The sequence below is a fragment of the Bos mutus genome, chromosome 15 (assembly GCF_027580195.1).
Source record: "Bos mutus isolate GX-2022 chromosome 15, NWIPB_WYAK_1.1, whole genome shotgun sequence".
In the NCBI taxonomy this organism is placed as follows: Eukaryota; Metazoa; Chordata; class Mammalia; order Artiodactyla; family Bovidae; genus Bos; species Bos mutus.
Window position 1 is genome coordinate 45,574,325 of NC_091631.1, and position 288,358 is coordinate 45,862,682.

General features: G+C 47.6%; 2 protein-coding genes and 1 long non-coding RNA gene across 16 annotated transcripts; 2 read left to right on the forward strand and 1 right to left on the reverse strand.

Annotated features, from left to right (window-relative positions):
* Window positions 1–554: 554 nt before the first annotated feature.
* On the forward strand, window positions 555–27,775 carry SCN3B (sodium voltage-gated channel beta subunit 3). 7 transcript variants are annotated; one of them, XM_014478549.2, is made up of 7 exons: window positions 1,184–1,573; window positions 1,882–2,060; window positions 10,508–10,671; window positions 13,817–14,042; window positions 20,178–20,316; window positions 23,429–23,508; window positions 23,868–27,775. In XM_014478549.2, exons 2-6 carry the CDS (start codon window positions 2,006–2,008, stop codon window positions 23,490–23,492), a joined length of 648 nt encoding a protein of 215 aa, XP_014334035.1. In that variant the 5' UTR covers window positions 1,184–1,573; window positions 1,882–2,005; the 3' UTR covers window positions 23,493–23,508; window positions 23,868–27,775. The 7 variants fall into 7 exon arrangements, with proteins under 7 accessions (XP_070240150.1, XP_070240151.1, XP_014334035.1 ...); XM_070384051.1 differs by having other exon boundaries at window positions 24,037–27,775; XM_070384049.1 differs by lacking the exon at window positions 1,184–1,573 and adding an exon at window positions 555–690 and having other exon boundaries at window positions 23,429–27,775.
* A 1,036-nt stretch (window positions 27,776–28,811) lies between these two features.
* On the reverse strand, window positions 28,812–217,119 carry GRAMD1B (GRAM domain containing 1B). Of its 7 annotated transcripts, none has more exons than XM_070384053.1 (20): window positions 216,282–217,119; window positions 168,576–168,662; window positions 77,655–77,865; window positions 70,917–70,937; window positions 61,301–61,385; window positions 60,655–60,758; window positions 59,471–59,566; window positions 57,851–57,931; window positions 54,320–54,435; window positions 52,393–52,549; window positions 50,957–51,146; window positions 48,574–48,717; window positions 47,447–47,565; window positions 47,060–47,202; window positions 44,877–44,980; window positions 43,855–44,058; window positions 42,562–42,652; window positions 38,436–38,543; window positions 37,829–37,946; window positions 28,812–33,957 (listed from the first exon to the last, which is right to left on the reverse strand). In XM_070384053.1, exons 1-20 carry the CDS (start codon window positions 216,653–216,655, stop codon window positions 33,868–33,870), a joined length of 2,643 nt encoding a protein of 880 aa, XP_070240154.1. In that variant the 5' UTR covers window positions 216,656–217,119; the 3' UTR covers window positions 28,812–33,867. The 7 variants fall into 7 exon arrangements, with proteins under 7 accessions (XP_070240154.1, XP_070240153.1, XP_070240155.1 ...); XM_070384052.1 differs by having other exon boundaries at window positions 168,576–168,665; window positions 216,282–217,118; XM_070384054.1 differs by lacking the exon at window positions 216,282–217,119 and adding an exon at window positions 197,266–197,621 and having other exon boundaries at window positions 168,576–168,665.
* Window positions 66,934–83,471, forward strand: LOC138991011 (uncharacterized). Of its 2 annotated transcripts, XR_011467051.1 has the most exons (5): window positions 66,934–67,158; window positions 75,327–75,481; window positions 76,139–76,319; window positions 77,600–77,797; window positions 79,569–83,471. It is a non-coding gene; the product is annotated as an uncharacterized lncRNA (long non-coding RNA). The 2 variants fall into 2 exon arrangements; XR_011467052.1 differs by lacking the exon at window positions 79,569–83,471 and having other exon boundaries at window positions 77,508–77,645.
* Window positions 217,120–288,358: the final 71,239 nt, after the last annotated feature.

Below are 288,358 nucleotides of genomic sequence, written 5' to 3' on the forward strand. Positions count from 1 at the left end.
GAAGAACTTTCTTAAACATTCAAAGGAACCAACTTGCGAAGTAGTAAGCTTTGGCCACTGACAAAGGCCAAATTTGTTCATCAGAAATGTCCCTGAGGCATACAAGAATTAGAAAGGAAGTTGAATTAAGTCGACTTTAACTTCTCATCCAAGTCTAACACACTGATTCAGGGCAGATCTTCAAAGCAACATAGAGTTTATGGCCCGGTGGCTCCCTGCCCAGGAAGAAGGACACTGTTGCTCTGTGATATGTTCGGAGGGAGAATTTCCTGCATGTGGTTCACTTACAGTCAGCTGTTACCCTGCCATTCTGTTTTGGAATATCAATGTCAAGCTTCCCCTTTTGGAAAGGGAGCAGTAGGGAATGAGAAGGGGGGGTGGGGGTGGGGTGGACGGTTCTTGGATTAACCTTTCACTCGGTTCCAAGCATTCCTAATCTATTATGTCAATTGAGTTTATAACTAAATTTGAAGGTTCAGGTTTCCCTTCCAGAGATGGGGCGGGGCATTGAAACAGCTGCTAGGACTAGGGTAAGGCTAATAGTTGGAAGACGCCAAACCCCAATCTATCTGCTTTTAAACTGGGGAGGGGGGAGTGATTAGAGCGAGAGGGAGTTGCCCCACCCCCAACAGCACTGTTGAACCGACATCTGGATCACCTCACTGGGTGAGGAGGCGAACATGGGAACAGGTGCGCCTCACTCTTACCCCATTTCTAAGCAGCGATTATTTTGCTGGGTTAAGTGTGTCCGGAACCAACTGATCAAGGCTAGACAAAGAACACACCGGGAGAGAAGGAGGGGATGGGGTCGCGAGAGAGCAGCCAAGGGCCATGTACATTTCAGATGACGTCACTGATCATTGCCTGCGAGAGATTTGGCCCTCCTCTTCCCGGAGCTAGAGGCTAGCACGTCTGTGCAGGAAGCCGGAGTGGGGTTGCCTGGCGGGTGTGAATGGGTGGGAGGAGGCGTGCCCCTGCTGGGGAGACATGTGGAGATGCGAAAGGGAAACCTGGAGACAGCCGGCGAGCAGAGAAATCGCGGGGGCTGAGGTGTTTGCGCAGCTCCGAGCTCCGCCCCCGCGCTCGGCAGCCGTGATCTGCCCTGGGAGGGGCACGCCTGTTTGGGGGTGGGGAGTGTTGCACGAGGGGGTGGGTCCGTGGTGGCAGTGAGGGTGGAGAGCCGCCTGCGCATGTCAAGGCTGACTGAGCACACACGGTCTAGGGGGCCTTGGAGAAGGGCAGCTGGTCACCTGCCACCCAGGGTCGGGGCCCTTGCACGATCTTGTGGGCGAGCTCCCGGGAAGGGGTCCATCCCCCTTCCCTGCCGCCCCACCTCTGAGATCGCCGGCCAAACAGAAGGTTTCACCTTCTTCCTGGCCGCTCCGGATCTCCCCGGGGAGCCTCGGCGGGTGTGGACGGTACCGAGGTGGAACGAATTTTGTAGCTCAGACGGCAGCTCCGTGTTGGTTTCGGGTATATGGGCACGCCCAGTTGGAGAAGCCGCCAGGGCGGATGAAGCCGGCGCTCCCGGGTCTGGGTGGATCCTGGTTGGAGCGTATCTGTTCGTAAGGAGGTGAGAGGTGGATTAACATGGACCCCTTCGACAGCCCAGCCGCCTAGAGCCTGCCGGCTGCTCGGTTCCGAGCCAAGCTTTCCGCGACGCGCAAACAGGAGACTGGAAGTTCCGGGGTGGGCGGGGAAGGCACTGTCCGTGGTGCTGATCCGGATCCCAGCAACGGGCTCTGGGGAGAGCGCCCCGAGCTGCCGATCCGCTCTTTTGAACTGGGGCGGCCCGCTAGGGTGGCTTGGAGCTGAAACCCTCGCTTGGCTCCAAAACCCCGAAGAGCCTCCCCAGTCACCGGCGCTTGGCCTTTATTTCAGTCAGAAAGTCGCCTCCTTGGACCAGTTCGTCCCAGAGGGTTTCCTCGAAAGTCTCTGAAAGGGAGCGGTTGTTGACCCAGGGAATCTCTGTTTAGCCCCGAAAGCCACCCGCTGAAAAAAAAAGATGCCTGCCTTCAACAGATTGTTTCCTCTGGCTTCCCTTCTGCTCATCTTGTGGGGTAAGTACCAGCACCCTGCCATGCGAGATACAGATAACAGTAATAATGTTAACAATAATAACACACTGATATCGTTGGTGACAACAAGGAGCCCTGGTTGGCTTCCCTCTGTACATGTCTGCCAGACATGGGATCCAGAAGGATTCCATGAGAGCTAGGATTTTGAGATTGTCAAAAGGCCTCCCTATTCCTCTGATGCTTTATTCCCGAACCTCCCTTGGTGGTTTTCCCACCCTTCCTCCCGTTTCCTGCTAATTACAAAGTATTTTTTTCCCCTTTCCTGTTGCTGAAAGAGAATGCTGTCACGTTCATTATTAAAAAAAAAAAAAAAAATATATATATATATTGGTTGCAGTTGCATTTCATTTCTCAATGAGTTCTTCAAATTAATTTTTATACATTAAAAATCTGGATGTGTGCATTTTGGGAGTGAAAATACTTTAGTTGTTGATCCTACTGTTTAATTTTAATAAAATTGGCTTCAGCCATTTGCAGTAATATATTAGATGAATAGGCACCTGGGAATTGCATCTTTTTTCTTTTTCATGAACATGGGGAACTAAGGTGCTTTGGTGTTTGGGGAGCTGGATTTTTTTGCCTTCAAAGATAAATAGGTTCTTGTTTATCTATTGTGAAGCAGTGAGGTGACCTTCTCTCTCCAAATAAGGGATTCCTATACTTGGAACAGTGGTCTTAGAGATGGGCTTGAAGTGGGATGCCTGCTGTGTATGGCAGAAGTTAATGAATCTACATGATAATGTCTGGATGTTCGGCTGAGAGAATGCTTAACTGTATTGATGTATATCCCTCAGCGTCTGAATGTGTGTGCTAGTTTGTGTTGGAGCATGTTAGCATGAGCATCTGAATGGATTGATGAGGATGTAGTAGTGTGTGTATGTGTGTGCCTGTAGTTGTGTGTAGTTGTGTAGTTATGGGCATTCAGTCTTGGTCAAATATACGTGCTCTCCAGTTGATATCCTTGCCATCATCTTAGCTACCTTCCTCCATGCTAAAAATCAATAGCCAGGATAATTAGATGTGAGCATGCCCACCTACCTTACTGAAACTAGGTATGTGGGATCATGCTCTATGATTGGCATGGAACTCATTCTGCTAGTGCAGTGGCAGATATGCTGATGGGAATTGCCTCTTTACCTTATTATCTCTTTATAAAGCCTCCAGGACTAACTCTGGCTGCCAGTGTTATCTGGATTTTGCATGTGACCAGAAGCAGAGCCAAGCTTCCTGTTGAACAAAATGCTTGATGAGACAGGCTGTGAAGGACAAAGAGGGAGAGTAAGGCCAGTCCCAAGGGCAGACTCACCGCCATCCATTCCCAGTAGAGTAGACCAGATCTGAACATGAAGCAGACATAATAGGTTGCCAATGATCTCACCTGTCTTGAAGACTAAAGGCTGAGATTTCCTCAGGGGAGGTGAAGACTAGGGACATGAGGCTTAGGAGAGGTTCTTCGGGCTGCGTAAGAAAGAACATGAGTAAAGCAATGACAGGTGAAGTTGTAGAGGAACTTGGGTGATATTCTACAAAGCCTTTCTTCCCAAACCCTAATTTAAGTTTTTAATGTCTGGATTCTAGTGGAGGGGAGAGTATGCTATAGTCTAGGACATTTTGACTAGGACTTACAAAGCCTGGATCAGAGTCTTAGCTCTGCCACTAGCTTTTCATGTCATAACTTGAGAATATTTGGTTCCTCATATATGTGTATTTGGAAATATGTAAGTCTGGAAGTTGGGGCAGATATCTAACATCCTTTTAGCTGCACAGTTGAATGGTAGGGAAATAACTTACAGAATATTGCTAAAATGCCAAAGTGCCCATCTTCCTCTCCACCCCTCAATCCCCCTGCCCCCCCAAAAAAAAAATCTGTGGAAGAAGTATATGTGTTACACCTATCCTTGTCCATCCTCAGCTTCTGAACATGGTTCACCAAGTTAAGAAGCTACATAAGGCCATTCTCACACCAGTCAGAATGGCCATCAAAAAATAATCTACAAACAACAAATGCTGGAGAGAATATGGAGAAAAGAGAACCCTCTTGCACTGTTGGTGGGAATGTAGATTGTTACAGCCACTATGGAGAACAGTATGTGTGTGTGTTAGTCACTCAGTTGTATCTGACTCTTTGCAACCCCATGGACTGTAGCCCGCCAGGCTCCTCTGTCCATGGGATTTTCCAGGCAAGAATACTGGAGTGGGTTGCCATTTCCTTCTCCAAGAACAGTATGGAGATTCCTTAAAAAACTAGGAATAAAACTACCATATGATCCAACAATCCCTCTAATGGGCATATACCCTGGGAAAACTGTACTTGAAAAAGAAGGATGTACCCCAGTGCTCATAGCAGTGCTGTTTCCAATAGCTAGGACATGGAAGCAACCTAAATGTACATCGACAGATGAATGGGTAAAGGATATATGGTACATATATACAGTGGAATATTACTCAGCCATAAAAAGAACACATTTGAGTCAGTTCCAGTGAAGTGGATGAACCTTGAATCTTGAACAGAGTGAAATAAGTCAGAAAGAGAAAAACAAATATCGTATATTAATGCATATATATGGAATCTAGAAAAAATGGCATTGATGAACCTATTTTCAGGGAAGGAATGGAGACTCAGATATAGAGAAAGGACTTGTGGACACAGTAGGGGAAGGAGAGGGTGAGACTAATGCAGAAAGTAGCATCAACCTATATACATTGCCATGTGTAAAATAGATAGCTGGTGAGAAGTTACTATGTAGCACAGGGAACCTAGTCTGGCAGTCTGTGATGACCTGGAAGGATGGGATGGGGGAAGGGAGTGAGGCTAGGGAGGGAGGGCATGTATGTATAATCATGGCTGATTTGCATTGTTGTACGGCAGGAACCAAAACAACACTGTAAAGCAATTTCCCCCCAATTAAAAATAAATTTAAAAAAATAAATTAATTTTAAAAAGGCACACACACCTAAAAAGAGAAAGAGATAGTTCAGGAAACTTTGCCATTAAGTGTTAGAGAGAAGGCCTCACTTCACAAATGCGATCTCATTGTATTTGCATGTAATTCCAGTATTGGAAAACACTTAGCTTAGATGCATTCACCCTTCCCAAACTGATTGGTCACATGATGCAAATGTGAATGGAATTTTTCCATTCTTTTATTTTCTGCATGAATTCGGCAAAATTCCACATTTCCTTCATTAAAGTAAATAGTAGTAATAATAATAAATCCACACTTGCCTAGTGCTTCACAGTTTACAAAGCAGTTTTCAAATGAAGATTTGGTCCCCATAGCAATCCAGTGGTGTTAGTCAGGGAAAGTAGTGTCGTTTCCAGTTTAGAGATAAGAAAATAAGTGCAGGGAAGGAGAAAGGACTTGTAGAGAACTCTTATCTCGTGAGTTTGGTCTTCTAGTGCTTGTTGTAGCTCTTATGGTCACACCTGCTGCTCTCTGTACAGGATTGCAAGGTGGGCATCTGTCCTTTCATTTCTCTTTGGAGCCACCCTTCCACTCCTCTCCCAAGCCTAGGGCCTTACTCATCACCTCCTAGTATCTTCTCAGCTCTTCCTCTCCAGGTCTACTCTCCCAGATGTCTGTTGTGCTGGGGAATGTTTTCCTCTTTCCCCCCAGCAACCCATTTTGCATCCCATTCTCTCAAGGCTTTGCTAAGTGACTGGCTAGATCTGATAGACCAAGTCATTTCAGGGTGTTAATATCTACAAATAATGTCATTTATTACCTCTTTCTGGAAAGTTTTACTTTCTAATCAAAGCCTTTATTTTCTTAATACAAAGGAAAGCAGTGTAGAGCAAAGTCAAGAGGGGCAATATAACCAGATAACCAAAGAAGAGAAAGATTAGAGGAGTTGGTTACATATACATTACTATCCACTGCTTAATATAGATAGATTAATGCTATTCCTTAGTTAAATATAATCATAACCAATCTATTCTTCCTTCTCATGTTTCCACATTATTACTATGGAAACAGAAGAGGAGACCAAAGGTCAAATGATTTGGCCAAGATTATTCCAGGAGTTTCTTATTTATAGTCAGCAGGGTGGGTTGAATGTCTACCATACATACAGTCTTTTCTAGAATCTAGAGGATTTCATGAAAAGAGAGGAAGTAGTATACTGGAGACTCACAGGATGGAAAAATAGACTTTACCTCTGGATGGAAGGAGTTGTTGTTCAGTCAGTAAGTTGTGTCCAACTCTAACCACATAAACTGCAGCACGCCAGACTTCCTTGTCCTTCACTATCTCCCAGAATGTGCATTGAGTCGATAATGCCATCCAACCATCTCATCCTCTGTCACCCTCTTCCCCTCTTGCCCTCAATCTTTCCCAGCATCAGGGTCTTTTCCAAGAAGCAAGTCATATTGCAAAGGGAAAGCGAATAAGGATGAGTGGATTTTGTGGCCATTTTTCAATGTCTTATCTGGGACCTCATGAATTTAATTGACCTCATGAGCAGGGTTCTTTCTTAGGACTTCAGACTGGACTTTGGCAAAGAGAAGGTGGTCAGTGGGGCTTACTCTCTGATGATTGCATTACTCAGGGGCATCTCATAACAAAGAGAGGCTTCTATACCCTGCTGACCATCCTGACTACATATATTCTGCTTTCCCCCCTTTTACTCTAAATGAACCAACTGTGTTTATAGTTAAGGCCAACTCATCCTCATGTTCACTGGAGTACATCACCTCACACCTATTCAAGGATGTTAGTCCAGCACACGACATTTGCAAGCCCAGCAGCTCTATTGCTATCTTCATCCAAGCAGAATCACTGAACCATCTCTCAGTCTGATCCATGTACCAGCCTTTTAAGTGTTCTGTTTGCGTCCACCCTGTGCTTCCTCACCTCTTCAGTTTATTCTCAACAGAGCAGTCAGATCATGTCGTGCCGTTCTTCCACTCAGAACCCTGCAGTGCTCCCGTGTCATTCAAAGCAGAAGCCAAAGTCCTAGTCATGGTCTACAAGGGCAGCCATGATCCGGTCCTGGTTTATTTCTTCTACCTTGTCTCCTTCTATTCTCACTTTGTTCCCTGTACTTTATTATTATTTTTAAAAATATCTTGGGACTTCCCTGGTGGTATGGTGGATAGGAATCCACCTGCCCCCATTGCGGGTAACACAAGTTCGATCCCTGGTCTGGGAGGATCCCACGTGCCTCAGAGCAACTAGGCCCATGGACCACAACTACTGAGCCCAGCCTGTGCTTCACAAGAAGAGAAACCACCGCAATGAGAAGCCCAAACACCACAACGAAGAGTAGACCCTGCTCACCACAGCTAGGGAAAGACCACACGCAGCAACGAAGACCCAGCACAACCCCCAAAAAATCTTATTTATTTTTGGCTGTATCCAGTCTTAGTTGCAGCACAAACCTGAGGCATGTGGGATGTTAGTTGTTGGACCAGGGATTGAACCTGTATTCCTGGCACTGGAAAGCAGATTCTTAATCACTAGCCCCCAGGGAAGTTCCTGTTCCCTGTGGTTTATTGTGCTCTTTGCTTCTGCCAGCACACTCCCATCCTAGGACTCTCGAGTTGCTTTCTCCTCCGTACGCTTTCACATAGATAATTCATATAGCTTGTTCCCTCCTTTCTTTCATTTGGTGCCTGCTCCGTGTCATCTTCTCAGTGAGGCTGTCTCTAATGATCCTTTGTACAGAACATGTTTGTAGAAATCATCCCATAGAGTTTTCATGACAAATTTATTCGATATTATTTCCAGAATTTTGTTGATGAATAAACTGAGTCTCATAGAGATTAAACCGTCTATCAAACTGGGATTTCCATAGCAGTCTAGTGGTCAGGACTTGGTGCTTTCACTGTGGTCCATCTCTGGTTGGGGAACTAAGATCCCACAAGCCATTCGGTGCAGCCAAAAAAGCAAAAACAGTCCACCAAACCCAAGCCTTCAGTTGCCCAGTGCCATCTTCCTCCTGCCTGTATAAGTGTAACTGTACATTACTTGGAACATTTTCCTATTTTGCTCTGAAGTCATCTTCATTGAACTAATTCATCTTTACCACATCTCATTAAATATACATGTGCCTCAAGACTCCCTGCTACATGGGGTTTTCAATGCATAGTCTCTACACCTCTATCCACTCACAAACTTTTGCATAGACCATGCTTTCTTAAAAAAAAGAAAAACAGAAGAAAACAGGCCTATCCTCAAGACTTCAAATGTATCACATTCTGAAAATGTTTCTGATCAGTTCTCTCTGGATAAGGACCCTCCCCCCGTTAAAGTGATGAGCCATATGCAGAAATGTGTGAAATGAATTTGAAATGAGATGAATTTAAGCAAATTCCAGGAGATAGTGAAGGACAGGGGAGCCTGGAGTGCTGCAGTCCATGGGGTTGCAGTCAGACACGACTGAGCAACTGAGCAACAACAAATGTGCAAAAGCAGGGGAGCCTCTTGCAGGCTGCCCACTAGAGCAGTCCCAGCTTGCTCAGAGTTTTAAAACCAAACCAATGAAATTTATTTTATCTCAATATGCTAAACTGTATCATAGTGCCTCTAGTTTTTAAACACTATGTCTAAAAATTTAATTTGTTCCCTTCTAAGTCCAATATTTCATTTTTCACTCTTAATTAGTTGGTCAATCTCATTTTAAGCTCTGAATACAGCTTTCCTCTACTTTTAGGAAGAACTAAGACAGACTGAAGGAAAGACTGGCCACTCACAGTGGACCAAGTTTTTAAATGACAGTGTGTATTGTTTCATTTTTAGGGGCTCTGTTTTTATCATGAATGAGAAGGTGGCCTCAGGAGGGGTTAGAAGTCCTAATATAAGAATCCCAGATGCTCCTCTCACTTTTGAACCTTCTGTGTAAGAAGGTTCTTACGAAAAAATTTTTTGCATTTGTTAACAGCTTCAGCACCAAAAAAAAAAAAATGTTTTTAATTGAGCAAGCCTTACTTTCATGTAGCTTTTGGAGCTGGTCAGAATCTATTTTCTCTTCCACAGAAATCTATTTTCTCTTCCTTCAAATATTTGAAGACAGATGTGTCAATGTCCAAGCTAAGCAGCCCCGGCCACCCTGCTTTGTTCTTACCAGACTTTGCTCCAGACCCTCTCCATCTTGCCTTCCCCTACAAACTTCCTTTTGTACATTGTGACACCGGAACTGATCCTCATAGTCCAGATTTGTTCTGAGCAGCACAGAGGAACTGTTCCTTCTCTGTTCTACAGCTACATCTGTTAACACAGCCCACATTTGCACTTGCTTTGTTGGCAGCCACATCCCACTTTTGATTCATTCTGAATTTTCAGTCTGATGTACTTACCCTCTTTAATGAGCCACAAGTCTCTAGGGGGCAGGAACTATAAGTCCAGACCTCCGAGTGGCATGCAAGGTGCCCTCCGATCTGACACCCCTCCCAATGTTTTTCATTTCTGCCACTCTGCATTTATTCTTCTACTTTGTTTTGTATGTTTTTTGATATAGAAATAACTTACATTTTAAAATTCTCTCCCTTTAAGAAATTTGAACATGTTTCTTACTACTCTCCTCTAATTTTATGCATGTCTTTTTTCATGTAATTCTTTTCTATATTTTTGTGTGTGGTGTGAGATTTTGTTGTTGTTTGCTTTTTTATTGGAGTGTAATTGCTTTACAATGTCGTGTTAGTTTCCCCCTCCCGATTCTTAACTGTGTCTCTCCTCTTCTGCATGAAGCATCGCCCCAGTCCCACGGTCAGCTCACGTTGTCCTCCTTGCTGCTCTGCCCTCCACTATGCCTCAGAATTACCTACATCTCCCATAAAACACAGATATGCTTACATCTCTCCACGGCTTTGAAACATATGCCCCCCTCCTTGTGCAGTACATATAGAGGTCCCCACAACATGGGTCCGATCTCCCTTTCTGGCCTCAAGTCTCACCATCCTTGTCTTCCTCTCTCCCAGCTCAGCCAGGAATAACTGCCCCTCCTCTGGGAACAGAGCACATTACTAGTATGTCAGTCACCGCAGTCTGGTTTCATGACACTTAGGAGTGTGCGTTCCCTGCTAGACTATAAACGCCTTTGGGGCGTGGTGAGTGTTTTGTGCAACTTTGAATCTCAGCATCAGGCCTGTCACAGGGTAGATTTCAGTGGATGCTGGTTCAGTGAAGGGGTGCATGCAGTCAATGGGTGGATGCAGAGGTACCCTGTTTGCACCTAGATGCTGAGTCTTTGAGGGCAGGGTCAGATATGTGCTGCTCGCAGCTCACTGTTTCCCGTGAGCCTCTCGGTCAACGCCAGCTCATCCCTGCCGGTCGGGAGAGTGGGTACTTGGGGAGATACTTACACGGGCATGCTATTTTCCTGTGTGTCTCATGGTTCTTCCTTCTCTGTCTCTCCTCCCTCCCTTCTTGCTCTCCCTTCCCTCTGCCCAACACCTCCTGGCCCCTCCCTGTCTCCTGGCCTCTCTCTAGTCGGCGTCTGCTTCCCCGTGTGTGTGGAAGTGCCCTCGGAGACCGAGGCGGTTCAGGGCAACCCCATGAAGCTGCGCTGCATCTCCTGCATGAAGAGGGAGGAGGTGGAGGCCACCACGGTGGTGGAATGGTTCTACAGGCCCGAGGGCGGTAAAGATTTCCTTGTATGTCTGACTGCTGACTCTGGTCTTTGCTGGCCTCTGCCATTTTGCACCTGGCTCCCGACAGTCTGGGGGAATGACGATCTGACAAACACTGGCTCCTTCTCTCCAAAGAGAGACAGCTCCTCTGCAGATAACTGACAGCTTCAGTGTAGCCCAGCCTCTGCGAAAGGGAGGGCGCCCGGCCAGCTCCGAGCACTCCTGGTTATAAACAGAATAAGGGGGGGAAGACATAAATAGTATTTAGAGCCCACTGTGCGTCAGTCACCCCACTAGGCAGGTGTTTTCATTTAATCTCTGGACCATCCTACTGGATGGATTAAATTAGTAGAAAAACTGAAGGACTTCCCTGGTGGTCTAGTGGTTAAGAATCCACCTGCCAATCCCTGGTCTGGGAAAACCCCACATGCTGCGGGGCAACTCAGCCCGTGTACCACATCTACTGAAGCCCCCGAGCCCTAGAGCCTGTGCTCTAGAACAAGAGAAGCCACTGCAGTGAGAAGCCTGCCCTCCTCACAGAAGAGAAGCCCCCACATGACGGAACTAGAGAAAGCCCCTGTGCAGCAACGAAGACCCAGCACAGCCAAAAACAATACATTTATTTTAAAAATTAAAATAACGCTGTTATTAAATGGAATGACATGGGTTTAACCCATTTAAGTCTCACCGTCTCTTCATCTCACCCCTGAAGTAAGAATGTCGGGGTGACCAAAGCTGATGGTCAACTAGTACATGTACCTCAGTGGGTAAAGTGTTTGAGCCATCCTGTAGTCGTTACTTGTGCTAAACCTCCCTAGTGGCTTCACCACCATCCTTCCCACGAGGAATCTCTGACCTCCTTGTGGTCTGGGAACTGAGGGATCAGCCATGACCAATGTTAGTCTGATTGGTTGGTGCCAGTGCCAAAATGGCGGTTATATAATCTGAGTACCAACTTGGGGATGACAGTTATTCACACTTTCATTCTCTCTGGGGCCAGGCTGCATGGGATTGGTTCTTGACTCCACAGCTTATTAACTTGTGTCCTTGGACAAATTGCTTAACCTCTCTGTACCTCACTTTCCTCATCTCTAAAATGGGGATATAAACTATAGCTACTTCATAGACTTGTTACCAGGACTCTTGAGCTATAATTTTTATTTATTTCATTTTTGGCTGTATCATGTGGCATGTGGGATCTTAATTCCCTGAAAGTGAAAGTTGCTCTATTGTGTCCAACTCTGTAACCCCATGGACTATACGTCCATTGAATTCTCCAGGCTAGATTACTAGAGTGCGTAGCTTTTCCCTTCTGCAGGGGATCTTCCCAACCCAGGGATTGAGCCCAGGTCTCCTGCATTGCAGGCGGATTCTTTATCAGCTGAGCCACAAGGGAAGCCCCTTAATTCCCTGACCAGAGGTCAAAATCATGCCCAGTGCAGTGAAAGCGCTGAGTCTTAACTACTGAACCACCAAGGAAGTCCCATGAGCTATAATTTTTAACATGTTTAAAATAGTTCTGATATAGGAAACACTATATAAGTGTTTGATTAAGAACACACACAAGCACACACACACATGTGCGTGCTCAGTCCAACTCTTTGGGATCCTATGTACTGTAGCCCGACAGGCTCCCCCATCCATGGGATTCTCCAGGCAAGAATCCTGGAGTGGGTTGTCATTTCCGCCTCCAGGGATCTTTCCAATCCAGGGATTGAACCCACGTCTCATGTGTCTCCTGCATTGGCTGGTGGATTCTTACTGCTGAGCCACCCAGAAAGCCCAATACACATGCACACATATACCCAAAAGGGGCAACTAATCGAAGTTTAGTTAGTAAAGAGAGCTTAGATATGAAACAGGTTGTCTGAGAGCAGATACAAAGCCCTTTTTACTGTACTGCCTCATCTTCCTGGAGGCAAGTTTTTTCTCCACAAAGACCTAATGGAGACAACATTAGGATGAAATTGAATTTTGCTTGCTTTTGTCTCTAGCTCTCCTAAAGCTGGGCTCATTTCTAATTCTAGGCTGGACATGTCATTCTGAAGTGGCTTTGCTCCAATCAGGTGCCAGGCCTGGGACAGTAGCCTTCCCAGTCCCCAGCTCAGGGCTGACCTTGACCAAGGCTAGTGTCCAGGACCTAGTGTTGCAGGAGCCTGGACATCTTAATGAGGTGGAGAGGTCCCCATGAAGCCTCAGGCCTGGTTATATGCCAGCCACCTGCTCTGCTTCCAGGCCTGCCCAAAGTAAAAAGATGGCTCAGATGGAGGAAAAGAAGCTTTAACAGTTGTGCTGGAAATACAGAGTAATGGTAATAGAAATTTTTGCGAAGATGCAAACATTCCATATTCATGCTGTCCAACTCAGTAGCCACCAGGTACAGGTGTCACTGAACATTTGACACGGGGCTGGTGCAACTGAAAAAACAGAATTTTACATTTTATTTAATTCCTAGTAATTTGAATTTTAATGTAAGTAGCCACGTGTGGCCAATAGAGATTAGATGAACTGCACAGCTGTAGAGGGGAAAAAAATAGGTATGTCAGAAGGTGAAAGTGTCAGAGAAAAGAAACATAGAGATCAGCTCTAACTCCACCCAGAGTGGAAGAGCTGATGCACGCACATCACTGGCATCTCTCTGCTCATCTGGGCCACTCGAGCAGCCTGGGTCCCCTTCTTGTGGCCTGGCCACGACTGCCCATGTCCCCTCAGTGGTGATCAACTCTAAGAGTCACATTTGGAGGCCGGAGCTCTCAGATCCTTCATGACAAATGAAGCTGCCTCTCTGCCTCCATCTCTCGCTGGCGGCCCCCACGGCACAGCTTTCTCTCTTGTTCTTTTTTTCTGTATCCTTCCAGTCCTTCCTTTCTCTCAGCCTCCGGTATGTGACACTCATCTTCCTCTGTTCTCTTTCTTTCCACCCCCTTTTCCTGCCTACCCCATCCTTCCACGTCCACGTGCCCTGACCCCCCTGTGCCTTTGCCCACCCTGCCTTGGCTCTCTTCCTTGCCCCGCTCTGAGCCTCCACCCCACTCCCACATTTTGGGAGCTGCTGGTAACATCACCCCCTCCCCCCTGTCCATGCACCATCTAGTCCTCTTCTCTGCCCTGTCCTCACCCCTCCCCTGTCTTCTCTCATGGCCCTCCCCCACTGTTTCTCCACGTACAGATCTACGAGTATCGGAACGGCCACCAGGAGGTGGAGAGCCCCTTCCAGGGGCGCCTGCAGTGGAACGGGAGCAAAGACTTGCAGGACGTGTCCATCACTGTGCTCAACGTCACCCTGAACGACTCCGGCCTCTACACCTGCAACGTCTCCCGGGAGTTTGAGTTCGAAGCACATCGCCCCTTCGTGAAGACCACCCGGCTGATCCCCCTCCGTGTTACCGAGGAGGGTAAGGCTGGGGCCCAGGCTCTCTCAGGGGAGGAAAGACAGTGGGTCTCCACACAAATGAGCCCCTTGAAGAATGCAAACTCCCATGTATTTGGAGTGGTGAGATCTAAAATTGCCACCGCTGGCTTGTCTTCCTGGAGTGGCCAGCTTCCGGCAAGCTGCCTGAGAGCTTGCCTCTCTCTGTGCCTTTCCTCAAAGCAGAAAGGCTTGGGATGATAACGCAGGAATCTTTACCTGGTCCGTGGCCTTGCACCTTCAGAGAAAAAGGACAGCCTTTGCGAAGCCTGAAACTGCCAAGTCAGCTCCGTCTTCTCTGGCCTGTGTTGAATCTCTGATTCCATGGGCTCAGAGAAATCTCCTGCGGTTCCCTAGAGGTCATCTACCTTCCTGTCTGTGATCCATACGGACCTCTAAACCGGTGGTGCTCAAACTTCAGCCAGCCTCAGATTTCCCTGCAAGACTTCTTAAACCCAACCTTTCTGATTCCATACACAGAGCCTGAGAATTTATGTGACTAATAAATTGTCAGGAGATACTGATGCTGCCGGGGACCACGCTTTGAGAACCAGTGCTCCAGACCAAAGTCTGACAGTCTTTGTCATCTGTCTCCCTCCACAGTAATCATATGAGCAGCCCCTCCTCCGTGCATGGCGTCTCTCCTTACATAACTTCATGCTCAGCTGGGAGAAGGGGAAAGATGTTTAGCTCTCTAGTCTTTACATTTTTTCAGATTTCCCCCAGGTGGTTTCTTGTTAGGCTTGGAAGTCCTTTCATCATTCGAACTCAAATGTTTGTTGCGATTAAGTCCAGAATCGTGAAGGTGAACTTAGAACTGTTTTTGTTCTGCTTTTAATAGACTCGTGTTTGGGGCACCATGGCTCCTCACCCCTTGCAAATTTTCCTTCAGGTGTCAGAAAAGTGGTATATGCATTTCCCTCTCTGTTTTCTCACCCAGGCAAAATGATGATGCCATTGTACCTAGCTCTTCCTAGACCGTCCATTTCCAGCACGTTCTCAGCACTTTGGCTGCCCCAAGATGCAGGACGGTGAACACAGACAAAAGCTGTGAGGCAGGAGAGGTGGGAGAGGTCACATTAAAGCCAGGCTCTTCCTATAAAAGGATGCCAGGAATCCTGACTTCCAGGCCACAAACGTATCATGTTATGGTGATAAAGTTCATGACGCAAGAGAGTGAACAGCAAGAGAGAGCCATGTCATGATTTAGTCATGATTTAGACTAGACTAAAACGGAAGGTAGGTCAATCCTGATGGTGCACAGGGATGCTCAGGGCACTTGGCTCAGACTTGGTGAACCACTTGCCCTCTGCAAGCCCATCTCTTCTGTGTGCATGGAAGGGCTTGGGCTGAGACCTCCCTAAGGGATCCTCTTCTGTTTACACACTTGTGCTCCCTGGGGGAAGGGAGCCTGGCGCCCTCTGCTGTTCACCATCGGGACTGTCGGCTGGTGACTGCCAGACGCTCGGAGGCTGCCTCTGTCTCTACCTCGTGCTCTCAAAGGTTTTGCCTCCAGAGTGGTGCAGCCAGTGGAAAGTGTGGCGAAGTGGAGCCTGTCTGCCTGCCAGGCACCAGAGCCATCTTTGAGTAGGAACAGAGGGAGAGTAAATTTGTTTTCAGAGCCACCGAGCCCCTCAGGCTCTCTTAGGGCTGGAAGGAAGCTTGGCTCTCTTTCAATCTAGGGGTTCTAACCAAAGAACAAGCATTGAAATCCCCCAGGGGGCTTTCCTTCGGTGTGAGTGGCTCTGCACCATTCCTGCAGTGTGAGTTCAGCTGGTCGGGGTGCCGTCTGGTGAATGTGAGTTGGAATGACTCCCCTGGTGATTGGAGGGTGCAGCTCTGGTCCCCCATCCTGTGGCTGGGGGAGAGAGCTCTGAAGAGGAGGGCTTGCCCGCACATGAAGCACCTTAGCGCCAGAAGCAGGACTGTAGTCCAGGTCTTTGCCTCTATTTGCTCTATTTCCACTACGTATTTTCCCCACAGCACCATCCCACTCTCTGCCCCTTTGCTTTCTTCCCCAACCCCTGCAACCCCTTGGCAGCCCCCTCCAGCCCACCCCCAGATATTCACTGCTCTCATGCTGCCCCCCTCCACCATGACACATCCCCATGTCTGCTCCACCCCCGTGGTCCCAGACCCTCTCCCTTCTCTCTGCTCAAGCTGGACCAGCTCTAAGACAGAAATTTTTTTCTTCCCCTAAAGGCTAATGAAGGTACTAAGGACAGCTTCCTACAGTACAACTGCTGGCTACTGCATTCAAAAAAATTATTTTTTTTTACACAGACTCAGAGGCCGCACAAAATGTGGGACCTTAGTTTCCTGACCTGGATCCAAACCTGTGTCCTTTGCCTTAGAAGGCAGATTCTTCACCACTGGACCACCAGGGAAGGCCCTGATTTCTGCACTTAAACAGAGATAGGGGACTTCCCTGGTGGTCCTGTCGTGAAGAATCTGCTTGCTAATGCAGGGGACACAGGTTCCACCCTTGGACTGGGAAGATGTCATATGCCGAGGAGCAACTAAGCCTGTGCACCAACAATTACCGAGCCCACGCTCTAGAACCCTTGAGCTGCAACTACTGAGGCCGAGTGCTTCAACTCTTGAAGCCTGTGCACCCTAGAGCCCATGCTATGCAAGAGAAACCATCACAACAAGAAGCCTGTGCAATGCAACCGAAGAGTAGCCCTCAGTTCAGTTCAGTTCAGTCGCTCAGTCATGTCTGACTCTTTGAGACCCCATGGACTGCAGCACACCAGGCTTCCCTGTCCATCACCAACTCCCAGAGCTTAGTCATACTCATGTCCATCGAGTCAGTGATGCCATCCAACCATCTCATCCTCTGTTGTCCCCTTCTCCTCCCGCCTTCAATCTTTCCCAGCATCAGGGTCTTTTCTAATGAGTCAGTTCTTCGCATCAGGTGGCCAGAGTGTTGGAGTTTCAGCTTCAGCATCAGTCCTTCCAATGAATATTCAGGACTGATTTTCTTTAGGACTGACTGGTTTGATCTTCTTGCACTCCAAGGGACTCTCAAGAGTCTTCTCCAATACCACAGTTCAAAAGCATCAATTCTTCAGCGCTCAGCTTTCTTTATAGTCCAATTCTCACATCCATACATGACCACTGGAAAAACCATAGCTTTGACTAGACAGACCTTTGTTGGCAAAGTAATGTCTCTGGTTTTTAATATGCTGTCTAGGTTGGTCATAACTTTTCTTCCAAGGAGCAAGCATCTTTTAATTTCATGGCTGCAGTCACCATCTGTAGTGATTTTGGGGACCCCCAAAACAAAGTCTCTCACTGCTTCCATTGTTTCCCCATCTATTTGCCATGAAGCGATGGGACCAGATGCCATGATCTTAGTTTTCTGAATGTTGAGTTTTAAGCCAACTTTTTCACTCTCCTCTTTCACTTTCATCAAGAGTAGCCCTCGCTTGCCACAACTAGAGAAAGCCCATTTGCATCAAGGAAGACCCAGCACAGCCAAGAAAGAGAGAGAGAGAGAGAGAGAGATGGTGTGCTTTAAGTTGAGCACATTGCAAATCAGGCTGTAGCCAGCCCGTGAGAGGACATTTAATGTGTATGGCATTCTCCTGTGCCTCCAGCTCCAGTTAGAAAATCTGGGTGCTCCTGTAACACTTGGACTCCTTCTCTGAGCTGAAGGTCATGGCTGTGGCTATGCTGTGCTTTTAATGAGCTAAGCCTTGGGGATGACTTGGGTCCTATGAATAACCAAGGACTGTGAATCTAATTTGCTGCCAAAAGGTAGCAAAGGGAAATCTGAGTGCAGCCTTCCTTCCCACTAGGAAGGAATACATATCAGGACATTTGGCATGTATCATATTTTATTTATTTTTTAATTAAAACAATTTTTTGGCTGTGGCTCACGATTGTGGGATCTTAGTTCCCTGATCAGGGATTGAATGCCAGGCTATGGCATTGAAAAGGCTGAACCCTAACCATTGGACCACCAGGGAATCCCCAATCATGTTTTAATTGTCATTTTTTGGGTTAGGAAACATGGAAGATCAATATTTATTTATATTCTTTCATTCAACAGATACTTATTGAATAATTCAAGTATTCCAGGATTAGACAACAGGATGATCATTCAGAAATAAATATATTCTTAAAAAGCACCCAGTCAGTACAGAAGAGTGATAAAGACATCACAAAACAACTTGGGAAGTGTTATAATGGATGGAAAAGTGCCTGGAGAAGGACATGAGTGATAATTCTGCATGAGAAGTTGAGGAAGGCTTACAGAGGTGGGGGCTTCTGTGGAGCGTAGAGGAATCTGTGGGAGATTGAAAAACAGGAGACAATGTTGGCACAGAGGTAGCAGTGGGGTGTGAGATACAATCTAGGAAGAGGAAGAAGAAATGTTCACAGATTCCAGAAGACCACAGTGTGTATGAGTAGAGAGGTTTTTCTGGCCAAGAGAATGGAAGTGAGGCAAGGAAGGCTTCACAGTGAGTGGCCTTGAGAGCCTGTTGAGCATTAATCGAGTCAGATCTCTGTCCTGAGGGAGATGTAGAACACTGAAGACTTCTCAGCAGGGATACAGCAGAATCAGATCCGTGTTCTGAGGACTTCTGTGGTGGTCCAGTGGCTAAGACTCCATACTTCCAATGCAGGGGGTCCAGGGTCTGATCCCTAGTCAGGGAACAAGATCCCACATGCTGTAATGAAGACTGAAGAGCTCACGTGTTGCAACTAAGACCCATCTGCTGCTGCTGCTCCTGCTAAGTTGCTTCAGTCGTGTCCAACTCTGTGCGACCCTAGAGACGGCAGCCCGCCAGGCTCCCCCGTCCCTGGGATTCCCCAGGCAAGAACACTGGAGTGGGTTGCCATTTCCTTCTCCAATGCATGAAAGTGAAAAGTGAAAGTGAAGTCGCTCAGTCGTGTTCAACTCCTAGCGACCCCATGGACTGCAGCCCACCAGGCTCCTCCGTCCATGGGATTTTCCAGGCGAGAGTACTGGAGTGGGGTGCCATTGCCTTCTCCGAGCACAGCCATGTAAATAAATAAACATTTAAAAAAAACTGTGTTCCAGAAGTAGAACTCTGGGGACAGCCTGGTTAATACACAGAATTCTCAAATCCTCATTTCTGTTTGGGTTTGGGATGACCTGAAAGGAAGCTGAGCTGGGGCCGTCCTTGTTTCTAATCCAAACTTGCAGAGAGCATGCCCAGGAGACTGGGTGGGTTGATGGCACTGGCCTTGTCCCTGTTTTCTGATACCCTGTGTCTCAGGACATGATGCTCTCCCACCCCAAGTTCAGAGGACAGAGTCTGTAGACCTAGGACATGTGCCTCACACCTGTGCAGACTTTTACATGTTATTTTTTTAAATTTTATTTATTTCCTTATTTTTGGCTGTGCTGGGTCTTTGTTGCTGTGGGCTTTTCTCTAGTCATGGTGAGCGGCGGCTGCTCTCTAGTTGCAGCGCACAGGCTTCTCTTTGCAGTGGCTTTTCTTGTTGTGGAGCACGGGCTTAGGTACGCGGGCTTCAGTAGCTGTGGCACATGGGCTCAGTAGTTGCAGCTCCCGGGCTCTAGAGCACAGGCTCAATACTTCTGCAACAGGGGTTTAGTTGCTCCGAGGCATGTGGGATCTTCCTGGACCGGGGATCGAACCCATGTCTCCTGCATTGGCAGGTGTATTCTTTATCACTGAGCCACTAGGGAAACCCTTACATCTTACAGATATTCTTAAATACATTAGATGATGTATGGTGTGAATTCTTATCCTTACTTTACAAATTGAGAAGCTGAGTCTTAAATCAAGGAAATGACTATTCACACAGCAAGAAGTAGGAAAATGGGGACTCAGCTGTGCGGTGTATCTCACCCAGCTCCAGGATTCCTTCCACCGCTCTACGACTTCTTCCCCAAGCCACCCTTCTCCCCCATGTCTCCCTCCAGAGCATCTGAAGAAAGTTAGTGAGAAAGCTGACAGACACAAGAGCTGGAGGATATTAAAGCTCTTTGATAACTTCTCAAGTTCCTTTAGACCATTGCTTATTTAAGACACCTAAAAATAGGCCTCATACATCTCAAAGCTCAGTGACGGCTCTGGGTTTGTTGGACTGCGCATTCTGAGTCTCATTCTCCCCCTTGCAGCTGGAGAGGACTTCACCTCTGTGGTCTCAGAAATCATGATGTACATCCTCCTGGTCTTCCTCACTCTGTGGCTGCTCATTGAGATGATATATTGCTACAGGAAGGTCTCGAAGGCTGAAGAGGCAGCCCAAGAAAATGCGTAAGTCCAAAGATGCCAAAATAGGGATAGCCTGCACCTTCAGAGCGCTTGCTCTCATGGGTAAGGTGGTGAGCGATTTACACAGTCCTCCACTTTCCCTCACAACAACCTTTAAGGTAGGCAGCAGGCATATACCCATTTTACAGATGTGAAAGTTGAGCCCGAGACCCTTTGCCCCAGACCATTATAAGAAGCAAAGCAAAGTTTGACTTCATGCCTTTCATTCTTAGCCATCAGGTAAGGCCATCAGTTGGCACCACAACCCCATAAAACTGCATTTTATGACCATTTTCTAGATGCTGAAGCAGCTCACAGAGCCTAAGTGGTTTGCTGAGGCTGCACCTCAGCATGAGGTAGAGAGGAGAGGCTGGAATTTGAACTGAAGCGTGTCTAATGTCCATGCTCTTCCCATCACATTCAGCTGTTTGCTGTAAACCACAGAGCTCATCAGGCTACCTGGGCCCTACCCTTTATTAGCTAAGGAGCTCCAAACATGTTCTTCCCTCTGGAGCTTGGCAGTGACTGAATATCCAGAGAAGGGCTCTACTGCTTCAGTGTTCAGAGGGTGCCCTGGCCATTTTCACCAAGGCTCCAGTATATGGAACAAATGATGGGATCTGAGGGGCCACGTTGGCCTGTTATTTGGAGAGAGGAAAGACAGAAAATAACCCTCACAGATGTACATAGCTGAGGTGATAATCAAAATCTAGGCTACTGTCACCTGGAAATGCTTGATAAGATAAAGTACCATTTTTCATGATATCTGTCATCTCGGGAAAGTAAAAAATTACAATTGACCAAGATATAAAGATGGAAAGAAATGATATGCTGGGGAGGCTGTCAGTCCTGGTGACCTAGGCGATCAGATTTTAGTGCTAGAGCATAGTAAGTGGCCACACCTGGACAGGAAGCCCCACACTTGGACAGGAAGTGGCCACCCTTGGACAGGAGGTGCCCACAGTTGGGCTGGCATAAGAAACAGAGTTGGAACTGAGGTCACCAGAAGAGCTAGGATCCTCAGAGGGTTACAACTCGTGCAAAGTATTGATCACAAAATAATCAGTGCACCAGCCCAGCAAAAGCCAAGGAAACATATCTACTTGGCCTGCCTCCAAGTACAATCATAAAAGATTCTTGAGAATTGATAACCATGAACCTGCTCTCACAGTGTTTGGGATTTAAATTTATACTGCCCGCATGATCCAGGAGCCTGTAAGCTGAGAAAGTCAATAAAAAAAATTAGTCCCCAGACAGTGATAACTGTGTAAAAACAAATGAAAAACTATCCTGAAGGGACCCACTTTCCGTTGAGGCTTAATAGTGCTCTTCCGATAAAGCACTGCTGAATCTGATTCTACAATCTGATCCAAAACTATAAGACACAGCAGGAAATAATTCAGCACGAGCAAGAGAAATAACAAATGGCAGGATTAAATCCCAGGAACTTCAGACACAAGAAGGGTCTGGTAAAATACAGAACATAAGTTTGTTTGAAAGAATGAAAACAATAAGAGGAGGAACCGAAGCGTAAGATTAGAATCAGTTGCTAAGAGAAAGGAACAAGCAGTTCTCTCCCAGATTAATCTGCAAGTGCAGTAAAATTCCAGTCACAGTACCCATGGGATTGTTCAAGGACCTCGATAAGCTGATCTTAAAAGTCATACAGAGGCCCAAAGGCTAAAACTAGCTTTAAGCCAGAGGATGGCCAGCAGTAAATATTTTAGGCTTCGCAGGCTACAGAGGGGCTCTTCACCTACTGCTTTCATTTGTTTGTGTGCAACCCTTTAAACAGGTAACAACCATTATTAGCTCACGGGCTATAGTCTGCCTATTTCAAAGAGAAAGTTTTGGGGAAGGATAGGACTCTTCCTATCAGATACAAAGGTTACTTATAGAGCTGGACTGACATAGACATACAACAGGGGCAAACAGAAAAGGCAGAGAGCCCCCAAAAGGTTAATGCCTATTTAATAATAATAAAACCCCACTGGAACTTCCTTGGTAGTCCAGTGGCTAAGACTCCAGGCTCCCAACGCAGGGGGCCTGGGTTCTATCCTTAGTCAGGGGACTAGATCCTACATGCCACAAATAAGACCTGGTGCAGCCAAATACATAAATAAATAAACAAATAAAATAAGTATTTTTTAAAAAAAACTGAAGGAAGAATGAACTGTCCAGTAAATGGTATAAGGACAATTCTTTATCCACATAGAAAATAAAACAGACTAAACGAAAATAAGTTGTGAGAGGATTTAAGACAAGATAAAATGTAAAACTATAAAATTCTATTAGGGAATGCAAGTGCATGCATGCTATGTTGCTTCAGTCATGTCTGGCTCTTTGCGACCCCACGGACGATAGCCTGCCAGGCTCCTCTGTCTGGGATTTTCCAGGCAAGTGCAGTGGGTTGCCAAGCCCTCCTCCAGTGGTCTTCCCCACCCAAGGATCAAGCTTACATCTCTTATGCCTTCTGCATTGGCAGGTGGGTTCTTTACCACTAGTGCCACCTGGGAAGCCCATGGGGATATAAGAAAATATCTTTATTACCTTAGAAGACAGAATTTCGTAAAATACAAAACACAAATCAGAGAGGGGAAAAAATGATAACTTTTATTACACTATAAGTAAAGACAGTCAACAGACTGGGAGAAGATATTTTTAGGACATGAAACCATCAAGAAAAAAGATAAATATCTCAGAAGAAAACCTGGGAAAGCAAATGAACAGTCATATCACAGAAGTACACACCCACATTGCTTATATGCTTATGAAAAAGATGCTCAATATCACCAATAGTAAGCAAAATGAAAACATTTTGTTTCCCATCCATCAGTTTGGCTGGTTTAATTGAACAGTATTAAGTCTTGGGAACAATGTGGATAAATGAGAAGACTCGTGCATTGCTTATGGAAGGAAAAAAACCAAAACTCTTGATTCTAGTCTGCTGAAAGGGCCATTCTTCTTTTCTCTTGGGTAACACGGCCAGAAGGAGATGCAGAGACCTCCTGTTCAAGAGGCATCCTTGTTCCTAGGCCCTCGCTCCTTCCCTTTTCCTGTTTCCTCTTCTGAATACAAAATGCACTGATTTTCTTCCCTGTCTCTCCTCCAACAGGTCTGACTACCTGGCCATCCCATCGGAGAACAAAGAGAACTCTGCAGTCCCAGTGGAGGAATAGAAGGGGTCAACTTGAGGTGATGTACAGGGAAAGGAGGGGCAGGTAGATAAGGAGGCAGGTGTACAGGTGGCCCTGTTATGCACAAACCAAGGTGACTTGAGATTTGGTCCCTTAGATTTCTACTCTACATAGAGTCCCCATCCTTAGGGTCCATCTTAAAGTTGATGCCCAAGTCATAAAGCTCTGTGCAAGATTCAAGTCCTTCAAAAGGTGAATTGCTTTGGCCTGAGTGTTGGGGGCAACTTGAATTCCTTACACACAGTGACAGAAAGTAATCCCCCTTCTCCCTCCTATGTAAGGGTCGTGGATTAGGTCAGTCTTTGGCTGGGATAGACTGGGCTGGCAATCCTCAGTGAGCTGTTTTACCACTGGTAGGTGGCCGGAACACCGAAGGGCTGGCTGTCCCAGGTCCAGTGATATCAACTGCATCAGGAGGGTGCCCTAGGGACCACATCACTTCCCTTCGTGCGTCCATCCTTTCAGTTCATTCTTCATACATCCACTCACCTCTGAACTTTCACCTCTGCCTTGCTAACTCCACCAGACCTCTACACACCTCAAGACTTTGCCAGAACTGAGGAGCCAACATTTCTACATGACTCAATCTCAGCCTGCCCTCACTTTCAAGCAAGTGGCTCTCATGCCAACTGGACCCCTCCTCTGTGCTCCATTCAACTTAGAACATGTGCTGGAGGTGGACACGTGCATCGGCTCCCTCTGGCTAGAGCCGGCTTACTCTCCCATTGCTGCGAGTGGATGTCTTCTTGGAAGGAAGCGGGAGTGATGGATTTGGGTTAAAGCAAGAGTGTCATGAAGTGAGATTTCTTGAAGGAGGCTTGGGAAGTCATACAATGTGTTCATGACCCTCCTGGGGGATAACATGTGTGTATCTTCCTAGGTGAGCACACCAACTGAGACGGCTGGGTGGTAGTGGGCACTGGGAGTGAAATCTCAATGTTCTTCTCAAAATTTCTGTGGATCAGTATTATCACGCATTTTATAGGAGGCACCCGAGACTCAACTCTAGGAGACCTTAAATGATAAACTGAAGCAGATATAAGCCCAAGGCACTGCCCACTTTACGCTTCCCAAGATGGGATAATTTTATGAAAAGACTTCAAAGTTGAATTTGGCCATGGCCTTGTCTCTTTCATAAGCACAGAAATGGGTGGATTACCTGGCTGAGGTGAAGTCTGATTCAGGTAACTAGAAACTGGCCAGAAAGGCAGTGGACTTGAAGAATTCCTTTAGTGAAAAGATTTGTGAATCTGAGACGTCTTCCAGAAGGACGGTGGATCTGGGAATGGCACAGAACTAAGAAATGTGTTTTTAGTCTGAGACGGATGATGGCAAATGAGTGAGGTGATAGGACTGGGGCTAACCTGGGAATTCATAATGTCCAGGGTGGTTTTTTTTTTCCTAGGTGTTAGGAGAGCAGATGAACACTGCAGAAATCTTAAGTCGATATCTCATATTTCACTTTGAATGACTGGTTACGTGTGATGTCCTTCGGCACTCTGTGATGGGAGGGGGAAAGATGCTTTATGGGGGGATGAGAAGATGAAATGACTGGGATCTGATGAACAAGATATCCCCCAGATCAGAGGGAACTTCTGGGGGGAAGATCCTGCTCCCTTGGCCTTGGGTCTCACCTGAGAAACTCAGCTCATCTCTGCCATCCCAGGGAAGAGTACCTGAAATAAGTCCTTGTTCACATATTTGAGTGTTGGATTTTATTGAAGAAAACACGTTCCATAAATTCAAGGCCCTTCTCATTGGTAATTTCCCACACGATCCCTCTGAAATAGGAGACAGAATATAGATTTTCCTTACTTTATAGTGAGGAAAACAGGCCTGGATTATTGTGAGGTTTTCCTAGTCATGTGGCTCGTGCATAGAAGCTCCTTTTGACCATGCATCTAACCTGTGATCTAGAGTGCACGTTTGCCTTTTTTCCTTTTCAAAAGCCCAACTCAGGTATTCCCTGAGTGAATTTTAATGAAGTTGAATGGTACCTCTTTTTTTCTTATTTATCCTCATAAGTAATCTCCTAATTTCTCAACTCTTCTCATCTTTAATACTTTATTAGGTTATATGACTTACCAAGCATTTTAATTTCAGTTATCTTATTTCTCCTCCATAACTAGCTCTGTGAGGTGGGTACTGCAAGTACATTAACAAATGAAGGAATGGGCTGCCTGAGGCTGACAAGCTTTACCAAATCATAAGTTCATACAGGTGGTAATGAACTAGAACCTGGAGAATGAATGAACCTGGAGAACTAGAATCCAGGTCTTCTGAGCTCCCTGCCCAACCCTCTTTCCACGGAAACCACAGCTGCATCCTTTCATCTCTTTACTTCCACCTAATCTTTGCCTCTCCTGCATGTCCTGAGATATTAAACATCTCTCATCCCTAGTCCCACTCAAGCGCTCCTCTACCACTTGGCTTCTTGAGCCATGCTAGAAACGTGTTTTCACAGGCTATCTCATTTTGCTTTTTCCCTTTTCGTTGGTTTGTACCTCATTATTTCCTCTGAGTTGCAATTAAACTCCTTCCTGGGAGACTTGACCATGACTATATATCCACAAGATACTGTGATCACCAGCCTACTTCAAATCCTCACCCACTTCCTGTTTCACCACATATCCCTACAAAGGACTCAGATAAATGTGCACTGCTCTGGAAGTTTTACCTGGCATGCTGTTCTTATTAAAGGGCTTAGAAATGTTCTCAAGGGCTATCATCACTCTAGGAACCCCATCTGTTGTATTGGTGCTGGATATTTCCCATGACTGATCCTTAATACAGTTCACTCATGGCCAGTTAGGCTTGATCTGGTTTTCCCTTTCCTTAACAGCCAGTGAACTTCACTGCTCAACTCGGTTGGCCCTGTAAGCACCTTGCCCTACTGACTTATACCAACAGCTCAGCCTTGCCTCACAGCCCCAGCTCCTGCGTGGAAACAACCTTGAAGGTCTGTTCCCATATCAGCCTTTATTTTCAGTCCACTTAAAAGCATTATCCTTCAGTGTCACCGCCCCTCCAAACACGCACACACCCAGACTTCTGATTCTCTGAGTTTCTGGTTTCTCCTTAGAGGCCAAACTAGGAATGTTAGTCAGAATTTTTCAAAGCAGGAATAGGCTGGAAATATATTATCAAGTTAAGAATGGTTAACAGAAGAGATAGCTCCTTTTCTTCCCCCCAAACTACTACATCAAAAAGAAAAACACACCCATCTCAGAATGTGACAAAAATCAGAGAGGAAAGACCATAGAACTATATCTTGGCAGGAAGAAGCAAGGAGCTAGATAACGTTTCAGAATATATCTTGGTTCCCCTTCCCTTGGGGACCTTGGGCTTCCCTGGTAGCTCAGATGGTGAAGAATATGCCTACAATGCAGGAGACCACGGTTCAATCCCTGGGTTGGGAAGATACCCTGGAGAGCAGAATGAGAACCCACTTCAGTATTCTTGCCTAGGGAATTCCTTTGACAGACCACGGGGTCGCAGAGTCAGACATGACTGAACGACTAACACACCCCTTCCCAAGTGGAAATGGAAAAATAAAAAAGCACCGTCTTCGCCCCTCCTTTTGTAAATGAAAAACCCCTAACCCTGCGAATCCTCCTAGTTACTGCAAATGTATCCAGATAGTATAGTACCTGGGGCATCATTATGCCCATGATCCATTCATTCTGCATTTCAGCACCCACTCTGCGTCGAGTACCAAGAAAGCCCCTGAGTGTGCCCTGTGCTCTTAGGTTTTTTTTTTTTAAATCATCACTCAGGCCTTTCCTAATCTCTAAAACTCCACCGTGGTAGATGATTCATGTCTAGCTACCCCTCCCTTTCCTTGAGTCTGTGGTAGGACCCAGTAGATGAGCACTTGAAGCAAGTCTGAATTGTAGATCAGATTTAACCCCTATCACAGCCCAGCTAAGCCTCAAAGCTGGTACTATTCTTTTCTTCTCCGCGTGGCAAGAGATGCGGCTGACGGGCAGTGTGTGTGACAGGGAGGGAGGAGCTGAAGGATGAGTGCATGTAGGTTTGTGAAGCAGCGTCAAACACCATCAGCAAACTCGTGCAGCCGTGGACCTGACGAAACTTGTTACCACGTTATCAGCTTTGCGTGGCTTTTTTTGATTTTCCACAGCCCATCTTTCCCCGAACTCTAGAAATGTTCTTCCTGACCACTCAAGATTTCAACAACCTAATGCCTGTTGGTGGTGTTTTTCAGTAAACTCCTTGTTCCTGTCAATAAAGTGTCTCTAAACATGGCTTGCTTCGGTTTTGCTTCACTGTGTCTGCTACACACATTCCGGCTTCTACTTGCTCTCCCAGCCTGCATCAATTCTTGAACTCAAAATCACTGGATACAAGCCCAGAGAATGCAAACTACATTTAATAGTCTAGAATTAAACACATCATCTCCCCATCTCCCTTCCTTCCTTACCTACCCAAATACACAGGAATCCGAGTCTCTGTGTTCTCACCTGAATGACATCACACAAGTCTCCTGCCAGGTGGTGGAGGGGTTCCCAGAAAGGAAGACCTAGTAAAGGAGGGCCCCCCCCTTACCAGGTCATCTAACATAAATAAAGTAAAGCTGTCCGCCAATGTCCATCTTCCTAGAAGGGCCAAGGCCCCCAAAGGGAGAAGTTACACAAGAAACTGTCATTGGTATTCACAGTCTATCATATGCTTCTGTAATAACAACAGTACTGATTAATAATGAAATCAATATAAAATTATCTTAGTATAGTACTAGCCACTATACTAAGAAACACACATACATATACACCATGTATTTTATATTATCTAAAACTAAACTTAGGCTTGGAGTAAGGGCTGGGGCCCAAGAACAAGCCTGATAAATAGTGATGCTTCAACCTGGACTCAGATCTGATTCCCAGACTTCTTCTCCATTCCACTTCATGAGGCTGCCGCCCTCCCCTTGGAAGGAGGTCTTAGATGTTGAGTGGCTGGCAGTGCACCTGTGTCTGAGTGAAGGGGTCCCCAACCTTTCTGGCACCAGGGATCAGTTTCATTGAAGACAATTTTTCCATGGACCGGGTGGGGTTGGTTTTAGGATGACTCAAGCGCATTACACTTATTGTACATTTTATATCTAGTATTTTTACATCAGCTCCACCTCACATCATCAAGCTTTAGATCCCAGAGGCTGGGAGCCCCTGCCTGAGCTTGTCTGCAAACAGATGCCTTCCAGGCTTGCGGTGACACCTGGGAAGACCAAAAACATCTGGGACAACAAGCACTGATGAACCAAGCAATGAACACACACACCATCCATGATTCGTAGTTCAGCATTTTTTTCTTTTAATTCATACTGTACTTCCATGGCTCTAGCTACTTTACATTAAGATTGAACCGGGAAGCCTTGAATGTTTCTAGGTACTAGCAGTAAGTTTTCAGACCTTGCGCACAGCGCCAGGCGAAGTAAGTTACAGATCCAAATGCAGATGGCCAGAGAATTCAACTGCATTCCTTCCCTAGTATGGCCCAGTGCAGGTGTTGGGGGCTGCTCCCTCTGCCTCACCCCACTCCACCCCAGGTCAGGATTATCCAGGAGCCGCGGTGGCCTCTGACCCATCCCTCCCCACCTTGGAGTCCAGGTTGAGTCAGGGGGAAAGCACCATGGGTTTGGGAAGATGATATCGTCCATGCAGAGAGTGGTCTGGCCCTAGAGTGCAGGACAGAGAAACGTGGGAGCCACACACTGGTGCTGGCAACGATGGCTGCTTTTATTCAGCAATCTCGGCGCGCGGCACCCAGGCCTACTCCCCAGATGGAGTCAGCTGTTCCCGCCTGGAGCAGAGGCCCCTGTTTTGCTTCTGCAGCATCTCCTCGTGTTGAGAGAAGTAGGCAGGGCCGAGGGGCAGAAGTGACAACGTCCTTTACGCCTTCACACGTCGGGTACATCGTCCGGCATCAAACTCCTAGCAGGCAAGGTGCTTCTCGCCAGCAGCCAAAGCTCCAATCCGGGCTCCCAGGCCTGCTGAGGGCCTCGAGTTACAACAGAAAACAATGCCCAAGACCCCTGAGCTTCACACAGAACATCGGAACCGGGAGCTGGCTGGGCCCGTCACAGCCATGGCCGGAGCAGGAGTGAGGTAACGAGGTGGGCAGAGAGGTGCGGGGGGAGCTCTCTACACCATGTGCAAGTTCCTGCTCCACATCAAGAAAGCAGGGGGGTGAAAAGACGGCCTTCCAGAAAAATGTTCCTCCCGGACCCAAAACCAAATCTTCTGGAAGAAAACTAGAGGTGGAGGGGAGTGGGGCCAGCCCTGCTGGAAGTTGGGGGATGAGGGCAGAGGATGCAAGTGGTGGATGCGGTGATTGTCCCATTGCCTAGAGACGAAGGTTGGAGGAGGAGAGGGTCAGGAAGAGAGGTTCTCAAGCTTCCTAGTGGAGTGGGCAGGTGCAGTCAGGGGATGCCCTGCCACCTGGGGGAAGAGAGGAGAGTGCTTTTCTCCTGGGGCCCCTGGGAAGATGGGCTGGCCTTGGCTGCTCTGCAGAGCTAAAGATGAAGCATAGAGGGCACAGGAAAGATCCTGCTGAGACCACACAGTCCAGAAAGATCCTTCCCTTAATCCCGCCTCTAAGATTTCACCCTAGAGATGCTGCCTGCAAACTTATAGACACGGTCAAGCTTGTGTCACGGACACGGCAATGAAGAGAATCCACTTCTCTCAAAGCATTCCTCTAGGTTTCTTGGTCCTCCGCCTTCCTTGTAATCCCAGGTTCTTAGTGTCAGTGTTCTAAGGCAACCCGAGGATTTTAGCCAAAGCTCCATACTTAATCCAAACCCCAATGAGGTTAGAGACAAAAGAGAGGTGGTCAAATCAGGAATGACTTCTCCCCACCTTTTGCTCTAGCAAAGAGAAAGAAGGATGGACAGATGAAAGGCTTCACGGCCCAGGGATGGAAGACAAGGTTAGTCCAAGATGATGTCCTTCTTCCCACCCTCCTCCTCTTTCCAGCTTACAAAAGTTCCAAGGAAGGAACTCTCGGAAACTAAGACTAGGCCAACAGAGGAAGAAACACCCTCCCAGGTTAACATTGAACAACACAGCAAGCTTGATCTCTCTTTCTCATCTCCCTCTCCCACCCATTCATTGGACCTCCCTAGTCCTCTTAGCCCTTAGAATAAAGTTTTACTACCCTGGATTTCCCGGGAACCCTGACACTACCCTACAACTCATCTAAACACCAGAGAAGCTCTTGTCCAGAAGGCCTGTCCTCTCTTGGCAGGGTGCCTTCCAAGTTAGAGAAAGCCCAGCCTGGCCAGGCTCTGACCCAGCCTCCAAGACCATGTGAAAGCTAGAGCTGACCTTAGGATAGTCTAGGTCAGGCCCTGAAGCTTAGAGGGAGCGTGTGTATGTGTGTGTGACTTGTCCAAAGGTGGGGCCAGGACTCAGGCCCAGGTCTCCTGACCCTCTCAGACCAGTGCCGTTACCGAGAGCTCCAAACTGCTGATCCTACTGTGCTGCAAAGCTACCCCTTTGTCCCAGGATGGGGACGGGGCAGCAGAGAGTCACAGACATGGCTGGCCTTGCCAACACCAGCCTCGTCAATTCCCCCCCCAGTCAGTGGGAGTGGACTGCAAACCTTACTATTGTTCTCACCTGTCTAGAAACTGCAAAACCTTTTGCAAAAGTGCAAACACTCACATGTCTCACTACATGATGCAGAAAGACTCCTGTATAACTGAGTTCTTATGTAGGAAAGGGAAAAAAAAGCCCTGGCGAGGAGAAATAACCTCAGAAACGGCAGTTTTAACACTCCCTTACAAGCCAGGCTGCCAGCCACAAGTTACCATGTCATTTACATGTTTCACTCCCAGACTGATCTGCAAGAGTGAGGTCCCTTCTCTTTGACAGGTTATCGAGTAAAAGGGAACAGCTTTTGTCTGGGAGTGAACAGAGGTGTTGGTTTTCTCCTGGTTTGAGAAAATGCCTATAAATGATCCAAGATTCTTAGAAATGAGGCAAGCCAAGAGACGCTTCCCATGTGTACACACTCTCTCCTGCCCAAACCCCCAGAAATCCAGAGGGTTCCTCGCAGAGTTCCCTGTCACTGCTTCTGCCTGAGAGGGGCCTGTGAGCTGAAGCCAAAGTAAAACAATCCCACAGAGTCAGGCCTACCTCCACCACTTTATTGCCAGCAAATAGCCCTTTTCAAGTCACCCTGAAGGTCCCAATACACTATTTTTAATAACTGAATAATTTAAATAAATAAATATGCATGGAATAAATTAGAGAATTTACCATTTGTCCTTTCAAAAGTTTCTGAGAATACTTTTGACTTCTAGCTACTCCAACAAGAAAGTTCTTAGCAGCCTGCACTCTGCAGCTTGGGTCCTGTAAGCTTTGATGCTCATCAGGGTCTCCCATTCAAAGTCCTGGTCAGGGCTGATCTTGACGGGCTGGCCTGTGGGCACATGCACCCTTCACAAGGATTCCATGCAACTCTATTTCCTCGTATCTCCTTTTCTAAACGAGGGCTATCAGTTCCAGATGACCCTCATGGAACCTTCTCATCCTACCTGGTTGCAGCATCTTTCTGTCTTCTCTTCCTACCCTTAGGGCAATAACAAGAACCTCTTTTTCAGACAGAATGAAAAGTTAAAAACCTTTTTTTAATTGCCAAAGTGGGATGCTCAGGCCAGTCCAAGAGAATATAATATAGCTCTTCTTTTTGGCTAGGTGAGTGATCAACTCTCCCTTCCCTCTGCCTGTTCCATTAAGAAGTCTGCTAGAACAAGAAATCTGGAAGAGCTCTCCTTGCCAAATTGGTTATAATCCCTTCCTGATAAGAATCTCTACAAGCCCTGTCCGGAGCTGGCAGGATTCCTTGGGTCATCACAGGAAGAAACAGCAGTTAGTGTGAAGGATGCTAAGCACGTGCAACAGGGCCCCATGAGGTCAGAAGAATCACGAGTTCTGTAAGCCAGCCCCCAAAGGCCCTCAACAACTCACTTTCCTAACCCATGGCCTTCTTCCTATTCCTTAATGATCTCATACCTCTCTTGGGCCAGAGGCCAGGGAAGGCTTTGCTTCTCCTGCTAGAACTTCCATTCCTAACTCAGATAAACAGGGTCTGGAACAGCCCCGAGTGGGGCAGACTTGATTGGCTTTTTCCTGCCCAAACCCATACACTGGGGCCAAATTCATTCCTTCCAAGGCTTGGGTCTTCTTTCATGGGCAAAGTATCTCAGATAGTCATCTCCCTTGACTAAGTAGGTTCCTCAACGAGAGGAAATGATGCTGGCAGCCAGAAAGTGCGTGGATGTTGGTGCTCACTACTTAAACAGGAGCTCTGTGGTGAGACCCTCCATTCCGTCCATGGCTAATACATTCACCTTCTCAAACCCTGGAGGTCCTAGAACACCCTGATTCACCCTAGAAATCAAAAGACAGCTCAAAGGGAAGGGGTTAGAGCCACAGACCTGACTTGCTTACAATCACTGAAAGAGAAGTTTACAAGATCAAAAACGCTCCACCCTGACTAATAAACAATGTGCTCTTAGGGCACAGAGGAAAAATAGGGCTTTAGGCACTAAAAAGTGACACTTCACCCAGATCCAGCCTGGGAAAAGACCAGAGAGAAGGGGTGGGGTGGGAAAGGAAGGAACCCCCACCCCTACTGGGTCCACGCCCCACGCAGGTTAGAGGAAGGTGCAGGGGGTAATGGAGGAGGATGCCCTTCATCAGAACACCAGCCCTTAGGAGCCTGCAGCCACGAAGCCCACACCCTTCAGAGACGCCTGCCCAGCCGGCCTGCGGGACCCCTTCACGGGACTCGTGGAGCGTGGTCCACGCACATGGGGCAGCCTTGTACAGTGGAGCTTAGATCAGGCTCCTGCCCTGGACGCTTCCTCTTTCCCAAGAGAACATCTTGGGGGAAGCGTGGGGTAGGGAAGAAAAGATTCTCTTCTGTTTTGGAAACAAACCAAAAGGGGATTCGGGAATGAAGCACCTTAAGCAATGCCCCCCTTGAGACCTCTGCTTGCGACCCCAGGGTCTTCACAGGCATAACTTTGGCTCGACATCTCCCTTCTCAGAGCCGAGAGTGGTCAGCAAGGAAAAGGGTGGGGACGACAGGATGGGGAGCAGGAGGGTCGGGGGAAGTCGGTGCTGAGAGGCGGTCCCTGCCCTCCTCGGCGCTCCGCAGGCCAGCGCAGGGGGCGGCCCTGCTCCTTCTCCCTGGTACATAGGCATTAGCTCTTTTTAAAATCTGTATATAATATATATATTTATATCTGTATATATATATATTTATATGTATTTATATGGTCTCTGTACATGTATTGCACAGGCCTCCTGCAGCCACCCCAGCTCCTGCCTTGTCAGTGGTACCGGTTCCTCTTCTCTTCGCTTTCTGACGTGTAGTCTCGGGACCTGATGCCATTCTGAAGATTGATGAGTGAGTCCTTCATCTGTAAGACAAGGAAGCGTACCCCAGCCCGGGTTTGTGCCCTCAAGTGGGCTTCTCCAGCCAGCAGCACCCACCGCGCCTGAGTATGGGAGGTCCCCTGCCACGCCAGGGAGCTGAAGGGGGCAGGCTCCTAAAAGAGGGTGGTTCTCCAGGGACACAGCCTCAGGGCGAAGGGGGACAGCTGATCTATTAATAGCACTGGGCACCCCCAGGGTATGGGTCGCTGTGTCACTGAGTCTCACCCCGCCCTCACCCCATGGTTCTCGTTGCTCTGAATTAAGAATTCTCTCAAAGTTTCCACTGCCATCGGGACCTGCATACAAGGCCACTGGCTTGGCTGGCTTGGTCTTCTCCTCACTCAGCTTGGCTTCCTGCTGATCCCAAGTATACTGCCCTCCTATCCTGGAACAGTTGCCACGCTGTCCTCCCCAGCTCAAACACTTCTCTCTTGCCCATCAATCTTATGCATCTACTATTTTTTTTATAAAGCTTTTTTTTGTTTTTTGATATGGACCACTTTTAAAAGTCTTTATTGAATTTGTTACAATATTGCTTCTGGGGACTTCCCTGGTTGTCCAGTGGCTAAGACTCTGCACTCCCCATGCAGGGAGCCCGGGTTCAATCCCTGGTCAGGGAACTAGATCCCGCATGCCCCAACTAAGACCCAGCACAGCCAAATAATTAAACAAAAGTAAATATTTTAAAAAATATATTGCTTCTCTTTTGTTTCTTGGTTTCTGTGCCATGAGGCATGCAGGATCTTACCTCTCTGACCAGGGATCGAACCCTGTACCCGCTGCACTGAAAGGAAAAGTCTTAACCACTGGACCACCAGCAAGGTCCTTCCCCCATCTACTGTGAAGCCCCAGAACAAACCCAAACTCTCTCTGGCTCACAGCCATCTCTCTCCCTCCTGGCCTTTCATGTACCACTCCCTAGGGTTCTGTACTGCAGTCATCTTTAATGCCTTTGTTTCAGGTGTGTTGAGACTGCACTGTCCTATCCTTCCTTTATTCACCACGGGTGCCACGCAGGGAGCTGAGAAGGCTCCTGGCTGTACCCATATCACTGAATTAACGGAATCCTAACTGAATTTCTTAACCTCCTGTAAGAAACACACGCATCCCACATCACAGGATGGAGTCTACATGGGGCAATTCCAGCGAGAGAATCCTAAAATGAGGTCCCCCGCAACACATGTTTCAACCCTGGCTCTGGATAAGCTGCTTTGTTACAGCCCAGGACAGAGAACATTTCACGGGTCAATAGTTAAGGATTTTGAGAACCTCTGATTTCTCTGCTTAATCCACCACTTTCTTCTCTTTAGTTCTCCTGTATCCTCTGCTCAGTAGGGATGAGGGACTCCTTAATGTTCTTTTAAAGGGAATGGAATGATGGGAATCCCCTGGCGGTCCAGTGGTTAGGATTTGGTGTTTTCACTGCCAGGACCTGAGTTCAATCCCTGGCTGGGGAACTAAGATCCTGCAAGCCACAAAGAGTGGCTAAAAAAAGGAAAAAAAAAAAAAAAAGGGAACAGAAGACACTGATTTTTTTTTAAAGATTTTTTTGATGTGGACCATTTTTAAAGTCTTTACTGAGTTGCTTCTGTTCTATGTTTTGGATTTTTGGCCGCAGGCATATGGGATCTTAGTTCCTTGATCAGGAATGGAATCCATAGCCTCTGCATCTGAAGCTGAAGTCTTAACCACTGAACTGCCAGAGAAGTTCCAAAACACCAATCTTAATGCTTGTAGAGTCAAGTCTGCATACATACTAAGTTGCTCAGTCGTGTCAGACTCTGCAACCCCATGGATGGTAGCCCTCCAGTCTCCACTGTCCAAGCTATTCTCCAGGCAATACTGGAGTGGGTTGCCATTTCCTCCTCCAGGGAATCTTCCTGACCCAGGGATTGAACCTGCATCTCTTATGTCTCCTACATTGGAAGGTGGGTTCTTTACCATTAGCACCAACAGGGAAGCCCATAGATTCGAGTCTACTAGGCTACAGATCTGATGGCCCCAAGCTCCTCCTGAAGGAGACCTGCCCTGAACAGGATTCCACGGCTGGGAGAGGATCAGGTCATCCAGTAACTGCCCCTGCCCCCTTAATCCCTAAGCCCCTCACCCCACGTATCACCTCGTTACCCAGGGAGCACTTTCAGAGGTGGAACCACAGTCCTTCGAAGCAGCCCATCCCATTTCTGGACTGCTCTAACCATAAGGCGGAGAAGGCAATGGAAACCCACTCCAGTACTCTTGCCTGGAAAATCCCATGGATGGAGGGGCCTGGTAGGCTGCAGTCCATGGGGTCGCTAAGAGTCGGACATGACTGAGCGACTTCACTTTCACTTTTCACTTCCATGCATTGGAGGAGGAAATGGCAACCCACTCCAGTGTTCTTGCCTGGAGAATCCCAGGGACGGGGGAGCCTGGTGGGCTGCCATCTATGGGGGTCGCACAGAGTCGGACACGACTGAAGCGACTTAGCAGCAGCAGCAGCAACCATAAGGAATCTGCTTCTAGTTGATGACTCAGAAATCAGATACCCTGTAACTTCTGGCCCTAGTTCAGTCCCTCTTCTAGCTGTTAGACCCCAACCTCTGAGACTGTCCTCTTCTGCTCACCCACCCAGTCTTCCCTGTTTCCGAGCACATCTTTAATTCTATCGTTCTTCCTGATGCGCCAGAGTTCCAGACTCCTTGCTATGCTGTCTACCCTCTTTTGATAAAAAAAAAAAAAAAAAACGCGTTCCTTAAACGTGGCTCCAGTACTCTAACACGTGATACTTTAAACCCACTGGGGCTTCCCACATGACACAGTGGTAAAGAATCTGCCTGCCAAGGCAGGAGATGCAGGAGACTCAGGTTCAGTCCCTGGACTGGGAAGATCCTCTGGAGAATGAAGTGGCATGGATTCTTGTGGAATCCAGTATTCTTGCCTGGAAAGTTCCATGGACAGAGGAGCCTGGTGGGCTACAGTCCATGGGGTCACAAAGAGTCAGACACAACTGAGCGCAGGCTAAACCCATTAAGCTGGATCCTGGTGGTTGAATTAAAATTCTCTCTCCTTAATTGAGAACTAAGAGACCAAACCATGAAGGAGAAAAAAAATTTAATATTAATGAGTGCCTATGTGCCATCAGAGCAAATGTGACAGCAGTTTCATGAAGCAACGATTACAATTTCCATTTTATAGATGAAGAAATGGAAGGTCACAGATACAAAATCCTTTACTTAAGGTCAAAAAACTAGTTAGTGGCAAGGGGAGGATCCCACCTTTGATGAAATGAAGTTAATGATTTCGCCCCAGGAGGACTGTCTTAAATAGATGCATTTAGGTTTCAGATAGCAAGAAGCAGCAGGAAGAAGATGTTACAAAAACAAGACACAGTACAACCTTCTTTTCAGACTTGCAGCACAGCCTTGGAGGAGAAGCCATGTCCTGAAGGCTGGGTGTTGTGTCTGTGTTTTGAGGGCAATAGGTGGTGGAGGACGGATGGAACACATCAAAAGGAACTAGAAAGACATGCCCTCTGGGAAGATAAATCTCAGTAAAAAGGGAGCTATCTCTTTAAATGCCTGTCAGATGGCTATGGCTTACCAAGAAAAAAAAAAATAGCTCTCCTTCCATCTAATCTATAGTTTTTTCCTCTTGCAAATCCACTGTGTTATTTCACTGATGTAACTTTGGGGAACCTGGGTGTTTCCAACAGCTCACTCAAGGATGGCTCTAAAACGAGAACCATTGCTGGCCTGGAGAAGAAAGGATGGAGGAGGAGGTCTGGTGGAGGGAGACGATGCTCCTCTCAGAGCGCAGGGAAGACGGTCTGTGTCTAGAAGCCCAGGGCAAGGAGGGCAGGTAGGGGCCTCTCACCTGGTCAAGAAGCATCACCGAGGATTTGATGATCTCCCTCCATTTCTGGAGCTCAGTATCGTGGTACTTTTGCTGGGACTCTAAGAGCTGGGCCCACTCTGTCTGGGACTGGGGTAACCTGTGGGGTAGGAAAAGGGGTGCCCCAGCAGCTGGAGTTATGTCCCGTGTGCCCAGACCCCACATCAGGGTGCTCTGTCCTTCGGGGGTTCTCCTGTGCCCCAAACCAGAAACAGACTGAACTACAGGGACAACTGTCAGAGCTCATCCACGGACTCATTCCCAAGGGCTACCCACCCCCACCCCGACCAAGGGCAGCAGGGCCGTCCCAGAGACTGAGAGGCAGGCGCTGGGACATGCAGGGTGTAGGGATGGTGGCAAGGGAAGAGGCTGGGGTTACCGAGACCGAGAGGCAGGCACTGGGACACGCAGCGGGTAGGGAGGGTGGCGAGGGAAGAGGCTGGGGTTACCGAGACCGAGAGGCAGGCGCTGGGACACGCAGCGGGTAGGGAGGGTGGCGAGGGAAGAGGCTGGGGTTACCGAGACCGAGAGGCAGGCACTGGGACACGCAGCGGGTAGGGAGGGTGGCGAGGGAAGAGGCTGGGGTTACCTTTCTTGGAGCCGGAGACCCTGCCAGGCAGTGAGGGTCTGGGTGGTGTACTCCAGCATCCAGAGTTTGTAGAAGAGCATCACATTGAGGATGACCAGCAGCACCAGACTGAGGAGGAGATTGGGGGAGGGGGCAGGGGGCGGAAACAGCAACCGTGAGGTGGAGTCTAGGAGGGCACCCTCCCTCTCAGAGGCAGGGATGTGCCCCACCCCAGAGGCCACCGTCCTTGACCACTGGGTCACCTGAAGCACCGCAGTGAGTAAGTGAGCTGGGGAGGTGGGGGGAGGAATGCAGCAAGGGGGAGAGACAGAGAGAGAGACGCACTCTCACCTGTAGGGGCTGGGGCACAGCAGCAGGACCATGGAGGGGTGTGTGGGATGCAGGCCTCAGCAAGGAGAGACACACACCACCCAGAAGTGGGTGCTGGGGAAGAGAGGTGGATGGAGAGGAAGAGAGATGAGGGGGTGAAAGAAGCGATCAGACAGCACCTGAAACAGATCCTAATGGGAGCAAGGAAGAAAAGTGGGGAGGAGGCAGAGGTTGGAAACAGACTCGTGCGGGGAAGGGGAGGCTGCGCCTAACTTGAGCCAGAGAGAGTGAGAAAGAAACACCAGGAGCAGAGAAAACAGCAGATGAGAACAGTGAGCGAGGAAGGGATGGGGCAAGCGTAAGTGGACCTTTGGTATCTCAAGGGAGATCAACTGAGACAAGGTTCCTCCTACCAACCCGAACTGCGGGAGGAATTTCAGGGGGGTTCCCAGCTCTGACCCCCGACACCTCCCAGATGTTAGCACAGCTGCCTGAGGGCTCCTGGCTCCTCTGTGCATCTGCCAGAGCCCTGCCGGGGGCATGGGGACCAGCAGAGGCTTCCCAGGGATAGGCCGGAGCTACGAGGAGACAGGGAGCTGGGAGGATAAGCAGGAGTCGGACCCAGTGGGGAATGGAGAGTCAGCGAGGGCCTGAGAACTCTCTCCTCTCGGCCTCAGCGGCCTCAAGGTTCATGGGATGGAGAGATGAAGACTCTGGGACAGACAGGATGTAGACACGCAGAACTGGGCACAAAGCCTGGCTCCCAGCTTTGAAGCCTCTTAACTTCCTATCAAGTTTCCCAATAATACCCACTCTACTGGGGTGACTCTGTGCACAGAGCGGGTGTATGTGAAACCCCTCACGAGGGGTGTGGTTACTTTCATTAAAGGAGGAGGTCCAGACACACAGGAAAAGGAATGACAAAAATGGGAAGATAAATAGATGGAAAAAAGACCAACAAAGAAAAGAAAATCTTTGCCACGTCTCTGACCTTTCAAAATGTGTGGTACATATGGCATGTGTTTCTGTGTTTCTCACCCTGGCTTCCGGCACCCGGGAAGGCTGTCTTCCTTAAAGGGGCGCTACAGATCCCTGGGGCTACTCAGCTGTGTTCTTGGGGCTCTGAGCTCTCCACAAGGACTTCTAAGCGATGTACTGAATCTCAACGATACCACCTTTAATTGCACCAGACACCTGGATCTTCTGAAAGCCACCTCTTCAAGGTGCCCTGCAACCACTTCAGCACCTGCATTTGGGACTGTGCTTACAGTCTGGTCTGTGCTCAGCGGAGGCCAAGGGACATCCCTTGACGTGGCTCAAGTGAAGGCCTGAGGGTGGTCTAAACAGAGAAAAGATGCGAGGGTTGGATGGCCAAAGGGCAGGCTTACGGTGGCGTGGGCCACTTAGACAGACACCCTGCATTGTTCTCAAAGGTTCCACTTGCACACTGGGAGCAGACCCACTGCCCGGACGCTCTAGGGTTGAAAGATGAGGTCTGAATATCCTAAACTATCAGAGCTCCAACCTGACTTAATCCACTATACAATTTACTCAGGCCACCTGATCTTCTCTACTTACAACAAAACACAGAAAGAGCTGAAACAGAGCTAACCCAAGGTTAGAGTTTTCTGTTAAGCAAACCCAACATCAGAGATTCAGTTTTGACAGTGGTAGGAATGACATTAAAATGCTGCTGCTGAAAGTGGATTTTCACTGGTCTTACAGTTGTCTTTGTATTTACTTATATAAAAATATGTGGGCTGCTTATGCCATAGTCATAGTCAGAAGACTGGCGTCTATTTTTATGCTACATATTTAGGTGCGGTGAACAAGAGCACCCCCCTCCTGACACTCACGGGCCCCCTCTTGCCACCTGGTCCCCGGTCTGTCCTCAGCCCATCCCCCTTCTCGCGCTCCATACTCGCCGCCATGATGATCTCGTGCACACCATGGCTCTGATGCTACTGACAAATGAATCTGCAACTGCAGCCTAAACTCCCCCTCTAAGCTCCAGGTCCACACTGACAGCTATCTGTCTGTCATGTCCATTCGGACAACCTCAGAAACACTGGGGACTGACAGGATCTTCCGCAACATCTTTTCACTAAGTTCCAGGTTTCTGTCCACGACACAACCCTCACGGCCACGTGGACCCGAAAGTCCTCACTTCGCTATGTAACCAGGTGGCACAAGCCTTAACCTCTGGGCCCTCTCAGCCCCCGGCCCTCAGCCCGACCAGCCCCTCCCGCTGAGATCACTGCCATCTGCTCCACTGGCCTCCCCGCCTCCTGCCTGTTCTTGTCTATTCTGTAACAATGCTGCCGTCAGGGTGATTTTTTTTTAAGTGCAAATCCAACCATGTCAGTGCAGGGCTTCTTTCCCAGTTTCCTGTGGGCAGAGCTGTGTGCCTGCTTCTGTGTTTCTGAAAATGCCTCAGTGAAGGCATGAAAGCTGGGGCGTGGGGTGGGCATCACAGAGCAGGACAGAGCTACGGACAGTCTAGTGCCTGGTACACCCCTGAGAGGGCAGCATCTGGGCAGCTCCTGAGTCCCCAACTCCCTCAGCTGTGCCCCCACATCCCCCAGCACAGCTCCAGGCAGGAAGGGCCAGGCTGTCAGGCCATGGCCCAACCAAGGGGAGGAGGGTTGGCACTCAGCTGTCTGAGCTGCTCCTGCCCAGTGTACGGAAGTCCTTAGAGCAGGCTCTGGGCTTACACGTCAGAGCTGTGTTCTCCCGCTTTGTGTGTTAGTTACTCAGTCGTGTCCGACTCTTTGCGACCCCATGGACTGTAACCCGCCAGGCTCCTCTGTCCATGGGATTTCCCAGGAGTGGGTAGCCATTCCCTTCTCCAGGGGATCTTCCCTACCCAGGAATCAAACCCAGGTCTCCTGTACTGCAGGCAGATTCTGTACCATCTGAGCCCCCAGGGAAGCCCTCCCACCTTACATCCTCATTTCTCTCAATGAACTTCCTGTGCAAGTTACTGAGCCCACAGTTTTATAGCTTATGGCAATGAGTATACATTGCTTACAATAAAATAAGCACACACTTTTCCTGGACTCCAAAGTCTGGACTTTGTCTGGCCACCCAGTCAAGGGTGGGCCCGTAAGTGCACAGTCCCAATGCCCAGCACAGAGCAGACACCCAGAACACCAGCCACAAACAAAAGGGTGGGCTCCTAAAACGTCTGTGGCATCTCTGTATTAGCATTTATCCAACACTGCTGCTGCTGCTGCTAAGTTGCTTCAGTCGTGTCCGACTCTGTGCGACCCCATAGATGGCAGCCCACCAGGCTCCCCCGTCCCTGGGATTCTCCAGGCAAGAACACTGGAGTGGGGTGCCATTGCCTTCTCCAATGAGTGAAAGTGAAAAGTGAAAGTGAAGTCGCTCAGTCGTGTCCAACTCTTCGAGACCCCATGGACTGCAGCCTACCAGGCTCCTCCGTCCATGGGGTTTTCCAGGCAAGAGTACTGGAGTGGGGTGCCATTGCCTTCTCCGATCCAGCACTGCAGTAACCATCAATTCCTGCCCGTCTGACCCACTTGAAATTGAGTTCCTGTCACGGATGCTGTATGCAGCGTTTTCTTCTGAGTCCTGAAGGCCTAGCACACAGTAAAGCACTGAATCAAACAGAAAAAAGCAGCAAAGAGGCAAGGAGTGACAGACAGAGCAACGGATCTGGAGAGATACTAGAGGAGAAAGCAAGAACCGGGGCAGCAGCGAGGCTGTTTGGACGCCTGAGGACAGATGGGGAGGAGGCGGCAGGCGAGAAAGGAAGGGGCGGGAGCAGGGCTGGGGGAGAGCTGGAGTCCCTTACACACAGCTGATAACCAGCAGCAGCTTGGACACGCTCTGCAGGTGGAAACCACTGGGGCTGTCCTCGGGGATTTGCCGCGTCTGTGTGGAACCTGTGGGGAGAAGGAAGAGGCCATCATCACGCGGCCCGCGAGCCTACCACCAGCTGACATGAGGCTGGTCCTGCACAGAGCTGTCCGTGATGCTGCTGTCTCAGAAACCACGTGCTTCGTGGGTAGCCCTCTGCCCTCTGCAACTAGAAGGGAAGTGACTGAACGGATGAGAAAACCACCCGACCCCTGTAGCTGGGACCTGCAGATGCAGGACAGGGACCTGCAGATGCAGGACAGAGACCTGCAGCCGTGGAAGGCAAACAGCACTGGGCTGGGCCAGAGGCAGCTTTCAGCGCTGGCTTTATCCCTAACTGGCCACTTGATGCTGAGAAAGTCACGTGAATGCTGAGGGTCAGTTTATTCAAGTGAGAAGTTAGTCAGAAGTCCTGTATGTAAAACACACGAATAAGATGGGAGTGCTCTGGCTAAAGCTGGTCGAGGGACATGGAAGGCTGACACCCCCCTCCTCCCCCTGCCTCAACCTCCTCTGATCAACACCCCAGTATCCAGGGAGGGAGGAGCAGAGCATAGTCTGAAAAACCCCTGCTGCAGGTTTCCACGACTGAGCAAAGACAGGAGTGTGTGAACAGCTCCATGGGAGGAGGGAGGCACACGGAGGAGGGGGCCACCTTGGACCCCCTGACCTGTTACGAGGTAACACTGGGGTCTGAGCTTCAGCTTCTCCGGGAGCCTTTCCTGAGAATGCGGACGCTTCAGGCTCAAGCTCATTCAGGGAGCCATGGAGCTCAGGGAACACGGAGGCAAAAACTCAAAAGACACTTTCTGTTCAACAGAGCACATAAGGGTACAGCAGGGGCTGGGGAGCTTAAGGGCAAAAGGAAATAGTAGAGCAGGGGTCCCCAACCTCTGAGATCTAATGCCTGATGTTCGGAGATGGAGCTGATGTAATAATAGTAGAAATAAAGTGCACACTAAATGTAATGAGCTTGACTCATTCTGAAACCACCCTGCCCTCCACCCCAGTCCATGGAAAAACTGTCTTCCACGAAACCGGTCCCTGGTGCCGAAAAGGTTGACGGCCACTGCAGTACAGAATCCAAAGCCTCAGACTTTGTGAGTCGTGAGCCAGTCACACCCAGTCTATCCCAGGCTGCAGGGTGAGTGTGCCTGTGTGCCTGGTACAGGCTGGGAGCTCTGCCCACAGCCCCGTGACATCCACCCCGCCCCCGCCTGGCACGCACCTGCCACATGTTTGATCCTGTGGCCCACGTCCTCATCAGTGGGCGTGGTGACGGGGCTCATCACCTCCTCCAGGTGTGGCACCCGCAGGTGGGCATGGGGCCGTTTTCTCCTCCGCACCGTTGGGGGCTTGCTGGCCTTCTCTTTAGGAGACTGTCTGTGCATCTCCGCCAGGTAGGTGCTCTCTGTTTTGGTCAGCTCACTCTCTGTCAGGGTCAAAAGACCACGTAAGAGGCCACGTGCCCTCGCCTCCAACCTAACATACTGACCTCTGGAGCAGCTCTGTCCACTGCTAGCTGAATGCCCTCTAAAAGTACCATGTTCCCATACCGGACTCTGGGGTGTTGCCTGGAGGCCAGGGGTCCCTCAGGCATGCCCCTGAGCCCTAGAAAGTTCTCCTGGGACCCAGCCCAGCCCAAAGCCCTCTTCTGGGTCGTTCAACAGTGTGTAGACAAAGGCTTCCAACGCACACCCTCACATACGCAACCCAGGGCACGGCACATTTCCCAGTGGATGCCTTCAGTGGCTATTTCCTTCTAACAGTATTACCACCAGTGTGTCTAGATCTCAGGCTCATTCTGGGGGGGGCGGTCACGGATCCTTTCTATTGTGGTTTAGTCGCTAAGTTGTGTGCGACTCTTTTGTGACCCCATGGACTACAGCCCTTCAGGCTCCTTTGTCCATGGGATTTCCCAGGCAAGAATACCAAAGTGGCTTGTCATTTTCTCCTCCAGGGAATCTTCCTGACCAAGGGATCGAACCCACGTCTCCTGCATTGGCAGGCGGATTCTCTACCACTGAGCCACTAGGGAAGCCCACCCATCACGATTACTATCTCATAAAGGCCGCAGTCAGAGACTCTTAACATGCACATGTTCACATATATGGACCCATTTCTGGGCAGACTCAGGGACCCCATGAAGTCCCCCTCACCTCCTCCGTCTCTCCCTGTGTCCCAGGCCCCCTCCCCTGCCTGAACAGGGACAGAGGGACAGTTCACCCAGCAGCATCGACAGGTGCTCACCCAGGTGGCGGAAGTAGTCCTCCAGCCCACTCCAGAAGTTCTTCTCGATGAATGTTTTCACCAGCCCCCAGGGCTGTTTCCGATAGCGCAGCTCCGTGGAGACCCTGAGGAGCAAGCCAGAACCAAGATCAGCCCTTTCCTGGGTGGACCCTCCTCTGCTGGGAACAGGAAACTTCAGATTTAAGGTCAAAACAGCCTCATGCTGCCCTTTACAGGTTCGCATCCATGACCTCATGTGATTTTCCTGGGCACCCCGGGAGGCAGGTGAAGCTAGTGGGGTTATCCTCATTTTAGGGATGGGAAAACTGAGTCTGACAATTTGTAAGCGGACCAAAGACTAACATGAAGGGCCCTGACTCCCAGCTTAGAGCTCACTCGTGACACCATGGGGCCTCCTCCTGGGAGGGCCCAGGGCCCTTCTCTCTGTCTCCAGAGACTTCAAGCCCAAGGCAGAGTCTTGGGCTTCCTAGTTTCCACCGTTAAGAGTTTCACTGGCTACCACCTGCCTCCTGCCTTTCCACCTCCCCAGCACTTTGCCAGCTTCTGCTCTGCCCGTGGGCCTCTTGCTGCCTGGTCTCCTGCAGCATCAGCTCCTTCTGCTCCTGCTCAGCCGCTGCTCTGCTCTCCTGAAGGTTCACTTTTACTGCCAACACTCCTCACGTCTAAGGCTGCCGGCTCTGCCCTCACAGGGAAGAAGAAGGGACCCCTCCCCAGTCCGATGTGTGCACGCCCATGGCCCCTCACCCCGCTCCCAGCAACCACTTCCTGGACTAAGGGTGGGCTCTGTGGGGGTCTAGCTGGACAAGCAGCTACCTCTAAGGGAGCTGGGCAGAAAGGACATCCAGCTGGAAGACCCCCTCCCCAAGGAATCTAGAAGCAAGGAACACAGACCCTGCAGGAGAGGAAAAGAGGGGCTGGAGCGAAGTCAAAGAAGGGAGAGGGTGCGGGAGAGGGAGGGAAAAAGGAAGAAGGAAGGGAGAAGAGAAGGGAGCGGGGAGGGAGAAGAGAAGGAGGAAAAAGAGAAGAGCGGGATGGGAGGGCTTGCTCTCACAGAAGCCAAAAAGGAATTTTTTTTTTTAATAAGAAGACAAGAAAGATTCAGACCCTTTTCCAAACTGTGGGTATTCATTTGATCTTCCTGACTCCCCAAAGACCCCTCTGCAACCTTTTATCAAACTCCTATTCAATTTGAATGACACGAATGAATTTCTGCTCCATCAAAGATTTTGGTTTAAGATACAGGTACACGACCCAGTTATTCTCAGATGGGTGTGTGTCTTGGCTTTTCAATCCAAATGATGGGCAAGCTTCTTGAAATGTCAGAGTCTAAATTTCTTCCATCCTCGAAATGCACATCACAGTGCCCTGGACAGCCATAAACAGCATCGGACTAATCACTCAATCAACACTTTCTAACTCCGCTGTGCGCAGGCCCCATCCTGGGTGCTGGGAACAGAGTGATGGGTGGGCTCCTGCTGGCCTGGACGGCTGGAGCCACTGCCATCAGCAAGATGCCCGGAAACTCGCCACATGCCCAGCATTCAGCAGGACAGGAAGGGCAGAGATTCGCTTCTCTAAGACCTGGGTTTCAGTGCTTGTGACTCTTGGAAAACTTACTCATCTTGTAATGACCCTCAGTTTTCTTACCTGAAAAGTGAGGACAAACTCACCTCCTTGGGTTACTCTAAAGAATCCAGTTCATGGAGGTAAGTAAGTACACAATGCTTATAAACTGCAGACAGTCAGTAAATAGCAGTGGCTCTGATACTTTTACTAAAGAGAGACACAGAGACTTCCCTGGTGGTCCGGTGGCCCAGACTCCTCCCTCTCAGTGCAGGGGCCCGGGTTTGATCCCTGCTCAGGGAACTAGATCCCACATGCTGCACCTCAGAAAAGATCTTGCCTGCCGCAACTGATGGTGGTGCATGCCGCAAGCAGGGCCTGGTGCAGCCAAGTAAATATTTTAAAACAAAAGAGACAGAGATACACAGAGGAGTGAAGGAAACATGTGGTGGAGAAGCAGGAGCTGTCAGGTTGGGCAGAGGGCATGGGGCGGGTCTTGAGGTATTCAGAGAAAAGACAGAATAAAGAATGAGCTCACAGCCAACACCCCTCGCCTCCCTCCTCCTCCTCAGGAGCACATCAGTGCTGTCTGATAACCTGCCCACCCGCAGAGACAGCACCTGAGTCGACTCTTGTTGCGGGCCACGCGGGTGAGCGTGTAGCGGTTGATGGTGTAGAAGTAGTCGTGATACGGTACATCGTGCGTGAGGACCTCGGCGTCGATCACATAGCACTCGCTCTCCTGGCTCGCCTTGTACATGGTCTGCAGGGAAGAAAGGGTGGGGGGATGGGGCTGAAGAGGAGCAAGACGGGAGAAACCCCTCCTTCCCGACGACCTCCCCCAGCCCGCTCCTGACTTCTGAACGGGGACCCAGAACCGAGGGAAACGCAGCATCTAAGCACTGTTTCAGGCTGAACATCACTCCCGCCCAGATGTTCATCCTGACGTCTCTCTCCTGAATCCTTTACAGCAGAACAAAGGCCGTGCCCGCCCGACCTCAGCTCACCTGTGTCTCCCTGACGGTGGCAGTTTTGGGAGCTAGAGGGTTGGTAAGGGTGATGGTGTAAAGGATCACTCGGCTCTGGTTTCCATTCTCCTCCTTCTTCCATGGATGGAAGATGATATCTGAGGGGAGAGGGGAGCCAGGGGATGAGGGAAGGAAAAAGGCCCGCTGTCCCCACCTCTGAGTGGCCCCCTCCAGCGACCTTCTCTCGGCCTGGTTGCCGACTGGCACCCCCCAAAGGAAGTCAAAGGGCCGGGGGAGGAGGCTGAGAGGAGGGGGCGTCCGAGCAGAAAGAGGCTCATTGTAGACTGGCCGAGGACCTACACAGGCTCCGGAATGCGGATTGTTCTGGACTAGGGCAGGAGGTCCTGCGGGCCACCTACGGGGGTGCTGGCAACACTGGAGCTACTGTGATGGGGGCCTGGGATCCTCGGGAAGAAGCCCTCTCCTCTGAGACGTGACCTCCCATTGCTCTCGGCACGCCCCTCCTCCTGGCAGAGGGCTGTGCTGATGCCCAAGGGCTCCTCCGCAGGCCTGGACGCTGAGCAGCCTTACTGGTACCCGGGGAGCTGCAGGGCGGGAGCAAGGAGCATCCGGAGCAAGGCACTGACTCTGAGAGCCCTAGGTTTGAATCCCAGTTGGGCCCCTTCTCAGCTGCATGATCTTAGGCAGGTAACAGGGGTCTGAGATCCACCTCCCTCCCTGGTATCATGGGGACCACAATACCAGCACCCAGGGCAGACTGGAGGATTGAATGAGACAAGACAGGGTCACGAGCCTGGTGGGTGCAATGTGCCAACCAGGACATGGCAGCTGCTGCTCTTAGCTAGATGCTGAGCCCTGGGGGTTCCTGTTCACCGCTGAGCCTTTGGGGGCTGGTACTGAAGGTCTGGGTGCAGAGGACAAGTACAGCCACAGTGGCGTGGAGAGGAGCAGCTGGCAGGGCCCCGGGGAGCTCCAGAACCTCGTGCAGCCAGAGAGGGAGTGCCCTGGGCCATCAGGTGGCTGGGAAAAGGAGGGTGTACATCAGGTGGCTGGGAAAAGACGGGTGCATCGGAGGGGAGGAGAGGAAAGCAGAGCAGACAGAGAGGGAAGGGGTGGGAGGCACCAGCCTGGGGAGGGGCACGGACCTGAGAAGCGCCGCTGCTCCATGAAGTCCCGCTGGAAGGGTGAGTCAGTGAACAGGAGGTCATAGAGCTTGTCCACGCTGAAGTTGAAGACTTCGTTCACGTACTGCCGGCCACTCAAGTCCTCGTAGAAGGCTTGGACCTCCCCTGCACAGAGAGGATGAGGAGGGTAGGCTGGGAAGATGAGGGACACCCCAGGGACACCCCCAGGGCACTTATGTCTCTGCGGTTAATATGGGAATGGCCGCCAAGGCTCAGAGGAGGCCTCGGCTGGGGCGGGGGAGGCCTCGGCTGGGGCGGGGGAGCCCTGGCCTCCTCCGTTTGTGGCTTCGTGTCCGCTGGCCCCATTCCTCGGCTGGCACGCACGCTGGATGCCAAGGGGACTAGTGCAACGGGACTGCAGTTCCATCCCATTCACTCATCCTTCACAAGAGCTCGTGGAGCCGCTACTCGCCCTTACACTTTCAGCCTTCCAAAGTAAAGTGGTCTTTTAGACCTAAGTTTAAATACAATCAATGACTACTCCCTGGGCCTGCCGGACGGAACCCAGAGGATCAGTTATCAACTGTCTGTAAGTTAAACCACGAATGACAGCAAATGCCATCGCAGCCTAGGGCACAGGTGTGTCCAGGGACGCTTATGAGTCTGTTTATATAAAAGCTTCTAGGCTGGACTACGGGGCGGAGATCTGTGATGTGTAAGGTCTGCTCTCCTTCCATAAAGCAGCCACTACCCCCATGACTTCATAAATGTCATTTTCTACAAGAAGAAAGTTTCAGAGTACAGGTGTGTGCATGCTCAGTCGCTCAGTCATGTCCGACTCTGCAATCCCATGTATATACAGACTATAGCCAGCCAGGCTCCTCTGTCCATGGGACTTTCCAAGCAAGAATACTGGAGTGTGTTGCCATTTCGTTCTCCAGGGGATGTTCCTGACCAGGGATCGAACCCATGTATCCTGCATAGGCAGGCAGATTCTTTACTGCTGAGCCACGCAGGAAGTCCCTCAGAGCACAGGAGAGTTGCTCAAACCTCAGCACTCCTCCTGAGCCCTCAGCACCACCCAGGCCCTGATTGAGGGACCCACAAGGCTGGAGTCTGATCTCAAGCAGGAAGCTGACATTTCTGGCATCCCTGTGACCCTGAGAAGGCCAGGGCATCCTGGAGGGTCCATGCCCACGACTGTGCAGGATCAGGACTGTGGAGCACAGTCGGGAGGGACACTCACTTCTCAGTTTACAAGAGCGGCACCCCAGTTATCACACAGCGACCACCCGTGCAGCCCTAGACGGCAGTGGCAAAGCAACCACAGGTGAGATACTGCTATAGGTGACTCACAGGAGAGACTGACCACAGACGGAGAAGTGGGCACTGCTGGCCCAGCCTCACAAGTCCAACCCCACCAGCAACTCACAGTGCTCGTCAACCACACTCATGAACACTGAGCATCTGGCCTCTCGCCCCGGAATGTAAGAGGCACCGTGTTCCTGGGAGAGGGTGAGAGGCCAACCTTCTGCAGGAGGGAAGTAAGAAGCCACCTACTTAGAAATGCCAGAGAAGCACCATCTCCACAGTCTATCTGACGGCAACAGACTAGGTCTGAAACCCTTATGCTGAGTCAAAGCAAGTGTCTATTAAAACCTAACTAATTTTCCAGGGGCTTCCCTGGTGGTTCAGGTGGTAAAGAATCTGCCTGCCAACGCAGGAGGTGCCGGTTTGATCCCTCGGTCTGGAAGATCCCCTGGAGGAGGAAATGGCAACCCACTCCAGTATTCTTGCCTGGGAAATCCCATGGACAGAGGAGTCTGGGGGGCTACAGTCCATGGGGTCGCAAAAGAGTCGGTCATGACTGAGTGACTAACTTTCTCCATTGAGAGTGTTTTTTTTCAAGGCTGCCACTAAATCCCACAGTCAGCTCCTATGGTTGATCAGCTCTTCCTGTCTGAATGCTTTCTACTCTTAGTCTCCAGGAAAACAAGCTCTCAGGTCACGGCTACTTCTTCTCCATCTCTTTGTTGGTCAGACACGACCATGAATTTCCAGGGGCAGAGGGCTGGTACTTTGCTGGTGGCATAAACACTGATGGGCAGAGCTGTAGGAAAGCCAGTGCCAACATGCAATGACAAGACTAAACGGCAGGATAAAGCACTGCCCGCTGAGCAAAGACAGACAACTATGAAACGACAAGGATCCTACACTGAGTACCCCCAAAAAGGGATATGTGCTAATAACAAGAGTATCTTTTTTAAAAAAGAGCTCTATTACCCACACACCCTTCTGCCGGGAAGTCACACTGACTTCTGTCTCCATTATGGGAACATCTGTTAAGCCTTCAAAAACGTCTGGAGAGAGGAAGGGCCACTCTGCCCCCACTGTGGACACCCACCTTCGTCGTGGGTGTCTGAAGAGTCACTGAGCTCAGTGGGGATGTCCTCGTTGTCGTTGAAGTCCAGCGAAGGGGAGTTCACGGGCGCGATGATCTCAATCTTTTCCCCGATGATGTTGTCGATGGCGAGCTCCTTCTCCAGAGACCCGTCGCCCTCTAGCACCTCCTCCTCCAGGGGCAGGCCGTCAAACTGGGGTGGAGACAGAGCGGTCAGCCTGGTTTCCTCTCCAGGGGGAAGTCTAAGAGCTGGCCGAGGGGGCCTGCACGTTCAGAATGCTCGGGAACTGGGGTATGGGGGCCAGGGTTCTCCCCAGTTCTGCTGTGGAAGACAGAACCCAGCAGGAGGCCCTGTCCTTCTCCTGACCCCAAGCCCTACATGTGGGCACAGCCGGATCCTTTAGTCCCGCCCTTCTCCTGGGTCCCGGCCTCTACCACGTGAGCCTGTCTCCACTATTGCCTGTTTCCTGCGAGGTTCAAAAGGCTTCTCAAGCAATATTTGACTCATTCTCCCTTTAGCCCTGCGAGGGAACAGGTACACCTCTTTATATTTTAAAGTTAACCTCAGGGACTTTCCTGGTGGGCCAGCGGTTAAGAATCTGCCTTCTAATGCAGAGAATGTGGGTTCAATCCCTTGTCAGGATACTAAGCTACCACATTCCTCCTCAGAGCACCTAAGCCCACACACTGAAACTAGAGAGCTCACATGCCACAACTACAGAGCCTGGATGCTGCAACAAAGACTCGTGCCAGTCAAAAAAAAAAACAAACTCAGACACAATGACTTAAAAAAACAAGTTAACTTCAGAGACAGAAAATGGAGACTAGGCATCGAATGGATGTTTTCATTCTAAGGCCAAGTGGTCTGACTCCTAAACCACTAGAACACAAGGCTCCCTTTTCTGGGAACCCTTTCTTCAACCTGCCAGCTCACACCCGGACACTTCCTTCATCCAGCTTCTCCCACTCCATGACCAAGTCTCAGAGGACAGACTCCTTCTTTCATACTGTTACGTCTTTTGCAAAGCCAGCACAGCAGGTAGGTAGCCCTGAGTGTCCATACCAGGGTTTCCATCACGCTTTATGGAATGAATGAACAGAGAGCAGTGGTGCAGTCCTGTACTCATGTGAGACTTTGACTTCAGATCAAGGCAGTGAAAAGAAGACCTGGAATAGTTCTCCACCAGCGGGCTGATCACGGCAGGCCACCAAGGGCAAGCTCATACAATGGACTTGAAATGATTCTCATCTGCTAAGCCAAACAAAATCTGGTACCCGCTGCACTGAGAACCCAGCTCTGGATTCTACACTCATTTGAATGTGGAGCCTCTCTGCATAAACTGATCATGGCATAACCAGCCTCCCCTCTACCTGCTCCCCAGGCTGGGAGACACCATCACTGGGCTGGGGTGGAAGCAAAGTGGGGTCCCTGCCCGTACCGAGACGGGGGCTTCACTGCTCCCCGTGGACGTCAGTGTGCTGTTGGTGATGGATTTCTTGGGCAGCTGTGGACTGGCATCCGGCTTGGTCTCTATGCTGCTTTTGGATGAGCTGTCGTTCACTTCATTCTCTTCTACGGGGATCTCCTCACAGTAGCTGAAAAGAAAGGCAACATGCACAGGTAGACAATAATGATTAAAAAAAAAAAAAAGAAAGGCAACATGAACCTACGTTAACCTCGGTGGCCAAGATGGCCAGCTCACAAGAAACTCACACTCCTAAAACTATACGGGCTCGTCTGTTTCTTTGCTGTGTCCATGGCCTTCCTCCAGCCACTACTTGCCTGTGAACTGCCCTTCTAAAGCCTCCTTCCCACCTTACACCTCCTTCCCGTGGTAAAATCTCTATCCCCAAATTCACCTTTTCCAGGCATTCTCTTAAATGTGACCATTATTTGTCTTAAAATTCCTTTTTTGCCCATTGGCACCCCATCCCACCCCAACCTGACCATTTAATGAAACATCTGTGCTCTGAGCATACATCTGATTTCCCATAGCGACTAGGACAGGACTCCAAACGAGTGCCCTTTGCTGGTGCTGCCCAGATTCTGGATCATAAATAGCAAACTTCTCTGCATCACACACTGAGGAAAAACCCTCCTTGAGATAAAGGCAGGCACCCTTCTGTGGACACCACAGGTATGCCATTGTAGCTTCTCCCAAGGGAGAGACCATCATCACCATTCTCATCAGCATCTAACCTCTACTCATTACCACATCTGGATGCGTTACAACTCTGCGTCAATCATGATATGCATTTTAGAGACAATCAAGTAGATACACAGTGAAGTGATAATACTATTCAGTGTGAGAAGCGGTACCTGAGCGTAGGCCTATGCACTGCACATCTGATGCTCTTTCCTTGCGGTCTATTCTTCTATGCCTCTCACACGACCACGACACCTCTACCTCAAGCCTGCCTGCACCGCTTTAACCCATCAGTAGCACATGGTACAGCAATAGCCCCTTCTCTTCACAACATCCTCCCCTTGGCTTCCAGGACACGAAATTGCTAGCATCCTCCCACCTCAATGGATGTTCTTTTGTGTTTTCTTTTGCTGCCTCTTTCCCAGGCCCAGTCCCTGAGCTGCTGCTTATGTTAATTCAGTCACCTGGTGATCTCAGCCACTAATAACCTCCGAGGTTATGGCCCGAGCCCAGACCTCCCCACACTCACACACATCAACACCCACGTGACATCTCCACGTGGCTAACAGTCATCCCAAACTCAACTTGCCTAACATCAAGCTCCCAATCTTCCTTCACAGCTGCTCTTTGTCTAGAATTGTCCATCTCAGTTCAGAACAACTCTATTCTTCCAGCTGGTGGATCCTTAAAGCCACTTGTGAGTCCTTTTTGACTCATCAGCAAATCCTCCAAAATATGTCTGGTTCTATCTTCCAAATATATTCAGAAACTAACTACTTACTGCTGTTTCTACAGCTACCCTCCTGGTCCAAACCACCATCACCTCTCATCTAAAGGATCTAAATTATTCAGCAGCCTCTTAGCCGGTCTGCCCTGGTTCCCCTTCAGCCTATCTTCAACCCAGGAGACAGAGTGATGTTAAAATTTTAAGTCAGGTCTCATCAATTATCTATCTGAAGCCTTCCCTGGCTTCTCATCCTCCTCTGAAGAAATCATGCTGGCCCAGCAGCCCTCAGAGTCCAGCCTGACCTCCTGCTCCCTACCTGGCCTTGGCTGGCTGGCCCAGCCACCCACTTCCTCCATCTGGGAGGGGCTTCCCACAGCCCCGTCCTGGGTGCCCCCTCGCTTCCCTCAGGGCCTGACTTAGATGCCAGTCTCTGGCCATCCTCGCCCCTCTGGAAGGGCTCCCCGCAGGCGGCCTGCCCCCTGCCCCGCTCACCCCATCGTGTTGAAGTCATCATCGGGGGGCACGTAGTCCTCGTCGTCACTGGTCAGGCCCAGCTCGTTCCCATAGCACTGGTGGACGAAGTGCCACAGCTCCTTGGGGCACAGGGGCTGCAGGGGACGGCAGAGAGGCTTGACCCTCCCTTCCTCGGGACTCCACTCTCCACAGAGGCAGAGTTTACCTGGACTCCCTCGAGGGATGAAAAGCCAAACTCTACCCTCCTCGGCTGGATAAGTGGAGAGCGACCGCTCCATGCAAACCCCACCCCTGCCCTGCCCTCTGCTCCGGATCTGTTTTTCCCCTAAGAACATGGCTTTTAGCAAAGCCAGGAACTTGACCTGTTTCCTCTATTCAGGTCTGCACAGCAGAACCGATGGGCCCTTGAACTGCCCGCCTCCTGCTCCTGTGAATGAGGCCCTGCATTAAGCAGCATAAACCAAGGCACTCTGGGGCCAAAATGATCACAGAGCTTTTGAGCTGGACTCAGAATGAGACAACCTTGAGCCAGTCTCCCTAACTCAGCAGGAATCTCCTGATACTAACAGTGGCCTCACAGGCCCCAATGGATCAGATCCAGGAAAGATGTGACACCTCCAAGGTGGCCCATTCCTCAGCTGGGCAGTTCCTGTGCTTGGAAAGAAGCTGCCATTCTCACAGCTTCAGGGGCCTCAAAGGTCACTGCATCCAACTCTCTCTTCACTGCCTGAATACTTCCTTCTTTATCCTTAATCACAATCAGTTCGCCTACAGGTCTATGTATTAGTTCCATATACAGTTTTTCTTATTTCACTGGATGTCTACATATTCTTCCCAAAAGCACTGTTCTAAGAAAAGTTAGCTCTCACTGAGGTTCAGAGTTTCAGGCAAGAGGCAACAGAATGTCAAAGAATGAAGGTCAAAGGTGGAGACCATGGATGAGTCTCGGTTTGCTGGGAGGGAGAGATGCTGGGAGGGATACATATGTGAAAAAGAAAAGCGTTAAGAAAAACAGAAACAGTAAAGAACGTTCCCACCAATAGATCTGATAAGGAATTGGAGCTTTCTGTTGACGTCACCCTTTTAAGGTATGGGCTTCCCTCGTAGCTCAGTCGGTAAAGAATCTGCCTGAAATGCAGGAGACCCAGGTTCAATTCTTGGGTTGGGAAGATCCCCTGGAGGAGGAAATGGCAACCAACTCCAGTATTCTTGCCTGGAGAACCCCATGGACAGAGAAGCCTGGAAGGCTATCGTCCATGGGGTCACAAGAGTCGGACACATCATAGTGACTAAACCACCACCGGTTTTAAGGTATAGTTTAAGAAGCAGGCAGCTGGCAGGACGCCATGAGCCAGGGTTCCAGGATCCAGTGGAGAAATGCCCAGAATAGCAGTTGGAGTTCTCTCTGAGCCAGCAAGGTCCAGGGTGTGTGTGTGTGGGTGTGTGTGTGTGTGTGTGGGTGTGGGTGTGTGTGGGTGTGTGTGTGTGTGGGTGTCGGGGGGCAGCTCTCTGTGTTCGCTCTCCTGGTCCCAGAGGAAGGCACTTGCTTCTCCTGTACCTGGACCTCCTCCCTCCAGCTTTCATGGACACCATCCACCGTGCCCGGGACATGCCTGCCTCCCTGCCGGACCACGCCCTCCCCTTCCTCACAGTTTGCCTTCTCCACGAAGCCTTCCCTGCCTGAGTCCACCGGGCTCAGCTCATCTGACCATAGCTGGGGCAAGCACAACTGGCAGACTCTGCTCATCAGGCGGAATTCTTGATTATTTTGTGAGAGGTTTTGCAAACCATATGGATGATCCTCTGTCTTAGAAATGACAGTGCTGTCTTAGAAATGACAGTGGTTGTGAGCTGAAAATTCAAACCTGCCAGTGGAGACCCACATGCATTATCATTTTACCACTATCCATGGCTGATAAAGGTTGATGACCAACTCAAGTTATCAGGATTTACACGAGGGCTACAGACTTTCAGGTTAGAAAAAGCTCTAAATAACACATCTGTTCAATTTCTTTTAGATGATGGTAAGTCTGGGCTAGAGTCAAGGTAGATACACACATTATACCTAACTATATACATGTCATATATATAATTGGAATTATTATATCATCATATAATTTCCCCCCCTAAGTTTCTTTCTCTGGCAAGGAGGCTGTTTCTTAACCTCTGCTCCCCTCGCCAACTTTGGCATCTGCATGGGAATTCTCTAACACCTTCAGCCAGGTCTCCTTCATCTACATTTCCCACAGAGTCCCCTTCACTCAGGTGGTCAACTGGTGGCTGTATTAACTTATTTTCCTACTTTCTGTATTTTTTAAAAAAGATTTATTTTATTGAAGTCTAGTTGACCCATAATATTGTGTTAATTTCTGCTGTTCAGCAAAGTGATTCACATATGCCTATATATCAATATGTTCTTTTTCATATTCTTTTCCAGTTTGGTTTATCAGAGGATATTGAATAGAGTTTCCTGTGCTATACAGTAGGACCTTGCTGTTGATCCATTCTATATATACATGATACTTTGCATCTGCTAATCACAAACTCCCAATCCTATTTTCTGTATTTTTCATGTTCTGACATCTAAGGCCTTGCTGACTGTGGGTGGCCTGTCCCTTGCAGGATTAGCTAATTTCTACAGATAAAAATCACCCCATGAGGAAGAACACCTTTTCTAGGTAAAGCCTCCAAGCCAAAGCCACACCCCCAAGGACCTCCCCCTTTATAGCTCTTACATTCCAGGCCAATTCTCTCTTGCACTAATTACCCCTGGACGGTCTCTCTGGAGAGAAGTCTCTCTATCCTGAAGCCTGATGAAACACTCAAACTAGCCAGTCCTAAACCTGCTTGGGCTTCCCAGGTGTCTCGGTGGTAAGGAATCCACCTGCCAATGCAGGAGGTCCATGTTTGATCCCTGGATCAAGACGATCCCCTGGAAAGGGAAGTGGCAAACCACTCCAAGATTCTTGCCTGGGAATTCCATGGACAGAGGGGCCTGGTGGGCTACAGTCCATGGGGTTGCAAGAGTCGGACACAACTGGGCAACTAAGCAACAGCAACACTCATTCGTTCCTGTGAAATGAAGGCTCTTGTTCTGCTGTCCCTCCTCGCTCTCTCTGCCTCCTGACTAATCTGGAACTTCCTGTATGGTATGCTGGGCCTCTGCTCCAGGGATCTGTGAGTATAAAACCTTCTTCCTCATGACAGTTATTTCTGTTTCTGTGTGTTTTACCACACCTGATTGAAACAAACCCCAGTATATTTTAAAACAGCAGAACTGAGTGCCCTAAGTCAACAGGGCCTTGCTCCAGGCAGCCAGGAGGCTGTTCACTTAAGAGGACATGTTACTCCCAGCACCTGAGTCACCAGCAGTGGAGGACATGTTACCGCGAGCCTGGAGGAATTCCGGAACCAGGGGGAAGCAGGGGCTTCCTAAGAGTAGGCCAATGCTGCAGCAAGAGCCATCACCCCAGGGGCCGCCACCCAAGAGGCAGGGACATTCTAGTGGGTGTGCATCCTGAGGCTGAGGAAGGAGCGAGCAGGACTTACCTTTTCCAGGAGAGCATTCTGCCAGAGCCGGAACATCATCATGTACGTCCGATCCCGGGCCCCGAACGAAGTGAAAAAGTGCTGGATTGAAAGAGAGCGTGGCAAGAAATGTCTGTGAAGACTTACAAAATAATGGATGGAGACATGGGACTCCTTCCTTTAAAAAAGCTACCGAGGGATCTTCCTGGTGGTCCAGTGGTTAAGACTCCATGCTTCCAACACAGGGGGTGTGGGTTTGATTCCTGGTCGGGGAGCTAAGATCCCACATGCTGCGTGACATGGCCAAAAATTAAAAAAATATATATATATTTAAAAAGCTACTAATCCATCCTCAAATACTGCATCCATGATGACAGCACAGGGCTCCGCAGTGAAAGGGGTCAGTTCGCTGAGTTACCCACTGTCGTCAAGTCCTTTGCCATGGCCCAGGCACCTGGGACCTCTGAGTCACCCACTCTCTCTAAGTTCTTCAATGTTCATCCAACTCTGCTCAGTGCTTCTCTTTCTGGTTTGAAGTTTTCACCTCCATAAAAAGCTTCCTTTGCCTCCATACATAGATTGGTAAGTGGTGAGCTGGGAACCAGCCCAAAGGAAGGAGAAGGTAAACCCACTAATCACCCTTTGATTCATTAATTCAGCAAACACTTGAATATCAGTGTGTGCCCTCTTCTACATGTACATACACTGACGCATGTGCAAACACTTTTCTACATATTTTGAGCTCAGTAACAAAACAGAAAGAAACTGCTGCTCTTAAGAAGCCTACACATTTGTGGGGACCTTTTATAATATGCGGGAAGAATGAGACAGAAAACCAGATTTTACTGAAGACATTCTAGGTGCTTCACAAATACTACTTCATTTAAACCACACTAAAACCTTGGAAAATAAACACAACAGCTAATATTCAATAAAGAGAAATAGGGTGGTGATGGTAGGTGACCCCTGTAATTACAAAGCTGCTTCATGCTAGAAGCAGAACTCGAAGCAGAGACTATTGGACTTTGAAGTCTCAGGGCTCTTGATCCTGAAGTGCCTGAAGTCAAAGGGTGTTATAGACCTGTGTTCAGTCCATCTCTAGCCCTGCAAGTATCAGTCTTCAGGGCCTGGTTAAAGGTCAAAGATCACAGTGCTTTCTGCACTCTAGATTTTATCTACCACATCTTCCCCATGGCAATAATATAGACAATCCATTTCCTATCAGACTCCTCACTCCTTTTGATGAGCTGTCCTGATACATAATGACACAACTTCCGTTGTTTAGTGCTTTACAATTTAGTGTTTTCAAATGTGGGAGGTCATTCCAAGATTCTGACAAACAGGCATCGCTGGCTCCATTTCACACATAAGAAAACTGAGGCTCAGGTTACATAATGTAGCCAAGGGACTCTATTTCAGGTGTTCTGGCTCTAAGTTCAATGTCCCAGCACCCCACTCTCATGTCTGCTAGACTCTAAGCACCTGCCCACCACAGAGGTGGTTCCCACAATCCACTTCACTCTACCACCTCTCACCCCAACCCTACTGGTCTCCCCATTAATGCGACTGAAGGGCAGGAATTCAGGAGTAGAGGGACTGGGGTTTGGGGGAGTAGTAAGTCCAAGATCAGACTCTACTTACCTTTTCTGAGTCAGTGCAAACTTGGATGGCATTGGGGATGAGGCGAGCTGTCTTTTCTTTAGTCATGGAGCAGATGTCTTTCAAACGCACAGTTAGCTGGCATCCACACAGAAACAGAGAAAGGAAAACAAGCAAGAGGCAGCATTAATAGTCAGGTGAAGAGTGTTCTCCAGGCACCAGTTCACACAGAGGAAGTCAGATCACAGGCTATATGCTTCTCAACCGCGAAGGAACCTCCTCAGAGATCACTTGGTTGAGTCCCTTATTTCAGAGGCTGTAGAGCAACCCTCATTGGGAGCTCAAGGGTCTCTTGATTCTTGGTCCAAGGAGCTTGCTTTCTCATTTCTACACAGCCTGATAAACATGCATGGATCCCATCAGAATCTGCCACTTACAGAAACACAGAACCCTGGCACCAGATGAGACCTTACAGTCACTTATCTATCATTTCTCACTTTATTTTGTAAGACTAGGAAATAGGCAAATGAAGAATAAAGGACTAGCTTCAAATTGCATGGCTAATTGGTTGCAGAACCCAGAAAGTACAAGCCAGTTCTGCTGAGTTGCAAGGTCAAGTTTCCTCTGACTCTTACGACTCTGCTTCTGTGGTGGTGGTTTAGTCACTTAGTCATGCCCAGCTATTGGGACCCCATGGACTGTATAGCCTGCCAGGCTCCTCCATCCATGGGATTTCCCAGGCAAGAATACTGGAGTGGGTTGTCATTTCCTTCTCTTGGGAATCTTTCCTATCCAGGGATCAAACCTGCATCTCTTGCACTGCAGGCGTATTCTTTACCACTGAGCCACCAGGGAAGCCTAAATATTTACCTGCATTTCCCCCAAATCAAATGGTCTCCACACTCTCCTCCACATCCAAGAAGGAGGGAAGAGGGAAAGGCATGGTAGAGAGACCTATCCTTCAAGACTCATGCTTTTGTGAATTATAAAAAGGCTTGGGTAGAGCATGAAGTCAACCAAAGAACAAAAGTGGAGGCCACTTCCTCAGCCACAGCCCAGGGGACAGCCTCGGGGAGCAAGTCTCAGGTTTTTTTTTTTTAATTTAGTTTTTGGCCGTGCAGCTAGTAGGAGCTTAGTTCCCTGACCAGGGATTGAACCCATGCACCCCAGCGATGGAAGCTTGGGAGTTTTAACCACTGGACAACCAGGGAAGCCCCAGTCTTTACCAGAGTTTCCCAGCGGAAGATGTTGCTGTAGAAGCAGATCCAGTTTTCGGAGAGGTAGAGTCGGCCCTGAAGAAGAATGTCTCTTTGGAGTGCACAGGAGTAATCTGTAGCAGAATATGGGAGATGGAGCTCAGGGACAGGGAGGCTTCTCAGTAAACCGCTACAATTAAGCACGACACCGCCCCCCCCCCCCGCCCGCAGCCCCAGGGAGCCCAACTGCCCACCACAGACTAGGTGTGAGAGATACCAGCCTAGCGGCCCAGGGAGTCCCTAGCAGCTTCTGATTGGGAACATGAAGGGTGTGAAACAGGCTACTGCCTGGAGGCAGAGGCAAGGATGAGACAGCAGAGGAAGCAAGAACATTAGAGGCAGAAAGGCCAACATAATTCAGCTAACGCCACTCCCCCTCCATGATTTCCCCAGTCCCCCCGCTGGGCCATCTGCAGACACAAGAGTAGCAACGACTCCTCCCAGGCGGGGCTCTCTGGAGACCATCACACATGGGGCTCAGCCCTGAGCCCCCATCATTGGGTCAGCACTCTGGATGTCTCCTCTCCCAGTTCCCAGACAGACACTCTCACTTGGGGACCCTCTAGTCAGAGAAGCAGCCTTCCTTCCTGCCCCACACCCAGGTCACCCCGCTCACCAACAATGAGGCGCTCCGTGTCTGGAAGTTGCTTAAAGAGCTTTCTGAAGTCTTCATTTCTCTGCTTGTATGTGGGGCTTAACACCTGAGTGACAATGGCCAAGGTTAGCGGATGCTGCTAGGTTCATGGGCGGGGGAGGAAGGTGCAGGAGGAGAGCCTGCTTGCATATTTAAAGGCAAAGTTGAGGTTCCAGTTAAGGCAGAGACCCCAGGAGGCCAGGCTAGGCAAAGGGGGCTCAGTGTGGAAAAACATGGTGGAGAGAATTTGAAGCTGCCAAGGGCTTCGTACCCAGTGTTACCCAGCGTCTATCAGTGAGAAAACGTCAACCCTACTAAGCAGGGCTCACATAACCACATCCCAAGTGGAGAAAGGAAGAGGGGACCACACTGGGCTTCTGCTGTCCTGCCTTCTGCCAGCAGGAAGCACCAACTGACAGTGAAGTAGGGGCCCAAGGGGACCCCCTACCCCCACAGCAGGACCCAGGATATACGACGGTGCCTAGTACAGCTCTCAGAAGCTGCCATCGTGAATAATATAGTAAGCACTTGGCTGGGTCTGAAATTTACGACAGGAAAAAAAAAAATCCTAAAACGTAAGACCAGTACAATGTTATGTCAATTATATCACAATAAAACTGGTGCGGGGAGGGGCAGAACTGCCCTGGGTTTTTAAAAACCCATAAAACTAGGACTGAAAAAAGCATACAAGTAGAGAATTAAAAGCCTAACTGGCAACTTGAGGTACTCAAACTTCATTCGCTCACCACCGCGTACAAGACTATCCAATCCAACTCTTTTACATTACCACCAAGGAAACCAAGCTCAGAGAGCGGTCCCTGCCCAAGGTCCCCTGGCCAGTCAGAGGCAAATCTCTGGATCCCTGGTTCCCAGCTCACCTCCTGCCACCACCTGAGCTGCCAGACGTCCCTGCATCCACCCACCTTTTTGGTGCCTCAATGCAAACTCCTAATGATAGCGAATCATTCCGGGAAATCCCATAAACCAGTTGATCAGACAGGAATTCTGCTCTTTCTAAGCTTACAATCGTGTGCCCGTAGATGAAAGGACCCAAGGACAAGTGCACAACCTGGGAAGGGCCAGGTATCATGATACAGACCATCTGAACTCCACTCGGGTGACCTGCTGACCGACTTATGTCAGGAGCGCACCCAGGTAGGCAGACTGTCCTGGTGTTGCTGACTGACGGGTCTTGGCCATTTACGCTTTTTCGCCCACTTTCCTGAGAATCCACTAGCTGTGGCAACAATGGAGTGAGCTTCACACTGTTAGCTTTTTGGCTTTTTTGCAGAACCAACAGCCTGCAAGACAGGGACTGCTGCAGCCTGGCCACCCTGGCAGCAGGTTCTGACTCCCTCAGCTCAGCTGACTACCTGTGCCAGAGAGAAGAGGATTTTAGGAAGCTGGAGGAGAGAAAACAGCATGACTTCAGTTTGGGAAGGTTTTCCATGTAAGAGAGAAGACAGCACTTTCAACTACTCTGCCCAGAGTTAATTTGAAATTTAAACTTGTTTTGGCTCATTTATAAAATGAGTTGTATTTCCAAGGGGATCCTCTGTTACCTTCCCCAAAGCAATAACATGCTGTAGAATCCCAAACTTCAAGAATCAGGATCACTCACTGGGAGGAAAAATCTGGAAGCCAGCCCACCCCGTGACTTCGATAGCTAGAAAAGACCTCAGAAGACAACACTCCTCTGACCTACATGTTAGTTTCAAAATGACACAGATATCCAACCTCAATGTGAGGCTCCCTGGCCTCACAGAACAAGAGTCCACACGTTGAAAACCCTTGCCTGACCACCTGACTGTCTATAAGTTCCTGACCGACCTCGTAGAGCTAACATGGAGTGAGAAATAACCACGCTCCAAGCACTGTCAAAAGCCTTTCACATCCTTTCACCTGACTACAGGGTCATCTTTATTATCCCATTTTAGACTCGAGGAAACTGAGGCACAGAGTTTAAGCAATTTGCCCGAGGCACATGGTTACAAATGAGAGTGTAACCATGGTACTAGCACAGTGTGGTCCATAGCTCCTGGTCTGAGCTGTCACTCTGCACGGCCTTGGGGTTCCTGAGCCAAGAAGGGAACCACTGGGATGCCCCAGCCGAGCACAACCTCTTGGTGATGAGATACTAACTTATGTGGGGGTCCCCGCTAGCTTTCCATGCCTGCAAGTGGATCTTTTTTTGGGGGGGTATGGTTTCAGTTTTGCAAGTTCCAGAAATTTTATGTACAATAACGTGAACCTACTTAACACTACTGCAACATACATTTAGAAATACCTAAGATGGTAAACTTTATGTTACATGTATTTTAACACAATTTATTTGTGGGTTTTTTTTTTTTGCTACACTGTGCAGCTTGCAGGATCTTAGTTTCCTGACCAGGGAATGAACCCGGATCCCTGGCAATGAAAGACCCGTGTCTAACCATTGGACTGCCAGGGAACTCCCACAATTAAAAAAACAAAAACTATTAGTCGAGTCAGTCTTTATATTTTACAAAGTTCCAATATCAGCCTGAGGACCAGCCTACCAGATGGCCCCAAATCCCCCCTCAGTTGAAACTGGACGTCAGACACGCGAGTACCCCCAGCCTGGAAGTCCTCCCGTTGCTAATGCTCTCTCCAGGGAGCTTTGTCACCCCCTGCTCCTCTCACATCCAGTGAGGACTCAGATATCAGCAGAGATGCAGGTGCAGGGAGTTGGGCCCTAAGCTCCAAACCAGAGGCAAATTGAGGGAGACCCCCTCTCCCCTCCTCTCCTCAAACACAGTCCTGGCTGTCAGGAGGGGAGGGCCCATCCAGCCCTGGTCTTGGAGGTCTGCCAGTGCTGCGAGGGCTTCCTGGGGTGTAGGAACCCCTTAACCCAGGCCTGCAAATCAGTGGCCTGATCTGAACAGGCTGCCAGCATGGAAGGCAGGCCAGCTAGCCTCCCAGGGTCTAAAGTACAGAGATATTAGTCGGCTGCCACCAGCTACCTTACTGACGTGGGAGGCGATGACCCATTCTCCCTGGCGTCCTCGCGCTCTTAAAGCCATCTCCTCCCATGGAAAGAGAAGCAAGGCTCATGCATTTTCATTTTAAATGGCCAAAGAATTTTGGTCCAAGGATTGTCAAACCCGGGGCCCCTAGAGCACAGAGAAGCGAGGACATGCACTCACGGCGGGGATCTCCTCAGACCCGGGCCGGCAGCAGAATTCCGCACCGGCAGGTCCCTCCGTCAGCTTCTTCAGGTGCTGCTGCAAAGGCTGGCTGTCCTGCTCCAGCAGGAGGCTCCAGAGGACCCCCGATTCCGTCAGAGACTCCATCGCTCCCACAGGCTACCTCCCCACGAAACGCTGATCCTCGAGCTCAGATCTCTCACCGTGCTCCCAGGATGCAAACAGTCAGTCTTGCCCGGGCTGGACGTGAATGGGTGGCTTCAGGCTCCTCGGCAGAGGGTCTGTGCGACCCTTGATACCTCCTTGGCTTCCCTTGAGCTTGGTTCCCAGCGCCAAGCTTCACAACTGGGCGGGTGTGGTCAGCATGGTTCTCAGGACAGGCTGGCTGGCCAGCCTCCTGTGGCCGGGCTGTTTCATCCCACTTGGCTCCCAGTGCAGGTCTCTGGGCTAAGGGTGACCCAGAGGGGACGTGATGAAGCCCTTCTCCAGGTTGGTGTGGACAGCTGCTCTGAGCAGCCGGCAGTGGCCAGGATGCAGACGACGGGGCAGGTGCACAGGGCCGCCACAGGTACGCCCTGCTGCGGCTCACTCACAGCCCAGTGGCTTGTGGTGGGTCTCAAACTCCCAGGAGGACGGACACCCAACTCCCCAGTGCCGTCTGGCCGGTCCCACAAGGCAGCCCGTTCAACGTGCAATCGCTCCTCTGGGCGGGCGCTGGTGGCTATGACTCATGGTCCTCACCCAGGCAGCACAGCCACGGCTGGCCAAGGCACCAGGGCCTGCTCCCACCCCCACCCGTACACACCCCCCTTTTCCTCCCAGGCCGAGCTCTCCTCGGCTGACCAGCAAACAACTTCTTTGTTAGAGTCATCCGTGGCAGGAGGGGGGCGGGGTGGCTGGGCGGGTGAGCGGGCAGGGCCAGAGCCCTACACATGCCTCAAGTTACAGGACCTGGGTGATGGTACCGGCCAATGTCCTGCAGTAACCCCCGGCCGAGCCTGGCCTCCCCAGCAGATGTTTCCTGCAATGGAAAGTAGCTGGCCAAGGCTCCGAGTGGGGGAAGGGCGGGGAGGAGGTGCCAGGGGCACTCCTGTTATGCTAAAATCTAAAATTGAAGATGCAAAACAGCCAGGGACTTCTTGGAGACACACTGGCCCCTCACTGATCCATCCATCCACCAACCTCCCCAGAGCAGCAGCAGGAGCCTGGAAGTTGAACTCATCCCATTTCAGAGGTGCAGGTGGGGAGAAGTTGAGGTCAGCAGTTTCCAGGTCCGTCTGAGGCATCTCCTTCCTTCCCGGGGACGCTGTCCTGTCTCCAGTACTAGCAGGATGGGGATCAAGGCCAGGATGAGGATTCCCAGACAGCCGCTCAGACCTTGGCGGCCAAGGAACCGTGCTCTGAGCAGAGAGACTGGGCCGGGTCAAAAGGAGCAGGGAAGCTGAGATCTCTGGTGAGGACGGGAGCCAGGCAGATGGAAACAAGGAGGCCTCCAGAAAGAGAAGCTGGGGGCAGAGGTCTGACAGCACTGGGGCCGGGAAGGTTGGATTCCCAGGCAACGTCAGAACTTTGAGACAAACAGGGCACCTTCCTCGCCCTCCCCAGCTACGTCCAGCCCAGGAGGCTCTCCAGGCTGCACACGATGGAGAACGTTGCCTTCGTCCTGTTTGACTCAGACGTGACTGTACTTAAAAATGATCTAACAAATGTATGCAAGATACAGATTCTTGCTTCTAGATCCCGAACTTCTGATTCAGAGGAACCTGGCGTCTCCCAGTTATATGGTGCTGGAGGAAGCAGAGGGAGATTCTGAGTCCTTTCCAGGACTTGTGTTCCTGTCTCTCTCTGTGCACACCCCGGATGCAGCCACCACCTCCACCCATCATATCACACAGGGCGATTGTTCCATCAGACTACCACTGTCTCCAGGAACACGCTACGCCTCAAACGATCTCCTCCAGCACTCAGCATGGTGAATTTCAAGTATCAGCTGCTCAAAACCTATTTACCAAATGAACGCATTCCTTATACACCTCTGACACTGTTCCTGTTGACATGGCATCTCGTGTGCACACATCCATACACGTCCTCACTCCTATTAGGCATGGCACCCCAGCGCCTAGTCCATGCCAACACTCTCCAAGCCACATATCCTAGCTTCTCTCCACAGTATCATCAGCAGTGAGACAGGAGAACCCAGCAATTCCATTTTACAGGGTGACGGGAATGCCCCTCTCCTGGGCTCCCCCAGATCCAATGATCTAGGCAGTAAGCAGGACCCATGAGGGCTGAATCCTGGAAACGCTTGAGTATCTCTGGAGCCAGATGAGGGGATGACTGGGCTCCAGCGGGGTGACTCAGGGACAGGACACACCCAGAAAGATAAGCCCTGGGACCCTTTGTCTCCTACACCCCCTCAAAACTGCCGCCGGGCAGGGCACTGCCAGCTTCCAGCCTGAGAAGAGGGAACTGACCTGGGCTAAATATTAACTCCACGGCAAACACTGGGAGCTGGGACCAAGTGGTACCTGCTCCCTGGGTAGAGCAGCAGGAGGGAGAGGGTGGAGCAGCCCAGGAGAAAAACAGATGGATTTTGGTAGAATGTTGGCCTCGCCTAGGAAGAAAGCCAATTAAGACCCTCAGAAGAAATGCTGGACTTTCAACCAAATCCAGGTAGGGAGGAGCCGGATGTGGACTAAGGGGAGATGGGGGAGGTGACTGAGCAAAGGAAGGAGACGGGGAGGGCGAAGGTGTGACAGAGAGACATGAAGGAGCAGGACTGGGAGAGTCTCAGTTGGAGACAGGTCACTCTGCAGAGTCAAGACAGCTACTGGGGATGCAGGGGTCAGCATGTGGAGGAAGCGGAGTCCATCTTCCCCAGAAAAAAATACCATGTTGCCAAGGCGTCGCTGGGGATGCCTTCAGCACTCACTCCCACTTTTCTCACCGACGACCTAATCTGAGTTTCATTCCTACAAAGCTCTGTCCTCTTGCTCAGTCATATGTCTGTCAGACATGCCCGGTCACTCCGCAGGACTGGCACCATCCCTCTTCCCCCCGGACAGCCAGCATCGCCCCCACCTGGACCAGCAGGCAACTTGGGCCCCAAAGCCTCAGGGCAGCCACCAGGGTCTGGGCTCCTTCCCTGGGTTGCCTGGAGACAACTGATCCCAGGAAAGAGGCAAGGCACCTCTGTCTACCTGGAGCACCAGAAGAGACTTCTGTGACTTGGCTTCCTCCCAGATTTGAGTCTGCTGCATCCAGCAGGGCCATCTTTGGGGGCAGATTATTCCCCCTCCTGCCCCTTGGCTCCCTGTTTCAGCTTATCCCTCCGTGAACTTATCCCCCAAACTAGGCGCCTTGACTAATAAAACTGTGGTGGTCAACGGTGGGTCTGGCGGGGTGGGGAGCAGACGAGGGGGACTCAGGGGCAGTAGATGTGATCAGCCCTGGGAGGGTCTCAGGGCAGCTGCCGACAGCCCCCTCTTCAAGCCCCATTCTTTTGGGCCATGCTGCACAGCATGTGGGATCTTAGTTCCCTGACCAGGTATCGAACCCATATGCTCTGCACTGGGAAGTGCAGAGCCCTAATCACTGGACAGCCAGGGAAGTCCCTCAAACCCCACTCTTGATCTGAAGAGCCCTTGCTGGAGACCAGAGGCTCTTGTCTCAGCATTTCCATGTCTCCCTGGGGTCCAAACACCTCCTTCCATGGGACCCACTCTTTATAAATGCCAAGGTGGTTTGTCACCATGGTGACAGTTCCTCCCCAGATAAACAGAAGAAGAAAATGCAGGAGAGAGGCAGGTAGAGGGGGAGGCTGGGGCAGAGGGCAGGGATGCATTGGGTTGGCTTCCTCTCTTATCAGACCCAGGCCATGCCAACGGGCTGGAGACATTCTTGCAGCAGTCAGCAAGTCTGCACTGACCCTCCCTGTCCTGGATCCGGCCAGGCACTTCTAACTGTCCCCAGGGCCGAGGACGACAAGGCCTTTGCTCATCCAAAGGACTTCCAGAGCCAACGATGGCGCCTCGGGCAGCAGAGCAGCCGGAGAGTCACCACCGGTGTCAGGGAGGGCTGAGGACAGAGCTGAGGAGGAGACACCCACCTCCTTCCTGAAGGTCCAAGTCTAGCCGCCTCGGGGCAACACAGAGGTGGCACAGGAGGACCAAGCAGATGCAGCAAAAAGAGAACCGGGTCAGAGCAACAGAGGCCCAGCAAGCACCTCCCAAGAAACCAGGAATGGAGCACTGGCGGGCAGTGCTGGGGAGAGGGTGTTGAAGGGAAGCTTCCTGGTGGAGCCTCGGCACGCAGGCACTGACACAGCACAGTGCTCTGCGGGGGACAGGGCCTGGCATGCCCGTGTGCATGGGCTCAGGAGGCTGAGCTCGGGCTCCAGTAGGGGAAGCCCCAGGACCTGGCTTCCTGATCGAGCCAGACCATTCGGCCTGGAAGCACAGCCACGCTCAGGCCGTGCCCGTGGATAAGCACGCTGGTACATCTGAGTGGGCTTTCCAGGTGGCTCAGTGGTGAAGAATCTGTCTGCCCAGCTCTGCCATCTCTCACTCATCTGCCAGCAGAACCCCCTGACCCCACAGGGCAGCTGGCCCACCTCCATCATCCAGCCCAGTGGCAGCACCTATTTCTAGCCTGTCACTCTGCTGAGGGCTCAGACACCAGGTCTTCTGAGCAGGGCTGAGGGAGAGATTAGAGGTAAAAGGGTGGGAGGGAGGAAAATCCATTAGAATCAGAGAGAAAGAGACAGCCAGTTGGGATAATCAAGCCAGAAAGGAGCGGCAAGCAGAGGTGGAGAGACAAAAATGGGGGAGTCAGCCAGGAAAGGGGAGGGAAGGACTCTAGGGAAGGCAACATGAGAAAGAACGGAAAAGCCTGCTGGAAAGAAAAGAGAGGAGCAGGGGAGAGGGAGCGCAACAGGGACGAGGCCCTGTGTGTCCAAATCCGGTCATTTTAACAGACTCGTGGGTCTGCAGCCATGTGTTTCCTGGTTCTCTGTGAGGCACTAATTTTACAATAGCCCCTCACCCGCACCCCGGGTGGTGGAAGATTCTGTGAGGGAAAGGATGCCGGAGGTCCCACCACTCCCAGGAAAGCATTCTCCAGCCTCACCTCCTCCCACAGACAGCAAGTTCCTCTCTCCCCTGGGATGTCAGTCCTAAGCCACGGGGCGGCTGTGAGCCCAGGCGAAGACCACAGTTGGCCCAGGGGGCTGAGGGGCTGCAGCCCCAGGCAGGCTTCTCCTCCAGGCGGGCCATCTCAGCCCTCAACTCCCCTCCCACTTGCGCAGCCCGCCAACCTCCTCCTTGTCTGTGCCGTTGTGATGTCAAGGCGGGGATCCAACAGTCCTATCTCAGGGCCAGTCCCCTGAGCAGCAGTGGGTCGGAAGCTATAGGGCTGACTGCTGGCTGCTTGATTCTGGGGGAACTGCTGAACCGTGTGGGAAAACACTCCCCCGCCTCCACACCCCCACACACAGTGACTCTGACCGGAGCGTCTACATGAAACCCAAGCCTCTCCCCTCCTCCCCTGCACCAAAGCATCCTCCAAGTCTGTCTCTCAGCCGCCCGCTCCCACACCGTCCCCAGGTCCACCATGCAACCGGCCCTGGTATCAGGGGAGCGGGGAAGATGCATCCACAGGACCAGGGAAGCTCGGGGAAGAGCAGGCTCCGGGATGGAAGACAGTGGCTGGAGACCAGTTGGTGGCTGTGAACTGCCCGTCCATCCACAGGGCAGGAGGGTGGAGTAGGACGGGGCAGGAGGCTGAGACTTCAGCCTGTGGCTCTTCAGGGGAGAGTTAGAGACCCAGAGGATGTGGCCTCTGCAGGGGCTGCTTGCTCCATAATTGGCCTCCCAGTAGGAGCTCCCGGCTGGAGCGCCCCCAGGGACGGGGGATGTGTTCTGGGTGGAGCATGCCAGGGTTGATTGAGGAGACCCTGGGGCAGAAGTCACATTCTGTTTACATAAGCCAGCCTCTGCTAAACGAAAAGGTTTCTGGCTGCTTGTTTTTTCCTCCAAATGTCTTGGTAAAAGGAGGAAAACTTGGCCTTAAGATCAGGCCCCAGGATGGTGGTTCCCATCCCAAGTTCTGTCTGCGCTCTAGGGGGGCCTCCCCAGCCTGGTCTCCTCCATCAGGGCTGGAGGGTGTCCAGGATCCGGGGGTTTGGGTGGGGGGGAGACAGTCCATCCCTGCGTGGTCTCCGGGAATTGCACACCCTCCCTCACCAGCAGTCCTGCCTCGCTACAGAAGGTAACTGTGGTCTGGTTTTTGAGGGAGGGGTCTGGTCAGGGGCAAAGCCCACTGTTCTAGGCTCCAAGCCCACAGGGAGACCACAGTGTGCCCCCACGACTCCATCCCCTAAGCACAGCCATCCCCACCCACGCGCCCAACAAGAAGAGAAAAGGGATACTTACATTATACCAGCTCTGGCTTTTCTGAAAGAACAAAGTAAAAGAGAAACAAAGTTAGTGGGGGGAGAGGTGGCAGGAGCGGCCAGAGTGCTCCTGGCTCCAGGGGGAAGTTACACAGACAGCGGAGGGCGGGCGGGGAGGAGGAATCCCAAGGCAGCTCAAGGCCCCCCGTGTTGTTGCTCGTGGCGGGGGGCAGGGTCCTCCTTTCTCAAGACAGCTCCCGAAAGGAGGCCCGGGGAGCAGTCCATGCTGGAAGCCCCCGTGGCTGGGGTGGCAGGCAGCGCAGCACCAGCGAGAGCTTGACTGGGAGGGAGTCGACCCCATCACAAGGCTCCTCTGATGGGGGTGGGGTGGGGGGGAGGGATGCGCTGCAGGCATCCGAGACCCAGTCCCCAATGGTCCCTGATCAGAAGCAAAGTACCCATGGAGACTAACACAGCCGTCTGCTCCATGTCAGCCCCTCGGAAAGGCTGGGTGGAACCTCTGGGGTTGGGGATCCAAGGGATCGCTAGAAACTTCCTTCCAACTGGGCAAATTCCTCCTTCCACCCAACTGGCTGATCCGCAAAGAGATAGTGGCCAAGAAGTGGTTGGGGCTCTGCCTTGGGAGGACAGGTGGAGCACGTAATTGCTAAAGGTCCTTCCTGACTTTGTGAGGCTCTAAGTCAATACCAACACAGCGGGTCCGACCCAACTCCACCATGCAGGTGCCCTCCATTCCCAGCCCTGCTAGAAAGGCTGATCATTTTCACGGGAATGGGAAGTTTCTTAGGGAAAGAGAAGGGATGAATAAGATTGTGCTTGGTCCATCTTCCATCTCACAGGCCAGGAGTCCCTCGTACACGGCCCACTTGAAGACAGACAGACAGGCAGACAGAGATAAACAAACACACACCTGTCTAGGCCTCTGCCTCGAGGGGCTGATCTGACAGGTTCAGCTTGGGTAGACTGGAGTATTTTCAGTTTTAGAAACTTTGCCAAGGGTGTGGTTCTGGAGGAGAATGGCTGGGTGCAAGGAAGCTTTGCCTGCAGGTCCACATCTTAACTACACACACATCTCATTTGATTGCACTTTGAAGATATTGCTTTTTTTTTTTTTTTTTTTTTTAACAAATTGAAGGTGTGTGGCAGTCCCATGTCAAGCAAGTCTATTGATGTCATTTTGCCTACAGCATTACATTTTAATTAACATTTTATTAATTATAATTTAATTAAACATACACTGCTATTTTAAACAGAATGCTATTGTATACTTGACAGGATGAGGCACAGGGTAGACATAACTTGTATACGCACTGGTAAATGAGAAAAGCCACATGACTTGCTGGACTGTAACCTTTGCTTCACTGTGGTGGGCCCTCCAAGGTAGGGCTGTGCATGCAGAGGTGTGGAAGCTGGGTGCAGTTAGCAACCTTTATCCCATCCACCTCGTCCTATGGGGTCTGACTCATAAGGGAAGGAGGAGGCAGTCCGTCCCAGGAGGCCTGCTGTCTGGTGGAGCCCGGGAGGTGAGTGTGACTGCAGAGATGAAGCCTGGTCATGCCATCGCTCCCTCTGCCGGTGACCCCCATCCTGCCAGAACTCCGTAGAGCCCTTCACCTTCACTCTGAAGAGGAAGAATGTCAGCAGGGGAAGGACAGGCATTGTGGGGGTGCTGCCTCTATCTGCTCATCTCCACACCCTAGCTCACTGGCCAGGGGGCAGACGGCAGGGCAGGATCTCAACCCTCTTCTCTCTGCAGGATGCTCTCCGTAGTCATCTTCCAACAAAAGCTGTCCCCATGGCCCCATCTGGGAGTCACATATTCCCACTACAGCCTTGTCTTCTCCTCCAACCCAAGTCCAAATGTTCAAAACCAATGATTCCATCAAGAAGGGAGTTATTACCACAAGAGAACTGGGGACTGAAAATTAGCCTCTAGTCATCCTGGAGGAGAGAGGATGGGGCAAAGAGGCTGTGTCAGACTTTACCTGCACCTTGTTGTGGTCTGGTTGCTAAGTCATGGCCACCTCTTTGTGACCCCATGGACTGTAGCCCACCAGGCTCCTCTGTCCATGGGATCTTCCAGGCAAGAATACTGGAGTGGGTTTCCATTTCCTTCTCCAGGGGATTTTCCAGACCCAGGGATTGAACCCACGTCTTCTGCACGGGAGGTGGATTCTTTACCACTGAGCCACCAGGGAACCCCTACCTGCATCTTAGGGCACCGAAATTCCTGGGTCCTGATTCTGAGCTCACAGGGCATGAAGCTGTGCAGGGATCCATGAGAATGCCTCTCAACAGTGGAAAGGCACATTCTAGGAGCCACTGGCCTCAACTGCTCGCAGTGTGCCTGCGTTTCACCAAACCAACCCTTCTGAATCTGTCTAGAACAAGGAGATTCAGGACAACTGAGAGCCTGCACCAGGGAAGCCGGGCCCCTCTCTTGTCTCGCTGAGTGGCACCTCTGTATGTTACCTGCTTGTGTAAATTGGGGATAAGAATATGGGTTTGCAGGTACTGCCATGTCGGATACACAGAGCAAGGACTTTTGTCCCTCTGTCTAAGACTCTGCCTCCATCTACTGCTCTCTGGGCAGCTGGTTACCCATCACCACTGAGGGTGTCCACCCCTCTGGCCAAATCCACAGCAGCCCCTGGGAAGAGCCATGTGAGTATGAGTCCCTGAACTCCAATCAGCCTTGCAAGAGCAAGTTCAATCCCCACGGCTCTGCTTTTGAGGACCGAGTTCTAAAGGAGCTGCTGGGCCAGGAGGGCCTGACTCACAGGGCAGAGAGGCCAGGCCCAGTGGACCTGGAGAGTGCCCCCTGGCACCCGTGAGGTCACTGGCCAGCAGGTTCTCAGCCCCCTCTGTCCTCCTGTGCAGAGAGGGCTGGGGGCGGGGGAAGAACAGAATGAAGGAGTGGGCAAGGGCTTTCTAACAGGTTACGTATTAGTGGATTTAGCCAGGAGGGGAGGAGGGGACATCAGGAAAACTGCCCAAAGACAGCTGCTAGGTGAGGGCTGAGCTGAGCAGGCTTCTATGCTTTTCCTAGAAGTCTGCAGAGCAAGCCCCTGGGGGACCCCAAGGTCCCTGGAAACAGCAACTTTCTTACACATCTCCCCAGTGCAAAGGCCCAGGAGTCTGGAGATGGGATGGGGGCAGGGGAGGGACAAAGGAGCGCTACAGTTCTAGGAGTAGGGAGCAAAGAACAGTTTCTTACTTTGATCAGGTAAAGTCTGTCGTACTGGAAAGGAAACCACAAAAATTAGGATTGAAAAACAGGGCGAGGGTCAAAAGGTTAAAGGCACACCAGAGCTACAGAGCCCGTGACACTGCACACCCAGCGCAGGGAGCCACAATGCGGGGCCAGGCAGGGACCAGCCTGGGTCCTACCAGACAGCTCAGTACCCAGGTTCAGGAGCTGGTGGGGCAGGCAACGGCTGCGGGGCTCCCCCTGGTGGCCGCAGGCCAGCACTACAGAGCAGAAGCTGGGAGGTGGCACCAACTAAGGGGTCCTGGAACAGAACTGGGCCTTGATGTCCAGCCCTGGGCTCTGGGCAGGGCTGCCCCAGCCAGGGTCAGCTGCACCAGGATAGCTACAGAGTCACAGGAGCAAGACCTCCCCGGCTACCTAGTCCAACTCCAACGTATTACACAAGGAAATGGGGGTGCGGAGAAGAGGAGACAGACACTGTGAGTGAGGTCTGGCTCCAGGGAAAAGTGGGGGCACTCTCCAGTCCGTCTGAAGAGTATATGAGGTCATCTCCCCTAAAAGGTGCAGGTGACACAGGGAGAGAGGTGGCCTGGCTGTGAGAACAGTGACGATAGCTCTAGCGGCCAGACCCCTCCCTGTGGGTACATGGGGTCAACCTGAAAAAATGCTCCATGGGGGATGGGGTGTTCCCACCACAAGACCCTCCTCCTCTCTTTCTCTCCCCCTTGTAGCTTTCCCTCGCTCTCTGCTCCAGGCACTGACCTTGCAGAACCTTATACTGGTCCTCAGGTGTCACCTTCGAAGTCTGTCCCAGACCGACCACGGCCGCAACCACGTCTCCCTGGGGTGGCACAGTACCCTCCCCGCACAACTCAGTCCTTGTTAACTGCTGGGGTGTCGGTGATGAATGGGGTGAGGAGGCGGGGAGCTCGTTCCTTCCCTCTTCAGCTCCTCAGCAGGAAAGGGGCCGAGATGCACTCTGGGTTTACACTCAGGTCCCAGTCCCTTCTGAGGCCCCCTTGTGCCCCTCCACAATCCTACTGGGAGTTCTAGCCCAGCTCTGGGCACCAGCTCCCTGCCTCAGACATGAGCTCTCCCCTGCCTTTGAATTCACGGAGCATCCCAACTACTCCTGTGGTCCTTAAGGTCAGGTTTGGTTTGTGGATAATCTGGGAACAGACAATGTGGATAATCTGTGTTTCTTATCTCTCTCTCCAGACTGGACGCTGCCTGGGGGTGAGAATCTGGTCTTCATATTCCTTTCTTACAGAAGATCTACTACTTACAAGTTTTAAAACCCCCCATTATTGGATGCTCCTTTCAACCTCATCACCTGACCAAAAGAGGCACTCTGTGAGTGCTATTGACCATAAGTAAGTGTTCTGCTCGCTGAGTGCCTTGGCACAGGGGTAAGAGGGTGAGGAAGCTCGAGGCTTGACCTTAGGATGGCAAAGGTACACGCCCTGTGGGCAGAGGCAGAGGAACAATAACCAGACACCTTGTCCAGCAGCATCTGCCCTCTCCCCAGCCAACGGACTGAGGCATTCTGGAGGGGTGGACAGAGGTCATCTCCAGACCCGTCCGTCCCACAGCCCTGCACCGTTAAGTCCCAAACCCACAGCAGACTCCTGGGGGCCTGCTCAGTACAGGCACAGTTTCCTCCTCCTGCCCACAGCCAGCAGCCGTCATTCAAAATCCTTAGAGCTAAGATGAGCTTTTACCCTCAAGGTCACAGACTGCAGGATTAGCCCTGTAACCTCTCGTTCACCCCTCAGGAAGCGGAACAGCTGTTTATCCTGCTGCTCCCCAAAACAGAGGCTTGAGACTATGATTAAGTTCACCTCTCAGCTCTCTTTTCTCTAGGCTGTAGCCACCCGCTTCCCCTGTGGGTATCATTTCCTGAGCCCCGCTGTTCTGAAACACCTACTATTCATCCTCCACTCCCTCTAAGTTCTCCTTAGGCTTCTCAAATCCTGGGGTCCCGGGTAGACTCTTGGCACAGGCTCCCTGACCTGATCATATCTATGCAGGGCCTGGTAGGGGCTGTCTATGTCCATGACCTTCCAGTGTTGGCACCATGCCCTCTGGGAAAAACGTTCCCCTCTGATCACGAGCCAGGATCCTAAGAACACCACGAGCCGCAGGCTGGACGGTGGATGGAAGCAGTGAGGAGCGCTCAGGCTGAGCAAGCAGAAGGAAGGAGTGGCTAAGGTGAGCTCCTAGGGTTGCTCTACTGTATCAGGGAACTCACGTAGGAGAATCTGTGAGCTTCAATCAACTCACCTGAGCAGCAGGCATCAGGTCCCACTGCTCCACCAGATCCGGAGCCTCCCTTCCCCAAAGGAATGAAACTAAGCCCCGGCAGGACTCTGCTTCTCAACGGCACCATGTAAGGAGGGGACAGACTCCCTGCTGAGGCAGTGTTTGGGGAGCAGGCAGAGACGGGGTTAGGGGTGGGGTGGGGAGGACGGGGGCGGGTCTGTTCTCTGACTCCAGGTGCAGTGGGAATGGTCCCTTGGTGACCTCAGCCAGCCTGCCAGGGTCAGTGGGGCTGGCCCTTCTGGGAAAGGGACCAAGCAAGACACATGGGCCAAACTGGGCAGGGGCGGAGGGTGGGGTGCGGAGCACTACAGACAATTCAACACCGGAGGGGAGACCGAAGACAGAGACAAAAGATGGCTTACTTTTGAGAGGCGCTTGTGAGACTAAGACCATGCATGCAAAGAAGGTATTTGGGGGATGGTGGGGAAGAAGAGGAAGAACAAGAAATCAAAAGACAAATTCAGCTGGGATGCCAGCTCCCGAGCCTCCCAGGGTCTCCCCACCTCCCCAGGGACTGTGAGTCAAGAGGGAAAGAGAAGCTCCTCTAAGGAGCTTCAAGGCAGAGACATTGTCTGCCTCCCAAAGGACTAAAGGCGGGGGCGGACGACTCTTTGTGGAAGCATAAGCAGCCCAGGCCCTCTCAGGCAAACGGGGGCTCCGGTGGTAACAAGGACATACTTGGGAAGGGTGGACAGCCCTGTCGCCCTCTTCTTGGCCAGGTGGGTACCAGGTGGGTTATTACCGAAGGTAAGGCTGGGTGATGGCCAAGGCCAAGGTCAATACAGCATTCTGCAATGGTCCCTGAGGACTCCCTTCCCAGCACTGTATTTGTCCCGAATAATGTTCCCTTCCACACCAAATTTGGAAACAGTAGCAGTGCTGAAGAGATGACCTCCACCTAACCCCCAGAGCTCGCCTCCTCCAAATCTCAAGGCTTGTGAGCCTCCCTCGCCCCTAATGAGAGACAGTGGTCATTGTGGAATCCTTTTACTAGCTCCTGGGGCCTCTCTGAGGGCTAAGCTAAGAAGATCAAGATTTAATAGGGGTTCTCCCCTGCCTCCCACTCTCACCTCACAGAACAGAGGCTCTCTCTGGTACACTAGAGCTGGTCAATCACGTCAGGTCCCTCCACGAAGGGGTTCTCTACCTCACTGTTCCCCCAACGCCAGCCTCCCTGCAGCCAGCTAATGAGCAAGGACAGAGTGGCCGGCGGGTCAGGCTCACCTTGGAGTTTTTGCCACCACTGCGGCCGGACTGTGAGGAGCAGCTGCGCTGCACGCCCTGCTCCGGAGTGGACGGCGACTTGTCCGAGGAGTGATCTGAGCCCTTCTCCACCATGGTGTCTCCGTCTACGTTCTGCGGGGTTGGTGAGCGAGACCGCTTCCGGAGGATGGGGGAGCAGGCTGGCGTGCTGCGGTTGGAGTTACTGGCAGTGCTGCAGGGGCAGACGGAGAGAGGGAGTGGGGTGACAGGGAGGGGCAGGAAAGACAAGCTGTCAGTAATTGAGGGCCAAAGACAGGTCCCAAGGAGCCAGCTCAGGGAGCCAGGGTTTGGGGCTGGGGAGAAATAGGGACGAAAGGGCCCAGCTATGGCCCACCTATGGACTGCACAGTAATACTGCTGCTGGCCAGGAGGGGGCGGTGGTGCCCACGTGAAATGGAAATAGCAGTAGGAAGGGTAAGTAGGGCGAATAGACATTTAGAGATTCGTTCATCCAGCCATCCATCTGTCTGTCCATCCACCAAATTTTGTTAGGACCTACCCTCTCCCCCCATTATATGCCAAGAATTGTCTAGGGAAAACGGAATATAAGAGCTGAGAGACTCATTAGAGATCATTTATCAATACTATCAGCTCATTTTATACATGCTGCAAAATTCAGGTTCTACATTTTGCCTCACAGATATCTGCCCATAAAAAAATAACAAAAATAATCCCACTTTCCAAAGCATTTAAGGAATCATTTCACCAAGGTAGTAATGACAAGTGCCACAATTCCTATTTTTAAAATAAAGACCAGTACATGGCAAAGAGAACCAAGTGTCCTCTGATCACAGAGGGCTTAGAAATGAAATCTGGGTCTTCTGACTTGTAACTCGCCCACACGTCTATTTCCTTGCAAGCTATGTTATCTCTCAGAGAAGGCAATGGCACCCCATTCCAGTACTCTTGCTTGGAAAATCCCATGGACGGAGGAGCCTGTTAGGCTGCAATCCATGGGGTTGCTAAGAGTCGGACAGAACTGAGCGACTTCACTTTCACTTTCATGCATTGGAGAAGGAAATGGCAACCCACTCCACTGTTCTTGCCTGGAGAATCCCAGGGATGGGGGAGCCTGGTGGGCTGCCGTCTATGGGGTCACACAGAGTCGGACACGACTGAAGTGACTTAGCATGTTATCTCCTGCTCCCCTTGCCCAGGGCAAAGGTAAACACAGCGCAAGTTCCCACATGCTATGTCCCCTCCCCCAAATTCATTTCCAACAACTACCTTATACACCCACCAAATCCCCTCATACCAAGGCTTGTGCACTTTATAAATATTTATCTTGTGTTCTTAAAGGACTAGAGGAGATGAAGGAAGGAAGTGGAGAGGAAAACTCGATGCAGCCAAGTTCTAACAGGTGTTTGCTTTGCTCTGAGAAAATGGGGAAAGGAAAGGTTATGTAGGAAAGAGATGGAAAACACACAGGAGACAGGAAGGCCAAAGAAGCACAAGGGGAGGGGCTGAGAAGTGGGCAGTCAGGGCAGCGTCAGACTTTGGGCACTGCCAGATCCAAGGCCATCGGGGCCCCAGGAAACACTCTGGGCCCTCCCTAAGCGAGTGGAGTGCAGGCTGGGGAACTCTGCCATTTGCATGAAGATCCAGCTGCAACCTCAGATGGCCCACTGGACCCATTTGCAATGAAAACCATCCCCTTTGGGCAGAACCTTCCACCTGGGGATCCTCGGCAGGGAGGACAGGAGGGGAGCCCCAAAGCCCCAGCCAGCAAGTGTGGGAGGAGGGCAGCAGTGGGACAAGGGTGAGCCTTTGACTCCTGGAAGGAAGCTGATGCAGAGCAGAAACAAAAGGGAAAAACGAACCGCGAGAGAATGTGTGGAGACACTTGTGGCCAATGCTGTGCTTTACCCCAAACAGAATTTGAAACTCGTTACAGTACCAACAACAACTAGGATTTACAACAAGCGGCTCTTCCAGGTCTCACCACATTGCCAACATCCTTATCCTCTGCTTCTAAACTCATTCACTATGACAAAACCTGGAGAAAGGAAATTACGTTCCTTTCCTTCAGCTGGAAAAGCGGAACATTAAAACGGTGGCAAGTGGATTCTTGGACCCATCCAAAGAGCGGACTCAGGTGCTCATCTCCCTGGGGCAGCCCCCTTTCTTTCAAGCCAATTTCAACCCATGGCCAAGTACTCCAGGGCTGACACCATCTCCTAAGACTGCTCTGCTGGAACAACAGTCAGGAATTCTGCCCCTAACCTCACCCAGTGTGCTCAGAGAAGGACTAACTAGAGAGTGGATGATACCTTGCACAAGCCCATCTCAGACATACGATCCCACAGGTGGGCTCCCGTCTTTTTCTGAGATAAGACATCCTCACACACGGTCATTCCAGCCTTGGGAATAGAAAGGAGGTCCCTTTATCCTTCCTCAAACTCTGCATCCCTGCTGATAAGTGGCTGTTGAGATTCCAGCAAGGGGTGGGCAAAAAATCCCAACCTGGAGGAAACGTACCCAACTATCCAAAACCTCCTGCCTCTCAGGCACCCAGGATGGACATGTCCATGAGATATCCTCCACCCTTAGTGATCCCATGTCAGCTGACCCTCCACGTCACCCAAAGACACTGCTTTCAACACGTCAATCAACAATTTACACGCTCATGTGCCACTTCCATCTCTGTGCTTATAAGGCTGTTGATCATTTGCGTTGCTCTTGAAAATCTCTCCCCTTCTTCCTGATGACACACACCTCTCCTATTCCTCTTCCTGTCTCAGCAATTAGTTCCACTCTCGCCTTTCTGCCTATAATTCAGTTCCTCTCCAAAGGTGGGCTCTTCACCGCCCAAGCCATTTCCTGTTTTCTGTGACTTCAACTATGTCTGGAATCAAAGGACTCCTCTACCTGCTTCTGACCCAAATCACATCTGTTAGCTTCAGCCCAACAACCTGCTGCCAACAGGACAGCTCCTCTAAACGGGTATCTCACGAGCACCTCGGATTCAGAGCCGGGCAGGTGGTCTCTCCTCCCAAGCCTCCTCCCACTACGGCCCGTCCTCAGTGGCACCACCACTTCCTAGTCTCTCAGGCTGCAAATTCACCACTTCCATGTCCCCCCACAAAAGGTGAGTCACTGAATCCCATCAATTCCATTTCCTTAAAGTTCTGGAATGCATCCTTTCCTTCTTTTCCCAGGGTCCTAGTTCAAGTTCTCAATGCTTCTGCCCTAGAGTTTTCTAAGAACCTTCTGAGTGGTTTTCTCCTCGCCTTCCCTCTTTTGTGACCATTCATATCTTTGTCCTTTTTAAAAGTCTTCCTAAATAAAAGCTTGATACTACCTATCTGCCCTCTTACTGACATTCATATTAAAGTCTCAAATCCTCAGAATGGAATTCAAAGTTCTCTACCAAGAATCCTTTGACAGTTACCTAGACCTTAATACTTTCTCTCTGTACTCACTTAAAGAGTCCCCACTGGACTTCCCTGCTGGTCCAGTGGCTAAGAATCCACCTGCCAATGCAGGGGACGTGGATTTGATCCCTGGGCTAGGAAGATTCCACATGCCTCAAGGTCACTAAGCCCAAGAGCCGCAACTATTGAAACCTGAGCACCTAGAGCCCGTGCTCCGCACCAAGAGAAGCCACAGCAATGAGAAGCCCGCATGTCACAACAGAGAGAAGCCCCTGCTCAGTGCAACTAGAGAAAGCCTGAGTGCAGCAACGAAGACCCAGTGCAGCCAGAAAAAAACAAGCGTTCCTATCTTCCAGGCCTGCTTATCTCCCCATAGTTTTCTTAGCATGCATCCTCTTTCTGACTCCCCCACTGTTCACCACTTGTGCAGGAAACACTCTCCCTTCACATCTACCCAATGGAGTCTCATAGATCCTTTAGGACCCAATTCAACCCCACCTTCTCCAAAAGGCTTTTCTAAATTTTCACCAATGAACTGACCAAAGCACTGATCACACTCTGCCTGGTGTTAAAGTGAAGAGCTGCCACTCCTGGGGGCACGTGCCTCTGCACCTTCCTCATGGTTCACCAGGATGCTCTGTAAGTATTAACAGCATGAGCTCAGCTAACATCTGCACCGAGTCTCCTTCCGGGGCAGCTCTCCACACCACCCACGGCTTTAACAGCCCCCAGGATCACGACAGCTCCCGCATTTGTACCACCAACCTGCTACTATGAACACAAATAGCTAAGTTCATGAACGTTTATGAGCTCCTGGCATAATGGCAAGCACTTATTAAGCATTATCTAATTTAATCTTTCAAACCACCCTGCCAAGTATTTAGGGGTGTTGCTAGTCCTACTTTTCAGGTGCTAAACTGAACAACTGACAGAGTAAGTAGTTTGCCCAGCGTCACACAGATGGGTAAGGGGCAGGAGAGGACTGATCAAATGTGGGCCTACTGATTACAGAGCCTGTGCTCAGAACCAAGCATTCAATAATGCTTGTTTGCTGAGTAAAGCGAATGTAGGATAGATCACAAGGACTGATGGTGAGCTGGGTGCATGGAAAGAAGAATCAACTTTCTGCCTCCAGGCTTCCATCCATTCCCTATGTTGCTGTCAAAATGAACTTTTTACAAAAAGTAAAGCTGTCATTTTTAGCCACCCTCCTCTCTCTGGTTTTCTACCCTTCTTGGAATAATGTGAACTTCAAACTACGGTCAGAAATTCCCCAACTATCACCTCCAAGTACCCTTGAGAGCTCCTGCTTTGCCGCTCCTCCCCGCACACGCTCTGCCTCAGCCATCGAAGCCTGTCCCCAGATCCCTCCCATACTCGTCCACCTGACACCAGACCTTCCCACACAATGCTCACACTCAAGACGAGCCCAAAAGCATTCTTATCCCCTACCCCACGCTCCTCCTCCACTCTGATCCCTCACTAAATGAGAAGAAAATGCTTGGAGCTACTAGAGCCCTAACTCAGCAAAACCACCACTAGATTTGCTGGACTGGAAGGACTGGTGCTGAAAGGACTCAAGCTCCAATACTCTGGCCACCTGACGTGAAGAGCCAACTGACTAATTTAAAAAGACCCTGATGCTGGGAAAGATTGAAGGCAGGAGGAGAAGGGGATGACAGAGAACAGGATGGTTGGCTGGCATCCTGACTCAGTGGACATGAGTTTGAGCAAGCTCTGGGAGATGGTGAAGGACAGGGAAGCCTGGTGTGCTGCAGTCCATGGGGTCACAACTGAGCGACTGAACAGCAACAACAAAACTCTTTTACTAAGCTTCCCCCCGCCCCCACTTTGGCCACCCTGTGCGGCTCGTAGGATCTTAGTTCCCTGACCAGAGATTGAACCCAGGCCCTTAGCAGGGAAACTGCTAAGTCCTGATCACTGGACTGCCAGGAAATTCCTTCTAAAACTCTTATTTTTTAAAAAAAGTTTTACTGGAGTATAGCTGCTTTAAAATGTGTTAGTTTCTGCTGTATAGCAAAGTGAAGCAGCTATACATTACACAATCCCCTCTTTTTATGGATTTCTTTCCTATTCAGGATACCACAGAGCATTCAGCAGAGTTCCCCCTGCTCTACAGTAGGTTCTCATTAGTTATCTATTTTATACATAGTATCAATAATGCATATCTGTCAATCCCAATTCATCCCACCCCCTTCCCCCCCTTGGTGTCAATGCATTTGTTCTCTATGTACATGTCTCTGTTTCTGCTTTGTAAATAAGACCATCTATATCAATTTTTTCAGATCCCACATATATGCATTAATATACAATATTTGGTTTTCCCCCTAAAACTCTTTTAAAGGCACTCCATTCTACAGATTCAGCTGTCCTGCTGAACAAATAAAACCTATTCTGATGAATCTTATAATCTGTAATATTGTCTTTCCAACAAACTCCATGATTCGCCTTTAATCTGATTCGGCCATTCTTATTAACAATAGTAATACATTATATTTCAAAATCTGCAGGTTTTAAAGCTAAACATGACTGTAGATTTGCTGTAGAAAGAAAAGGAAGACAAGGATTGGAGGAGCTAGTAAACTAAGAACTCCCCTCGTAGATTTTAGAGTTAATATAACCAACTCTTAATCTCACGTAAGCAACCTGAGCAATAGAGGTTGTGTGCCTGGCCTAGGTGACAGAACTTCTTACCTGGGTCTTCTGTTCTACAAACATACACTGAGCACCTGGCATAATCCTAGGCGTTCAAGTTCAGGTTCACACTGGTGAGTGAAAAAGGATCTTTATGCTTGGGACACTGCCATCAGGAAGAGCTAGACACATGTTTCTCTCATTTTAATAAAAGCAACAAGCAGTGTGACAGGAAAGAGGAAAGGCATCTTAGAGGTCCATAAACGCTGCCTTGAAGATATGGCCCTTGGGATTTAAGCTGGGTCCTGGAAAATGTGTCAGAGTGAGCCAGGTGAAGGGCATGGTAGCAGGAAGAGAAGGTTCCTGAAAAATCAAAATATGTAAATAAATAAGCCAAAACATCAGCAAGAACAAAGGTATGAAAGCCTAAAATATAAGAGAGCATGGAGTACATAGCACATTACAAGGAACTGTGTGCCTCTGAAGCATGACGTATGTGAGTGAGTACTTAGAAAAAGATTCTTGTCATCATTAGCTTTCCCCAATATTAGGTCAGCTGAGACGACCTCCCCTAGTCACTTTTAACCCACTGCAAGGGGCCCAGAGGTCATTCACTCACTTCCCATCTCTCCTGTTTTAAAACCTCCAACAAGACTATGTTAACTCCTCTCCCAGTTACCTTGCTAACAAACAGTGCTTCCTAAAGTCTGACCACAGTCCCACATGCTACAGTTCGGTCCTGGCTTCCCACAGTTAGGTCTGCCTGAAGTCCCCAAGAAACAGGGGCCCAGGGAAAGAGGACCAAGGCCCTTGGCTTTCTGCGGCGACTTTCCTGGCTGCATCTCCCACCTCCACTGGAGACACGGGAGCCACAGCCCCCATCCGCTTGGCATCCTGTTCCCATCCTCCCGCCCGGTGTGGTCGTGTTGGCCCGGGTAGACAGTGCCAGCAAGCCAGCTTCCTGATCAGCTACCCACACAGTCTCAGATCCCCGAGCAGAACAGGTCTGGTGCTCCTCATCTAGGTTAACTCATTTGCTTGCAGTGAAGTCAACTGTTTCTACCCCAGAGATTTCAAGGTATGTACTGGCTGCCCTACCCCCAACAGCTCCATCCGGGGTCTCTGGCCACAGAGCCTTCCAGCTCTGGCTCATCCCCAATCAGACCCCTCCTCCCCACCCCCAGATTCTTCATGTTCACTTTCTGGTTCCCCCCTGGGCCCAGTTCTGAGAATACCTGGCTGATCAAACTTAACGGCTGTCACAGTTTCAATGTGCTGTACAGGCATATTGTATAGCATTAAAAGACTGCCCGATACATTCCAGGGCACCCTACTCTGATACAGCATCGGATTAGAAATTTAGAAAGCCAGTTTCAACTGAAACAGTTTGCTGAAGGCCTGCCTGGGCCCTGCAGGGTCAGGATTAATGCCAGTGTGTGGAGTCAGCAGGCTCAGGGTTGAGGCCCAGCTCTGCAACTTGCTGTACAAACCTGGCCCCTAAGCCTTATTTTCCTCATAGGACAAATGAAAAACATGGATACCTATCTCAGAGGACTGTTGTGTTAAATGAAATAACACAAGTGACACAGATCTTTAGTGTAGTGCCTGAGACATAATGAATGCTCAATAAATATTTCTGAGCTGATAGTATTAAGGTTTTTGTTCCTTTCTGTAAAAACTGGATTATTCTTGCCCTTTTCCCTCAGAGTGGTCTATGAACATGCTTTGAATGCTCCCAAATATTACTTCCCATCAAAGTGAAAGTGTTAGTTGCTCAATCGTGTCTGACTCTTTGTGACCCCATGGAGTGCAGCCCTCCAGGCTCCCCTGTCCATGGGATTCTTCAGACAAGAATACTGGAGTAGGTAGCCATTCCCTTCTCCAGGGGATCTTCCTGACCCAGGGATTGAACCCAGGTTTTCTACATTGCAGGCAGATTCTTTACCGTCTGAGTCACCATGGAAGCCCTATTACTTCCTAGTGAAAATCGCTCAGTCACGCTAGATTATTTGCGACCCCATGGACTATATAGTCCATGGAATTGTCCAGGCCACAATACTGGAGTGGGTGGCCTTTCCCTTCTCCAAGGGATCTTCCTAAGTGGGAACCAAATCCAACTGGGATGCTTCCTTGAAGTGCAAAATCCCAACCGCACCCCACTCAATAAATGACAATTTCCAGGAAACCGTCTTGTGAATCTGCATTGAAAACAAGCACCATAGCTCATTCTGACGCACTCCAAAATTTGAGAACGAGTGTTCCCATGGACTAATCGTGTAAGTATCAAGGGATAAATCTGTTTATAACTCTCTTTAGTATATTAGCTGTTCAGTGTCTACTGGGTGGGTGGACTCGCTGGAACAGAAAATCAGCTGAGCTTGTCAGTTCAGTTCAGTTCAGTTCAGTCGCTCAGTTGTGTCCGACTCTTGGCGACCCCATGAATCGCAGCACGCCAGGCCTCCCTGTCCATCACCAACTCCCGGAGTTCACCCAGACTCACGTCCATCAGGTCAGTGATGCCATCCAGCCATCTCATCCTCTGTCATCCCCTTCTCCTCCTACCACCAATCCCTCCCAGCATCAGTCTTTTCCAATGAGTCAACTCTTCGCATGAGGTGGCCAAAGTACCGGAGTTTCAGCTTTAGCATCATTCCTTCCAAAGAAATCCCAGGGCTGATCTCCTTCAGAATGGACTGGTTGGATCTCCTTGCAGTCCAAGGGACTCTCAAGAGTCTTCTCCAACACCACAGTTCAAAAGCATCAATTCTTCAGTGCTCAGCTTTCTTCACAGTCTAACTCTCACATCCATACCTGACCACTGGAAAAACCATAGCCTTGACTAGACGGACCTTTGTTCGCAAAGTAATGTCTCTGCTTTTGAATATGCTATCTAGGTTGGTCATAACTTTCCTTCCAAGGAGTAAGCATCTTTTAATTTCATGGCTGCAGTCACCATCTGCAGTGATTTTGGAGCCCCCCAAAATAAAGTCTGACACTGTTTCCACTGTTTCCCCATCTATTTCCCATGAAGTGATGGGACCAGATGCCATGATCTTCGTTTTCTAAGTGTTGAGCTTTAAGCCAACATTTTCACTCTCCACTTTCACTTTCATCAAGAGGCTTTTGAGTTCCTCTTCACTTTCTGCCATAAGGGTGGTGTCATCTGCATATCTGAGGTTATTGATATTTCTCCCGGCAATCTTGATTCCAACTTGTGTTTCTTCCAGTCCAGCGTTTCTCATGATGTACTCTGCATAGAAGTTAAATAAGCAGGGTGACAATATACAGCCTTGATATACTCCTTTTCCTATTTGGAACCAGTCTGTTGTTCCATGCCCAGTTCTAACTGTTGCTTCCTGACCTGCATACAGATTTCTCAAGAGGCAGATCAGGTGGTCTGGTATTCCCATCTCTTTCAGAATTTTCCACAGTTTATTGTGATCCACACAGTCAAAGGCTTTGGCATAGTCAATAAAGCAGAAATAGATGTTTTTCTGGAACTCTCTTGCTTCTTCCATGATCCAGCAGATATTGGCAATTTGATCTCTGGTTCCTCTGCCTTTTCTAAAACCAGCTTGAACATCAGGAAGTTCACAGTTCACATATTGCTGAAGCCTGGCTTGGAGAATTTTGAGCATTATTTTACTAGCGTGTGAGATGAATGCAATTGTGCGGTAGTTTGAGCATTCTTTGGCATTGCCTTTCTTTGGGATTGGAATGAAAACTGACCTTTTCCAGTCCTGTGGCCACTGGTGAGTTTTCCAGATTTGCTGGCATATTGAGCACAGCACTTTCACAACATCATCTTTCAGGATTTGAAATAGCTCAACTGGAATTCCATCACCTCCACTAGCTCTGTTCGTAGTGATGCTTTCTAAGGCCCACTTGACTTCACATTCCAGGATGTCTGGCTCTAGGTCAGTGATCACACCATTGTGATTATCTGGGTCGTGAAGAGCTTGTCAGAGGAACTGCTGATGGAGAAGACCCCAGGGTTGCTGGGACTGGGCATGAAGGTGTGGTTCTCAAAACTATGGACCTCCCTAGTGGCTCAGTGGTAAAGAATCTGCCTGCCAATACAGGAGATACAGGTATGATCCCTGGGTTGGGAAGATCCCCAGAAAAGGAAATGGCAATGCCTTCCAGTATTCTTGCCTGGGAAATTACATGGACAGAGACGCCTGGTGGGCTACAGTCCACAGAGTCACAAAGAGTCAGACACAACTTAATGACTAACCAATAACATGACACAACACACCTTCTTTTGGTGCAGGAGCTTGATAATTAATCATGAGATCCCGTGCCCACAGCCATACTACAAGCACCTCATCCCTCCCTGCCCTTAGTATCATCGAGTTAAAGCTGATTCTGATATCCAGTTGTCCCTAATTCCCAACAGCTGACTATTCTGTTAACCAGCCATGCACCTCCCATCCCCATGACAATTCGGAAGTCTCATCAGTAATCCTCCTCACTTCTTTATAATAGCACTGCAAATATCCATGCAAATTAGCCAGCTCCACTTTGAATTTTCCTATAGCACATGTTCGAGTGTCTGAGACAGGAAGGCCCACAGGTGTATTTGCATAACATTTGCATGAAATTTCCATGCTACCTGCAAATACCTCCATTAAATCTGTCCACCTAAAATGGATCCAAATTCAGAATTTAGGGGAATTCCCTGAAGATGGTTGATTTTCGATTCCTCTCTGTGTTCCTGCTTGTCACATAGTGGCTCTGTACCCATTAAATGCACACAGCACAGAAGATGGGAAGGGCAGACCCAATCAGAACTTTGTAAAGAAGAAAAATGGCCCAGATCACAAATCCTAATTGGGCTCCACGCTCCCCTTGGGCTCTCCTCCCTGGAGAGCAAAATACCAAGTCATTTAGGAAACAAACAAACAAACAAACAAAAAACTTCCCAGGCCTGTTCAGTTCTTGTTACAATGTCCTGAAGCTCTTGGTCTTGGCCTTCTTTACCCATGAATACAAAACCACAGTCTCAGGGATGACTGTTCCAGAGTCAGAAGGGCTCATCTGATCCAGTCCTCTCTCTGTTATGGATGAAGCACAGGTCCAGAGAGATGATGTGACTGTCCACCAAGGGGTTAGCAGGAAGCCGGACGGGGTGCTCAGTAGGGGAAGTCTCAGTGACATTCCCCCCCTCCCCACGCTTTTTAGGATAGCAGATGGGGTGGGGTTTGGAAAGGACAGAAAATGTAGTACAGTTCCCCTAAGAGGACCGCCTGGTGACCATGTACAGAGCTCACTCTTTGAGAGCCTAGCACTTAGAACCTAGACCTGGTAACAACTTTGCCACTGGGTCCAATTCCTTGTTTAAGGGAGAAAAAGCCAACGGTGCCTTATGTGTCACACTGTGATTACCTGGTTGAAGAGAAGGGCCAGACAGCCTCTAAAGAGATGCCCTTTTGTTGCTGTTGGCACTTTTTGCTGGTCTGTTTTATTCTTGCCTGGAGAATCCCACGCACAGAAGGAGAGCCTGGTGGGCTACAGTCAACGGGGTCACAGAATGGGACACAACTGAAGTGACTCAGCATATACAGCACGCATTGTTTATGGCATAGAAGCTCTCTTCCCAACTTACGCTAAAGCAGGTCTCTCTCAGCCTGGTTCCAGCACACCACACTCTGGCCAGAATGTAGCATCATGCTACATTTCAGCAAGGCTAAGGATAATGCTCTTCCTTCCTGCCACAATTCATACAGTACAACTTCAGACCGTGACACAGAGTGGGTCTCCCTCCACTGCCAGAAGACCAAGATTCTGACAGAGATGAACAGCTCGTTCCCTCTTTTCTGTGCTAGTAACTTGCTGAAATGCCCTGGGGGCTTTCCAAGTTGGGCCTTTGGGTGAAATAGACACAGTGTTCAGGGACAGGTTCTGTTTGAAATTTGGAACCAAGAACGCAGAACTAGATTGTTACCAGATCAGACCAAGGGCAGGGACACTTTACAAACGGAAGCTCGACAATTCTCCAGACTCACTATGTGGCCAATGGTCACCCCAATATTGGCTCAAAGGGTCCACATGGCCCAGCCCCCACCCCCTCTCTGCACTGTCCCTCACTGGGTCCCCATCTCTGTAGCTACTGTGTAGACAATTCAGGGCACTTTTTATGGCCAACAATTTCCACTGACTCATTCTTCCATCCCTATCTTGTTCAAGTACCTATGCGAAGTTAATTAAAAAAAAAAAAAATCCTACAAAAGGAATGAAAGGTAGCAGAGCCCATCCAAAACATCTGCAGCCAGCCGTCTAATGCCTTCTAGGTACATACTTGATGGAGGCTTCCCAGGTGATGCGGGGTAAAGGATCCACCTGCAGATGCAGGAGATTGGGGTTTGATCCCTGGATCAGGAAGGTCCCCTGGAGGAGGAAATGGCAACCCACTTCAGTATTCTTGCCTGGGAAATCCCACGGACAGAGGAGCCGGGCGGGCTACAGTCTACGGGGTTGCAACGAGTAGGACACGACTGAGCACACGGCAGGTACATACTAGATACATTCTCATTAGGGAGTTAACTTAAGCCTGGAAAAGTACTTGTGGAGAAGATCTTAGCAGTGACTTCAGTTGTTGATGAATTTATTAATTGACCAATTAACAAAAAGACAAGGTCCATGGAAAGTCTTTGGCCAAGGAGAAAGGCAGAAGGGTATCAGTTACCCTTTTACTGGTGTTTCTGGTTCAGAGAGGTGATGGGTGAAGAGAGGGTCAGAGACTGGGCAAAGGTTGCCTGCCTTTTCCAACACAAGCCAAGGAGGACAGATTCTCATCACAGTGGCCACAGGCTCCATCCACCCCACTCCCCCACTCCCTGGCTTTCCTGAAGCTTCTGTTCAGCCCAGAGTTTGGAATTCAATCCAGGAACAGGCATGACAAACACTATTTTTCATTTCCATGGAGACCAGGGCCTGCAGTAGAACCAGGACTCCATGCCTGAAATGCCAAAACAGCCTGACCCACTTTCCCCCTTCCGACAAGAACAAAGTAAGTTCATTTGAGTCCGGCCAGAGCTGAGGGACAAGCCAGAGCTCCAGTCATCTCTATGGACGTTTCAAAGAGGAACAAATGACGATAACCTCTGAAAATTGATGACGCGACAGAACCAGTGGACATGAATTGTTTTGCCCAAAGGGTGCACAGGCTGCACCAAATCCATTCTGTGTCCTTGGCCTCACCTTCTGGAGGGATGGACTTGATGGCCAGCAGTCCATTCCTGGGATCCACACTCAGGGATCTCCCTCAACTTCTTTTGTACCACTTTCTCCTTCCCTCTGTTCTGGCCTCCTTGGATCTTTCTGTTCCTCAAACACACCAAGTTCACCCCTGCCCCAGAACTCTCCCCCTACAGTTCTGAACTCGGATTCCTTTTCAACCTTTAAGTCAAAATTCAAACGTCCCCTCCCTAGAGTAGCCTGTCTTGAAGAACCCCTGCATCTACGGTGCCCTCCCTGTCTCCAGGAGGTCCTCACATCATTCCACTTCCCCACTCCACGGCACTTGTCAGGACTGGGAGTTGTCTTTATTTGTTGTTGTTGTCATTCAGTTGCTTACACTGGACTGAACACCCCATGGGGGCCGGGGCCTTGTCTACTGTGTGGTTCCCCAGTGCCTCTAGTTCAGTGGGATCACAGATACGTATTGCATGAATAAAGGAATGAGCTCTTTCAACAACCACTGTTCAGCTACTCCGTTAAGAGATTTCTTTCCCAAGCTTGCCCCAGATCTGCCTTCTGACAATACCGGCCCATTGGTTCTTATTCTGATTTCTGGATCCATGAAAACTAAAATGTGACATCACTTCCAGACTTTGCTGGCCTGGTCACTTTGTCTAGACATAAGCGTACATATCTGAGTTTAAATTCTGTGCTGTTTCGTGTACCCTTGAGAAAAGTCCCTTTATCTTTCCATGTATCTGTGTTCCTTGCCTGTTGGATGATCACAACCTAGCTTACTAGGATGGGGGACAGAAGCTTAAAAAAAAAAGGCAGCACATCCCCAAAGTAAAGGGGTCCCTATAATCTGTTTACGGAGGGAAAAGGGGGGTTAGAAGTCGGGAGTGAATTTCCAGTTAAGGAACTGCATCCTGTTTCTACATTCCGTCCTGTCCACGAAGCAAAGACCAGGAGTAAAACACAAACTGCCGCTATTCACACCTTTAGCTAGCCCCCACTTCCACAGGGCTAGGAGGACAAAGACTTAGCATGAAGCAGGAGATGCTGAAATGAAACAGGCACTTACTGATGACGGACGAGTTCCCTTCTGAGGCTGTTCACAGCAGGACAAACCTAAAGTCTGGGAGAGAGTCCTGCGGGTTTGCAGGCAGTGCTGGCTGAACTGATCTATAATGACAGTCTGCAGTCTGGAAGCGGCCTTAGTGGGCATGCAATCCCAACCCCCACTGGATGCAGGAGCTCCCTCTTCGAGGCCCTGACAACAGCCACCCAATCCCCACACCTCAGGTTTCCAAGGAGAGAGCACCCACTAGGTGGCTGCGTACATGTTAGAACAGCTCCAAAGTTTTAAGCCCCGTGGTCCTTAGTTCTCCACGATTCTTGATGATCATTTTCCATCCAGCTATCTCTGAGCTTTACAGTCTTTAGAAATTAAGCTAACTTTGCTGATTGGGTGTCGTTAAACCGGCAATTACTGAACACCTACTACGTATGCATCTCCCGTGTTTTACACATTCTCCCTGAGGACCCCACGGGACAGCCAACTGTGTTGTGGTTCTTTGTAGATACACAGGATTAAATACACATTATTAAACATGATACTGAATACACAAGAGGAACTTAATGCATTTACACTTGACTATCAATCTCAATCAAATATAAGTACAATCCACTCAAAATATTTCGGAAGCCTCAATACCACAAACCACTGGGACAAGGCAGGGAATTCAACTGAATAGAACTTCTGGCTTCGTCTAAGTTTGATCCACAAGGGCCCCACACCCAACTTCTGCAAGAGAAATGTTGCTACTAAAACTACAAGGAGCTTGTGCAGAATCCATCCGTTCCTTCATCTGTTCATCCATCCATCCATCCATTCATCCAATTAACAGCTGAAGAGACACACTCCAAGCCAGATAATGCTCTAGGCATGAGGGACTCAGTCTTTTTCTTTAAGGAATCTATCACCTGTGAGAGAGACAGACGTGTAATTAACTAACCCTGCAGTAAGAGCTACATGCTGCTGCTAAGTCGCTTCAGTCGTGTCGGACTCTGTGCGACCCCATAGATGGCAGCCCACCAGGCTCCGCGGTCCCTGGGATTCTCCAGGCAACAACACTGGAGTGGGTTGCCATTTCCTTCTCCAACGCATGAAAGTGAAAAGTGCAAGTGAAGTCGCTCAGTCGTGTCCGACTCTTAGCGACCCCATGGTCTGCAGCCTACCAGGCTCCTCCATCCATGGGATTTTCCAGGCAAGAGTACTGGAGCTACATGGAGTCAATCAAAACAGTTCCCCCAGTCACCTGTCAAGGAAGCCAGGCAGTCCTGGTTTGGCTCCTTTCCCTGTGTGTGAAGTGAAGATTCCTCAGTTGTGTCTAACTCTTTGTGACTCCATGGACTATATAGTCCATGGAATTCTCCAGGCCAGAATATTGGAGTGGATAGCCTCTCCCTTCTCCAGGGAATCTTCCCAACCCAGGGATTGAATCCAGGTCTCCTGCATTGCAGGCAGATTCTTTACAAGCTGAGCTGAGCCACAAGGGAAGCCCAAGAATACTGGAGTGGGTAGCCTATCCTTTCTCCAGTGGATCTTCCTGACCCAGGAATCAAACTGGGGTCTCCTGCATTGCAGGTGGATTCTTTATCAACTGAGCTATCAGGGAAGCCCTCCCTGTGTGTGATCTGGGAGCAAATCCCTCCTCTCTGCACTTCAGCTTCAACCTGTGAGAAGATTGGATGTGAATGTGGCCTAGCCCCCCACAGAGAAGTGGGGTGGGGGTGATAAAAAGCATATACAGGACACATGGTGAACTCCTGAGAGCAGAGCATTCTCTCAAAGGAACCCAGATCTAAATCCAGCAAAGGATCCAGAAACAGGATCCAGGCAGTCTGGGGGGTGTGTGTGTTAGTCGCTCAGTCGTGTCGACTCTCTGCAGTCCTGTAGACTGAAGTCCGCTAGGCTCCTTTGTCCACCGGATTTTTCAGGCCAGAACACTGGAGTGGGCTGCCAGTTCCTTCTTCAGGGGATCTTCCCAACCCAGGGATCGAACCCAGGTCTCCCACAATGCAGGCAGATTGTTTACCATCTGAGCCACCAGGCAGTCTAGGCCCCTAGTTATTTCAGCATCACCCGCTTTCCCTCTGGTCAGGGCAACGCCACTGGAGGGACCAGAGGCCGGGGCTGGCTGTCAGGACAAAGTCCCAACCAGGCCGGCAGTCCAGGTGGTGTGCAAAGTGTAGGTGCCCAGGGGTACAGAGCAGCATTTGGCATATTTTTCCCTCCTGCGGCTCCTTCCTAACCTTGCTGTCTGAGCTAAGCAAGTGGCTAAACCCCTCCAGACCCTGTGGATTCAAACCCAGTTCTGACTCACTTTCTGGTAGAGAACAAACAGAAACAGAGCTGAAGAAGAACCATTACGTTGGGCTTCCCAAGTGGCTTAGTGGGTAAAGAACCTGTCTGCAATGCAGGAGACACAAGAGATGCAGGTTCGATCCCTAGGTTTGGGAAGATCCCCTGGAGAAGGGCATGGCAACCCACTCTAGTATTCTTGCTTGGAGAATCCCGTGGACAGAGGAGCCTGGCGGGCTGGAGTCCATAGGGTTGCAAAGAGTCGGATACGACTAAAAAGACTGAAGCAAGTAAGATCATAGAAATTTTAGAACCAAGAAGTCTGTAGGAGGCTCAGCCAATCTGTCCATTTGCTGGCAGACATCTATGTCACCCAGAGAGGCTGTACCCTCATATAAATATATTCAGAAGGGGAGTGGGAGGGGCTTCCCAGATGTTCACAATAGCTTTGTATCCTGGGTCTTGCCTGGTGGTCCAATGATGAGGACTTCGCCTTCCAACGCAGGGGGCACAGGTTCGATCCCTGCTCAGGGAGCTAAGATCTCAGAGGCTTCATGGCCCCAAAAACAAAAACATAAACAACAGAAGCAATGTTGTAACAGATTCAACAAAGACTTTAAAAAGGGTCCACATTAAAAAAATCTTAAGTAAAATATATCTTGAGCTGGTGCTGGTTACACAGGTGTATTTAGTTTGCAAAAATTTATCAAGCTCTATGCTTGTGATATGTGCAATTTTCTGCATATATGTGTGTGTATATTATACTTAAATAAAAAGTTTTAAGCACACAAAGTTTTAATAAAAAAATTTTTTTTTTTTTTGGCTGAGCCACATGGCTTGCAAGATCTTGGCTCCTTGACCAGGAATCAAACCTGGGCCATGGCAGTGGAAGTACAGAGTCTTGATCATTGGACTGTCAAGAAATCCCAATTTAAAAAATTTTTAAAGAACATAGAAACTGAGGGATGAATGTCCGCTCTTATCAGTAGCCTTCTTTAAAATAAAATATATTCAGAGTACAAAATTCCAGGGCTTTCCTCTATGATCCTTCTCATTGTCTCCTGCAACCATCAGGAAGTTCTTTGTGATTAAAAAAAAAAAAACAAAAACCTTGTTATAATGCACTCAACGCCATTTTCTTTTATTCCAGCTTTCCCAGACTTGAGGTCGGTTCATTAACTACAGCACCACCTCTGTTCCTATTCTCCCTCCTTGGATGGAATGCATCTAAGGCCTCAAACCTATTTTTAGAAGTTTAAAATCATTTCTCCTACATTTCCACCTAATCTTTGTTTACAGTCTACCTCAAGTGACAGGGAGAGAATTAACTGATGATGTAACTCATTTCACCTTTGGACAACTGTTCTTATTTTAAGCTCAATCTGTTTCCTGTGGCTTCCCACCAAAGGTCCCACATATCTGCCCCCTTGGCAGGTGTAGAATAAATCACATTTCTCTTCCAAATGCACTTTTAAAGTGGCTTTTGTGCTCCCTCAGCCTTTTCTCCTTCAGACTTGCTAGTCTCTCCAGCCTACCCCTCAGCCAAGGGGTTCACTCTCCTCTAAATGAATTCCAGTTCCTCAATCCCCCTTTAACTATGGAGCCCAGACATGGTTGTAGAACAGCAAATAAGTTTTCTGATGAGCTCAGAATAGAGCAGAACCATCACTCCATGTGCTCTGGAAATGAGACTGCAAACATATATTTTTGGAGTCATCTTCTGAATCAGAGGAATCTAGAATTAGTCACTGGTGTCTTACATATCTCTGGCTACAGCCTTGGGGCTACAGAGAGTGCCTGGATGCACAAAGTACGCTTGTATCCCTACAAGAGATACTCCCCAAGCCCACCATTCCTTCCCCCTCCTGGACAAACTCAAGTTCTGGTGGAATGATGAAGAATCCACTCAGCTCTCAGCCCAACTCAGGTTATATTCCAATTCTGAACCTTTATATGAGCATCTCCAGGACAGATACGGAACCACAGCAATGCTCTCAAGTGCAAATGTTTTCCTCCTTCCAGTCCAAACACTTGCTCCTTGGACCCTAACTGCCTGACTTGCAGAAAAGCTGAGGTTTTACCTGGCTGGCCAAGAGCAGAACAGTGAGCTTCCATCTGAGGTCACTAGGAAAAGTGAATTCATTCAGCCCTCTGTCTGTCACCATATAGAAGGGTGTGTGTGTGTGCAAACATGAGCAAGGTGAAGGCCGCTCACGTCTTTCACACTTTCTCAGGGAGGTCTCAGGTGATCATCAGGCCATTCTAATCAGGACTAATTCACAGGTCAGCAAATTATGACCCAAGGGCCAAATCCAGCCCACCACCCATTTTGTGTGACCCACGAGCTAAAAATGGTTCTTAACATCTTTAAACGGTTGGGGGAAAAAAAGCCTATCTTGTGATGTGTGAAAATTGTATGAAATGGAAATTTCAGAGTCCATAAATGAGGTTTTATTGGGAATACAGCCATGTGCGTTTGTCCTTCTATGTCTGTGGCTGCTTCTGCTGTACAAAGTAGTGTTGAGTCATCGCAACGGAGACGGCCTGGGTCACAATGCCTAAAGTATCTATGCTCTGCGTCTTATAGATACAGCTGGCAACCCCTGGCCGAATAGTGTGTGACCTTGAAAGATCAGTGCGGTGCGTCTGCCTCTCCTCTGTCAAGCTGGGGAGGAGGGTGTGTCTGTGACCCACCAATAAGGCACCTGTGCTTGACAACTCCAAGGCTGAGGAAAGAGGCTGCAAGTTGGCTCTTGCCTGCACAGAACATTCGTAGGGCCAAAGAACGGGAGGAGCTTTTCTCCCAGGTAGGATGACAGAAGCTCCCACTCCTTCATTCTCTCCCAGTGGGGTACCACCGTCCATGGCCTCAACACTGACATACTCCTGCCACGGCAGCTCCCTGAAACACCCCTTTCTCCCCCCTTCCTTCAAGGCCAGCTCCTTCCACCCGGGTCCTAAACTTCTCCAACCCACAGAGTGCTATCCAAGGCAAAGGAGGAAGGCATGCCCACCTCCAGGCTAGCCGGGAGAGGGAGGTGGGAAGCGGAGGAGCCAGGGGGTGTCCACAGAAGCAGTTTGCTGCGAAGTGTCACAGAAGGTAAAGAAGCGAAGATCCCTTCCCCCCAGCCCTGGCTGAGCGCCGGGCTGAGTCTCCGAGGAGACAGAGCTTCAAATCCTCCCCCACCCTCCACTTGCCTAAATCAAGCAAATAACTAACAATGCAAGGAGGTGTGGGGGAGTAAGGCCCAGCCACTGGGTATCTATTTTCTGAAAACACATGGCAAATCTCTGAGCCAAATGCCGGCTAAGCCAAAGAATAAACAAATCCCTTTATTTCCCTGAGACTGGAGCTATCAACTTGCCCTCTCATCCTCTCCTCCCGTTAGCCAGAGCCATCCATCAAAGAAGCAGGATCTGTCTGTGAGAAGGTGGCCTCACCTCTGCTCTGGTCACCTCTCCCCCACCAGGGGCACCCCAGAGTTAAGTCAGTGGGTGGAGACCTGGAGGAGCACATGGCCTGTCCACACCTCCCCCAGAAGCTCCGGCCTGGTCGCCCCAGAATGCAATCCTCTGCCCTTTTTTCTCCAAGTTACAGGCCCTTGAATAAGTCTCTATGGCCAAGGGGACTCCATCAGCCTGAACCCCACCCCTCCCTCCAGCCGCCCTGGGCCCACCCCTCCCGGCTCTACGGCTCAGCTCAGGCAGTGCTGCCCTGAGGAAGGTGAGGAAGGGGGAGAGAAAAGAGCCAGGGAGGAAAAAGAATGAGGCATCTCTGTAGCATGATGTCACCCCAGCTGCTTTTGGATCCCCCCAACACAGAACAGAAGCAAACAACATGGACTCCGGATTTACTGTGCCTGGAAAGGTCTGTGTTCTCGGCGGTTCCGGTGGCCTGCGCCAGCTGGAAACAGTTCGGCAGCCAGAGAGACAGGCCCTTGCTCCAGCCCCCGGGGCCCCCATCCGACCCCTGGGCATAGGCCCCCCTTCCAAAAAAAAAAAAAAAAAAAATGCGCGGAGGAAACAAAGATGGACTGACACATACATAACACGCACACACAAGCGTCAGCAAGAGTGAGCACTAACCTGGCAGCCATTGGGAAGGTAGTGGAGCACAGTGCAGAGCTCATTCATTCATGCACTGGGCAGTGGGGGGCGGGGGCGGGGAGCGGGGGCCCTGGGGGCGCCGGAGGGCACGCACCTCCATGACCATCCCACGGCCCTGTGGCTAACGGCGGGGGGCAGGGCGCTCACAAGCTGGGGGAGCTTCCTTTCTCTGCTGTTGCCAACCGCTCTGGAATGGTAAGCATGACTCCCCGTCAATTTCTACCCCCCTCCCTCCCCTGCGGCCGGTATTTGGCGTGGTCTTGCAGTCGAACCAGAACACCGCCGAGCCCCTCTCTCCCAGCCCTCACTCCTTTTCTCTCTCTCCCTCGGACTCCCTCCCAAGACAGCTGTTCCCGGATCCTGCACGCACGCGCACAGCGCACAGACACACTCAGCCACGCACCCCTCCGGCGCGCGGACACACTCGCACACACGCACGCAGACACGCGCGCGCACACCCCGCCGCCGCCGCCGCCTGCCGCTTTACATAAGCAACTCTTCGGTGCAGTCAGCTTGCTCGCTCTCAATTATTCATGCCGCCCTGGAGGACCGAGCCGCTGGGGCGGCGAGCGCCGTTATTTCCTCTCCATCCCCCAATCTGACAAAACACCAGATGATGCTCCCGAGAGATTCTGCTCCCTTTGCTGCCACCAATTATTTCCCAGGTGTTGCCTATTAGGTCAACCTGTATCAAGGAGGTGATACTAAATCAAAACACAAGTGCCTGGCTCAAAATAGAGCCTTGCATCTTTCAAAGGATGACAGCTGCGCTTATTGCCTGAGCCTTGGGAACAGAGGAAGGGAAAGCGGCGGCACTGGAGACCACAGAAAATGACCGGGACTCTTCAGGGAAGCCTACCCCGGACTTCCAAGGCAGCAGGCCGTGATACCTGTGGGTCAGAGCCTTAACAAGTAAAACAATTACATCCACGACAAAGCATGGTCATCTCAAACTCTAAGCGGCACCTCCAAGAAAAAAAAATTTTTTTTCTCCTGTCCATTCACTGGAATGGGGCTTCCCTGGTGGCTCAGTGGTGAAGAATCCGTCTGCCAATGCAGGAGATATGGGTTCAATCCCTGGGTTGAGAAGATCCCGCAGAGAAGAAACCCACTCTAGTATTCTTGCCTGGAGAATTCCGTGGACAGAGGAGCCTGGTGGCCTACAGTCCATAGGGTCACGAAGAGCTGGACACAATTGAGTGACAAAACAACATTCACCGGAATGCAGCACTGGTACAGAAACAGTCCAGATGAATATTCTTTCGGATGAGAGGTATTCTATTCAAAATGACTTTAATGGAATACTGTGAAAGTCATTTATGACTTACAAAGCACTTTCATTCACATTAATTCATTTGATTTCCACAAGAATCACCTACAAAGGCTTTGTTAGGATCACAGCTAACAAAAGGATGCTGAGCCCTGGAAAGGTGGGAGGTCCCATGGCAACAAAGGCTGAGCTGGGAATCCAGACCACCTGACTTGAAATCCCATAAAACCCCAAGGATGACTGTCAGAATTCAGAGTACCACCAGTATTTTTTGAGGGGAGGAGCAAAAGGATCCAAAATCTGGACCAAAACAAACATCAAAAGCAATGGTGACAGCTCACTGTTTCTCAAACTTTAAGGATCTTCTTAAACCACAGATTTTGATGTACTAAGTCTAGGGGAGGGCCCAAGAGTCGACTGTTATAACAAACTCCCAGGTGATGTCCATGTTGCTATTTCATGGACCACACTTTTGAGTAGCAAAGGACTGGTTTATGCATTCTCATTCTTCAGGTGTCCCTAAAGGGCAGAGTTTGGTTTGCCTGCTGCAGCTGCACAGGATAACATGCTGAAGGTGAGTAATAATTATGATCCATCGATGCCACCTGTGTCCTCACCAGACTCAATACTTGTTGGGCATCTGTTGGCAAAAAGTCTCATTCTGGGACTGCCAAGCCCTATCAGCTCATCAAGAAAGGTCCTTCCGGGATTGTTTATACCTGCAACCTGTCGAGAGAACAGCAGCCTCACAGTGTCTAGGAAGCACCTAGGTTTGCACTGTCTGGCCCCCACCTCATTTACCTAGAGGAATTTCAGTGCCAAAGAAAGGTGTGCTGGCAATGCCCTGGGCCGCAAGCACTGCCCCAGTTCTACCCGCCTGCACTTGTCTGGTCAAGTCCGGCTTTTTCTGAAATGCTGACCACCTACCTACCTCCCCTTCTGTTACTCTAGAAAAAGATCTCAGACTCTGGGGTCCAGTCTGCATTCAGAGCTATGTTTTGCTGCTTTCTGGCTCTGTGACTGTTGGTTGCCCAGCTACCCTCTTCTCAGACTCATTTTCTTCATCTGCAAAAGCCAAAAATAGGTATATGTCCTCTTGTACATGGTTGAAAAAAAATGATAGAATAAAGGTACAAGGAGGCTGGTTATGTCCCCCACCTCTGAGCTTATAACTGTAGTACAGAATATAGAATTTAATTGTAGCTTTTGTTGTTCATGCTGTTAGTTTTATATCCCTAAGCTTGTAGGTGACTTCTTTCATGTCCCTCCAACACGTAGGAGTACTGGGTACAACAGAAGTATCAGTAAGTATCTTTGCACTGACTGTCCCATCCTCCATTAAGATAGGCAACAAAAGGGCTAGTGAGGCCAAGCTGCCCACACCCTGGTCTTACCTTCTCTATTCACTATGTGACTCTGGACAAATCATACTTTCTGGAGACTTTGCTTCTTCCACTATGAAATGCAGAGATTTCACCTTTCTTCTGAAAGAGCTCTGCATAGCTCAACAGTGTTAGTATCTACATGATTCAGATCAACAGCAGTGGGTTAAAAAGGCAGATGCAGAGATCAGACAAAAGTCTAGTCAAAGCTATGGTTTTTCCAGTAGTCATGTAAGGGTTGGACTGTAGAGATGGCTGAGCACTGAAGAGCTGATGCTTTCTGTGTTTTTGGAGAAAACTCTTGAGAGTCCCTTGGACTGCAAGGAGATCAAACCAGTCAATCCTAAAGGAAATCAACCCTGAATACTCATTAGAGGGACTGATGCTGAAGCTCCAATACTCTGGCTAAGTGATGTGAAGAGCCAAGTCATTGGAAAAGACCCCGATGCTGGGAAAGACTGAAGACAAAAGAAGAGGGTGACAGAGAATGAGATGGTTAGATAGCATCACCGACTCAATGCACATGAATCTGAGCAACTCAAGGAGACAGTGGAGGACAGAGGAGCCATGGGGTCACGAAGAGTCAGACACAACTTAGCAACTGAACAACAGTATAAGGTTAATGAACATTAGAGAATGTTTCTGAAACCTAGGCCCCCTTAGTCGAGTCCTATTCTCAACCATTAATTGTGTATGAATAGAAGGCTACTGACTTGCCATGAGGCGGGAAGGGGCCTTTTCATACTCATGGTGTTTACAGATTTGCAGTGCTGTGCTCATCCTTCCTCAAGTCACAGTGCAAACTCCAAAGAGGCCAGCTGAACCTCAGAGAGTTGGCAGTGACCTGGACAAAGCTGACCGGGCTTCCCCAGATGGCATTCCTGCCCCTGACTCAAATCTCCACATTTCAAGGGCTGAACAATTTGCTGCCTAAATTCCCAAACTGCTTTTTTGTAAATGAATTTAGGACACTGAGGAGAGAGTAAGGTATCTTTTTCTGAATTAAACCTTTCCCTCAGAGATATGGAAAACTCACATGAGTTTCTATTTTTGAAAGGAAAAGCGGTTTCTGAGAGCCTTGTGCAGCATCAAAAGCACTTTCCAGAGAGCACCCTGGAGGGATCGGGGGAAGAAAAAGAAGTTAAGGCATCTGCAAATCCAACTGAACCAAGTGGTTCCATTCAATCCAGTCCCATTCAATCACATGCTATAAAAAGGTCGGTGCCTCCACGGTATCTTGTTCATCTCAAGTGCTGTTTCGGATAAGAATGGAAGGTAGGGATGATAAAGATAAGGTCTTATCTCTGAATCCTACGCCCACCCCCAAGGAAAACAAAAGAGTTTTTTACAAGCAAACACTTCAAAGATTTTAACTAAATCTGAATTTGTTGAATAATGGGCCATGCATGCATGCTCAGTCCCTTGAGTCGTGTCTGACTCTCTTTGATCCTATGGACTGTAGCCCACCAGGCTCCTCTGTCCATGGAATTTTCCAGGCAAGAATACTGGAACGGGTTGCGGTTGCCATTTCCTCCTCCAGGGGATCTTCCCAACCCAGGGATTGAACCTGCAGCTCCTGCATTGGCAGGTGGACTCACTAGCGCTCCCCATCCACCGGAAGCCCATTAATTACGGGGAGTGATAGGCTAAAGAGAGCCTGACTCTTATCATCTAAAGCACGCGTGCTTTTCCAAAGCATAAACATCTAGGAGATTCTGAAATGTGTGGGGGTAAGTCAAAGAAGGAAAAGGAACAAAGATCTATGTTTACTGAGAATCGACCATGCACTGGTCACATATTTTATTTTATTATATATTTTCTTATGAAACTTTAATCAAACAGATGAAGAAACTGAGTACAGAAACCCATCCTTACCCAAGATCACAGAAATATTTCTAAAATCCACGTTTTCAAACCACACCATGCTACTTCCATAAATAAACCCCTTACTAAAGAAAAGGCACTTTTAAGTTCCCTGCATTTAATCATAATTGCTTAGCAGCAGCAGCACTGCGTTTAGTCCTCAACACAACCCTGCAAGGTAAGTTCTATTCTTCCTACTTAGGCGAGGTGTCCATTTATTGCTCCTCAGCTCCAAATCCACCCTTCTTTGCCTCACCTTGTGATGCGGGATCTGTACCCACTTTGCCAGCCGCCCTGTGAGCCTCCCTGGCACCCCAGCCTGCAGTCTCTCAGGAACTTTCTGTGCCATATACTGGGTGACAGCCACACCCATCCAAAGAGCTCTGAATCGTACTCCTATGTTGGGGGCACACTTACAAACTGTTCCCTTGTTGGGTGTTCTGCCTCATTCCTAGAGGCCATGACTGCTCCCTACCTCTGTTATTCCTGCATTCTTTAGAGTCTGCTCTACTCATTTACCCATTAATGATTCTTCATATTGAATTTTCCCTGTTTACCATATTGGTGTGGTCTCAGTCTCCTGACTTCTCACTGCTCTATAGGGATAAGCACACAGCAGCTCAGAGGAATAAGACACTGCCCTTGTCAGTAATAATAAAATGGCTAAAAGCTTATAGAGCAGGGGTCGTCAGCCTCCGGGATCTAATGCCCGATGATCTGATGTGGAGCTGATATTTTAACAATAATACACCCAAAGTACACAATAAATGTAATGGACTTCTGCTGTGATAAACTGTGTCAGTCATGTCCAACTCTTTGAGACCCCGTGGACTGTAGCCCACCAGGCTCCTCTGTCCATGGGATTCTTCAGGCAAGAATACTGGAGTGGGTTGCTGTGCCCTCCTCCAGGGGATCTTCCTGACCCAGGAATTGAACCCGTGTCTCTTATGGCTCCTGCATTAGCAGGCGGGTTCTTTACCACTAGTGCCACCTGGGAAGTCCCAGATATCAGTAACTGGCTGTGATCAATTAATTGTAAACACCATGGTCCTCGGACCAGCTTGAATGCCCTTAAATCATCCCCAAACCATCCCCCCATGCCCCTCCCCTGCACCTGTCCGTGGAAAAGCTGTTTTCTGTGAAACCGGTCCCTGGCATCAAAAATGTTGGGGACCATGGCTCTAGGGCATTCTATGAGCCAAATCGTTTTTATACATTTAATGTGTACTCCCTCATTTAATCCTCACATCAACTCTCCTTTACAGATGAGGAAACTGAGGTATCTCAGAGATTAAATAATTTCCCTGGATTACACAGCAGAAAGAGAGACCAGAGTTTCTGACCCCACAGTCCATTCTTGGCCAGGCTGCTATCAGTTGGCTGCAGTCAGAGAGAAAGGGGGTCAAGGAAGCACAAGTGGGACATAGAAACACAACAGTCTTCCACAAAGTTTGGAAGAGAAAAAGAAATTAAATTGTTAGCTGGAGAGGTCCACATATCTCTGAAGAATTCAAAATATGAGGGGGTACCATTAAAGGTCTTTTAAGTCAGCCTCTTAGTGTAAAAGACGTGGTGTACCCTGGTCATCAAATACCCAGGAGACCCTATTAAATATCTCTTTTGGAATTAATGCTTGTCCGTGTTTTATGAACCATTAATGTGGGAGAACGGATGATTCACAGGTCCCCACTCTGCCCTCCCTGAGGTCCCAAACCCAGACTTTAATCCAGGGAAGCTGGGTTGGGGGTTCTGAATGAGTAGATGGATTGCCTGTGACCCAGCTGTAACCCAAGACCTCTCATGAATACTGCATCTCTCACATGAGGGACAGTGATGTCTACATAATTAAAACCTGAAGCAAGAAATGGCCAGAAGGGTGGGGACAGAGGGATGAGGATTCAGATAGATCCAGCACCACTCACACCCTACCGTACACCAACACCTCCGCTAAAACCGTGCTCACTGGTTAGGTAGACTTCAGCAGGATACAAGCTTTCCCGAGAGTCAAACGCACTCGAGTAGGACAGAAAGATCCATCCCCTGGCCCACTGGGAAGAGAGCTTTCTTGGGAGGGGCTCCCTCTACGTATTAGTCACAGCGCATGTTGCCATGCCTGCTGATACTACCAATTTTCTTAGGTGTGTGCTCAGTCTCTCAGTGGTGTCCAGCTCTTTGTGACCCCATGAATTGTAGCCTGCCAGGCTCCTCTGTCAACGGGATTCTCCAGGCAAGAACACTGAAGTGGATTGCTATTTCCTTCTCCAAGGGGATCTTCCCGACCCATGGATTGAACCCCCGTCTCCTACAGTGGCAGGTGGATTCTTCACCAAGGTGCCACCAATTTTCTTGTAACTCTATCCAAATAAAATAACTGACTCCTGAGCATCACTGTCTTCTTTTCTAAATGATCCTGACCATCAGTCCTAGATTTTCAGCCAGGATTAAATATAAACCCACAGAATGGTCTATACCAGTGACTCCCAAACTTTACTACACCTTGTATTTTTTACATACCCCAATGCCCGGTCCCAGCGTGTACCAATTAAATCAGCGAGTCTGGGGGGTTAGAGCTGGGCTTCTGTATTTTCTAATGATCCTGATGTGCAGCAAAGTTTAAGAATCACTGGTGTATAAAATTTTAATCTTAATTCACTTTTAATGTAGTACAAACATTCTTCTGAAAGAATAGTGATCTGTATTTTCCAAAAGTCAAACTTTTTTTTTTTGAACCAAGACATTTTCCCCTATCTTTTTAGAATCTTCAGAATTAGAGTGGGTGCTCGGTGGCCATGGCAAAAATCTACACACGAGAACAGTCCTTGTGTCCTGCCCCAGAGAGGAAGAAAGCCCAGACCCCCACATTACACCTCGCATGTGGAAAGGACTGGGGGCAAGGAACTGGAGTTGATTCCTGGGGAGACAAAAAATGGGATTGAGGCCAATGAAGATAATCTATGATCATGATTCAATGGGAAGCAGTTGGTAAGAAGAGTCTGTGTGGATCCCAGGAAGCATTGGGAAGTGAAAGTAGAAAAAGTGAGGAGGCCGACAGATCTGATCGGCAACTCAGGGGAAGGACCTGGTCTCACAGAAGAGGGACCATTCTAAGGCAAGGTGTCCTCTTTCCTGGAGAACCGAACTGCCCAAGCAGGAAGGCCCATGAAGAAGAAACTGCCAGGAGGGTGGCTGTAAGTGGGGTTGGAGACCTTCAAAACACAGGCACAGAGATAAGCTAATTATTTGATTATGCAAATGAAAGTTGTTTAACTTGCCCACAAACCCCAGGGTTAATGTGGAAGAGGATTAAATAATAATGTACCTGGCTCTATAAGAAGCGATTATGAGGAAGAAGAGACTTAAGGCCAAGTGCAACGTCCTCGACTACGAGACACATGTAAGAAAACCACAGTGCGGTGATTATCTGCACGAGGCTTCCCTTTCAGACCCAGGCACTCATTTCCTGGCTGCCTGCCTGCAGGAAGCGCTGCCGATGGGTCATACCTGAGCTCCTCCAGGGGCCCTGCCCTTGAGAAGGCTTAAGGAAGAGGGTGCCTCCTTCCTAAGAATGTGCTCAGTTGTTCAGTTGTGTCTGACTCTTTGCAACCCCATGAATTGTAGCTCGTCAGGTTCCTCTGTCCATGGAATTTCCTAGGCAAGAATACTGGAGTGTGTTGCTGTGCCCTCCTTCAGGGGATCTTCCTGACCCAGAGACTGAACCCTCATCTCCTGCTTGGCAGGCTGCTTCTCTACCACTGAGTCACCAGGGAAGCCTCCCTGAGAACAGACAGAACCAAACGGCTGGTCCATTGGCAGGATACGGAAACCTGTCCCTTTGCCTTGGTTTGGGATAATTCGGTAGGGGCATCCAGAACCAGAGCCTGGGCCGCCCGGGACTGGCCCAAGTGCGTCAATCTTGAACTTCTCCATCTATCCAATCCCGATCCCCTCACCCACTTACAGGCTTGTTCCCAAGAGCACTTTCCAATAAACCTCCTGCAGGAAAATCTGTCTCTATGTCTCTTCCAAGGTCTCTTTTCAACCTAAGACACACACCAATTACTATGAAGGAATGTGCAAGTAGGGAGGTCATAGTCCTGTCACAGGACTGTCCCCTGAAATTTAAGAAAAATGCCAAATTTCAGGCTCAAGAATTCAGTACCAGTCTAGAATTGAGAGAGAGAGAGAGAGAGAGAGAGAGAGAGAGAGACCTGACCACTTGGGACAAGTGGAAGCCCATGCTATGGTTTCTACCTCTGTCCGCCTCTGGGGAGACTAAGCCCCCTTCCAAACCACCTCTTTGTGGAGGTAACTGACCTCTCCTTAATCCTGGATTAAGGTTTTAGAGAGGGACGCCTGTTCGCTGGTGCCCCAGTTAAGATGTTGACACGTGGTACTTAAGGACAGATCTCGAGTCCTTCTGGCCGCTGGCCTAAGGCTAAAGTCGCATGACCAGCCCTCCGTCTCCCTCTCCCCACCGCCCACTCTTCCTTTAACCTAGAGAGAACCAGCCAGCTTTGGCAGCTAAGAGCTCACACCATGGTTAGGCGTCTGCACAGCACTGGAGCGGTAGGGAAGAGACGGGAGGAGCTCTGGGCTGGGGCAGGGTGTGTGTGGGGGTGTGGGGGGATGGTGACGAGTTGGAAGGATCCTAGTCACAACAACGACCCTGCCCCAGCTTGGGGTCCCTGGTGTGTGCCAGGGAGGCTGCAGTTGCCTCCTGGCCCCACTCCACACGTCGTGTCTCAGGAGTTTGGTTGGTCAGTGGAATTGGGACAGAAGAGCCAAGTAGAGAGAAAGCTCAAGAGCTCACCGGTCACGCCCCAGCTCCTCTTGAATTCACTGCAGACTCTCCGGAGGGGAACTTCCGGAGGGGAACTGAGCGGGCTCTCACAGAGGCGCCGAGAACTCGTCGCCTCCCTTTCCTTGGACCCTGGAAGTGCCACCTCCATCCAGTCTAGCTTCTGCAGGTCTGTCCAAGCTGCTCTGTGGGGCTGCAAGACCCTGCCTGGGATCCCCGATGATGTGAGTTGCTCACATCTGTGGACATCTTTTCTCAGTGTCCACTTCTCCATACACATCCAGCCCTGGCAGCCAGTCTGCTAGGCCACCCTCCCCAAGGGCAGCACTTGGGCTGCCCTTTTGGCCACTGTTCCCAAGACAGGCCTCCTCCTGGTTATGGACACAGAATATACTTGACTCTCACTGAGGACGATGCAGGCTAAGGGAGGAGTTACTGACCAGCCCCAATCCCCAAACTCACGTTATAAGACAGCACCCTCCTTCAAAAGGCACAGGCGCCCAGAGGACACACCTTCAGTGCATCCTACCTTTTCTCCAGGACTCAGTTTCCCAAATTGTTATAAGAAGTGGCTGGTCTAGGGACTTCCCTGGTGCTCCAGTGGTTAAGAATCCACCTTCCAATGCAGGAGACACGGGTCCGATCCCTAGTTCCTCCATGCCTTGGAGCAACTAAGGCCGTGGGCCACAGCTAAGATCCAATGCAGCCAAATAAATAAATAAATGAATAATTTTTTTTTAAAGAAGGGGTTGTTCTAGATGACCCCTTAAATTATTTCCTGTTCTAGAGGCCCATGACCATTCTTTACCCTCACACATCTCCAAGTGCTAATAATTTCCAAGAAAAAAAAAAAAAAAGAGTCCTGTGGCCACAGACTGAAGCAGAACAAGGCAGCAAGGCTGACCAGAACAGCCAGGGCCCGTGACCGGCCATGGGGTCTGTTCTCTCTATACTCTGTCTCTTCTGAACACATCATTGCCTCAAATCACCTGCCTCTCGGCTCCCTTCCCCTGCATCTCCTATCTCTCCAGAGAAGAAGAGCTGAAACGCCGTGAGGGCGGCTGTGCCCGGCAGCTGGGAGCCAAGCCTTATTAAAGAGTTCGGACCTGGCCTTGACCTGATGAGAGCTGGAAAGGAACAGGTAGGGACCGAACTAAGAAAGTGAGCAGCCATGGGGCAAGCTGGGGATGCTGACTCACCACACGGGCATATGCTGTGACCTCCCGGCGTTACCACGTGATCCAATCAAAATCAAATCCAACCAGCACTAGCTTCCTTTCTCACGATCCACACGCTGTTATTCATTCAGCCATGCACCCCAGGTGCTGGAGAGTCCTTGATGTCAGGCGTACTGCAGAATAAGCCCTGACATATGGTAAGAGCCTTTTTCTACAAAAGGCCGAAGAATATACAAGTAGAGTGGGCGGAGATCACAATGCTCAGCATGGACCAAAACAACTGGGTTGGCCAAAATGTTCATTCGGATGTTACAGGAAAACCTGAACGAACATTTTTGGCCAACCCAATACAAAGTGGCTGTGAGAGGAACTCTGGAGACACGGGTTCGGTCCCTGGGTCAGGAAGATCCCCTAGAGGAGGGTACAGCAACCCACTCCAGTATTCTTGCCTGGAGCACCCCATGGACAGAGGAGCCCGGCGGCTACAGTCCATGGGGTCACAAAGAGTTGGACCAGACTGAAGCGACTTAGCATGGACAGTATGCACGTAAGAGTAACTACAATACACCTGGGCTTCATCCACAGAAGCAAGTGAAGGGAGGTAATAACCCCTGCAAATAATACCTAGAAAGAGGACCCCTCTTTACAAGGTCCACTGTTCAGATAAGATAAATAAGACAGTGTGGGTCTGAACAGCCACCCCTATGACAAAGTGTAGAGTAACCAGGAATGTTTAGACTAAAGGAGACATGCCTTAAAGCAAGCAGGACAGGAAATATTTGAAAAAGGAAGAGAGAGAAAAATCCAAAGGAGAGAAGAGTCCCATGTTTTGTGTTTCTAGAGAGAAGTTATCAGATTGCATAACTGGGTTTGAAGGAATAGGGAGCTTTCGTAGAGTAGAGGGTATGCTTCCAGGCAAGAGGTTCATTTCACATCCTGACCTCCAGGTTGGTCCAGACGATCTTATGAAAACTCCCAACTCTGAGACATCATCTGAGGCTGAGCAATGTCCTGTCACAGATGACACCCAGTGAGCCTACAGGGTAGGGATGAGCACGGGGCCTTCTGATTTCATCCTGGAGACCAGTAGGGAATCTCCATCTGCTCTTATTCTATAGATACTTCTCCAGATTGAGAGGGAAGGTCTCCTCTCTCTTATAGGGGCCAGAGACATAACCACAGACTCCAAGAATCTCCAAAGCAGAAGGTCTTTTGATCTCACTCAGCCCGATTTTTCACCCAAAGCACTGATTTCCTCTGCAGCTTCCCCGGAAGAGAAGAAAAAGAAACCAAAGGATCATTTCCATAAGCCTCCAAAATGAGTCAATCTTGTTAACTAATGGGGCAGGTGGCCAAATCCTTCTCTCAGGAGAGGTTGATAATATGTCTCCCACAATCCCCCGAGCCCCACCTCCTGCCCATCACTGCGGGTCTCAGAGTCACCGGAGGTACCAGAATCCCCACCAAGAACAGAAATGCGCCTGTGAAGCTTCCTGGAAACCTTGAGAAATATGCTCAAGTGGGAGTGAGTGGGCAATAGGAAAGCTCTGCCCACTGCTGGGTTCCCTGTATGCTGACATTTGTGATCAAGATGGAAAACATCCATGAGACGTGCCCGGGAGACTGGCTTGTTTTCTTCTAAATAATTTAGCATTTGACTCACCAAAAACCTTTGTATTAGGATCTATAAAATACCACCGCCTGGGTGTACAGCATTAGAATTCTCTACTAGACCAATGGCCTTTTGTCCAGCCTTGGTTATTTCCCAGAACTCCCTGGGACGGTGCGGGTGTGGGCTGGGGGTGGCGCAAGGTAGAAAGCAACCGCTCAATCCTGCCAGGTTGGGTGTCTCTCTCCCACCCTCCTTCAACCGCATGCCAGGCCCATAAGCAGTCAGATAAATGTGACTCCTGGGTAATGAATGCAAAGAGAAATTAAAGAGCACAGGAAGAAAAAGAAGCCTTGAGCTGGATACTAAACATGGAAAAATGTAGTCCAACAGAATCGTTTTCAGAAAAGTAAGGGTTGAGCAAAACCAGAAAGTTATAATAAAATCTTGGATGCATGCTGAACGGTCCATTCTGGCTCCCTAGCGCTCTGCTCCTGAGGGTGGGGCCACCCACACACCCCAATTACACACACCCCCGATCTCCCACGGATGCTTGTGTGCGTGTGTCTGTCTCCCTCCTTGAGGTCAGGAAGGCTCTGCAGAGGGTTCCATTTAACTCAGGGCCTGGTGCTGGGTGTGGGTAGTAATTAGCATACCTTGTATTTATGTCTAGCTATTTCTGGCCTGCAGCTTGTTTTCTCCTCCTTCAATTCCCTCTGAAGAGGTCAGTCAGCCTTACACATGTGGCTTCTGGCCTTCCTATGCCAGTGTTCCAGTACTCAGCAGCATCACTTCGCCCAGAGGTAGAAATCAGGCCAGGATTTTTCTCTTCACTCTACTGGCCAAGGGACAGTGAGAGGAGTTGGCAGGGCCACCTTCTCAGAGCGAGTCACACAGATGCACCTGAGAATTGCTGGTCATTTACAAAAGCATATACGGCTCCCCTCCCTAGGCCAGCTTTAGCCAGGGCACGCCACCACTAAAAGACTATCACAATCTCCTGTATGAAACTTGGATAACCAGTTTACCAAAAGGAAAGATTTCACAAAAAAGTCTACTATACGGATGTGCTAGTTTTGCTGTGCTCTCTTTAGAAATGGGCTTCCTGGTGGCTCAGTGGTAAAGAATCCGCCTGCGATGCAGGGGACAATGCAGAAGAAACGGGTTCAATCGCTGGGTTAGGAAGATCCTCTGGAGAAGGGAATGGCAACCCACTCCAGTATTCTTGCCTGGGAAATTCCATGAGCAGAGGAGTCTGGAGAGCTACAATCCGTGGGGTTGCAACGAATTGGACAGGAGTTAGTGACTGAACCACCATCACCATTTTTGCAAATATCATTCCTTTCATCCTTTTAGCCACCCTGTACAATAGGTTCGAAACCGCCCCTATTTTCACAGGTGAGAAAACCAAAGCACACGGAGGTTGAGAAACTTACCCAAGATCACAGAGATAATAGCTGGTGGGCCCCAGAGTCAAGGCCAGTGGGTCACCTCCAGGATATCCACCCTTAACCATTAAAGAGAAGCAGCCTTGCTTCAGCCCGTGGGTCTCATGCAGATACTCTGATTCAGTGTGTTCCCACATGGTCCTGAGGGCCAGGCAGGTGTGGAGCTTGCTAATGAAGTTAGCGGTTCTCAAACAACAGCCTGCGCGTGGATATTCAGATTCCGGGGTCCCGGAAGTTCTGGAATTGGAACCAAGAACCTGCAGTTTTAACAGGCGCTTAAGACCAGGCCAATGCAGGTGGCTCACAAAAGGCCCGTGGGCAGAACTAGCCCCGCCACCTCACTCGGCTCAGCTGGGACGAGGACACGGTGCCCTGGGCCCCTCAGTGGCGCCCACGTCGGCCCCAGGGAAGGGGAGCAGATGACAGGCCGCATTCAGACGGTGGAGCAGGTGAGGGCACTGAAGGGAGCTCGCCGTCCCTTGGTCCTCAACAAGCCGCACATCAGAGGGGCACACGCGGTGGGGGACGGGAAAGGGAGAAAGGACTGGGCGGCCTGGGCCCCCATCTCCTGTCGCCAGAACAATGGCTTCTTCAGATCCCTGGCATCTGAGCTGGCAGCCGGCCACCAGGGAAGAAAAGAGCCCGCTGTCCCTTTAAGGACGCCCTCTCTCCACAAAGGTCAGAAATGCCAGCTCAGCCTGCCCGGCGGCTGCCGTTTTTGCCACTTTGGTGCCCTGAGGCCCTGGGCCATGCACCCCGTTCCAGCTGGTTCTCCGGGCACCTGCTGTCTTTGGGAGAAGGCAGACCACCTGCGTGACAGCTGTGGCTCCAGGCGAGGTTCAGTGATGGAGCAGGAAGTGCCGATGCAGAGGAAACGCAAGACCTCATTTGTTTCTCAAACTCATCCTCCAGGGAGAGTTGGCCCCGAGGAAAGGGGACTTGGGGAGCCAGGTCACGGACAACTCCTGGCAGGGGGGTGCGGGGGGGCGGTCCAAAAAGAAAATGGACGAGGAATGGATGCTCCAAGAATATTTCATCCAAGAGAGGAAAAGCTGACAGATGATTGATCCAGAAATCAGAGAGAAGCGGAGTGGGGAGTGGAGGCTGGCAGGATATGCAGCGGAGTGGTTGGGGTTTCCTCCTACACTTGCCATGCACTTAGTCGCTCAGTTATGTCCAACTCTTTGCCACTCCGTGGACTGTAGCCCACCAGGCTCCTCTGTGCATGGGATTCTCCAGGCAAGGACAGTGGGGCGGGTTGCCATTTCCTTCTCCATGGGATCTTCCTGACCCAGGGATTGAACCCACGTCTCCTTTGTCTCCTGCATTGCAGGCAGATTCTTTACCCCCTAGGCCACCGGGGAAGCCTTCCTCCTCCAGAATGAGTTCAAATCCTGCCGTTTAATGTAACCTGGAGCACAGGCTTCCTAGAGTCGCTGAGCTGCAATTCCTCTGCAATACTGGCATATGGGGGTGGTGGTAGTTGTGGTGCTGTCATGTCCAACTCTATAGCCCATGGACTATAGCCTGCCAAGCTCCTCTTGTCCATGGAATTTTCCAGGCAAGAATACTGGAGTGGGCTGCCATTTCCTACTCCAAGGGAAATTCCCATTCCAGGGATTGAATCCATGTCTCTTGCATCTACCTGCACTGGCAGGTGGATTCTTTACAACTGCGCCACCGTATTGAGCAGTAAATACATGTTAGAAATTAATAATGTCTATTTTCAGAGTACTAGCCACTCAGTGTATCCTCAAGCGGCCTGAACCCCAGACCACACCACTGGTTCCAGTAAGTCATCTTGCAAATGTATACCATGAGGAAAGGGGGCCTCATTTAGGAAACTGTGTGGGTTGATGCAAATCATGACTCGAACTGGAAAACGATTCAAAATTAGTCATCTATTCATCATATAATGCCAGGGTCAGTGAACTCTTTCTGTAAAGAGCCAGAGAGTAAGACCAGACAGTCTGACAATACTACTGAACTCTGCTGCTGCAGGTTAAAGCAGCCATAGACAACATGGATGTGAAAGAACATGGCTGCGTCCCAATAAAACTTTATTTATAATACAGAACAGGCGGCAGGCTGAAGCTGGCTGACCCCGGAAATAAAGGATGGCATTAACAGAGGAAATGATGAATGCTGATAAGGAGGCAGAAACCCATTTCTTGCTCTTCTCTTGGGACTGAGAGTACTGTAACCATTTACTTGATATTCAAGAACAGTTTTTAGTCAACTGCAATGACTCCCATATGCTGGTTTCCTCAGCATCTATGCCCAGAGTTTGCCAAGTACCTCTCTGCACTACAGAGGTTTCTTTTCCTTGTTCTGCATTTCCTCTAATGCCTGAGACTGGGAGGTCACAGGGCAGTGTCTCATCCTCCTCCAGCAAATGTGGTGGGCCTGGCTGAACGGCCACCCTTCAGGGTGTCCTCCTCAGAACCCCTCATCACAAGACACCCGCCCCTCACCCAGTTCCCCAGGCCACAGCTGGCTGGGTCCTCTAAGTCTGTTCTTCGTCAGCTTCCTGAACAGTTGTGCATTTTAGGGAACCCATGCAGATTTTCACTCTTTCACTGATTTATTTAAATTGGGGTGTGCCCACCATGTGCTAGGTAAATCTTAGAAAACACAAATTGCCCCTCCGCTTTGACTGAAGTTGGAGAGAGGCTGTTATGGCTGGAATCTTCTCAAAAGGCTGCTCTGAGACATATTTATTTCCTGCTCCCTGGTGTCTTTCTACCTGAGAGCTCAAGTGCTTCAAAAATAACTTTCTCAACTGTACTAACAACTTTTAACATGAGATTTCTAAATGGCACTAAAAGCAGGAAGGGTAAGAAAAGCTGAGAATAGGCAAACAGTGAGATCCAAAGCAAAGGTAGAAAGGAAAGAAGGAAAAAAAAATCACTATTTCAAAAAAATATATTGCTTGCTTACTTACATCAATCTCTCTGCATCAAATGACCTCATCCCACAAATCCAATCTGTATGTTTCCAGCTTCCTTCAAAGCTCTGCTCCCAGTGCATCTTCCCAATTAGATTTTCTTGATAAACCCCCCCTAAACCTCAAACTCTCCAGCATTCCTTGGAATTCTCCAACACTCCGTGGAATTCTCCAGTACACCTCCCACTTGCTTATATACCTTAAGTGTGGTGTATGAGAGCCTATGGACTCTGCCCTAACCCACGGACTGTCACTTTCTTAAAACCCCTATCAGGAGTCCTCCTCCTTCCACGTTCCCCAGGGCACACTGTCAACGGCAAATGCTCTCCCTACACTGTTGCTTGGCCAAGGTCCCGCTTCAGTGGAGGAGCTGCTTCTACCTCACGGTATCCTCAGCAGCCTGTCATCGCTGCTCAAATCATCACTCACTCATTCACTCAGCAAATCCGATGCGAACTGCTCATGTGCCAAGCAGTGTGCTGTAGCTTGTCATATATCTCAATTTGCAAATTTATTTAATCCTCAAACCAGCCTACTGAGATAGGTATTATTAACATGAAACTGGCACATAATAACAGGTGATTTCAGAAAGCATGATGGAAAATGTGAGTGACGGATGGGAAGGAGGAGACTGTCATACTCTGGCAAAGAGGTCCCATCTGCCAGGGCTGGTGCTCTGATGCTAGGAAAATGAATGTGACTTATGATAGTCCCTTTTCATCCCATGACTGAAAAATGTAGTCAGAAGTACAGTATCAGTTTTACAGAAGCAGATACAATGTTACATGAAATGGACCAATGTATTAAATTTAAAAACAAACCACAGAAGAACCTAAAGAAAGCACACATGCATATGTATATTCTAAAGGTTGGTAGGGACTTTCTATGAATAATACCAAACAGGGGAAGAAAGAAGGACTTGATCACATTTGAACAAACAAACTTCAATATGCTGAAAATCAGCCTGATGTGAAAAGGCAGAAATTCCAGGGAAAGTACTGAAAACATGTATGATAAAGGGTTAATAGCCTTATTATGATAAAGAGTTGTGAGCAAGGAGAAAGACAAACACCTCAACAGGAAGGTGGGCAAAGAACAAAAAAAGGCAATTCATAGAAGAAATATACGTGGGTAATAAGGACTTTAAAAGCGTATCACCAGTGATCAAAGAAATGCAAGTTCATGCAACCCTGAGATACCACTCGCGGAGTATCAGATTGGCAAAGACTAAAAAGAATGGTAATGCCAGGCAGGCAAGGACAAGGGGAACAAAAGCTCTCATAACTTGGGGGCGTGGGTTGTATATTGGAACAACCTTTCCAAGGGCAACTTGGCACATGTGTGATACAGGCTGTTGACCTAGAAATCTGGCTTCTAAATTTTTATCTGAAGAATGTTAACATGACATTATGTTTAATCCTGAAGAATTAGAAACAAGCTAAATGTCAAGTAAGAGAAGAATGGACAAATACTTGCAAATTTGTAATAATACCCTTAAAAGGAATTAGGTAAATCAATGTTCATGATTACAGAGAGATCAGAAATTAAAGAACTTAAGAACAGTGTATAGAATGAGCTATAAATTTCATCTATTTATCTTTCTATGAACAATAGCTCAAAGCATATAAAGTAAAATGTTAACAGTGATTATCTCTGAGGGGTGGTACTATGAATGATATTTTTCATTTTATATTTTTAATTTTTCTACAATATCCACAATATTTGTTGCAAAAAATAATCTAACAAGTTAAAAGGACTCATTTTTTTTTTTTTAATTTCTTTAATTTTGATTTTCAAAAGAGAAGACATCTATAAAAGAACTTTGAAAAGCAAACTGTAAATACAGGAATACAATCAATTATCCAGCAAGTATTTTTTTGAGCACCATGTGTAAAGCCCTGTAGAAAGTACAATGACAACCAACAGGGACCTACTGCATAGCACAAGGAACTCTCCTCAGTATCCTGTAGTAACCTATATGGGAAAAGAATATGAAAAAGAATGGATATATGTATATAAACACGATTTGCTGTACACCTGAAACTAACACAATACTGTAAATAAACTATACTCCAATGTAAAATAAAAATTAAATTTAAAAAGTACAATGGAAAAAAACCCCCAAAATTAGAATAACTCTCTACTTTCAGAGAAGACAATATTATAAAGACGTCTAACCCAACACAATGTGATTATAAGAATCCTAGCAAAGTACTCAGAGAATGGAAAAGGACTAATTAACTCCTATTTGAGGATAAGATCAATCTGGGAAAGGCTTTTTTCAAGGAGGTGATAGTAAACCTGAATTTTGAAGGATAAGTAGGATTTCCATGGGCAGGGAGGAAAGGAGCACGAACAAAGGAGCAGTACAATTAAGACTGTAGTTCTAGGAAAAGGTATTTGAGATCTCTTAGAGAGTAGGTATGTTAGGCTGGTGGGGACAGCAGATATCTTGGAAGGATGGAGTGGATGACAAGGCTGGGCAGTCAGGATGGAGGCAGATTGAGAAGGCCCTGAGCGACATACCAGGGTGTCAACTGCATTCTGTGGGCAACATGGAGCCAAATTCAGGTTCTGCAGAAGAGTTGGGAATCTGACCTGCATGACAGCTGAATGAAAAATGGATCCCAGAGTTACAAAAGAAATGAGATGATTCAGCCATAAGAAAGGAATGAAGTACTGATACATGCTACAACTTGGATAAACCTTAAAAATATAATACTAAGTGGAAGAAGTCAGTCACCAAAGTGTATGCATGTGAGTATATATACATATATTTCACAAATGGAAAATACGTATATACATATATGTGTATACATGTATGTATGCATATATGTTGTTGTTTAGTCATGAAGTTGTGTCCAACTTTTTTGTGACCCCTGGACTGTAGTTCATCAGGTTCCCCTGTCCATGGGATTTTCCAGGCAAGAATACTGGAGTGGGTTGCCGTTTCCTTCTCCAGGGGATCTTCCCAAGCCAGGAATCAAACCCGCATCTTCTGCATCACAGGCTGGTTCTTTACAGCTGAGCCACTGGGGAAGCCCTGTATGTATATATACATATATCTATATTACATAAAATCCAGAACAGGGCAATCTATAGAGACAGAAAGTAGATCAGTAGTTGCCCAGGACTGGGCTGGGAGGGCTGGGGTATGCCAGCTAAAAGGTATGGGGTCTCTTTTTGATGTGATGAAAATGTTCTAAAATTGGTTGTTGTGATGGTTGTATGTATCTGTGAATATACTAAAAACTGAATGATACATTTTAAATGAATAAACTGTATGGTATGTGAATTACGTCTCGATAAAACTGTAAAAAAAAAAAAAGAAGAAGAAGAAGATGATCAACCAGATGGCTACTGCAACAGGCCAAGCAAGATATTCAAAGGTTCTGAATTAAGTCAGTGGCAGTAGTCACGGGAAAGACTGGGGGATGATCAGAGAGACACTACAAAGACGGAAGTAACCGTGTGGGGAGTGAGGAAGAACAAGTAAAAAAATAGCTCACAAGTTTCCAATGCGAATGACTAAGAGAGGATGTGAGGGGAAGGCTGGAAGGGAGATTGTTATAAATTTGCTTTTCGTGTTGTGAGTTTGTGGAGCGGAGCCCATTTCCAGAACTGAGGGAACAGAAAGTGGGATGCAGATCCAGAGTTGACAGTCCTTCTCCCAGCAATGGTGGCTAAGGGTCTTTTGTGACTGGTAATGAAAATTATTAATTATATTTAGCACTGGTGGGTGGTGTGTACACGCTCAGTTGTGTTTGACTCTTTGCAACCCCATGGACTGTAGCCTGCCAGGCTCCTTTGTCCATGGAATTTTCCAGGCAAGAGTATTGGAGAGGGTAGCCATTTCCTACTCAAGGGGATTTTCCTGACCCAGGGATTGAACTTGTGTCTCTTGAGTTTTCTGCATTGGCAGGCAGATTCTTTACCACTGAGCCACCTGGGAAGCCCATATTTAGCACTACTGACCAATTTAAAAGTGGTCCTAACTTATGTCTACAAATATACTTAGGAGAATTTAGCCAGAGAAAGACATTAAGATTGCAGCAAGCAAGCAAAACCAATTCTATAGCTACACATACAATATTCCAAGCATTTAACAGAGCTGAGTATTTACTGCTCCACGTACAGACTTTTGTAAAAGGGAGTATAATCATTGCAGTTATAAATGTAATGGTTTATACAAAGACTACTCAAAAGCTGAATGGCAGTAGTTAGCTCCTATTACTAATGGGCCTCACAAGGGCACAAATCTATTTTTTCATTTGTTTGTATCAAAGAAGGCAAGAACCTGAAGTAGAAACCTAGGTTCATAAAATCAGAGGGTTAAAAAAATATCATTTGAACATGCCAAAGTCAACAGATGCAAAATAAATATATAAAAATGGCCCATTTTAGAACAAAAAGATGACTAAGGAAAATGAAGTGCAATGAGCAAAGCAAATCACCTTCTAAAGCCCAATGGTCAGAGTTCCCAGAATTTTTATCCCCAGGCTTGTCAAGTTAAGCTGTGGAAAAACAAAGAGGTTTTGCCTATCAGGTCATAATGCCACCGGATATAAACCATGGCCATTCAGTTAGGATAAAAAGTTGAGATCGCCGCAGAGAGGCTATTATGAAACAATGAGGCTCCCAGTCTCAGGAGAAAGGTCCAAAAAAAGATCTTAACTGGAAGATAAATCTATTTGCACTACAGCAGGAGAGGCGTCTGAGTCCCTCTGTGGAATTTTCCTATAATATGCAGCGTTGGCGAGACCCTACAGGGCAGGGAGTCCAGTGCCAGCTCCCCCTCTACTTTGAGCCCCACTCCCCTGGTCGCTCAGATGGTGAAGAATCTGCCTGCAGTGTGGGAGACCTGGGTTCGATCCCTGGGTCAGGGAGATCCCCTGGAGAAGGGAACGGCTACCTGCTCCAGTGGTCTTGCCTGGAGAATTCCATGGACAGAGGAGAGTGGCGGGCTACAGTCCATGGGGTCACAGAGAGTCAGACACGACTGAGCAAATAATACACACACACACACACACACACACACACACACACTCTCTAGGGCCAGGACCCGTTCTTACTGCTCTTTGTGCTCCTACCACCTAGCCCAGTGAAACGGTCATTGAGTCAACAAATGAATAAATGAATTCAAGAGACAATAGGAGGAATCCAGTGGGAACCTGGCAAGAATTTTTTTTTTGGTGTGGACTATTTTTAAAGTCTTTATTGAATTTGTTTTCATATTCTTCTGGTTTTCTGTTTTGTGTTTTTTTTTGGCCCCAAAGCATGTGGGATCCTACCTCCCTGAACAGGAATTGAAGCCGTGCTCCTTGCATCGGAAGACAAAGTCTTAACCACTGGACCGCCAGACAACTCCCATGGGAAGAATATTAAAAGGTCCTGTACTCTAAAGATCCTGGCCTGTAGTCATGGGGATTCAAAAGAGAGAAAATCTGCTGCTCTCATCTTGCCTACCATCTTAGGCATGACGGCACTGGTGCCTCGCTGCAGGCCACACACCCAGTGAGTGGCAGAACAAGTTCCAGCCCCCAGTTAAGTATCCAAGTAACCATATCCACCTGGCACAGGAGACAGAAGAGCTCCAGCAATGAGACTAAAACATATGATTTAGGAAGTTGTTAAGTTGAAAGGAGGGGTGAAACTGACCGATAGTGGCCTAAGCAGTAGCTCCTGGGTACCCAGGGAAGATAAGGATCAGAGTTCTCTCTGTCCATCTAAGGCATGAAAACAATCTTGGACTTTAGGTGTGGAAAGCAAGGACCATGACCATGCACTCTTTGAATGATGCCAAACACAGAACAAAGGAGATTTTAACAGCAGCTCAACATTTATAAGGTGGTTACAATGTGCCAGGTTTCCTTCAGAATGCATTAACAGGAATGATCTTGTGTAATCCTCCCAGTCTTTACAACAGACCTCCAAGGCAGCTGTGGTAAGTCCCATTTTGTAAATGAGAAAACCAAGCTTGGGGACAGTAAGAAGTTGCCTAGAATCATACAACTAGAAAACAGCAGAACCATCTGTATCTGTCCTTGGGGTCCACATTATACCCAAATGCTTAGCTGTCCAACTCTTTGCAGCCCCATAGACTGTAACTCGCCAGGATCCTCTGTCCATGGGATTCTCCAGGCAAGAATATTTGAGTGGGTTGCCATGCCCTCCTTCTGTGAATCTTCCTGACCCAGGGATCGAACCCGAGTCTTCTGCATCTCCTGCACTGCAAGCAGATTCTTTACCAACTGAGCCACCAGGGAAGCCCAATGGAGCAGCCACTTATGCCAGTGTTAGAACAAAGAGGTGCCAGGTGAGAAGCAGCTCCTGGCTGCTCTAGGAAAGAAAGTCCCAAACCCAGGTTCAGGAAAGCAGTCAGTGCTCCATTCCCAAGATTTGCATTTTGCTTGCCCTCTCCGCCTACGAATATCTCCATAAATCTTACAAAAGGAACAAAAACTGAATGGCTTTCAAAGGTTTACGTAATGTCCTCATGGTTAACTGGATGGTGACAAGGTTTTAAGTACTCTTCTTTGTCTTTGCAACTCACGGACTGTAGCCTGCCAGGCTGCTCTGTCCAGGGAATTCTCCAGGTAAGAATACTGGAGTGGGTAGCATTCCCTTCTCCAGCGGCTCTTCCCGACCCAGGGATGGAACCCACGTCTCCTGCAGTGTAGGTGGATTCTTTACTGTCTGAGCCACCAGGGAAGCCCAATGTTCTAATGGGTAACTGGCTGGTGACAATGTTTAAGTATTCTTCTTTAAGTTATACAGATACATTAATACACTTTTTTTCACATGCATGATACACTTTATAAATTAAGAGAAAAAAAATTTTTAAGGAAACCCTGACCCAGCCCTGAAGTGACAGCCACCAGAACAGATGACAGGATTACAGCTCAGCCTGCAGGGGTGAGCGCACTGGAAAAAACTATTCTACTGCATGACTGAAGGACGAAGGGAGCACCACCACCAAGAAAGGCTGTCCCACCTGCTCTGCAAACCTCTGCTGAAATGCAAAGTATAAAGCAGTTCTACCAAATAAACACTTTTCATACCATCGTCAAGAAGCAGAGTATGGAGGTTAAGGGCACAGGCTTTAGAGCTAGCATCTTTCATTTTATTCCAGTTCTGCCACTTACCACATGGTCTTAGGCCTGTGATTTAAACCTCTCTGAGATTCAGTTTCCTTACCTGTAAAATGGGATGAGTATCACTTTTCCTATAGGGCTGCGTGAAGCTTATTATGAGAATTGTTTAATGAAAACCTCAGAGAAGTACTGTTATTATAATTTCTAATGCTAATCTTCACACACGCTACCAAACTTATTCTAGTTCTCAGCCAGAACGGCTCGCCTTCCAAGTTGGGAAATGGCATTCCCACACGTGGGTCACCCTGAGCTTAAGGGCTTCTCACAAAGTAAGACAGCAAGCCCGCAGCCTCAGCCTCTCTTTGGAGGCTGTGGGCAGGTGAGCCCCGACTTGCCTCTGAATATTCAGCTCTGTTCTGATCTCTTCATCCATCAGGCCCTCATTCTGGTTCTGTGACCCACTTCTTGATTCTTCCTTGCCTGAGAGATCTGCTATACCCTCTAGAGATCTCAGTGGCCTCCATCCTTCAAAGATCAACTCACATCCCACCTGCTCCATCCAGCCCTTCTCCATTGATTTTGCTCATTACTACTCTTCCCCATCTGTTCCTGCACATCATTAGTGCTTATAATTCATATCATTAAATGTCTTCATAAATTATCTTGGAATATTTCTCTACCTTTTCATGGGTATTAGTCTTCTTTCTTTTTATGGACAAAGACCTGATTTCCAACTGCTTTGTAATTGGGCTCTGGAGTCAGATTGTCATCTTGAACACTTTTGGGCTGTGTGATCTTGGAACAATCATTTTACCTCTCTGTGCCTCACTTACTAATTTGTAAAACCTACATAATAATAGTACAAAGCTCACATAATGGCCATGAGTTAATATACAGAAAACACTTAGGCTCCTCTGTCCATTGGATTCTCCAGGCAAGAATACTGGAGTGAATTGCAGTGCCCTCCTCCGGGGGATCTTCCTGACCCAGGGATCGAACCTGCAACTCTTACATCTCCTGCATTGACAGTAGGTTCTTTACGACTAGTGCCACTTGGGAAGAATTATTATATAAGTACTAGCTATTAACATCTTTACCATCATCTCTGTTACTATTAAGGTGCTTGGAACAAGACGGCTAGCTAGGATGGAGCCAGTAAAAACATCACTTCATTGTACTTGAGTGGCATCTCTATTTGCCTAAACTAGGGGCTAACTTTGAGTCAAGGGCCAGATGATAATTATTTCAGTTTTGGGGGTCACAGATCTTTGTTACAACGCCTTATCTCTGATGCTAAGGCATGAAAGCAGCCACAGACAATGCATAAACAAAGCTTTATTCATGAACACTGAAATCTGAATTTCATAATTTTACATGTCATGAAATATGACTCCTCTTGGTTTTTTCCAACCATTTAAAAACAATTTTATGAACACCAAAAACATTCTTAGCTTGCCATCTGTATAAAAACAGGCAGCAAGCTGAATGCAGCTCTTGGCATCCACACAAGGTCACACAGGGTCCTCCATGGTATCGCAAATTAAGGCCCTTGTTCTACAGGTGGTCAGAATACATTGTAAGGTTTTGGGCAAGCATGCGCCCACACCCACACTCTCATAAAAACAGCTGCGGTGGGCATCACTAGTGTCAATAATACCTCTCTTCCTACCATCATAGGCCTACATCTCCCAGCTTTCCTGCAGCCAGGCAGGGCCACGTGACTACTTCTGGCCAATGCACCGAAAGGGCAATGACAGTGTATTAGCTTCCAAGGGGAACCATTCAAGTGGCATGCTCCCTTCCCCTGCAGTGCTTGTGGAGGAGATGCCAGGAGATTCTACAGCCTGGATCACAGAGCTAACCACACAGAGGATGGATCCCTACAGAGTTTTCCAGAATCTCGGGAGGACACGGATGGTCAAAAACTAACTTACAATGAGAGCTGAGGTGCTGAGTTTGCAGGTGGGGAGTGGGATGGTGGTTGTCATCGTGGCATAACCTAGATAATCCAGTTTAATTCAACAGCTTTCTGCAAATACCCACCAAAGAACAGCACTAAGGATAAGTAAACACAAAAACATCTAGCCAATACCCCGTTTATCCTATGCTTTCTTCTTGATGGCTCATTTAGGAGACCAATGTCCAGACTTCTGGACAACTGAGCAAGAGATCAGAAGTATTCTCTTCCTCAAGTTCTGTCATGAGAAACCCTAAATCATCTCTTCCAGCAGTAAAAGGCAATGACAACAAGTCTTGGAATAGCCAAGAAGAAGAGTTTCTAGCCAGCAGCAAAGACTCTGGCATCCACACAACTGCTCATCATCAAGTGCTCATCATCTGATTTGTTTGACATAATCTCTGCCATCCAGAGGCTTACATTTTAATATAGTGAATCTTTCTTCCTAAGTAATAATGATGATGACAACAACAAAAAACCAAAACAAACACAAGGAAAATAATGTTTAGTACTGCTTATTTCAAGCCAGATGCAGTTTCCCAAAGTAGGAAAAAAAAAAAACACCTGGGTAAGAGGTAGGAAAAGGCCTATCCCTTTAGGAAATCTTGCAGAGTCAGAAGATTTGGTCCTTGCCCTAAGCTCTCCTGATCACTCAAGGGATTTAATGTCTATATGACGAGTACTCAGTGCCCCGGAGTTACCAAGACCATGGGAAAATGCCACTTCTCCCATCCCACCAAGTAATAAGTAACTCTCACGCTGTTAGCAAGAGGTGTACCTGCTGGGGGATGTTTGTAAATGAATATTTAATATTTTCAAGTGAAGGTTTATTTTTAGGGTCTCCTGCTGGCTAAAGAAGTGCACCAATGGCCCACATCACAAGTGATCCGCTCTATGGGGACTGTGCCTTTTTTTAAACCATTGGTCAAAGAAAGCTGAGAGACCCTCTAATCTGCCCAGCACTGTTACTTAATCCCACTTTCATGACGGCTACACTGGGGGCAAACGGAAGTCACCTAACAAGCAGGTCACACAGTAGGTCAAAAGGTGATGACAAGGACATCCCTGGTGGTACAATGGATAAGAATCTGCCTGCCAACACAGGGGACACGGGTTTGATCCCTGGTCTGGGAAGATCCAACATGCCCATGAGCAGCTAAGCCCACGCTCTAGAGCCCAGAAGCCACAACTATGTGAGCCTGCATGCTGTAATTACTGAAGCCCGTGTGCCCAGAGCCTGTGCTTTGCAACAAGAGAAACCAACGCAATGAGAAGCAACTGCAAGAAGAGTAGCCCCGACTAACTGCAACTAGAGAAAGCCCTGTAGCAACAAAGATCTATCACAACCAAAAAATAAATTAATTAAAACAATTTTTTAAAGGTGGTGACAAGATTCAGACTTCTGAGTTGGCTTTCCAGAATCTCCAGTCACTAAGCAACCCCAATCTTGACTGCAGCTCACTTCCTGGTAAACTTGAGAAGATCTGGGAAGCTCGGTTCTAGAGAGGGTATGCAGAGGCCATGCCCAGGGTCCTCCTCTACAGCAGACCTCACAGAAAGGACCTTAAAAGATAAATACACATCCTGATCATAACGCTCCAGAAATTCCAAACTTTCCCTTACATCTAATTTAAATCCTTCTTGTTTCAATCCAACCATTTCTTCCTTCCTGCGTCTAAACCAGAGCTGAAGAAGGAACAAGGCTCCATGTGTTAACAGATGTGAAGAGAAGGCACACACTGGACCAGTGACCTTGTATCAAATAAAATACAAAATCAAATCAAATCAAAAGTGATACCTTGTATCACCACGGAAGATGGAGGTGTGCAAAACAGACTCCCTTCCAGCTACCCGGTAAGAACATAAGTGACTGGGTTCTCTCACACGGCATTCACATTCCTAAATAAACAGCGTGAAGCCACATGACTGCTTGCTCACCCACTCAAACACAGAGACGAACTCGAAGTTCCTCTCCACTGGGGACCAAGACCTGGCCACAGAAATGCTTCCCCCAGCTACACGTCAAGACCTAGGCTCTGTCTCAACTCTGTTTTTTTTTTTTTTCACTGAATGCAATTCTTCCAGCACATGGACTTTTCTGAAGGTCTGTCACAGCCCTTAACAGATGTGAGGACTAGGAATGTGAGGACAGAGAATCAAGACAGATGTCACTTCAGGCTGCCAAGCCCTGTGGAGGCCAAAACAATCTGTACAGGGAGCAGCCCCACCAAACTGGAGACTTTTTTAGTGACTGAGTTCCTAAAGCTCTGCAGGAATTAAGAACAGCTTTACATCACACATAATACAAAAGAAAAAATTAACCACCAAGTAGAAGCTAAGGAGGACCGGTGAAGCGGTCTTTAAATAACTTCTTTAGTTTCCAAATTACGTGTGCTGCAGTTCTGCTCGGGCACAGCCCTATCTATTTATGTATGTACCTACTCTCCCGGGGGGCTTCCCTCGTGGTTCAGATGATATAAAGAACCTGCGGCAATACAGGAGACCCTGGGTTCGATCCCTGAGTTCGGGAATATCCCCTGGAGAAGGGAACGGCAACTCACTCCAGTATTCTTACCTGGAGAATCCCATGGACAGAGGATCCCGGCGGGCTACAGTCCATGGGGTTGCAAAGAGTCAGATACAACTGAGTGACTAACACACACTCCTCTCCCAATCTCCGTGCTACCTTCACCTTGCTCACCAAGTTAGCAGGAGATGGAATCACAGAATCATCTCTCAAGAGAACCTAAAGCCCCTGGCCCAGAGAGAAGGAGGTTGGACTGCAGGGAGGATTTCTAGCTCATGATCCAGGCACTTGTCATTCACAGACATGTATCTTGATCAGCTTTGTCCAAAAGCACCCCCCGTGATAACCTCGTAACTCCAATAGGTGCAGTGTTAACGCTGTACATAGGACAACATCCACTGACCTAACACTGTCTGGCCTTCACACCCCCACTAAGTGCTAATTACTTCAAGAAGTGTCTCTGCCACCCCAGCTGAAGTCAGTTCCAACCCCCTCTGAGTTTCCAGAGCGCTTGGTGTTCACTGCTTTAGTACTTCCTGACTTGCTCTGCAGGTTGTGTGTGTGGGCATGTGTTTGTGTTGAGGGGCATCAGGTCTCATTCTACTGGTGAGGCTAGGTCACGTGACATGTCCTTTCATTTTTTCATCCCCCACAGTATCTAGGCACAGGGCTGTGAAAACAATAACTACTTGGCCAGCATTTGTAGAATGAAGGGATGGATGATTTATGAATTTACAGACCTTGGACCTTGCGCTCTAGAGAAGTGGGTCTAACCAGATACACTATGCTGTTGTTGTGGCAGGGACAAAACTGAAATCATGGTCAAGTAAAAAAAGTTTGCATTCTGGCTTTTCACTAACTAGTTGCAAGAATTTAGTCAAAACCCTTTATCGCTCTGTAGCTTAGTTTCCCTAGCTTGAAAATGGAGATGCCAGCCACTTCATGGCATTATAGTGAGGACTGGATGGGATAATGCACTTCCATACACTTTTAAAAGACTAATAAACTAACAACAACATCAACACAAAAGTAAGGCAAAGAGACAGCAAAACAGAAAAACAAAAACCAGCCAATATGTGCATGCTCAGTAGCTCTCAGTCATATCCAACTCTTTGGGACCCTATCATCTGTAGCCTGCCAGGCTCCTCTGTCCATGGGATTCTCCAGGCAAGAATACTGGAGTGGGTTGCCAAGCCCTCCTGCAGGGGATCTTCCTGACCCAAGGATTGAACTGGTGTCTTCTGCGCCTGCTGCAATGCAGGCGGATTCTTTACCCACTGAGCCCCCTAGGGAGCCCATATATTCACATGTATATACATAAAATACAGAAGAAAGAACAAGTGAATCACTGGGGAGAATTCCTGCAAATCCAAAGCCAGACTTGTATCTGCACATCTCGAAGCAGGTTATTTAACCTCTCTGTTTGTATTTCCTTGCTCTGTGAAGTGGGGGCCTTAATTATAATTCTACATGACTTAATACATGTAAAGTGCTTCATATGGTGCTTGACACACAGTAAGCACTCAATACATATTAGTTTAATCACTAACACATAGCAGGCATTTCAGAAATGTGTCTAGAAATGGTTCAAACATTAGAGAGTTAATTCATTCCATCCTCTTCTGTAGACACAGAGTATTACCCAAAACAAGGCAGCAAAGGTATCTATCCCCTTGTTTCCGTCAAGTCCTGCAATTGGGAGAGAGAGAGTACCCCAACACAAGATCGTACCAAACGGAGCCGCATCTCCAGCCCAAACAGCCACAGCACAACTACAGGGTCTGGCCCCAGGGCCAAAACGGACCGATAAATCTGTACCTAATGAGATGGTGAATCACGGGGTCTGAGAGTCCCTGGGGCAGACACACACACACACACACACCACTTCCCTATCCTGCTAACATTATACATTATACTTGGCTGAAAAGGACAAGGTTACCCCAATTATAGTTCCTAGCCTAACACTGCACTCTGGTTGAAATGCATCAAGAGATACTGGAGGCAGATTTTTAAAGGCAAACATCTCTGCATGTCCCCAGGGGACCAGCCCGGGCTGGGCAGAGAAACACTCTGCGTTAAAGTGATGTCTCATCTTGAATGACAGCCAAGCACCCCTTGGCCCCGACCCCAGCGTGCTGACAGCAGGGGCGCGGGGGAAGCTGAGTGATCTCCGTGACGAGCCAGCGTCCCTGCTCTCCGGGCGGCACCCATGCTCACCTTGGAGGCCTCATGCAAGTCATGGGCCCAGCTCGGCTCTGCTGGGGAATAAGGGGCCAGCTCTGGATGCTGACTGGGCCTGCTAACCCTGCCAACCCAGGAGGAACAGGGAACCTGGCCCCAAGAAAGCCAGGGCAGGAAAGGCACCATGGTACCCCCACCTCCATTTCTCAAACTCAGAGGGGGCTTTCCTTGCGCACAGGAGCCAATACACGAGCAAGCGAAACCAAATGCTGAAGAGCAGAAGCTACAGGCTGGGTGGTTACTGCTGTGTACCAACTGCCCCAGACTTCACAGTTATGAAGGGTTAAGCCACCAGAAACTAAGTTCCTCCACTTTCTTTCCACAAAGTATCTTTTCTAAAGTATCTTTTCACTGAAGGACCCTCTTGCCTAAAGGAGGAGGGCTAGCCTAGAGTGACTCTTCTGGGGTTTAAGCTGGGGTGGTGGTGGTGTTGGGGGAGGGGGTGGTTCTGCAAAGCCAGATGTGGCCAAGAGCCAGACCAGGACTCTCTGCATTAAACAGCTCAATACCCAACTCACCCTCCATTCTAGAAAAGTGACCCAACACCACCCCAGCCAGGACCTCCGGCCACAGGGAGCACTCCCAAGCCTCCTCCTCCTCCCACCTCCACAGCCTTCAAGAAGCAGCTCCATCTCCAGCCAGGGAGTCTTCTTCCTCGGAGCTGCACACGCCACCTTGCAGGGAATGGCGAAGTTTTCTGAGCAAAATCTCCAGTTGCTCAACCAGAGAAAAAGCCAAGTCACCCACCCATCTGATTCAAAGGAGAAGAGGGAGAGGTAGGGTTTTATTTTTAAAATGGAAAGCAAAAATATTCTGAGGACTTTGGCGGCTACAGTACAGATACCCACACCCCAAGCAAGAGGAAGAAGGGCTTGCAAAGCCCCAAGGTGTGTCCATGGTGGGCAAGGGACATCAGGCACGTTAGAGGGGAGAACCTGCAGCACCCCTGCCCCCCAACTCTCTTCTCAGAGAGAAGCCTCTAAGAGGTCAGAGACTGCTCACCAGGGGTGAGAATGCCCCAGGAGCAGGGGGATAAGGGCCCCCTGGGATGCTCTCGGGTAAAGAAAGTCTGCACCCCAGCTTAATGCGGACATACGGGATCCTGTGAAAGGTTTCTTTCTTTATCCAGTTCCCTCAGCGTTCGCCAGCCCTCGGCCCCCTCGAAGTTGGAGCCTCTTTTTCAGCTGTAGTTTGATTCTCTCCACAGCCCCTCAACTTCCACCAAACGCCTCGCCCAGGAAGAGGCTGGCAGAAAATACTGCAGCGGTGCAGAAGCTGGGGGGTGAGCCAGATAGGGCAACCCAACTTTGCAGAGTGTGTGGACCCCACCTTCACCCTCGATACCCGGCTCGGAAGAGGGGGCCCATCTGAAGGAGACCTCTCCTGAGGTCGTGGAGGTGCTGGGGGGGAGCAGGGGAAGGGGGGGCAGGAAACACTGGGGTGAAGAAAGATAGCGGCAGGGGGAGCTGCCTGTTCCCTGCTCTACTCACCAGGACAGCTTGAATCCTTTCATTAGTACAGTCACGATAATCCACTGACCGTGTCCTTAGCATCCCGGGCACAGCTCCGAAGGTCCCAGAACATATTTGAAAAGATGACGAAGTCCCAAAAAGAACAGAATCCCATGAAATGTGACTTGAACCCAGAAAGAGAAAGGCAAGAGAGAGAGACAGACACAGAGAGAGAGAGGCAGCGCCAGCCAGAAGAAGTATTCCACTGTTTTCTCTCCCTCCCTGTTCCCAGCTGAAAGCTGGGCGAAGAGGCAAAGGACAGCTTCTGCAAACCCAGCCCGGGGCTGGAGCTGCCTGCCCGCCTGCCCGAGTGGCTGCTGCCACTGCCAGTTTCTGATGAGGATGGGCACGGCTGGCAAGGCTGCAAAACAAGCCCTGGAGTTGCTGTCAACAGGCAGGCTGGCCGGCTACCCTCCCACCCTCTCCTCACACCAGCTCCGAGCAGCCTAGGGAAAGGACCCCCAAGCAGAGCCCCGGGAGGAGAGCAAAAACAAGTAGAACCTGCACCTCTCTTCCCCCAGGCGGCAGCTCCCGCAGCTCCATATAATCTCCTAATCAATGCAGTACCCAAGCAAAGCCCTGCCAGCCACTTCCGCCCATTTAAAGACACAGCACACGTTTTGTCCCAGGATGGCAGGATGGGACAGAAAGTCAGGGAGAGGATGGGGGAGCGATGTGGCTGCCGGAGAAGGAAGAGGACAGGGCAGAAAGGTCTGAGGACAAGTGCTTCCCTGGGTATCCGTCAAAGGGTTAAAATGCCCCACACTGGGAGTAGGAGGGGGGCATGGCCCCCAGGCTCTCGGTAAGCCCCGAATCTGAAGCTGAGCCAACTTAAGAGGCCAGGTGCCTTGGTGTCCTAAGGCAGGTGAGCTGCCTGGGACCACCTTAAATAGAGTCCTCGCCCTTCCCCAGCAAGAGGGGGCAGGCACAGGGCTTCGAGGTCCCCAGCAGTTCACAGCACTCAGAACTCTCAGTTCTCTTCCCTGCTGGGGACACCGCCTCTCTGGGCTCAGGATGAGGCAGCTCCTTGTGGTGGCCCAGCAGCGCCCCCAGTCACCTGGGCCCAGGAAACCCTTTAAGGTGGCCACCAAGGCCTGGTGCAGGATTTAAACAACATTTTATCATCACACAGGGCCCCATGAAGATCCAGACAAGACCCAGCATCAAGTGAGGAGGGACTGAGATTTTTCAACATCAACTCGAACACTGGACTCCCAGGAAAAGGAGACATGGCTCTTCTTACAATCCTCCAAGCTGAGGTCCAGGAGTTCCAGCCCCAGCAACTCCTCTGACCACGCCATTCCTTTTGTCCTCCCCTAGATTACTGACTATCTGGGTCAGTACTGCGGATGGGTGAGAATGAACAAAGAGGAGATTAATTATGACATAGCAACCGTCAACTGAACCATAATAAGGCTTTACCCTGTAACTTGCCCCAAAGCAATCAAGATATCCATTTGTGCTATAGGCACACACCATCTACACTTGACCCTCTAAGGTGACACTTAAGAAAAACCAGAGTGCAGATAATTACTTGTTTATGATCTGCCTTCCTCCTTTTAGATGATCAGCTCCATGAAGGCAGGGGAAGTATATGGGTTCAGCTTTATCTCTCCAGTTGAGTAGGAATGCTTGCCCAGTAGGGGTCTGATAAGCCAGTGTTTAATTGACCTCATTCAAACCTAACTCAAGCACTGTTGTCTCTCTCCAGCGTCCAGATGGTTCTGCAGAAACACTGGTAAAGATATCCTTGGGTGATGGAATTTCTCTCCATCCATAGTCCCCATATGGGACACCACACTGAAACACTTACAGGAACTTCTGAAGACATCTGTGGTTATGTTTCTAAAGCTCCTTGAGCTTGTCCCTTGGCCATACTGTCAGCCTAGGTATTATAGGGATGCAGAAGATTCCAGAAGTGCATACAATTCTCCTTTACAACCAAGATAATTCTCTCAAAGGACTTTCCAGGACCTGTGACCCAGCCCCTAGGCTAATGTCACTTAGAGGACTCCAGGAAGATGCTTTCATTCTGCCCATCAACTGCTCTGATCGCAGGTGATACATAAAACCTGAATCAAAGCTTTCCAAGCATTACATTAGAAACACTATTGTAATGTTCAAATTCTTTAGCTTTTACACTTTACCTATTATTTTTCAAACTCCCCTTTGCTTCACAATTATTAAGTAAGACTTTATTGAGGGCAAGCATTATCTCACTGAAACCTCACACACATTATGAAGTAGTTAACTCTCATTATTTTCCAGGTAATACAGCTAATGGAGAGGTGCAAGACAAAACCTGGTAAACTAGAGTGTAGTGTCTTGATTTGTCTAATACCAACCAACAAGCTGCAACCTTGGGATTTGAATGCAGGCATGGCCAACTCCAATATCCAGTCTCTCCATCATAATGTATGTTGATGAAAGAAAAATCTTCTCCATCATCAGACAAGCTGATGATAAGGGCTAATGTGCTCCCAGAACAAAAAGAATCCAGGCCACAGGTAAAAGGAAGACTGAATCAAGCTAGCTTCCTCTTCCTTTAACTGATGAGTTAGCTGGCTTGCATGTCACTGTGTGTATGTGATGTGAGGAGCACCCTGAGATTCCTTATTCAGTATATGTTCCTTCTTTTATCTTCTCATAGAGGATAGTCTGATTTGTACGGTTTGAAAAGTTCCCCGACCGGTAAATTGTCAGCACTGATGTAATTCTACATTCATCTGTGTATGATCAGGCAGGTGCGTTAGACTCTCCTGTTTCTGCCTGACTGCAATCTGGCTGGCCACTCCTTGATACCCATTTTTCAAGAAGGGCAAGAATTTCCAAAAAAAAAACTAAACTCAGAGGACTTCTATTTCTGGCAATATGGTAGACTAGATATCCTGATGGTCCTTCCTGCTAACAACTAAAAAATGCTGCATAAAACAAAACACTAACAAAGAAAGAAAAATTCTTTTCAAAAAGCTTGATGAGCTATCAAAACAGGAATATTTAGAGGCACAAATGTAGTGAGTGCAGAAACCCGGAAAATCAAGGGATGCCTTGAGGATACATTTTTGGAACCTGTGAAACTGGTTTTGGTTCTGATGGCCTCACAGAGCACACTGGACAAGGGACAAAGTCAAAAGCCCACCTGTGTGAGGCCACGTCCTTCTCCAAGGGCTCTTCCCGACCCAGAGATCGAAGCTGGGTCTCTGGCATTGCAGGCAGATTCTTTACCACTGAGCCACCAGCGAAGCCCTATGTGATGCCAAAAGCCCGCTAATGTGAGAGAAGACTTGGGAAAGCAGGTCCTGCTAACTAAACTCTCACCACAAGGGTGAACTTGAAAGAGACGGTGCTGCTGAGGATATAAAAGGAAAACTGTCTTCAACCTTGACAGTGAGTGAATGACGAAAGAAAAACAATCTCCCCAATAAGTCATAATTACAAATGGATCCTCACACAGATCGTTGCCTAAGAATTTCCTAAGAAATTCACCAAAAAAAAAAAAGTCCAGAAAAGGAAGGCTGTAACCACAGTAAGATTAAGAACATATGATCATCAGCATTGACCACAGAAAAGACAAGATTTTTCTGAGAGAAGACTGCGCAATATATGTAATTGGACTGTGTAATAACTGGAGTTATTCAGAGTTTATTTTTAAAATTCTATAAATTAATAAGAAAAAAACCACAATGAGAAAAATAGACAAATGATTTGAATAAGCACTTTCAGAAGAGGAAATGATCAATAAATATACGAAATGGTGCTCAAGTTTATGAGTACTTAGGAAAATGCAAATTTAAACTTTGGTGAGATACCACCTCATACCCAGATGATTGGTAAAATTTTAAAAATCTAACGGGGACTTTCCTGGTGGTCCAGTGGTTAGGACTTCACCTTCGAATGCAGAGGGTAAGGATTCGATCCCCGGTCGGGGAGCTAAGATCACACATGCTTCACGACCAAAAAACCAAAACATAGAAACACTACTGAAAGAAATTCAATGAAGACTTCAAAAAAGGGTCCACATCAGAAAAAAAAAAATCCTAATAAAATAAAATAAAAAGTCTAAGTCTAACAATATCAAGGTTGGAAAGGAGCTATGCAAGTGTGTATTAGTCTGGTTCCTAAGGAAACTACTTGGTACTATGTGGGCAGGCTGAAGACGTGCCTCCCCTAACGTCTAAAGTCAGGGCTCATGTGAGAAACTCCACACAGCACTGAATATGACAACATGGTTTGCAGGGACCCACCAAAACACTGGGGAAAAAATGTCAACAACAGGAAGGAAAATTAACTGCTCTTTTCTTGATCTGGGATAGTATACAGCAATACGTGCCTGCATGCTCAGTGGCATCCAATTCTTTGTGACCTCATGGACTGTATGTAGCTCGCCAGGCTCCTCTGTCCATGGAATTCTCCCGGCAACAATACTGGAATGGGTTAGCCATTCCTTTCTCCAGGAGATCTTCCCAATCAAGGGATCAAATCTGCGTCTCCTGTGTCTCCTGCACTGGCAGGTGGGTTCTTTACCACTGAGCCACCTGGGAAACCCCAGTATATAACAACAACATACAGAAAATGTATACTTTACTGTCACAAGTGGATGAATCTCAGAAACAATGTTGAACAGAGGAAGTGAATCAGAGAAGAATACCTACAGTATGATGATATATATATATAACACACATGATAGATAGATGAAAGTGAAAAGTGAGTGTTAGTTTTGCCCAACTAACACTTAGTTTTGTCCAACTCTTTGTGATCCCATGAACTGTAGCCTGCCAGGATCCTCTGTCCATGGAATTCTTCAGGCAAGAATACTAGAGTGGGTTGCCATTCCCTTCTCCGGGGGATCTACCTGACCCAGGGTGTCTTCTGCACTGCACCCAGGTCTCCTGCATTGCAGGCAGATTCTCTTCCATCTGAACCACCAGGGAAGCCTGAGATCGATAGATTGAAGCCAGACATTTTATAGCCAAATAGAGAATCTGTATAAAGAGATAATCTGTACCCATAAAACGAAAAGTCACGGGGATGACACAGCCAACATTTAGGAGGTGGTCACCTCCGTAGGGTGGGAGGACAGTGTGGTCAGCAGGATGGGTAAGAGGCACAGCTGTGTTCACCTGGCACCAGCCTTTGCCTATTTTTGTGAACAGACTTGATGAAAGGGCAGGACGGTGGTGGGGGAAGGACTGACAATGACAACCTTTTGTGTTATATGCATTTTCCAAAATCTCAGTTCAAAAAACTGATCTTCCCAGTCTCACAAATATTCACAAGTTGGCTGTGTGCCCAAGGTTCGGTTCACTCGAAGAAGGTTGGTTTACATGACTCTAAGCTTCTTGCTACAGTGGTTCCTTCCAAATGTTACTGGGTTTGGAATGAAGGCTGGAAAAAACTTCCTTTCTGATTTTAGCTGCCCTGGCTCCCTCCTGGCCCCCAGGAGCCTGAGGTCTCACCCACCCTCATGCTGTTCCTCTGCTAACCCGACAATATCACAACTGGACTTTCTGCCTCATCTGTGAGTCAGGGCCAGAATGGTGAGAGAGGCCTTTCAACCAGAGCACACAGCTGGTGACCAATAACCGGACACCAAAGGCCCCCAGCCAAGGGACGCCTTGCATCTGTGAGCCGGAGCGAGAACTCAGCCCCGTGACTCCCACCTCCCCACCAGCGGCTCTTTCCTCTTTCCGGCAGCAGACGACATGCCTCCTCACGACCTTGGGAAGTCACTGGGAGTGGAGCGTATCTGGAGCAGAAAATAGATGGACAATGTGGTCCCCGCAGGCCCGCCTTCTCTCTTGCTCGGATCTGCGCTGCCCTCGCTCTGCCCCTGCTCCTGAGGAGCGCCGCAGTTGCAGGGCAGAGCCACATGCCTCCAGGAGCTGGCAAAAACTGGGGCAGAGCAGTGCTGCAGTCACACGCTGGGGAGACAGAGAGCTCCGCGCTCAGGCAGAGGGAGTCGTCAGGCGCCCAGAGTGTTATATTTAAGGACCATTTTGGAGGTCAGGAAGCTAGCGGAGAGGAGCAGTTGGGGGAGGGGGAGCCTCCTGAACACTTGAACAACAAGCCCCCACACCTCGTCCTCCAGCCAGAATTCCACGCTGCGGTCAACAGAGGCTGTGTGAGGGGACGGCAGATGGCCAGAGCTGCGCCCATCAGGTGCTCCCCACCACTTCCCCGTGCCTCCTCCCTTCCTCCCTGCCCTCCCTCCTCCACTCTCCTCTCCCCACCCTCTGCCACTATTAGTCACTGGCTCTGGGGTGACGGTGTGGACTGCAGGCATTGGCCTTGCCCTCTGGTCGGCACCCAGCCTGGAGCCTCCTGAGCCCGCCCCACCCCTCCAGTGCATGGACCTGTGCCCTCAAGCCCTGCGGGCCACTCTAGGGAGGGGCGGCTCAGGCCACGGAGTAGCTGGGGAAGAGAGGTTCGTGGGGAAGGCCAGCCAGGCTCTGATCATTTGAAGGACGCTTCCTTCTGCCTCTGCACCCCAGGGATTTGCTTAGGGTGCTGGACAGACAGACTCACCTCCCCCACCACCCCCAGCCTTCTTCGCTCCTCCTTCACAATCTGCTAATCCAGAAGGTTCCTCCAGGCAACCAATAGGATGGACAAGGTCAAAGTCAAGCTCTGGTAGGCTTCATCCCACCCCCTCTTCATCAGGACCAGAGAGGAGGGAGGGAGATGAGATGGAGGCGGGCGGCCAGGGGTTCCACACAGGGGTGTCTGTCCACGCGAGTTTCAGATGGCCTCCCGTGCGTTAGGTCTGGGGTTCTCACAACAACCCAGTGAGATGTGACTAAACCACACTGGATGGAAGGAGAAACTGAGGCCCTGGGAGGCCTCGTTCTGATCCTACTCCCAACCCTGAGATAAGGTGGGGGTTGGTGAAGAGAGCAAAAGCTAGGGAGCAAAGCCCTGTGCCCAGAAACCACAAAGGCCTCAAAACCATCTGCGCTCTCCAGCCCAGGCCCTTCTCCCTCTAATCCAGGCCAGGATGGGAGCTGCCTCCCCTGCTCTCCTGGGGAGGGAAGCCAGTTAAGCTTTCCCTCCCTGTCTGCTGAAGCAGCTCTTGACATCCCCTCTCCATGATTACTTCCCGGCTTGATCAAAGGAGACAGGACCATCCTGGGCTCTGCTCTGTATGGCAATGAAAACCCCAAAGGGGACTGGACTCCTGCTCTTTATCCTGCCTTCCACTTTTTCTCCAAAGTCCCTCCCTGCTTTCCAAACCTGCCTGCCTGACTCAGTGCTGCTTTACCTGTAGGACTCCTTCATCAGGGGCTTCCCTGGTGGTTCAGAGGTAAAGAATCCGCCTGCCAATGCAGGACTCGCAGGTTCGATCCCTGAGTCGGGAAGATCCTCTGGTGGAGGAAACAGCAACCTGCGCCATGATTTTTGCCTGGAGAATCCCATGGACAGAGGAGTCTGGTGGGCTTCAGTCCAGGGGGTCACAGAAGAGTAGGACACAATTTAATGACGAAACAACAACTCTTTCATTAGCAGATCCTGGATCACAACTCCTTCTGCTGCTAGACAGACGGGCAGCCTCTAGGAGGTAAATGCCCTCCTGTCGGGAAAGACATCGCACACCTCGGAGAAATCCCACCCCCCAGGAGAGGGGAACGTGGCCTCATTTCACTCCTCATTCTAATTACACTCATAACAAAAGGAAACATGTCTGCTGCCAGATGGAAGAAACAAGGCAGATTTCTATTTACCCCTCCCTGCTCCTTCCTGGTTTATTCTCTGGAGAAATTCGGGGTGACTGATGGTGTCAGGGACCCTGGAGGATGCGCATCAACATTCTCAGGTTTTCTCAGGGAGGGAGCCCGAGCACCCATACACCCACAGCCAGCTGCTTCCTGCTGTCCTCCCACCAAATGGAGATTTCTCCTTTCTCAACTAAGTGACATATGAGAATTGCCATTAACAGACAGCTGAATCAAGTGTTAACTCATTTTCACAGTGGAAGTCTCCAGGCCAAGGACAAGACAAGAATCTCTTGCTGGCAGAGAAACTGCTTGCTTGTTGACAATGACCAGCAGAGAAAAGCTGCATTCTTAACTGACACGGGCCTGACACCAGTCCTGGAGATATGGTTTTGTGGTTCAGCACAAGGATTCCGAAACTAGACTTCAGTTCAAATCCGTATTGAACAAGCTGCGTGACCCTGAGCAAGTCACTTACGCCTCGGCTCTATCTATAAAAAAGCCATGATGTCAACAATCCATGACAATGACACAAGGCGTGATATAATATCAAGTAAGTGCTCAACACTTTTTAACCCTTATTTTGCTTATTCTCAACCAGGGACTGCAGACCACCACTACCCACTGCAAAAGAACCACAGGTTCCATTTCTGTGCTTCCTGATCTACTTTTTTTTCTTTGCCAAAGTTTCTCACGTTTCCTATTTTTTTGGAGATGTTTGGGTGGTTTTATTTTGTGGTGTTTCTGTTAGGTCAGTCAGCTATTTATTTATTTATTCAACAATAGCTGTACTCATTGAGTGGCTAATGTGTTCATAACCCAGGCAAACCAAGATGATATTTCAATGATCAATCCAATATTATTCTTGAGCTCTAAAAGCTCATAAGCTAATAAGGAACACAAGGCATGGGCATTAAGTAGTTATAATAAATCTAACATAAAGTTTAAAGCAATAAGTCCCATTAGAGAGACACAGCTAATCAGACCAGCAGAGTACTTCTGTTTTTCAAAATGAAGATAGGTTTGTAATCATTATGCCAATTTTTCAATCAACTAATGAGTAACGGTGAATGTTCTCAGCTAAGCCTATATTAAATCTGTGTTAATTATTTCTTGATTAGTATGGCCTTAACTCCAAAGAGTTAGCCAGAAAAAGGATCCAATATTTGTCATCATCCCTATGGAGACCAGAACTTCCTCTTTGCATGACAGGTGTCTAGAAATAGTGCCTTCAGAACATATTGCTTCGATGGCTGCCAATAAATACAGGTTTATTTGGATGGAGCAGTGTCTAAAAGGATGCATTCTGAAGTTTCACTTCCTACATCAGTATATTTTCTCATCAGCATCTTAAAGTTGAAAATTAAATGTTCAAAGATGATTCAGGCTGCTATACCTACGATATTCTCAAATCACGACAGACAGGAGACTGGTAATAATCATGAGTGAACCTAAGAGCCCAGGTTGCAGGGCTCCTCAGTAAATGCACCTGTGTCCTCCCGTAACTGTAACTCAACCCCCAGTTACCTGTGCTGCTTCAGGAGCGCCCAAGTGCTGGCCTGCACCATGATATATCCATGCAGATCCACAGATAAGTGAGAAAAATAAGGGCAATGTGGTTAAGCTCCCCAAAACTAAATATACTGTATCTTTAATTTTTAATAATTCATCCTTTAAAATTTTGTGTTTAGATTCTCACTAAATACTGGGTTGGCAAAAAGTTCATCTGGGTTTTTCCATAAGCTGGTACAAAAAATCCTGAACCAACCTTTCAGCCAACCCATCACAAATGGTGGTAGTGGTAGTCTCTACATTTTAGTTCAGTTTAGTCCTGTTGTTACCGTTTATGGGTTAAAAAAAAATATGTGGCAATTCTGGGTCAGTCCATCAACACTTTTCAATCTCTCTACAAAACCCACAAAGCTCAGACTCTCCTATGAAGAAGGCCTTCTCAGTTCCAAGATCTCACACTGCACTTGAAAGAGAGCCTCCGCCTCGTAACTGCTGATGAAAAATCTGAAAAGCTTCTCCAGTCCAAGGGGGCTGTCTGGGTCACAGAGGTTCCTAATCTAGTCTTTTTTTTTTTAATTGAGATATAATTGACATAACATTATGATAATTTCAGAAGTACAACATAATGCTTCCATGTATGTAGGTACTAAAAAAGATCACTACAGGAAGTCCAGTTAACATCCATCTACACACACATAGCTACAACTGTTCTTCTTATAAGGACCTAATCCAGTCCTGGCTGTTTGAACAATGCCTTGGAGCTAAGACTGTGCCTCCCAAATATACATGTGTACAGCTATGACCACTCCCCTGGGCACTCATACAAATTCCCAATTGTTCCTGAATACCTTCACCTTTATGTCCCATGGGCACCTCAGAGCCAGACCAACAAATGAAATTCCACATCACTACATCTCCTGACCATGATCTCCTGAGCCTATCCCAAAAGATGGCACCACCCAGTCAGAGACCTGGCATTCATCCTACATGCCTCCTGTCCTGCCTCCCACTTAATTAGGCATAAAGTCACATCAGTTCTGGGGCTTCCCAGGTGGTGCTAGTGGTAAATAACCTGCCTGCCAATGCAGGAGACGTACGAGATGCAAGTTCGATTCCTGGGTTGGGAAGATCCCCTGGAGGAGGGCATGGCAACCTACTCCAGTATTCTCTTCTGGAAAATCCCATGGACAGAGAAGCCTGACAGGTTATAGTCCATGGGGTCGCAAAGAACCGGACCCGACTAAAGCAACTTAGCACATGAATCGGGGAAGACAGACGTGGAAAACATAAAAGTCTCAGAGAGGGCACACAATGAGGAAAATTCTAATGATCTGTCTACCCTGCAGTCAAAGAATACTTTTTCAAAAGCAGACCTGAGGCTATCTTAAATAAAGTCCTTCAATTGCTCCCAGTATTTAAGCAGGGCTAAGGCTGTCCTGGAGAAGGCGATGGCACCCCACTCCAGTACTCTTGCGTGGAAAATCCCATGGACGGAGGAGCCTGGTAGGCTGCAGTCCATGGGGTCGCGAAGAGTGGGACATGACTGAGTGACTTCACTTTCACTTTTCACTTTCATGCATTGGAGAAGGAACTGGCAACCCACTCCAGTGTTCTTGCCTGGAGAATCCCAAGGACAGGGGAGCCTGGTGGGCTGCCGTCTATGGGGTCGCACAGAGTCGGACACGACTGAAGCGACTTAGCAGCAGCAGCAGCAGCAAGGCTGTCCTGATGGGTCAACTCCTGCTTCCTTCTCCACTTTCATCACCTGCCTCCCATCTTCCACAGGCATCCTATGCGCCGATCAGGCACAACTACTTGTGGTGACCTGGGCTTTGCCACACGCTTCTGCCTCACGACTGGTCAGTGAACATCTCCGACATGCAGGCATTTTACCGAAGGTATTTAATCCTCACAACAATCCTGTAGGGGGGATGATATCACCCTCATTTACAAAGGAAGAAACTGAGACTAGGAAAAGTCAAGATAACTCGCTCAAGTTCACTGAGCCAGAAAACATGGACTGCCAGCATTTGAACTCAGACCTGTCCAGCTCCAAATTATAACCAGACCATCTCTCTCCCCTTGTCCACGCAATAAACTCCCACCCATGCCTCAGATCAAATGTCACTTCTCATAGAAAGCCCTGATGCCTGCACAGGCAACATCCAATAGTTCTTTTGTGCTTTCCTGGTGACCTGAGCTTCTATTACAACCCTTATCACCTTTGTGCCATCATAATCTGTCTATTCATCTGTCCTCCCCAAGAACCCATGAGGAACTAAGTGCTCACAGTGATCCTGTGTTATTCATCAAAAACTTCCACATATTGAATCTCTGTGGGCATATAATCGGCATTTAATAAACATTTGTTGAGTGAATGGATTAATGAATGCTTATCAACCCATTTTCTCAAGGCTGAAATGGAAACTCTCAGGACACAATTTATCATCTACTTATGTTAACAGTCATGTTGGAACATCCGATGACCCCAGTCTGAAACTGCAACCTTAGAAAAAGAGTAGCACCATCTCAATGCAATAATGCAGACTCCCAGAGATGAAGTCACACCTCTAAAAGCCCGCCTCCAGGAACTGAATATAGTCTAAATAGGCGGGGCTCTCATCAAGTGACCACACCTTCCACCAAAAGTTATTTCAGTGGGGAGTAATTGAACAGAGGAGCTGAGTGGGCTATATAGACCATGGGATTGCAAAGGGTCGGACACGACTAAGCAACTTGACAACAACAATAAATTAAACCCAATATATTGGGAGCTGAAGGGATCCAGGGAACAGGATATCAGATATTACAGAGTAAAGGTAAGGGAGATGCATTTACATGTATTTAGACATTTTAAGGTCTTCCCAGGTGGCTCAGAGGGTAAAGAACCTGCCTGCCAATCCAGGAGACGCAAGAAACTTGGGTGTGATCCCTAGGTAGGGAAGATCCCTGGAAAAGGAAATGGCTATGCACTCCAGTATTCTTGCCTGGGAAATCCATGGACAAAGGAGCCTGGTGGGCTACACTCCATGGGGTTGCAAAAGAATCGGAAACAACTTAGTGACTAAACAATAACAATATATTTAAAAATGACACCCACATCATATTAAACCAGTTACCAGTGAGTCACATTATGAAATTTTACTCCATGGTTCCTGCATGTGCACATCATCCTCCAATGTCAGTGTGCCAACCACAACGTACAGGTTTTCTTTGTAGCTGGGTTGTAAAATGCAAGCAGATTCTTTATGGGAGTTAAAAGAATTTTAAACTTTCCTGAGTTATGAGCCCTCTGAGATCTGATGAGAGCTGTGGATATTCTTTCCAGAAAAATACAGAGATAGGAATCTACAAATGATTGAAGCTCCTGGACCCTCTCCTAAAGTCCATCCAAGGACCTTAATGGTTCATGGACCCAGACTGAAAACACTTGAACTACACTCTCCCCAAAAGATTTGGGCTACAAAAGGTTAAAGAAAAAGAATTAACGCTAGGGTTAAATGTTGTCTGTTTCCTTGACCAATCAGATTCCCTCTTGTGGTCAAGGTCCTGAACACAAATGTTAGCCTCAGGAATGGTTCAGCTCCAAGGTCTGGTTTTTTTTTTTTTTTTTTTTGCCTGATTAGATAATCCACAATCTAGACAAAGGAAGGGCAAGAACCCAAGAAAAATGAAGCCCATTCCGTTTCTACCTCCATAGGCAAATGCAAGCACAAATCTCCAAACTAACTGTGTAATAACTCCCCCACCCCTGCAAACCACACCTTCCCCAGAGCACTCACCACCACAGCCCCTTGACAGCCGGCTGACTGATCCCAAACCACTTACAACTGTAAGAGCGAGTTGACTAGCAGGTTTGTAAGAGGTAAGCCTGGTGAGAAATGACACTTGACATCACAGAGAGCACCATTACAGCCAGAGAGCAAACTGCTTGGAGCACACTGTTTTGGATCCAAACACAGTTGCAGATGCCTGCTCCCACGGCTGCCACAGCACACAGCCAAGGGGATAGAGCACCTTGCACCATGCATGCTTGATATGGGTGCTCAAATGTTTGTGGAAGGAAGGAAAGAGACAGGAAGGATGGGGGGACTGAGGGGGGCAATGTGGTCCGAGAATCCAGGGATGCCTGTTCCCATTCAGTTTTGCTCTCCCTAGCTTCTGTCTGCAAGAAAAAGGAAGTATCTGACAGAATCTAAGCTCATTAAAACAACACACGCATGTCATTTGCACCATTATGCAGACGAGGAGATGAAAGCCCAGAGAGGTTAAGTAACTTGGATCAGAGCACAAAGCACGTGGAAATGGGAGGAAGGGGCTGAGAACTGAGCTCTGCGGGTCCCAGAGATGCATCCTAACTGCTTTAACACATTACTGCCCAGAGCACTGTTGCTGGCTGGAGCTCCTACCTCCCTCTCTCTGCCACACGCACATGGGGTACCCAACCTGCTCCAGAAGTCTGAACCTCGTCCAATCGTCCATCTCTGAGAGAAAGGAGACCCTGCCATCAGCCAAAGAGGAAGGCCCCCAAACCAAGCCCTGAGATGTTCTGGAAGGACCACAGAGGCTTACACACTCAGCCTCCTTAGTGCCCCATCCACGCTTAATGGCTCAAGCTGCTTGTTTGGGGAAAAAACACACAGAAAAACAAATTGCAAATTGCAAGCAGGAGTCAGGAGAGACTCCAATCTCAGGGACGCCCTCTAGCGTGCCTACAGGGTCCCCACGACACAGCACCGGGCACGATTTCCTAGATGCCCAGACCCACACTTCCATTGGGGCATCAGACGAATGGTGGGAGGGGCAGCCGCCACCTCCACCACTCAGAGCCAAACCCCTCGCCAATCCCAAGGCCAACATTTGCTGCAGGATGACAGGCAGTCTCTGCTCTCAAGACTGTCCAGCCCACGTCGACCCCACCCGGTCCTTATACAGCAGGCAGAGGGAAAAGAGGAGCAAAGGAAGGTGAAAAGAGAGTGTTGAGGTGGCACAGATGGGTTAAGACAGCACTGCAGTGCGGGGAGGAGGCAAGGAGAATAAGGGAGAAGGGTGAGAGAAAAGACACAGGATAAAGGTCAAGGAAAACCGAGGCAAAGCTAACAAGAAAGACATGCACACACACGGGTCAGCCCAATCACAGTCACAGGTCACCGCCCCCACCCGCCAGGCTTCCAGGCGCACAGAGGTGAGGCGAATGCACTGGAGGGCCCGGCCTTCCTCCCCTCCGCAGGTCCTCACTCTTGCACCATTTCCCTCCACTCTGACACGGTCCCTGGGTACTCTCCCGGAGGGAGGGGCTGAGGGACAGGAGGGGAGAGAGAAGTGAACCGAAGGTAGAACTCGCCAAGCGAAGCCACTTACGCACAGTGCGGCCGGCAGCATTTCCATCCTACCTTTGCTGTCGCCATATCAGCCGGCTCCATGATTGCGGCTTGGCCTAAGGGGCAGCGGCGCCGTCCAGAGAGAAAAGGCAGAGTCACAAAGGTCCACCCAGAAAGAACAGACAGCCCCTCTGAAGGTTGGGAAATGAGAGACCTGTTTCCAAGCTTTGGCCCCGGGACCTCCTCGGCTGGGGGTGGGGAGCAAAGAGCCTTGGGGTCCCCCCCGCATGTCGGGGGCCTGCCCGTGTTCCCACAGACGCCCACTTCAGGCTGAGTCAGGGGGCCCTTCTTCCCAGGAGTTAAGTGCAGGTCTCGCCAGGGCTCCCCCTGCTGGGGGAGAGCTCACAGAGATGAAGGCCCTGCCCTCCCATCACCGGGCCAATTGGTACCCACAGGTCAGGGCGAGGGGAGCTCGTGGGAAGAGGCCAGCTGGCGGGTGCTGAGCAAGTTCCGGGGGTAGCAGGAGGGGAGAAGGCTGGGGGGCGGTGGGGTGCGGGTGTGAGAACCTCAAGAAGAAGGGGCAGGCCCTCAGATGGAAGCAGAAGGTGCTGTGCAAGGAGGTGCCAGAGCCACAAAGCCAGAGCCCGGCAGGCAAGGCCGAGAATGCAGAGGGAGAGGAATACGCCCGGTGAAGCCACTCACCTTGCAATAACATTCAGACTGACTGAGGCCTACACAGGAGCCGGGGCGGGCGGCTCGCACCCCCCCACTCCACTCCCAGAGACTCACAGCCTGTCTAAAGGTACATGAGAGCAGCCGGCAGCCGGCTGGATCTGCAGAGGCCCCTGGATCTCTCTGGAGCAGCCTGATTGGAGGAGCAGGATGACTTCATCCGGCCCCATTCATCACTCTAGGTTTCCTGCCCAGCAGGGACAGGCCGCTCTGCTCGCAGTGACTACCGCTTCCTCTCTGGCCCATTTCACCCGGGCAACCGGGGATAGGCTGTGGCAGTCAGGGCAGCCGCGGGGAGAGGGATCAGAGCACCCGGGGCCTAGGCGGAAGGGGGCATGGGCTGCTCGCATTTGTGGGGAAATGCAGAGTCTCTACTTAAAAGCACAGCACACGTATCCATTCCTCCAAGTCTGCCAGGTGTCAGCAGCAGCAAGAATGCAAAAGAGCAGCTCAGCTCCTCGGAACCAGCAAGGAAACAAGTTTGTGTGCTCTGGTGAACCACCAGTCTTCCTGCTGGAGTTCAACCTAACACATTGGCATCTTTAGATCTTTCTCCCAATCAGAGAGAACCACCTATGGACGAGCAGGTCAATATCCCAGGGCATCCCTAAGTACCTCCTTCCATCATTCTACAGCAGCGCTTCTAATGTGCTAACCTGGGCTTGCTGTTAGGGACACAGATTCCTTAAAGTCTGTAATTTCAGACCCGCAAAAAGTTACAGGTAGATGAGACTTTAAAGTTTCAGCTCCTTCTAACAGAGAAGAAAACCAAGGCCCAGCAAAAAAGCAAAAGGATCCAAGAAAGGTCTCCCAGCACTTGTTCCCCAATTCCACACAGATTTTCCCTCAGGGGTGGTGAGATCCTGAGAGAATTGATGCCCTCGTTCCCCAACTTCTGCAATCCAGCCCCCAGAGCACAGAAAACCCAGCAAAGCAAGGGTTAAAGGGAGAGATTAAAACACAGCAAATAAAAGAAGAAGGCAGTGACCCAAGGTCTCAACCCTTACCACCTGCACCTGCCCTCATTCTTTCTAGTACCTGCTTCTGTTTGTTCAAGCCTGACTTCACAAGGAATCCAAGCAGTCAGGTAACCAGCACATCAAGGAAAGAGCTTTCCAAAAGAATGATTACATCAACAATTCCCCTAGTTTATTTTACCAGCATCTGTGGGTCTGGCAGGAATAATAACAGTAGCAATTCCCACTGGTACAGTGCTCCATAATTTACATGTTTGCCAATCCATTACCTCATCTGACACTTTCAGGCATCCAGTGAGACAATATTGTTTTCCCCGTTTCACAGATAATGAAACAGATTCAGAGACTTTAGGTGACTTGCCCAAGGTCACACAGACAGTACGGCAGAGACTCAAACCCATGTTCACTGACTCCAAATCCCCTTCCACTAAACGTTATTCTATCAAACTTCTCACCCCTCAGTCCCCAACTCCTGCTTCCCAGGACTACAGACTCACATAAAACCTCAGTTAATTTGCAACTTCCCTTTGAGACTCCACCTTTCTGTTGAAGATGGCAAATTAGAAAATACACTATCAAACGTTAGGAGAAAAAAAAAAATCCTGGATCCATCTAGAGGGTACTGTATAAATTTAGCAAATCTCCTGTGTCCGATGGAAACTGCTTTTAAAAAGAATCATCAATGGGCTTCCCTGGTGGTGCAGTGGATAAGAATCCACCTGCCAATACAGGGGACAAAGGTTCTATCCCTGGTCCGGGAAGATTCCACATGGCTCAGGCTACTAAGCCCGTGCTCCAGAGACCTCGAGCTGCAACTACTGAGCCCATGTCCTGTAACTACTGAAGCCTGCATGCTCTAAGGCCCTCGACCCACAACGAACGAGCCCCTGTGCTGCAGCTACTGAAGCCCAACCACCACAGGGCCAGCAAGTTGCAACTACCGAGCCCAAGTGCTACAACTACTGAAGCCCGTTCGCCTCGCACCTATGCTCTGCAACAAGAGGAGCCACTGCGATGAGAAGATCGTGCACCACAGCGAGAGAGTAGCCCCTGCTCTCCGGAACCAAAAAATAAAAGAATCATCAAAAGATTCATTCATGATCACTTTCTATAAGCAAAAACATAGACCAAGACACCTGACCAAATTGGTCTACCATCAAGATTAAAATTAAGGAGGGAAAAAAGATGCATATCCTGGTTCCTGGAGGTACATTCTTTTCCAACCATCATCAACACCAGACAGATCACTGCTCCCTTCCCTTTCCCACCTTAACGCTATTAGCCAAGGGCCGCCAAGTTCTATAAACCTAAATGAAAAAGGACAAGGATGAGAGTAAGAGAAAATCATGCAGGTCAATGAATTGTTTTTCATTAACTCATTGCCTGGTTTCCATAAGTCCTAGACTATTGTCACAGATACCTATTCAACCTGAGGTGAGTAAGAGACTTGGTCAGTATCACAGTGGTGAGATTCCATCATATTTCCACACCTTTGTGTGGGGCGTGCCAGACCCACATCTGTCAGCTCTGCTCAGAGGCCTGGAATGTGCCTTCTGGCCATCGCTGTGGCCTACAGGCCTCTCTGTTCCTGGACTGACAGTCAGATGTACAAACAGATGGAGAGCAGAAGGTTGGTACCCACGAATGAGGATGTTCTGTTTCATAAGAATCACACAAAAACCGGACCATGTTAATGGGACGTCACCCAGTCTCCCCAGAGACCAAACACATTCACCTACTCAGTTCTTAAAAGCATCCACCTCACACAGCCCTGGATGGTGAGCTTGGAGACAGCATGTAGAAGGGGTGCTTCACCAGAAGCATTCATGTGTGTTTTACAAAACAATTCATCTGCCCTGAACTTAGAGCAGGGCAGAGGGGAGTGCTACTAGCTACAGAACAGACAACCTGGAAGCTGGGACAGTGAGGGGAGGTAGGGGATAGTGCTAAGCTTTGATGAGAGAGAAGAGGACTGTGTCCCTGAGTCCAAAGACACCTCCAAAGAAAAAGACAGAAAAGAGAATGACATTGAAGGAAAAAAAGCAGAGTATCTAATTAAGAAGCCACTGAGTCTGCATCTCTGCTACTTACCAGCAAGAAATTGATCTGGATGATTCCTTATAGGATAAATAACTCCTCTATTCCATGCACTTGCTTTCTGAACTAGGGCCCAGAAGTTCTCCAACAGCTTCATCTCCTTACATTTTGCCTAACGTTTACTGAAAAGATAGATAGACCAACAGATAGATATATAGACAGACCAGACCGATAGGTAGACAGACAGATAGATAGGCAGAGAAAGGCTAGGAGGGCCTCTTTATAACATCACTACAACATTTTCTCTCCAGGGCAATTACTCATACTAATTACGCGCATGCTGCATGCTCAGTCACTCAGTCATGTCCGACTCTTTGCGACTCTATGGACTGTGGCCCACCAGGCTTCTCTGTCCATGGGAGTCTCCAGGGAAGAATACTGGAGTGGGTTGCCATGCCCTCTTCCAGGGGATCTTCTCAACCCAGGGATCGAACTTGCATCTCCTTTATCTCCTGCACTGGCAAGAAGGTTCTTTACCACCAGAGCCACCTGGGAGGCCCAATTACTTTACCCTAGATACTATATTCTAACTTCTTAATCACCATACTTATGTACAAAGTTAAGGAGGGGGAAAAAAAAAAAAAAAACCAGATGCTTGAAAAGAGGCAACAGTGACTCTGGGCAGGGGCCGGTTAGGGCGTGGGGTGGGGAGTCCAGGCACCCAGTCCTAGAGGACAGCTCAGAGGCAGGTACTGCAGCTGCTTTTTAGGAAGCGCCTCCTTGGGCACCTGCCTTTGGGAGGAGGCACTGCCAGGAAGAAGCAGGACTGGCTGTTTCAGACCCTGGTCAGATGAGTGAGCCTGCTGCACCATGCGGCTGTGAGGTGCCCTGAGTGAAGGGCGGTGGGGCAGCCTTGTCTGCATTGCTTATAAAATCTGCAGCCGGATCACTGTGCCTGTCCTAAGACCACAAATACGGATCAGGTGCCTGAGCCAAAGAGGTGAAATCCCTTCTCTCTAGACTGCCGACACTTCCTGTGAACCGAAGACGGCGATGAAACAGGGAGTCTCCCAGCACGACAGACCTTGAGAGGTCACTTGATGTGTGCTCTCCTCGTACACAGAAAACGGCAGCTTCTCTTGAGAGACGAAGAGACAGAACAGGAAAGAAGGAGACAGCGCAAGTGAAAGGGGGCAGAGTGTGTGAGCTCCCACGACGGCGACTGTGTGTCTGACGGTTTGGAAGGTGCCAGCCTCTTCTTTGCTCGTTAGCCATCAGCTCTTCAGAGGCAGCTGAGCCTCACGGCAAGCCTGCCTCTCAAATCCTCCTCCTTAGGTCTGAATTCTGACTCAACCACCCACCCCGCTGTGTCACCCTGGGGAAGTTACTGCCCCTCTGTGCCCCATTTCCTCATCTGTGAGACAGGGGTAACACTATCCCTCAACTCACTGGCTACTATGAGGATTAAATGAGATAACATAGGGAAGGGGTTGAGAAATGCGGGAGACCTGGGTTCAATCCCTGGGTTGGGAAGACCCCCTGGAGAAGGGAATAGGCTACCCACTCCAGTGTTCTTGGGCTTCCCCGGTGGCTCAGCTGGTAAAGAATCTGCCTGCAATGTGGGAGACCTGGATTCGATCCCTGGGTTGGGAAGACCCCCTGGAGAAGGGAAAGGCTACCCACTCCAGTATTCTGGCCTGGAGAACTCCATGGACTGTATAGTACATGGGGTTGCAAAGAGTCGGACACAACTGAGCGACTTTCACTTCACTTCACAGGAAATACTACTTAAACGTTAAGAGCTTTAAAAAAAAAAAATTTCAATGGTTCATTTCCTGTCTTCCTCCATCCAAACAACCTCTCCTCACCAGAGCAAAACCTTTTAAGACCCCTGCAGGGGTGACAATGGTGGAAGTAGGTTGGACAGAAAACAAGCCCCGCCCCCACTGCTTTTTCAGTGGAATGAAAGCACTCGAGCAGTGGGGTGAGGCAGTCACCAGAACAAGGAAAAGGCAGGAACGCAACAGGAAGAGACCACCAGGAGCCACTTGCAGGGAACGCTGAAGGCTCATGGACTCTGTGGGGCCACAGAGGGGAGTTTAGCAGAGAAAGCCATCAAAGAACAAGGGAAGACTCCACATGAAAATAAGAAGGGAAAGAAAGATTCACAAAGAAAATCCAGGGCTTCCCCGGTGGCTCACTGGTCACCTGTTAATGCAGGAGACACGGATTTGATCCCTAGTCCAGGTGGATCCCACATGCCACAGAGCAACTAAGCCCATGTAGCACAACTATTGAGCCTTTGATTTAGAAGCTGGGAGCCGAACTACTGAGCCCACACACCCCAACTACTGAAGCCCATGAGCCCTAGTGCCCGTGCTCTGCAACAAGAGAAGCCACCACAATGAGAAGCTGGCGCACGGCAATTAGAGAAAAGCCTGTACAGCAATGAAGACTCAGGACAGCGAAAAAATAAATAAATAAAATTAGAAAAAAAGAAATAAGAAAATCAGGAAACCAATCTGACTGGAAGTGGGAGAAGAAAGGAGACTAAGCAATTCCAAACTCAAAGTGGAAATTTCCACTAGAGGGCTTAACCGAAGTGTCCGAGAGGAGCCGTGGCTGGAGAGTAACTGCCCAGCATGAGGGAAACTCGGGAGCTGGCAGCTAATCCTGCCAAGTGCAAGTCTGACTTGGTCTCACGAAGCTGAACTGCTCCCTGGACGGCACCCTCCACTGGCTGGATAAGGGACCATGCCAGGCCGCCCACCTCCCACGGGGGCTCACTTGGGGAAACCCACAGCTCAGGCCAGACTCCGAGGTCTTTGCCAGGATCACTGCGGCTTCACATCAAAGCTCCTCAAGGTACAAGACATCCAAAGACTCATCTGCCTCAGCCAGCAGCACTTCCCGGGACCTCACAAGCAACAGGAGTATCAACAATACTGCCTGGACATCAGCCTCTAGAACTGGACAGGGCAGTGTCACATAGTGGTTAAAAACTAGAGTCAACTTACCTGGATTTCAGCCTACCACTTAGCAGTGGTGTGTTCCTATGCAAATTCTGATACCTCCCTAAGCCTCAGTTTTCCCATCTATATAATGGAGGCAATAGTTTTACATTTCATAGAGAAGTGGGGAACCTGAAACAAGAGCACAGTGACTGACACCAACGGGCACTTTCCACAAACGTCAACTAAAATAATGTCGCCTGTGTGATGACTATTTTAAGGACGCTCGGGAGTTGGGAACAATGGGAACTCCCTGAGTTCCCTCAAATCCTAGGCCATCTGCACTTGGTGCCAAGGCAAAGCTGGCACTGGTCTGGTTACACCAGTCCTGCCCTGACTCACCATCTCCAGTGGAGTCACACTACTTCCAGCCAGCAGCTGGTCCCTGAGCGAGGAGACCACTTGACAGATTTGTGCGAGTGCTTCAAAAATAGGAAGGGCCATAAATGCCTAAGGTGGGAAATCCTCCCACTCCTCTCGCTGGAGGTTGACGCCTATGCCTGTATCAATTTTCACACAAGACTTCGAGCCAGCCAGGTAGCAGAGGACCCCAGAGCCCTTCCCATCAGGGTTCAGGGTGAGAGATGAGAAGCCACGGGATTATCTGAGCAGGGGGGTTAGCAGCCAGGGGAGAGGGGAGAAGGCCAATCACACTACCTGACCTTTTTACGGTACATGTTAATAGGAGCTGCACACGTTGCCACTGTACAACCACACACTCTACTGAGGACGGAGGCAGTGCTGGTGGAGGTCAGGGTGGGAGAGCCGGGGGCCCTCCAAAGGTCACTAGGACATCCACTGGACACGGGATGCGGTACCTTCTAACAACTACTGCTGAAACCGAGAGGAAAACAAGATGAGGAGACAGACGGAGGTCACAGATCCCTGGGAAGGCCTACTGAACAAGAGTGTTTCACTCCCTCATTGTCGTTCTCTGCAACTGCCAGACCAGGCCAGTGGGAGAGGTAAGGGAGAAACTGAGGGCAAGTTCCCGAGGCTGGGTATCCTCCTCTGGGTCCCAAGTTTCTCCTAAGGGACCAGGGTGGGGTGTGGGGGCGGACAGAGGGAGGGCTTCAAGATAGTGGAGGGGTGGGAGGCGGGGATCACCTTCCTCCCGGCAAATACATCTCCTAAGAGACTGCAAACGCAACTGAAAGATGCATATACAGAACCGCGTCAGTTCTTGGACCAGGGGCTGGGGAAGAGATGCAAGCCAGCAGCACACAAGGGAAAACGTGGAGAGCATGCCTCCGGAGCCGACCACCCGCTCCAGACTGTCCTTGGGTTTTCTTCTGAAGGTGACTGGCTCCGCTGCATCCTTGGAGCTGCCGCTGCAGCGCTTACATCCAGAAAACAAACAGACCATTAAGCTATGGAAGCTGGGTGGGGTGGGAAAAGAACAACCACGGAACCATGCTATTTAAATGTCGAAGGAAGAACTCATGGGCCCCAGAGGGATCTGAGCCGAGGGTCTAAGAAGAACATACAAACCCATTTGCACAGCAACACCAACCAGCGGTTCTTCCTTGGCATTGGCCGTTCCCTCCCCCCAGCGTCCTCTCTCACAGCTACGAGGTGGAAGGCGTCCTGCCAGGCAGACACCCCAGCCCTCCAGGCAAACTGAAGGAGTGGAGTCCAGGCCACTCCCTTTGCCGTCTCTGCCTGCTGACTCACCACGGGGCTCAGCTACCATCGAGGGATCAGATGGCCACTCCCTCCTCTCCCGGGAAGGCACCACCAGCAGAGGGTGCTGGCGAACCCACAGGGAAGTGAGCTTCTGCCGGTCCTGCAGTTGACCACAGGGGCTTCACCTGGTACCTGCTGGGAGGTAAGAGTAACAACAGTTCTGTTCTGCAGTTGAGGCATAATGGTGAAATGGAAAGAAAGCTGTATAAAGAGATACTGTCAAACAGAGATGTACAGAAACTTTTGTGCATATAACTTGTTAGTTAAAATCCTAAGGCACTATTCAAAATCAGCATGGTATAAGAAGCATAGGATTCCCAGATGGCTCAGTGGTGAAAAATCTGCCTGCCAACGCAAGAGATGCAGGAGATGTACGGTTTGATCCTGGGTTGGGAAGATCTCCTGGAGGAGGAAATGGCAACCCACTCAGGGAAGATCCTCTGGAGGAGGAAATAGAAACCCACTCCAGTATTCTTACCTGGAGAATACCATGGACAGAGGAGCCTGGTGGGCTACAGTCCATGTCGTCACAGACATGACTGTGTTGGACATGACTGAGCATGCTCTCGCATGCATGCACAGGAAGTATACTGAAAAAAAGATTAAAAACAAAAAAATCTATTTGGCCTCTGGGCATATTTAACTGTATCATTCAGAATCACTGTGGTCTCTTCTCTCCCTGTTTGTTTCTTCTTCTGTCTGATTTTGAAGCTTTCTGAGATGAACTTCATTAAAAGACTACTAGCTCATACACTTCCACGTCTGACGCTTCAATTCTAGGAAGTTGATAACGAAAGGCCCACTAGATATAAAGAAAAGCAGAGGGTCCTGCACCGGGCCCCCATGTGTATCCTCTTTTAAGGGGAAGTCATAAAGCGATGCAAATAAAACTTGAGCTTTGAAGTAAAGTGGTCAGCTCTGCCACTGACAAGGAAACACAATGGACTTTGTCTTATCTAGAAAATGGGTAGAACAGTAACTTCCCTTCCTGGGTCACTATTATGATTAAATAAGAACAGCACATGAAAAGCACAGCATTGAGCACATAATAAGCTCTCACAATAGGAGCTATTATTAGTAATAACAAATAATACCTCAGATATTGTGCCTACAAACTAAGCACACAGACACTCCGTGTTGTCTTGCACTTGCTCTTCTCATTTGTAGATTTGCAGTAATTTCTTATTAATTATATATTTCGTTACTGAAAAAGACCCCAATGAATGTACTTAGCCTATTTCCCATTATGGAAGTGATTCATAGAGAGGCAGATAACCACTTGACATAGATAATGAAGAAGAAATTCATGAATTAGTAAAGAATAGAGTGTCTGGCGGAGAAGGCAATGGCACCCCACTCCAGTACTCTTGCCTGGAATATCCCATGGACGGAGGAGCCTGGTAGGCTGCAGTCCATGGGGTCGCTAAGAGTCGGATTCCACTGAGTGACTTCACTTTCACTTTTCACTTTCACGCATTGGAGAAGGAAATGGCAACCCACTCCAGTATTCTTGCCTGGAGAATCCCAGGGACGGGGGAGCCTGGTGGGCTGCCGTCTCTGGGGTCGCAGAGTCGGACACGACTGAAGTGACTTAGCAGCAGCAGCAGCAGCAGAGTGTCTGGCCCCTCAAATTCTTTGTTAAGGGCTCCTTCAGTAGGTCTCTACCCTTATTTACAGGGACAACTGATGTCAACTCTCAGCCAGAAGGGAATCCACGCCAGGAAAAGGAAATGTGGGTAATAGCTGCTGCATTTCCAGAGGGAAAGGAGTTGAGCAGGTCAAGTGTTCACTTTGTGGATCCCAAAGCAAGTCTGGCATGGAGCCAAACTAATAAACTAGAGAGTTTCAAAAGTCAACCCAGAATTCTACTTACTAACTCACCCATCAGGCTCACACAAAGAATGACAAAGGGAGCTTTTGTGTTTGTGTGTGTGTATGTGTGGGGGATGGGGGGTGGGAGTGAAATACTCAGACTTCCTCCACTCCCTCCAGCTCCCCCAACCCCCAGGACCAGTTCCAACCAGGGCAGCAATGGGATTCTCTGCATCTCAGTGGATGAGCTGCCTCTTTTGGATTAAAGAGTACTGGCAAAGAGAGGGAGAGAGCTCAGCACTTAACTGCTTGTGGCTCCTGGGTCTGAGGATCAGAAGAGGCAGGCACTGAGCAGCCCAAAAAGTGATGACAGATAAGATGAAAATGATTAATTACACATCCCAACCCACCCACCTTTCTCCTTGCTGCACAGTGGTGATTCTTGGGCTATGCAGAAGGTAAGGGAAAAACACAAGCCAGACACTGACCCAGCATCCCAGGTAAAAAGGGACCAAGGGTCTGCCAGAGATTCCCTAAAACTGATGTCACCAGTCAGGACACCTAGGTCCTCCCTGGTCCGGCCATATTAAATTGGGTTTTTGTTTGTTTTGGCTCCTCTGGGTCTTCCTTGCAGCGCATGGGCTTTCTCTGCTTTCGGCAAGCGTGGGCTCTAGAGTGTTCTAGCTTCAGTAGTTGCAGCCCACGGGCTCCACAGCCCAGCCCACAGGCTTAGTTGCCCTGCAGCGTGTGAGATCTTAGTTCCCAGACAGGGGATTGAACCCATGTTCCCTGCATTGGCAGGTGTATCCTTAACCTCTGGACCACCAGGGAGGTCCCTTAAATTGGATTCTTGATACAGCTAGAAGGTTGCAAGCTACAGAGTGTGTTCTCAAAGACCACTGGCATGGAAACCACTTGGGAAATGTGTTACCTGTGCAAATTCAGAATTGGGGCTCAGAATTGGAGAGGAGGACCCAGGAATGTGAATACTGAATTAGCTCTGCAAGTGATTCTGCTGCTGCTAAGTCGCTTCAGTTGTGTCCGACTCTGTGCGACCCCACAGACAGCAGCCCACCAGGCTCCTCTGTCCCTGGGATTCTCCAGGCAATACTGGAGTGGGTTGCCATTTCCTGCTCCAATGTATGCATGCATGCTAAGGCGCTTTAGTTGTGTCCAACTCTGTGCGACTCTATGGACAGCAGCCCACCAGGCTCCTCTGTCCCTGGGATTCTCCAGGCAAGAAAACTGGAGTGGGTTGCCATTTCCTTCTCCAGCAAGTGATTCTGAAACCTGTTAAAAGGATGAGGACCACTGCACCCTGGGCTCCCAAGCTGGCTGCTCTTTATCAAGCAGATATAAACACTTCCCATGCAGTGAAGGAAGGAGCTATTAGAACTTATATTTATACTTTTTAGCTCATCCTTTTAAAATGTCCACTTGTTTATATAATATACAGAATACTTCATACAGTAGTGCAAGCACACAACTTCTGTACATACATACATTCACACATGACATTAGTGATACCACTCAAAAATTTTTTTACTGATGGGGTTTGCCACCAAGCTGGAGTATCAAATAATTCTGGAAAAGTATTGCTTCAAAACAAGGAGTGGCCTCTGCAAATAGCTGCTCTGAGCTTACAGTATTCATCAGTGTCATGTTGAGAAGAGAATCCAGGAGTTTGAGCCTCCAACTGCATTTTAGCTCTAGAGTAGAGAGGAAGACAAAGAATGCAGCTCAGAGCGGGACAAGCCTGAAGGTGGGGTTCCGACTTGAGCCCCAAGCTTCACCCACTCACATTCCTTCCTCACCCCCACCGAGAGGATACCGTTTCTCCCAGCAGGAGGTGGAGATGCTGGGGAACGAAATTTACTAGCCAACCTGCCAGTGATCCAAATCTAAACCCCAGCGATGGTATCCACAGAGAGAGAGAGAGTGGTATGCTGAGCTATAATTAATAACCCCTCTTTCTCAGGCAGAAAAGGAGAAATGCTGGAGTAGGAGAAACACGGAGCAGGTGACGGCTACACCTGCAGACAGTTCTGCTGACAGCAACAGAAGCGGCTGGAGCAGAGCTACAAACTGGGAACTCGGGCGGGGATGGGCGGTGCAGGCAAGCTGGAGAGCCCTGCCCCCAAAGTCAAGGCTGAGCCCAAGCGCCTCTGTGCTGTCTGCCCCAGACCGCACATCCTCTGAGCATACATGTCTGTGGATCAGAGAAAGGGGCATGTGTGAGAGGCAGTCACAGATCAAAGACCATGAAACTGTCACAAAGGTTAACACATGTTAAGGGCTACAGCGGCCCTCTGTCTGGGCCACAGTCACAGAATCCCATGATCACAGAACGTTAGAGCTCGCAAAAAGCTTCAGACAGGTATTCAAGTTCCAGGTAGTCACGTCACAAATATTTATTGGGCACCTACCATGTGTCAGGGCTTCCCGGGCGGCGCTAGTGGTAAAGAATCTGCCTGCCAATGCAGGAGATGTAAGAGATGCGGGTTCAATCCCTGGGTCAGGAAGAGCCCCTGAAGGAGGGCATGGCAACGCACTCCAGTGTTCTTGCCTGGAGAATCCCATGGACAGAGGAGCCTGGTGGGCTACAGTCCATGGGGCTGCACAAAAGTCGGACACAACTGAAGTGACTTGGCGCACACGCACACACCATGTTTCAGTCACAACTCCAAGAGTTGGGTACAACTAGCAAATGAAACAAACACAGTCCCTGCTCTCACGAAGGTTAGGACAAGCTGGGGAGACAAACAACCGAGTAAACAAATAAATACAATTAAGACACCATTAATGCCAAGATGTAGGAGAAGGCGATGGCACCCCACTCCAGTACTCCTCCCTGGAAAATCCCATGGACGGAGGAGCCTGGAAAGCTGCAGTCCATTGGGTCGCTGAGGGTCGGACACAACTGAGTGACTTCACTTTCACTTTTCACTTTCCTACATTGGAGAAGGAAATGGCAACCCACTCCAGTGTTCTTGCCTGGAGAATCTCAGGGATGGGGAGCTTGGTAGGCTGCTGTCTATGGGGTCGCACAGAGTCGGACACGACTGAAGTGACTTAGCAGCAGCAGCAGCAGTGCCAAGGAAGCTGGGCTTCATGGGCGGCTCAGTAGTAAAGAATCTGCCTGCAATGCAGGAGACATGGGGTTCAATCCCTGAGTCAGCAGGATGCCCTGGAGAAAGGAATGGCAACCTAGTCTGGTATTCTTGCCTGGAAAACCCCATGGACAGAGAAGCCTGACAGGCTGCAGTCCATGGGGCTGTAGAGTCGGGGACGGACAGACTCACACACACACACACACACACACACATAAAGAAAGCTGAGAGGCTGAGGACTGGAGTCGACTTGACTGGCTTCCCTGGGTGACTAAGGAGTCATCAAATGCCACCTCTCCTACACTCACTCTGACCAAGTCTCCAGGTATGGTTCTCTGAGCGCCAAGCTGACCTTCCTCTCAGCTCCCAGGGGTGGCCTGAGCCGACAGCAGTTCCAACAGAAGCTACCATTTCCTGCATGCCAGACAGAGTACCAAGTGTTTCTCCCATTTTATCTCATTGTGATCCCCACAACCTCCATAAGGCAGGCACAGTTATCTCCACTTTCAGACAAGGAAGCAGAGGCAGAGAGGATAAGATGATGCTGTGAAAGCACCACAGCCAGTAGGTGGTAGAGTCCGGATTTAATCTGAGGTCATCCTTTCATCTTCAAAGTGCAGTCCTGAGTCCCGCGTGACCACTGGACAGAGATTGCTGTCCCTGCCACCAACACCACAGGGTTCTGCCATGGCCCGCTGGGGGTCTGCCGCGCGCCCACAGCACTGGGTCCTTGGTACCCGGGGAGCCACCACCTGAGAGTGAGGACTGGGTCTCTCTGTTCCCCAGCCTCAAACCTCCACCTGAAAGCTCCCTGGGAAGAGCACCCTTGTCAACAGATGGCTGAACACTCATGGGCATCCACGCCGGAGTGCAGGTGCGTGTGGGCAAGAATCCAGACCATCACTGACCACTTCCAGCCTGTACCTACCTCTGAGATGCACCGAGCCTCTCCCTATCTCTCTTCTCCCTGTCCTCCCCTCACCCGTCTGCCCTGTCTTTCCTAGTCCTCACTACTGTGTTTCTCTTCACGACAAATCACAACTGCCCATAAGCTTACATGCCTCCCCTCTCTCTCCAATGTCCACCAGCCCCTGAATTTAACTCTGATCCTAGAAGTCGGGACCTCTTTCTCCTCCAGAAAACCTCCTCCCCTCTCCCTGTCACAAAGCCCAAGGTACAGTGTGTTTGGCAATGAGACACCACCCCACGATTCTGCCAGGTTCAAGGCTCACGTTAGCACAATGAGCCACACACCTGGACCTCCTCGGCAGCTTCTCAAGCGAAGTCCCCGGTGAGCAGATATGATGTGAACACACAAAGGCAACACCCCCAAAGGTCCCTATGCACAGGTCCCTATCACTGGAAGGAAATTAACACCCCCGAAGACCCCAGAGATCACCCCTAAATCAGGCAGAACACATCGTTCTCTCTCTCACCTTTCTTTCTCTTGGGAACCCCGAATTCTTTACCAAGTGAAGTAATTTACCATGAAAAAGGAAAATAATGATCCCTGGCTGGGCATGAAGAACCCAAAGAGCCAAGGAAGCTGCCTGGAGACAAGGTCCACTCAAGCAACGCATCCTCCAAGGAGTGCACAGCCTCATTCATTGCACCCCACATCCTTCACCTTCAGCCTCTGCCAACACACCATACTCCTTCTTGGGGACCTGTCACCCGGCAAGGAACTGCAACATCCCCAAACACGGCAGACAACCCCACAGCGCTCCCGCCTCTGCGACGAGTCCCGGGTCACCCCAAACCAGCCAAGGGCCACATCCTCCTGCCCTGATCTCCATTCAGGGGCCCTGCACCTACTTGGCTCGTAGAAAGGACAGCTTCTTCCTCAAGGAGGAGACGTGGTGGTGGCAGGCCTGCTTCACAGCTGTGCTGCAAGACACTGTCTTGGAGCACAGGTTCTGCACCATGCTGGGCTCAGGGGGAAGCCCAGCACATGGCCACAGGGACCTCGCGGGCTGGGGCTCGCTCTAGGGCCGCTGCTCGTGCAGCTCCTCCAGCTGTCGACCGGCCCCTGTAGTTGAGCTCTCCCCGCCCTGAGGTTCCACACAGAACACAGGCGGGCGGAGGGCCTGGGCTGGGAGGGCCTCAGGCTCCGACCTAACCGGGATGCCCCCTGCCCGTGGCCCGAGCCCTCCTCCACCCTCCCACATCTGGCAGCGCTCCGGGCACTTGGTGAGTCTCCTCTCCTCCTTTGTCCTCAGACAGGGAGGATGGAGCTGTACCTGCATGTGATGTCAGCTGCTGGAAGGGGGGTCGGGTGGGGGGAGCGTGGGCACCGTTCCCAGAGGGTTTGTTACTCCTGGCTCTTTCCTCCCAGTGAGGGAGCTGACCGGGGAGATCACCTGAGTGTCCATGGGGCCGTGGGGAATTCGGCAGCCAGGCGGGTAGATGGGGCTAGAGTGCCCTGGAGATACAGGATTTGGGAACAATTTCTGGGACAGAAACTGAAAACATCTTTCCTTCTGATAGGAGGCTAGCTATTCCGATGGCCAGACCTGAGCTGGAAGAAACGGGCTTGCTTTCTGGCCTTGCTCCAAACCCAGGAGCTCCAACCCCAACTGCATTGGTTTCTTGTTGGTTCATTCATCCATTCCACAAACATCTGCTGCTGAGCACTTACCCTGTGCCACATACGAGATACCGTTTGTGTCCTCCAGGGTCTCCCAGGCTAGAGGGGAGATGGATAAGTGAACCAAAGAGTGCACAGCACAGAGCACGTGGCGGGCAGAATTAACCACAGCCTGCTAAATACTATGCCTAGAAAACAGATGTGATGGAACCTGCCTTCCCTACCTTAACTGGGAGAAGTGAGGGCAAGTTCTAGTAAGACATGCACTTCTTTGAAGCTCATCAGAGAAGAAGTGATATAAGAAATCCATAAATTAACAACACCCAAGCCTCTTACTACACTCCACCTTCCTTGATCGTAGGAGCTGATCTTTTTTCCTATTTCACACAGAAAGGGGTGCTGCTGTTAGTAACCTCCTCACCTTCCTCCTCACCTGTGAACTCACCTGCACCCACATCCACTATTCTCTCCTATTCTAGACTAGTCCTCTCACCTCTGATCTAGATCAATCTCTTCTCACCTCCTCCAAACCCGTTTCCTTATCTTTCAGCAGAGGCACCACCCAGCAGAGCACGATAGAATCCTAGGACCAACTCTGAAGACCTCCCCCTCTCACACCCCTTGTCCAGGGCATCACAAGTTGAGGACGTTTTATCCCCTAAATGTCTCTGGAACTCACCTACTTTCGCCCTGACCCCCAACAACCAGCATCCCACATCCAAGCCACCAACAGCCAGCCCTTCATCTGAACTATTGTAACAGCCTTCTAACTGTACATCCTTTCCCCAAGTTGCAATCTATCTAGAATCAGATCTGACCCCATCAGCTCCCTTCTTAAAACTTCGATGGCTTCCTAGTGCTCTGAGCATAAAGACTCAAGTCCTTGTCGTGGCCAACCAAGCTCCTCTCATCTCATCTCATTATCTGCCTCCTCTCACTGCTTCCCTCCCATCTCAGACTCATCCTTCTGGCCTTAGTTCATCCACCACACTCTCTCACCACCCCCACTTTGGTCCTGGCCCAATTTATTTGATATGTTTCCTCATGAAACCATGTTCCCTTTCTTCAATACACATATAAGCTTGTATTTTCTCTGCCATACACTCACTTTGCCGACAGAGGTCCATAAAGTCAAAGGTATGGTCTTTCCAGTAGTCATGTATGGTGTGAAAGCTGGATCAGAAAGAAGGCTGAGCGGTGAAGAAATGATGCTTTTGAACTGTAGTGCTGGAGGAGACTCCTGAGAGTCCCTTGGACTGCAAGGAGATCAAAGGAGTCAATCCTAAAGGTAATCAACTGAATATTCATTGGAAGGACTGATGCTGAAGCTGAAGCTCCAGTACTTTGGCCACCTGATGGGAAGAGCCGACTCACTGGAAAAGACCCTGATGCTGGGAAAGATTGAGGTCAGGAAAAGAGAGCAGCAGAGGATGAGATGATTGGATAACATCACTGACTCAACTGGACATGAGTTTGAGCAAACTCCGGGAGATGATGAAGGACAGGGAAGCCTGGCATGCTGCAGTTCATGGGGTCACAAAGAGTCAGACACAACTGAGCAACTGAGCACAACAACTTTCCTTGTCTATCTGCTTCCAGCGTTTGTCCCTTGAATCCATCTCTCACACAAGGACCAAGAGGATTTTTCTCACAAGGATACCTGGGACAGACCTCACTCTCTTCCCTCTTCTATAAATACAGTCCACTCCATCCTGGCAGGATGATACATGATCAGGCACCTGCCTACCTGTACAAAGATGATCTCCAGCCACTAGCTAGCTACCCCCACTCCTGGGCCATTGTTGGCATCCATACTGAAGTATTTGCCATTCCTGAGCACGCCTTGCTTTCTCACACCTCCAGCTTATGTACATCTTGTTCCCACGCCTAGGAACGCTGCCATGTGACAGACTCCTACTCCCCTTGCAGCTCTCAGCTGAAGCACAGCCCCCTCCGTGGAGTCTTTCTGGATACCACTGCCCTCTCCCTCCTTCCTTCCCCATCCTACCCTATGTGGAGGACCTACATTATTCTATTCAGGCAAATTTCTTAACTCCACCGAGCTTAAGTTCTCTAAACTCCAATATAAACATAATAATAGCATCTATTTGAAAGGGCTGTTGAGAGGTTTATATTTAAAAGTGTACATAAGAGTCTCTGTACAGACTAGGAACATTAGAAAACAAATTCTTTAGTTCTATTACAATGAAATTCTATGAGACAAAGTGCCATCTGTCAATTATTACATTATACTTACTTTCTTATAGATATGTGTCACTGAAAGATAAGAAGGCTCTTGAGAGCAAATGTCATGCCTTATTCTATTTATCCTTAGGATCTGTATCTGATATTTTGTAGATGATCAATATTCTACACATTCTTTCTGTCTCTGTTTCTTCAAAGACAGAAGAGCATAGATCTGTGAAGAAAGTGATAGTAAAGGGACTTCCCTGGTGGCCCAGTGACTAAGACTCCCTGCTCCCAATGCAGGGGGCCTGGGTTCGATCCCTGGTCAGAGGACTAGATCCCACATGCTGCAACTAAGACCCAGCACAGCCAAATAAATTAATATTAAAAGAAAAAAGTGACAGTATAAACTCACAATAGCCAAAACCATCAGAGTACTGGCAGCTACCACTTACTAAGCACCTACTAAGCACCAGGCACTCAACACATGCTATCTCATGTACTCTTTACAAGAAAAGGCTTTTACAAGTGATGAAACTAAGGTTCAGAAAAGCTGAGTAAAATGCTTTTAAAAATGCACAGTCAACACAGAAGACAAAACCAGGTCTGCTGACTGAGGCTCTCGCTCTTGCCTGCATCTTGCAGGGCTAAGCGGCAGAGGGCCAGGCTCTATTCTTCCAGCAGCCTGACTATGGCAGGCTCCAGCATCTTGTAGACACTTCACGTCCGGTTTGTGGCAACCAGGCCGGCATGCAGCGTGGAACTGGCATGTGAATGCATGCAGCCCTGCCTTGGTCCTCAGCTGCACTCCAGCCCCGTCCACGTCTCATTTTCCTACTATGAAAAGGCTTCCTGGTTCAAATGAGATCACGTTCTGTTGAGACTAACATCCTGTACAGAAACGGTCCTTAGTGAAACATCTCTTTTTTCTATGCTTGTGGCTTTGTATGAAAGGTCCTGACACTGGGTGAAATGTACTAAATAAAGACTTAGTGGGGACTTCCCTGGTGGTCCAGTGGCTGAGAGTCTGTGCTTCCAATGCAGGGGGCCCAGCTTCCATCCGTGGTCAGGAAACTAGATCCCACATGCCGTAACGAAAGATCTCACGTGCTGCGTCTAAAAGATCCTGTGTGCTGCAACCAAGACCTAGTACACCCAAGTAAATAAATATATTAAAAAAACTTTTTTAACCAACGGTGTAGTTTGAATAAGCAAACAAATAGAGAAGATTGAAGAAAAAAAAAACTAGGGACCTGGGAAACCTTTACCAACTGGTCCAGTTTGGACCTGAGAACTACTGTTTTGTAAATGCACCTCTGGCTTCACCTCGAAGCATGAAACTGGATCAGCATCCCAAATTCCGTGATATACATACTTTGAGGAAGCTAGATCTAGTCTGCTTTCAAACAGAAACCTGAGGGGATTATTCTTATCTCTGAGACAATCTCTGTTTCCAACAAACTGATTCTCTAAAATCAACACTTCTCCCTGGCACTCCTGCCCAGGAAGTGACTGTCTCTCTGCAGCTACTTCCTGGGCTGGGGACTCTGCCCCCCATCATGGTTCCAAAGGCTTTTTTCCTTTCTGGATAGAAGCTGATGTGAATGAGGAAAATAAATTCTCAGAAGCCCTTCAGTTTGGATGTCTTATTAAGGCATTTCCCTCTCTACAGTATACAGACTTTAAAAAAAATATTTATTTTTATTTACCTGCTTGTTTGGCTACACTGGATCTTAGTTGAGGCATATGAGATCTTTAGTTGAGGCATGTGGAATCTAGTTCCCCGACCAGGGATCAAACCCAGGCCCCCTGCACTGGGAGGTTGGAGTCTTAGTCACTGGATCACCAGGCAAGTCCCAATGTGGATTTTATAAAGATTACAGTACAGTAGCTATTTTATCTCTAAATATGATATCCATTCTAAACCTTTTACAAGAAAAAAGAAAAATCAATGTTTTATTTAACCAGTGGAAAGTTATTTCATACTGAAGGATTATAATTTTGATCTTTAAAACAGAAAAATCAATTTTTGTGTGTGTGTGCTCTATGAAACAATCCTTTATTCTGCAATTGACAATGTGGTTTGCAGAATTAGGAGCAGCCACAGAAAAGGGTCCGTATTACCCACTATACTGGCCAGGCACGACACTGGCCGGTGTGGGAAATGCCATCGTAACCAGCAGGGTGCGCTGTCCATCAAACTGGGCCCAGAGCAATGAGCACAAGTCAGGTTCCCTCTCCCCAGGGTTCAGATCGCACACTTGCTCTAGGCCAGCATATCACAGACCAACATCTGAAACGCCCCAGAGAGTCTCTTAATTGGTCAGAAACCTGCTGGAGGAAGGATTAGGTGAAGGGTGTAAAGGTTTGTTCCGAGCTGCGGCTGAGTGATTAATTAGCACTCTGAGGACTTGTTCTCTCCAGGAGAACCCACTGACTGTGAAGGAAAAACCGAATTCATTCAGAAAGACCACGGTGAGCACACACCAGTCCTGAGTTTCCAGGGCAGGGGTCCACAGGGATCACCACAGAAGCATCCTTCAGCTCACGGCCTTCTCTGTTTCCCATACTGCCCAACGTGAGCTAGGGCAAAACTATATCCAACACCCACCATGAAGAGCTCAAGGGGCTGTCAGTGGGCCAGGGATGAGGATGAAAGGACCAGGGAAGACATTTAAAGGATTTTTCCGAGCAGAGGTTTGGAGGAGAGATCATCCATAATATTTCATTTGGGTTGTGGGAGGGGGCAGAGAAACAGCTAAAATATCACTTTTATCAACATACAATCTGAAGTACTGAACAAAATCAAGGCTGACTCTAGTTAGCAAGGAGCCGTGGGAAAAAACGTGCTGTAGAGTCTCTGCAAGTCGGTACCTATTCATCTCTCCCAGGAACATAGCAAGCGGCAGAGATAAAATAGAGGACTAAGGAGTTGCCGATCAACTGAAGGTATGATGATCAGAAATGGACAGTTTCTGGGGATGTTCACCGCACAACATGGGGAAGGGAGTTGTGCTGGGGAACTCTACAGACCCTTCCAATTTTGGAAGCATGGGTTGTCGGAATCCAGAGAGCACTGAAAAGAGGGCGAAGGCCACTCTAGATGATTTCAGATGCACAAAGCAGTGAGCAGCGGCTGGAAGCGAGACCTTAATTCCCTGGTCAGGAATCAAAGCCTGGTCACCTGGGTGGAAACCAGGAATCTTAACTGATAGACCACAGGGACTAGTGGCTAGAATCTAAGTCCCCAGTCCTTGTCTACCTTGAAAGGAGAAATTAGGCAATGAGGTAGAGGAAGTAAAGTCTTTATTAGAAAGGCAGAGCACACGTGCAAACTCCATTCAGTTGCTAGAGTTGTGCCTTGGGAGGTTTAAATCCTTTGTGAGTGGCCAGTCTTCCGGGTCTTTGTCTGCTTCTTAGTCAATCTTGTTTTGACCAGCCCCAGCCCACCCCCTCCCCTCACCCCCTGCAGCTAATTTGTCTAGGGACCCTCCCCTAGGTGGGATCATACCGCTCAGTGAAGATGGATTTCATCCCAGAGGCATACGGGAGGCAGACGGCAAGAATTCCTATAGCCTGGCACCCCCTGCCTTTTTGGCCTCATTACACCTTTTGTGCAAGTGTAGTTTCTCCCTTGCCTCAAGGATGGAAATGTATGACCTCTTGATCTTCTAATAGGGCTTAGCTCTGTTCCTACCATAAAAGCCTCCAATGTCATGTTATTCACCCTATTCCTGTCGTTTCTTTTATCGAGGTGTAGATCTCAAAATGTAGATAGGAGTCTGGCCACAAACATGTAGCCTGGAGCGCATTTGTCTCTTGGCTCAGAAAATGTAAACAGGGGCCTGGGAATGAGTGTTGGGCCTGCAGCCCATCTTTTTGTCACCCCGGGAAGTGCGAACAGGGGCCAGTTGTCAATGTCTAACCTGCAGCCCATCTAATATCTCCTGCCTCATAGAGACTGAGGGAACTCCCAGCGGATCATAACTGATCAAGCATCTTGATGAAAGTCATTAGTCTCTGTCCCTTGGAGACCCCATGAAGAAAATGAAAGTGTTAGTTGTTCAGTTGTGTCCGATTCTTTGCCACCCCATGGACTAACCCCATCAGGCTCCCCTGTCCATGGAACTTTCCAGGCAAGAATACTGGAGTGGGTTGCCATTTACATCTCCAGGGGAACTTTCCAACCCAGGGAGTGAACCCAGGTCTCCTGCATTACAGGCAGATTCTTTACCATCTGAGCCACCAGGGGCGTCCCATGCTGCTGCTGCTAAGTCACTTCAGTCGTGTCCGATCCTGTGTGACCCCAGAGACGGCAGCCCACTAGGCTGCTCTGTCCCTGGGATTCTCCAGGCAAGAATACTGGAGTGGGTTGCCATTTCCTTCTCCAATGCATGAAAGTGAAAAGTGAAAGTGAAGTCGCTCAGTCGTGCCGGACTCTCAGCGACCCCATGGACTGCAGCCGACCAGGCCCCTACATCCATGGGATTTTCCAGGCAAGAGTACTGGAGTGGAGTGCCATTGCCCTCTCCGGGGGTGTCCCATGCCTTCACCTAAATTGATGAGCTTAACTGTCAATCATGGTTAGTAATAAGCACAGAACTGAGAACTATAGCAAGAGACATAAAGCTTTATAAATCTAAAGAAAAGGTCCCAGCCTCTTAAGCATGTGTGTTCTGTTGTATCTTGACTCTCTTTGTGACCCCATGGACTGTATGTAGCCTTCCAGGCTCCTCTGTTCCTGGAATTTTCCAGGCAAGAATATGGAAGTGAGTTGCCATTTCCTCCTCCAGGGGATCTTCTCACCCCAGGGATCAAACCTGAATCTCCTGTGCCTCCTGCACTGTAGGTGGCTTCTTTACCACCAAGCACCCTAGGGTCCCAGGAATGGCTTTCTTGACATTAAGAGAAGCCATTCTGTGATCCAAGAAGCTTAAGAGAAGTAAGGGAAGACAGGGACAAAGGAAAATCAGTCAGGAAACACAGTCCTAGTTTCCACCCCCACCCCTGTCAAGGACTACACATAATCATCTGATACAAGTCTGCAAGCTCTGCAGGAACTAAGGCCCCCACCCAGGTGGAGGATGGACGGACCCTCCTGACTTCATTCAACTAGAGCCTGAACTCTGTTGACCTTTGTCCAAATTCTATGCTGAATTCTCCTCCATTCAAGCGCCTGCATGAATATGCATGTACCCCTAGCTTTAGCAGAAGTCCCCTTCTCCGGATCTTTGACTTGGCAGTATCTTTTGGTTGACACCCAGCAAGACGCAAGCCCAGCTTTCAGGTACCACTCTAATGACACACACACCATCCCAGGCCACGCCGTTTTCCTCAGGCTTGGAAACACCCTTTCCCTCTCCAGATCCACAGCATTCCCAACCTTTACAGGACACCTCCGGTCCCACTCCGACATCTTTCCAACAGACTTGGTTTCCACACACTGACTTCTCCCTCTACTGAGCACCCAAAGCCTTTAGAACTAGTCCCCTCTCAGGTCGAGGGGGTAGCATTCTCTTTCTGAACCGTGTTGGAGCACAGAGGTCAGGCCAGCTTCTGTTCCTCTGCAGTTTCTCATGGTTCTCACTTCTGGCAGAAACTTGATCTTCCTCAAACATCTTCCCCGTCCCCTGTCATCACTGGCCTCCCGTCCTCCCGGGCCTCCCGTCCTCCCTGGCCATGTGATCTCACCTTTCTTCCCGCACTCGAGGACTCAGGAACCTGCTGGAGTCATCATCATGGCTGCTCTGCTGGCTGCTCTGCTGGCTGCTCTGTTGGCTGCTGAGGAAAGACAGGATGTGAACCGTTAACGTTCGCCTCCTTTCTCAACCCTGGGGGAGCGCCGAGACTCCAGCTCGACAGGGAAACAGGGTTACAACATTTTAAAGGTACATGTTCCCTCCCCCTACCATGGAAGTTGACACAGAGGGCATAACTGGCAGGCAGTGGAACTGAGACCTTCTGAAAACCCCACCCATCCTACCTAAAGCTCCCGGGAAGATCCTGACCTATTACCTGGCTCTTCCCAGGCCAGTTCCATGGAGCAAGTGCCTCTGGCATTCTCTGTCCCTGGGCCTCTAGATCTGCAGGAGAACCCTGTCACCTGAGACCCACAGTTGCGGGCACAGCCAATGGGGCAGGAAGGGAAGGGGTGGCGGTGGGGGGAAGAGAGGGGAATTCCAGCAGGAGAAAGACTTGAGACCTGATGGGGCCTGGGGCCGCCTGGCAGGATTCTTCGCCTCCTGGGAGGGCAAGGAGGGTGAGCAGAGGGATTAGAAGGTGGAGTCTCTTCTCTCCTTAAAGCCCTGGAGGCACGATGATTATGGAGCTTCAGTTCACAGAGTTCTTAAAGTGCATACCGTGGAGCCCTGTACTAAGGTCACAAGATAAAAATCTCCAGAATTACCCAAGCCCCATAGCAACTGTTGCCAGGAGCCTTCGGATCTAAACCTGCTAGGCCCTTGACCCCGTATTAGGTAAAATACCCACCCTTCCAGTAGGAATATTCTCTGCCTTGTTGTTGTTCAGTTGCTAAACTGCGTGACTCTGCAATCCTGTGACCTGTAGCACGCCAGGCCTCCCTGTCCTCCACTATCTCCCAGAGTTTGCTCAAATTCACGTCCATTGAGTTGGTGATGCTATCTAACCATCTCATCCTCTGCCGCCCTCTTCTCCTGCCCTCAATCTTTCCCAGCTTCAGGGTCTTTTCCAATAAGTTGGCTCTTTACATCAGGTTGGCAAAGTCCTGGAACTTCAGCTTCAGCATCAGACCTTCCAATGACTGTTCAGGGTTGATTTCCTTTAGGATTGACTGGTTTGATCTCCTTGCTGTCCAGGGGACTCTGAAGTCTTTTCCACCACCACAATTCGAAAGCATCAAGGCTATAAAAACTGGCTACTAGCCTGTGAAAGGGGTCAGTTCTCCCATGAGCTGGTCAGCTGTTCAAAGAGCAATAAACTCTATTCTCTCATTCTGCCTCTGTCTGGAAATTCTCTTCCAAACAGTGCACATACCATGCATGACACTTACTTTAAAATTATGTGGAATTCAACAGTCATTTATCTTACTCAAGAGAAAGAAAAGCTGTTTGGACATCTTATGATACTAGCTGAACCCAAAGCTGGTGATCAGTCATTGTATTAACTGCTAATTATTAAGTACCCCAGGTATCTAATCAAGAGTCCTTAAGCCATAGCCCCCTGGCCAAATCTGGAGCCCCTGCAGGCTAAGAATGGTGCTTACTTTTTTAAATGGTTGGGAATTTAAAAAAAAATTTTTAATGATGATAATATTATTTCATGACACATGAAAATTCCATGAAATTCAAAATTATATGTCCTAAATACAGGTTTACTGGAACACAGCCACTCTCATTCATTTACATAGTAATCAGGACTGTTCTTGCTACAAGGGCCGAGCTGTGTAGTTAAGGCAGAACTGAATTAAGTGCAGCAATGAGGCCATTAGTCTCACAAAGCCTAAATATTTACTGTATGATCCCTTACAGAAAATGTTAGCAAACCCGTTTTGTATAAATTCTATTAATAATAAATTGTTATTACCATACATGTCACTCTAACGCAGGCCCAGTAGGACCAATATTGTTCCCTTGTTCTGCTGGATAGTTTACAGCCATAAAAAGCACTGATCTCTACACCGTATATTCCTTAGACTAGATCCCCAGCAGACAGCAAACTCTGAACGTTCTCACAGGGTAAGTGCTGGTCGCAGTGCCTGCACACTTTCCATCAAAGAAGCAAGTGATTTTATAACCATGCTCTCATGATCCCATCTTTCAGCAAGAAGTAAATGAACTCAGAAGCAATTTACAACACATTTTCAAATACACACACACACACACACATGCCAGAAATCAGAAAAGCGCCACATACGAAGCTTCCAGTTGCCTGGCAGAACAAAGTGTGCACACAGAGCACTTTTTTTTGCTGCTCATTCCCTACGGAATGGCTCCTCGTCATTCGACTTGCCTTTTAAAAACATATACTCCATCATATATAAAATAGATAGCCGTTGGGAATTTGATGTATGACTCAGGGAGCTGAAACAAGTGCTCTGTGACAACCTAGAGGGGTGGGATGGGGTAGGAGGTGGGAGAAGGGGACATGTGTGTATCTATGGCTGATTCATCTTGGTGTACGGCAGAAACAAACACAAGACTGTAAAGCAATTATCCTTCAATTAAAAATAAGTGAATTTAAAAAAAAACTCATAACAAATTATGCTATCATGTTGCTGACCCACTGGACTTTTTTACATTGGGACTCACCTGTCATATGTATCAAGTATCCTCCTCTATACAACCTAGGATAGGTGTTAAGGCTACAGCAGGCAACCCACAGATGACTAGAACTCAAATCCCAAAGCAGACCCATTATCAAGAGAGGAATACCAAAACAATATACTAAAAAGAGAGAGAGAGAAGAATATCAGTCTACATCTCTGGCAGCACACGTGGAGAGTAGGGAGGAGGGGTGTCTGGAGCCCCGTGCTTTACACCATCTAAAACTTAAAGGGGCTCCACCAACCCGATGACCACGCTCAGCACTACAGCCTCTTCTTGGAAGAAATTAAACTTGACTCCATTTAAACTATAATGGGCTGTTCTTCCTTCTCACCCTACCTTCCCTTGGGCTATCAAAACTGCTCAGTTGTGTCTGATCCTTTGTGATCCCATGGACTATAGCCTGCCAGGCTCCTCTGTCCATGGGATTTTCCAGGCAAGAACAGTGCAGTGGATGGCCATTTTCTCTTCCAGGGGATCTTCCTACCTTCGTTTCTGGCATTGGCAGACGGATTCTTTACCCCTGCACCACCCCGGAAGCCTAAAAAGGGAACTCCCAGAACCAAACGGCAAGAACCAGGGTTTCAGAAAAGTAACTGAGCTGATATTAACAAGTTACCCCACTAGATGGCACTGCCGTCTTCCAAACCAGAACCTGAAGGCAGCCAATCCCATCCAGCCTCTGAAACCAAAACTAGAACCAACCTTCTGGCGCCCCCTTCTGGCCTTCCCATTGCTTAGAAAACAGTTCAGAAAGTGGAGGTAAAAGCAACCATGGATCACCTTCAAACTATTTATTGGTTCTAAGCAACTAAGAAATATCAACTGCATGCATTCAACAAGTATTTATAATGCCCTCTAAGTGCACATATATGAAGAAGAGGCAGCATCAAGGTTAGGTTTAGACCTTAGAATATTCTGCCTCAGATTATCTTTCACTTCCTACTATCACGACTCTGAACAACTTATTGAACAGTGTTTTCCTTACCTACAAAATGAAGACAGATGTTATGAAAGTTCTTAACAATCATAAGGATTAAAGAATACAAAGCTATTCCAAGAATTAAAGAAATATCAAGAACAGTGTTTGGCACATATTAACGGCTGTGTGTGCGCGTGCTCAGTCGTGTCCGACTCCTTGTTACCTCATGGACTGTAGCTCACCAGGCTCCTCTGTCCGTGGGATTTTCCAGGCAAGAATCCTGGAGTGGGTTGCCATTTCCTTCTCCAGGGGATCTTCCCAACCCAAGGATCAAACCCTTGTTTCTTGCATCTCCTGCATTGGCAGCCAGGTTCTTTACCAGTCGGGCAACACCGGAAGCCCATCAACTGCTGTAAAAAATGCTATGATTATGTGTAAGGCATCATTTTGTGGGTCATGGAAAATAAAGTCATGAATCAGACAAGGATCTCTGTCTGATCTCAAACATCTCTCAACATGTTTACAATCTGGAAAGTAAGAGTCAATATAAACTACATTTAAAAGTAGAAAATGACAGCTCTTAGAAGTCAATATTAAATGTTACAGAAACAAAGACCAGAGAAAGATCATTTCCTTCCGGGGCTGGTAAGAGAAAACTGACTCAACAGCAAGGGTTTTTTGCTGACACTTGAAATTCAAACAGATTCAGGATGAGCAGAAGAGAGGGTTCTGGTTCAGTTCAACTCACCAAACACGGACCACATATTAATTAATTAACCTTCATTGAGTATTGCGACACAGCAATGGCCACAGGGTGAAAGGCCACAGGTCGCAGACACTTGTCCTGGGGGATTTGAGGCAACACAGTGAAGAGGTGAAGGTGAGACAAGAGGCCTCCAGGTAAATCCATGGCAGCAACCGCTGAAGAGTGCACAGGCTCCTCCCGCCAACAGGAGGAGCTGGGTCCTCTCTCCTCCCATTTTCAGAACATTTTTTTCACCACCATCTTTAAAAGTGAGATAGAGGCCAACCACTCCCATCCTCCACTCAACTCCATGAAATGATATTTGTTGAGCAGACTTTTCAGAGATTCAGATATGGCCTCTCTCTCAAAAAACAAAACAAAAAACCTCTCAGCTCCTCTCTTATATGAGCCTTTTCAAATGAGACAGGCTACCTGGACACTGGGCAGCTTGCCCTGCCCTCTACATCAATCTGCCAGGCTTCTGAGGTCATGAAGAAAAACCACCACCAGAGCAGGGTGTTTACAGAGGAGTGTGGGAGGCTTGGGGCTTCCCTGGTGGCTCAGTGGTCCGTCTGCCAACACAGGAGACACAAAAGACAGGAGTTTGATCCCTGGGTGGGGAAGATCCCCTGGAGGAGGAAACAGCAACCCACTCCAGCATATTTGCCTGGAGAATCCCATGGACAGAGGAGCCTGGTGGGCTCCGGTCCAAAGAGTCAGAAAATTACTGAGGTGACTTAGCAGGCATGCATGCACGTGGAGGCTGGAGGGTCAAGTGCTACACCCACAGTGACTCCATTTCAGTCAAGGCCTTGGAGGGCAGGTGACCAGTGTGGGTTCTGCAGCTTAAGGAAGGTAAGAAGAACTTGGAGGAAGGCCAGCAGAGGTTGCTCACAGATGAAAATATTTTGTCAGAAAGTCTGATTTGGGGTGATTTAGCCTGGGCACCAGATGACCCAAAGTCAGCTTAACAATGCAAGGAAGCAGTTGTATAAGCAACTGTTTTTTGCCTTTTCCTCAGAAGAGCTAGTTTAAGGCAGGAGGAAGACTACAAGTCTTTCCTGTTATAAATTCAAGCTGCTGATAAAATTCACTATAGAAATTCAATTTTGAAACACCAGACGGAGTTACCAAATAAGGTGGGGGAAATGCTTCTTTACATTCCTAAGGGAAACTAGCTGAAGTGAATCAAATCCAGAGTCCTGGTTTTGTTTCTCTGCCAGCAAGTCAGTGCTGGGAGCTTATCCTAGAAGGTCACACTAAACCAGGAACGTTGGCTGGAAAAAATCCACTCCATCTGGGGCAGTGTACACCCCAGAGGCAGAAATTCACAGGCTAGAGCAGGAAGCTCTGCAATGCAGTCTGGGTAAATTCCCATGATTCCACTGGTCTCCCTTCTCCACCCACCTTCATCCCTGGGCACTGGCAGGAAGGGCGTTCAGCCTAAACACACAACCTACTGGGAAGGTGTCCTTTTGTCCTCTATAAAGTACCACCTCACTCTGAGGGAAATTAAATTTGGCACCTTTTTTGAGCTGGTGCTTTGTAAGTAGAAACAACTCTTTCTTACCCAGATGACACTACTGTGACTCCTAAACCCAGAAGGGGTTTGAGAAATTCCGGAGATTCCAAGCAGTTATGGGGATGTGTGAGCTGTCATTTAGTATTTCCAGAGCCTGGTGGAATCTGTACATTTACCCACGCTAAGGCTGTGCCTCATTTTTCGCATTTGTTTTGGGCTGTAATCAGAGCAATTTAGTGTGTTGATACCAATTATCTTATGCTAATTAGAAGCTCTGAAAAGCTCAGAGTGGCTTTGATTGATGTATGTCTTTGGTTGATAAAAGTGGGGGAAGAAATTATTTGAAGCAGTGGATGTAACAGAATTACTCTGAAAGTGAAAGTGTTAGTCGCTCAGTAGTGTCTCACTCTTTGTGACCCCAGACTGTAGCCTGCCAGGCTCCACTGTCCATGGGATTTCCCAGGCAAGAATACTGGAGTGGGTTGTCATTGCCTTCTCCAGAGGATCTTCCCAACCCAGGGATTGAACCTGGGTCTCCCGCAGTGGCAGGCAGATTCTCAGCCATCCGAGCTACCAAGGAAGCCCTGTCTCTATAGAGACAGACACACCTAGGTTCACCCCCGGCTTTGTTTCTTTTTGGCGCTATAAGTTTGACAAGTCATTTACCCTCTCTCAGCCTATTTCCCTGGAAAATAAGAACAGTAACACACCACTTGTAGAACTGTACTGAGGATTAAGTTGTGAGTAATCTAATCACAACATCTGACTTCAGGATTTGGAGTCTGGAAGATTTAAGTTTTGCCACTTAGCACAGTGACACTGGGCAAATTACTTTACTTTCCCAAGTGTCAGATATGGATATTCTACATGACTTTAAAGATTGTAATGAGGATTAGAAATGGTAGTAACCATTTACCATGTGTAAACATCTAGGGCCATGGCAATGGCACCCCACTCCAGCACTCTTGCCTAGACAATCCCATGTGCAGAGGAGCCTGGTGGGCTGCAGTCCATGGGGTCGCTAAGAGTCGGACACGACTGAGCGACTTCATTTTCACTTTTCACTTTGATGCTCTGGAGAAGGAAATGGCAACCCACTCCAGTGTTCTTGCCTGGAGAATCCCAGGGATGGGGGAGCCTGGTGGGCTGCCATCCATGGGGTCACACAGAGTCGGAAACGACTGAAGCGACTTAGCAGCAGCAGCAGCAGCAGGCCCATGTTGGGCTTCTCAGGTGGCTCAGTGGTAAAGAAGTCCCCTGCCAATGCAGGAGACCCAAAAGACTCGGATTCGATGGCAAAGTGGGGAAGATCCCCTGGAGTAGGAAATGACAACTCATTCCAGTATTGTTGCCTGGAAAATTCCATAGCGAGGCCCCAGGCCACAGGGTTGCAATGAGTCAGACACAACTGAGCACACACAGGTCCATGTTGGGGCCTTGGTAGGTGCACCTGAGATGTTGGACACTCATTGGACTTAATATTCACAGTTACTTTGGCAGATAAATACTTTGAAACATCCAATATATGGAAGGGAAACAGCAGAAGAGACCTTTATGGTAAAAATGTTGAGAGCCACTGACTTGAAAAGTAGACTCACGCCATCACCGACAAAAGACTGAGTTTTCATGTTGGATTATATGCACCTGTGAAATGACTCTGGCACCTACCATTTTAGTTTAAGTAAGAAGCGTGTCTGGGGGGAGAAAATAAGTAGAGGATAGCAAATAAGCAATAAATAAATAAGGTAGCAAATAAGTAGAGGATAAAAGGGAACAGTTTCTGTTTGTCATCTGGCAAGCGGCTATAAGAAAGTCTAATAATAGAAAGTAAACAGATGTGATTTGAGACACTGCCAAGGACTGCCAGCTTTTTACACAACATACCTGAATATTCTCAACTACTACTTAGAAAATTACATGCTATGCATGAAAATTAATGATATGTCTGCAAAGATAGCAGGGACTGCTTCTGCTTAATGACTCCCCTGGGAACAAGTAACAGAGTGGGTAGCTGGTCAAAGATTCAGGGATTCAGAATCCAGCTAAATGTCTTTTAACTCACTATAACTCACTACACTCCTCTATTTAGGTTTTGCTGTTGCTTTTGGCTGTGCTGCCCTGATTATGAGATTTTTAATTCCCCAACCAGGGATCCAAGACTCTTGAGAGTCCCATGGACAGCAAGGAGGTCAAATCAGTCAATCTTAAAGGAAATCAACACTGAATACTCATTGGAAGGACGGATGCTAAAGTTGAAGCTCCAATACTTGGGCCACATGATGCGAACAGCTAACTTATTGGAAAAAGACCGAGGCTGAGAAAGATTGAAGGCAGAAGAAGAAGAGAGCTAAAAGGATGAGATGGTAGGATGGCATCACCGATGCAATGGACATGAACTTGAGCAAACTCGGATATGCAGAGGGACAGGGAACCATGGCAGGCTGCAGTGCATGGGGTCGCAAAGAGTTGGACACGACTGGGCAACTGAATAGCAACCAAACCAGGGATCAAACCCACGCCCTCGGCAGTCAAACCACAGTCTAACCCCTGGACAGCCAGGGAATTCCCAATACTTCTCTATTTAATAGCTTTTTTGCCTGTAAACATACCCATGTCTCTGACTTTAAAAAAAATCTCTCCCTATCTCCTTCATGATTCCTTCCTTTCCTTCAGGGCCATTATTTAATTGAACGAACAAATTATTTGGTGATTGCCAAACTTCATCACAACTGTATCACAGATTTACATCTAATGTGTTGTGATGATTAAGTAGTTATTAAAAATAAAGATACTTATCTCCCTATTTCAAGCATATCTCATTTATTCTGATTTTTCTAGGTAATTTAAAATTCTTCATCTTAAAACATTTAAAATATTATCACATCTAACGCTCCTTTGTGTGTGTGCCTGTGTGCTCAGTCGTGTGCGACTCTGTGTGACTCTATGGACTATAGCCGCCAGCTCTTCTGTCCATGGGATTTTCAGGCAAGAATACTGGAATGGGTTGTCATTTCTTCCTCCAGGGGATCTTCCCAATCCTGGGATCAAACCTGTGTCTCCTGCGTCGGTAGGTGGATTTTTTACCACTGAGCCATGTGGGAAGCTTCTATGGCCATCAGTAAACTTTAAATTACTTAAAAAAAAAAAAAAAAAACTATCAGGATTCTTTGGCCTCTTCCTCCAATTTATGAAGTCAGAGTCTGAGCCTGCTCAAGAATACATATTTTTAAAAAGTGTCCAGTGATTCTGGGGGGCAACCAAGATGGAGGCCTCTGCCTCTACTTCTTCACCACTGACTCGTGAATTAGTTGTTGCAACCTGGACCACACCCCTACCCTGCCTTGCCATCAACCAGGACCTCTGTTACTCCCAGCCAATGACAATAGTTATTTATCTATCCTAACCTCATTTGACCACCCAGGCAGTTCTGCCACTGATGATTATTCCCATTCTTTAAACTTCACTCTTCTTGCCTTCTATGACACAACCATCTGCTGGTTCTTGGATTTTATCCTGTTTATGGGTTTCTCTTCTTTTTTTAGCAAACTTTGTGGACTCTTCTGTTTGGTCCTAAAATGTTTCCGAGGACTCATTAAGCCACTCATTTAATAAATTATCTGATACCCATTATTATGAAAGAGTTAGTGGCTCAGTTGTGTCTGACTCTGTGCCAGGTTCCCCTGTCCATGGAATTCTCAGTACTGGAGTGGGTAGCCGTTCCCTTCTCCAGGGGATCTTCCTGACCCAGGGATCGAACCCGGGTCTCCTGCATTGCAGGTAGATTCTTTATTGTCTGAGCCACCAGAGAAGTCCACAGTACCAACTATAGACCAGGCATTGTTCTAGAATTTAGATACGAAATACAGAGTAGTAAACAAAACTGAAGAAACCTCTATGCCTCAGTTAAATTCAGTTCAGCCGCTCAGTTGTGTCTGACCCTGCAACCCCATGGACTGCAGCATGCCAGGCCTCCCTGTCCATCACCAACTCCCAGAGTTTACTCAAACTCATGTCCATTGAGTCGGTGATGCCATTCAACCATCTTATCCTCTGTTGTCCCCTTCTCCTCCTGCCTTCAATCTTTTCTAGCATCAGGGTCTTTTCCAATGAGTCAGTTCTTCACATCAGGCGGCCAAAGTACTGGAGTTTCAGCTTCAGCAGCTGATGCTGAAGCTGAAACTCTACACCTCAAGGAGTTCACATTTTATTGGGTATCTTGCTCTTCCAAGCTTTATACCCAGGGAGCCTAGGTTTTGTGGATCTATGAAATTGTTATATTACACATTCATGGGAGAGGATTTATAGCTCTCATCTGATTCTCAACTACAGAATGTAATCCACAGGAGATTAAAATCCACTGCAATATATCTCTGGGGGAATCATATCCACATGCAAAGCTTCAATCGTGATGGATACATTAATGACACCCAAAGATAGCAGAGAGCTGAGCAGTCACTAGTCACATGTGGTTACTTCAATTCAGTAAAAATTCAGTTCCTTGGGACTCCCCTGGTGGTTCAGTGGCTGGAAGTCCATGTTCCCAGTGCAGGAGGCCCAGGTTCAACTCCTCGTCAGGAAGCTAGATCCCATATGCTGCAACTAAAGACCCTGCATGCCACAACCAAGACCCAGTGCAGCCAAAGAAATAAATCAATAAATGAAATATATTTGTAAATTCAGCTCTTTAGTTGTACTAGTTACATTTCAAGAACTTGATAACTACATGTGGCTACTAGCTTCCATATTAGTACAACTAGAAAGCTTTATTACACAGCTTAGAGGTTTCCAGATCAAACCTAGGATTTGAGTTCCAGCTCTGCCTCTTGTAATCTGAGTAACTCAGAGCAGCTTGTTAACCTCTCTTTACATTCTTGCCCCCTTGTCTTTTAAAATGTAAGTCACTTCACAGACCTGTTTGGAGGACTATGCAAGTTAATGATATAAAGCACTTAATAGAAGTCTTGGCAAGTAATAAGTACCACAAAAATGTTAAAATGAAAAAATAAATGAAATGAAGTTGCTCAGTCATGTCCAACTCTTTGTGACCCCGTGGACTGTAGCCTACCAGGCTCCTCCGCCCATGGGATTCTCCAGGCAAGAATACTGGAGTGGGTTGCCATTTCCTCCTCCAGGGGATCTTCCCGATCCAGGGATCGAACCCTGGTCTCCTGCATTGCAGGCAGATGCTTTAACCTCTGAGCCACCAGGGAAGCAATAATAATTAAAAAAAAAAAATATATATATATATATATATATTTGTTTATGTATTTGGCCAGCACGTGGATCTCTGATCTTCGATGTAGCCCTATGGGATTTTTAGCTGTGGCATGTGGGATCTAGTTCTCTGATCAGGGATTGAACCCAGGCCCCTGCATTGGGAGGGTGGACTCTTGGCCACTGGACCACACGGGAAGTCCTCAGTAATACTTATTTTTATTATTATATATTTGCCATGGGGCATCCCTGGCAGCTCAGCTGGTCAAGAATCCACTGCATACAGGAGACCCCAGTTCTATTCTTGGGTGGGAAAGATCCCCTGGAAAAGGGATAGGCTACCCACTCCAGTTTTCTTGGGCTTCCCTGGTGGCTCAGACAGTAAAGAATCCACCTGCAATGTGGGAGACTTGGGTTCGATCCCTGTGTTGGGAAGATCCCCTAGAGCTGGGCATGGCAACCTACTCCAGTATTCTTGCCTGGAGAATCCCATGGTCAGAAGGGCCCAGCAGGCTGCAGTTCGTGGGGTGACCAAGAGTAGGACACAACTGAGCAACTAAGCACAGTGCAGCACATTTGCCGTGGTACTGGACTCTCTTGGGTGCAACAGGAATCTCAAACTGAGCATGGCCCAAAATGAATTCACCATCTTTCTGTCCTCTCCCTTTGACTCCACAACTAAGGGTGCAGTCAAATTAGAAATGCACGTCCTCATCAACTTCACACCAGGTCCTGCAGATGCTACCTTCAGTTCAGTTCAGTTCAGTTGCTCACTCGTGTCCGACTCTGTGACCCTATGAACTGCAGCATGCCAGGCGTCCCTGTCCATCACCAACTCCCGGAGTTCACCAAAACTCATGTCCATGGAGTCAGTGATGCCATCCAGCCATCTCATCCTCTGTCGTCCCCTTCTCCTCCTGCCCCCAATCCCTCCCAGCATCAGAGTCTTTTCCAATGAGTCAACTCTTCACATGAGGTGGCCAAAGTATTGGAGTTTCAGCTTCAGCATCAGTCCTTCCAAAGAACACCCAGGACTGATCTCCTTCAGAATGGACTGGTTGGATCTCCTTGCAGTCCAAGGGACTCTCAGGAGTCTTCTCCAACACAACAGTTAAAAAGCATCAATTCTTCGTCGCTCAGCTTTCTTCACAGTCCAACTCTCACATCCATACATGATCACAGGAAAAACCATAGCCTTGACTAGACAGGCCTTTGTTGGCAAAGTAATGTCTCTGCTTTTCAATATGCTATCTAGGTTGGTCATAACTTTTCTTTCAAGGAGTAAGCTTCTTTTAATTTCATGGCTGCAATCACCATCTGTGGTGAGTTTGGAGCCCCAAAAGATAAAGTCTGAGACTGTCTCCCCTGTTTCCCCATCTATTTCCCATGAAGTGATGGGACCAGATGCCATGATCTTAGTTTTCTGAATGTTGAGCTTTAAGCCAACTTTTTCACTCTCCTCTTTCACTTTCATCAAGATGCTACCTTACTATCGCTCAAAGGGGCTTCCCTCATAGCTCAGTTGGTAAAGAATCTGCCTGCAATGCAGAAGAACCCAGTTCAATTCCTGAGTCGGGAAGATCCCCTGGAGAAGGGATAGGCTACCCACTCCAGTATTCTTGGACTTTCCTTGTGGCTCAGCTGGTAAAGAATCAGCCTGCAATGCAGGAGACCTGAGTTCGATCCCTAGGTTGGGAAGATCCCCTGGAGAAGGGAAAGGCTACCCACTCTAGTATTCTGGCCTGGAGAATTCCATGGACTGTATAGTCCATGGGGTCGCAAAGAGTAGGACACAACAGAGCGACTTTCACTATCCCTCCAAGGCATCCCATCCTCCATTCATCACTCTGACTGCCATTGCCTGAGGTCAAGCTCTCATCACTCCTGGCGGGGATTACTTTAATCGGCTCCTAACTGCTTCGCCCATTGCCAACCCGGTCCTGCTCCAGTCTATCCTGACGCTGATACAACAGGGTTTTTCTTGAAATGCAGATTTGATCATGGCTCTTCTCAGCTTAAAATCCTTCAGGCATCCCCTAATTGCAGAACAAAGCTCAAACTCCTTACTTCAGACTTAAAACTAAGTTACAAAAGCCCCATAAGCTGAATGCCATCTACTTCCCAGTGCCCACATCTCCCGCACGCACTCCAGAATTTCACCTCCCACTCTGGTCCTTCCAGTTGTCTGGCTTTGCCTGTGCTAGTCCCCAGCCTAGTATCAATACATCCTTTCCTTCACTCCCCTCTTTGCTTCACTCATTCCTATCACTGAGGTAGGATCTTCAGGAATTAAGACTGAGGGCTCTAGTTTTAGACGGTCAATGTACGGATGTGAGAGTTGGTCCATAAAGGCTGAGCACCGAAGAATTAATGCTTTTGAATTGTGGTGCTGGAGAAGACTCAAGAGTCCTGTGGACTGCAAGGAGATCAAACCAGTCAATCCTAAAGGAAATCAATCCTGAATATTCATTGGAAGGACTGATGCTGAAGCTGAAGCTCCAATACTTAGGCCACCTGATGCAAAGAGCCGACTCATTGGAAAAGACTCTGAGGCTGGGAAAGATTGAAGGCCAAAGGAGAAGGGGGCAGTAGAGGATGAGATGTTTAGCTAGCATCACTGAGACTCAATGGACATGAATCTGAGCAGACTCTGGGAAATAGCGGAAAGAGGAGCCTGTTGTGCTGCAGTCCATGGGGTTGCAAAGAGTCGGACACGATTTAGCAACTGAACAACAACAACATCCAAATCTCAACTTTTCCACCTGCTCAATTTCACCCTCTATAAAATGGGGATGATACAGGCATCACATATTCTGTTCCTGAATTTTCCGTGTGGTTTGGGGTAGGTAATTTATATTCTCCATCTCTCCCATCACACTCACTCGTTTGTGAAGTACTTTGTACTCCTTAAATAAAAGATGTTATAAATTTTAAAAAATGGGATGATAAAAATATCTTTTTCAGCACAGTGTTGTAAAAAATTAAATAAATTAGTACCTACAAAATACTTAGGTATCTGGCATTGAGTCATACTCAACATTAAAGCTATTATCATCCTCCAAAAGTAGTACCTTCTCAGGGAAATCTTCCCTGATGGCCACCGCCCACACGGTGGTCCTGTATCACACTGTACTTCCCTTTATCACGACACTTCTCATCCTCCCTGGGATACAGGAATTACTGATTCTGTGCCCTATACCTTCCACCACACTGTTAGCTATTTGACAGCAAAGATCCTATTTCATGTGTCGTTTCTGTTCATCTCCAGGGCCTGGAACTGTGCTTAGCACATATTAGATGTACACTATGTGTCTGATAAATTAATTCCCTGGTGGTACAGTGGATAAGAATCCACTGGCCAATGCAGGAGACACAGATTTGAGCCCTGGTCCAGGAAGATCCCACATGCCTTGGAGCAACTAAGTCTGTGCGCCACAACTCCTGAAGCCCATTCGCCTATATAGCCTGTGCCCCGAATCAAGAGAAGCCACTGCAATGAGAAGCCCGTGAACCACAGCTAGAGAGTATCTCCCACATGACCGAACTAGAGAGAGCCCATGCACAGCAATGGAGACCCAGCACAGCCAAAAATAAACAACAACAAAAAATCAACACACAAATATCTAGGCTTGTCCTTCCTTTGACATGTCCACTTCTGATGAATACTCCCCAGCCAGTCCAGAAAACACTTTGCTGAGTACAGTATTACCCGCTTCCTCCAGATTACAATGTGCTTCCACATGTTCAGCAACCTTTCCTCAATACCTGTGTTCAAAGTATCCTGCTAGGCTTTACTGAATGTGTAAGGCCCGGCCTGAGACCTCCAGAAGCCCACCAGCCTATACAAATTCCTTATGGGTCACTCACTCATTCATGCTTGCAGCAGACCAAGCTTCAAGCTTTGGTGCCCTGGAGACACCAACTTGAATTAGATGCATTCGAACCTTCCACATAAAGCCACCCCTGTAAGAGAACCCACGGGGGCTGGCATGGGCCTCCTAACACCAGCCCCACCTCTGTGCCAAAGCTGCAACCCAGCTCTCAGATATGTGATGTGAAGAAGCCGTATCTCATGCTTGACAGAGCCTCCATCAAAAGGCAAACAGGAAAGAACGTGCCCCTCCAATTAGACATCACAGGTAAACATCAGTGTGGAAAGATTTTGCAGTCTAAGCCTCCAAATTTTTGTTTGTTTCTTTCTTTCTAAGATGCCATGAGCATTAAATTTTCTTTTTTTATTCAAAAATTTTAAAATTTTATATATTTTACTGAGGTGTAATTGACATAAATCATTACATTAATTTCAGGTATACAACATTCGGTTTTGTATGTATTGCAAAACAATCAACACAGTAAGTCTAATTAATATCCATCACCTACATAATTACAGTATTTTTCCTGTGATGAGAGCTGAACTTTTATGATTTATTCTCTCAGCACTTGCAAATACATAATATAATGTTGTTAACTACAGTCATCATGCTGTAAATTATATCCCTGTGACTTATTCATTTATAACTGAACATTAGTACCTTTTTGGGGGCTGACATTGGTATTCCTTTTTTTTCTTAATTGTTATTGAAGCATAGTTGATTTACAATGTTGTGTTAGTGTCTGGCATACAGCAAAGTAATTCAGTTACACATACGTATATAAATGTATTACATATATGTGTACACATGTGTATTCAGTTACATATATGTATACAAGTACATTGTTTTTTTTCAATTATGCACATATGTACAAAAGTGCATATTCTTTTCCATTATAGTTTATTACATGATATTGTATAAAATCCGTGTGCTATACAGTAGCACTGTGTTATTTACCTATTTCATATACAGTAGTTTGTACTTGCTAATCCCAAACAATGAGTTTTAAACTTTCATGCTCATCTCCAGCTCTCATGTATACAGAAAATCAAGCTTTGATTGAAAAAAAAAAAGTTTCTTCTCTTGAAAGCTTTGATTGGAAAAAAAAAAAATTTCTTCTCTTGAAAGCCGTGTTCTGAGATAGTTTTCACAAAGGGTAAAGAACCCCTCACCCATGACAGAATCCTGGGCCTCTGGTCTCACATAATGAAAAGAACTATACTCACCCATTACATCCCTCGGATGGGGCCTGAAGAGACGGGGCAAGGAGAACTTGGGTCAGCTTAAACTCTCTTCAGTTGCTCTCAGCTAAAGGAATATACTGCCTTTCCCCAGTTTCCCACATTCCAGTAGTATCTTTGACTTCAGTCACTACTTAGCTTCACAGTGAAATCTTAGGTCCTCTGAAGAGAGTAAATACAACTTCACCACATCTCCTATTGGTAAACTCAGGAGGTCACGGGCCGAACAGTTGTTTTCCAGGACTTGAAGTCTCTGAGAATTCACTAAGACCTTGGGCAGCACAGTCTCAAAGGCCAGCCAGCCCCCTGTGGCCCCTCCGCCTTTGGAAAATCCCCTCGTTCCCAATCCAGTTTCAGGAAGCTGCTGAGGGCTCTCAAACCCCAGGAGAGCCAGAAGCCATTTGGTCCACAGATAACCCCCAAATATGATCTTCAAAAAAAATTTTTTGCCACACTGCACAGCTTATGGGATCTTAGTTCCCCAACAAGGGATCAAATCCAGGCCCCTGACTGTGGAGTCCTAACCACTGGGCCACCAAGGAAGTCCCTTGGACAATCCTCTTGATCCTGGTCCTTTTAAAGTGCTCAAAATGAGAAGCTAAAGTTCCCTCTCTGATGTCAGAGGGGTAAGTCAGGAGATTTGTCCTGCAGATATCCCTACTTCCTCCTCACCAAGAACCCTTACCCACATTCTCAACTATCACATTTTGAAAGAGATAACTGATAAGAGACTATCTGTCTCCTGGCTAATTTGCATGTGTGTTTTTAGTGAAAGGCACTCAACTGTCATTCAGCTCAGCACCCAATAACACGCCTCAATACCCTGGGTTGATAGAATTTGAATCAGACAACGTGTGGTTTCTATTAAGCCTTTGGATATTTTGTAGATGGAATCCCACCCTCCAAGGAACCACTGACTTTGGTAATCAATATATAAACTGGGTTTGCTGGATCTCCTCTGGCTTCTCTTCTGTTGTTATTCAGTCACTCAGTTGTGTCCGACTCTTTGCGACCGCATGGACTGCAGCATGCCAGGCTTCCCCGTCCTTCTCTATCTCCCAGAGTTTGCTCAAATTCATGTCCATTAAGTTGATGATGCCATTCAACCATCTCATCCTCTGTCGCCTCCTTCTCCTCCTACTCTCAATTTTTCCCAGCATCAGGGTCTTTCCCAGTGAGTCAGCTCTTCACATCAGGTGGCCAAAGTACTGGAGCTTCAGCTTCAGCATCAGTCCTTTCAGTGAATATTCAGGGTTGATTTCCTTTAGGACTGACAGAGTTTTGTACAGTCCCCTTTTCATCTCTACAAATTCTCTCTCAATGATCTCATGCAAGTCCATGGCCTCAACAACCCACATGTTGACTCCCAAACCTGTACCACCAACTTGGATCATTCCACCAAGCATCAATTCCCTGGATCCAGCTCTTTACAGAACATGACCAAAACCCTGCCTCCATGGACTCCTCAAGCAGCATGTCTAAAACTACCCTCTCCTTTCCTCACTCTCACCTGTACTACCAAATAACTCACATCTGCCTTCCTTCACTCAGCTACCTGTACCACGATCCATCCACTTAGTTGTACAAAGAAGAAACTCAGAAATAGTTCTGGCAATTCCCTCTCCTCCACTCCCCACCTCCAAGCTGTCACTGAGTTCTGCTGCTCCTACCTTTGAAACACCTACTATATCCATCCCCTTCTCCCTCCCTGTCCTGTCCTTGCCCTGGTCATACCAGACTGGTTGCATAAGAACTGACTGAAAACATTTTAAAAAATAGGTTCCTACTGCCTGCCTCACTTGCCAGATTCTGATGCTGGGGGTCTGGGTGGAGCTTGAAGGATTTTTAAGGCACATCTTAAGTCTGCAAACCACTTAAGTCCTACCCTACTGAAATGGTCTCTTAACTGTGCTGAAAAAAAATTTTTTTAACAACCAATCGGAAAAGAGACTGATTTGTATCATCTGCTGAGTTTTGTGCTGTAAATACTCCCACAGCGGTTGATTTCAAGCACCAACGTGATGCCACTAAAAAAAAAATCACAATGGGGAAGCTAAGTGCACAGCTGGTAGAGGCAAGGTCATCCCGCAAAGAATGCACCTAGAGCATCACCTTTATCTTCTAAAACAACCTCTTCCCAGGTTAAAGTCTTTTAAAGGTTTCCGCTTATGTCACAGATGACAGTCCAAAGGTCTTACAAGACGAAACCAACTTCTTCTCAACTTACCCGACAGGAAGTTCTGCCTAAGCCCCAAAGTTCTGTTGACACTGAGTCAGTTGTGCCCCCCAAATACACTACGTCCACTCACTCCTCCAAGCTTTGTCCATATTGTCCTCTAAATGTCTATTCTACATGGACCCACAGTGTGTGAGTCACTCAGTCATGTCCAACTTTGTGATCCCATGGACCACAGCACACCAGGCTCCTCTGTCCATGGAATTCTCCAGGCAAGGATACTGGAGTGGGTTGCCATTTCCTTCTCCACATGAACCCACAGACTCCACCTCAAAACCTGTATTTCCCAATACTCCCCTGGTGGTCCGGTGGTTAGGACTCTGCGCTTGCAATGCAAGGGGAGTAGCTTCAATCCCCAGCTGGGTAACTATGACCCCACATGCCTCGAGACATGGCCAAAAAATAACAACAAATAAAAAATCACAATAATATTGTTGTCTCTCCAGGGTCTAGCTTGTTGGTTTTCTCTTCTTACCTGACCCAAAGCTCTGTTCCCTTTGAGCCACGGAGCTAGGACAAGTCCAAACCTTAGCAGTTATCGCCAGTGATAATAGTGGCCCTGCCCTAGCCTTGGAGATAATCCTTCGGCTGCATCAGAGAAACCCTTCTTTAGCACAGACACTGAGTGTTATTTCCAGTGTATTCAAGCTATTGCACACTAACATGTTGTGTTTAATACTAATGGCAATCCGTAACATTTAAACAGTGCTTTCCAGTCTACAAAGTGCTTTCTTGTACATTTTTCCATCTGACCTTTCCAACCTTATAAAGTAGATAAAAATATATATATACTTTATCTACTTTATAAGTATATATACTCTATATATATACTTTATCTACTTTATATATATCTACTATACACACACACACACACACACACACACACACACACACACTCCAATCCTCATTTTAAAGATGAAGGGGACTTCCCTGGTGGTCCAGTGGCCAAGACTCCACACTCCCAGTGTAAGGAGCCTGGTTTGATCCCTGGTCAGGGAGCTAGATCCCACATGCTGCAACTAAGAGTTGGCATGTCGCAACTAAGACAAATAAATAGTTAGAAAATGCAGCCAAATAAATAAAGAATAAGTATTTTTAAAATAAATAAAGATGATGAAAACAAGGACTCAAGGGAATATATGACATGTCTAAGTGTAAACAATTGCTAAGTCAAGCAGTGAGGATTTCAATCCGGTTCTCTAACCCTGAACTCTTTATTATTTCACCTTGAGTTGGGCCATAGCTTTCACTTAAAACTGGGAAGGGGTGGGTGGCAGGAATGACTTCAGTGATGAGACTGGGGAAGATATGAACTCGGGGGTGGGTTTGCTGGGAAGGGCCTGAATGTTCATTCTGTTGAAATTGTCCATTGTTTTTCTTCTGCAGGAGGCAGCCCTCAGCCAGAAAGCAAGGCCATCTGGGAAGTCCAAAGCCGCAAAATCCTTGAAATGAGAAGTGATAAGAGTTAGCCCTAACCAGTCAATGGGCACTGACGTGAGATGGGACAGATAATGCAACTTGCCACAACGTCTCAAGGCCACAAGTGAAATCAGAGAAATAAACAAGTGTTTGATGATACCTGAAAAATACAACTTATGCTTCAGAGTCGAGCTGTTTCATCAACCAGCTGGTGAAAAAGTCACAGGCACACCAAATAAGCCAGAGCAACATGCCTGGAAAGACAGTAGAACTTCCGAGAGCCAGAGCCTGGCTCAAAGACACTTTTAGGAAGCCAGTGGAAGGTTGGCCTGAGCCCAACGGGGAGGCCTGTAAGACCAGAAAGGCCAAGACCATCCCATTTAGGTCTGAGAGCAGGACTCAGGAGGGGCAGGCCAGCCACAGACCAGAAATTCAGGTGCCCTGAGGGCCTCTGCACAGAAATAAGCACAGGAAACACTTGTCAGTGCCACCTTGACTCTACTGCCAGCCAAGGTAAAAGAAGCTTGATTTAGGAGCCAATGTGGAGTAGACTGGGCAGCTGATGTTCCAGAAACAACTGGTGAATTCCTACAGGAATGTTTCAGATTCTCCCCCCTCCCCAAAATGAAAAAGGTGGCCAGGGTTTACTTTACAGCTGATTAAAGATCCAACTGAATTAAAAATAAATATGTTTTCAAGACATTTGATTACTGTGGCTTCCCAACTGGCAGTTAATTTTGTCACCACCTGTTTCCCTCTAGTTAATAGAATTCAAACCCCCGAAGCTGAAAGTGTTTGAGTCCTAAAGGTTACAGTAGGCAAGATACAGAAGCCTTGGGTTCTGCCCCAGGGATTGAGGACAGAGGCACCCAAGGGAAGAAAGGACAAGGCATCTGGAAAGAAGGTCAAACTCTTTTGAGTCCTACAGGACAAAGGACACACGGGGGAGGAGGGGTGTTTATGCAGAAACCCTATTGCAAATAAACGGTCAGATGCCACGTAGGGACCATGGCCTTTAAGGACAGACTGAGGGTGTGCTCTATTCCAGAATCAGTCTTTCCAGTCTCCTTGTCTCCCCTTTCCCTGACCCACCTCCACTCCCATCCCCAAATTCATTTGTCCTTAGCCCCAGGAAAAACTGGTTTAAGGTATAACTGTTATCGTGGTTTTTTATATTTTTTCCAATTAAAAGAAATAAAAACAGTCCTGTTTTTATTTCAGTTGCTCAGTCATGTCCAACTCTTTGCTACCTAAGAACTGAGCCTGCCAGGCTCCTCTGTCCATGGAATTCTCCAGGCAAGACTACCACCTGATGCAAAGAGCCAACTCATTGGAAAAGACCCTGAGGCTGGGAAAGATTGAGGGCAAAGGAGAAGGGGGTGACAGAGGATGAGATGGCTGGATGGCATCACCGACTCAATGAACATGAGTCCAGGAGATGGTAGAGAAGGACAGGGAAGCCTGGTGTGCTGCAGTTCACAGAGTCGCAAAGAGTCGGGACACAAATTAGCAAATGAACAACAACAACAAAAGCAGTCCTAACCAAGAACTCTGGTCATTTACCAACTCAGACAGCCCCTCAGGGGCCTGGGAAGAAACAGCATTGACTGGACCTGGACTGGGGACATCTGGGTGGACTGGGGACACCTGATCTGTTTGCACAAAGGATTTTCCACCCAGGAGGTAACGCCTATCTTTTCAGCTAAGCACTCTTGACAACTTTCTGATAAGGTATACGCCACTCATTGCTCACTTTTTACTAGCAAGAAGGCAACAGGTACTGGAACACCTTGAGAATATGAGAATTATGAACAAAAGTATATGAGAATATAATTATGAGAATTACATAGTTATGAGAATAGTGAACAAAAAATAACAGAAGGTGAATAAATCATAAATCATTAAGTTTTCATATAAGGATGTTAATGAAACAACCTCCCACCCGCCCATCACATCTCCTCTTTATTTCTGCTCTAGGAGTCACATATATAGACAAAGGCATAAAATAGATTTTGATGATCTACAAAGTGGATAATTCATTCACTCAAAATTTATTTAAAGAACTCTTTAAATGGCAGCGTGTAAACAGGGAAAAGATGAGAAAGCAGACTTTAGATGGACCAGGTACCGTGCTGAAAAGTATGGACACAAAGTACCCTAAGATCTTAATGTGTGCTGAGAAATGCAGCAGAAAAGTTAATGGTAACTATTTATGAGACCAAGTTTGTTTCATAGAGGAAGGGGAAACTAACATGTACTGAGTGTCCACTATGTGCATTTTTCACATGATCTCACTTTAAAAAGATAGTATTCGAAGAAAATGTATTTTAATTCAAATTCTAATCTATTCATCTTATTTATTGCAAGAATACAAGTGTACCATTTTATGTTACCAAGTATCCCCATCTGTCCTAATTCCGTTGTAAATATAACCCACCTATGACTTTATTATCCAGATTCTATTTGTATTTCCTGGGAATTTTCGGTTTTAACTTTTTATGTACTGGAGTGCAGCCAATTAACAATGTTGTAATAGTTTCAGGTGGACAGCAAGGGACTCAGCCACACATATACACGTATACATTCTCCCCAAACTCCCCTCCCATCTAGGCTGCCACATATTGAACACAGCTCCATGTGCTATACTGTAGGTCCTGGTTGGTTATCTATTTTAAATATAGCAGAGGCGGAGCAATGGTAAAGAATCTACCTACCAATGGAGAAGCTAAGGCTTCAATCCCTGGGTTGGGAGGATCCCTTGGAGAAGCAAATGGCAACCCACTCCAGCATTCTTGCCTGGAGAACTGAATGGACCGAGGAGCCCAGCGGGCTACAATCCATGCGGCTGCCAAGAGTCAGACACGACTTAGTAACTAAACAACAACATGTTTGATCTCAAACTCCCTCACTATCTGTTCCCCCCATTCTTCTTCCTGGAAACCATAAGTCACAATGACATTCTTTCTGACCAACACAGCACACCCGAACAAACTTCTTTAAATGCTTTTCCAAGCTCAGGGCTAGGCAGGCAATTGCATTGACGATGCCAGAAGCTCACAAGACTGCTGAGTCCTCTATGTAACTCTGCTGGGCTAAAAGCATTAAGATGCTTATACACTGTATGGGAGCAGAAATCAGCATCCTAAAATACATCTCTTTTAAGGGTGATTCCCCGGTAGCTCAACAGTAAAGAATCCACTTGTAGTGCAGGAGCCGCAGGAGACATGGGTTCAATCCCTGGGTTGGGAAGACCCCCTGGAGGAGGAAACGGCAACCCACTCCAGTATTCTTGGCTGGAGAATCCCATGGACAGAGGAGCCTGGTGGGCTACAGTCCTCGGGGTCACAAAGAGTTGGACACGACTGAAGCAACTTAGCACGCAGGCATGCACACTGTCACATAAATATTTTAAGCTGGTTCTTTTCTGAGAAACAGCAGACCTGGGAAGGACTCTAAAAACCAACTAGAAGTTGCCCTTTTGAAAGAGACACTGACATCTGTAAGAGAATTCTCCATCTACAAAGCTGTCTTTGTCATCACCTGGAAGAGGAGGAGAACAAATCTCTAGAAACTCTTACTAGTGGCGAAGATAGCAACGTAAATCTACACCACCATCGCCCTTGTTCACCGTGCCTTTCCTGTGACTCTCCCACCCTCAGCATCCTCTTCTGTCTTTAGATGAGGATGGTGTTTATGGAGAGGCCTTGGGGCCGCTGTGGCAAATTACTGTCTTCCTGAATCTCTCCCATGTGTACATGCTATTAAACTTCTGTTTGATTTTTCTCCCAGTTTAGCCTTTTCTTTTGGCTGTGCCACACAGCTTGTGGGATCTTAATTCCCCGACCAGAGATCAAACCTGGGCCATGACAGTGAAAGCACTAAGCCTTAACCAGTGGACCACCAAGGAAGTCCCTAATTTTCTCCTATTATTCTGTCTCATGTCAGTTTCATTCTTAGGCCAGTCAGAAGAACCTAGAAGGATATAGGAAATTTTTCTTCCTTCCCCAACAATGCACATCACTAGTTAAGGAGATCTGACTCAGAGATGGGAAGAAGTTCCAGAAGCCCAGAGGGCTAGTCCAGAAGCTCCGCTTTCATTCTGTAATCACCCATCTGCAGAGCTGACACCTTAAAGTATCACACCTGTACATACACACCCTATACACTTTATCACTCAAAATGCTCGTATTCATTTCTGTCTTTTCTGCTCATCACCCACATTTCAGCAATAAATAGTGTGTGTCGGAGGTCGGGGGGGCTTTCCTTATTTCATTAGCTAGGCTCCTTTAAAGCAAAAAAGCCACCTAGGGACTTCTGTGGTGGTTCAGTGGTTAAGAATCCACCTGACAATGGAAGGGACACAAGTTTGATCCCTGGTCCAGGAAGATCCCACATGCCACAGAATAACTAAGCCCCTGCACCACAACCGCTGAACTAGCACGCCACAAGTACTTAAGCCCGAATGCCTAGAGCCTGAGCTCTGCAACAAGAGAAGCAACCACAGTGAGAAGCCCACGCACAGCAACTAGAGAGGAGTCACAACTAGAGAAAGCCCGAGCACAGCAATGAAGACCCAGCACAGCTATCAATCAATCAATCAATTAATTAAAAGGCCATCTGCTCCAGACTCTGTTTTACATCCAGTTTCTTCTCCAGGCAATTTTAGTAAGAAGGTAATGAGTGATACTGCATGGGCAGGCTCCATTCCTGACTCAGCTGGGAGAGTCTCATTTGCATCAGATAAGTTGGTAACCAGTTGCCCCCAAGAGGGCCAATATTCACCCCAAATGGGTCAGACCATTGTGGTTTCATCATACTTCTTGAAGTTACCACATTTTCCCTTTGATTATCCCCCTCTCCTAACTGGTGGTCTCCACCAGTTGTATTCACTTCCTCTCTCTTCACTTCACCCCACAATCAAGCTTCCAATTCTACCCCTTGATACAAACTGTTCTCTTATCAAAGGTCACCAATGACTGCCTCGTGGCCTTTTTTCCTATCTCAATTCTTCCTGACATTTCTACAACATCTGGAATCACTATTCCTTCTTGGGGTAAAAAGTACCCTTGGCTTCATTTCAGTACTTAGTGAAATAACCTTGGGCGTTCAAAGTGGCATTTCCGGGGCACTTACTATATGCCAGGCTCCATTTGAGGGAGAACACCAAAATTAAAAAGGAAAAAGATACCGTCCATCCTTAAGGAATTCACCACCTAACAGAGAAACAGACAGTCCATCAGATACTGAGATCACACACAATGAAATAACTGTTGCAAGCGGGCAGGGTGCAGGAAATGTGTGTTCAAAGTTCAGGACCCACAACCAGGCAAAGAACAGCTGGGTGGCATGGGAACACAAACAGCGCTTCCCAAAGAAGGAAGCATTTGTGCTGACATTTGAAAGTAAAATTTTACGAGCAGACTATATTCCAAATGGAGAGGTTGGCACAGGGCAAGAAACAGAGGCAAGCTCAGTCAAGGACCTTGACTTTATCATGAGCTCCATACTGCTGGAGATGGAGGAGGAGGTGGGAATGACCAGAGATGAACATGACCAAGTAAGCGGGGTCTGCATCATGAAGGGCCTTGTCTGTCCCAGAAACAGGATGAAATTTCATCTTGTAGGTCAGGAGTCCCCAACCTCCGGGATCTAATGCCTAAAGATATGCGGAAGAGCTGATGTAATAATCATAGAAATAACATGCATGATAAATGGAATGTGCTTGAATCATTCCAAAATCATCCTTCTCTAACCCCCACCTGTGGAAAAACTGTGTTCCACAAAACCAGTCCCTGGGTAGTGAAAGTGTTAGTCGCTCAGTCGTGTCCAACTCTTTGTGACCCCATGGACTGTAGCCGCCAAGCTCCTCAGTTCATGGGATTCTCCAGGCAAGAATACTAGAGTGGATTGCCATTTCCTTCTCCAGGAGATCTTCCTGACTCAGGGATCAAACCTGGGTCTCCTGAATTGCAGGTGGATTCTTTACCGTTTGAGCTACATGGGAAGCCCCCATGGGTCCCTGGTGCCTAAAATGTTGGGAACCGTTGCTGTAGGTGACAAAGAGGCACTGAAGAAATCTGAAGAGGGCAGTGATTTGTTTATTAGAAGAAAAGTAGAGGGTTACATGGGAGACCTATAAAGAAGCCGTCTTGGAGGGACAGCAGTTAAGACTCCATGCTTCCGATGCAAGGAGTGTGGGTTCAATCCCTGGTTGGGGAAGTAAGATCCCACATGCTGCATAGCTCAGCAAAAGAAAAAGAAAAAAATAAAAATAAAAAAGGAAGCCCCCTCAAAAAAGCAGAGGGGATGAAGGCTCAAGCTAAAGAGATGATGGAAAGAATCGATGAGCAGGGAGAGGTGCAGGAGGTGCCTGACTGCAGGTGATGGGAACTGGCGTGGGAAAAATCTAGGAGGCCTTGCTTCCTCTGCTTGCCAGACCTTGGGGGCACTTCCAGCTTCGTCTTGGGCATTCCCACCACTTTAGCACAGGGCAAAACAAATGTGAGGCAAGCAATGAATACCTGCTGACTAGTTCACATCTACCACCTTCATCAACTAAAGGTAAGGTAAAGTGAAAAAGTCAAAGTGCAAGTTGCTCAGTCATGTCCAACTCTTTGCAATCCCATGGACTATACAGTCCATGGAATTCTCCAGGCCAGAATACTAGAATGGGTAGCCTTTCCCTTCTCCAGGGGAATCATCCCAACCGAGGGATCAAATCCAGGTCTCCCGCATTGCAGGCAGATTCTTTACCAGCTGAGCCACCAGGGAAGCCCAAAGGTAAGGTAGAGTGAAATGAGAGTGAAGTCTCCCAGTCAGTTCGTAGCGACCCCATGGACTGCAGCCTACCAGGCTCCTCCGTCCATGAGATTTTCCAGGCAAGAGTACTGTAGTGGGTTGCCATTTCTTTCTCCAGGGGATCTTCCCGACCCAGGGATCGAACCCAGGTCTCCTGCATTGTAGATAGACACTTTACTGCCTGAGCCACCAGGGAAGTCTGAAGGTAAGGTAAGTCTGTAGCAAATCTTCGGTGATCCTTGTAGCAAGGATGAGAGCAGGATGACTGCTAAAGTGGATTATAAAAAGACTTCAGAGCACCCGACTGGGTTCTCTAGAGCATCCACATACACTCATCTTGGAGTCGTGTGTAAAGAAACACTCACCTGTCAAAAATAAAAACATATGGAAGACACTGCAAACAGAGTGGAGCAATAGCTCCGGAGCTGGTCTCAGAAGTCTGGGTCCAGCTCTGGCTCCCTGAGTCGGCAGCACACACAGCAAGGAGCATCACCGTTCTGAACCTCGGTTTGCTGTCTATGTTGGACGACCACCTTCTGGCCTTAAACGTGCAATGAAGCTAAGGTTGGGCTTCCCTAGTAGCTCAGCCGGCGAAGAATCTGCCTGCAATGCAGGAGACCCCGGTTCAGTTCTTGGGTAGGGAAGATCCCCTGGAGAAGGGATAGGCTACCCACTCCAATATTCTTGGGCTTCCCTGGTGGTTCAGACAGTGAAGAATCCGCCTGCAATGTGGGAGACGTGGGTTCAATCTCTGGGTTGGGAAGATCCCCTAGAGGAGGCTAAGGTTTAAGTACAGAAGGAAATCTGCAGGGAAAATCAACTTGAAAGCTCAGTGAGTGGCAGAGAAGGGTGCTGCATAAACTGAACCAGGAGGGCAAGGCGGCCTGGGCTGTACAGCAGGGAGCCGAGGACCAGAGTCACTCAGACACCTGGAGTGGCAATTCACCGGCAGAGAGAGAAACCTGTCATCCTGACTCACTTCTGCGGACTTCCATTAAGCCCTGCTTCTTTTCACTGTCACTCTGTCTCCAGCTTATCATTTTATCATCGTCTATAACTTTACTAATAAAACTATGGACCAATCCTTACAGCAAGAAGAGGCCAAAAAGATGATCTTCCCACCTCCTTTCCCCTTCAGAACAGGAAACCAAAGGCCAAAGAAGTTAAGAGATGTGTATAAAGCCACAGAGCTATTTAATAGCATTGCAAAAAATAACACTCCAGTTGGCCTAAGAGCAGAGTTCTGCCCACAGCTGCCCTTCAAGTCTGAGAATATAAACTCCTGGGGTGAAGAGGAGGTATTTTACTTTTTTTCTTCACCCTTCGGTGTTCTCACTCATAATGAGGACTAACTTACTAACTGCTGTTTGTTCCATAAAACGTGGGCTCTGTGTGCCCTTGTTGAGTGTTTTCTTAGGACCAGTTCAGTCCTAACCAGAGACATAACCCTGCTCCTAAACACCTTAGATTCTAATGGTTCAGCAGCAGGGATGCTGAGATGGGATACAGATCATCAAGAAAGAGACAAATTTTTAAAAATGAGACAATTTAAAAAGTGAAAATATTATGAAGATAATAAAGCTGAGTAGTGCGAAGCCTCAAAAAAGAAAAAAATACGTCCAGGTCACATCACTATTAAGTGACAAAATTTACCAGATCAGACTTAAACGTTTGCTTTCCTACTTTCCTAAATATTAAACAGCTCTCTTACACGGTACATAGTCAAACAATATTTACCATTGTTGCTGATGAGGACAAAACAGATGTCAATATTCCTACTAATATAAGATTAAGTGCTCATAAAACATTCAGATATAACAAGTGTTTCTCAAAATACAAGTTCCATAAACAAGTCTCATGAAAGACGGCACAAGCACCACAGGGTACACACAAAACCAATTCTAATCTCACAAACGCCTCATATCTTTTTTAATTTAATTTTTTTACTTTTTATATAATTTTTAAAGGTTACCTTCCATTTACAATTATTACAAAATACTGGCTGCATTCCCCATGTTGTACAATCCATCCTTGCGCCTATCTTATCCCATGTATACTGTACCTCCCACTCCCTCCAAATTTCTTTTAAAAACTGTCTTTAAATCTTACCTTGTCTCCTTCTTACAAGTTCTTCTCATTTTGCTAAGAGTTTTCTCTCTGCATCGTCTCCCTAGCACCAAAAGCATCTTCTCTCCTTATTATCCTTCATATCAAAGACTGTCACTCATCTCTAACTCAGAAGACAATCCTGCCCTCCATCATCTAGAGTCCTCCAGCCGAGCCTTATGGCAGCACTGATTAAGCTGAAATCATAGGTTCACGGAGCCACATCACAGGAAATTCAGTGCTGGGAAAAACACACACAACACCTTCGGGGCTGGCTCCTCGGTCCCCTCCCTCTCCTATGAGAAAGGGGATCGGGTTTCAGAAGTGTACTGGGAAGTACGGACACAGGACAGGCTGCCTGAACTGATCACACAACAGCCCTAATCACCTTCTGGACCACTCACTATTTTTTTTTCAGGTCCACCAACCCCAAGTGACTCAGCAAAGATGCCGCAATGACAAACAACCACAAGTCCCAGGGCCTGTCCTTCATATCAGATAAAGTTGGCCCCAAAGGACACCAATTGGAAAACACCTCTTTCCCTGGAAATGAAAGGGGAGGGAGATAAAGAGAAAATAATCAGAAAGTGACCATGCACTGTGCACAGAGAGATGCTTTTTACCTTTCCTAGTTCATCCTCAAACCAACCTACAAGGTGGGTATTACCAAGATCCTCTATTCATAGAGGAGGAAACTCATGACACAGAGCAATCTAAGGGAAGACAACTTGCTGTGGGCTGGAATTTTACCCCATGGAAGCAGGCTGCAAATTACTACTGGGATAAAAGTCAGAGGGGATCCATGGAAAGCCATTTGTGTAGACACTGAGAGGAACAGTGTAGGCCTGGGAAGTTAGCGACAGTGTTTTGCAAAGAAATGACACATGCTCTTCCTCAGCTGCCCCCATCACTCTCTAATTCACAATCAGTGGCCACCTGTGACTCCAGATGCGCCATCACTCAGCTGCAGGTGGGCTTACCTGCCCTCACTCAGAACAGGCCAGGCCAAGTCTCTAAGTCTCTCTGAGGTAGATGGAACTAACTTGAATGCTGACATCAAGGCAAAGATAGTATTCAATAGGCAAATTAAATTTTTTTTTGTTTTGCTGGTTAAAGCTGAGTCACCATCCCACAGCCAATGAGGACCTCACTTGTTCTAGGGCAGCGGTCCCCAACTTTCTTGGCACCAGAGACCGGTTTCGTGGAAGACGATTTTTCCAAGAACGGGGGAGGGCTGTGGTTTCAGGATGATTCAAGTACATTACATCCATGGTGCATTTGACTTCTGTCACTATTATATTGCGAAACTTGTTGTTCAGTCACTAAGTGTCTGACTCTTTATGACCCCATGGACTGAAGCATGCCAGGCTTCCCTGTCCTTCACTATCTCCTGGAGTTTTCACAAACTCATGTCTATTGAGTCAGAGATGCTATCCAACCATCTCATCCTCTGTCACCCCCTTCTCCCACCTTCAATCTTTCCCAGCATCAGGGTCTCTTCTTATGAGTCGGCTCTTTGCATCAGGTAGCCAGAATACTGGAGCTTCAGTTTCAGCATCAGTTCTTCCAATGAATATTCAGGGTTGATTTCCTTTATGATTGAATAATTTGATCTCCTTGCAGTCCAAGGGACTCTCAAGAGTCTTCTCAGCACCACCACCTTTTTTATATAACTCACCATAATGAAAATCAGTGGGAGCCCTGAGCTTGTTTATTTCCTGCAACTAGACGGTCCATCTAGGGGTGATGGGAGACAGTAACACCCAAAGTGTATTGCTGATGTCCAGTCTACTCTGTAATCTCATTTTGGTTTGCACCCCTATGAGAATCTAATGCCCTCAGGTGTAATGTAAGTGATGAGGAGAGGCTGTAAATACAGATGAAGCTTCACTTGCTCACCCACTGCTCACCTCCTGCTGTGCAGCCTGGTTCCAAACAGGCCATGGACCGGTTGGGGACCCCTGCCCTAGGGAACACCCAGGGTTTAAAATTATATGTATATACAGGGACTTCCCTGTAGCTCAGATGGTAAAGAATCTGCCTGCAATGTAGGAGACTCAGGTTCGATCCCTGGTCAGGAAGATCTTCTGGAGAAATGGCAACTCACTCCAGCATTCTTGCCTGGAGAATCCCATGGACAGAGGGGCCTGGCAGGCTATGGTCCGTGGGGTTGCAAAGAGTCAGACTTGACTGAGCAACTAACGCTACTACTATATAATATGTATAATTTAAAATTATATGCAAAATCATATGAATATGTATATATTGAGCTGTTCAGTCATGTCCAGCTCTTTTGAGGCCCCATGGACTGCAGCCCACCAGGCTCCTTTCTTCATGGGATTTTCCCAGGCAAGAATCCTAGAGCAGGTTGCCATTTCCTTCTCCAGGGGATCTTCCCAACCCCAGGATTGAACCCTTGTTTCCTACATTGGCAGGTGGGTTTGTTTTTTTTTAACCACTGAGCCACCAGGGAAGCCCCTGTGTATATATACATACACACATATGTAATGTTTATATCTATTAAACATACATTTATTTTTAAAGGCTCAGTAGTTCATTCATCCCCCAGTACTGATCCACTTAACCTGGAGGAGTGAGGTTTGCAGTTTCCTGCATTGTGCCAACTATTTCTTAGTAAGAAATACTAAGGACACAACTGAGCTGATTAAGAAGTAAAAGTGACTTAACAGCACCTGTCACCCATAGGGGCCTTAATCTAGTGGAAAATGGGAGGTAGAGGCTCTAGGACTCCAGATTCTCTGTGGCTACAAGGGAGAAAAATGCATAGTTAATTAAGCCCCAAATGCCTAAGTTCTGAATCACTGCATCAATGATGCTTGTGAGAAACAGAATTTTTAGTTTTCCGTGCCCACCGTCTGCTGTAGAAACCAAAGCATCAGTGGTTCCATGTCCAGTATAAAGAGGGAGGAGCAGAAAAACCACTGGTTACCCCATGTCCACAGCCAGAGTTCTCCAGCCAACAAAACACAGGCCACCTTCGCCTACTCTGAGATGAATGAGCTAGGTCCTTCGCTGAGAGGAAACTGCTTCTCCTCTCCTAAAATAAAACGTCCATCCAACCCCACTTCCTCAGGAAGACTGTCCACAGAGAGGATGTCCTTCACAGCAAGGGCTGGTCAATAACCAGGACTAACAAGGGAACAGCTACTGCTGTCCCCTCTGTGGAGACACCAGTCACATTTTTAAATTTTACATTTATTTCTATGATTGGCATTGACTGCCTAATAGACGCCCAATTAAAACCTGCAGTTGAACAAATGAGGGGATGAATAATAAATATACTAGACTGAACTCTTCAAAGCACAGAGGCCAGTCAGAGCTCAGTGGCAGGTACACTGCAGCCAAGCTGTCAGATTTTTGTAGAATTTGGACTCTTCTCACTGTGCCAGCCTAAAGAAGGCCGAATGTGTGTGTGTGTGTGTGTGTGTGTGTGTGAGTCGCTCAGTTGTGTCTGCTGACCCACACTGTCAGCACATGAACATCAGCCTGGGTACAGTGCCAGATGCACTTATGTTTGTACAAGACGGAAAAGGCCTGAATTAAAGCTGCCGGGACACAACCTTTCTGAGTCAGGTTTCCATCATTACTCAACTGCATGGACGTAAGCACGTTTCAGAGCTTCAATTCCCTTCCAAGTGGGCATACTTGTTACATCTACCCCATAGGATGTGGGGACAAATGAAGTGGTAGGTTGTCATGCCAGAAGCATATTACTGAAAGGCTCGGTGTGTGCCAGGCACCATGGCAGGTGCAGCAAATACAAAGAATAATTATATCCTGTGCCACCTTCCAGAGCCCAGGGCCTTGTAAATCACACTGAAAAGGATCAAATGCGCCCCCAGATTAAGAGATGATTACATCACTATGATGAGCACTGTGTTTCTTCATGTCCAAGTGGGCACCACTGTCTGCCGCTCTGACCGGAATCTCCCAACAGCAGGCATCAGCACCCCTTCTTTCCTCTGCACCACCCTCCTCCCCAGCTCCCAGTTCAAGGCTCCACACTCTGGAGTGCCCCAATCAATGGCATTCCCAACCTGCCTTCAAGGCTGTCAGGACTTGGCATAATGAAGGGCCATGTGTTACATTGGCCCTGCTAAAAAATAGAATATACCATCTTTCATATGATAGGAACCAACAAGGAAACTTTCCTTTAATTCCCTTTTTACTCTTTATGGTAAGTAGCAGGGGGGAAAATGCATATATATATCATTTCTAAGCAAAATTGTGAAGCTAACAACCAACCTATTTCTACCTATGTGCAGTCTTTTACTAGAAATGGGAATTATGGCCTCTTGAAAAGGAAAAAAAGTCATCATTCTGCATTTAGCTGTATTCATATATTGCAATTCTGTATTTTTTTGTTTGTATTGTAAAAAATTCACATAATAAACAATGTTGTGATATAAAAAAATAAAAAAGAAGGGCCATGTGTATTGGCAGCCCTTTGGCTCTTGGCTTCCATTAACACTAAGAGGAGGAAAGAAGCAAAACACCCAGAGAACAACTGCTCTGGCGCCTGACAGCTGCAGAGAGAGGCCCAGCTTCATAGCGTGTCTCCCGAGGTCTTGGGAGAGGTCAGAGCAGCAGGTGCATCTGCATTCTAGAACTGAATGAAGTTGCACTATCATGGGGAGGGGAGTCGGGCCCCAGCTCAACCCCATCATCTCTCTCTCCAGAGTGGGGTAGAAGACGCTCCTTTCACAGCTCCTGATTTTCCAGTTTTAGAAAACACACGGATTCTTCCAGGGTGGTCCAGTGGTTAAGAATCCGCCTGCCAATGCAGGCATCATGGGTTTGATCCCTGGTCTGGAAGGATTTCACTTAACGAGGAGCAACTGAGCCCATGCACCACAACTACTGAGCCCACGCTCTAGACCCCTCTCAAGTGGCAACCACTGAGCCCACGTGTTGCAACTACTGAATCCCGCGCACCCAAGAGCCTGTGCTCTGCAGCAAGAGAAGCCACCGCAATGAGAAGCCCGTGCAACTAGCGAGTGGACTCTGCTTGCCGCAGCTAGAGAAAACCTGGAGGCAGCAATGACAACTCAGCACAGCCAAAAATAAATAAATTAATTAAATAACAATAATAAATAGGGATCAATGTTGTTAACAAACACATGTTTATCGTCTCTCTCTCTCCTCCCTAGGATGCATATTCTGCTAGGGCAGAAACTGTTTTGTTCTCTATTGTTTCTGGTGTCTAGAACAGTACTTGGCATGTCCTATGTGTTCAATAAACACTGATTGGACTAAGTAGGGGGGAAAAGGGGTAGAAGGAAGGGTGCATCTATCACAAAATCCTTCTCTCCTGCAAGTAGAACAACCGTTGCCCCGACCTAGAATTAGAAGACTCAGAGAAAACTAGGAAAAGGAGTATTATCATGGCAATCACAGATCCAAAAATAAAAATAGCCTTCAAAGCTGCCACAGGTCCTCAGTGGGAAAAGGCTAGTCACTACCTGGGCCCCATAAGCCATAAGGTTGACCATAAGTCAAAACATTGTTCCCAAAGTGCCCTTGCACTCTGGAGTCTTGTTTTGGGAGAGGTCAACCACTCTCCACCTCATGATGCCCAAGTTTGTCTCCTGGAATAGAGACCACCCTTACAACAGCAGCCGTATCTGGTCTGTGAGCACTCACAGTCTGAGGGAAGACACAGCACAAAGGAAAAACCATGAAAGAAATCAACAGGCTTAAAACAGACCAACAACATGCAGCAATCCAGATTTACATAAATGGCATAATTATTCAACTTCAAGAGGACTTTTTGCTTTATAACACGATTTCCAATAGAATTTCATGAAAATCAAATTTCCTTACAGCTCTTCATCCATTTGACTATTCACTCTATAAGTATATGTTTACTGGGCTCCTACTAGGATCCATGCAAAGAGTCCAGCAGGTACTGAATAAAACAAGCACTGAACAAAATTAACTCAACCTTCATAGCTTCTGATTCAGTGAAAGATACAATGAGACCAAACAGTCACAACTTAAGAATACAGATTTGTAATAAATACCCCAGTGAGGAAATACTTGCCAGAGGAGAGGGTAACTAAGCTAAGATACAAAGGAGATGAAGGGCAAGATGGCCAAGCAAGTCAGTGTTACAAAGGAGGAATTCTGTGTGGAAGAACGATGTCTGTGAAGACCTGGAAATAAAAGGAAGCATCCCTGGGACTTCCCTGGTGGTCCAGTGGTTAAGAATCTGCCCGGCCACACAGGGGACAGGGGTTCGATCCCTGGTCAGGGAACTAAGATCCCACATGCCCTGAAGCAACTCAGCCTGTGCACCACAACCAGGAAGTTCATACACCTCAACAAAAGATCCCGTGTGACACAACCAAGAGCTGATGCAGCCAAAAAAATTAATTAATAAATAAACAGGAAATAAAAGGAAGATCTCATCTGTGGCACTGAATGGTTACTCTGGCTGGAGGCCGAGGACTGGGAGTGGCAATGAAGGAAGCAGGAAGGGGAGCAGAAGTGAAGCCATGAGGACCACTGTGGCTGCAGATGCCTGAAAAATACATGAGAGAGACGGTGGTGGCCCAGGGAGCTGTAACAGTGGGAGAGGTGAGAAGACAGACTTTCTTCCAGGGAAGGAAACCTGGTGAAACTGAAGGGTACCAACCCCCACCACAAGGAACAGAGGGGAACTGGTTTGGAGGGAAAGATGAAGAGTTAAGTTACGAACTGCTTTGAAGAACATTCCAATGGACATGTCCATCAGCCAGCTGAAGGGCTGAGCCTAAAGCTCAGGAAAGAAATGAGGTCTGAGATGTGTATGTGAGACTGCTCATCATGAGGGAATGACTAAATTCAAAAGAGTGAATAAAATAGCCCAAGGATAATACGTAGATTTTGGAGGAGGAGAGAGGTGGGAGAGTGAGGGGAGATAGAGAAGGAGAAATAAACCTAGATTCAAAGCCTTAAGCAGACCAACAACAAAGAGACGAGACAGCCAAGAGCAGACACAAGTTATAAAATCATAAACTCATTTTCAGTGCCTATTAATAGATCAGAAAAGTGACATCTCATCAAAGAAACAACAAACTGCTATTTCAGCTTACCCTAACCAGAGGAGCAGACTCAGAAGCCTCATAGACCACCAAAGAAATCAGTTATTAACTAATGACAAAAACAGCATGATTCTTCAGACACGTGTACTTAATTCTGTGTCACAACTCCATATTACAAACAAGAAAAGACACTGAGGCCCAGAGAGCCTGAGTAACCTGTCTAGGCTCACATAGTAAAAAAAAAAAAATTAAAATTAAAGCAGAGCCTCCACTCCCATGGTGCCTCAGACAATCCCTTGGACTGATGTGAGCGAGGGCATTCGTCTAGGACAAACCGTCATCCTGCCCCTAACAACAGACAAGGCCTGCCGGAGCTTCCTGGGTTCACTGATGAAGATATGGCTCCATCCTGGGCAAAGATGAGCTCCTTGGGACGTGGAGTCGGGGGATCACACAGTAAGGTTGCAGATCTCTTCTAGAGCTATCTCTGCCACTGACCAGCCTCCTAGCCTTGGACCTTCCCAGTCTGCTCAAAGTTGAAATGACTGGAGATTTCCCTGGTGGTCCAGTGGTTAAGAACCCACTTTGCAATGCAGAGGATAAGGGTTCAATCCCCGGTCAGGAAACTAAGATCCCACATGCCACAAGGCAACTACTGAGCCCATGACCTCTGGAGTCTATGCGCCGCAACTACTGAGCCTATGCACTACAACAAAATATCCTGCGTGATTCAACAAAGATTCCAACTGTTACAGCTAAGATCTGATGCAACCATATAAGTAAATGCTAAGTCACTTCAGTCGTGTCCGACTCTGTGTGACCCCAGAGACGGCAGCCCACCAGGCTCCCCCGTTCCTGGGATTCTCCAGGCAAGAACACTGGAGTGGGTTGCCATTTCCTTCTCCAATGCAGGAAAGTGAAAAGTGAAAGTGAAGTCTCTCAGTCGTGTCCAACTCCTAGCGACCCCATGGACTACAGCCTACCAGGCTCCTCCGCCCATAGTATTTTCCAGGCAAGAGTACTGGAGTGGGGTGATATAAGTAAATAAATATTTTTAAAAAAGAGATAAATGACTGAACAAACCTCACCCACCATGAAGACTAGATTCTCTGACAGCGAAGGAGAACCAGAGCTGCAGGTACTAACAGGTGGCAGCTGAGTCCGAGAAAAGTCTAAGCAGGAGTGAAACCTAGGTCCCAGGACCCTCCTCCCTTCTCCCTCCGAGCAAATCTTTTCCTCAGACCTACTTTTTATGTTTTAGTCAGAATTCCATATGCTACTGAAATTATTTTTTGCACATTGGTCTCCCCCAAAGGCTATGAACTCCTCAAGGAAGGGCCACTTGTCTCCATCTTTGTGCCCCAAGTATACAGGACAGCAGCTGATTCTCTGCAAGTGTCCAAAAGTGTTTGTTGAACTTGAGAATTACTTCTCCTGAATTATCTACATTTTCAGCCTGAACTGTCTGGTGTCGACAAACAGAGACATTTTGGGGAGCAGTCCAGGCATGGAGAAGGCACTTCGGAGAACTGTCCAGTGTTCCTGAGAACTTTCTGAATGGGCGGGCCGCTTCCTGCCTTGTTCTGTCTGATTCTGGCTCTGCTTTTTAACACGTGTGGCCACCAGTCCCCCCACTGCACCTGCAGGGTCCCAGAGTCCCCACCGGAGAACCAGTGAGGACTTCTCTTAGAATCTGGAAGCAACAGCCCGAGTTGTTAATAATAAGTCTCTGAAAGAATATTCTCAAAGGACACTGACCAGATAGTCTTCTCACCTTCGCTGAGGACAAAATAAGAGAACGTGTTTGAATTATACCATGGAGGATTTCAGTTAGATCTTGGGCTTGAAAACACAGAAAGAAGTGACCAAGAGAGGAGAGGTAGTACAATCCTCCTTCCTGGGACTATCTTTTTTTTTTTTCCTAATGGGATCTGCACATGTCAGGAAGACGTGCTTCATTGTAGACACAGGGAAAAGGCATGGTATCACCCAAGCTAAGGGCAAACTGTTCTCTGGAGAAGCTCCACCCTGTTCAGAGTAACCTTTATTACTGCCATTCCATCCAAAAATCTTGAGAATCAACAGAGAGGTCAGGAAGCGCTCCAGAATATAATGACCCAGCCGGGAAACAAATGGTTACTGGACCAAGGCAGACTGCTCGGAGGGGTCAGACTGGCACTCACACCAAGCTTGGGTCATGCAGAACAGGAGGACGAGGTTAAACAGTATCTTTTTGATGAGAGGGCTCATATCCCCCCACTTCAGAGAAATATCTCATCCTGATGACTCCTCCAGAAACAATGCTTCAGAAATTCTTCTTTTTCCTTATTTCACAGACTTATTTGTCCTTGACCTATGGGTTTATGTCCTCCCTTAACCTTCCGCCAGTACAAGATACAGAAGAGTTGGTGAAAAGCCTCTCAGTTAAAAAGAAACTCTGAGAACGTCCCTGGTGCTCCAGTGGTTGGGAATCTGCCTTCCTATGCAGGAGATGTGGGTTTGATCCCTGGTTGGGGAACTAAGATGCCACATGCCTTGGGGCAGCTGAGCACACGAGCCACAGTGAAGAGCCCACGTGCCACAACAAGGACCCAGCACAGTCAAGGATAAAATAAATAAAATTAAAAAAAAAAAAAAAGAAAGAAACTATGAATGAGAAAAAAATACTGGGAAATAATATTCCAAGCATACTACTACTGGTTGGTTTAGCACAGTATTAATAAAATGATGAGCTCTTTTCCTTTTCCCTACTATCCAAAAGTTTGATATTAACTAGCTATATGACTACACACAGTAATCACTGACTTTTTCTTTCAATCTTTTGGTCAAACCATGTGGCATGTGGGCTATCAGTTCCTCCATACATTGGGAGCATGAAGTCTTAACCACTGGGCCACCAGGAAAGTCCCTCATTGACTTCAATAATGTAAAAATTCCTTTTAAGACAACAAGCTGTAAGACTCTGAGATTCAAAAATGTATCATTAAACTAACTGTCCATTGTCTTTCTGTATTTCCTGAGTTCCTGGAACAAACAATAAAGGGTTAACACACTCAACCCTGCCCAAATGGGGCCCCAAGGCAAATTATTTCTGCATAGTGGCAAAGAAAAGGGAAAAAACAAGTAGGTTGTGGATTATTTTTTTCAGTCCCCTTGCTCAGCCCCCTCATTTCCTGACTAAACTTGTGAACCAAAAACAGAAAGAGCAAAAAATCTCTGTGGTCAGACCATGGAGGAAGGAGGCACCAGGCTGGAAGAAGTTCCAGAGATGTGACAGATAGAAAGTAGCCCAAACGTTAGAGGTTAAAGTCAGAGGCCTGAGTTCCAGGCTGTAACCCAGATTTGCCGCTGAGATGTGCCTAATCACCAGATTTCTTTATCTCATCTACAAAATCAGGGTGGAAAACCTGATTAGAGCCAGTTAGAGTAAGTGCAAAGGACGCAGAAGAAAGCGCTTCACAACCATCTGACCCAAAAGATGTATCAGGGCCTCAAATGAAAAAGCCACGGGTTTCCACCTCCCTCTCCTCTTTACCACTGGTCAGAGTGAAAGCACAGCCGCATCTTCCTGGCGATGACTTTGATCAGATTATCGGAACTGAAAATCCGGACACAGGGTCTGAAAACAGGGGAGAATACTTGACACCGGGACTTTCTTTTTTTAAAAAATATTTATCTATTTATTTTTGGCCGTGATAGGTCTTAGTTGCTGCATGGGCTTTTCTTTTTGCGACAAGCAGGGGCTTGCCGTGCGTGGGCTTCTCATCTCGGTGGCTTCTTTAGTTGCAGGGCAGGAGCTCTGGGGCACTCGGGCTTCAGCAGGTGCTGCTCATGGGCTCCAGAGCACAGGCTCAAGAATTGTGGCGCCCAGGCTTAGATGCTCCGAGGCATGTGGGATCTTCCTGGACCGGGGATTGAACCCATGTCTCCTGGATGGGCAGGCAGATTCTTCACCACTGAGCCACCAGGACTTCTTCCAGGAAGCGGCATGCAGCTACCCACCCTGTGTCCAAGTGGCCTCTGTGCATCAGCTTGAAGCCTCTCCCATCCTGCCTTCCTTCCACATTCCATTTTCTACCCTGTGTCCTTCATCCCTGAGAACTCTCACTATCTCCTCTAAGAGAAAAAAGGTTCCTCAGGCTCCAAAGTCACAGGACAAGGGTTCATTAAGCTCCTCCCATGCTGAAAAGCATCTCTCTTCACACGAGGTACCAACTGCCCCTTGGCAAGTCACCACACCAATCTGGGCTTCAGAGGGAAGCACCCCAAGAGGCCAGAGGCTCCAGGAAAAGCCTGCAGACATCACAAAGCTCTGGTACATACAGCAAGCCTGCAGTCACTCCCCAGCTCTCGGACCAGCTTGGCTCTGTATCTGAACACCTGCTTCAGGGGCCAGTGGCTCACTCACTGGAGTCAGGAAGGAAATTCCCCACTGGCAGCTCTGCCCTTCTAGTGCCTTAAGGAAAACTCCAGAGTTACCCTAAAAGCAATGATCAGTGACCAGCATAGCAACTGGTGTTGCTGGGAGAGACTAACCAAGCCAGGCAGAATTATCACCTGTTAATCTACCCCACGGAAATCCCAGTCTCTCCCCTTATATGGAACTGGCACCCGCTGAGTGTATAACCACCACGGAAACTATCAAGATATCAACTGCTATGAAGGAAACTGGCCAGTGTGAATCAACCCACAGGGCTTAGATCTACCTTCTCAGTGGCTTAGATCTACCTTCTCTGTTTCCGCAAATTGTCTGAATCCGGAAACCTCATCTACAGCCCAAGGCCGGCTGTTTCTCACGGAGCAGTTCCACCCTCCATGGAGGTAGCACCACCCTCACACATCCCCATGCTGACCTCCGACCCCTGGCCCCTACACACGTCTCAGCATCCTATCCATTCTTCAGACCTCCTTCCCACCTCCCCCTCCATGTGACGTGCGTGCATGTGTGTGTGCTAAGTCGCTTCAGTCCTGTCGACTCCTTGCGACCCTAGGGCTGTAGCCCTCCAGGCTCCTCTGTCCACGGGATTCTCTAAGCAGGAATACTGGAGTGGGTTGCCATGCTCTCCTCCAGGGGTATTTCCGACTCAGGGATAGAACACATGTCTCCTGCATCTCCTGCTTTGCAGGTGGATTCTTTACCATTGAGCCACCAGGGAAGACCCCCTCCACGTGGATGGAATCTCAAATACGCAAGGGCCAACCATTCCCAGGCCCTGGGGAGATGGTGCTGTGGAGCTGCCAAGAGCGCGGGTCTCTGGAATTAGAAGAACATGACTCAGATCTCACCCCTGCTTCTGTGTGACCAGAGCAAACGCATCTCTGAACTTCAGGTTCCTTGGCTGTAAAAACCCACCTGGGGCTTTGTAGGGAGGATTAAATGCATACTTAAGGCTCTTAGCAGAAGAGTAAGATACAGTCCCGCCCTCAAGGAATTAAGGGTCTGGGTGAGGTTTAGTTTAACCTTATCCAGCACCAATTACTTTATCTGCTGACAAATCACAGGTCTCCTCTTTGATGCTCTGTGTGAAGAAAGACATGAATTCTCTCCTTCTCACACTCTCTGTGCTTCTCCCATATGGCGGGGTCCTCACCAAAGTGATGGGTGTGGCATCTGGATGCACTCATCAGATTGCTCCCTGGAAACTGAGCTAAAACTGGAAGCAAGACTCCCTCCTAAGGTCAGGGGAAGGGGATGAAGACTCAAGATAAATAAGCCAAGGAGGGACTTGCCAGGTGGTCCAGTGGCGAGGACTCCACGCTCCCAATGCAGGGGGCCCAGGTGCAACAGAGTCACACGCCAAAGACCCGACGGAGCCAAATAAATAAATGAATGTTTTAAAACAGATACATTAATAAATACACCCAGTGATGGGTAATCATTACCTGCAAACACGCATGTCAGCTAGGCTGGCAGCAGACAGATAACCAGGCCCACCAGGCCTGCAGAGTCAGTGAGAGGTACCAGCTGAGATCAGACGTACAGCCGGGCAGAAGACATGGCAGGGTCGCTACATCACAGAGAAGAGGAGACAGAAATGCCAAGGGAAAGCGGTGCAAGAGGTAGTGCTAAGGAGGATGTCCTGGGGAGACACAGAAATGCTCTGTGTCCCCCAGAAAGATAGCCCGAAGTCAGCCAGCCACACCTACTCACCCGCTCCTTGGCACTCTCCCACCCTCCTCCACAGAATGACATCAGGATGCTGTCAGAAAAGTTGTATCTCTGTCCAATTCTGACCTCTTGCTGTATTCCAGCAGGTGAGAGGGACTCTGGTGCTCAATTTGGGTTTTTGGGTTTTTTTAAATTTAATTTATTTATTAACTGTGCTGGGTCTTTGCTGCTCTTGGGCTTTCTCTAGTTGCCGCGAGCGGGGGTTACTGTTTATTGTGGTCCCTGGGCTCTTCAGCGCAGGCTCAGGAGTTGTGCTGCATGGGCTAAGTTGTTCTGGGGCATGTGGGACCTCCCCGGACCAGGGATCGAACCTGTGTCCCCTTCATTGGCAGGTGGATTCTTATCCACTTCGCCACCAGGGAAATCTCTCAATTTGGGTTTTAAACAATCACCAAAACCAGTTATGGCCAAGGGATCTGGGGAGACATGCGGGTACTAGTTCTAAGAGCCTTCCCCATCAACTTCAGACTTCATTATTCACAGAGCTCAGAGGGCAACATGGCCAGCAAAAAACTGTGCTACCTTATGTCAAACAGTGGCCAAGATGACAATCCCCAGCTGTAATAGTAACTGCTGGAAGAGTTGTGCAAGGCTCCAGCCTCCACCTCACACTTGGTTCACACAGAACAGCAAGAATTCACTGCCTCCCATACCACTCTGCGCATGTCTCTCCCAGGTTCCAGAAGCTACAATGGCTCCCCATTGAGTTGAATCCTCTCTGCAGACAAAGCACACTGTCCATAGGATCTCAATACATCTTTGTTGACTGACTCATTAATTGAAATTCAAACTCTTCAGCACACATCATAGTCTGTCAGCCCATCACATCACTACCCTCATTTTCCCACATCCCTCATCAAGACCATCCCCATCTTCAAGCCAACACATCCAAATTGTCTTCACTAAGAGCATCTGGTTCCCATTCAAAACTCAGCTCCGCATAGAAAAGACTTGTGATTGCCTAGTCTGGAGGGGAGAGGATGGAGGACTGGGGATTGAAGGTGATATCTAAAGGGTATGGGTTTCTTTTCAAGGTCATGAAAATGTTCTAAAGTTGGGGTGATGACTGCACATATTTGTAAATATACTAAAATATACACTGAATTGTGTACTTTAAAGTTGACTGAATTGTATGGCATGTAGATTATGTGTGTGCCAAGCCACTTCAGTTGTGTCTGACTCTGCAACCACATGGACTATAGCCCCCAGGCTCCTCTGTCTATGGGATTCTCCAGGCAAGAACACTGGAGTGCATTGCCATGCCCTCCTCCAGGGGATCTTCTCCACCCAGGAATCAAACCAGAGTCTCTTATGTCTCTTGCATTGGCAGGCAGGTTCTTCACCACTAGGATACCTGGGAAGATTATGTCTCAATAAAACCATCATACAGCAAAAAACTCAGTTCTGGACTCATCTCCTGCAGGTTATTTTCCCTGACTCATGAATAAGGACACTTTCATTATAAAGAGTAGAGTAAAAGTAATCATTCATTCACCCGTTATTAATTTATTCATCAATGAACATCTATTGATCATAACAAAAGGCCAAGTACAGTGCTAGACAGTGAAAATACAAAGATGAGCCAGAAAAAATTAGACTCGGAGTACTCCAAGGTCCTTGCTAACTTCATCATTTTCTCTACTTCTATCTTCCCAAAGGAGAAGAAAGAGGTCTCCTGATTATATTTTTATCTTTGTGCAGTTAAAACCCACAAGCTGCGACTTCCCTCGTGGTCCAGTGGTTAAGAATCTGCCTTCCAAAGCAGGGAATGTGGGTTCAACCCCTGGTCGGGGAATGAAGATCCTGCATACTGCAAGGGAACTAAGCCCACGCGCTCTGGAGCCTGCGTGCTGCAACTAGAGAAGTCCAGGTGCCACAACAAAGACCCAGTGTAGCCAAAAAAAAAAAAAAATCCACAAGTCGAGGCCCTCTCAGCCCCGTGCTCTCTACCACATGGGATAGAATGGCATCGAAGGCCTGCAAAGGTCTTTTCCTTGGTGTGGAGAGGTAGACGTGGGGTGAGGATCACGAAGAGGAAAGATGCCCTACAGGGCATGCTGTGCTCGTCCCCTTATCCGAGCCAGAGCTGGGTCACTTCCCCATCAGCATCTCCAAATCCTGTAACATGTGAGGAGCCCCGGGTTGCTGCTCCAGGACATGCGGGTATGTAACCTGTACTCTCCAGCATACATCCCCTCCATGTGAGCCACTCACAGGAAGAGGACAATACTCCTTCCCCCTTGCACAGCAAAGGGACGTTTACAAAACATGTCCACACATATCACTCTTGAGACCGGCCATTAATCCACAGGTAGAAAAGATGAAAGGAGTTGTGCAAGGTTCCCCAGCTAACAAAGGACAGAACTTAAATTTAAACCCAGGTCTCCTGACATGGGGCTTCCCTGGTGGCTCAGGTGGTAAAGAATCTGCCTGCAATGTGGGAGACGTGGCCTTGAGCTGGGTTGGGAAGATTCCCTGGAGAAGCGAAAGGCATCCCACTTCAGTATTCTTGCTTGGAGAACCCCAAGGACAGAGGAGTCTGACAGGCTACAGTCCACGGGGTCACAAAGAGTCAGACACGGCTGAGCGACGAACACTTCACTTTTTCCTGGTATGAGATCCAATGCTCTTTGGGCCCTATTGCCTCTAAACGCCAATTCCTTCTCAGGGAACCATCCTGGCCATCTACAGTCACTCATTCACTTGACTGCTTCTTTTCTTTCCCAGAAAGCTTCTACTTTCAAGGCATAAAACGAATGGGCTTTTGTTTTAGCCACAATCGAGACAGATTCCAACAGGAGGCAGTTCCACAGCAGTTAAGAGTAGAGAGTGGAGTCTGACAAATCTAGGTTTGAATCCAGAGATTGCCTTTTTCTGCATATATACCAACATTCTTCTAACCCAACAAGTCACCACAGAAAACTACTGCCAGTTTTTAAACTATTCCCAGAAGGTGAAAACCCTTCCTGATTTAAAAGTATATTCCCTGGGACTTCCCTGGTGGTCCAGTGGCTAAGACTCCACGCTCCAAATGCAGGGGTCCGGGGTTCGAACCCTGGTCGGGGAACTGGATCCCAGAACTGGATCTTGCGACACAACAAGAGCTGGGATGCTGCAACTAAGGACCCCGCATCTCACAGCAAAGATCGAGGATCCCGCATGCTGAAGCCAAGACCTGCTGCACCCAAATAAATGAAGAAACATGAATACTTTTTAAAATAAATAAATACAAGTTTGTTCCCTGCTCCAACAAAAATGAAGATTCCACTGAACCGTTTTTTTTTTTGGAGGGCGGGGGCAGGCTGTGCCTCGGGGCTTAGAGGATCTTAGTTCCCTCACCAGGGATCAAACTGCTCTCTACAGTGAACTCGCTGGACTGCCAGGAAATTCCCTGTACTGCACCTTCAGAGAACTCAAAACCAAGAGCAACATCTCAAAACCGAGACACTACATTTTCCTAAAATAACCAAATCCACCCTATCCCCACCCTGACTACCAATGTAAGACTGTCCTTAGTACACATGGCAGAATCTCAGGGTCAAAACAGGGCCTCTTTTAGGGTCTCTCACATTTGAGGTGAAGCTGACAAACCGGGATGAACTATTTTAGTTCAAGATTAGCTCCCATCAGGCTTCCCTGGTGGCTCAGCGACAGAGAATCTGCCTGCAAATGTAGGAGGCACTGGTTTGATCCCTGATCTGGGAAGGTCCCAAATGCCGTGGAGCAACTAAGCCCACGTGCCACAACTACTTAGCCTGTGCTCTGGAGCCCGGGAGCCGCAACTACTAAAGTCTACAGGCCCTAGAGCCTGTGCTCTGCAATGAGAAGCCTGCACACCAGAGCTAGAGAGTAGGCCCCCGCTCGCTGCAACTAGAGAAAAGCCCACACAGCAATGAAGATCCAGCACAGCCAAAAATAAATAAATAAAATTACAATTCTTTAAAGTACAGCCTTAATCCTTTTAAAAAGAAAAAATTTATAAATTAGCTCCCACCAAGTTTGTTCCATTTCCCTCCACTCTCTGGGAAAGGCGGAAAGGCGGCAGGATGATGGACAAGTACAGAAAGAACTGTTATCCTCAGGTTCCCGAAAAGCCCCAGAACAAAGCTTTACATCTTTGCCTGCAGAGATAACCACATCCAGTCATTAAAAAAAAAAAAAAAAAAGAGAGAGAGAGAGAAAGAGAGCCTGGCAGGCTGAGAACACTCATCATCCATATAACCCGGCCCAATTTCTTAGCATCCTCTTAGATACACCTCATCCTGTTCTTATGTTCGCAGGTACTGTTCCCCTTTCCTGATCTCATGTCCCCAATATCATACTCTTTCTGCTGTTTTCTACTACCTGTCTGTACGTGTCCTGGTTTGAGCCTCTGCCTTCCAGGAGTCTTCCTCCTCTCTTTGCTGTACAGTCAGTACCACGTGGCATGTGTGTGTGCTCTGTTGCTAAGTCACATCTGACTATTTGAGACCCCAGAGACAGTGGTCTACCGGGCTCCTCTGTCCAAGGGATTTTTTAGGCAAGAATAGTGGAATGGGTTGCCATTGCCCCCTCCAGGGGCTCCTCCTGACGCATGAATTGAACCCTTCTCTCCTGCGTCTCCAGCGGATGCTTTACCACTGCACCACCTGGGGAGCCTCCACCACATGACACACAGTGGTGACTTCTAAAGATTTCATCTCCTCAGTACCAGCGAAACTCACATGCCTTAATTTCTTATCCCAGTCACCTCCCATCCTCCTTCTTAACTACCACATCCCCACATCTACCCAGCCCCGCTACCTCCTGCCTCCTGGCCACAGCACCATCAGCTAATATCAGACGACTCATAAGAGCATTCAATCAATACTTGTGGAACTGAAATGAATGGAATTGAACAGACTGGGAGCAGGTGTCCAGGAAAAGGTGGCCAACTGCTCAGCTGCCTCACACAAAGGCACAGACCATTGTTAAGATACAGGGCCTTAGAGTCTGAGAGTAAATGAGTAGGGTACAAGATATCAATGAGCCAGTAAGGACAGCCCCCTGTCCCTCCACCAGGCAACTGGCTTGGCTTAAACCTAACTCCCTTCTTCTTCCAAGGCTGTGTGGAGCTGCCCTACCTGTCTCTTATACAAATTCTCTGCCTAGGGAAAGCGAACTTCCCAACTACTCAAACGCCACATCTACCCAGGCAAAAAATAGCTGGCACAATCTACAAAGGTGTGGACCCTGCCTAGCTGTCTAAAGATTCTCTGTGGTAGGAAAGCTGACTCACTCAATGTGAATACACCTCCTCTACACGTGGGGGGCCAGGAAAGACAACCTGGGGTGGCCAAAAATAAAATAATCAACATTAAATGGAGCTTACAAACTGAAGTTTGAGTGGAGGAACCACTTAATTTCTCTTGCCTTCTACGATCTCCATCAGTGGTACTGAGAGTACCTACCTCAAAGAGGTTCTGTGGGGATTAAATGTGGAGATAGACGGTGAAGTGCGCATCCTACTGACCCGAGTTTGCTAAGGGTTCAGTAAACACTAGCTGCTAAGGTTTTTACTGTTCGTGTTGCTGTGAGGATCCGATGGGTTGGAACGCAGCGTGAAGCCCCGTGTACACGTGTACTGTAAAGTCACCGGGCCCCACCTGGGCTGGGAAGATGGGTGACACGTGGGCAAGCCCTCCACTCGGGAGAAAGGCTCCTGCAATCCTCTGCTTAGTTTCCCGAGTGCCCTGGGAACGCCTCCCCCCCTTCCCCCCGCCCCGGCAGCTCTGGGGAGGCTGGAGAAGGAAAGGGGAAGAAGGCGGGGACGGGACGGCACGTACCTGCTTTCGCTGCACTCCTTCCGCTCCCTCACCCGCAGCCACTTGCGCAGGAGGAAGCGTTTGCGGCGCGGGGAAGCGCTGGGCGTGGAGCAATTGGACCACGGGGTGTCCTCGTCGCTGGAGGGCGTGATCTCGATGGATGGCAGCTGCAGGAACTCCTTGCCGGGCGCCAAGACGCCGGGCAGGTCCCCGCTCAGCCCGGCCTCTAGGCTCGGCTCCTGCACGTTCTTGGTGCGGCGCATTTTGAAGCGCCGGCGGCGAAGCGTGGGGGTCGACGAGCTGGACCAGACCGGGCTGCCCTCGGGGGCGCCCCGCGGCTCGGGCACCTGCAGGGCGGGCGGCTGCAGATTCTCCATCATGTTGGCCGCCGGCATGGGACCCGCTGCTTCCGCGCTGCCCCGGCGCCTCGCCGCCCGCCGGCCCGGCTCCCCGGCCCTCGCCCGCGGCGCCCGGCCTCTCACGTTAGGAAACGCTCGCCGCTCGAGCCGCGAGCGGAGCCAGCTCGTCCCCCGGAGCGCCGCGCGGGCGGAGGGGGCGCGGGGGCTGGCGGCGCGGCCGCCCGGATTCGAACTCGGCGGCCCGCCGCCGCCCAGCCGCCCTCTCCGGGTCTCCCCTCGCGCGCCCGCTTGTTTTCCTTCGGCGGCGTTCCCTCGCCGGCTGGCGACCGTGCCGGAGTGGGACTGGGCGGCCCGCGCCCCCGGGGGAGGCTCGGCAAACTCTCAGTGGTTTGCGTTCGGCAGACTAGGCTGGGGAGCCGGCTTGGCGCTGCAGGGAGGCAGAGAGCGGGAGGAAGGGGTAGAGGAAGGAGGAAGACGGGGAGAGAGAGAGAGAGAGAGAGGAAGCAGACGCTGGATAAAAACAAAAGAGGAGGAGCAGGGGGCGAGGAGCGGGCAAGGGGGCGGGGGTCACGTCTGTCCAGAAGGGGCGTGCACGGGCGGCGACAGCTAGTGTAACAGTACCCGGGATCCCTGGGGAGGGACTCTACCTTCGAGTCCCGGCTGCTCCAATCAGCCTAATGAAACAGGATCACGGCCCAAACTTTCTCAAAGCGACGATTGGCCAGGCAGCTCTCACTAGTCTTTACTCCCCCTAGGAGGGGGAGCGGGGCGGGGTGGTGGTGGGGGAGAACCCGAGGAATTCAGTCCGAAAATCGCCAGGGCCACCTAAGGATACAGGGTTGAGGCGGGGAAACTAGGAGACTCTTGGGGCCGGATCTCCTCTACCGAGAAAGGTGCTTTCTTTCAATCACTTGGGGTACAGGTCGGGGCACAGGAAGCCCGGACACAGTCAGAGGGGGGTCAGTAAGGTTCCTAGAGGCTGCTTCCAAAATGACAAGCTGAGAAGAGAGGACAGCTTTGTGGAATAAGCTGAAGACAGCAGACATGACATATGGGGGAAGGACAGACAACAGGACCTGAGAGACACAGGGCACAACGGGACCAGTCAGGAAAAGGGGGGTGGTCTCTACATCTTGAGTGACCCCCTCCATATCAGAGCCCCATTCCATGCACAGAATAAAATCAGAGGAAGGTGAGCATGAAGGGTGTCCCAGGGAATTGAGGGTACTCCCTTTACATTTCTGTGGGTTGGGTCAATTCTGCTTCCACTTGCATGGACTGGGTCACAAAACATCTATATGTCCCCAGGTCATGGAACCTAGAAAGTTCACTCTCTAGACCCAGGTTCCACCCTAAGAGACTGGCCCTAGAACTGATCCACCTCACTGAGGAATCCTCTGTCAAGATTGAGTCTAAAGAGCCCAGCTCCTATAGCAAAGAACTTAACATGTACCCTCCCTCCCAGCCCAGCCCATCTGCCTTTCCAGTAAGTCTTACATGTAAGAACCAAAGTAGAGATGTGTGTATGTGTGTGCTCGGTTACTTGGTCATGTCTGACTCTGTGACCCCATGGACTGTAGCCCACTAGGCCCCTCTGTCCATGGGACTTCCCAGGCAAGAATACTGGAGTGGGTTGCCATTTCCTCCTCCAGGGGATCTTCCCAACCCAGGGATAGAACCCACGTCTCCTGCACTGGCAGGTGGATTCTTTACCACTGGGCCACCGGGGAAGCCCCAAGTAGAGATGGGAGCTTTCAGACAGACCAGGAGGAACACAGATAATGCACCTTGAAGTCCAAGATGCGGTTCTTGTCTTTTCTGCCCTTTCTATGAGTCCAGGAGGGAACCGATGCCTTGTTTCTGTGCCAGGATGAAAGTCACAAGAGCATGTCACAAATGTCCCTAAACTGAGGAGAAACCACATTCCTAAAGACCACCAGAGCTCTGCGAGAAAACACACCCCTTCAGTTTGTGTGACAGCTGGCCCTGGGTCCACCATGCCCTGCAGTGACACCTGGGGAGGGGGGCATGGCTCCAGGCATCCTGACACTGCACAACCTCCCCAAGGCCGGGAATCTGGGGAAGTACATTTCGCTCAGGGTGAGAGAGACCGTAGCCAAAAAAACTAGAGCCAGTTGTTCAGTCACTAAGTTGTGTCCTACTCTTTGCGACCCCGTGGACAGCAGCATGCCAGGTTTCTCTGTCCACTGTCTCCTGGAATTGGCTCACGTTCATGTTCATTCAGTTGACGATGCCATCCAACCATCTCATCCTCTGTTGTTCCCTTCTCCTCTTGCCTTCAATCTTTCCCAGCATCAGGGTCTTTTCCAATTCCTGGCCAGAGCCAGACCACCCATAAACGTCTCCCTGGAAGAGTGGCCTATCTTGTTTCTGACTCTTTTCCACATCCGATCACTGGCTTTCTCAAGGGGGCTCAGTATCACTCTATTTTCACTCCTGGATGTGTCACGGAAAGGAGAAACCCCTTGCCATCAGGTGTCAAGCCGGGCAAGCAGCCGGACACTGCATCCGGCTCTGGGAACGCCAAGGAGGCCGGGCTGTAACTCCACTCTTCAGGCTCCAGAACTAAGCCACGGAGTTGCTCACTGCCTTGGATTTCCTCCAAGGATGAGTGCTCTGCCGGGGATCTGATAACTTCTTGGTACAGGGAACCTGCTTGTTGAGGGGCTGTTGAAGTCAGAGAGCCGGGTCTCGGGTGTTTAGCGGGCAACAGGAAGGTGAGTCACTACCATTCACCAGGAAGCCACAAAACACAACGAGACAAAACAAAACAGAAGGGTCCACAGACAGGTGCCCAAGGACCCCATGGGTACTTGGGGGAAAGGGAGAGTCACCAAGGGCAGCCCCCTTTGACTTTGACTGTGAGCCCTCTGAATTTAAACATATGCCTCTTAAAAGGAAGAAAACTCAGCAGTTTCCTCTTCCCACACACCTCACCCACTTTTCCACCCACGAGAGATTCTGGATCTAAATTCCTGTGAGATTTAATTTAAGCCTTGTGCCCAGCAGACCTGGAGAACGATCATTTACGTCTCTTCTGGCCTGAGGGAAAACCTCCTCCACACTCAATCTGTGAGTGTTTCACTTGGCTGGAAAGCAGACACGTGAAGCCCTCGATCACTGCCCTGGCTCACCTCCACCTGCACTCTTGGCTTCAAGAAAAGAAAGTACTTGTCACCCAATAAAACTCTATTTTTTTAGGTACAATAGTTAAGCCTTCGCCTTCCAATGCTAGAGATGAGGGTTTGATCCCTGGTCGGGGAGCTAGGATCTCACATGCCTTGCGGCCAAAACCACCGAAACATACAACAGAAGCAATACTGTAACGAAGTCAATAAAGACTTTAAAAATGGTCCACATCTAAAACATAAAAATTAAAAAAACCTTTCTCAAAGCACATCCACCAGAAACTAACACAACACTGTAAATCAACTCTGTGCTAAGTCGCTTCAGTCATGTCTGACTCTGTGCGACACTATGGATGGTAGCCCTCTAAGCTCCTCTGTCCGTGGGATTCTCCAAGCAAGAATACTGGAGTGGGCTGCCATGCCCTCCTCCAGGGGATCTTCCCGACCCAGAGATGGAACCCATGTCTCTTATGTCTCCTGCATTGGCAGGCGGGTTCGTAAAGAACTATCACCACCTGGGAAGCCCCAAAATCAACTCTCCTTCAATTTAAAAAAAAAAGTTTTTTTTAAAAACACATTCCTCATTCCACCACCCTCAGCTGTTTACTTGTTCCTATCAAGTAAGATGATAAATGGGACATTAGTTTGAAAATGAAATGCCCTCCAGCTACAAGTCATTATTACAGTGAAAACTCTACGCACATTGAGGGAAGAATGAAGTTTGTCCTTCTTTAGATTCTGTCCAGGGTCCTGTGTGTTCTGTTTGTAGAGTAACCTTTACACTTTCATAAAGAGCCTTCATACATAATATTTTATCTTCCAGTGACCCTAGCAGATGTTATTACCTTCATTTTGTAATTTATTGAAGTGAGACACAGAAAGATATCCAAGGTCGCAGATAAAAACACAATAACTGATCCATGACAAAGCCTGAACTTGAGCCAGGGTCATCTGAAGCTAGTTAGAGGCCACCCAAATCTCATCAAATGAATCAGCTCTGGACATCAGGTCCCTTGGAAGCAACATAATTTTACCAGCCCTGATCTTAGTTGGCTATATCACTAAACAACATGAAGCCATTTAGTTCCAACCATTATTTTACAAGTGAGGAAATGGAAATGCAAAGTTTTGAAAAACAATTTCTCAGAGGAGCTGGTGTCAGGGGTCAGGACTAAAGAGCTTCAGTCACTGCATTTTTCCCCAAGTCTCCCCCCGTCCCCCAGCACTCATCACTTCTCCCCCATATTTGGCTCTCAGCTGACTCAGAGGTGCCCTCACCTCTGGCCCTCCAGACAGGTGGTGCCGAAACACGCAGGCCTCCCTTCCCCCAGCTCACAGCCAGGCTTCTGACTTTAATGAAAGGAGCTCATATTACCAAGCAACTGTTGTTTATTCTCAACTGTTCAGGCTCCCTTTTCCTGCAGACACAAGACACCCAGCACCTGTCTTATTACTCTGGGAGAGCCACAAACTCCAGAGTCCATTATTAAGTAGGAAACTTCCAGGAGGGAACTTAACTGAAACATAGCAGCTATGAAGCTAGATTCCTCCCGGATGCACATCCAGGTGAGTGGGAAATGGAAGGAGCAGGCCCCCACAGACCCACATCCCTCCAGCCCCAAGGATGCCAAGGGCAGGCAACTCCCAAGAGCACGTACAGGTGTGTCCCCTCCAACACGGCTGCCACAAAACAGTCAGTACCCCACCTCAAGGAGAGGACACAGAATCTCTCTCCCGCCTGGCATCAGAGTAGCCAGACCCACGGGCTCCCATGGAGTGGAGAAAGAAGCAGGAAGTGGGCATTCACAAAGAGGAACTTGCTGCCATCAGAGAAACTGGAAATTCTGATAGAACTGTAGATGAGGCCATGAGAGCAGTGTAATAAACTGTCTTCAGATACAAAATGAAGCACGGCTGGGTGGGACACAGAAACTCTCCTTCTGTTACCGAGCAAGCAAAAATGAGTTTGGGACTTTCCCTGTGGCTCCAGTGGCTAAGACTCTGTGCTCCCATTGCAGAGGCCTGGGTTCAGTCCCTGGTCAGGGAACTAGATCCCACACGCCACAACTAAGAGTTCACATGCCACAGCTAAAGATCCTACATGCCGAAACTAAGAAATGACATAAATAAACAAAAGGGGCAATGAGTTTGTTAGCACTCAGGGTGGGAGATTCAGGTTAGATGATAAACATTTCCCGAGAGGAAGGCCAGGTAAGGGCTGCGGTGGATGATCAAAGATGGTGACAGGGCAGCTTTCTTTGCATGGCTCCAAAGGTAACTGGAACCTGATTAGAGGCAGAGGCAAGGAAGAAATTTCAGGTAAAGGCCCAACCATCATGGATCTGTGGAGCCCAGATTCTCTCTCTCTTAAATAAAAGCAACACTTAGGCCTAAAACAAAGTCCATCTGAACTGATACATTTCTGACTCCAGCCATTCTGATTACTGGATACTAAACACCTCTCTGAAACTCACAAGAAGCTTTTGTATCTTGCACCGTGACACAGAAATACAGGGACCAACGACTAGGGTGGTGAGGGCCAAGGAGCTGGCAGTAGGGACTGGGGAGACAGGTGGAATCGGAGACCATAAGCATCAAGCTGTCCCCTGGTGGCTTGAGTCTGTTTCTTCCTCTAATCCCTACCTCATTGCCCCAAGCACGAGTTCCCTACTGAAGCCATCAGTGCGGTTTCCACATTCAATCTATATACTTAGAAGGGGTCGGAGGGTGCTGGCTAAACACAACCTAAATAAAACCACAGTGGACCAGCCTCACCTCTGGCTTCTGAAGAAAAGAAAGAGCTTCAGGACTTTTTCCCAAGTTTCAGTTCCCAAGGACTGTGCACTGGCAAGGCCTCTCAGCCCTGGGAAATGCACAAGGTTGACGGCATGCTTCCGCCAGCCTCTGTGGGGGTCAGGGTGAGCAATGACGTCACCCCAGGAGGACTGTCGCCAGATAAGCCTCCCTGGTTTAACTGCTCATCAAAAGACTTAGGGGTCAAACCAGACTCTTTTGCACAACACTTGGCTGACCCTGTTTTTTCAGACAGGCATCATCACTTGTCCTCTAAATCTTCCAAGGACATCGGGGCTGGAAAAGACTTCTGCAGTCACTCCACCCATCCATTCCCAGGGGAGGCAGCTGCGCTGCTTTGGGTGGTCTGCTGCTTTCCTCAGAAGGGTCCTCAAATACTGTGGGTGCTGTAAACTAGCGACCGCGTGCACAGACTCACATGGCTGCTCTCTGCTCTTCTAAGCCCTTCCCCCACTTACCAGCTATTAGATTGGGGGTGAGTTATTTAATTTCTCGGTGTCTCTGTTTCCTGTATTAAAAAAAAAAAAATCAAGATAATCAACAATGTCTCCCTCCTACAGCTGTGGTGAGCCTCTGAACAGCGTAAGGCACTTATAATATTGCTTTGCACATAGTAAGCGTGCTATAAATGTCGGCCTTTTTGTACCTAATTAAGTCTCCGTTATAAGACCTGTATTAGGAAACATGACTACTCCTGTTGATTTTCCACCCAGTTTAATTCTAAGAGTCCTTGTTAAGCTAGAGAACCACATGAGGTTGCTCGGTAAGCCCTGGGGAGACAGCAAGCTAAGAAGGACAAAGTGTGTGCATTGGAGCATACAGTCTAGCAAGGCAGAATTAATGAAGTGCAAAATATAAGTGCAAACAGGTGTGAGCAGAAAATCAATTTTAAGGAGAGGGGAAAAGGTGGTCCAGGCAGGCTCCATGGAGGCATTAGTACTTAAGACTTAAAGTATGAATTTCACTAGAAAAGATGAATGGAGCACTCTGGAGTAAAAGAACTGTTTGAGTAAGGGGAATGAAAAGAAAAAGAAGAAAAAGAAAACCCCTGGGGAGTTTTGGAAAATAGAGAAGTCAGGGCTTATGGTAGGACACATAGAGGAGGCAAGGCAGGACAAACAAGAGGGTCAGATTGGTGAGTATTCAAAGTTTAGTTCTATTCTTTATTTTTTTAAATATTTTGTTTGTTTATTTGGCTGTGTCAGGTCTTAGTTGTGGTGTTCAGGTTCTCTAGCTGTGGAGTGGGGGCTTAGTGGCCCCATGGCATGTGAGATCTTAGTTCCCCGACCAGAGATGGAATCCACGTCCCCTGCATTGCAAGGCGGATTCTCAACCAGTGGGCCACCAGGGAAGTCCCTAGTTCTATTCTTTAAACAAAGGGATGCTATTCAGGTTTTGCTGGGGGGTTTTTTGGGGGGCGTGACATTATGGACCTGTGTTTAAGGAACATCAATTCTGGTGACAGTGTGAAATACATACTGGAGAAGCAAAAGATGGGACACACAGAGGCCAATTCAGAGACTGTCATTCAATCAGTCTGTGTTTTTGGAGTATCGACTACATGCATGCATGGCAAATACTGCAGGTAAGGGACGGAGAAAATCTGAAACAAGCTGGGAGAAAAATGTGGAATGAGAGGAGATGGGCAAGGAAAAGAAGAGTTCTACAAAGATTTATTCAGAGATGTAGATTGGAAGAAAACCAAGAATGTGGGATGAATCAGAAGTCAAGAAAGGGAAGGAGCCTACTACAAGCCCGGTACCAGGCTAAGTGCTTCACACACAAAATCCCATTTGACCCTCCCAACCGCCCCGAGAAATAGACATCAAAAGCTCCATGTTAGGAGGAGGAGCGATTTTAAAAGGTGCCTGACTTGCCCACGTTCATACAGGGAACAAACGGAAGAGGAGCACAAACTTAAACCACGGTCTCTGTGCTTTAAAACTCATGCTTTTTCAATTACACCACGTATCAGAAAGGTGAGTGATGCCAAATGCCGTCACAAAAGCAGGCAGGAGGAAGACAGAGAGAATCCCATTCGATTTTGTAATGGGTCGTTGGTGTTCTCTGTGGGAACAGTGGTGGTGAGAGCAGGAGAGGAAACGGGACTGCTACAGGTGGTAGAGTGTGGAGTGAGGCAATACACGGAGGCTGCAAAACGAGACCACGAGTCCCAGAAACCAGGCAGTGAAAGGAGTGTCTTTCATTCCCATTCATTTTTAAATAGTTATTGAGCATTTTCTATGTGTTCAAGTCTCTTCTAAGGATCTGGAATTAGACTGGGAAAAATTGTGTGTGTGTGTGTATATGTGTGTTATTGTTGGTAGATGTTATGTTTCAGAGGAACAAAATGTGACTGTATGATTATGCCATTTAAAATGGAGTTCTGCCTATATCTAAGAAACTGAACCTTGGAGGTGTACCTGGTAATCTAACAAATCAATCAAAAAGTATTTAATATGCCTGGATTCTAAGTATACCATAATACTGGGTACTGTGAAACGGTTCTGAAAACTTTCTGAAACACTATTCATTTATTTCTCAAAAAAACTCTTGAATGTTTATCAAAGATGACCCTGGCTTCAAAACTTGAGGTGGCGGTGCAGGGAGAGCAGAGAACCAATCTAAGGACTACAGTTTAGTACTAAAACCTACTTTGATAGAGGCATGTATCAAATGCAGTGTGATCCCAGGGGACAGAGAGTTTGATCCAGAAAGAACTTCATGAAGGAGGCAGTATCTGCCCAAGGTAGAAGGTTAGCAGAGGAGTTTTCTAGCTACGCTGGGGCAAGGGCGGGGGCATGCTTCCAGGCAGAAGGACCACCTACACAAAGGCACAGAGGTATACAAGAGCGCAGGATATATTCTTGGAATCACACACAGAACAGTCTGGATCATAATGTTAGGTGATGGATGAGAGCAAGAGATTACATCTACTATAAATCTTCCTTCTTGCCCATTTAAACACAGATTAATTGAGCACGCTGTGTTCTAAGTGCTGGAAAACGGGGTGGGAGAATTTGGGTATGCACATAACCAAGTCTGTGCCCTGGAGGAGTTTACATCCTGTTGATTACAAAATTCCAGAATGATGGAACAGAGATTTCAAAGATCTGACCTAGCCATCACTTTACCCCCACTGTTCATTCTGTTTTAGAGATTAGAGAAGGAGGCACAGGGAGGTTACAGACAGTTAACTAGTTGTACAGCAGGCAGGTGAAGTTTGACAGGTGACAAGGGGCTTTGCATGCAAAGGCCAAGACAAAGACTTGGGGGCTGAACTCACTCAAAGAGAAGGGCCCCAAAGGTCTAGGAAACAATCCGGTTCAAGCACTAAAGGAACCACTTAAGGCTTTTATTTCCAACAGCAACTCGGCAGTTTCACCTCTCTTACATCAGAAAACTAGCCCCCTTTTACAGACAACCCTGGATCCCATGGACAGAGGAGCCTGGCGGGTCACAATCCATCCAGTCTGTAAACCAGTCAGACATAACTTAGCGACTAAACAAAAATAATAAACCCAGGTCCAGAGCGGTAGAGATGTTGGAGCAGCTCGTGTGTGCTCCACTGCTCTGTCATGTCTGACTCTTTGTGACCCCATGGGCTGTAGCCCACCAGGCTCCTCTCTGTCCATGGGATTCTCCAGGCAAGATACTGGAGTGGGTTGCCATTTCCTTCTCCAAGGGATCTTCCTGACCCAGGGATGGAACCCGCGTCTCCTGCATTGGCAGGTGGGTTCTTTCCCACTGAGCCACTTGGGAAGCCCAGGTATTAGAGCAGTGGGCTCCAAATCACTTCCAGGGTAGAGCAGGACCGTGGTAATTTCTCATGCTGGGGTATGATGCTGAAACTGTAAAAACTGCCCAGTTTGGTCTGATGGGACATAACAGCGTGTTTGCCAAGCACGACGGAGACACTAGCCTTTACATATCACTTCAAACAAAAAATTGAATTATTTTGTTGTGACACAGGAAGGCTTTTCAGCCATGGCTCCTATAATCCAAGTACATAGAGTACATTCCCATTGCAGCCCCAGTCGTTTATCCTTCTACAAGAAGGGAGCAAGTGTAAACAATTCATTCCTGTAAAATTCTGCATTTAGTGGGAGCTGTTGCCTTGAAATGAAAGTCACACTTTCCAGTGTTCCCACTTTTCATGAATGGCCCACCAGCCTGGACCCTGGCTGTACTCTGCCTCCAACTGCCCCCTGGTGGCAATTCCGTTGCTCACATTCCCCCCACTCCCGTTCTGGGAGCTGAGATGATGGACCTTCCGATTCACCTCAATTCAGTGACTGCACAGTATTTTAAACACCCTGAAATTGGAATTGCGGAATTGGTTATGCTGGGTAATCTCTGAAGACTCTCACAGTCTATGAACTGAAAAGGTTTACTTCACTTAAGCCATCCTGGTATATGAAAACACACATTTTAAAAACATGAGTTGGGGCAACTCCCAACTAATTGAGGCAACTAGTTGGACTAGTTAGGTTAGGACTCCAGACTCTCACTTCACGGGCTCAGGTTCAATGCCTGGTTGGTTGGGGAACTAAGATCCCTCATAAGCTGCATGGCACAGTAAAAAAAATATATATATATCTATATATATATACATGAGTTGGAATGATCATCATTGAATAAAATCATTTCTTTTACCAAAACAATTCATTAAAATAGACTGTTTCCTTATGGGTAAGAACACTTTTATCCTTAAATTAAGTGACTCGAATAAGGCACATTCAACAAGGAAACCTCCCGCTGAATATCAGATGTCCACATGAACATAAAACATCACTGAATGCTGAGTGACCTCATTTCTTTATATTTCTAGGAAAAGAAAGCTCCATTTCTCATAACCACCACTCCCATGATGTAAATTAGTACTTTGAGAAGACATATTAATTCTGTCTGACAGTTGGAAAGTTTTATGAGCAATAGACCTTCCTTAGGCAATAGAATTATAAGCCTGAAAGAAACATCAGATACTTGGTCCAATCTCATTAAATATCTGGTCCATTCTTCCTCTGCCCTGTCCCACCCAGGGTCACAGATGAGAAACTACGGCATTAGTGAGATCAACCCTGGACCAAGGTCATATAGCTGAAATGGAAATTGCTTTCTGTAAATCAAATATCTTTTGGTCAAATTCTACTTTAATTGCTTTCAGTGTTATTCTGGAGGTCGTATTTTGACCTCAAAGAATAATTAAAATACAAATGGTACTAAGAGTCCAAATACTCTTTCTGCTTTTGTCCACACACATTCTGTGCGCATCTAATTCTCTCATAAGCCCACAGAGAGCAAGAAGTTAAACACAAATACCTCGCTAGAACTGATCTCAACACATGAATGATCAGATTTGCACAAAAGACATAACAATGTTTATTTACTTTTGGAAAAGCCTTTCTGCTTTACACAAATAGAATCCCTTTCTGTGGGAAATTCCCCTCATGCATTTTAAATATTACTTGATGTATACACAACTTTGCAACAACACTACTACTTAGTAAAAGTATGTGTGTAAATAATCAACGAACACGTTCATATCCTTTCATTTCAAAGCAAATATATAATAACAATGGCTTGAACCATATGAAAAATCTGTTTCAGCTGAGCATAGATTAGAAATGTTCCAGTGTCCTAAAAACTTGAAGATTGATCTAAAACTTCTTGAGCCAGGCACTCTGTTTTCTCAGTTAAGCCTCACAAAAAATCCTGAGGTGGTGCCAACTTCCCCATTTTAGAGATGTGGAAAACGAAGCCCAGAGAAATTAACTTCAGGTATTAAGCTATTCAAACCCAAGCAGTTTGAATCCCAGTGTTTTCTCCACTCCTCTATATTACTCTATTTCAACTTCCTGTAAAAAAAATATACTTTCAGCCACTATTCAAACTGGTTCTCTCTGCCATTTTTTGTGATGGCTTTCATTTGAGTTGCAATCTGGTAAATAAATTGATATCTGGGGTTGAAATTTTGCAAACTAAGACCTTCTGCTTTCCTAACTCAGTTTCTATTTGTTCCCTATCTAAAACACACCACAAAGCTAATACCAATTTCCTTGGGCCTTCCTACTGAATTCTAAATATTTTAAAAAGAAACTCTATCCCCAGTATTTGGCAGAACCCGCTTTGCCAGAAGTGCTTGCAAGAAATACTTTTCTTTGGCATGTTTAGGCCACCTAAGCAGATTCTCATTTGCAGCAAATGATGTCCTAATTCCTAACTGGTACCCAAGTGTCTCTAACACCCCTTACCTGGTACAAAGTCCACCTGTAGATCTCAGGTGGGTCAGCAGGGCTCTACAGGAGCCATCCATCACTGAGACTGTCCACCCAACACTCTAAGTGGGACCTGCGCACAACAGCTCCAGGCTCCACTAAGTTAGTTTGCTTAAAACGAGGCTGGCCACCACCTGCTGAAATGGTAGCTTAGCAAACACTAAAGGCTTTTAAAAGTAAGTTCTCTGTGATCTTTGTGTTCTAATTTAGCTTCCAAAGGTAGATCTAACTTGTTTTCAGGACTTTGGAAGGCAACGGTTTCAATCTTGTCAGCCAGGGCAAAGTCTAGGTTCTTGAAGGCTGGCTCACATGATCTCATTCCCTGCAAGTTCAGCCCTGCATCCTTGGACCTTGGAACCAGGACAGTAGGTTTCATCCCCGCCAAAATAAAATCTCCCCAGCTTAACAGAAGAACAACCAGTCAGCGCTCATGGTCCCACTGTCCTACAGGAAGGGTCCCACCAGGATACTGAAAACCTAGGTTCCTTCCCTGCCTCTTTCTCACTCTCCCCTTTTGTTTCTTCCCTCTCTCTGTCCTTCTCTCTCTTTCTGTGTCTCTCTTTTTTGTGTGTGCGCGCACACACACACACACACACACACGAGCAATTCTCCCCACTTCCTTAAGTAACCAGACACTGCTCAAACAAAAACAAATGGTGAGTTTCCCATAGGGGGAGGTAAGCAAGCAGAGACTGACCACGTTCTTGCACTGAGGTTGAGACCAGACAACACTGCGGGGCACTTCCAGGTCGAAGGCTGATAGTATCCCAGAGGTTCTGAGGTTCTGGAAAAAGCCCATACGTGTTCTTCTAATTGTTCTTTTATGACTTCTTCTCCTTTTCTTTTTTGAGAATGTCCTCCACACTCATTTAAATCAATCCTTACTTGTATATGGGCTTCCCTTGTGGCTCAGCTGGTAAAGAATCTGCATGCAATGCGGGATCCCTGGGTTGGGAAGACCCCTGGAGAAGGGAAAGGCTACCCACTCCAGTATTCTGGCCTGGAGAATTCCATGGACTGTATAGTCCATGGGGTCGCAAAGAGTCAGACACAACTGAACGACCTTCACTTCACTTACTTGTATATATGTGTATTAAAAACAAACCCTTGGTGCACTTTACCCACACTGTTTTGCAACACCTCTTTTTCCACACCATGTCATAATTACTGGCAAGCATTTTCCACATCCCACCTCCCCTCAGACTGTATTGTCATCAAGGCAAGATTTCTGCCCCGTTCATCTCTGTCATCCTGTTACGAAGCTCACTGCTCCACACGGTGTATCTGCTCAGTGAACATCCGAGAGTGAAGATATGGTGGGTGGGGCAGTGCTGGGGGTGTAGGGGGGTGGTCTGAAGAGGCACCCAGTTAGCTTCCCACACATGCTCTCTGGGGACTGCCTGCCCTTCTAGAGAAACGGAGGCTGAAGAACACGGTCCGTTGCAGCCCCGCAGTGTCCCTTGGGACAGCTCTGACCATGGTCATTCCTTCCCTGAGATCATCACTACACTCAGCCTGCATCACACAGAGATCTCAGGAGAAGTCACCTGGGAGGATAACCCTCTCCACCCAGAACATTCATTCCTGATTAACTAAAAGCTCAGGTTTCTTAGGTAAGGGTGTTTGAACTGTGGATCTCTGGAGAGCCATTAACGGAAGGAACCAGAATGAACTTGGAAACAGTTGCTTACCTATCAACTCTTAAGAAAACACCCTGAAATAGAGTTTAATCAGTTCTTCCTCAGTTACTGGTGAGGCCTCAGTTTAACCATTGCTGCAAGAAAGGAATTCATCCTACTCTATTCCAAAGATCTGCAGACAGGCCAGCTTCCCTGTGTGGGAAGCCCAGGCCCTCCTGAGCTCTGGAGCTGCCCTGCGCTCCAGAAAATAACCATTCTCTGCCATGGTTTCCTGTCCAAAGAATGTCTGCCCATCTTGATTATAAGGCCAATGTTAAGTCACAATTTAATTCCCCTTAAATGACTACTCATTCCATTTGAGTTGCAAATCGGAAAAAATACTTTGAAGAAACCAACCCCCACATTTTATAGATAAGGAACTTGGTTCAAGAAGTGCCTCTCTCTGTTGGCTGCCTTTGATAGCCTGTTTATTGTGGTATAAAAACGAATTTAACCTATTAACTACCGAGCAGGTGAGTCCAGAAACACAGTAACACACATTTTGTAAAAAAAAAAAACATATATATATATATATATATAAACTTTATTTTAAGAACAGTTTTAGATTTACAGAAGTTACCACGTGCTTGTAAATGCTAAACTACTTCATCCTCCCTGTTACTGTTTTACTAACAGTGCTCCCTACAGCACATTGTCAAAATAGCTTGTTTTCCATTTTATGGGCACAAACCACCTTATACGGGTAAGGGTTTGGCCCAGGTTCCAGGAACAATTTGCCTGTTTTCTCAGGGAGAAATGCTACAAAGAGCAATTTATGTACACAGGTTGTATGCTGAAGGTGGGGAGGGAATTTTAAATCGTATCAATCCAAACACAATCACAGTAAGACTAGCTAATATTTACTGCACACTTACTATAAATCAGGCATGATCTCAATTAATCCTCAAATCACCCCAATGAGGAAGTTGTTCTCTCCATTTTCAAATAGGAAAAGAATGAGGCTTGGAAAGGTCGTGTAAAAGACACATAGGGACTTCCCTTGTGGCTCAGTGGTTACAAATCTGCCCATCAATGCAGGGGACGTGGATTTCATCCCTGGGCCGGCAAGATCCCACATGCCTGGGAGGAACTAAGCCAGAGAGCCGAAACTACTGAAGGCCACGCACCCGTGCTCTGCCACAAGAGAAGCCACCTTGATGAGAAGCCTGCATATCACAACTAGAGCGTAGTCCCTATTTGCTGGCAACCAGAGAAAGCCCTCGTGCAGTGAGGAGCTAGCGCAGTCAAAAATGAAAAAAAAAAAAAAAGACACCCGGCTCATCAGCAGCTGGACTGGGTTCAAACTGCCAAACTGAAACCAAGATGACTGTGTGGGACTCCTGGGTACAGAAGCCTTTCTATGTCCTTCCTTTCTTGTTGGTAGGAAACAGACTCCAACTTCCATGACCTTCCCTGAGTTCCAAAGGGCAGATTCAACAGTTGCTAATCAGGGAAAGGGCAGGTGATGCAGAGACAAGGGAGGAGGCCATCGAGGCCAGTTAAAGGAGTGCAGGCCCTGCATGCATCCTGATTCTTTTTTTTTTTAGTGCCTAAGTGACACTGATTTTTTTTTATTTATTTATTGGGGTATAGTTGCTTCACAACACTGTGCTCGTTCTGCGGTACAGCGAAGTGAATCAGCCAGCCACACGTATACCCATACCCCCTCCCTTCTGGATTTCCCTCCCTCCCAGATCAGCAGGCCTCCACTAGTTCTCTCTTCCGTGCATACCAGTGTATACGGGTCAATCCCAATCTCCCAATTCATCCCTCCCTGCCTTTTCCTGCTTGATGTCCATACATTTGTTCTCTGCGTCTGTGTTTCCTCTATTTCTATTCACACTTTATCAGCAACTCCACCCTTGAACCATTGCTATAAAACTCCTCACCGAATCAAACCCAGGGTTGGGACGCACAGTTTCTGAGGGGCAGGAGCCCACTGTATCCCCCTTTGCCTGACAAAGCAATAAAGCTATTCTTTCCTACTTCACCCAAAACACTGTTTCAGAGATTCGATTCAGTACCGGTGCACAAAGGCCAAGTTTTTGGCATCACGATCTGATGTCAGAGCTTGTGCTCTCCCCTGGTTAGCTCCGTGGAATGACCTCCATCTTCGATGTCAGCATCTTGGTTCTAAATTGGTACCTGATTTGATAACTCATTCATTAGCCTATACTACACAATTATGGCAACTGCCTTGTAAAAATATGCATTTTTAATATCCATCACATGACCTGTTTGAGATAAATGTCAATATTGGTATGTGCAGACATGAATTCTCAAAGCTGGCAGACATACCTGCATATCCTTGACAATTACAGCATACTTTCCAGTTATAGTAAGCTTCTAATACTCAGACTTGCCTGGTGGTCCAATGGTTAAGAATCTGCCTGCCAATGCAGGGGACACAGGTTCTATCCTGGTCTAGGAAGATTCCACATGTCACAGGGAAACTACTGAGCCTGAGCACCTAGAGCCCACAATCCACAAGAAAAGCCACTGCAGCGAGAAGCCCATGCACCGTGAGAGCAGCCTCTGCTCAGAGCAACTAGAGCAAGCCTGTGTGCAACAATGAAGACCCAGAGCAGCCAATAAATCAATAAGTAATTTTGTTTTACAAAACTTACAATACCCCCTGATTTCCTCATGCATCTTTGACAGTATGATCTAGCAGTTAAGTGCAAGGGTCCTGGAATTACAATGGTTGGGTTCAAAGTTTGGATCCACCATTTATTAACAAGTTTTAGCTAATGTCTCAGTGCCTCGGTCAGCCCTTGGGAAAGATCAGACTGTTAACAACAGCGCCTGTATTACAGGCTTGTGGTAGCCGATCAACAAGGTTATATACATTAAGCATTTGGCACAGTCCCTGCTGCTGCTGCTGAGTCGCTTCAGTTGTGTCCGACTCTGTGCAACCTCATAGAGAGCAGCCCAGCAGGCTCTGCCGTCCCTGGGATTCTCCAGGCAAGAACTCTGGAGTGGGTTGCCATTTCCTTCTCCCATGCAGGAAAGTGAAAAGTGAAAGTGAAGTTGCTCAGTCGTGTCCGACTCTTCGAGACCCCATAAACTGCAGCCTACCTGGCTCCTCTATCCATGGGATTTTCCAGGGAAGAGTACTGGAGTGGGGCGCCATTGCTTTCTCCAGCACAGTCCCTAACACACAGTAAATGCTAAGAGAAGTCAAAGCATGTATCAGTTTTGCACCTGCAATCGTGTGTATAAGCATTGATACTAATCACTAATGTAATAAAGTGCACTGAGCATCAAGGAATGTCTGGTTGCATGAACACACCAGGGAGCCTGATAAAAATCCACTTCATACAGTGCTACACAGGGCTACACAGCTGCTCATTTGAGCAGCTCCCCACTTACAAAAAAAAGACATGAATAAAGATGAGGTCAACATAATAGCTTAAAATACAGGTCTGCTTCTCTTAAGGCCTGTAGAGAAGAGGAGGGGGGTGGAAAATGGTAACAATTGGTACAATTATGATCACGATCATTACTATTATCACTAGTATGAATAGAACTCTCAGCTTCCAGCATCTCAGATTTCTGTGCTTGCCTTTTCTAAGGGAGCTAGAGAATGCTTGATTGCTTCCTTACAATGGGAATGGTTTTACCCTTTCAATTACCATCTCCATCACACTCCACATAAGTTAAAAGATGGCATTTGGGTCTTCTATTCAAGCGGGTGATCTTTCTATCCTTTTCATTACAGGAGAGGCAACTGGTAAAGCTAATGCAATGTACTGTAACTAATGCCTTGAAAATGCCCGAAGCACGACAATCTTAATCCACTTTGAAGGCTAACTCTGTTCAGAATGTGAGGCTTTATGTTAAGCTGTATGTTAGAGCAAAATCAGCTGCAGGGGAAAATCCTCTTTGAATCAGAGTGAAACCATTTATATTTATTTCGAAAACTTAGAAGAGTCTGATGACAGAAAAAAACCCTAAACAAACGTCAACAGTAAGATACTAATTTAACCCTTGGCTGGGCTACAGCAATGGCAGCTTTGTGAATTCTGCACAAAGTCCATGTATGTGCACCTGATATGTGGAACCTTTACGGGCATCATGGAGCCAACAATTAACAGGGACTCAATAGAAAACATTTAAGTCTCAAAGTCTACTGTTTTACCAGGAAAGCAAAATGGCAAAAATCAGTGATTAAACGGTGACTAACAAGAGAGGACTCTTGGACTTCCCTGCAGGCTCAGTGGATAAGTGTTCACCTGCTATTGTAGGGGACACAGGTTCGATCCCTGGTCCGGGAAGATTCCACATGCTGCGGAGCAACTAAGCCCGTGCACCCAACTACTGAGCCCACGTGCTGCAACTGAAGCCCATGTGCCTACAGCCCGTGCTCAGCAACAAGACAAGCCACCGCACTGAGAAGCCTGCACACCCCAGCAAAGAGTAACCCCCACTTCCGCAACTAGAGAAAGTTCTTGAAAAACAACAAAGACCCAGCAAAAAAAAAAAAAAAAAAAAAAAGAAGGTCTCTTGCTCATCATGCAGGTTCTCAGCTCCTCAAAGAGGAACCAGCAGAGGGGGAGCCCCAAGTTTCCCCTCTGATCTCTCTTCACTGGAACATTCCATTCATTCTCGAAGTTCAAAGGACAAAACAGGATGTGCAAATGACTTCTGAGCTCTTGTGGAAGCTTTCCAATGCCCCCTTATCCCATGACTACATATTCCTCATATTGGTGGATCGGTTCTCCATTCCAGACAGGTTCCCCCAGCACAGCCACTGGTGCAATGAGAGAGAGGAAGGAAAGATCACAGCAAGTGCCCCATAGCTCTCATTTTGACAGTATATGATGTGCTGCATTTCTCAACAGTAGAGAGGAGTGATACCGGATAAAGTGGAATCTCTCTCCTTTACTGGTTTGGAGGGCGGGAAACCATGTGTGCCCCACCTTCCAGTAAAGGGGAGAGCCCTGACCCTCGGGTGAACTCAGGGCACACTGTGATATAATTGGTGCTCTTTTCCAGGCAGATAATACTCAAACTCAAGGTGGATTCTGTCTAAAAACATACTTCTAAGGTGAAAAAGAGAATCTTAAAAAGAGTGGACATACATGTATGTATAACTGACTCACTTTGCTGTACAGCACAAACTAACACAGCACTGCAAATCAACTATACTCCAATAAAAATTAATTTAAAAAAAAAAAGAAAGAGAGTGGACACAGGTCTTTGAGTGTCTTGGCTTAGAAAATGAAGTCGGGGACATCCCTGGTGGTCCAGTGGTTAAGACTCCATCTGAGGACAGTTGATTTTGTTCTAGAATATTTGTTTCTGCTCCGTCTCAGTAGGAGACTGGAGCAAACAAGTCTTCTCCTAGACCCTCATCTTCCTCCTTAACTGCATCCTGATACCCTCACTCCCCTTTCCCTCCTCCATTTCTTTCTTTTCTCCTTTTCTCAGTAAGATTTCTCCCCCTGCCTTTTTACCCACTTCTGCTTCTGCTTCTATAAACTCCTTTTCTCCTTGTCCTCGAAGTTCCCTAAAGGTCTGGTCCCTGTCTCCAGAATCACCACCCTCCGCCTGCCCATTGGCCTCCCTGAGTTTATTAGAATCAGAAATGTCTGGTGGGCAGTGGACATGGAGCACTTATTTCTAAAATCTCATCTTGAGAGTCAATAATTCTAACTCCATCATAGCTTGAAACTAATTGGAACCCAGTAAGGCTAAGTCACACACCTGTTTCTGACCTCGAAATACAGCTAACTACCTTTAAAGAAAGAAGACTGTCCACGCCCTAAAAGTCTGTTCTGAGTTTTGCTGCTGTTATTAATTTGTTCCTGATGAACAACATTTTCAGGCACCTAAGTTACCAACTTTTTTTTTCCATTTTAGCTTTTCATTTTTTATTGGAGTAAAGCCAATTAACCATGCTGTGATAGTTTCAGGTGGACAGCAAAGGGATTCAGTCATACATATAATGTACATATACATGTACATTCTCCCCCAAACTCCCCTGCCATCCAGGCTGCCAAATAACATTGAGCAAAGTTTCCGGTAAGTCACTAACTGTGAAGGCAGAAATAAGACCCATTTCTCACAAGTAGATATTTACAGGAAGCCATGTGAACTGCAGGCAAAGGTCCTAGAGTTTCAAGCCAGCAGGTAATTAGGCTGTGTTATGGTAACTCAGCACAAGAGTCTGGACAAAGGGCGTATTCTAAAAACCAAAGAAAATAAACAATTGACCATCTCAGAAACTCCCGATTGGTTGTCAGGGCAAGAAAGGGCAGGCCAAACAGATAAAATCAGAATTGTCTCAGAAGTTTACAGGTGTCAAGATAAGATCCTGAGAGATGGCCACCAAAATAAAAACTCATGTCTCCATAGCCCTTTTAAGTAAAACACTTCTACACCAGTGAGCAATATGATTTTTACAACCCCCTCAATAAAGGAGGAGAAGGCAATGGCAACCCACTCCAGTACTCTTGCCTGGAAAACCCCATGGATGGAGGAGCCTGGTAGGCTGCAGTCCACGGGGTCGCTAAGAGTCGGACACGACTGAGCGACTTCACTTTCACTTTTCATTTTCCTGCATTGGAGAAGGAAATGGCAACCCATTCCAGTGTTCCTGCCTGGAGAATCCCAGGGACGGCGGAGCCTGGTGGGCTGCCGTCTATGGGGTCGCAGAGTTGGACACGACTGACGCGACTTAGCAGCAGCAGCAATAAAGGAAGTAAAATAGGCATACTATTACTTAATAGACGACAGAGCAGGATCAGAGAAATGATGGGACTTGTGTGAGTCCCACGGTAAGAGGCAAAGGTGGAATTTTCAGCCAGGTGGGCCCCTTCCAAATTACCATAATTATGGAAAGTGCTTACCTGGTAGTTAGGTGGTAAGACAATGACATGTTGGGTCTTCTTAATTCCCCTTCCAAGGTCTGTTCACTACCTAAAAATGTCTAGGTCATCAAATTATGTAATCAAATTTCTTTTTCTCTGGCTTTTGGTAAAAATTACTCCATGCAAACACCAGAAAAAATTAAAACAAGGGCAAAATTTTATAAGAAATATAAAATTTATTATATAATTGTTATATTTCAAATATATAATCACAGTTAGACTATTATATAATTATATATCTTGTTGTTTAGATACTCAGTTGTGTCTGACTCTTTTGTGATCCCATGGACTGTAGCACTCCAGACTCCTCAGTCCATGGGATTTCCCAGGCAAGAATTCTGGAGTGGTTTGCCATTTCCCTTCCTAGAGGATCTTTCCAACCCAGGGATCAAACCCGAGTCTCCTGCAGCAGCAGGAGGATTCTTTACCACTGAGCCACCAGGGAAGCCAATACAGTTAATTACATAATTATATATCCATCAATTCCTCGTTGCATAGGGAATCCTGCCAAACTTTTTCAACATGACCTATAGGCAATACCCACCCAAGAAAGTTTGGGGTGGGATAAGGGTGTCCCAGAATTCTTCTAATTTCATCCTATCTTTAAGAAAGCAGTGAGCTATGTCATCCATTTACACACTCAATTCATTCAATTTGTGAAAAATAAAATAAAATCTGATCCCTTGGTTGGATAATTATTGGCTTCTGTGTTCCAATACTATAGCTTTTTTAAAAAAAAATTCTGAAAAACATTTTATTTAATCAATATATGACCATGTATTACATTTTTTCTTTTGCATTTTTAAAACTTTATTTTTAATTGGAATATAATTGCTTTACAATGTTGTGTGAAGGTTCTGCTGTACAACATGAATCAGCTATAAGTATATATATATATATATACACCCTCTCTCTTGAGCCTCCCTCTCACTTCCCCATTCTACCTTTCTAGGTCACCACAGCGCACCAAGCTGAGCTCCATGTGCTGTACAGCAGCTCCCTACGAGCTATCTATTTTACACGTGATAGTGTATATGTATCAATGCTACTGTCTCAATTTGGTCCACCCTCTCCTTCCACCACTGTGCCAACAAGTCCATTCTTTACATTTGCATCTTTATTCCTGCCCTGCAAATAGGTTCATCAGTTCCATTTTTCTGGATTCCAGATACATGAATTAATACATAATATTTGTTTTTCTCTTTCTTACTTCACTCTGTATGACAGACTCTAGGCTCATCCACATCATTACAAATGACCCAATTTCATTCTTTTTTATGGCTGAGTAATATTCCATTTATATATGTTCCACATTTTCTTTATTCATTTGTGAGTGGACATTTAGGTTGCTTCCATGTCCTGGCTACTGTAAACAGTGCTGCAGGGAACATCGGGGTACATGTGTCTTTTTGAATTATGGTTTTCTCAGGGTATATACCCAGTGGGATTGCTGGGTCATATGGTAGTTTTTAGTTCTTTAAGGAACCTCCATGCTGCTACTGCTGCTGCTGCTAAGTTGCTTCAGTCGTGTCCGACTCTGTGCGACCCCAGAGACGGCAGCCCACCAGGCTCCCCCGTCCCTGGGATTCTCCAGGCAAGAACACTGGAGTGGGTTGCCATTTCCTTCTCCAATGCATGAAAGTGAAAAATGAAAGTGAAGTCGCTCAGTCGAGTCCAACTCTTCGAGACCCCATGGACTGCAGCCTACCAGGCTCCTCTGTCCATGCGATTTTCCAGGCAAGAGTACTTGACTGGGGTGCCATTGCCTTCTCCGAGGAACCTCCATACTACCCTCCAATACTACAGTTCTAACATAACCTAGACCCTGCATCTATACCAAATAAAAGAAGTGGCAGGGCGAGCTACCAGTTACACAACTAAACAATCAGCTGTAAACACATAGCAAAAGGGCAGGCAAAATCCCCATTGGGTTTTTATCCTGGGGTAATGCCCACATTCTCTTCTATCTCACAAAGTTTTCTATTAGTGTCCTGGCCTTTTCTGAAAGCAGCTGGGAAAATCTGGGTCCAGAAAGATTGATCAGTCCTGCAAGGTTACCCAGCCAAACAGTGATTAGAGTCAGCTCCAACTCATGTTCCAAAGTTTAGTTATAATACCAAAGGAAGTTCCTAAACCTTATTCACAGAGATGTACATTCTTTCATTTGAAATTGTCAAGATTATGATCCTATCACCTAGAACCTTCCCCTCACTATAAGAAAACAGCCTTAGAACCTTGGATTCAGGACCGTGCGAAACCACCTTGGAGGCAGAAAGCCCTTGTCTCTCATTCGTGGAAAAACACAGACTGTGAGTCCTGAAGAGCAGAGGCTTTGCCTAGATGAAGGCTGGACTGGCAGAGTCTAGTGCAGTACTAGATACATATATGGATTTCATAGATAACTTTTGAATCAGTGAATGGCCCTGCATGTTCAATTTTGGGAGATGAGAGACAGGAGTGTCAGCCAAATGACTGATTATAGCCCTGGCGTTCAGGGGCTCTGACTTGGCCGGGTATATTTTGAAAAGGTTGTTTTGCCAGCCTGTAATTGCAGGCTAAAGTAGACAGGAATGGCAGTCATTGGTGGTGTGGAATAACTAAGTGCTTACTGCCCCCTGGTGGTCAAGATGATTTCGGATTCTAAAGTTCCTGGCACTCCTAATCAATGAATTTAAGTATCCTGGTAGCCAGGAGTCTGAAGGTTTTACCCAGCCCTTTCTCCAAACAGTAGAGTTTTGACTTAAGGGCCAGAAAGATTTCTCCCCAATCCCAAAGTCCTCAAAGGAGGCTTTTCATTTCTATACTGAAAAGATGAATATGTCAAGGAGCTGAAATGGAACATTTTAAATGAATTATCTTTCAGTGGATGGTCTGTGATTTCAAGAGCTCCTAGGAAAAAGAAAAGCATTCATGGAAAATAATAATTTCCTGTCTGGAACACTGAGATTTCTATCTATTTGAGATTATCAGGTCAAGTCACCCTTCGAAATAAACAAAAAACATATCCAGGAACTCTTTTAGACTTTGAATTCCTAGCATTCAAGATTGCATTCCCACTTCACGGAAGGAGAAGCTGAGGGTCCAAAACAATTGCTGGAAAAATGCTAATTATCCTCTCAAGTCTAAAGAAAGGTTTTCAGTTTTGTTTTATTTTAATGTATGGTAAGTGAAAAAAAAATTACTGCTACAGAGGTTTTTTTTTTTTTGATGTTGGCCATTTTTAAAGATTTTATTGAATTTGTTACAATATTGTTTCTTTTTTTTTTTAATGTTTTGATTTTTTTGGCCTCAAGGTATGTGGGATCTTAGTTCCACACCCCCTGCATTGGAAGGCAAAGTCTTAACCACTACACTGCCAGGAAGTCTTTGCTACAGAGGTTTCTAGGGAAACATCACATGTACAGGGTTTTCTGTATTTTATCCCACTTGTTGGCTCTCCGGGATCTAGAGCAGTGTCTGACATATCAATACATAATTGGTGAATGAATGAAGCTTAAAGAGAAGGAGCTGCTCTTTAATGGAAATTATTGCTTACTGGAGAGGATGCCATCTCCTTCCTTGAGAATCATTAAAGACAAATTAAATCTTCATTTATCTTAAAAATCATAGAATCTTAAAAAAAATTATAGAATGTGATGCTGGAAGGAACCATAGAGATCATCGATTTAATCTCTTCATTTGGTTTCTTTCATTTACATCACAGATAAGGAAAATGAAAATCAGAGAGATTAAACAACTCACCACAAGTCAGACAGCAACTTTCTGGCAGACCCTACAGTGAATCTAAGTCTTCACTCTTGACACTTTCTAAAAGAACAATGATGTTCCAAGTTTTCGGCTGTGATTTACTGTAAGAAATACATCATGACCCAGTACACATCCACACAATTACACACACAACACTAAAAAGAAGTTCATGAAACAATACCCGCCTTCTCCATGTCATTAATGTACCCTGGACTATTGTCTACTCCATTTCATTTTTTTATATATTATTCTGATCACAACTCACTAAATTAATTTCACAACTAACAATTTAAAAAACATTCTGCTATAACATCTTGCCTATTATGACTTTTCAGGCTGAAGTCCTCCGGAATCTTCTTTCATGCAGAAAAGAACTAGAGTGAGCAAGTTCCTGCTCACTTGGCCCAAAGATCCCAGTTTTATGACTCAGTGGAGGCAGTAATATCTCCCACTGTCAAGTTTCACTTCACTTTCAAGAATGCAGTCCCAGTGACCCTGCTCTCCAGCCAAAGTAAGTAACCACACCAGTGTGTTCCAGGACACAGACCAGGGCCATGGGTGGCAGCCTTGTCCTTGGCCTTGACTGGCTCTCTAACCCACAAGTTAGCAGGGAATTTGGATCCTTACATAAAACAGCACCTCCTTATCTCTGCTGCTGTCATTCCTGGGGGGAGGGGGCGGGGGCAATCGGAAGAAAAGCAGGGAAGGGGTAGAGCAGGACAAGTAGGTGGGTCTGAGGTCATCAGCTACATGAGTAGGTGTGAACAGATGGAGTGCTTAGCAGTCTTCAGGAGCCAGGCAGCCTCCGCCTCCCTTGCACACAGGGTTACACATCACCTTCCTTCTCCTAACCCCATTTGATCACCTGCCCTCCCTCCATCTCTTCCCCTGACCTCCTCTACCAAACAGTCTCTCTTTATCCCTCTCTCTCATGCTGAGATCATTAACATGATGGAGAGATGGTTTCTCAGCTATTTCCTTTCTGACAGGTTGGAACCTTCTCCTCTGACTTCCCACTTCCCCACTGAGAATCAGCAAGACAGGATTTGGCAGGGGGCTGCCTTGCGGCAGCCATGGCTGAAAGCTTCCCCATAGCAACCTGGGCACATTCCCACAACACCAGGCGGGATTTCCAGGGCTGGCAACTCACCCTCTCAAAAGCCGTGCACAAGCTGCAAGCTGCCCCAGTCTCTTCCCAGTAAGACTCAAGCTGGCTGCGGGGCTGTGTGCTGAATGCAAAGAGCCAGGAGGGGAGCTGGACAATGCTTTGAATATATATTGGCCCTTTCAGATATTCTCAGACAGCTTTGGAGCCTAGGGCTCCAGGTCTTAGGTTCTGCTTGTGAAAGGGGAAGAATAGAATGAACTGGGAGGTGGGAGAAAACTACCAGCTCTGCCACCAATGTGCTGTGAGATGTTAAGTCAGTTACTTAACCTCTGGTTCTCAGTTACCTCATCTTTAACATAAGGGTTTTTTTTTTTTTTTTTAATGATTTCTCAATATTTATTATATCTCTAGTAAAGCAATATAATACCGATATATTCTATCACTATATATATATATATATATATAGAGAGAGAGAGAGAGAGAGATACACTTTGGTAAAGAATATTTAGTAAAGAATCTGCTTGCAATGCAAGAGACCCCAGTTCAATTCCTGGGTCAGGAAGATCCCATGGAGAAGGGATACGCTACCCACTCCAGTATTTCTGGGCTTCCCTTGTGTCTCAGCTGGTAAACAATCCACCTGTAATCCAGGAGACCTGGTTCAATCCCTGGGTTGGGAAGATCCCCGGGAGAAGGGAAAGGCTACCTACTCCAGTATCCTGGCCTGGAGAATTCCACAGACTGTATAGTCCATGGGGTCACAAAGAGTTGGACACGACTGAGCAACTTTTACTCTCACATGCTTAAGTAAAACTGTAATATCATTCTGATATACAAATCCCAGATTCACAGTGAAGACATACATCCTTACCAAATGAGTGGAAGTTGCACAGTCATGTCCAACTCTTTGCAACCCCATGGTATGTCCACAGAATTCTCCAAGAGAGAATACTGGAGTGGATCCACTCCAGTGGATTGCAGATCCCCTTCTCCAGGGGATCTTCCTGACCCAAGGATGGAACCCAGGTCTCCTGCACTGCAAGCAGATTCTTTACTGTCTGAGCTGCCAGGGAAGCCCACCAAACTAAGTACAACATAATTAAAAGTTTCCTGCTGGAATTGGGCATTTCCCCCATAACAAGATTTTATTTTAATTTAATCATTTTAAAAACTAAAGTATAGCTAATTTACAATGTTGTGTTAATTTCAGGGGTATATCAAAGTGATTCATATATATATATACACACACATATATATTTTATATATATACATGCTTTTTCAGATTCTTTTCCATTATAGATTGTTATAAGATATTGAGTATAGTTTCCTGTGTTATACAGTAGGTCCTTGTTGTCTGTCTATTTTACATATAATAGTGTGCATATGTTAATCCCAAACTCCTAATTTAGGTAGATTCAAATTTTAAAATAAGAAAAATTAATCGATAGCCTTCAGTGGTCCCCTTTAGTAGTTCAAGGAATTAATTATCTTGAAAGTTGGCAAATAAATGAAGAGTCAATATTTATCTTTTTTTCTATCTAAAATATCAACTACAACAGTCATCAAATAGTCACCAAGGGGAAGCACCTCTTTTTTAAGGTATTGCAAAAAATACATAAAAAATAAATAATGAGACATCAGCATTTTGCAACATCCAATGAATTGATGAATCTAGCCAATAAGCATCAGCGACTACTAAGATCACAAAAAGATGACAGATGCCATATGCTCCCTGCGGTTGAACCTGCCAACAAGATCTACTCAGATCAAACCTATTCAGGCCAAACTTCTGGGTCCAGCAACCAATTTGCAGGCGATAAACTGGACAGAGAACTACTGAACAGTATTATGAGTGTGCAGGCAGCACCATCCAGACTGAGAAACTCCAAGGTTGTATGCCCCGAGTTCTGCATAAAATCAAATGTAAGGAAGAGAAACTGATGAAAAGTGAACCTGGAGAGGGACAGACGTGTCAACTTATTAAAATGAAAAAGACTACACTAGAATGTTGGGAGAGTTGCAGCTAAAAGATAAAACTACAAGGAAACACCAGGAAGTGATCACAACAAGAGCCAGCAGGGCATTATTCAGGGTGGGGAGAGTCCATGATTGGATCAGGAGACAGAACAGAGGAAGCCAATCGAGTTCTATTGCTTGTGTATCATTCCCTGTATTTGTATTTTAATTCAAAATAAAGTGTTTCTTAATTTTTTTAAAGCAGAAAATAAATTTATTGATTCAAGTTTGCAAGTATCATGATATCAGGTGCAGCTTGATCAAGGGGATACAAATGACATCATCAGGGCTCACTTTCCTGTACTTTCCGCTGTCTGGTTCATGCTTAGACAGGTAGGTAACTCTCAGGATTTCATCCTTCCAGTTGCAAGTTCAGCAAAAACAAACAAACAACAGCAAGTGTCTGCCCCAGGCAGAGTTCTTTTTCTGTTTGTTTTTAAATTTTTATTGGAGTATAGTTGCTTTGGGTCTTTCCGGGTGCCTCAGATGGTAAAGATTATCTGCCTGCAATGCAGGAGATGTGGGTTCCATCCCTGGGTCAGGAAGATCCTCTGGAGAACAGAATAGCAACCCATTCCAGTATTCTTGCCTGGAGCATCCCATGGACAGAGGAGCCTGATGAGCTACAGCCCAAAGGGTCACAAAGAAATGGACATGACTGAGCGACTAACATACACACACACACACACACACACACACACACACACACACTTGCTTTACAACGTTAGTTTCTACTATAAAGCAAAGTGAATCAGCTATATGTATACATACATCCTGTCTGAATTTCCTGTTTTTTTTTTTTTTTTTAATGAGAGAGGAGAAAATCACCTTGACTTCCTGACAGAGATAGAAGGATGGGTTCTGGAATTCTAAATCTGCAAAGTGACATGGGTTGTGATGACAAGGATGGTTGTGGGGCCACACGTGGCAGGAAGTGGGGGAGGAGGCAGAAAGGCCAAGGCTGCTCTGGCTGCAGAGCTTTGGAGACGTGGCCTTGAATCTTGACTGCCACATCCTGGCTGGGATGCCAGGAAACTCAGCTAACCTCTCTCATCTCATTTTCCTCATCTACTAAGTAGAAATAACATTTTCTGCCTTGTCATTGTGACAATCAAGTAAGAGTTCACAGCACAGAATCTGGCTCACAGTAAGTACTCAAAACAAGCATTCTACTTGTTATTCTAGTTATTATCATTACTACTATTGTTATTATTACCTATCTGATTATTGTGCTCAGTTGCTCCTCAGTCACGTCTGACTCTTCGCAACCCTTCAGACTGTAGCCACCAGGCTCCTCTGTTCATGGTTTTTGTTTTTCAGGCAAGAATACTACAGTGGGGTTGCCATTTCCTCCTCCTGCGGATCTTCTCAACCTAGGGATTGAACCCAAGTCTCCTGTGTCTCCTGCATTGGCAGGCAGAGTCTTTACCTGCTGAGTCATCAGGGAAGCCCATCTGATTATTAGGATGCCCCTAACATCGTGACCCATGAGCAGGCTGGAAAATAATTTCCAGACATGGGGCAGAATGGGAGGAGAATAAAGTCAGGTGTGGAGCCCCACAGGGCTCCACACCTAATATAGATAGAAGTAAACCAGAAGGTGGATTTCTCCTTCAAAAAGGGAAAACAAGGGACTTTCCTGGTGGCCCAGTGGTTAAGCCTCTGAGCTCACACTGCAGGGGGCACAGGTTTGATCCCTGGTTGGGGAACTAACATTCCACCCACAGGATACTAGGCCAAAAAAAAAAGGAATACGAGAACATGGTCCCTTAGGGACACTAGTGACGGGAGCGATTACAGCAATAGAAAGCGCAGCTTCTCAAACCTTCCACTGGCTCTCCCCAGTGTAATGTGTCCCCGGTGGACACACTGCCTACTTGATCCACTCTTTCTCTTCCCTGTGAAGCAAGCAACCAGGCTTCCACTCTAAGCCACTCTCATCAGAAGCCACGCTCATCGGTCTGACACTTCACGCTCTTGGTTCTTCTGGTCCCTGCAGCGTGGAAAGCTCAGGGCACCACTCACCGTGTCCATTGGTCACTGGAGCCACTGTGTGTGAGGAAGCCTCCAGGACAAACACCGAGGGAGACAGCAGAGCCCGGTGCTTCCAGGTCGCCTTAAGGACAAAGCCTTTGGAACCTGGGAAGCACCGGACGGGAATGGGCTGTGAAGCCTCCAGCATCCGAATGGCCAGCTGTCTTCTGCTCTCCTTACTTTAACGTCTTGGGCATGAAAGAAAGAGCCTCCTGTGCCATCTGGGGCTAAGCTTAGTCAGTACCCCTTCAAGTTATTAGTCACTTTCCCCTTATCCGTGAGACCATGGCAAGTTAACCTCACCGTGCCCTCTTATAAAATCTACATAAGAGAATCTGCTTCATATGGTTGTCATGGAGATTAATTGAATTAGGAAAGACAGATTGCTTTAAACAATTCTTGACACAATGTCTGTTAAAAAAGGCTGCGTTTCGTAGCTTTCTGAATTCGGGTACTAAATTCCATCCTTTATTAGTTCAGTGATGCCGGGGAAGTTGCTTTGCCTCTCTGCATCTCTGTTTGTTCATCAATCAAATGGGGATAATAATAGTGCCATACTTGCTGGATTGACGTAGATATGAAATAGATGATGCAGAAAAAGATTCTGGTTTACACAAAATATTTAATAAACATTAGACATTATTATCCCCATAATGCCAGATAATAAGCAAAGTTTTTTTCTTTCCTTGCTATCCAAAGCAGAGCAAAATGCACAAAATATTTTGACAGGATACTGGGTAGACAGACATCCTCTAAAGCAAAGTCCTTGTCTTCAGGCACTTTGTTGTTTTCGGTTGCTAAGTCGTGTCTGACTTTTCAACGCCTTGAACTGCAGAATGCCAGGCTTTTCTGTCTTTCGCTATCTCCCTGAGTTTGCTCAAACTCATGTCCATTGAGTCAGTGATGCCATCCAACCATCTCATCCTCTGTCACCCCCTTCTCCTCTTGCACTGAGATGCTCCTTTTTTTAAAAACATGTATTTATTTGGCTACATCTGGTCTTAGCTCCAGCTTTCGGGATCTTCACTGCATCATGTGGGGTCTATTGTTGTGGTGCACGGGCTCCAGAGTGGATGGGCTCAGTAGTGGTGGCACGCAGGCTTAGCATGTGGGATCTTAGTTCCCCAACCAGGGATGGAACCCTCACTCCCTGCATTGGAAGGTGGAGTCTTAACCACTGGATCACCAGGGAATTCCCCTATTATGGGGGTTTTGAGATGAAAGCCCATAATGTGTTGAGAGGAGGTTGCAATAGCAGCTTTGAGAAGAGGCTGGAGTCAGTTGGAAGTGGAGAGGCAATTCCATTTGGAGGGAACAGTACACATGAGAACAGGAACGTGTGAAAGTCTATGTTTGGGTATGACTGGGTATCACTGGATGGAGCAGAAGAACTATCAACACTGAGAGAGAGAGAAAGTGATGAAAAGAGAAAGCTGTTGACATATGAAAAGCGATGGACAGAATAAGGTTCTTCTTCCTAATTGGGAGGCAACGGGAATGACAGGAAGTCTGGTTTTCTCAAGACAGTTTTCATTTCATCTCTGCTTCATGCATAATTACTAAGAACACCCTGCTTCACTCTCAAAAGTACTCTGTTTTTGGATAAAAATTTATATGATCATCTCAGCAACAAGAAGCCTTCATCGTTGTTGTTTAGTCACTGAGTCGTGTCCAGCTTTTTTGTAACCCCATGGACTGTAGCCCGCCAGGTTTTTCTGTCCCTGGACTTCTTCAGGTAAGAATACTAGAGTGGGCTGCCATTTCCTCCTCTAGGAAATCTTTCCCATCTAGGGATCCAACCCTCATCTCCTGCTTTGGCAGGCGGATTATTTATCACTGAGCCACCAGGAAAGCCCCAAGAAACCTTCAAACTCTTTTAAAAACAGAGAGCAAAGGAGTTGAATATGGACGGTATTATCAAAATTATATTTTATCAAGACTCAGCAGGTACTTCAATGGGATTTGCGCTCAATAGGGAAAGAAATTAAACAGGGATGGGATGATCATTCAGAGGCTATTACAGCTTTATTGGAGGCAAAAGTAAAAAGAGTCTCAACTGAGGTGCTGGCCAAACACGGAAGGCAGCCTGTGTGCTAAGTTGCTCAGTCGTGTCCGACCTTTTGTGATGCTGTGGACTATAACCCACGAGGCTCCTCTGTCCATGGAATCCTCCAGGCAAGAATACTGGAGTGGGAGCCATTCCCTCCTCCCAGGGCTTCTCAACCCAGGAATGGAAGCCGGGTCTCCTGCTTCAGCAGGCGGCTTCTATACCACTAATGCCACCTGAGAAGCCCCCATCAAGCCACAGGAACACCCAACATAAGAGAACAGTGTTGTTTTCCCCCTTCAGAAAAAGGGTCTAGCCCCAGTGAGCCTCACCCTTCCACCTGAACAAGGGCTGAACCTGTGTCACTAACAGGCTATCATAGAAACGATGGGGTGTGACTTCTGATGCCAGTTCATAAAAGATGCTGCGGCTTCCTCCTTGCTCTCTCTCTTTCTTGGATCACTCAGTCTGGAAAAAGCCAGCTGCCATGTTGTAAAGACCCCAAAACAGCCCTATGGAAAGGTTCATGTGATTAGGGACTGAGATCTGTCATCTCCAGCGTGAATTCACAAATTCACCAGCCCTCTGTGTGAGCCACCCTGGCACTGAGCCCTCCAGCTCCAGCCAGCACTTCAGATGCCTGTGGCCCCAGCTGCCATCTGAGTACAATCTCATGAGAGGTGCTCAGCCAAACCACTCTGCCAAGCTTCTCCTGACTTCCTGACTCACAGAAAATGTGTGAGATAAAAAATGTTTATTACCACTTTACCCTGCGAGGTTTGGGGTAATTTATTATGTGCCAACAAGCAGGAGATCATAAAAATAAAAATCAAAGGATAAAAATGAATTGCATGTAGACACCTAGAGTAACTGGCATGTGGATGGGCTCTGTTCCTAGTTTCTCCTTCAGTTAACACCAAGTGGTGTTGCTGAGTTTACCTAATACACAACAGTCTTGGTTTCCTCAACTGTGAAATAAGCAGGCCCCATCAGTGACCTTCAGCATCCTTTCTATTAACACCATCCAAATTAAAGTGTGAAAAAGTGAAAGTCACTCAATCATGTCTGACTCTTTGCAACCTCTTGGTTGCAGGCAACCAGGCTGCCTCCTTTGCAACAGATTCTTTACCGTCTAAGTCACCAGGGAAACCCCAAATTAAATGATCCTATTATTCGAAAAGCATACTTATTAGTCGCTGAGCAGAGTTCAGAAATTATCCCACTGGGGACTTCCCTGGTGGTCTAGTGGTTAAGATGACACACTCCCAAGGCAGAGGCCCTGGGTTTGATCCTTGGTTGGGGAACTAGATTTCGCATGCAGCAACTAAAGATCCCGCATGCCACAACTAAGATGGAAGACTCAGCTTGCCGCAACTAAGAAGACCCAGAGCAGCCAAATAAATACAATATATAAAAAAGAAACTATCCCATTATTTGGAGGGCTCTCCATGTCTCTGACCTCATCCTGTTCAACCATCGTATCAATGACTGAATTGAAAATATGCAAGGCATTCTTGTCAAAATCAAAGATGATGGAAAACCCTTGAGGGAAAGCTATTGCACTGCTGAAACCAAACGCTTGAGAAGCTTGAAATTCAGGAACAAGGAGTCAAGTATAACAAGACACAATGTAACAGACTCATAGACAGTCTCTGAAGGTCTGAAAACTCATCCCTAGGAGCATAAGAGTGTGGTAAGAATAACATTCTCTGTGAGTCAATCATGTGGACAAGCTGCCAAGGAATGAGTCTACCTGTCTTGTACTAAATTTACCCAACAATCACTCAGGCAGGGTACTAAGCATCAGGGCTACAGCAATGACTAAGACACATATTTAGGTTACATTGATAGAATTACAGAACCTAAAAATAAGCGAGGAGAGAGCCCCATGACGAGCCTTGCTTGGCCAGATTGTATTTGATCTATAGAAAATTATAGAGTTTAATTTGAGAAGAGTTAACCAGAATGAATATGGAACTCAAAGTAACCAGAATCAAACAACATTTATTAAGTGGCTGCTCTGTATGTCCTGTCCAGGGACAAACTGTCCAGAGAGAAGAAAGGGTGACCTAGGATAGAATCTTGTCGAACTCACAACACATAAAGGACAGGCAGAAGAAGAGGATCTGCAAGGGACTAAGTGGGAGCTGCAAGAAAAGTGGGAGAAAAATCTGGAAGCTAAACCAAAAATGTGTTTCCAAGGTCACCGGCATGTGATCCGGTACTTGCCTCTTCGTCCAATCTCCTCTACTACCCTCGTAACTTATTCACTCCTGCCCAACCACATGGGTCTTAGGGTCGTTTATCAAATACCCCACACTCTTTTCTCTGGGTCATTCAGGGTCTTCACTATTCCCACTACCCAAGGACAGTCCAGTCTCTCACTTCATTCAGATCCAAACTCACATGCCACCTCCTCAGAGATCTTACCTGGTCTGACCCTGATTGATTTCTCCTCTCATCACTTATCACTCAACTCCCAACATTTTATAAATCTACTTGCTCCTTTATTAATTATTTCCTCATCTCCCCCAGCCCCATATGTACACGTTGATCCCACCTGCCTCTTTCCCTGATGAATCCACACTGCACAATATGCAAAGTGTCTGGAACACTGTAGGTGCTTTGTAAATATTTGATAAGCGAATTAATTAAGTCAAGATGCCAGGGAGGAATTCAGTAATCTTGACAAGAACAATTTCAGTACAGGTCAGGCACACAGGGGACAATAGAGGAAACAAGGTCTGAGAAAGCAGGAGAGGATGAGATCTGAAACACTGATGGTGTAACTAGCTTGAGATCAGAGACAGGAACCTTAACAAGGCAGGAAGGACAATGAATAGAGCTCCTTGATACGGGGTTAATAAGTTCAAAGATTCCTCATTTTGTGACTGCTGGTTTTTTTTTTTTTTAAGATTTTTTTTTCATGTGGACCATTTTTAAAGCCTTTATTGTATTTGTTACGATGTTGCTTCTGTTTTTATGTTTTGAATTTTTGGCTGTGATGCATAATCTTAGCTCCCTGAACAGGGACCAAACCCGCACCCTCTGCATTGGAAGGCAAAGTCTCAACCCCTGGACCACCAGGGAAGGCCCATGACTGCTGTTTTATTTTTAAAGTGGTACTAAGGAGTCACCCGCCGCGATACAGTGCGGAAAGTGGTGGGACCATGGGTTTGAGGACAGTGGAGTAAAGGAAATTTGAAATGCTCCCTGTCAGCAAAGCCAGGCTGCAAAGTGGGTTCAATAAAAGGGCAATGAGCACGGGAGGACAGTGGCTGAGTAAAGGCTCCGAGAATTAAGTGGGGGAAAAGGTGAAACCAGGAGGGAGTTTATAGGTGGGGTTGTGCAAAGAGGTCACGAGACTGACCTCTACTTGGTCAAAGAACAATGACTCCCCCCTCCCCACCCCATCACTAACAACCTGTGGAAGGGACAGCGCATATCATATCTATCCTGTAGAAGACATGAATCATGGGGTGGGGAAGAAGAAGAAGCATCTGTCTTCAAAAAAACAGAAAAAAATCACAGAGTTTTCCCGGTGGTGCAGTGGTTTAAGACTCCACCTTGCAATGCAGGGGACATGGGTTCCATCCCTGGTCAGGAAACTAAGATCCCACAGGCCACGGAGCAACTAAGCCCACCCATCACAACTAGAGAGAGTCCTTATGCTGCAAAGTGAGATGCTACTGAGTCAACAAAGATTCCCCTTGCCAAAAAGAAGACCCCACGTATGGCAACTAAGAGCTGACACAGCCAAATGCATTAATAAGTATTTAAAAAAAAAAAAAGAAAAAGAAAAATCACCATGGAAAACTGTATCTGACATGATTTGTGTGTGAGACTAAGGCCAATAGGCAGCAATTATGACCAGATCTGACCCAAATGAAAAAAAAAAAAAAAATGCTGAGAATCATCAAAGTTGTGAAAAGTCATAGAAAGATAAAAAACTGTCTCTTGGGTGGGGGACACTCATGTCCAGAGGTGCTCAAGGACAGAGTGGGATGTTACAGGGTGAGAGGATCCGAGGAGAGCAAGAGGTATGATGGAGATGCTGGTGAGCCTCAGGGTTGCCTCACAGGCAGGTGGGAGGGAGAAAGGGGGCCTACAAACAGGTGAAGGCAGGGGCTCCTTCCCACTTCTTCCAGAGCAAACTGTGGTCTGTATATAATTTGTATATTGTATACAAATATTATATATATTATAAACAAGAGAAATTTCTTTCTCAGGGTTCTGGGGATTGGCAAGTCCAAGGTCAAGACATAGAAAGATTCAGTGTCTAGTGAGGGCTTGCTTCCTGGTCCATAGACGGCTGCCTTCCCCCCAAGTCCTCACAAGCTCTCTGGGCTCTCTAGGATCGTTTTCAGAAGGACACGAATCCCACTGATGAGGGCTTTGCCCTCCTGACCTCGTCTCCTCCCAATGGTCCCACTTTGAAACACCATTACTCTAGGGATTAGGTTTCAGCACATGAAGTGGTTGGAGGGCGGGGATGCAGGTATTCAGTCTATAGCACTAGGCCACACAGGGTACTCTGAGGGTTTGAGCAGGTTGATGCTTGTCTATATGCACACCAAGAACCAGAAAACAAAACTTTGAGACCTCTGAGGATGCCCGAGCTTGAATCCAAGAAATCGAGGAATCTGTTTCCTCCTGTGTTTTGTGGAACCCTTAAGGGGAGAAGAGAAGCTGGCATCGGTGCTGTGTCCTCAGTGGTAAGTGTAGTCACTCAGTCATGTCCGACTCTTTGCAACCCCATGGACAGTAACCCTCTAGGCGCCTCTGTGCACAGAATTCTCCAGGCAAGAACAGGGGAGTGGGTTGCCATGCCCTTCTCCAGGGGATCTTCCCGACTTGGATCAAACCAGGGTCTCCTGCGCCTCCTGCCTTGCAGGCAGATTCTTTACCATCTGCGCCACCAGGGAAGCCAGTTCTGTTCTTAAGAAGCCTTCAAAGCCCACTCACGATGGCACAAGACCCCAAGCTCCCTGAAATGACCATCTTTGATTTGCTGTGCAAAGAATGCTAACTCAGAGTCTTTGGGGATTTTCTGGTTCCTCCTTTCCTTCCAAATACAGTCTGTCTGTGATGATAAACACCAGGCCTCACGTGTGCGTGTGTGGGCCTGTGTGTCAGCAAACACGCTGCCTTTCCGAAGCGTGTGGAAGCGGCTGTGAGCCGTGACTCCATCAGAGGGCTGCGCCAAATCAACCCTCCTCTGGAAAATCTTCCTGGGGACACTTCGCATCCAGCCATTACTCATGAAACCAGACGGTGCTTCTTAAAGTGCCAGCATCCTGGTACTCAAGACTTCGCACACCCCAACTGGGGTGACCTGTAATTCTTCCGGGAGGCACAGGGACTGCCTCTGGCCACCTCAGACTCTCTAATCTCACTTGCCTCCCCAAAGGGACCCAAACACAAAATACCTCTGCCAAAAGGCCCTCGGAACATGTAACAAATGATTACAATCTTGGTCCAGCTGGCACTGAGTAAATGCATGGCGTACTCATTCAGTACACACAAAACAGATTAGACATCCCTCCTTGCTTCCTTTCCGAGTTTCCCAGGTGGCACTAGCAGTAAAGGACCTGCCTGCCAATACAGGAGACATAAGAGATGTGGGTTTGATCCCTGGGTCCAGAATACGCCCTGGAATAGGAATGGCAACTCACCCTAGTATTCTTGCCTGGAGAATCCCATGGACTGGTGGGCTACAGTCCATAGCGTCGCAGAGAGTCAGATACGACTGAAGCAGCCGAGCACGCAAGCGTGCCTGCTTCCTTCTCACACACCACAGACCAGGGCTGATGGGACCAGCTCCACTTAGATGGGCCCAGAGGGGTTAAAAGATCTGCTAAACATCCTGCAGCTGATGCAAGGGATTTGCCTAGTGCCCATTGAGAAGGCTGACCACCAAAGAATTGATGCTTTTGAACTGTGGTGCTGGAGAAGACTCTTAAGAGTCCCTTGGACAGCGAGATCAAACCAGTCAATCCTAAAGGAAGTCAACCCTAAATATTCATTGGAAGAACTGATGCTGAAGCTAAAACTCCAATACTTTGGCCACCTGCTGTGAAGAGCTTCATTGGGAAAAACCCTGATGCTGGAAAAGACTGATGACAGAGGACGAGATGGTTTGGATGACATCACTGACTAAATGGACATGAGTTTGAGCAAATTCCAGGAGACGGTGAAGGACAGTGAAGTCTGGCATGCTGCAGTTCATGGGGTCACAAAGAGTCAGACACAACTGTATGACTGAACAACAATCAACAAGGCTGTTGCTACTTCCGGTCCATTGAGGCCAGGAGACGCTGGGCAGCTCTCTATGTTTTAAGATAGAAATAGGCCAATAGGAAACCAAGAAGGTATACCAACCAGCACAGAAATCAAAGATGAAGCATATTTTAAGAAGAAAGATGGGACCGGGCATGTCCAACACTGTAGAGTGAGCTCTTTTGAAAGAGGCCACTCGATTGGGCATTTGGGAGTTAGAGAGTTCTGAAATGATTTTTGGCGCAATGGTAGAAAACAAACCAGTCTGAAAGGAGTTAAGAAGTCAAGCAGCGGTGAGGGACTTGGCGAAATGAGCATGTGATGATTTTTAAAGAAAATCAGAACAGAAGGAGAGAATAATAGCCAAGCTACGGCAGGTTAGAGAGGCATTAAGGTTCGGAGAGAGGTTTCTTTGTGAGTACATTTATAAAGATGAGAGAAGCACTGAAGAGCAAGGGATGGAAGATTTAGGAAATAATTCATTACCCAAAGCACAGGAAGAAGATTTATGAGGGAAAGAAAAAAGGCAGCATTTATTAGACACTTAGCATGAGCCAACTACTACACAGGGAGATAAAATTGATATAGATAGTTAGAGATAAGTAGTCTTTAGATCTCAGATCAACCACAAAAGTTTAACATTACCCACCTTTTACAGATGAAGAAACTGGAAGTTTAGTAACTTGCCCAAAGCTCACATTTAATAAGTTTAGCAGAGCTGAGATTTCAAGCTACTATTATTTACCTCTAACAGAAGCAGAAGATATTAAGAAGAGGTGGCAAGAATACACAGAAGAACTATACAAAAAATATCTTAATGACCCAGATAACCATGATGGTGTGATCACTCACCTAGAGCCAGACATCCTGGAATGCGAAGTCAAGTGGGTCTTAGGAAGCATCATGATGAACAAAGCTAGTGGAGGTGATGGAATTACAGTTGAGCTATTTCAAATCCTAAAAGATGATGCTGATGAGTGCTGACTGCACTCAATATGCCAGCAAATTTGAAAAACTCAGCAGTGGCCACAGGACTGGAAAAGGTCAGTTTTCATTCCAATCTCAAAGAAAGACAATGCCAAAGAATGTTCAAACTATCATACAATGGTACTCATCTCATATGCTAGCAAAGTAATGCTCAAAATTCTCCAATCCAGGCTTCAACACTACATGAACTGAGAACTTCCAGATATTCAAGCTGGATTTAGAAAAGGCAGACGAATCAGAGATCAAATTGCCAACATCTGCTGTATCATCAAAAAAGCAAGAGAGTTCCAGAAAAAAATCTACTTCTGCTTCATTGACTATGCCAAAGTCTTTGACTGTGTGGATCACAACAAACTGGAAAATTCTTAGAGATGGGGATACCAGACCACCTTACCTGCCTCCTAAGAAATCTGTATGCAGGTCATGAAGCACCAGTTAAAACCAGACATAGAACAACAGACTGGTTCCAAATTGTGAAAGGAATACCTCAAGGCTGTATAGTCACCCTGCTTATTTAACTTATACACAGAGTACATCATGGAAAATGCCAGGCTGGATGAAGCACAAGCTGGAACCAAGACTGCTAGGAGAAATATCAATAACCTCAGAAACGCAGATGACACCACCTTTTGGCAGAAAGAGAAGAGGAACTAAAGAGAATCTTGATGAAAGTGAAAGAGGAGAGTGAAAAGGCTGGCTTAAAACTCACCATTCCAAAAAACTAAGATCATGGCATCTGGTCCCATCACTTCATGGCAAATAGATGGGGAAACAGTAGAAATAGTAACAGACTTCATTTTCTTGGGCTCCAAAATCACTGCAGATGGTAACCACAGCCATGAAATTAAAAGATGCTTGCTCCTTAGAAGAAAAGCTATGACCAACCTAAACAGCATGATAAAAAGCAGAGACATTACTTTGCCAACAAAGGTCCATAAAGTCAAAGCTATGGTTTTTCCAGTAGTCACGCATGGATGTGAGAGTTGGACTATAAAGAAAGCTGAGCACCGAAGAACTTATGCTTTTGAACTATGGTGTTGAAGAAGACTCTTGAGAGACCCTTGGACTGCAAGGAGATCAAACCAGTCAATCCTAAAGGAAATCAATCCTGAATAGTCATTGGAAGGACTGATGCTGAAACTGAAGCTCCAATACTTTGGCCACCTGATGTGAAGAACTGACTCACTGGAAAAGACCCTGATGCTGGGAAAGATTGGAGGCGGGAAGAGAAAGGGACAACAGAGGATGAGATGGTTGGATAACATTACTGACCTGATGGATGTGAGTTTCAGTAAGCTCTGGGAGTTGGTGATGGACAGGGAGGCCTGGTGTGCTGCAGTCCATGGGGTTGCAAAGAGTCGGACACAACTGGGCAACTGAACTATTTACCCCTAGAGCCCACGTACTTTCCACTTAATCAAGATGCCACAGTTCAGAAACAAGGTTCCTCATTACTGTGGGAAGAAAGAAACAAAATCAGTGAAAAGAGACAGATTCTGAAGTAGAAACACTCTTTTTTAAATATCTTTATTTTATATTGGCATATAGTTGGTTAACAATGATGTGTTAGTTACAGGTATACAGCAGAGTGATTCAGTTATACCCATACAAGTATCCATTTCTTTCTCAAATTCTTTTCCAATTTAGGCTATTACAGAATATTGAGCGGAGTTCCTTGTGTAGAGTAGGTCCTTGTTAGTCATCTATTTAACATATAGCAGTATGTACATGTCAATCCTAAGGGGCTTCCCAGGTGGAGCTAGTGCTAAAGAATTCGCCTGCAATGCAGGAAACACAGGAGACACGGCTTCGATCCCTGGGTCCAGATCCCCTGGAGGAGGGCGTGGCAACCCACTCCAGTATTCTTGCCTGAAGAATCCCGTGGACAGAGGAGCCTGGCAGGCTACAGTCCATGGAGTTGCAAAGAGTTAGACACGACTGAACCGACTTAGCACACACACACATGTCAATTCCAAATTATCAATCTATCCCTCCTCCTCTCCACCCTTTTTCCTCCTGGTAACCATAAGTTTGTGGTCTAAGTCTATTCTAAGTGTGGGAACGATCTTAAGTACAAAGCCAGGTGAACACCTTAGTGTTCTCAGGAAACAATCATATCTTACCTGCAATTACACATTTATCTCTGGCCAAGTGCTGGAAAATTTCCATGTGGCCTCCATATCTACCATCTCTATCTCACCGTCTTGCTTGTGACCCTGGAGGCTGACTCTTGGGAACAATACACCTGGTTCCCTTGCCTTCTGGCTTCTGATTGGGTCCTGCCAAGGGAGGCGATAAAGACCATAAAGACGGCTGAGCGCCGATCAAACTGTGGTGCTGGAGAAAACTCTTGAGAGTCCCTTGGACTGAAAGGACATCAAGCCAGTCAGTCCTAAAAGAAATCAACCCTGAATATTCATTGGAAGGACAGATGCTGAAGATGAAGCTTCAATACTCTGGCCACCTGATGCGAAGAGCCGACTCACTGGAAAAGACCAATGCTGGAAAGACTGAGGGCAGGAGGAGAAGGGGACGACACAGGATTAGAGGGTTTGATAGCATCACCAATTCAATAGACATGAGTTTGGGCAAACTCCAGAAGATGGTGAGCGACAGGGAAGCCTGGTGTGCTGCCATTCATGGGGTCACAAAGAGTGGACACGACTTGGGGACTGAACAGCAAGGGGAGGTGATGGCTGGAGACAGGAGAACAGGGAATGGGGACACGGCTTGGACCACAGCTTTCTCCTGCCACATCACCACAGATCAATCGGATCCTTGTAACAATCCCACAGCTCCGGTCAGGAAGCCCTCTTCTAGCAGTTGCCACCCTTCAGGGTGCTTCATTGTCCCGTACTGATTTCTCTTATCTCTCCCACGTCTCTGCAAAGAATCTCTATTAAATTCTTCCCCATTACTTTGTCTGAGGGCACCATCCATGTCCTGCCAAGCCCCAACAAGCCACCTGACCACACATATGCTCCTGGATGCTTCCTCACATACGATAACATGGTCACCCCAACAAGCATCCACTTTCCACACACTTCGATACGTACATCACACTTCTATATGTACATCAGCCAACTGCAAGGTCTTCAGAATGGAAAAACGGAAACATTTTTCACAATATAAGCTGAACCTTGGAGTTGAGTATCAGTTGAAACCTCACACCCCAAATAAGAACAGATGACATTTAATCACAGATCTCAGCATTTTCAAGTCCTCTGCTGCTGCTGCGTCGCTTTAGTCGTGTCCGACTCTGTGCGACCCCATAGATGGCAGCCAACCAGGCTTGCCGTCCCTGGGATTCTCCAGGCAAGAACACTGGAGTGGGTTGCCATTTCCTTCTCCAATCTCAAGTCCTCTAAACCTCCCCTAAAGAAACGAATCCTGGATGTGACTGACCCAGGTTCAGAAACGGAGAAATATACCAGATCTGAAGCTACAATTAGATTCAAGTTCAAAGCTCTTCCTGCTTCTGGTCTTGAAAGGGAGGCTAGCCAATCTTTCTCTTATGATTCATACTCTGTGACAGAGACTTAATTTAAAATATTAATTTGCCTTTCAAAAGGGTAATGACACACAGGACAGCTTCTTCTTTGCCCACCCCTCTCTTGCCCTGGCCCCAAGGGAAAAAAAAATACCCTGAGTTTTTCTTACTGATGTCATTCACTTATTTGGGGAAGGTGGAACCACCCAAGTTTTACTTTTCACGTGTAGTTTCTTTCTCAGGCCCTGAGTGAGCACTGCCAGGTGTTGGTCAGAGGAAGCTCCCTTTGCACCAGGAATGCCTGGCCCCCACCCCAAGCAGAGCATTGGGTTCTGACACCAGCACTGACTCTGCCCCAAGCCTCCAGGTCTAGTCTGTGACTTCAGGCCAGTCACCATCACACTCTTTCTTTTTCTCTGAGCCCCTCTTTACTTCCTCTGTAAACTAACAGGTCACATTAAATCAGCAGTTCTTTTTCAAGAATGGAGTGGGTTTTTTGTTTTTGTTTTTTTTTAATCATTTAAAAAGTATCGTAGTCCTGAGAGGTGGTGGTTATGTTTGTGTGTCTGGTCCACGATCATGTTCAAACCAGGTCTGGCTTTTGGGAATATGTAACTCCACAACCTTGTGGCAACCTTTAATACATGTTTAATACATCTTAGCCACATGCTGGGCTTCCCTGGTAGCTCAGATGGTAAAGAATGCCCCTGCCATGCAGGAAACCTGGGTTTGATCCCTGGGTCGGGGAGATCCCTTGGAGAAGGGTATGGCTACTCACTCCAGTATTCTTGCCTGGAGAATCATGGACAGAGGAGCCTGGCAGGCTGCAGTCCACGGGTCACAAAGAGCTGGACATGACTGAGTGACTAAGCACGAGCACTATTTACACGTTAGAACCTCTGTACCCCAAAATCTCCAGCTGCTGCTGCTAAGTTGCAGTCGTGTCTGACTCTGTGCGACCCCATAGACAGCAGCCCACCAGGCTCCTCTGTCCCTGGGATTCTCCAGGCAAAAATACTGGAGTGGTTGCCATTTCCTTCTCCAATGCGTGCATGCATGCCAAGTCACTTCAGTCGTGTCCGACTCTGTGTGACCCTATGGACAGCAGCCCACCAGGCTCCTCCATCCACAGGATTCTCTAGGCAAGAATACTGGAGTGGGTTGCCATTTCCTTCTCCAAAATCTCTTGCATGTTGGGTTTTTCGTGAATACCTAAGACCTGGCATTCATTTATAGGCCCAGCACGCAAAAATCTCAACGTCTTCCTGGGGTGCCAGGCTTGGCCCAGGGCACTAAAAGAATGACCCTAAATCTCTGGGGTGTAAGGCTGAGGTAATCTACTCAAGGATTGGGTCAGGTTTTCCCCCAACTCTGGACCTCAGATCTAACCAAAGCAAAGACTGGCATCTCTGAGGCAGAGATTTTAGAGAGAAGCACTGTAGACACCTTTTGGGCAAGGGCTATCCAATACCAAGGACAAGGCCCCATCCCATCCCAAGCCACATATTCATCCGAATTTGCCCTATATCTGTGGGAGAACAGTGGACACTGAGGATTGACCTATATGGATCCTACTCAAAATAGCCCATAAAAAAAAAAAAAATCTAGTCTCTCAGAGGACTAGACTCTTAATCACAGTTCAAGGTTTGATCAAGCCAGGTATCATCACCCAAACTCCAACCCCACCTTAGGATTTCAAGAAGACCTTAGCCTATACAGAGAAAGGAACCCACTTAAATTAGCTTAAGTGTCAGACTGCATGCAGAGCCATCAAAAGGTACAGGAATGACTGTGTAAACCTTCAGAAGGTCTGCTGGTCTGTGCAATAATGTGAACACGATGGGGCTTCCCTGGTGGTCCAGTGGTTAAGAATCCATCTCGCAACACAAGGGACGCCGGTTTGATTCCTGGTTTGGGAAGATCCCACTTGTCGTGAGCAACCAAGCTTGTGTGCCACAACTACTGAGCCCAAGCTCTAGAGCCCATGAGCTGTAACTACTGAAGCCCGAATGCCTTAGAGTCTGTGCCCTGAAACAAGAGGAAGCCACTGCAAGAAGCCTGAGCACTGCAACTAGAGAGTTAGTAGCGCCCACTTGCCACAACTAAGAAAGTCGGTGCCCAGCAGTAAAGACCCAATGCAGCCATAATAAATACATCAATTAAATATTTTTAAAAACATGAACAGAATGGTGGTGATGTGGGACCTAACTCTTCTAACTGGGACTTGCCTTATGACATGATAGAGAGAACTTGGACTGTCGCTAAGAACCTACCCTTTTCCTGTGAAACACACCAGATTCAGGTTTTTCTGAAACTGCCAGACAATCACCCAGATAGTTTCCTCCTGGAGCTGCAAATTTCAGGGCCACTGTTACCACCATCTGTTCAGTCCTAAGGCACAAGGCTCCGGGCTCCTAGAGGGTCATGCAAAACCAGATCCAAGAGCTGCCCGAGAAGAATTGGGGAGGGAGAGGAGAGGAGGTGAGGAAGCCCCACAGAAGTGAGCAAAGCTCCATCATCTCACCTCTGTCCAAAAGTCCCCTACCTCTGGCCAGGAGTTTCCACGGAAACCTCATAAGTTCTATCTATAAGGAAAGAAAAAAAGGAAAAAAGAAGACACAACCTGAGGTATGTACGGATTAGCTCCAAGAAAGGCAGGCAGAGGAGGAGGGAGTGGGGGGCTCGCATGGGAGCACGCAGAGCTGATCATTATCCTGATCCGTAAAAAAAGGGGCGGGGACTCTGTGAAAACTAGGCTGCCTTCAGTCACAGAATCAGGAGGGAGGTGGGGTGGACAAGCAGGTATGAAGGCTAGGAAGTTAAGTGGGGAGGGCTAGTGTGCGAAAGCAACTACATGGAAAGGAAGGACTAAGATCATGAAAGGGATCTCAGGCCAGAGGTTCCTCCCAGAGGAGGGAGAGGACAGAAGGCAGAGAACAGAGCCGGTGGGAGTTCAGATGGCAACAGACAGCAGCCTCTTATGCTCTTTATCACCTCAGACCACCTGCAGAGTCCATCAGTCTAGCACTCAAAATTTCCAGGTTGTAACACCTTAAAATACTAATAAAGTGTCTGGAGGTGTCTTGTACATCTTTGTCTTATAAAATCCCAATACCCTGAGGCACTTGTAAAGAAGAACTCTGTTAAACTCTTTTCCTCCTAATCTCGACTTTAAAATGAAGTTTGAGGGAGGAAGAGTCTCTGAGACTTAAATGTCACACAATTTGGTTTTTCAAAAATAGACCATGAGGAGCAAAGAAATAAATGTAAGAGCTAAACTTTTAAAAACCTCAGAAGAAAACAAAGGCATAAATCTTTGTGACCTTGAATTAGGCAACGGTTTCTTAGATATGACACCAAAAGCACAAGCAATAAGAGACAAATAAATTGGACATGATAAAAACTGAAAACTGTTTGTGCTTCAAAGGACACTCTAAAGAAAGTAAAAAGAAAATCCAAAGAATTGGAGAAATTTTTCATAATTCATATGTCTGATAAGGGACTTGTATATAGAATATATAAAGAGCTCCTGCAATTCAATAATAAAAAAGAAACAATTTTAAAATTAGCAAAGGATCCTGAATAGACATATCTCCATAGAAGACATACAAACAGCCAATAACTATATTAAAAGGCACTCAACATCATAAGCCATCAGGTAAATAAAATCAAAATCACAATGAAAATCAAAACTACAGGGAGATATCACCTCAGAGCGCTCAGAATGGCCATCATCAAAAAAATCTACAAACAGTAAATGCTGGAGAGGATGTGGTGAAAAGGGAACCCTCTTGCACAGCTGGTGAGAATGTAAATTGATACTGCCACTATGGATCAATCCCGGGGTCAGGAAGATCCCCTGGAGAAGGAAACGGCAACCCACTTCAGTATTCTTGCCAGGAAAATCCCATGGCCGGAGAAGCCTGGTGGGCTACACTCCATGGGGCACAAAGAGTCGGATGACTGAGTGACTAACACTTAACACATACACCCCAGTGTTCACTGCAGCACGAGTTACAGTAGCCAGAACATGGAAGCAACCTAGATGTCCATCAACAGATGAATGGATAAAGAAGTTGTGGTACATATATACAATGGAATATTACTCAGTCACAAAAAGGAATGGATTTGAGTTAGTTGAACTGAGGTGTACAGAGTGAAGTAAGTCAGAAAGAGAAAAACAAATATCGTGTATTAACACATATGTATGGAATCTAGAAAAATGGTACTTATGGACCTATTTTCGGGGCAGGAATGGAGATACAGATAGAGAACAGACTTGTAGACCCAGCAGGGAAAGAGAAGGTGGGATGAACTGAAAGAGCAGCATTGAAACATATACACTGCTGCTGCTGCTAAGTCACTTCAGTCGTGTCTGACCCTATGTGACCCCATAGACGGCAGCCCATCAGGCTCCCCTGTCCCTGGGATTCTTCAGGCAAGAACACTGGAGTGGGTTGCCATTTCCTTCTCCAATGCATGAAAGTGAGAAGTGAAAGTGAAGTCGCTCAGTCGTGTCCGACTCTTAGCGACCCCATGGACTGCAGCCTACCAGGCTCCTCCATCCATGGGATTTTCCAGGCAAGAGTACTGGAGTGGGGTGCCATTGCCTTCTCCAAACATATACACTTTGCTATGCTATGTTAAGTCACTTCAGTCATGTCCGACTCTGTGCGACCCCATAGATGGTAGCCTACCAGGCTCCCCCATCCCTGGGATTCTCCAGGCAAGAACACTGGAGTGGATTGCCATTTCCTTCTCCAATGCATGAAAGTGAAAAGTGAAAGTGAAGTCGCTCATCGTGTCCGACTCCTAGTGACCCCATGGACTGCAGCCTACCAGGCTCCTCCGTCCATGGTATTTTCCAGGCAAGAGTACTGGAGTGGGGTGCCATTGCCTTCTCCAACATACACACTACCATATGTAAAAGAGACAGCCAGTGGGAAGCTGCCGTGTAACACAGGGAGCTCAACCCAGTGCTCTGCGACAACCTAGAGGGGTGGGACTGTGAGGGGGTGGGAGGTTCACGAGGGAGGGGATATATGTATACTTAAGGCTGATTCAGGTGGTTCTACGGCAGAAGCGAACACAACACTGCAAAGCAATTATTCTCTAATTTAAAAAAACCCACAATGAGGTAACTTCACACCCACTAGGATGGTTATAATAAAAATGATGATAACAAGTATTGGTAAAAATATGGAGAAACTGGAATCCTCGTACATTCCTGGTGTGTATAAGATGACGCAGCCACTTTAGAAAACAGTCTAGCAGTCCTCAAGAGCTTTTACATAGTCACCACTGTGCGTGAGCATGCATGCTCAGTCGTGTCCAGCTCGTTGCGACCCCATGGACTGTAGCCCAACAGGCTCCTCTGTCCATGAAATTTTCCAGGCAAGGATACTGGAGAGGTTACTATTTCCTATGCCAGGAGATCTTCCCACCCAGGGATCGAACTTGCATTTCTTGCATCTCCTGCACTGGCAGGCAGATTCTTTACCACCGCACCACCTGGGAAGCTCTCCATGATCTGCCAATTGTTGTTGTTTAGTCATTAAGTCACATCTGACTCTTCTGCAACCCCACGGACTATAGCCCGCCAGGCTCTTCAGTTACCCAGATACATACCCAAGAGAAATGAAAACATATACCTATACAAAAACTTCATAATAGCCAAAAACTGCAAACAACCCACGTTTATCAACTGATTAGATAAGTAAAATGTGGCATAACCATATAACAGAATAGAATTCAGCCATAAAAAGGAATGAAGTACTGATACATGCCACAACGTTTCTAAACCTTGAAAACATTATGTCAAGTGAAAGAAGCTAGTCACCCATGACTACAGATTGTATGATTCCACTTATAAGAAATGCCCAGAATAAGCAAATTCAATCCATAGAGACAGAATGTAAATTAATGGTTGTCTAGGACTGGGGAGATGAGGGGGAAATGGGGAGTGACTGTTAATGGTTCAAGACTTCTTTGAGGAGTGATGAAATGTTTTAAAATTGATTGTGGTGACAGTTGCACAACTCAGTGAATAGACTAAAAACCACTAGAGTCTACACTTTAAATGGGTTAATTGCATGGAATGTGAGTTACAGCTCAATAGAGCTGTTATTAAGAAAAACAGACCAAGAGAAACTGTAACATACTGATCTTGTCCTTTAGAGTTTTGATATTCAGGATTTTTTTTTTTGCATGATTATTATTTCAAAACATACAATGCACTGATGCTAATATATTATTCATCTTGATTACTGAGTTTTTTGCTACTTTCTTAGATTTTGTGCCCAAGGCCAGTGCTTCATTTGCATCACCCTACAAAGCCCTGAATTGGGTGTGGTAGCACAGACAGAATCCTTTAAAGAGCCTTGCCTGATCCCCAGAGTGTCAGCTGGAGGCTCCCTCCCACATTCCTGTTTTCTTCCGCTCCCGCAACCTGAGTTGTCAAATACATGCACCGTTAACTCTCCTGGTGCTCGTTTGCTGCTCCTTCATACACACTTTCTCCCACTGGCTTCACGTGTGCATACGTATATGTGTGTGTGTGATTATGAAGAATAAAGACGATTCTGCAAAAATGAAAGTGGGCAACTACCCCAATTTTCAAACGATGAGAAGAAAGCAGATTCTATAAAGTATAGACCAGTGAGTACGAACTGATCTCTAGAAGATTTCCCAAACTGGATTATTTCACAAATTTATAAACATTCAGAAAGCAAAGCTGTTTCCAATAGCAGCCAGCAAAGTTTCGCTAAAGCCAAGGAATGTCAAATGAACTTGATTACCTTTGTTGACACAGTTATTAGACTACAATAATAGATTTAAGGACTTGCAAAACACAGTGAATATTTAGACTTTAATAATGCATCCAGCAGTATCTGTACATCATTGCTAACAGGATAAAGAAATATAGGCAAAATGACTGCATATTCGTAAGAGTTGTAGCTATTTGATTGATGGTGCTATGCTAAGTCACTTCAGTCGTGTCCGACTCTGTGCGACCCCATAGACGGCAGCCCATCAGGCTCCCCCGTCCCTGGGATGCTCCAGGCAAGAACACTGAAGTGGGTTGCCATTTCCTTCTCCAATGCATGAAAATGAAAAGTGAAAGTGAAGTCGCCCAGTGGTGTCCGACTGTTAGCGACCCCATGGACTGCAGCCTACCAGGCTCCTCCATCCATGGGATTTTCCAAGCAAGAGTACTGGAGTGGGTATGTGAATTTAATTCACTCTAAATAAGCTGGTGTGTGCATACTAGGTTGCTTCATTTGTATCCGACTCTTTGTGACCCTATGGACCGCAGCCCGCCAGATTCCTCTGTCCATAGGATTCTCCAGGGAAGAATATTGGAAATGGTTGCCATTTCCTCCTCCAGGGGATCATCCCAACCCCAGGGATCAAACCTGCATCTCTCACATCTCCTGCATTGCGGGCAGATTCTTTACTATCTGAGTCAAAAGAGTAAAACAGCTGCAAAAAAGATGAAGTTGACCTTGGGCTCCATCCATGTTCAAATGTCTGAATGCCTGCTCTACTCTTCAGCTGGTTTCCCAGGAATATGGTGCTCAGTTCTTGGGGTTCCACTTTTTAAGGGGTCACCACCAACAAGAGTCCCTGTTGGCACAGTGTAAAGAATCCGCCTGCAATGTAGAAGACACGGGTTCGATCCTTGGGCCCAGAAATTCCCTGAAAAAGGAAATAGCAACCCACTTCAGTATTCTTGCCTGGGAAATTCCATGGACAGAGGAGCCTGGTGGGCTACAGTCCTACAGTCCACGGGGTAGCAAAAGACTCGACTGAGTGACTAAACAACAACCAAGTGAAGTGCTTCCAGAGGACAACGAGGCTGGGGCAGAGAATCAAAAGCTTACAAATCAAGTTTAATTAAAAAAAAATCAAGGTTGGGTCTCTGGGGCCCAGTAGTGAAGCCATAGGGGAACATGGTAGCCACTTTGAAATACTTGAAGGACTCAAAGGAAACGAGAAACAAAACCGGAATCAACTTAACGAAATCCAGAAGGGCCGAATTAAAGCCAGACAATAGAAGATTAAAAAAAAAAAAAAAATCAGCTCAACTGAAAGAAGGGCCCCTCCCCTGAGCCTGAGCCGTGCCCCCAGTCCAATGGCCTGCCTTGGGAGGTAGACAGCTACCTCCAAAGAAAGCTTTCAAGTTAGAAAGCCTAGCTGGGATATTGTAGATGGGATTCAAGTAATTAGAGGAGGTCGGAGCCCATGTCTTATTGGGTTGCTTCCAAATCAGAGATACTATGAATCTGTGTTTCTTGTCTTCTCTCCCTTCTAGCCTTTCATACCCTTTCTATTGCACTGAGTAATTGAAAGATGTTCTTAAGCCATAACCCACGGGTTTGACCTATTCCATTCCCCTAACACTGCTTTCCAGCCCTGCTCCCTCCCTCCCTTCCTCCTTGTTGCCATCTTCCCTTGTCCCTCTTGAGGCTGACACAGTACAATGCTTCATGCTCTTCCCACAACTCGCCCCTGAAACTAGGTTATGTGAGAAAAAAAAGAATGAAAAAAAAAAAAAGGACAGAATAATAGGAACTGAAGACAGCATAGTGTGCCTGTTACACTCTGCTGTGAAAACTCTAACACATGCTGGCTTTGGGAAACATGCAGACATTCATGGAACTGACTGGATCGGGTTCACGTGAATTAGCCTCAGCAGTGTCTCATACACTGTTATCTTTCTGCATAACACTCAATGCTTGTAACATATTCCATGTCTGTTTTCCAGGCTCTACTGCTACATTCCAAAGGCCAGACCATGACAGCTTGGCCTCTGCTGTATCCCCATGGAGGCACTCCATTGCTAGCAATTAAATAAATGAAGAATTTCTCTTGGGACTTCCCTGGTGGTCCAGTGGTTGAGAATCCACCTGCCAATTCAGGGGACACAGGTTCGATCCCTGGTCTGGGAACTAAGATCCCACACGCCACAGTGCAACTGAGTCCTGAGCTGCAATGACTGAAGCCTGAGAGCCCTACAAGAGAAGCTACCACAATGAGAAGCCTGGGCACCTTAACTAGAGAGTAGCCCCCACTGGTCACAGCCAGAGAAAGCCCATACAGCAATGAAGACCCAGCACAGCCAAAAATAAAAAAAAATTTTTCTTAAATAATTTCTCTTATCTTTCCCCCTACATCTAGATTGATTAAGACTATGCTGATGAAAATCTTGCTTAAGGACAGAGTGTACAGAACTTGAGAGTTAATAGAAATGTCAGGAAACACCTGGCCTAACCATCCCTACCCCACCCCACCCCCATTTGACAGATGAATAAACTAAGGCCAGAGAGAGGAAATACTCGGGAAGTAGCAGAGCTGGAAACCCAAATGAACTCTTCTGGTTTCTGAGACACAGAGTGTCACAAGACTAGAAAACATGGTCTTGGAGCCACCTGAAACTGGGCTCCAATATGCCAAGTCTGCCTCTTACAAATGCCATGATTTTGAGCAAGTTAATCAGGGTCTCCAAGCCTCTGTCTTTAGAAGCAAGTGGGAAAGATGATAGCTTCCACCATGTCACTAGCACACAGAATATGCTCAGTAAGTGGGACCTTTGATAACTATTATCAAGTCCAGAGTTCCGTCCACCACAACAGGAGTCCCCATTCCCGGACCGAGGGTCTGTGCCGTCCGCTGCCTGTTAAGAACTAGGCCGCACAGCACACGTGAGCAGCTGGCGAGCACGCGAAGCTTCATCTGCCACTTTCCATCGCTCCCATTACCTCCTGAACCACCCCCACCCCCACCTGTGGAAAATTCGTCTTCCATGAAACCAATCCCTGGGCCAAAAAAGGTTGGGGACTGCTGCCATACAACACACAGGCCCTTGGCTTTGTGCCTGTAGGAGAAGCCATGCATCTGTGCTAAGTGGAGAAAAAGGTGGTGACACAGCAGCTCTGAGTGCCTGCTGTATGCTTTTCCATTCTTAATTTAAAGCATGGAGGAGGGATTTCCCTGGCGGTCCAGTGGCTAAGACTGTTCTCCCAATGCAGGGGGCATGGATTCAATACCTGGTTGGGGAACTAAGCTCCTGCATGAAGCACAGAGTGGCCTAAAAAAAAGTTATTAAAAAAATAATAAAGCACAGAGGAGTGACATTCAAACGGTCAGAACAACTGTGATTCACACAGATGCCCTCTTTCAGCTGGGAGCACATGGCCGAGAAGGAAAATCCATTTCATTCAAGTTTAGTATCTTTTGTGAGTCTTGCCTTTGGATAGCTAACCTTTCCTCTCCATTCCCTAGCATAGGGGGCTTCCCCAGTGGCTCAGCCATGGGTTTGATCCCTGAGTCGGGAAGATCCCCTGAAGGAGGAATTCTCCTCCAGTATTCCAGTATTCTTGCCCGGAAAATTCCATGGACGGAAAAGCCTGGCAGGCTACGGAGCATGGGGTCACAGAGTCAGACACGACTGAGCGCATGCACACCCTGCGTTAGGGCCACTCATGTAGAGAAAAACAGAGAATCATTAAGTACACACTGACTGACTCTTTGGGACCCCATGGACTGTAGCCTGCCAGGCACTTCTGTCCATGGAGATTCTCCAGGCAGGAATACTGGAGTGGGTTACCACATCCTCCTCCAGAGGATCTTCCCAACCCAGGGATCGAACGCAGGTATTCCGCATTGCAGGCAGATTTTTACCATCTGAGCCACCGGGGAAGCCCATGACTACTGGAGGGGGTAGCCCATCCCTTCTCCAGGGGATCTTCCTGACCCAGGAATCGAACTGGGGTCTCCTGCATTGCAGGTGGATTCTTTACCAGCTGAGCTACCAGGGAAGCCCAAGTATATACTGCTGCTGCTGCTGCTGCTAAGTCGCTTCAGTCGTGTCCAACTCTGTGCGACCCCAGAGACAGCAGCCCACCAGGCTCTCCTGTCCCTGGGATTCTCCAGGCAAGAACACTGGAGTGGGTTGCCATTTCCTTCTCCAATGCATGAAAGTGAAAAGTGAAAGTGAAGTCTCTCAGTCGTGTCCGACTCCTAGGGACCCCATGGACTGCAGCCTACCAGGCTCCTCCGTCCATGGGATTTTCCAGGCAAGAGTACTGGAGTGGGGTGCCATTGCCTTCTCCGCAAGTATATACTAGCTCCCAGCTATTCTGGATGGTCCTTGAGGACACAGGGCAGGGAGCATGTCCAGTTCAGAGGTCCGTCACTGAGGTAACTCAAGACAACAGGGCGTGTTGACAATGCCCCCTTCCCTTACAGCTTGCTTCCCTGCCTCCAGAACTGCTGCTTCTAATGTTCCCAGACCAGCACCTCACTTCCCTGGTGACAGAGACCCCTTCTCCTCTTTTGTGATGACGTTACCACTGAGATGTCACACTCCGGAGGCCCTGTGACTCAGTTCCTCCCATGGAACCTCCCTGCTTCCTGCAGGCGGCACACACTCCTCCTTCCCAGCATTAATGCTTGGTCTACCCAGAACGACTCATCAAACTGGAGATTGATCATTCGGTTTGCACAAGTGAGATAAATTCTGGAATTTGGCTGCCGACGTTTTGAGCCATTTATCTTTGGATTTTCATAACAGCTATCATCCTGGTGTGACACAGATAGACAAGACAGAGGAGGTGCTTCCCAAGATAAATCAGCCTAAAGGAAATGAATGCAATAATTTTATCTTATTGGATCTATTTATTATACTGTCAGAGGAATTCAGAAGCTGAGGAGGAATGATCGAAGGGAAGTGAGGTTTATTTGTCAAGGTAGGCACTGGGGTTCTTTTAGAGCAGTTCTTGGGAATGATCAAGAAGTAGAAATGGGTGGGAGGGAAAACAATCACGCTGATTAATATGGTAGGTGGAATCCCACGCAAATTCTGTGGGTGTAACAGTTGCAGAACTGAACTACAAGAATAGTGAACTGCAATAATTCCACACATGTTACTTTAGTTAAGTAGCAGTTACTGAGTTTCCAAAACCCCATGGTAATTCTAAAACACAGCAAGACTTGGACACAGGATGAGCAGAGATAGCAGCCCAGACCCAATCCCTGTGGGAGGAAAGAATTCAGATTTAAAGGACTTGGTCCAAGTGCCTCACTTCCCTTACCCCAGGAAGTTCCTGTTCCTTCAACGGCCACGAGACACTGCCCTTCCCCATCCGGCTTTGTCTCTTCTAACAGCTAAGAGACGTGTCCACCTCTGCTTCTTTTAAGAATCATTATTTTTATTCTTTAAATTTTTGGTTGTGCTGCACATGGGCTTTCTCTAGTTGTGGCGAGCAGGGGCTACTCTCCAGTGGGGGCACACTGGCTCAGTAGCCTATGGTTCATGGGCTTAGTTGCCCCAAGGTATGTGGGATCTTCCCAGGCGAGGGATGGAACCCATGTCCCCTGCACCGGCAGGTGGACTCTTAACCACTGAGCCACCAGGGAAGTCCCACTGCTTTTCTTGGGGTTGGGTATTTTGCCACCTCTACTGCCTGGCACAGGTTGCTATTAATGGAAAGCAGTCTAATCTCCAAGCCTCAGATAGAGATAAACCTCTGTGGCACACACTGTAAGTTGGCTACTTCAACACTCATTTCAAATGCCCTCTTTCCGTGCCTTTACGTATTATGGAAGCGGAAAAGAATAAATACTTTTTTCAGCCTCCTTTGCAGCCAGTGGTGGGTCTTTCCAGCTCTGGTCAATGACACAGGAAGGCAAGTGTGCTGGGAAGCTTCTGGAAAACCTAGGCTTCCTTAAAAAGGGACAGACAGCACTGGCACCACCACATTCCCCTTCTCTCCACCTTGAACATGAACTTGATATGTGAGCTGGAACAACCTTCTCATGACCACAAAGTAGCAGCGTGAGGATCAAAGGCAAAACTGGAGAGGATAGTATAGTGGAAACGACCCTGGGTCTTCAACTGCCTAAACCAATGCCAGGAACCACTTTTCTCTGGGCTTCTTATTGCACGAAAAATACTATCACATATTTGTGTAAGCTGATATTGATTTTTTGGTAAATTGAAAACAGATACTTCTAATTGGACTACTTTCTTGACGCAATCATTTGCAACCAGACTAGATCTGCACATAAATATGATTATGACATTACCTTGTTCAAATTCCTCAGTAGCCTTCCCTTGCCCTTAGAATAAAGTCTAAGGATCTTAGCATGTATATAAGGTCCCTCGTAACCTCATCAAGTGCACCTACCAAGACATCTTATCTCCTTCAAACCACCTCTCATATTTCACTTGTGTAATTCTAAAACCCTTAATGCTTCCTATGAAAACCACACTTTCTTTGGCCCCTGTCACTTTGCTTTGGTTTGCTCTACCTAGAAGGTTCTCCCCACTTTTCTTTGCCTGTACTCTTTCTCTCTCTCTTTTATGGCTGTGCCAAATCGAACACAGGACCTTAGTTCCCTGCCAAGGATGGAACCCATGTACCCCACAGTGGAAGCCCGGGGTCTTAACCACTGGACCACGAGGGAAGTCCCTGCTCTCTATTATCCTTCAACGGATCCTAAACGCTTAAGCATCACCCCCTCCAGAAAATGTTTCTCCAGACTCCCAGGAGTGTTGGGTGCTCCTCTTCTCTATTACTAAAGCATCTGTACATATTTCTGTCAATGTCGTACTCCTATCAGAGATGAACTGAGTGCAAATCTAACTTCTTCCCTAAAGAGTGAATGTGTCCGACAACAGGGCCTATGACTTTACTCTTCTTTAGTAAAGAAGTAAGATTTTTTCCTTTACTTTTTCTTCTTTCCAATTTCTTTACTTACTTTTTCTTTAATTTACTTTTTTACTTTACTCAACCCAACCCTAATATTTAACACAGAGATGTTATTGTGTTTCAGATGTACATATATGCACACATACATGTATGTTCCTGAGTGGGCACATTTTTGTCTCAACTATTCATTCATTCATTCATTTTTATGAAAGAAAAGAAGAAAAACCTCAGTAATCCAAAAGTCCTAAGTCATGAAGATAGAAATCTGAAGAAAAACAGCCAAATAGAAATCTCTTTACAGTGTTGTAAATACAACAATGGTTCCAAAGATAAATGAACAATCATTGCCATACAGTCACCATCAAGGTGAGCTTAAGGATAATATGGACTTACGTGTTTAAGGGCAGAGAACTGAGTTGGGGGGGAGCAGGGAGGGTATGCGGAGAAGGTAATGGCACCCCACTCCAGTACTCTTGCCTGGAAAATCCCGTGGATGGAGGAGCCTGGTAGGCTCCAGTCCATGGGGTCGCTAAGAGTCGGACACGACTGAGCGACTTCACTTTCACTTTTCACTTTCATGCACTGGAGAAGGAAATGGCAACCCACTCCAGTGTTCTTGCCTGGAGAATCCCAGGGACAGTGGAGCCTGATGGGCTGCCGTCTATGGGGTCGCACAGAGTTGGACACGACTGAAGCGACTTAGCAGCAGCAGCAGCAGCAGGGAGGGTATGAGAAGGAGGTAGTAAATGCACCAATGAAAAGAGCCAGTTTTTAAAAGTTGTTCTCATCCAGGTATCATTAGAATATGATGCTATACTATCCCAGTGGACTGGCAGAGCTCACTTCTATCTTTGCAACAAAAAGTTGTTAAGTCTTTTCTTTCCAATTCTTCAGTTTATTCTTCTGTCTATAACCTACATCTTCAAGAATGTTTAGCCCACTTTGAGAAAGCAGAATTTTGGATTAATTCTCTGCCCCTGTTACTAACATTTTCATTTTCCTCTGCTTTGGCCACTGACCTTGTAAAATCGGCAGCCTGTGCTATGGTGACCATCATCCCTCCTTTTGCTCATTGCAGGGAACTGCAATAGGGCTGCTGTCCCACTGCATTACGGAAATGTGTTTGTTCTCTGAGATCAAATTCAATCATCAAATTCCTCTTGGTCTGCAGTCTCCTTTTCTTCTCTGTTGCATCCTAACCCCATGATCTCCTCTCCTCCTCACTTTCTTCAAACTCTCTACTTCTGAGCTTTGGTGACTTGACAGTAACCCAATTCCCCAATCAGTCGTTCTTTGACTTAAAAAAGATATATTTATCTGGTTGCACCAGGTCTTAGCTGTGGCACACAAGATCTTTAGTTGTAGCATGCAAGTCCTTAGTTGCGGCATATGGGATCTAATCCCCTGACCAAGGATGGAACCTAGGCACCCTGCATTGGGAGGGCAGCATTTTACCCACTGGACAACGAGGGCAGTCCCTGACTTTTTCATAGGCTTTCCTTCTTCCCCCATCCCTTAGACATGGGCATTCTCCATATAGATAAATGGATGTCTTTGTCAGAGGAATACCTACCCCTTAATGTGAACTCCAGAAAAACTTAAGATAGGGAGACATGACAGAGGCAACCAGTTTGAAAATTTGTCAGAGAAGGTTTTAAAATCCATTGATAACTCCCAGACAACAGAGTGAATATTTTGAGTTTACAAGAGAAGGTCCCAGCTCCTGAGCCTGCTATCAGTGAGGCTATAATCTACATTTTCAACCTTATGTCTCACTCTTTTCCTCCAGAACACCTCCGAAGAGTAGACATTCTTTAAACACCTTTCTTTTTTATAAATTCAAATTTCATTATTTGCTCGATGTGGGAAATATCTGAATCACAGAATTGAGGAAAATCAACTTTGTTTTATGTAAACTATAAAAAGCCAACCAAATCATGTTTGATAAAATGAACAATTTTAAATTAGAAGCCAATATATAATGTCTCTCTCCCAGAGAAACCCTGGATATATAATAACTTTCACTTTGTCTTTTATTAACAATATTTGGGCATAATAATTTTATCTTTTTTCATGATATTTTTAAAGCAACAACAGAGGTAAGAAAATATCCTTTACTCTTGAAAATATTTTTGGCATATTTAAACTTAGCAGGTCTTAGCTGCTAAGTTGTGTCTGATTCTTTTGCAACTCCATGGATATAGCCCACCAGGCTCCTCTGTCCATAGGATTTCCCAAGCAAGAACACTGGAGTGGGTTGCCATTTCCTTCTTCACATCGAACATCTCTGATAAAACAGATGAGCACACAAAACTTTCATTCATGGATAATACCATCTGCCCCAGCCCCAAATATTCTCTACTCTTCAACAATATCACACGCCTTGAACTTGCTCATCCTTATGCTTTGTTCGTATCACCCTCCTTGTCTGAAATACTTTTCCCACTTATTTTTCATCTATGTAAACCTTGCCCACTGTTCAAGGTCCCATGTGAGTTTTGCTTTCTTTGAAACCTCCCCTCCTTATTAATACAATATTTATTATGCTTCACATATTGGGTATTTAGTGTTTTCTTAATTATTTTTAAATGACCTCTTGCCCAGCAACTCTTAAAGTGATGTGAGGATGGGAGGCATCTTATGCGTCTCTGTACCGCCACCTCCATAAGCCTAACTTCAAACCTTTGACGGAGGCAATGTCCGGTAAATAGTTTCCGAGAGCTTTATTTCATGTCACACAGTTGTGTTGGAAGCTCAGGCTTGAAATCAGACCTAGATTAAAATCTCAGCTCTGAATGCTAGTTAAATAACTTTGAGGAAGCCCTTACGTCCCCCAAATCTTGGTTTTCTTATCTGTGAAATTAGAAAATTACCAGTACTGACTAAGGATGGTGTTGTAGACTAAGTGAGGCCAGGAATGCACTGTGCTTAGCAAAGGGTTTGGTCCTTGATACAGTTTTCAATAAAAATCACTGATGACAATGATGAAGAGGATGATAATCCTTCAGATATAGACCAGACCTGGATCAATGCCAAGGTCAAATGGATAGCTTTTACTGACACTGTGTCTTCTCTGAGGGAAGTTCACTCACAGAAGAGTATTTTCTTGCTGTATGTGACACGGAGAAAGAGAGATGCCATCATGTCCCACCTAGGCTGTGGCAACTAAGCGACAGAGCTTTAAGTAGTGTTTTATGCAGTTCCTTCCTAGGGTTGGCTCTCCCACATCTGTTGCTAAGCACTCAGCACAGAGTGACAGCCCATCAGCCCTACACTGGGGTGATCTGGAAACAAAAGCAGAGGGTACCTGGTAGCTGCTTTGTAATAATTTAATCAAATGGCAGACAAGTGCTCCAGGAGGCTATTAACCAAAGAGAGGTACAGGCTGTCATACCTGTAGGGTCAGCGATCTGAAGGATGCCAAGACTGTCTTTAACTTCCCTTCCTGCGTTAGATGTGACTTAGGCTGCTCTCCAGCTTTCATTCCAAAGATAGTAAATCTGTGGTTGGAAATCTCTGAACTTTAATGATATCCATGTTTGAGAGGTGGCTCCTTGAAACTCTGGACAGTGGTTTCAGTTAAGAGTTCAACACAGACAGTGGTTTCTCATGAGAAGAGAAGGGGCCTCTGGGTAGTAAGTCCTGTTTACTTTGTGTTCCGTCTCTGAGACTCCACAGTACAATGGCCCTTCTTGGAAAACTAGACTCAGTTTGACTGGGGCAGGGGATAACTGGGCAGACAAAACAGAAAATTACTGAATGAGTAATTTAAGAACAGATGGAAACAATAGCACAGATAACATAGGGACAATCCAGACCACAAACACATACTTCATAACATTTTGGAAGCAGTTAGTAGCATTTGAACAAGACCAGGAAAACTTTCAAAGCATAGAGACCATCAATATACTGAAACGCCTTAACACATCTCACATTTCACAGCTAGCATGTCCAAATACACACTCAGTAAAGCTATTAACATGGATGGCTACAAGGCTGTTAAATGACATTTTGTCCAGATGGGATTCTCCCTGGGAAAACCAAATCAGAAAACAAAATAATCAGCCGATAGGAAACAATTCTCAGAATGACCATGTGTTCTGTAGAGCTAAACTGTTAGGGACCTCAAGCTCTGGCAAAAAGAGCCTGGGTGATTTCTTTGAGGGTTCCACAATATAGGTTATTAACTCATGTTCTAAGGAGACAGAGAAGGGAGACCAGGAAACTTTCTCAACAGACTTCCATAATTTTCCTATGGGCTGTTTAACTGGTTTCCATATATTTTCTTATTTATGGTCAAATGATCCTCTCCCATCTATATATATAAGAGATATACCTTGAAGACTTCCATCTTTCTAAGCATGTTTACCCTGTTTCAGCATGCCTTTGCTGAGGAATGAAGAAAGTCTGAGAGTCAGAGACATTTGCTTAGTACCAGCTTCTGCAGCCCTAAGCATAAAGTGAAAAAAAGTAAAGTGAAAGTGTTGGTCTCTCAGTCGAGTCCAATCCTTTGAGACCCCACTGTAGCCCGCCAGGCTGTTCTGTCCATGGAATTCTACAGGCAAGAATACTGGAGTGGGTTGTCATTCCCTTCTCCAGGGGATCTTCCTGACTCAGGGATTGAACCTGGGTCCCCTGCATTGCAGGAGGATTCTTTACTGTCTGAGCCACCAGGGAATCCATCAAACAGACTGACAAGGCAGTAACCTGGGAGAACTTCCACTTTTTCTGAAAGGGAAAGCACTGACTCAGATTCCCCTGCTGGGGCAGGTCACACAGGGACACTGTGCGACACCTTAGCAGGCCAGAAGCTGGGTGATCGATGCCTAGTCACCAGGGAAATCTGTGCACGTGTTACTGAAAATTCATCCCCACCCCCAACCTTTCCAGCTATAACATCAGACAAACTGTACTGCTGCTATGCCTGGTTACAGCCTCTCTGCTATGTAAGAGACCAAAACTGATGTAGAAAAGGTCAGCTCACAATTATCTTTTTTTTTTCCCCTTGTTTTGGCCCTGCCATGCAGCATATGGGATCACAGGTTCCCCAACCAGGGACTGAACTCATGCCCCCTGCATTGGAAGGCAAAGTCTTAATTACTGGATGGCCAGGGAAGCCCCAGCTCACAATTATGAACACGAATTTTAAAGTTTATTTATTTATTTATTTTGGGGGCTGTGCCTTAGTTGTGACATGTGGGGTCTAGTTCCCTGACAAGGGGTTGAACCCAGGCCCCCTGCATTGGGAGTGTGGAGTCTTAGCCACTGGACTGGCAGGGAAGTCCCCTGTATATGATTTTTTTTTGTAATGTGTGGTAGTAAAACAAAATTTACCTGCTCAGATTGCTCTCCTTTAAACACATACCCACAGACAACCAGGGGAGGAAGAGACAGGAGGGAGCGCAGGATGAAAACATTACAAGATCTACATGGAAGGCAAACTGAGGACCAGAATACTGAACAGGCAGCCCTGCAAGCTGTCACCAAAATGGGAACACCAGGCTACCCTTCTTCAAAATAGGCTTCTCCAGGCCCTGGAGATTCTGTTGCTGAGATGGGGGCGCTGGTCCCACCCAGGTCTGACAAAAACCAGTTTTATGGACTTGGATGACTGACTTGTCTCTGAGCCTCATTTTCCTCCTTATCTGTAAAAGGTTAGAAGAGATGATTCTAGGCTCCTAAATAGCCAGGAATACACAAAAGTAAAGACAAAGAAGACAACTGAGATCCTAATTTTTAATATTTCTTATCCAGAATTTATCATAAAATGAAGGAAAGACTGAAATTATCAGGACACTCTTATTGTTTAGTGGGTAATGTGTCTGTATCCATGTCGAAGCCTTACATTTAGTCTCCTCCGGGAACAGTAATGAAGAAGTCAGAAATATCTGGAAGAAAGGATAACAGACTGACAAAGATGTTTTAAAACCTTGCTCTGGTGCTCTGTGATTGAGTTAAACAAATAAACAGGCAGATGAAACTCCTGATTTCTAAAGCTCTTTTTGGATGACACCAGCTGTTCATAGATACCTAGAGACTTGTGTTCGTTTGATCTGCATGTAGAACAGAGACATGCAGCCGCACCAAAATACAGACGTTGTGATGATGAAGCAAGCGACACCTAGAAACAGGGTGGGAAGTCGGGGGTCATCTGAGGCTGGGCATGGAGCTCAGAGAGTCAGGATAGACAAGGCACAGACAACTCTAATAGGACAAGCAGAGGGCCAGATAGCCCGCTGATACTGTTCCGTGAATGACAGAAAGATCTTTTGTCTGCCTCAGCAGGTCCGTCATTTGCTTGGCTTCTGGTGACAATACTTATAGAAAACATGTGGCTCGGTTATCAACCCTATGGAATATGTCAGCTTGGATGAAAATGGAAACCATTGTTACCTGGCTGGAGTGGAGGGATGGGGAATGGTCTAAAAAATTCACTTCATGAATATAAAATTTCATGAAGCCAGTGCTGTGCTTAGTTGCTCCATCGTGGACTGTACAGCCCGCCAGGCTCCTCTGTCTATAGGGATTCTCCAGGCAAGAATACTGGAATGGGTTGCCATGCCCTCTTCCAGAGGATCTTTCCAACCCAGGGATCAAACCCAGGTCTCCTACATTGCAGGTAGATTTTTTTACCATCTGAGCCACCAGGGAAGCCCTATGAAGTCAGAACTAAGGACAAATTTAAGGCAATATTTAACTTAAAAGCTCATTCCAAAAAAAATAAAGATTCTATGGCTTGGACTTTCAAAAGTCCCAGGTGGAAAAAGCTTACAATCATATGTTTTAGAAATTTTTCAAAATACTGTTAACTGGGGTCTACAACTGTACATCCTCATAAAACCTAGTGGCAGGTTTGACATATAAGATGTCATCCAACACAGTATTCTGTTTCCAGTGAGGCCCACACTTAACTAATCCCAGATGGATGAGGACTATCCAGTGTTGAATTCACAGCCTTTCTTGGTCACCTGCTGCTGCTGCTAAGTCGCTTCAGTCGTGTCCGACTCTGTGCGACTCCATAGACGGCAGCCCACTAGGGTCCTCTGTCCCTGGGATTCTCCAGGCAAGAATACTGGAGTGGGTTGCCATTTCCTTCTCCAATGCATGAAAGTGAAAAGTGAAAGTGAAGTGACTCAGTTGTGCCCGACTCAGCAACCCCATGGACTGCAGCCTACCAGGCTCCTCCATCCACGGGATTTTCCAGGCAAGAGTACTGGAGTGGGTTGCCATTGCCTTCCCAACAATAAACAGCTCCATCTTTTGATAGTACAATTAAGGCAATGCTAATTTAAGGGGGATGGTCACTGACATGCATCCTCTTATCCAGATATCAATCCTAGAATCTCAAAGGACCTCTGAGATGTGTCACCAGGATCTCAAACTCCAACCCTTTTCTTTGAAATTTCTCACTCTATTCCTCCCTTCAACCTCTTCTCTGTCTCCTCATTCTCTCAGGTTATTGATCATCTTTTGGTTTCACTTGGCTCTAGGTCACCCTCCTCGAGAACAGTCTCACCCGCACTCTTGATGCCAAGTGGTTTTGCCAAACCTTTCCAGTACATCTCCTCCCAAAGAGAAATCCAACCAGCTGCTCGCTTTGCCCAGGGATCAGCTCTATACGGAAACCTTTTGGCTTGTCCACAATCACCTTGGCTTCTCCAAGGTGATTCTTCCCTCTACAAATTTAATCTTTTTTATCCATCTATTTTTAATTTTTTAATAGATTGTATTGCCTATTGAGTTCTTATAAACCCTGCTCTTAGCTGTCTCTTTCCTGTATCTTTAATCTCTCCCTTTCTAACTAGCTGCCCCCCTTTATGGACAGGCATTTTCAAGCGCTTCTCGTCATTTAATAATCTTGTTTTTATTCCTACTTCTCTTCTAAATGTCCTCCTTTTCTTCAAATGTTGAGAGCAGTGTCCCTTAACTCCCTGCTGCCTTCAACTCCTCAACTCTGGGCAAGAGCACCCACCTCCTCTTGCTCCATCTTCCCTTATGACTTCATTAAAACCGTTTTGGCCGAGTTTACGAACAACCCCCTGCATCTCTACTCCAACAGCCTCTTTTCAATCCTCATCCTGTTCAGACTCTGATCTCATTACCTTCCCTTTCAACTCTGCTTCTTTTCTGAAACATCATATCTGAATTTGCAGCTCCTGACCTAGTTAGGATAACATCAAGCTAGAACACTAACGCAAGCCGTGGCTCCTCCCTCCCTCAGCCTCCACCATCCACCTACTACCAAATTGTGATGACTCTTTTGAAAAACTAATTCTCAAATCCAGAGAGTCTACTCCAACCTTTCTTGCCGGAGCTCAGACTCATCTCAAACCTCACCTGGACACTCAGCAGCCCCTTGATGGCAACTGGCTTTCAGACTCTCCGTGTTTTGGTTACTCCTCACATCGCTGCCCGAGTTAAGTCTCCCTAATACACTCATCTGTTTTTCTCACTCTCCTCCTAGAGACTGTTCAGGGCTTCCCCTTGCCTCTCTGAAGTTCAGCTGTGAAACGGGACCTTAAGAGTCAACTCCAAGTTCACTGCTCTGTCCTCATAAGCCCTCCTGCAGCACACCCCGTGGTCTGAAGCATCAAACACCCCACAACTTCTTGTTTCTGCACAGGCTATCTGACCAAAATACAAGTTCACCCTTTCTCATCTGGAACCTGTCTACTCTCCCTTTAAAGCCCCAGCTCAAATATAACCTCTTCTGAAAAAGCCTTCTCGGCTTCTCCTGGGCTGTTTGACTCTCTATTTCTGTATTGCCTTATTCTTACCTCTTAAGAGCCATTAACAAGTTGTCTCTGACTCTTCCACTCAGCTTACCTTCCTCACTCGACCATGAGCTCTTTGAAGAAAGAAAGATTGTATTCAACTGGGTATTCTCAGCACCCATTCAGTTTCTTGTTTAACAAATGTTTGTTGCAGGAGTATAAACAGGATACGGTTCAAAAAATGACAGAAATAAACAAGAAGAGAATGAAATTGTGGTGAGAATACATTACATCTTGTCCACAATGGGTAGAGATAAGGTGGTTGTTGTTGTATTGTTTTAGTTGCTAAGCTGTGTCTGACTGTGACCCTATGGACTGTAGCCTGACAGTCTCCTCTGTCCATGGGATTCTCCAGGCAAGAATACTGGAGTGGGTTGCCATTTCTTCCCCCAGGGGATCTTTCCAACCTGGGAACGAACCTCCCATGTGGCCTGTGTCTCCTGCTTCACAAGGGGATTCTTTACCACTGAGCCACCTGGGAAGCCCCAAAAGATGATACCCTAGTAGAAAAGGACAGGAGATAAGGATGCTTCATTAGTGCTCAGAATAACCCACATTCTATCCATCAACTCATTTCTTTCCACTGTCAACCCAGGAATAAAATCCATAAAAAGTGCTCATGTCTGTATTCTCTTCTCTCCGATTTCAGGCTTGTGGGTGCCACTTTCTCCCAAGACCAGTTGTCCAAACGATCACAGTATCATTTGGATGCCCAAAGGCTCAGTGCCTAAATTAGACTGTTGCTAAGAGATATCAGGCTTCAGACACAAGAGTCTGAAGAGTCAAAACTGGCACCAGCACTGAGCTCAGGTGCAGGAGGCATCCAGATGTACTAAGAATGATCATGTCAGGGGAGGAAAGAAAATAGGTAAGATTATTCAAAGCCAATTTCAGAAATCCTCTCATCTCACCTTCCGTTGGGCAAATACTCAAGAAAAGCGTCCTGTTGTCCGTTCTAACGTGTTCCTGCTTCATGACAAGCCATGATCTATCATTCAGCTTGGGGTAAGCTAACTGCTAAATAAAGCTATCAGCCCAGCCTTCTTCCCCTGGGCTTGTGCTTTCATGTGCATGCAAAAGAGCAGCCAGGATGGACCAGAAATTAACAGTCTCTATTGATTGTTGCCAACTGAATTCAAACGGAAGGGAACAACCTCAGCCAAGATGAAGAAAGACATCAAAAGGCCAAATTATAGAGACTTGAATCCTAACAGGACTTGCTTAGCTGTCTCTTGGAAGTAGCAGTCTTCCTCGAGTTCTTTCATTCTTGCCTTATAGAAATTTATTTAGCCACTGGTTCAGCTGGAGCAGAACTAACTCTTCCTTCAGGATAATCTATGAGGAAAGTAGGGATATCATAGTTATGAGGAGTAGGTATAATGCCAACTTTCATTCAGTATTTTCTTTGACTTAAATGTCAAGAAAACTTGGCAGTGGGTTCACATACCAAAACCTAAAGGAAAGACAGTAGGTGTCAAGGAAAGTAATATAGTCTGCCTCTCTGTTCTCAACTTCTTAAACTAGTTTTGCATGGGTGTCCATATTTAAGGAATTCCTTACACCCTCACCTGCAGAGAAGGAGAACTAATGACAGCTGATGGGAAAGGCTATGAGAAAAAAGATGGCATTGAAAATTTAGAGTAGCATCCACAAGAGAGAGAACGACATCATGGTATTTAAGAATGGATCATAGTATTTAAAAATAGAACATTGGCTGATGCCCAATCTCCACCACTTCCTGTCGATGTGATCTCCAACATCATGTCTGTATGTTCCAGTAACTATAAAATGTGGATGAAAATTTATTCCACATAAAGTTCTCATGATGATTCAATAAAATAAGTGCTCTATGAGCAATAGCACACACTACAATGATATTCTAGTAGTAATAAAATAAAAAGAGGGCTTCCCTTGTGACTCAGAAGGTAGTGTCTGCCTGCAATGTGGGAGACCTGGGTTCAATCCCTAGGTTGGGAAGATCCACTAGAGAAGGAAATGGCAAACCACTGAGGAGTTCAAGGTACTTTTGTTTACTGTCTATACTCATGGGATGGTGACATCAACCTCACCAGGAAAGGCGAAATTTTCAGATAAAGACTTTCTATCAGTTCTCTACTTCCAAACAAGTTGAGGAACCTGCTCTGAGGATTCAATTAAATAAAGACTTGAGCATGAAAAGCTCAGGGTCCCAGCACAGAAGTCTGGGAAGAACCTAAGATGAAGCAATGATAGAAAGTCATGTTTGGCTCCCATGACTGTGGGGCTGACATGAGGAATCAAGTTCAATTCTACGCACAATGCAGCTGGGAGGTCTGAGTGAGAGACAGAGGCTTTACATCTGGGAGGCCACACTTTGAACCTGATGGTAGTAAAAGAAGTCCTGACTTGAGTTCATCTTTTTTTCCCTTTTGCTCCAAGATGCATAAAACATTTTCCTATCAATTTCCTTGGCTTCAAAGCCAGGCCAAAGAAATTGCCTGAACCAGACAGCCAAGAAGAAAGAATGCAGAGAGAAAACACATGTGGATGTCCGATTAGAGAAAAACGAAGGAACCTGGCTTCTGCTTTTCTCTTAATGGACTGTCAATCCTTCGTTTCCCCAGGTATTCGAACACACATCCATATGGCACATGTAGATGCTCTCAGTTGCTCTCTGCATCAGAGATGAAGATACCTTTCTATAGTCACTGCAGGGAATATTCTCTGACTAGTAAGCCTGCTTAGTTCTGGTGGGAAAGATCAGCCTCTACAAGGCTAGCGGGCAGGAAGAAGAGCTCCTTTCTGAATCGCACTGTCCCATCCCTCACTCCTTTGAAGTCGGAACTGACTCAACCACAGTCTGCACAATTATCCAGTCATGACTGCTGGACGTGTCAAAACAGCATTTTAGAGGTTAAGAAACAATGAACTGTATACACATTCAATGCATATGGCAAAAGAGGTCATAAATACCCCATTAAACACAAACATGTGTGTGGGAAGGGACAAGCCTTTTGAATTGTCTTTCATTTTCACATCTGCCCAACCAACCTTGTCTTATTAACTGGTCCCCTTAATATGCACTGTTGGGTTTTTTTCCCCCCTCCCAAAGAATGGTTGGATGGCTTCCCAGATGGATCAGGAGTAAAGAATCCGCCTGCCAGTGCAGGCGCTTCAGGAGAGGCGGGTTTGATTCCTGGGTCAGGAAGATCCCCTGGAGGAGGAAATGGCTATCCACTCCAGTATTCGTGCCTGAAAAAGTCCATGAACAGAGGAGCCTGGTGAGCTATAGTCCATAGGGTCGAAAAGAGACGGACATGACTGACTAAGCAAAGAATGGTTATGGGCAAAGGAACATGCATTTTAATTGCTACTCAGGCTCCTAGGACTTTAGGAAGTAAGTCTAAATCAACCATGTCTAAACCAACAAAGCATTGTCTTCTCTGTGTTCTAACCAGGAACAAGATGTACAATGTGGATATTCCTGCCACCTAAGCACTGTCACACCAGCAAAATCCACACAAGCTTCCCTGAGCAGACCATCCAACAGAGCAAGCGCCCAAATCCTAAGCAGATCTTCCACTCAGGGAAAGTTCAGCCAACCAGAATTCTTTTTTTTTTAATGAGATCTCAAAGGAGAATTGGACAAAGTCTCTAAAAGGCTGGAATCAAAACCAATGCCCACCCCTCAAAAAAAAGTTATGGGAGGCGAAATACTGTGCTCCCCTAGAATTCAGTTAACTGGAAGTTCTCCTGCTAAAGCCCAAGCGAGCCTGTGGACAAGGTTCCTTTCTGGCTTCTGTCCACCCCTCCTCAAAGCAGCTCTTCTCCAAGCCCAGGCTTCTCTTGAGGATGCCTTTTATCTGATTAAACTGAATATTATGCGAAATATTCAGCCACCCTGGCACTGGCTGTGTGGGTGTGCTGGATAAAATCTTCATGAAAACGCCATCACAGGTCATTTGTTTAATTTCAATTCTGCACAATGTAAAAATAGAACGAGCTGCCGTGAAGGGTTGAGGCTTGACAGCTTCAATGAGAAGGCTCCAACAGCACAAAAAGCGCGCTGTTCTGCCGGATCGCCTGCTTGCTCCCTGTGCCAGAGGAGCAGGGGGGAGAGAAAAGCCCTGAAAGTGAGGTACAGCTTTCACGCTCTTCTGCTCTTTCCCCTCTTTTCACCCTTTCTTGCACCTCTCTGCATCTTCCTCTTACTCCATCCGTTCCCTCTCTCTCCTCCCACTCGGCTGGCTTCCTCTCTTGGCCGAGCCGCCCTCCTTCAGCATCTGTATGTGTTATTTCTTTTTCTCCTGCCGTGTGCTCTACTCCCTCACCTGCACCGCCTACCTGTAGGTACACCAGGACTCACAAACTTTTCTAGGAACTGCTCTCTGAATCCGTTCCCATCTCTATCCCCTTTCCACCAAGCCCCAGACACTGAAAATGGAACTTCAGAGATCAGTTAGATCAGGTGACATGAGCTTCAGGGGCTGCCTTTTTTCATATTCCCTCATCTAGCCAAATACGTTTATTATTCATGGAGCTCAGCAGCTACCGGCAGGTGGGCAGGCAGGAGGTACCTCACCAGCCTTGTGTTCTAAACAAGTCAATTTTCAGTTTTATGAAGATTAAAAAAATTAATAAACGCCCGTTGCACTCTCCAATGGTGATCCCTGAAGCCCACAGCCACCTCCACATCAACCTTAACACAATCTCAACTCAGAAAGGGAAACCTCTCCTTAACCAGGGGCTCCAGAGCTGCACGGAAAGCCCACATGGTTGCTGAGACTGGAGAGTGAGGCCTCCTGCTTCATTCATCCCTGCTGAGGTCTCAGAAAGGCCCCACTACCTGACCTGGTTTCAAACCAAAGGGTTAGGTAGTTTCAGGTCCATTCATAGGCTGATGGGAGCAATGCGGTGGGGCTCGTTTTCTGCCCAGAACGGACCTCCTTGCCTGTGGAGCCATCTTCCTTCTCTACTGTGGATCGCCAGTAACTTCCTCTGTGCAGACAGAACTTCACTGCTGCTTTGAGGAAAGTCTATCAGAAAAGGTAGTTAGCAGACCACTAACCCACAGATTCATCAACGTCAACCCAGTCAAGAGAAGCACCTAAACTCCTGTTTTTATTGTTATCTCACAGATCTGTGCTCGAGTCCAGGGCCTAGTGTTCTCCTAGCTAAAGAGCTCTATTTTCACACACCCCAAATGAGGCTTCAATAAATCAGGAGGACCCTCATAAGAGCACATCTCTATTCAGGATCCCATTTCCTAAAACACCCACCCCACCTTTGCTGTAAGACTGTTTCCGCCCTCTTGCCTCTTACAGGCCAGGTTCCTCTGAGAGGCAGATGCACAATGTGTACCCACCAGGTACAAAGCAGAGTGACACCAGGGCACCGCTGAGCAGCCAAAGTCCTGTATCCACAAAAACAAAGGGCATGTGGAACCCAGTGGTGTTTCTGCTTTGTGCATGTGAGGGTTCTGCATCAAATTAACGAAATGATGATTTTAATACAATTTAAAGAATAATCATGTCTAGGGCAGAAAATGAAATGTGGTTCCTGATGTACCTACCAATCCACAGGCGCATAAGGGGGTAAAGAGGGGAAGGAAGAAAGGCTCCTGATCAAGGTGAAAGGAGCATGAAAATCAAAACAGAGTAGAAACCACAGCAGCACCTCAAGAGAGAGCACCCTCTCAGCCAGGGCAATCGGAATGGGTGGTAATTCCAGGCAAAACTGTAAACAGCAGCCCAACACCACAAACAGCTGAAAATGACATGCCGCTTATATAAAGCAGCAGACAGTGGAAGCAGAGCAGTGGGAACACCTCTGGACACAGCTGCAGCCGTGCACTGGTGGTTTCAGTTATAGGTGTGCACACTACAGACGTGTCTGACCGAGAGCCCTGACCCAGGAGTCAACAGTGAGCCGATCTGTGAAGACATCACATGACCGCGATGGTCCAAAAGCAAAGGTTGGAAGGTGATGGCAGGGACCCCCTTTATCTGCCATATCCTTATACAGATGTGATTTCATTCAAGGCCTATGATCCATGGTCCCTGAATGCAGAGGAGCAAAAAGCCAAATAAGGCGCTCACATTTGAGGATGAGGTCACTTGGGGTTCTGCAGGAGCACCCCAGCTTGGCTAGGTATTGATCAGTTACTCATAATGGTTTCTTTCCAACATGAACACCAAAGCCCGGCCTCAAATCTCCAAAACTTAGCAGCCTTTGAGTGTGGACCCAGGAAACCAGAACTTCCCAGCTTCCACCAGAGACCCTGGATCTCCTAAACAGCCATGATGCCAGCAGAGCTCTGGGTCCAAAGTGCAAGCTGAAGATGAGATCTTCGGAGCAAGTGACGAAGTACAGGAACCCAGGGGAGGGGCCCCAGGCAAAGGCTACGACCTCACCAATGTCCTCACTATATACCATCCAGGGCAGCTGGTTCAATTATAAGAAGCAGTGAAGGTGACATGGACAGGGACAGCCGGGATGAACAAGGGACGTGATCTTCAATACTAAACAGAGGCAGAGGCACCACTGAACAGGCAGAATAAACATTACCCTCAGCCAGAGCACAGGATTCAAGTTCTCACACAAGAGATACAAGTCTATACTTTGCCCTCTACCCTTCTTAATGCTGTTTAATGAAAGAGAGAGAGAGAGGGACAGGTCACATTTGAACAGTGTGTACACCCTGCTCTGAGAGCACCTGCTCCACAACGAGCCTTGAGATCAGATGAGGGGCAAAGAGGGGCATTTTGG

Excerpts from the sequence above, each read along its gene's own strand:
- SCN3B (XM_070384049.1), top strand. The coding sequence starts at position 2,006 with ATGCCTGCCTTCAACAGATTGTTTCCTCTGGCTTCCCTTCTGCTCATC. Across the intron at positions 2,061-10,507 it reads CCTTCTGCTCATCTTGTGGG|TCGGCGTCTGCTTCCCCGTG; the intron begins GTAAGTACCAGC and ends GCCTCTCTCTAG. Across the intron at positions 20,317-23,428 it reads GAGGCAGCCCAAGAAAATGC|GTCTGACTACCTGGCCATCC; the intron begins GTAAGTCCAAAG and ends CTCCTCCAACAG.
- GRAMD1B (XM_070384052.1), bottom strand. The coding sequence starts at position 216,655 with ATGCCGGCGGCCAACATGATGGAGAATCTGCAGCCGCCCGCCCTGCAG. Across the intron at positions 61,386-70,916 it reads AAAGCCAGAGCTGGTATAAT|GTGTTAAGCCCCACATACAA; the intron begins GTAAGTATCCCT and ends ATTGTCACTCAG. Across the intron at positions 44,059-44,876 it reads GGACTACTTCCGCCACCTGG|AGAGTGAGCTGACCAAAACA; the intron begins GTGAGCACCTGT and ends TGACCCTGACAG.